This window comes from Leopardus geoffroyi, chromosome B3, assembly GCF_018350155.1.
Source record: "Leopardus geoffroyi isolate Oge1 chromosome B3, O.geoffroyi_Oge1_pat1.0, whole genome shotgun sequence".
Taxonomy (NCBI): domain Eukaryota; kingdom Metazoa; phylum Chordata; class Mammalia; order Carnivora; family Felidae; genus Leopardus; species Leopardus geoffroyi.
Window position 1 is genome coordinate 73,943,304 of NC_059337.1, and position 218,594 is coordinate 74,161,897.

At 46.8% G+C, this 218,594-nt stretch overlaps 11 protein-coding genes, 2 long non-coding RNA genes and 1 other non-coding gene across 33 annotated transcripts; 6 read left to right on the forward strand and 8 right to left on the reverse strand.

Annotated features, from left to right (window-relative positions):
• The first annotated feature begins 14,889 nt into the window (after nt 1–14,889).
• Nucleotides 14,890–52,053, forward strand: RNF212B (ring finger protein 212B). Of its 3 annotated transcripts, none has more exons than XM_045450426.1 (15): nt 14,890–14,925; nt 17,498–17,598; nt 19,365–19,417; nt 19,876–19,950; nt 29,968–30,083; nt 30,715–30,775; nt 31,734–31,762; nt 32,748–32,794; nt 33,018–33,060; nt 33,221–33,281; nt 33,673–33,721; nt 39,214–39,253; nt 39,543–39,643; nt 39,900–39,961; nt 51,598–52,053. In XM_045450426.1, the coding sequence occupies exons 2-15, from the start codon at nt 17,499–17,501 to the stop codon at nt 51,754–51,756; spliced, it is 996 nt and encodes a 331-aa protein (XP_045306382.1). In that variant the 5' UTR covers nt 14,890–14,925; nt 17,498; the 3' UTR covers nt 51,757–52,053. The 3 variants fall into 3 exon arrangements, with proteins under 3 accessions (XP_045306382.1, XP_045306381.1, XP_045306383.1); XM_045450425.1 differs by lacking the exon at nt 14,890–14,925 and adding an exon at nt 15,364–15,462; XM_045450427.1 differs by lacking the exons at nt 14,890–14,925; nt 51,598–52,053 and adding exons at nt 15,367–15,462; nt 41,735–41,844.
• HOMEZ (homeobox and leucine zipper encoding) lies at nt 41,319–55,121 on the reverse strand. 2 transcript variants are annotated; one of them, XM_045450415.1, is made up of 2 exons: nt 55,031–55,121; nt 41,319–45,626 (listed from the first exon to the last, which is right to left on the reverse strand). In XM_045450415.1, exons 1-2 carry the CDS (start codon nt 55,116–55,118, stop codon nt 44,026–44,028), a joined length of 1,689 nt encoding a protein of 562 aa, XP_045306371.1. In that variant the 5' UTR covers nt 55,119–55,121; the 3' UTR covers nt 41,319–44,025. The 2 variants fall into 2 exon arrangements, with proteins under 2 accessions (XP_045306371.1, XP_045306372.1); XM_045450416.1 differs by lacking the exon at nt 55,031–55,121 and adding an exon at nt 51,026–51,232.
• On the reverse strand, nt 52,263–62,654 carry PPP1R3E (protein phosphatase 1 regulatory subunit 3E). The gene is made up of 4 exons (XM_045450431.1): nt 60,678–62,654; nt 59,890–60,430; nt 58,168–58,307; nt 52,263–52,295 (listed from the first exon to the last, which is right to left on the reverse strand). Exons 1-2 carry the CDS (start codon nt 61,092–61,094, stop codon nt 60,008–60,010), a joined length of 840 nt encoding a protein of 279 aa, XP_045306387.1. The 5' UTR covers nt 61,095–62,654; the 3' UTR covers nt 52,263–52,295; nt 58,168–58,307; nt 59,890–60,007.
• A 3,073-nt stretch (nt 62,655–65,727) lies between these two features.
• On the forward strand, nt 65,728–80,813 carry LOC123583401 (bcl-2-like protein 2). Of its 3 annotated transcripts, none has more exons than XM_045450428.1 (7): nt 76,926–77,291; nt 77,649–77,763; nt 78,470–78,537; nt 78,854–78,960; nt 79,427–79,514; nt 79,603–79,754; nt 80,689–80,813. In XM_045450428.1, the coding sequence occupies exons 1-7, from the start codon at nt 76,941–76,943 to the stop codon at nt 80,726–80,728; spliced, it is 921 nt and encodes a 306-aa protein (XP_045306384.1). In that variant the 5' UTR covers nt 76,926–76,940; the 3' UTR covers nt 80,729–80,813. The 3 variants fall into 3 exon arrangements, with proteins under 3 accessions (XP_045306385.1, XP_045306384.1, XP_045306386.1); XM_045450430.1 differs by lacking the exon at nt 76,926–77,291 and adding an exon at nt 77,411–77,503; XM_045450429.1 differs by lacking the exons at nt 76,926–77,291; nt 77,649–77,763; nt 78,470–78,537; ... (2 more) ...; nt 79,603–79,754; nt 80,689–80,813 and adding exons at nt 65,728–65,839; nt 66,137–66,224; nt 66,682–67,121; nt 67,684–71,630.
• Nucleotides 67,103–76,616, reverse strand: LOC123583404. Its single transcript, XR_006704846.1, has 3 exons — nt 76,503–76,616; nt 71,074–71,208; nt 67,103–67,333 (listed from the first exon to the last, which is right to left on the reverse strand). It is a non-coding gene; the product is annotated as an uncharacterized LOC123583404 (long non-coding RNA).
• An 8,376-nt stretch (nt 80,814–89,189) lies between the features above and the next one.
• On the reverse strand, nt 89,190–95,784 carry SLC22A17 (solute carrier family 22 member 17). Of its 4 annotated transcripts, none has more exons than XM_045450412.1 (10): nt 95,256–95,784; nt 94,578–95,084; nt 94,382–94,485; nt 92,090–92,244; nt 91,331–91,496; nt 90,996–91,141; nt 90,728–90,833; nt 90,297–90,568; nt 89,947–90,058; nt 89,190–89,829 (listed from the first exon to the last, which is right to left on the reverse strand). In XM_045450412.1, the coding sequence occupies exons 1-10, from the start codon at nt 95,733–95,735 to the stop codon at nt 89,541–89,543; spliced, it is 2,337 nt and encodes a 778-aa protein (XP_045306368.1). In that variant the 5' UTR covers nt 95,736–95,784; the 3' UTR covers nt 89,190–89,540. The 4 variants fall into 4 exon arrangements, with proteins under 4 accessions (XP_045306368.1, XP_045306367.1, XP_045306370.1 ...); XM_045450411.1 differs by having other exon boundaries at nt 94,578–95,087; nt 95,256–95,776; XM_045450414.1 differs by having other exon boundaries at nt 90,351–90,568; nt 95,256–95,762.
• Nucleotides 95,785–97,131: 1,347 nt separating this feature from the next.
• On the reverse strand, nt 97,132–108,559 carry EFS (embryonal Fyn-associated substrate). Of its 8 annotated transcripts, XM_045450419.1 has the most exons (8): nt 107,120–108,557; nt 102,604–102,882; nt 102,203–102,343; nt 101,378–102,100; nt 100,928–101,017; nt 99,534–99,804; nt 97,643–97,732; nt 97,132–97,332 (listed from the first exon to the last, which is right to left on the reverse strand). In XM_045450419.1, coding segments are annotated over exons 1-8 (1,614 nt in total). In that variant the 5' UTR covers nt 107,138–108,557; the 3' UTR covers nt 97,132–97,330. The 8 variants fall into 8 exon arrangements, with proteins under 8 accessions (XP_045306375.1, XP_045306377.1, XP_045306380.1 ...); XM_045450421.1 differs by lacking the exon at nt 97,643–97,732; XM_045450418.1 differs by lacking the exon at nt 97,132–97,332 and having other exon boundaries at nt 97,387–97,732; nt 107,120–108,558.
• A 1,627-nt stretch (nt 108,560–110,186) lies between these two features.
• On the forward strand, nt 110,187–118,347 carry IL25 (interleukin 25). 2 transcript variants are annotated; one of them, XM_045450434.1, is made up of 4 exons: nt 110,187–110,330; nt 115,104–115,270; nt 115,449–115,693; nt 117,529–118,347. In XM_045450434.1, the coding sequence occupies exons 2-4, from the start codon at nt 115,262–115,264 to the stop codon at nt 117,782–117,784; spliced, it is 510 nt and encodes a 169-aa protein (XP_045306390.1). In that variant the 5' UTR covers nt 110,187–110,330; nt 115,104–115,261; the 3' UTR covers nt 117,785–118,347. The 2 variants fall into 2 exon arrangements, with proteins under 2 accessions (XP_045306390.1, XP_045306389.1); XM_045450433.1 differs by lacking the exon at nt 110,187–110,330 and having other exon boundaries at nt 114,618–115,270.
• Nucleotides 118,348–118,717: 370 nt separating this feature from the next.
• Nucleotides 118,718–123,821, forward strand: CMTM5 (CKLF like MARVEL transmembrane domain containing 5). Of its 3 annotated transcripts, none has more exons than XM_045450436.1 (5): nt 118,718–119,307; nt 120,192–120,344; nt 120,824–120,916; nt 121,114–121,198; nt 123,793–123,821. In XM_045450436.1, the coding sequence occupies exons 1-5, from the start codon at nt 119,182–119,184 to the stop codon at nt 123,804–123,806; spliced, it is 471 nt and encodes a 156-aa protein (XP_045306392.1). In that variant the 5' UTR covers nt 118,718–119,181; the 3' UTR covers nt 123,807–123,821. The 3 variants fall into 3 exon arrangements, with proteins under 3 accessions (XP_045306392.1, XP_045306391.1, XP_045306393.1); XM_045450435.1 differs by lacking the exon at nt 123,793–123,821 and adding an exon at nt 121,299–121,557 and having other exon boundaries at nt 118,722–119,307; XM_045450437.1 differs by lacking the exons at nt 120,824–120,916; nt 123,793–123,821 and adding an exon at nt 121,299–121,557 and having other exon boundaries at nt 118,722–119,307.
• On the reverse strand, nt 123,767–149,874 carry MYH6 (myosin heavy chain 6). Its single transcript, XM_045450438.1, has 37 exons — nt 149,659–149,874; nt 148,089–148,232; nt 147,691–147,847; nt 147,578–147,605; nt 147,186–147,297; nt 146,823–146,915; nt 145,873–145,936; nt 145,552–145,650; nt 144,977–145,080; nt 144,751–144,889; nt 142,718–142,986; nt 142,283–142,453; nt 140,794–141,103; nt 140,053–140,123; nt 139,690–139,777; nt 139,483–139,600; nt 139,214–139,337; nt 138,805–138,941; nt 136,719–136,974; nt 136,340–136,582; nt 136,014–136,190; nt 135,581–135,726; nt 135,246–135,336; nt 132,618–133,007; nt 132,175–132,301; nt 131,958–132,076; nt 131,383–131,579; nt 130,655–130,838; nt 130,309–130,474; nt 130,074–130,198; nt 128,629–128,937; nt 128,122–128,325; nt 126,786–126,911; nt 126,308–126,583; nt 125,046–125,141; nt 124,203–124,337; nt 123,767–123,845 (listed from the first exon to the last, which is right to left on the reverse strand). Exons 1-37 carry the CDS (start codon nt 149,857–149,859, stop codon nt 123,822–123,824), a joined length of 5,820 nt encoding a protein of 1,939 aa, XP_045306394.1. The 5' UTR covers nt 149,860–149,874; the 3' UTR covers nt 123,767–123,821.
• LOC123583411 lies at nt 145,640–155,183 on the forward strand. The gene is made up of 6 exons (XR_006704848.1): nt 145,640–145,678; nt 146,076–146,149; nt 147,275–147,433; nt 147,524–147,639; nt 149,360–149,485; nt 153,089–155,183. It is a non-coding gene; the product is annotated as an uncharacterized LOC123583411 (long non-coding RNA).
• Nucleotides 155,047–177,390, reverse strand: MYH7 (myosin heavy chain 7). The gene is made up of 40 exons (XM_045450432.1): nt 177,310–177,390; nt 175,874–175,927; nt 175,201–175,409; nt 174,764–174,907; nt 174,315–174,471; nt 174,107–174,134; nt 173,397–173,505; nt 173,221–173,313; nt 173,054–173,117; nt 172,631–172,729; nt 172,293–172,396; nt 171,507–171,645; nt 171,286–171,404; nt 171,022–171,171; nt 170,587–170,757; nt 169,695–170,004; nt 169,343–169,410; nt 168,902–168,989; nt 167,880–167,997; nt 167,611–167,734; nt 167,209–167,345; nt 166,712–166,967; nt 165,848–166,090; nt 165,522–165,698; nt 164,587–164,732; nt 163,385–163,475; nt 162,294–162,683; nt 161,953–162,079; nt 161,647–161,765; nt 160,524–160,720; nt 159,759–159,942; nt 159,413–159,578; nt 159,152–159,276; nt 158,248–158,556; nt 157,823–158,026; nt 157,575–157,700; nt 157,097–157,372; nt 156,034–156,129; nt 155,778–155,912; nt 155,047–155,183 (listed from the first exon to the last, which is right to left on the reverse strand). The coding sequence occupies exons 3-40, from the start codon at nt 175,399–175,401 to the stop codon at nt 155,166–155,168; spliced, it is 5,808 nt and encodes a 1,935-aa protein (XP_045306388.1). The 5' UTR covers nt 175,402–175,409; nt 175,874–175,927; nt 177,310–177,390; the 3' UTR covers nt 155,047–155,165.
• Nucleotides 177,391–196,925: 19,535 nt separating this feature from the next.
• Nucleotides 196,926–204,367, forward strand: NGDN (neuroguidin). Of its 2 annotated transcripts, XM_045450439.1 has the most exons (11): nt 196,926–196,987; nt 197,308–197,367; nt 197,962–198,033; nt 201,406–201,543; nt 201,792–201,876; nt 201,975–202,027; nt 202,271–202,391; nt 202,487–202,655; nt 203,380–203,536; nt 203,680–203,737; nt 204,192–204,367. In XM_045450439.1, exons 1-11 carry the CDS (start codon nt 196,967–196,969, stop codon nt 204,209–204,211), a joined length of 954 nt encoding a protein of 317 aa, XP_045306395.1. In that variant the 5' UTR covers nt 196,926–196,966; the 3' UTR covers nt 204,212–204,367. The 2 variants fall into 2 exon arrangements, with proteins under 2 accessions (XP_045306395.1, XP_045306396.1); XM_045450440.1 differs by lacking the exon at nt 197,962–198,033 and having other exon boundaries at nt 196,947–196,987.
• A 2,912-nt stretch (nt 204,368–207,279) lies between these two features.
• LOC123584497 lies at nt 207,280–207,386 on the reverse strand. The gene has a single exon (XR_006705464.1). It is a non-coding gene; the product is annotated as a U6 spliceosomal RNA (small nuclear RNA).
• Between the last annotated feature and the right edge of the window lie 11,208 nt (nt 207,387–218,594).

Here is a 218,594-nt window from a genome sequence, read left to right on the forward strand (position 1 = left end):
AAATATAATCATAATGAAAAATTTGGAGTATTGTGTGAATTACCAAAATGTGACACAGAGACACCAAGTGAACAAATGCTGTTGGAAAAAATGACGCTAGCATTGCCACAAACCTTCAATTTGTAAAAAATGCAGTACCTATGAAGTACAATAAAGCAAAGTGCAATACAACTAGGTATGCCTCTATCTCCATCCATCCATCCATCCATCCATCCATCCATCCATCCATCGTCCCCTACTGGTTCTGTCTCCTTGCAGAACACTCCATAATACAAGGGCCTTAGTTACAGACACTTTAGGTGTTTCTCTTTCCTCCTGAAGTCCATAGCTTTCTGGACTCCCAAGAACCAAGTTACATGGACTCCCCAACAAAGGATCCTTGAGCATTTGAGGAAAGCTCTATCATGAAAGCCACAGACAATAAAAAACATAGATGATGCAAGGAGCAGAAGAAAGCTTCCAAAAAGTTACAATTCATATACTCAAAGAAGGTGCTTAGAGTGAGAATAGAGGACCCAGCTATGAGCCCTAATTTTAGCCCCAACAGGTCATACCAGTCATTGATTTCAAAACCACACTCCTCTAAGCTCCCCCAGACAAAGTTGTTCTTCTCTCTTGTGTTCCCACTTACAGCCATGGCCATAACATCTTGCTATCATAGCATCATGGTTTTAATAATTTAGGCCTAAGACCTTCATCTTTTTCCCTCCCTTTCCCTTCATAGCCCCATATACAATTGGTAACCAAGTCCTCTTGGTTCTGCCTCTGAAAATTGTCTCACAACTGTCTTCTTATTCTATAGCTGCTGCCCTATTCCAGAACTTCTCTTTTTCTAGTCCAGCTGCTATAGGCTACCAACTAATCTCCCTTCCTGTGACCGTCCATCCCTTCATTCTGTCCTTAGAATTACAAAATATGGGATTAATCATGTTTCTCTCCTGCTCAAAGCCTCTGATGGTTCTCTACTGTATAAAGCAGGGGTTCCTACGGCTGGCTAAGTGAGCACCACAATCACTTGAGGAAATATATACTTGGCATAGGGGAAGTGCTCAATAATTTCTCAGGTAGACCTTCTCCTATGGTACCCTCTGGTGGCAACTTCGTGCAATGGCGTATCTTCATTTCACCCACCAAATTCAATTCAATGGATCTAATTCTAATTTAATGGATCTGCTTATTGCTTGAGGGAACCACTAGCTTAGAAAATAAAGTCTAGGGGCACTTGGATGCCTCAGTCGGTTAAGTGTCCGACTTTGGCCCAGATCGTGATCTCGGGGTTCATGGGTTCGAGCCCCACATATGGCTCTGTGCTAACAGCTGGAGCCTAGAGCCTACTTTGGATTCTGTCTCCCTCTCTCTCTGCCCCTTCCCCACTCCCCAAAATAAAAAATAAACATTAAAAAAAAAAAGAAAATATAGTCTAAAGTCTTTAGTGGCTTCAATTCATCTCTCCAGCTTTTCCTCATAACATCTTTGTCTCACCATCCCTCTTTATGTCCCATTTCACTCTTCCCTTCAATCACACTGGACTACCCTGTACTTTCCCATATTGACATCCTTACTGATGCTTTCCCTTTGATTGGAATTACCCCCCTCCTGCTGTGGGATGAAACTTTCACATTGTTTTAGGCTCATTCATATATCTATTCATCTGGAAACCTGTCTGAATTAACCTGACCTCTCCTTTCTCTGTGTTCCCACAGCACTCCATACTTCCTCAAGGAAGCCTTCCTGAATTATATGCTTTCATAGTTCCTGGGGTTTTGTCTTTTATGACTATAGTTAATGTATTTAATGGTTATATATTTATTTGTGAGATTTAAAAAAATACATGTCTTTTTCTCCTATTATACTGTGCCTTGAAAGCAAGAGCATATCTGTTACCATATCCAGTTGGTACATAATATACAAACTCAATTATTTTTTGACTGGGTAAATTAATGTTTTGGAAATGATCAATATTCTGCTTTGTAGTATATATACATTTGGATTCCCTTGTTAGGTCTCAGGCTTTTTAAAGGGACAGATAATATCTCTTATATCTTTGTACCTTCCCCCTATCCCCATGTAGCTTTCTGCTTGGGATACAGTAGGAGCTTAGATACAACTGCCCCACTAGAACTCCAGTGGAATTCAAACTCCATGAGAACCAGGACTTTACCTTTTTTCCTTGCTATATCCCCAGGGGCTAGAATAGTGCTTGCCCTGTAGCATTTGCTCAGGAAATATCTATTGAATGAATAATTCAGTTGCCAGACAGAGCCTTTTCCTGCAAATGGTGGCAACTTTATATAATCACCAATGTTCTCATTTTACCCCTAAATTTCTCTTTTCCCATTGAGTTGTATATCCTGCTTGAGTATGCTAAAGTGAGTCTGGAAGCAAGATAACACCTGATAATTTCTTTTCATATTCTATCATTTATCAAGTATTTAATAAATACCTACTACTTATATTAGATACTGTAGAAGGGCTGGTAATCCCAAAGTGAATATATATATAGTCCCAGTCTGGTTGGAGAGAGAGAGAAGTGAACAATTATAGCACAGTGAGACAAGGGCCATGATAGAGATATGCACAGGATGCTCTGGGAGTTCCACTCTGTGGGCAGGCCAGATTAGGAATCTGGAGAAAGTGATTTTTGAGCTAAGTCTGAAAGGATGAATAAAAGTTAATGAAGAAGATATGCCAAGCAAAGGAAACAGTTTGCACAAACTGTTTGAATTAAATTCAGTGTGACTGAAATGCAGGGTGACCAAACATTGAGGGATGCAAAAAGAAATGTAGATCGTGAAGAGCTTGAGTGCCATGCTCTGTAAATGATCTTGAAAATGTCGGGCAATTTTAAGCAGAAGAGTGATTGGATCTGGCAGCAGCTATAGGATGGAATGGAGTTGGGAAAATCCAGAGGCAGGGAGCAGTTAGGAGGCAATTAATCAAAATAAGGAATAAAGGGAGACTAAAAGAAAGCAAGAGTGATAAAAATGGAAAGATGCTGGATTCAAGATATATTTATAAAATGTATACAAAAGGGGTGCCTGGGTGGCTCAGTTGGTTAAGTGTCTGACTTCAGCTCAGGTGGTGATCTTATGGTTCGTGGGTTCAAGCCCTGCATTGGGCTCTGTGCTGACAGTTAAGAGCCTGGAATCTGCTTAGGGTTCTGTGTCTCCCTCTCTCTCTGCCCCTCCCTAACTCTCTCTCTCTCTCAGAAAATGAATAAACATTAAAAAAAATTTTAAGAATGATATATAAAAAAATGAAATATTAACTAAAAACAAATTGTAGGTATTATGTATAATTTCATATTTTTGTTTAAAGGTATATAACATATATGTGTGGTGTGTGTTGGTATATGTATTGAAAGAAATTCTGGAAGGATTTATATAAAGGTTGTCAAACATGTTTGTCTTTGGGGAATAGGATCAAGGGCAATAGGTTTTCACTTTCCAATTTATAAACTTGTGTTTTAATTTTTTTTAACGGACAACTAATTTTTTTAATGCAACATATGATTCTGAATAGAAAAACAATTTTTCTCTCTTTCTATAAAGGACATTTATGGGACAATTGGTGAAATTTGAGTAAGGTTTCTAGATTAGATAATAGTACCATATCAATGTTAATTTCTTGATTTTGATAATGGTACTGTGTTTATGGAAGATAATGCCCTTGTTTATGGGAAATATACACTGAAGTATTTAGGAGTAATGAGGCATTATGCCTGCAAATTATTCTCAAATGGAACAGAAAAAATTAAAAATAGAGAATAACAAAGCAAATGTGGTCAATGCTAACATTTGGAGAATCAGAACTAAAGTAAACAGAAATTCTATGAACTTTTCCATAAGTCTGAAATTATAAAAAGTTTAAAAAAGGTATAGAATAGGATATAAAGTATGCTACTATTTGTGTGTGTGTGAAAATGGAATATATACATATTTTTGCAAATATAGAAATCATCTGTGAAAAGATACACAAGAACCAACACTATTAATACCTTTGGAAGTCAGAATTTGGTGGCTGGGAACAAGGGGAAAAGGAAGACTAATTTTCATTGTATATCTTCTGATAACTTTTGAATTTTCACTAAGTAAATAATTTGCCTACCAAAAATAAACATAATTTACAGTAATAAAACATTTTGTAAAATGAAGAACTTCAAACATACTCAAAAGCAGAAAGAAGAGTACAGTGAACTCCCATATCCCAGGATCATTACCCATATTCTACAATTACCAAGATTTTGCCAATTGCTTTATCCATACTTTCCTCCTTTATTTCTTTTGTTCTCCTTTGCTGAAATATTTTAAAGAAAATTCCAGATATCATTCCATCCCTACATATATTATGAAGCAAATCTTAAAAATATGGAAATTTTCTTATATAACCACAAGTCATTATCATACCTAAAAAATTAACAATAATTCTTCAGTATCAACTAACACCAGTCCATAATCAAACTTCAAGTATCAAAAAAGGCCCACATACTATATATAAACACTGCACTCTAGCTGGTAAATTTATTTCTCAAGGTTCTCACTGTCAGAAAAGAAAGAAGGGAAGAAAGTAAGCAAGAAGGGAAGAAAGTAAGCCTAGAATGAATTGTGGTAATGGATTAGAATTGGAGACATCAGTATGAACTTGTATTTAACTTCATATACATAGATTAAAAGACAGAAACAGGAGCACCTGGGTGGCTCAGTCCGTTGAGCCTCTGACTTCTGCTCGCATCATGATCTTGAGTTAGAGCCCCGCATAGGGCTTGCTGCTATCAGCGCAGAGCTTGCTTCAGATCTATCCCCCTCTCTTTTTGCCCCTCCCCCCGACTCACGCGCTCTCTCTCTCTCTCTCTCAAAAATGAAAAAAAAGACAGAAACAATGAAAGAAATGTGTGTATACATCAATTAGTATACATACATATATTACCTAGGCCTGTCCACTGAGAGGGCCTAGAAGCACTGGCATTCCTACAGGAATGGTCACACCTTGTGCTCAGATTTTGGTTTCAAAATGCCATTCTCCAATAAAAGAAACCAAGGATCCCTGGAGAAATGTCTGATTTTAAAGATTTTTTAAAAATTTATGTTTATTTTTGAGAGAGAGAGTGAGTGGGAGAGGGGCAGAGAGAAAGTGAGAGAAAGAGAATCCCAAGCAAGCTCCACACTGCCAGCGTAGAACCCAACACGGGGCTCAAACCCACAAACCATAAGAGCATGACCTGAGCAGAGATCAAGAATTGGAGGCTTAACCAGCTGAGCCACCCAGGCACCCCAGAAATGTCTGATTTTAGAGCTGGTACAAGGAAAATACAAAAGTCTGGAGCATCTTTTGATACCAGAAAGGAAAGGAGTTTCAGAGGATTGAAGGAATCAACCTGAAAGAGCTCCCCAATATCCAAATGGAATAATTTGAACAATAAATAGTGTAGTATTTGCTATAATCCAAAAAGTGTAAAATAAACATAGATATGTCTATATTAATATTAATAAATGACTGAAAACATAACTGAATGGTGGAGGAGAAATACATTTTCTTTATAGAAGAATTCCAAACAATGTATGTAGATATTCTTCATTACAGGAGGTGGTGCTTAACCATGTTTCCCCGACTTTATGGAATATAGAAAGGGGATAATATTTGAACTTTGAAGGCAGAAGTCTGGTAAACACTACCTTAACTAAGTCAACAAGATTAACATCACCAGTTTGTTGTGGATATCGTTAACTTCCTGATGTGATGAGAAGAGCACTGCATCTATGTGGTATTCTTTTTAAAGTTGTGTCATCACAGCATTGTGCAACAATTACCTCTAGTTCCAAATTTTTTTACCATCTCAAACAAACTCTACTCATTAAACAGTAACTCCCCATTCTCTCCTCCCGCTCCATGTCAACCTCTAATCTACTTTCTGTATAAATTTGACTATTCTAGATATGTGATATAAGTGAAATCATACAATATTTGTCCTTTTATGTCTGGCTTATTTCACTTAGCATGTTCCCAAGTTTCCTTCATGTTGTGGCATGTATCAGAACTTCATTCCTTTTTATGGCTGAATAATATTCCATTGTATGGATATAGCACATTGTTTATCCATTCATCTGTTGATGGACACTCGTGTTGTTTCCACCTTTTGGCTATTGTGAATAATGCTGCATTAATACTGTGAACATTGATGTACAAGTATCTGGTTGAGTCCCTGTTTTCAATACTTTGGGGCATATACCTAGGAGTGGAATTGTTGCATCATATGGTAGGGTACCTATACGTTTAATTTTTTGAGAAACCACCAGACTGTTTTCCAGCAAAGGCATCTTGTACGTTCTCACCAATAACATACTGGGGTTTTGATTTCTCCATATCCTCCCCAACACTGTTTTCCTCTTGAAAAAAAAAATAGTCATCCTAATAGAAGTGAAATGGTATCTGATTGTGGTTTTGATTTTCATTTCCCTAATGAGTAATGATATTGAGCATCTTTTTATGTGTTTATTGGCTGTCTGTATCTCTCCTTTTAGAAATGTCTATTCAAATCATTTGCTCTGTTTTTAACAGAGTTGCCTTTTTGTTGTTGAGTTGTAGAAGTTCTTTATACATTCTGGATATTAAACCTTTATCGATTATATGATTTTCAAATATTTTCTCTCATTCTGTGGATTGCCTTTTTGCTCTCTTGGTAGTGTTCTTTGATACACAAAAGTTTAAATTTTTTTAAATCTTTTTTTAATGTTTACTTATTATTGAGAGACAGAGAGAAACAGGGCATGAACGGGGGAGGGTCAGAGAGAGAGGGAGACACAGAATCTGAAGCAGGCTCCAGGCTCCAAGCTGTCAGCACAGAGCCCCATGCGGGGCTCAAAACGCGAGCCATGAGATCATGACTGGAACTGAAGTCAGACCATTTAACTGACTGAGTCACCCAGGCACCCCCAAAAGTTTTCAATTTTAATTTTTCAATTTAAGTTTTTAATTTTTAATTTTAATAGAGTCTCACTTATCCATTTCTTCTTTTGTTGCTTGTGCTTTTGTTGTATTTAGAAACCATCGCCAAATCCAAGGCCATGAAGATTTGCCCTTATGTTTACATGTTTGTTCGATTTTTAGTTAATTTTTGTATATATCATAAGGTAAGGGTCCAACTTTATTCTTTTTAAAATATTTTTTTAATGTTTATTTTTGAGAGAGAGAGAGACAGTGTGAGTTGGGGAGGGGCAGAAAGAGAGGGAAACACAGAATCAGAAGCAGGCTCCAGGCTCTGAGCTGTCAGCACAGAGCCTGATGTGGGACTTGAACTCACAAACTACGAGATCATGACCTAAGCTGAAGTTGGACACTTAACCAAATAAGCCACCCAGGCATCCCATAAGTATTTTATTCCTTTTGATTCTATCATAAATGGAATTGTTTTCTATGGACAGCTAATTTTTTCAAGTTTATTTTCATTTATTTTAATAGAGATGTAGAGAGCAACTGGGGGAGGGGCAGAGAGAGGGAGACAGAATACCAAGCAGACTCTGCACTGTCAGCACAGAGCCTGATGCAGGGCTTGAACTCACTAACCATGAGATCATGACCTGCACCGAAATCAAGAGTCAAATGCTTAACTGACTGAGCTACCCAGGTGCCCCTAGGCAACTAATTTTTTTGACAATTTTGTTGAGGAAAGATAATCCTTTCTTTTCTTTTCTTTTCTTTTTTTTTTTTGAAAACATAATCTTTTCAACAAATGGTGCTGGAACAATTGGATGTCTATATGCAGAAAACAAAACCAAAACAACACACTCATGCACATGAAAGAATTTTAATCCATAGCTCATACCATATAGAAAAATCAACTCGAGGGGTGCCTGGGTGGTTCAGTAGGTTGAGCATATGATTTTGGCCCAGGTCATGATCTCATGGTTCTTGGTTTCAAGCCTCATGTGGGGCTTTGCGCTGATAGTGCGGAGCATGCTTAGGATTTTCTGTCTCTGTCTCTGTCTCTGCCCCTCCCCTGCTCGCTTGCTCTCTCTCAAAAATAAATAAACATTAAAAAAATTAACTTGAAGTGAATCATCTTCCTGATTACAAATTCAAAAGTATGTAGTCCAGATTTCTAGAGTTTCTAGAAGAAAACATGGGAAAATCTTTGTGAGCTTGGGTAAGGCAAAGATATCTTAGATATGACACCAAAAAGTGTTCCATAAAAGAACAAATTGATAAGTTGGACTTTATCAAAAGTAAAACCTTCTGCTCTTCAAAAACCACTATTGTGAGACTGAAAACACAAGTCACAAACTGGGCATATATTTGATAAAAGAGTTTCTTCTGAATATATGAAGAATTCTCAAAACCAGTAATAAGAAAATAAACAACCCAATTAAAAATGGGCAAAAGAATCAGACACTTCACCAAAAATATATACATAGATGGCCAATAAGCACATGAAAAGATGTTCCTCATCATTAGTCATGAAGAAAACACAAATTAAATCACAATAAGGACCTATTACATACCGACTAGAATCTTTAAAATTAAAAAGACTAGGGGCTTGAGTATCTGACTTTCAATTTCGATTTCAATTTCGGCTCAGGTCATTATTCCAGGGTCATGGGATCAACCCTCATACTGGACTCTGTGCTGAGCACGGAGCCTGCTTGGGATTCTCTCCCCACCCTTCCTCCTCTGCTTCTTTCCTCCATGCTCTCTCTTGTTCTCTCTCTTAAAAAGAAAGAAAGAAAGAAAGAAAGAAAGAAAGAAAGAAAGAAAGAAAGAAAGAAAGAAAGAAAGAAAGAAAAGACTGAACATATTAAGCACTGGCAATAACGTGGAGAACTTGAAACTCTCATACATTGCTGGTGGGAATGTAAAACAGTACATCCTCTGTGGATAAGTCTGACAGTTTCTTCAAAAATTAAACATATACTTACCACACCTACTATATGATCTAGCCATTCAGCTTCTAGCTAATTACCCAAGAGAAAAAGAGCATAGATCCAAAGATTTGTGCATGAACATTTATAGCAGCTTTATTTGCTATAATAGCTCTCAACTGGAAACAACTCAAATGTTCATCAACAGATGAATGGATAAACAAATTGGTATATACATACTGCTCTATATAAAATGAAACGTGAAATGAAGTAAAGTGAAATACTAGTCAGCAACAAAAATAAAAGAACTATCAATACATGCAGCAACATGGATGGGTTTCAAAATAGGTAAGCTGAATGTAAGAAACCAGACCAAAAAAGAGTACATACGATTCTATGTAGATAAAACTCTAGACAATGAAAACTGATTTGTGGTGATAGAAAGTACCCTGGTTACCTGAGGAGTGAAGTGTGGGGAGGGTTCAGAGGAATGGTTTACAAAGGAGCATGGAGCTCCTTTTGGGGATGATGGATATCACTTCATTATCTTTATTGTTGTGATAGTTTCAAGGGTATATATGTGACAAAACTTATCAAACTGTGCGTTTTAAATATAGACAGTTGATTGTATGCCAATTCTATCTCAATAAACTTGTTTAAAAAGTTACCAATCTGATGTACAGTTAAAGTCATTTGTTTCAGTCCCCATATCCCCCCAATTTTTAGGAATTGCTTTTAAATTATATTTTTGAATATGTAAACCAATTATATTTTCAAAGATGAAATCATATAATGAATTAAATTCAGAAATTCTAATCTCAGAAACACTAGAAGATAAAACAAATTACTAAAAAAGGTTACTTAAGAGAAGTAGGGAGGGAACATTATAGAGGTGACGATACGGAATTATTTGTTAACTTAATTTTAATTAAATTCTTTTTGGGGCGCCTGGGTGGCTCAGTCGGTTAAGCAGCCGACTTTGGCTCAGGTCATGATCTCGCGGTCCGTGAGTTCGAGCCCCACGTCGGGCTCTGTGCTGACAGCTCAGAGCCTGGAGCCTGTTTCAATTCTGTGTCTCCCTCTCTCTGACCCTCCCCCATTCATGCTCTGCCTCTCTCTGTCTCAAAAATAAATAAACGTTAAAAAAAATTTTTTTTTAAATAAATTCTTTTTTAACTTTTTAATTTTTTTAAACATTCTTTTTGAAGTTTATTTATGTTGAGGTGGGGGAGGGGCAGAGGGAGAGAGAAAGAATCCCAAACAGGGTCCATGCTGCTAATACAGAGCCCAATGAGGGGTTCAAACCCATGAACCGTGAGATCATGACATGAGCTGAAATCAGGAGTCAGACACTTAACCAACTGAGACACCCAGGGGCTCCTGAGCAATAGCTACTTAATATCACCTTTAATTAGAATTTAATGAGAATTCAGGGTGCCAAATTCTGCCTGGGATTCTATCTCTCCCTCTCTCTGCCTCTCCCTTGTTCTTTCTCTCTCAAAATAAATAAATAAATTTTAACAAAAAATACCTTTGCTCAAATTTCTATTAAGTCATTGGCTTTCTTTTTAAAAAAGATCTTTGTATATTAAAGCTATTAGTCCTTTGTGAGTTAAGTAGAAGATATTATTTCCCAATTTGTCACTCAGTTTTTGACTTTATGGTGAGTTTGGCCATGCAAATGCAAAAGCTCTTCTTTTAGTCAGAATTATCATTCTTTTCTATTATTGTTTCTAGATTTTTGAATTTTTAAAAAATGTTTATTTATTTTTGAGAAACAGAGAGAGACAGAGTGTGAGCGGGAGAGAGGCAGAGAGAGGGAGACACAGAATTCGAAGCAGATTCCAGGCTCTGTGCTGACAGCCCAACACAGGGCTCAAACTCACAAACTATGAGATCATGACCTGAGCCAAAGTCAGATGCTTAACCGACTGAGCCACCCAGGTGCCCTGTTTCTAGATTTTTGAATCATAGGAAGGTTTACCCACTTCATGGTTATAAGTTTTCATCTGATGTCCTCTTCTTGTACTTGTACATTTCATTTCTATATTTAGATTTCTGAGCCATTTGATACTTAGTCTGATTAATGATGTAAAATAGAGACCTAATTTTATTTTTTTCCAAATGGCTATCCAGTTGTCCCAATTCTATTTATTAAAAAACTCAACTCCCCTCCCAATTGAATTCCCCACATTTAGCATACCTTTTCCAAAGGTACATGGTTCTATTTCTGGACTTTCTAGTCTACTGAATTGGTCTGGATGTTCATCCATGCACCAATATCACACTTTTTAAATTATAATGCCTTAATAATACATTTTAATATTGGATGCAGCTAGCTATCCACCACACAGGACACTGAAAATTTTCAGGGTTTTCCTGAATATTCTTGTTTGTTTTAGTCATTTTTTTTTTATGTGAACTTTATGATCAATTTGTTTAATTCCAGAAAACAGCCTGCTGGTGTTCGTTACTGTGATCATGTTACATTTATAAATTAACTTAGAAAGAACTGACATCATTAGGATGTTGACTCTTCCAATCTAAAAACAAGACTTACTTGGGGCGCCTGGGTGACTCAGTCAGTTGGGCGTCTGATTTTGGCTGGATTGGTGGGTTCGGGCCCCGCGTCGGGCTCTGTGCTGACAAGCTCAGAGCCTGGAGCCTGCTTCGGATTCTGTGACTCTCTCTGTGTCCCTCCTCTGCTTGGGGCTCTCTGTCTCTCTCTCAAAATAAATAAATAATAATTAAAAATAAAGAAATAAAAATAAAAAATAAAAACAAGACTTACTTTTCCATTTATGTTTTTTGTCTCTTTCAGTAATGTTTTAAAGTTTTCTTCATATACATTTGCATATTTCTGTTGAGTTATTGCCTAACCATTTTACCTGCTTTGCTGCAGGTAAAGACTCTATTTTAAATAGAGTCTTCTTTCCTATTATGTCTTCTGATTATTATTTGAATATGGAAAGGTTACTGTATTTCTTTTTATTAATTTTATAACGTTATTCTTTACTAAATTTTCTTTTTATTTACATTTTCCTATTGATTCTTTTCGATCTTTCAGATATACATCATATAATCAGCTAAAAAGATATTTTTATCTTATCTTAAGTGACAGTGGCATTCTTGTCTTATTCCTAACTAGCAAGAAAGAATGTCTTAAGTGTTTCCTCATTTCAAAACATGCTAGCTTTTGTGCACATGTGCATATACACACACACACACACACTTTCTAATCATGTAAGGAAATATCCACTGGTTTCTACTTCAATGAGATTTTAAATCAGAAATGGATGTGAATTATAACAAATGCTTTACTGGCAACTGTGGAGATCATCATGGTATTTCTTCTTAGAAATATCACTATAATAAATAACATTAATGGATTTTGTAATTTTGAACCATCATTTCATTCCTGTAATGAACATCACTTGGTTGTAATGTATACTTTTTACAATGTGTTGTTGGATTCTATTTGCTAATATCTAATTTAAATTGTGGGGTGCCCAGCTCTTGATTTCGGCTCCAGTCAGATCTCATTGTTCATGGGATCGAGTTCAGCATTGAACCCCATGTCGAGCTCCATGCTGACAGCATGGAGCCCGATTGGGATTCTCTCTCCCCCTCTCTTTCTGCCCCTTCCCCACTGGTACATGTGCACTCTCTCTTCCTCTCTCTCTCTCAAAATAAGTAAACTTAAAAAGAATATTTTTTCATCAATAGTCTCAAGTGAGACTGTTCTGTTGTTTTATTCATGTATACAATCTTTATCATTTTTTGCTATCAATCTTAATTTAAGTTTGTTTCATAAAAATTTTTAAAAGTCTCCTTTTTCTATGATCCAGAATATTTAAGTAGAATTAAGACGATATTTAGAAAAAACATTTATGTGATGGTTTGAGTTGTGAGCTGAACTAACTTATTTTATGGAACATCATTTTTACTTGAAAGAACAACTAACAAACTATGGTTATTCCAACTTGGGTATTTGGTAGAAATTTTCTCAAAAATAAACCAAATGAACTTCTCACTTCAAGGAAAACAGTGACAGTATTTGTTGACAATAATAAAATTCAAGCTTTCAGACAAATACTAGAATTTTGGAAAACTTGTATCTGCAACTGTAAGCCTGAGAGCATCCCAGTATTCAAAGACTTTTCTGACGAAATAAGTAGTGATATATTACAAAGTGATTTTGGGGGCACTTGGGTGGCTCAGTCGGGTAAGCTTTTGACTTCGGCTTAGGTCATGATCTCATGGTTCTTGGGTTTGAGCCCCACGTCGAGCTCTGTGCTGACAGCTCAGAGCCAGGAGTCTGCTTCAGACTCTGTGTCTCCCTTGCTCTCTCTGCTCCTCCCCCACTCATGTTCTGTCTCTCTCAAAAAAATGAATAAACGCTAAAAAAATTTAAGTTATTTTTAAGTATTATATAATAAAATGTGTCAATATTGTATGTCAATCTGCATAACTCAGTGAACCAGTATTTTCCAAATGACCAGTTTGGTCCAAATGTAGGATGTTACATGTTCATCGCATGGTGTCAGACCCCACATTGCAACTAGCTTTTAACAAGCTCCCACTTCTTGCATTTTGGTGGAATAGGAAAGAAAAATATTCACAATTATCTGAATAGGCTATTAAAATGGTACTGCCTTTTCCAACTACATATTTGGGTGAGTTTCAGATCTTCTTCACACACTTCAACCAAAACAGCATATACTGCAACAGCGTGAATGTAGAAGCTAAGTTCTTGTGCCAATTCTGCTTTGTGTAAATTCAGATAGTAAGAGATTATAAAACTAAAACACCACCAATCTTCTCACTAAATTGTTTTTATTTTGGAAGATATATCAATTTTTCATAATTTATATTAATATTTAATTGACTTATTGTTTTCAAATGAACTAATAAATAAATATTTTTTAAATTTCTTGGTTTTAAATGCTAATACTGTAAATATTGATAGATACAATCCACATAAATAAAAGTTTTTTGGCAAGAGGGCCTTCAATATTTTTTTTAATGTTTATTTTTGAAAGAGAGGGAGAGAGCGTGTGAGCAGCAGAGGGGCAGAGAGAGGGGAACAGAGGATCTGAAGCAGGCTCTGTGCCGACAGCAGACAACCCGATGGGGGGTTCGAACTCATGAATCATAACATCATGACCTGAGCCCAAGCTGGACGCTTAACCGACTGAGCCACCCAGGCATTCCAATAATTTTCAAAATGTAAAGGAGTTCTGAGGCCAAAAAGTTTGAGAACCACTAGTGGATTCCTCAGGAAAAGCTCACATTCATTTTTTGTCAGCAGCCTTTATACCTGAACACAACGTAAGGAGAAAAATGTAAGGAGAAAGTTCTTGGGTCATATTTTCTTTTTGAAAATCTTGAAAATGCTATTTCACTGTTTGTAGCATAAAATGCTACTGTAGAGAAGTCTGATGACAGTCTATTTTTCTTTCCCTTATAAGTGACTTGTACTTTTTTGTCTGGATGTTCAAAGGGGTTTTTCCTTACTTTTAAGACCAATCGTTTTATTAGAAAATGTTTTGGTTTTGACTGTTCTGGGTCAGTTTTCTCCTATACACAGTATGTATGTAGAATTAAGTCTTATTTTATTTCAGGAAAACTTGTTCCAAGTTTTGTTTTAAACATTTGTTCTGATACGTTGCTCTCTGGTTTTCTTTGGGGGAATAAATGTACGTGAGTTTGTGTGTAAAATCTCTTTTGCTTGTTTTCTATATCCATCACTTTCCCTTAAAACCTTGTATTTTTTAAAAGAAAAACTATTCTCCTTTCAGCCCTTACTTGTGCTTTTTTCCTTTTTTTATTTCAGAAAAAAAGTTATAATTTTTTTTCCTGATATGTTAGTTCTTATTTAAAAATGTTTTTAATGTTTATTTTTCAGAGAGAGAAAGAGAGAGGCAGAGTGTGACTGGGAGTGGGTCAGAAAGAAGAGGGAGACACAGAATCTGAAGCAGGTTCCAGGCTCCGAGCTGTCAGCACAGAGCACTGCGCGGGGCTCGAACTCATGAACCATAGCCAACCCGAGTGAGCCGCCCAGGCGCCCATTGTTAGTTCTTATTTAATGTCTGTTCTCTATCCATATCACTTTGTCACTTTTCTATTTCGGATTTATACTATTCTTTCTAACACCCATTATTTTCTTTCATTAAAAAATACTGGTTGAAGCTTTCATCTGCTTTGTGACCAAATTTTTTCTAGTGTGTTATTATCTATAGGAACATTATTAAGTTTATTCTTACCCCGTTTCCACAGTAACCTGAATGGGATTAGGCCATATTCTTCTTGTTCCCATTCTCAAACGAAGAAAAATTTCCTCGGCTGCTAAGAAGAGGCAAGCGCTCTTGCCTCTTGCCGGCTACCAAGAGCCCAACTTTTGCGCCCAGTACGCAGTCGGGACCTCTGCCCACGCCTCGCGCCCGCACCAGGCCACGCCCACTCACTTAGCACACCGCCCGGGGCCTCGCCCAGGGCTCTCTCACGCTGCCGCGGGCCACGCCCAGCCTCTTGCCTCTCTCAGGTGCCAGGCTTGCTCTGTATTTTCCCGCCCTTTCCAGCTCTTCGTGAGGAGAACTGGATGATTTAGGTGAGATACCAGGGCTTATAAAATCATGGCGGCCAAGCGGGTAGGGAATGTAGTTAGAAGAGAACTACTGGTCTTGAGACTGCTAAATCCCCCTACCCCCTTGAAAACCGGCAAGCGTTGTCCTCACAAACGCTTAACTGCCCTTCTTATAAGGGCCAACCTACTTGATTAACATTGTTGTTGCTGCCCTTGTACAAAGCCGGATATATATAGTGGGGCCTTTTCAGCAATACTTCAGACTCCCCTCCTGATAGAAGTTAGTGTATTGTGAGCAATAAATGGAAACCTAAAGTGCATGGCTCTGTATAATGCCCTTGCACTGAACCGATTATTCAGCAAGATTTTATCGTGAATTTTGTTAAAAATGTTAAAGGGTGGTGCAAACGAGCCATCATTCTTGTAGCAAACCTTTCCATAAACTACTTAAAAACTTTTTTAAAGGGGCGCCTGGGTGGCGCAGTCGGTTAAGCGTCCGACTTCAGCCAGGTCACGATCTCGCGGTCCGTGAGTTCGAGCCCCGAGTCAGGCTCTGGGCTGATGGCTCGGAGCCTGGAGCCTGTTTCCGATTCTGTGTCTCCCTCTCTCTCTGCCCCTCCCCCGTTCATGCTCTGTCTCTCTGTCCCAAAAATAAATAAACGTTGAAAAAAAAAAAAAGTGTCATACACAAGAAAAAAGTATATTAAAAAAAAACAACAAACTTTTTTAAAGAAAATACTTAGGTGGGGAAAAAAAGTTACTTTCTGTTTTATTTTCCTAATGTAATTTTAAAGGAAATCAAACTAATGTTATATTCTTAAATAACATATTCTTGGAATTAAACATGTGAATTCATTATACGTATGAACTAATTGCAGCTCAGTGTGTATCAGCTCAATTATGTATTTTTAATATGTCAATTTCTTCATTTAAAATCTTACAAAGTCACATTAATGTAATTATGTATTTCACCAATTATATGGAATTAGTATTGGCAGAAAATATACGATGTATGGGTACCATATCTAACACCAAGGTGTACTTGATGTGGTAGCAAGAACTTGACACAGGGAGTAAGAAGACTCAGGTTCTAATCCTTGAGTTGACATTAACTAAAGATGGAACTTTGGACAAGTCATTAAATTTCAGTGAACATCAGGTATATCTTTTGAAAAATTATGGTATTGGATAAAATGTGAAATGATTTTTGAAGTCCCTCCCAGATCTATGATTCTGAGTGTCTGTAGAGTAGAAGGGAAAGTGTATAAGCTGAGACAACATTATCATTCACAAACCATGTTTCCCTTACATAAAATATGTCCCAAGTGGCTCATATGAGATCTTCTATTATTTGGTCCAGTACTTCCTCCTTGTTCCATCTTATTGTGTCACAGGGAATTATTAGGAAAGAAATATTTCTTTTTTTTTTTTAATTTATTTTGAGAGAGAGAGAGAGAGAGAGAGAGAGAGAGAGAGAGAGAGTACAAGCAGGGGGTGGGGAGGCAGAAAGAGATAGAATCCCAGGCAGGTTCCTCACCATCAGCACAGAGCCTGATGTGGGGCTGAAACTCACAAACTGTAAGATCATGACCTTAGCCAAGATCAAGAGTCGGATGCTTAACTGACTGTGCCACAAGAGGTGCCCTGACAGACCGTTCTTTTTTTTTTTTTTTAAGATTTTTTTTCTGATTACAAAGTGGTACATGAATTAATCTAGGAAATTTGGGGGGGAAAAGTGTAAAGGCGACACACACACAAATACCCATGATATCAACATTCAAAAAAAAAAAAATCTCATTGTCCCATTACTTTTCTAAATATATATGTATATACTTTTTCTAAATATATATATTTTTTCTTTTTTAAAACTGTATAGCAGAGTTTGTAGTCTGCTTTTTTCACTTCAGTGATATATGTACTTCCTTACAACCAACAGGAATAGTGCCTACATCTCCAAAAGATAACAGAAGCTAAGCAAACATTGTTACATAGATTTTGGAACAGCTATAATTATATAATGCTCCAGGTTATTTTTAATCTTTCTGTTTATCTGTTCCAGAATGGATTGGTTTCACTGTAACTGGTGTTTTCGAAAAGATGGAGACAATTTCTTTGTCACCAGCTGTGGCCATATTTTTTGTAAAAAGTGTGTGACTCTGGGTGAGTGACTTAACTGTTTTCAAATTCAGGCAAAAAATATTTTTCACCTAGTAATAATTATTAGCCATTTCTCTTTGTGACTTGGGATAAAAATCACATGTTGGGCCAAAGGTTGTATAGATACAGTAGGAAACTCTTGATTATGGAAATTTTAGGCACCCATTGATAAAGAATGATTTAGCAAATGGAATATCTATTACTTGAACACCAAAAGGTACTTGCCAGTGTTTTGACAAGTGGCAGGGAAAGCCAAGGTTATCAGACTAATTAGAGAAAAGAGAAAAAAAAAAATAACAGTAATGAATAGGAATTGGGGAAAGTTTGGTTGATAACAAGAGTAATTCTAATGGGAAATGGTCTAGCCTGTGAAATCAATTTGATTAGAAATGATGATGATGATGAAGATGATAATAGTGGTGATAGTGATACATTTGCAGTTTAAAAAATATTTTCCACATGTACAAATTTTATATATCCTTACCACAATTCCAAGAGGTAATTATTATTAGTAGACCCATTTTACAAATAAGGAACTGGTTCAGATAGGATAAGTGATTTGACCAAGTTCCTGCAGTGATTAAGTCTAGAAATTAGACCTGAATTTGAGGGTTTTTTTTTTTTTTAATGCCAAAATGCTTGATTAGGGAAGATTTCATAGAAGAGCTGTTGCTTCAGTAGAGTTTTGAATAATAAACTGGAGTTGCCAAGTAGATAAAGCAGGGAAGATCATTTTAGTTTAAGAGAACATCGTGTGTAAGGGCATACATACCACACTATAAAACCATACTGCAGGGGATTGGTAGAGCATAGAGAATAAAGAAAGAAGTGGTTAAGAGATGAGGCTGGAGAGGTAGGCAATGGCCAGGTGATGGGAGGGTATTATATACAAAACTGAAGAGCTTGAACTTTATCCTGCAGGTGATGGAGAGCTGGGGAAATTTCTTTGTTTCGTGTTTTTCTTAAACAGAAGAATGATTCCTACTTGCTAGCTCACTCTGGCAATAATATGGAGGGAAGGCTGGGAAAAACCTTTAGTCCTCAAGGAAAGAAGAGTGAGGTTACTAGCCTCTGAAGATGTTTTTCTCTTGTTGGATCTCATGACCCTTTTAAGTTATCTGCTAATGTAACAAAACCATTTTATGGTAACAGCAGCTCACCTTGAAGAGGTTTGTCTCGGTAAAGCATATGCCATGTGACATTTTCTCTTGACATGGCATTTATCTTAACAATAACCAACACCACTAAAATTTCAACTTAAAGATTAAGAATTTTAATTTTTATTCTTTCAGATTCGATTAATTAGAGAATGAGAGCAGGAGAGCTTCAGAGCAAGTTCCAAGCAAATTAGCAAAGTGAGAATAGGGCAGGAATAATTCGGTTTCTTATAGTATCTACAGTGTGCCCACTGTCAGGTAGGTGGGGGGAAAAAGAGCAACTTACACCCGAAACCATTAGTACTCTTGTGTTCTTCCTAGTACTACTTGCTGGGGGGTTAGAACTGCCCTTCATCTGCAGAAGAAAATTGGGAATGTATAAAGAGGAAATGGGTAGAGGTACAGTGTGAAAGCCTTATTTGTCAAAAACATACAAGTTTGCAAATATTGATTTTGAGAACAGAGCTCAAGGTGTCCTTTTGTAGCACAAAGATACTCTAAGTTTAGTAAGAGCCTGTTTCTTGCTAGCCTACTTGGCTATTACCATGTATTTTAGGAAGAACATACCTCTTGACCGTAAAAACTGAACATTTTTTTCCCTTCCCCCCTTAGAAAAATGTGCTGTTTGTGGAACTGCCTGCAAGCATCTGGCTCTTTCTGATAATGTAAGTTTTTCTTCTCCAACCACAAACCATTTTATCCCATTCTTGGCCTATAGGAAGTATACAAAGAGTACAGTTGATGAGTGACTAAGCACTGAAATTTTTAAGAAAGAAAGAAAGAAAGAAAGAAAGAAAGAAAGAAAGAAAGAAAGAAAGAAAGAAAGAAAGAAAAAATAGAAAAGAAAAGAAAAGAAAAACTTGCAGATAGCAATTGTTACATATTTTTTAAAAAGGGCAAACAACAAGAATTGTTTGTGGCTGTTGCTATCGAAGCACGAGGTAAGGAGGATTAAAACATATAGTCTACATCTCCTAGGGCAGTGGTGAGCATCCTCATATTTAGGATAGTGAAATAATAACTCGTGCTTTAGGAAGTCGTGGTACATCCTTTGCCATATTTGCTGGTATTTTATTTCATTCTGTTGTGGATATGTTCAATATTTGTCTTACTGTCTTTATAGCTGAAACCTCAGGAGAAGATATACTTCAAAAGCCCTGTGGAGACAGCTTTGCAGTATTTTAGTCACATCTCCCAGGTATGAGAAACAAAAGTGAAGAAAACCAGATTCTCCAGGCAAATTCTTTTTTCTCTTTTTTTTTTTTTTTTAACGTTTATTCATTTTTGACAGACACAGAGGGACAGAGTGCAAACAGGGGTGGGGCAGAGAGAGAGGGAGACACAGTATCCAAAGCAGGCTCCCGGTTCTGAGCTCTCAGCACAGAGCCCAGTGCAGGGCTCGAACTCATGAGAGCATCTCTCGAACTGTGAGAGCATCATCTGAGCCGTAGTCAGATGCTTAACCAACTGAACTACCCAGGCGCCCCCCACTCTCCAGTTCTCCACTGAGATTATTTCATAGCCTAATGGGATTTCTATCTTGGCATATTTCTTGAGATTTTATCACTGTTTTTCTTCTCCACTGTGAGTGTATTCCTTTCCTAAACATAAACATGATCCTTTGTCATATTCTGGCTGAAGATAGTGGATTTAATTTTTCTTTGCTGTCTCAGCACTCAATCCTAACCCTGGTAATAGAAGAAGGGGAATTAGGCTTTCACTACATTCTGCTTTTAGCTGCTTGGGTGAGCCATCATATTTGAGATACTATTTAACATTATGGGGAGATAAAATCTAGCTGAGACTCAGGGAGAAATGAAAACAAGGTCACATGAACCAGAGAAGGAGCAGACCTTTGGTTAATAACTAAACCCAGGATTAGTTAATGATCAGTAGAGAAATTATATGTAGGCTAAATTCTAACCTGCCTAATCAAGGGACCAATTACACATGGTCAAAAAATCAAGATAAAATAAATGGAAAGGGTGAGTTAATCATCACTTTAGTGAAGGGACAGTTTGGTAAAGTCAGCAATGTCTGAAAATGTGTTTTCCTGTCTGTGAAGTTGAACAACTGATCCAAGTAATATCTAGATTGTTTCATTCAGGCCTCTGCTCAAATTTTTCTTCCTCAGTCAGACTTTTACTGACTCTCATATCTCAAATGGTAGCCCCAGCACTGTCTACTTCTTACCCTGCTTTATTTTTCATCGTAGCTCTTATCTCTAACATTATATATTTGTTTAATGTCTGAATCCTGCACTGAAATGTAGGGCCCATAAATTCAGATATTTGGTAGGTTTTTTTATTGTTATATAACCAGCTCTTTGGATAAATTTTAGTATGTAGTGGACACTCAAAAAATTATTATATGAATGAATGGCACGTTGATCTAAATATCCACTTGTGTTTTAATCATCCCAGATCTCTCGAGTGACCTGCCAAGGGCTTTTTTCTGCTGTCCTACTCCACGACCAATAGTTAATCACACTGCCCTAGCCTGTGAGCTTTCTTCTAATCCTAGGTCATAGACTACACCCTTATCCATAACTAGCCAGCTTTCAAATGCATACCACTAATTGTTCCTTCTTTGGTAAAGCCTTCCCTGATTCCTGTAGGCAAATTTTTGCGCAGATTTTTGTAATCCTATCCCACCTGCTCTTAACTCTGTGAAAGTGTTTTATTTGTTCTTTGTTTCTCTCACTAAACCAAAACCTTTGAAAGACAGGTATCAGCTTCGTATTGCCTAAAGGCTAATGAGGTACCTGGTACAAATTAAGTAAATAAGAAATGTTTGTTAAATGAATGAATGCACCTTGGGGTGCGTCCGACTTCGGCTCAGGTCATGATCTTGTGGTCTGTGAGTTTGAGCCCCGCGTTGGGCTCTGGGCTGACAGTTCAGAGCCTGGAGATTCTGTGCTACGGATTCTGTGTCTCCCTCTCTCTCTGCCCCTCCCCCGCTCATGCTCTGTCTCTCTCTCTCTCTTTCTGTCAAAAATAAATAAACATTAAAAAATAAAAATAAATGAATGAATGCACCTTAAGGCTGGGGGGGGCAGTTGGGGGGAATGATTCAAGTCAAGGTCAGAGAAAGAGGCTTGAACATATAGGAACTTGTAGGTCATGGTAAGGGTTTTAAGCACAGAAATGGTGTTATCTGATATAAATTTTATTTTATTTTCATTTATTTTTATTTTATTTTATTTTTAAATAGATATTTATTTTTGAGAGAGAGGGGGGAAGAAAGAGAGGGAGACACAGAATCCAAAGCAGGCTCCAGGCTTTAAGCTGTCAGCACAGAGCCTGACGTGGGGCTTGAACTCATGAACCTGTGAGATCATGACCTGAGCTGAAGTCAGACACTTAATTGACTGAGCCACCCAGGCGCCCCATCTGATATGTAATTTTAAAAGAGAATCTGGCTGCTGAGTGGAGAATGGATCATAGAGAAGTTAAGAGTAGAAGCAAAGAGACTACTTAAGAGGCTATAGGAGAAATCTAAGCAAGACTTCTTGAGCTAAAATGGTAGCAGTAGAAATGGAGAAGGGTAGTCAAATCTGAGATATTTTCTAGGAAGAACCGTTGTTGATTGGATGTGGAAGATGAGAAAAAGAGAGGAATCAAAGAAGATGTCTGGGTTTTTGTCTTGAACAGCTGAGTGGGATGATTGTACTCTTTACCAAGGCTGAGAAGATCATTTGAGGGAAAATACCATTTTGGATATTAGGTTATAGATGCTTGTTAGAACTCCTGTAGGATAAATCACAAAGGCAGATAAATTTATCATTCTGAAGCTCAGGACATAGGTCAAGGATAGAGATATAAGTATGGAGCTCATTAGGATAGAGATAGTTTTTAAAGCCTTGGGACTTGATGAGATCGCCCAGAGAAGGATCCCCTTCAAAATCTAGTGATTAGGTGGAGTTAACAAAGAGAAGCAATGAATGAGTGAAAGCAAGGAGAGTGTGATATCACAGGAAACTAAGAAAGGGAAATGTTCCAAAAAGAAAGAAATAATCAGTGTCCCCCCCCCCCCCGCCCGCCCCGCTTCAGACATATATCCATTTGCTGCCTTGATATCTTCACTAATCTTCCATATATCCCAAACTGAACTCAGTATTCTTAACACCCTCCACCCTGCTCACCCTCCAATACACACAGGAAAATAGGCTACTTACTCTTCCTGTTTCTATAAGGGTAAATGATAACCATTATCCATATAACAATCAAACCAAAAATCTAGGAGTCACTCTTGATTCCTTTTTCTCTTTGCATATCCAATCCATTATTAAATCATGTCAGTTCTGTCTCTCTAAAATACTTGAATACTCTCTATCTCCAGCCTTCTAGTTTAATCTATCATTGTTTTTTTCCTAAATTACTATAGTAGCTTCCTAACTGTTCTTGTGACGTCCAGTCCCTCCTTTTCCTATCAATTCTCCATATTGAGGCCAAGAAACCATTCAAAATATAGGTATGATTAGTTCATTTCCCTATTTAAAACTATTCAATACAACCATTGCTTTGAGAATAAAGTCCAATGTTCAACATGGTCCATAGGGCCAGGTCTGCTTTGGTCCCTGCTTATCCCTTTAGTCTCACCTCTTTTCCTCTCCCCCTAACCCACTATATACAGACATATTGAATCTATTTTAACTGTTTATATAAATATTTTCTCTCTTGTTTCTGGACCTTTGTACATGCTGTTTCATCTGTCTAGAACATTATATCCTCAAACATATATAGGGATAAGTACACACAGTACCTACAATATAATACCATATTGCCATATCGTATTATAATTTTTTGTTTGCTCATGTTGTCCTATGAGGATAGGGGCAGTATTAATCTTATTCATCTTCTATATAACTTCCTAACATAGTACCAGGAACACAGTAGGATTCAGTAAGTATTTTTTGAAAGAATCAATAGAATAATCTTTCCTATTGAGGTTTTCCTTTAATATAGTATATGAAGTATGGTAAAGGGGTAATACTGGGAAAACTATTGAAGTAGAAATATTGAGACCAAATCTGCCTGCTAGCTTGCAACCATTTCTTTGAAACATTCATATTCCTTCACATATAATGTGAAATAATAATACTCATCTTAGTTCTTATAAAGATCAAGTGAAATAATGTTATGAAAATATTCTTAAAGTTGTAAAGTACTGTATTAGTTTAAAGAATAACGTGGAGGGGCACCTGGGTGGCCCAGTTGGTTAAGCATCCAACTCTTGATTTCAGCTCAGGTCATGATCTCATGGTTCATGGGTTCAAACCCCACATTGGGCTCTGCACTGACAATGTGGAGCCTCCTTGGGATTCTCTCTCTCTCTCTCTCTCTCTCTCTCTCTCTCTCTCTCTCTCTCTGTTCCTCTCCTACTTGTGCTCTCTCTCTCTCAAAATAAATAAATAAACTTAAAAAATTAAAACAGAATAATGTGGAGAACTCATAGTAGATTATGGAAGGTCACAAACCTGCAGGAAAATAATTAAAGATCATATAAGTAAAAAGAAGTTTGGATTTTTAAATTATTTTCAAAGTATAAAATACATGTCTACTTTTTAAATACCAACTTTATAGACATGTACCTTATGTACCAAATTTGCCCCTTTGAAGTTTTCATTTTAGTGTTTTTAGTATATTCACATAATTATGCAATCACTACTACCTAATTTTAGAGTATTTTTATTACTCCTAGAAGAAACCCTATATCTATTAGCAGGCACTTCCCAAATCCTCTCCACCCTCCCCAGCCCTAGGCAATCACTAATTTACTTTCTATCCCTATAGGTTTGCCTATTCTGGACATTTCATAAATATGGAATTAATGTGTGATCTGTTGTGACTGACTTCCTTCACTAAATATGATGTTTCTAGGATCATCCACGTTGTAACATGTATTAAGACTTCAGTAGCACTTCACTCTTTTTATAACCAAATAATATTCCATTATATAAACGGGTATATGTTTCATGTATCCATTCATCAGTTGAGAGATATTTGGGTTGTTTCTACTTTTTGGCTATTATGAGTAATTCTGCTATTAACATTTGTGTGTAAGTTTCTGTGGGGGCATATATTTTCATTTCTCTTGGATGTATATGTAGAAGTTGAATTACTGAGTCAAATGGTAACTATGTTTAACTTTTCGAGGAAATGTCAGACTGTTTTCTCCAGTACTGACACTATTTTACATTCTAATCTGCAGTGTTTGAGGGTTTTGATTTCTCCATATCTTCACTAACTCTTATAAACTCTTAACTGTCTTTGATTATAACTATCCTAGTGGAGTGAAGTAGCATCTCATTGTGGTTTTGATTTGGGATTCCTCTCTTGACAAATGATGTTGAGCATCTTTTCCTGTGCTCACTGGCCATTTGTATATCTTCTTTAAAGTTCTGTTCAGAGGCACCTGGGTGGCTTAGTTGGGTAAGCATCCAACTTCAGCTCAGGTCATGATCTTGCGGTTCATGGATTCGAGCCCCGCATCAGGTACTATGCTGACAGCTCAGAGCCTGGAGCCTGGTTCAGATTCTTTGTCTCCCTCTCCCTCTGCCCCTCCCCAGCTTGTGCTCTGTCGCTTTCTCTCTCTCAAAAATAAATAAACGTTAAAAAAAATTTTAAATAATAATTCCTTAATCTTATCCAATTCTGCAGCTGTTATAATTATTTTAAAACTTTGTTTGAATTGGGTTTCTATAAGGTCTATATAGTTCAGTTGGTTGTTAATGTCTCAAGTTTCTATTCAACTATAAGTTTCCTTTCATTTCTTTTTTTATTAGTACTGAAGAAAATGTTCTTTTGTCTTATAGAGTTTTCTCCAGTGTGGATTTTGTTCATTGTATCCCCATGGAATCATTTAATAATGCTTGTTTGTGCTCTGTATTTCCTTAATCAGAATCATTTGATTGGGGGTGAGTGGGAGGCAAGACTACTTTACAGCAGTGTTGTGTTCCACCAAGAGGTACATAAGGGTCTTCTGTCTCTTGTTTTATGTGATGGTAGCCAATGATGAACTTTACATTGATCCATTAAGTAATTAGGAGTTGCAAAATGCTGGGGTCTCTGGATGGCTCCGTCAGTTGGGTGTCCGACTTTGGCTCAGGTCAAGATCTTGCGGTCTATGAGTTCGAGCCCTGCATTGGGCTCTGTGCTGAGAGGGATCAGGGCCTGAACCCTGCTTTGGATTCTGTGTCCCTCTCTCTCTCTGTACTCTCCTGCTCCCACTCTGTCTCTCTGTCTTTCTCTCTCAAAAATAAATAAACATTGAAAAAAAAAATTTTTTTAAGGAACTGCAAAATGCTAATATTTAATTCTGTCATTTCTATCTCATTTTTTTTTAGGTGGAATATGTCTATAAAAAGAAACTTCCTTTTCTCAACAGTATGATTACGTTGAGATATAATTTAAAATACTAAGACTTTTAGGGGAACCTGGGTGGCTCAGTTGGTTAAGCATCTGACTTTGGCTCAGGTCATGATCTCGCAATTCCTGGGTTCGAGCCCCTCATCAAGCTGTCTGCTGTCAGGACAGAGCCATTTTGGATCTCTTTCACCTTCTCTTTCTGCCCCTCCTCCACTCATTTTCTCTCTCTCTCTCTTTCTTTCTCTCAAAATAAATAAACTTAAAAAACTTACTAAGACCTTTAGATACAATGGAATGAGGGAGTCGGTTTCATAAAAGATAGATAAGACAAACCAATAGGTTATGAGAGTCAAAGGTAGATAATGAGTTTACCAATACCTTTGAAGTAAATTTCTAAAACTTAGCAACATCTTTACAAATATTCAAAACATTAAAATTGTGTGGGAATATAAATCTTCAACTAAAAACTCTGACATTTAAAAATAAGACTTAGGAAATCAATTCTTAGTACAAAAAAGTTGGTCAAGCTAATATTCATTTCCACGGTGTATATCAATTTTTATAAACAAACAAATATCTTTTTTTAAAAATCATTAGGCAGCAAAATGCATACCCCACATTGGACCAAAATATCTTGTGTCCTATCATAATAAACTACTGAGCTTCCCCTTTCCTTCCATTGTGATTCCTCTTCCGGTATCTTTTAGTGGTTTCTCCCTTGCTTTCTCCAGGCCCTTGTCATTAACTGGACCTATTTCAGAACTGAAGTTTTAGAATACTGTCTTCAGCAAATGAAGTAAAAATTGTGTTCCATGTTACCAATTCTAAAAAGAGTGAGAATCCAGAGCCTGAAGACCAGGATACCCTTACCTGGTCCTAGTATGGAGACACAGGAAAGGAATCTGGGTCTAGAAATAGGTAGTTTCATACATTGTTCCAATAAAATAAACAGTTTTTAATACTTGGCATCATCTAGACAGCATTTATGTTATCAACAGAACTACTTTTATTACTATCTGCTCTATGTTATATTAACGAAATAATCCCAATTTAGAAAAGAAGTCACCAAAATTTGTCCTTCTTCAGGAAAAAAAAGAAGCGAAGCTCTTTTTTTTAATGAGGCTGAAGAATTTGAATGAGACAGAATAATGAGTTTGCTAATGATCAAGATTTCTTAAATACTGAAATTCATTCCTGAATTAGGTTTTAGAGTCTATTTTGATGGATGTATTCGAAATAGGCTAAACATTTGTATTCTAACATCAGGCAAAAGCGTGTGTTCCTCTCCTATAACACTTCTTGCTAGTTGTTGGTTTCTGGATTTGTCTTTCCTCTTCTTGAAATGGCCAAATCTAGGATTTGGGTTTGAGTTTTTGGGTAAGTAGTCCTGCTCAGGCCTAGGCAAAAGGCCCTTCAGTAGTCTATTCTAGACTCCTGGAGTTGCAGAGGGGGATCTATTTCCTGTGCACAGAGTGGGGGAGGTGGGCAAGTCTGGGAAGGCAAAAGAAGTTCTCAGTCAAAAGAAAAAACAGAGAAGCTTGGGTAGGTCAGTCGATTGAGCATTCAACTCTTGATTTCGGTTCAGGTCATGATCCCAAGGGTTATGGGGTATAAGGCTCACTTCACTGAGTATGGAGCCTGCTTAGGATTCTCTCTCTCTCCCTCTCTCTGCCTCTCTCCCCTGCTCATGTGTGTGCATGGTCTCTTTCTCTCTCTCTCTCTCAAAAAAAATTTTTTTAAATAAATAAATAAAAGAAAAAACAGACCAAAGTTCTTTTAGCTCAGAAAAAAACATGTGGTGGTGGAGTTGGAAGTGTGGGGGAAATTTGGAAATTAGACAAATTTGCTATTGATTTGAATTAAAATAAAAATTAAGGTTGGATAAATTCTTCCTCCTGAAGAATCTAGAAAGACAAGGCAGTAACATGTACTCATGGGTGATTATTAGGAGGGGAGTAGTTTAAATCAGTTTATTTAGATGGGAAAGGGAGGAACTTAAAAGGGGAATTCTTTTTCTCTTAAGTTTTATTTCCTTTTAAACAGCCATCTGTCATGTGTTCTATCTAGTTCGAGAGGAGATTGCCAATTGCTCCCTATCTTTTTCTTATCCTTTTTGAGGACTTAGCTCAGTAAGTTAAAATTATTAACTTTTTATGAGACAAATGGGACCTTTGATGATCTCTAGGGGAAGAATAACTGGTCTAGGGCAGGATTTGGGTTTTCTTGGCCCAAGGTTGATCCTAACTTAATTTCACTGCAAACTAATCCCAAGAATGGATTAAGATGTTTGGGATACTGTCTCTCGGCTAAACATTACACTTATCTTAACATCTATTGCTCCCCAACCCCTCGCCACTTTAGGTTACTCCTGGGATTCTGAGCGCCTTTTCCTACATCTGCACTGCTCAAATTTTAAAAAGTTAACATGTTTTATTTTCGTGAAAACAACCACTTAAAAAAAAAACAACTAAAGAAGACTATAATGAAATCTTACCTAACTAGAATTAGTTCAGTTTGGATGTGAGTAGAAAGGAAAGAGGGTAGAAGCTATATAAACTTTTTTTTAAGTTTATTTATTTATTTATTTTGTGGGAGAGAATGAGCACAAGCAGAGGAGGAACAGAGAGAGAGGGAGAGGGAGAGAATCCTAAGCAGGCTCTGCACTGTCAGCACAGAGCCCAGTTCGAGGTTCAAACTCCAGAACCGTGAGATCATGACCTGAGCCAAAATCAAGAGTCGGATGCCCAACTGACTGAGTCACCCAGGCACCCCTATAAACTTTTAAGTTCAATTCTGTAGTAGGGTGGTAAAAGCAACTCACAAATTAGATGAAAACAAAAAGTTTATGCCAAAAATACCAAGATTTAGGGAAGGACCTTAGAGAAAAGGTTTATAGTCTGAATAGGGAGGAAGCAGATGAGACATAAACACTGCTGTGTGTTCAGAAGTAGAGCCTGACAAAGCTAAAACACTTTCTAAATATTAACTTTTGCTCTGAGTCAGTGATCCTCTGATAGGCACATCAGTATATCAAATGGTAAAGCAAAACAAAAGATAAAATCATTTGCCCATGCCCAGAAATAAAATTCAGGAATAGATAATCTCCTCCTGTGCTTCTTTGCCCTTTACTGTAGCAGCATAAACAGGCCGCAAGTGCCCCTGTGGGTGTCTCAGGGAAAGTAAATTGGTTACCAGTGCTCTGTAATAGCTAGGAATGTGGAAGCTGAGGCCAAACTAATAGTAGACAAGTTAGATCAGAACCAACTCTAAGCCTGAAAAAGTTTTTTGAGTATCACTCTTCTTGTGCAAGATGAAAGATTATATTTTTAAAGGGCCATTCTACCATGCCAGAATATTCTCATAAAGATTTTAAGAAGTGGGGCACCTGGGTGGCTCAGTCAGTTTAGCGTCCAACTTGGCTCAGGTCGTGATCTCATGGTTCTTGGGTTCCAGCGTGCATCAGGCTCTATGCTGACAGTTCAGAGCCAGGAGCCTGCTTCAGATTCTGTCTCTCTCTCTCTCTCCCTATCTCTCTCCCTCCCTCTCTCTCTCTCTCTCTGTCTCTTTCTCTGCCCCTCCCCCACTCATGCTCTGTCTCTCTCAAAAATAAATAAACACTAAAAAAAATTTTTTTTAAAGATATTAAGAAGCCATTTTCCTGGAAATGAGAAGCTTTGGCTTTCCCTAGTGCCAAATCGTCTACTTTGGGAGAGACATGAATTAGGCCAGATGCTCCAGAAGAAAATGCTCATTAAAGGATGAATTGGTAGATTTCTCTTTGTTGCCAGAAGTAAGGGGAAAGGAGTTATGGGGGTGTGTGTCAAAGACCTGTTTTTCCCTAGTAGGTGTGGAGTTTCCAGAAGAAACAAACAGATCTCCTCATCGCCTTTTATAAGCATAGAATTACAAAGTTAGAAGCAGCCATGCAGGAGGCACAGCAGACGGTGACCAGCCAGGAAAAGTAAGTGACAAATCAAATCACCAGAGAGCATTTTTTCTTTTAGAGAAGCTGTAGCCCTTATTTCCTTATGGTTGCAAAGCCTCGAAATTGCTCTACGTGTGTTTGTGTTTGTCTTGGGTAAATCAGGTACCAAATTTTTCGTCCCCTCAATCTCCATTTTGTTTTTCTCTTTCTTCCCTCAAGGGGCCCTGCTCACCTTATAGTTTTCCTCTTGTACTTCCTTGTCAAAAATTGCTTCTTTGGGGAGATGAGGCATAGCTTTTCAATATAAAGACAAGAGACAACATTTCAGATGTTACCTCCAGGAGGGCATATTTGGAAATCTTAAGCTAAAAGATGGAATCCTTGATGGAAGTTTTCAGACAGCAGCAGGCCAGGGGTATGTGTGGAAGGGAAATGGAACTGTGTGTAAACTCCTCTGAAATCATACCAAGTGACTGCTTATTTTGTCCACCTGATTCTTCTAGCCGTCAAACTCAGCTCCTATCTCCTGAATCCCTAGATCTCTGATAGAAATACCTTGTACAGTGGCAGGCATCTCTCTGTATTAACTAGATATTAACAATAAAAATCAGGGGTTTTTTTTATCCCATTGACCTGCTGGAGATGATTATTTCCATCTTTTGCCTAGAGAGCTGTCAGTCTTAAAGAAGGAGAATGGAGAACTGAAGAAATTTCTTGCCATCCTGAAGGTGAATGAAACAGATTTTCCTTACTATTATTTTCTCTCCTACTTTTCCCGTATATCCAATTGACGTGTAGAATAGTGTTTCCTAATCTTTTTCACATCCTGGCATAAATAACTGATAATATTTGTACAAGAACACTCTGGTAAATGGTCGAGGCCCCAGAACACCTTGGACTGAAAGGATCAACATGTAACACTGGTAACCCATTCTCGAACATCAGTGAGTCAGGACATACCATTTGGGAAACTCTCTTATAGAAGAGACACCTATTATAACTTAAAATTTCTCTTTAAGAATCCCAAGGCACCTTGGGGCGCCTGGGTGGCTTGGTCGGTTAAGCGTCCGACTTCGGCTCAGGTCATGATCTCACTGTCCGTGAGTTCGAGCCCCGCGTCAGGCTCTGTGCTGACAGCTCAGAGCCTGGAGCCTGTTTCAGATTCTCTGTCTCCCTCTCTCTCTGCTCCTCCCCGTTCATGCTCTGTCTCCCTCTGTCTCAAAAATAAATAAACGTTAAAAAAAAAAAAATTAAAAAAAAAAAAAAAGAATCCCAAGACACCTCAGGACCTTTTCTCTTCCTCCAATCCACCTCTATTTCCTAGACGTTTCTTTCTTCCTAAGAATGTTCTTTGTATTTATATAATTTTCCTATTGATCCTACTCCTGAAACTATTCTAGCACATTTATCCTGCCATTTTCCCTTCCCTCCCCCATAGACTCTCCATATTTTCCCAGGTAAATCAGTCTTCAGGATTCCCAATGTGTTTTTATGAAGAGTAACTAAATGTTTATCCTGCCAAAGCTAATAATTTCCTAGGGAAGCATTGCTGCTGTTTTTTCTCCTGCTGGTAATCTTAGCAACAACAGCTAGAGGACATTGCAGCTTAGTTATCTAGCAAGTAACATTCATTCGTTAGGACCTTTGAGCTGCAGCTTCCTTCACTCCCATTTTTTTCACTTACAGGAATCTCCAAATTGGTACCAAGGAAGCAGGTCAGTTTTATCAGGTCCCATACTAGCCCTGTTTGAAAATTGCTGTTCTTTCTTAACTCTAGGCTGCAACACACCTGTGTGGGCTGTAAGGTGGAGGAAATGGTTGACGAAGTTGTCTTTCACTTCTCCAGTTACTCACAGAAAAGTGCTCAAGTAAAGTCTTGAATGTAATGTTCACTCTTATGAAATCCTACTCATCCTTCAAAATTCAACTCATATGTCACTTCCTGTGTCAAGACTTCACTAGGCAGAGTTCAATATTTTATTAATCATTTATTCAATAAATATTAACTGCCTATTGTTTATCAGGTGCCATATTAGGTGCTGTGTGTACATCACCAGTTAGTCTCATTGGTAATGTCCGTACCCTACCAACTATTAAATGATTTTTTTTTAATCTCAGCCCTGTTTTGGTGTGTTAGGAGACATGGTTCCTGCACCCACAGAAGTGACAGTCTAGTGTTCTTTCATGCTTCTGTACTTCTGATACACCAATTATAATACTTAAACATTGCTTTTATTTATCTTTTTATCTCTCCAACCTCTCAAATATAGGAACCTATTCTAGTTACATTTGTAATCTCAGGATCTAGGATGTATAAGCACTAAATAAATGCTTGTTGAAGAGATGGATGAGGGGATGGAAGGAGTGAGGGAATGATGGATTTATGCATGGATGAACAGGTGGATAGATACATGTAAAACTGAGAGTACTTTGTAGGCCTTGAGGGAAAGAAGAAAGGAGAACTTCAAAATTTCTCCTATTACAGGCAGTAGAGAAGGTTTCACTTAGGAAATTAGAGAGCCAAGGAGTCTCATATGGAAACTTTGCCTCCATATTTTGCGGTGATACCTGTAATACATGATAGTAAGCAATTTGTGTGCTCAGAGAGTAAGCTGTTACTTCTATAAACAATGATCTGATTGATCCTCTTAGGGGGTACTTAACTTCTGCTGCTGCTTTTTTTTTTTTTTTTCCTTTCAGGTCAGCCACACCTCGACCAGTAGGCATTACTTCTCCATCACAGTCAGGTAGTGAACATTTTTTGCCCAAATACCTGTGTGAGGTGAATAAATATCCTTTTCCCATATGGAAGATAGTTCCCTCTCAGAGACTGTAATATGATTTTTCTAATCTTGTATATGGTATGAAAAGATCATATAACCAGATACCCACTTGTGACAGATTGGGTAGGCAAGGCAGCGGGCACACCATTGATGGCTACTTTTCATACTTCACTTTATTCTCTTTCAGTTACTCCACGACCCAGTTCTCAGCACAGCAGCCAAGTGGTCAGGTGAGTAGACAGCCTACACAGCCATATTAAAACTGTTGGCAAGAGTTGGAATATGAAATAAATACCTAGATATGGCAGAGATAGGGACTAAAGAGACTTTAGGTCTATGTAGAGTTTAACACCAGGTTTGTTTGTTTTCTTTCTGTCTCACCTTATACAGTCGGTCCTCCTCGGTGGAGTCTGTCCCTTACAGAATGTCTGGATTTACTAGCTTGGGACAAGTAAGTGATACTTTACTTTCTCTTCCCAGAATGAGATTTCTAATGCTAAATGAAATCAAAGATTTCTGGCAAAAATATTAACCTTATATTGGTTTTGGTATAAATTATCTGATGCCATGCCTGACTTTCTTTCCTTTTGGCGATGCAGCCCTGATGTTAGAAGCTAACACAGAGAATAAGTGGGGTGAAAGTAGTGGAAATGTTTAAAGACTGAGTTAATAGTAATAGTTCATTTTGGAAGTAATAAAGTGTGGATCCTCCTTGGACTACCATGCCCATTCTGGGAGAATAATATATGCTTCAATGTGCAGATATAGAGAAATAGCAAAGAATATGGAAGCCAGAGAATGAGGATGTATTTATTAATTGATGTTTATTGTTTGTCCATCAGGGAGTCAGAGGCCTACAAGGAAAAAGTACTCCCAGAGACTCATATATTGGTGAGAGGGGGGCTGGGAAAGGATCAGAAACCAACATATATTCAGTACAGATACCAGAAGATTTCTGGTTTACTCTGCATGTATAATGCCATTATGCATTTTCTGTGCATAATATAAGGCAATTAATTTTTTTCCAGACACTGACTGATTCCAGGTATCCAGACATATATTACTGATTTTCAAAGAATGATATTTCTGTTCTCAAACTGATAAGGAGAAACTTTTTTTGAGCAATGGAAAGTCATTGAAAGCCTCTGGTCAAGAGATAGGGGAGATAGTCTCTGGTCAAGAGACACCCAGGTGTCTCAGTCAGTTAAGGTCACAATCTCACAGCTTTGTGCTGACAGCTCAGAGCCTGCTCAGGATTCTCTCTCTTCCTCTCTCTCTGTGCCTCCCCTGCTTGTGATCTGTCTCTCTCTCTCAAAATAAGTAAATAAAGAGAGAGATGGGATAACTCGAGTAAAATAGATTTGGATTTTTAAAATTGCCACAAGATGGCAGTAGAAGTTAGGTCTAAAAGATGCCCATTGTGTTAGCCTGAAGGGGAATCCAGCTTCTTCACTATGTATTAAAAATTCCAGTGAAGGATACCCACTTAATTTCTTGTCTCTTTCCTCTTAGAACTATTATTGTTATTACTATTTTCAAGGGCATTATCCAGTCCATAGAGAATACTTATCAGAGAGGATTTCCCTTTCTTTCACAAGAGGCAGGGGTGAAATTTGCACATTTCTTTCTGTATAATCATTTTTGAAAATCACCAAATAGTTTCCCTCCAGTTCTTTCATATTCACCCTTTAAAAAATGTAGAAGTCCTAGAAAATTTATTTCTGTCAGGTTAGTAGTAATATTTTCTATTTTGTTCCTGATTTTAGTTATTTGAAGCTACTCTTTTCTTGTAGAAAAAAGTTGGCTGAAGACTAGCCAATCTAGTTGAACATTTCAAAGAACCTACTTTTGGTTTTGTTGATTTTCTCTGTTTTTCTATTCTCTATTTCATTTATTTCTGCTCTAAGCTTTATATCTTTCCTTCTGCTTATTTTGAGTTTAGTTCTTTTTTTAGTTTCGTAAGATAAGAGGTTGGATTATTGATTTGAGATGTGCTTTTTAAATGTAGACATTTTTAGTTATAAATTTCACACTAAGCACTGCTTTCATTGCATCCTAAAAGGCTTAGTATTTTCTGGTTTTGTTTTCACTCATCTCAAAGTATTTTCTAGTTTCTTTTGTGATTTTTTTTCTTTGAACCATTGTTTTTTTTGGCAGTGTGTTGTTTAATGTTAACATATTTTGAATTTCACAAATTTCCTCCTGTTACTGATTTTTAGTTTCATTTCATTGTGGTTGGACGAAATACTTTGTATGATTTAAAATATATGGCCTAACAGATGGTTTATCTTGGGGAATGTTCCATGTACACTTTAGAAGAATGTGTATTCTGCTGTTATTGGGTGGAGTGTTTGTTCTAAAGAAGTCTTTAGATTTAGTTGGTATATAACGTTGTTCAAATCTTCTATTCCATTGCTGATCTTCTGTCTAGTTGTTCTATTCATTATTGAAAGTGGAATATTGAAGATTCCAATAGTTTCTCTCCAGTTCTCTTCAATTCTGTCAGTTTTTGCTTCTTGTATTTTAGAACTCTGTTGTTAGATGAATATATGTTTATAAGTGTTGTATCTTCTTGATGGGCTGACCCTTTTACCATTTGACCTTTGTCTCAAAGTGCATTTGTCTGATATAAGTCACTCTGCCCTCTTTTGTTTACAGTTTGCATGGAATTTTTTTCCATATTTTTACTTTCAACCTACATGTGTCTTTGAATTTAAGATGAGTGTTGTATAGATAGTGTATAGTTGGATCTTTTTTGTTCGTCATTCTGCTCCATTTCATTGTGCTGTTATCATAAATTACATCTGTATAAGTTGTATACTCATCAACACAAAGTTACAGTTTTATACAATTGTCTTTATAATCATATAGGAGAGGGGAACCTGGGTGGCTTAGTCGGTTGAGTCCGACTTCAGCTCAGGTCGTGATCTCACGGTTTTGTGAGTTTGAGCCCCTCATTGGGTTCTCTGCTGTCAGCCCAGAGCCCACTTCAGATCTTCTGTCCCCCTCTCTCTCTGCCCCTCCCCTGCTCATGCGCTCTCTCTCTCTCTCTCTCTCTCTCTCAAAAATGAATACATATTTAAAAAATCAGATAGGAGAAAAAAGTTACAAACAAAAATACACATATACTTTTGTATTTACCAATGTAATTGCCTTTGCCAGTGCTCTTTATTATTTCTTCATGAAGATCTGAGTTACTGTCCAGTGTCCTTTCAGGTAAGCCTGAAGGACTCCCTTTAGTGTTTCTTGTAAGGCAAATTTGACAGTGATGAATTCTCTCAGTTTTTGTTCACCTGGGAACGCTCTAATTTCTCCATCTTTGATGTTTATTTATTTTTGAGACAGAGAGTGTGAGTGCAAGGGGGATGGGGTGGGTGGGAAGAGGATCCAAAGCAGGCTCTGTGGTGACAGCAGAAAGCCCCATGTGGGGCTCAAACTCACAAACTGTGAGATCATGACCTGAGCTGAAGTTGGACACTCAACTGACTGAGCCACTCAGGCACCCCTTTCTCCATCTTTGAAGAATAGTTTTGCTGGATTTAAAATTTTTGGTTGACAGTCTTTCTTTTAGTATTCTGAATATGTTATCTGCCAGTGTTCTTGCCTCCCTGGTTTCTGAGGAGAAATCAATGCTAATTTTATTGAGAATCCCTTGCATGTTATAAGTGACCTCTTTCAAGTTTCTTTTTTTTTTTTTTTGGTCTTTGGCTTTCAGTAGTTTATGATATGTCTAGGTGTGGATCTCTTTAACTGGAGTTAGTTGAGTTTCTTGGATGTGTAGATCAATTTTTTTTTCATCTAATTTGGGAAGTTATCAGCCATTATTTCTTCAAATATTCTTTCTGTCCTGTTCCTCTTTTCTTCTTCTAGAACTCCCATTATGCGTATGTTGATATACTTGATGGTATTTCACCAAAGTCTCTGAGGCTGTCTGTTCATTTTTCTTTATTATTTTTTCTTCTCTTCCTCACATTATATAACCGCAATTGGCTTCAAATTTGCGGATTTTTTTTCTTTTGTCCATTTGTATGTACTGATGGGCCCCTCCAGTGAAATTTTCATTTTAGTTATTATACTTTCAATTCCAGAATTTATATTTGGTTCTTTTAAATATATTTTGTCTTTGGGGGTGCCTGGGTGGCTTGGTCGGTTGAGCGTCCGACTTCAGCTCAGGTCATGATCTCACGGTCCGTGAGTTCGAGCGTCGGGCTCTGTGCTGACAGCTCAGAGCCTGGAGCCTGTTTCGGATTCTGTGTCTCCCTCTCTCTCTGCCCCTCCCCTGTTCATGCTCTGTCTCTCTCTGTCTCAAAAATAAATAAACGTTAAAAAAAATTTAAATATATTTTGTCTTTATTAGTATTCTCTATTTGTTGAGACACCATTCTCATACTTTAGTGCTTTAGACATGGTTTCCTAAGATATTTGAACATATTTAAAATACCAGATTTAAATGTTTGTCTAAAAAAAGTCTAGTCTGGGCTTAGTCCAATGTCTGGGCTTCCTCAAGGACAGTTTCTATTGATTGCTTTATTTCTTTATATGGGTCATACTTTCCTATTTGTTTGCATACCTCATAATTTTCTGTTGGAAACTGGACATTTAAAATAATGTAACAGGGCAACTATAGGAATCAGATTATTCCTCCTCCCCAGGGTTTTTTGATGTTGCTGTTTATAGTTAGTTAGTGACTCTTTAAAACTAAGTCTGTAAAATTGGGGCGCCTGGGTGGCACAGTCGGTTAAGCGTCCGGCTTCAGCCAGGTCACGATCTCGTGGTCCGTGAGTTCGAGCCCCGCGTCAGGCTCTGGGCTGATGGCTCAGAGCCTGGAGCCTGTTTCCGATTCTGTGTCTCCCTCTCTCTCTGCCCCTCCCCCGTTCATGCTCTGTCTCTCTCTGTCCCAAAAATAAATAAACGTTGAAAAAAAAAAAAAAAAAACTAAGTCTGTAAAATCTGTATTGTCAGGGCACCTGGCTGGCTCAGTCAGGTAAGCATCTGACTCTTGATTTCGGCTTGGATCATGATCTAATGGTTTGTGAGTTTGAGTACCACATTGGGCTCTGCACTGATGTTGCAGAGCCTACTTGGAATTCTCTCTCCCTCTCTCTGCCCCTCCCCTGCTCGTGCTCTGTCTCTCAAAATAAATAAATCAATTAAAAAAAAAATCTGTATTGTCATGGAATGCCACCAAAGTCTCTATTCATTTAGCTTAGTGGTAAGCTAATGATTGGACAGAGATTTCCCTTAAACACCTGGAACCAGTTAAGTCTCTCAGTCTTTGCTGAAGGGTTGTGTGTGTGTGTGTGTGTGTGTGTGTGTGTTGGGGTTCACTTTCAGCATTTAGCCAGACAATTGAGAACTGTGCCTTAGCTTTCATCCTGCTTATATGACCTCAAGGTAAGAGATTAAGGCCTTTTCAGGTCTCTTCTGAGCATGCACATAGTCCTGCACATGCATATGGTCTAGATCCCAAAAACGTGTCGTTTTCAGAGTTCTTACCAACTCATTCCCCATCTCTTCCATCTATGCTTTTTGGTTAGCCTATTGTTTGCCCCAATTAATATTCACATCCTCAGGCAACCTAAAGAAGTGCTTTTAATTGTTTACAACAAACACTCCTGGGGAAAAGGCTTTTCACACATGGTAAACTCTAAGCTCTAAGTCATGATGAGTTTGTGCTACAAGTCAAGTCACATAAAGGCAGTCTTGCAAGTAGAGTCTTCCGGCAAACCACTGGACAGGTCAAGTGATTATTCTCTGGGAATGAGACTGTAAGAGTCCCAACCCCATTCCATCCCCACAGTGACTGCCAGAATGTTGGTTTTCAAGGCAACCATGGAGCTGGAGGAGAAATGGGAATGGGGCAAGTTAAAATGCCAGAAAATTCACTCTTCTTAGCTTCATTTGGCTATTTTTTCTGGAATAAACATTCCCCAGACTGTTGCAAGGCTTTTGTTAATTTCTGGAGTTCTGAAAAAATTGGTTCTGACAATTTTTGCTAGTTTTCTCTTTCCTCTTATGGAGAGAATTTTTGGAGGTCCTTATGCCACCGTTTTTGCTGTCACTCCCAACCAATTTAATGACCCTTTGTCTTTAGCCATTCTTCCTAGTAATCCCCATCTTAGAGGGGAAACCAAGACACAGATACATTAGAACACATCAAGGCAGTACTGGGTCCTGGCCCACAAATCCATGAGAGGGAGGAAAGCAACTTTCACTGCTAGGTGATTTGTGAGTTTTTTTTTTACTTGTTGTTAGTCCCTAAGCCTAACATATACACTAAAAATCTTTGGTCCCCAATTTCTTTCCCTGGCCCCAAGTATACCTGAATAAATCTCTTTTCCAGCTCATGGGTTATCTCACAGGCTGACTTTTATGTTTTCCAGAAACCCCTTCACCAGCTTCCACTCACAGCCTATCTTATAGGTAAGTAGCACTGTGCTTCCTTTCACTTGGGATCTGTTCACACTGACACTCTGCTAGCAGCCCTGGGGTTACTTCTACTAGCCTATACCCCTGACATTTATAAATCTACCTTGTAAACAAGAGAGCATTGAATAGTACTGTGTCTAATATACATCAGAATTATTTTATTTTTAGTTGCAAGCAGGGGATTTATTTCCTGTCTTGTCTAAATATATAGGCTGTCCCTTTAAATACGCTTTTTACCTTTACCTTCGTTTTCTTTGCTGATGCTTTTATTTCCCCTCCTTAGGCCTTCACCTGCCTCTTCTGGACAGGGGATTTTTTCTTTCAGACCATCCCTAAATGGTGGGGATTCAGGCCACACAAGAGCCCTTACCCCCAGTAATTCAGGTATGTTAAATGTCATTCCCAAAGGAATGGAACTTCAATCATTGACATGTATACTAAAATGAGGATTTCCAAGGTGAAAGAAGTTAGGAAAAGAATGACTTTATAGCATGCCTCTTAAATTGCTTAGCTAAGTCTTTTTCCCTTCTGAGTGGTGTTCTACAGATTAAGACCTACCTATTTACCCTGACCCATAAGTAACATTGCCAAAGAACTGCCCAAGGAAGTTATGTTTCACCATTCCAATTCTGTCCTTCAGGTCAGAGGGAAAGCAGAACCCCACTAGAGAGTCTTCCTGGTTTCCAGCTACCAGTCCAGCAGGTGAGCCCTGGCTAGTCTAACTTGCCTGTGTATGAAAAACTTACATGGTTGGGCCTGTGCACAACATACCCTTTTGGTCTCCTCTTAAGGTGGTAAAATGTAACCAGTGGAGAATGATACGGGTTTCAAGTGTGGTAACCAAATGTTCACAATTTTCCAGAATGGTTTCAATTTCAAAGATTCTTTCCTACTATCAGATTAGCTTCCTGGTTTGAGGTTTAAAAATTAGGTCACACGGTAGTGAATGCCTTTAAACTGAGAGGTCTGGGCCAGTGTGAACTAAGCGCGTAGACACAACTGACATTCCCAGAAGCGCCACAAAAAAGTATTTCAATGGAATGTATCTTTTGGATAGAGGTACTACTTGAACTAGGAAAAATCACATGTACTTCTCTAGAGATGGTTAGAATAAGGCTTTATAAATTTATGGGACTATGATATGTCAGCAACAAGAGGAAGAAGGCATGGGAATAAGGAGAGAGGTTTGTAAGGAGCTCTACATGCCAAGTCCAGTCTTGCCTTTTAAGTTAACTTTTATGGCCCAGGTTTTGAGGATATTTAGGCTCTTTTCCATGCCAAGCTCCTGGTGAGCCCAAGGACATACTAAGGTGGGTAAATATTTTGCTCTCATATTCCAAATGCCCTTTATTTTCATTGGCAAGGAATTAGGGTCTAAGCCGCAAGAGGCAACACTGGGGAAATAACATCCCTGAGATCCTTACAAATGGAGGGATTAACCTACAGATGAAAAAAGACTTAAGGGACATATAAACCATCTGCAAACATATGGCCCCTATTGGAGCCTGATTAAAACTGTATCACACACACACACACACACACACACACACACACACACACAAACATACATTTATGAGAAAGTTGAAAACTGAATACCTGTTGGACATTTGATATTGTTTTCTTTTTTTTAATGTTTTTTATTTTTTGAGAGAGAAAGAGCGCACACGTGTGCAGTAAGGGAGGGGCAGAGAGATGGGGACAGAGCATCTGAAGCAGGCTCTGAGCTGACAGCAGGGGCTTGATCTAACTCACAAACCGTGAGATCTTTACCTGAAGTCAGACGCTTAACTGAGTCACACAGGCACCCCAATATTAAGGAATTCTTGGTTTTTGTGTGTGGGCATACTACTATTGTGGTTGTTTTTAAAAATAGTCTATCTTTTGGAGATACATACTAAAATATTTAGAAATAGGAAGTTAAGGGATTGTCTGGGTTTTGCTTTAGTATATAATCTAGTGGACATGGGGCAGAGAGTAGAAATGAAAAAAATTGGCCATGAGCTATTTGTTGAAGTTGGGTGATGGATACTCATCAGTCCATTATACTACTTTACTTTTGTATTTTTTGAAAATTTCAGTCAGATTAAAAAAAAAAAAAAAAAAAAAAAAAAAAAAGCTATTGAAGTTAAGTGCCACCTCCCCAGGGCATAAGAATCCTGCCTCCCTGGTAAGCACATTTCAGCATAGTAGTCATAGGTTCCAGGTCTTCCAAAGTAGTTCTTTAAATACTCCGCCTTATTATCACCATAAGCCACTCAGATGTTGTAGAGTTTCATAATTAGCAACAAAGGCTTTGTCACAGATGTATCAAATCTTAGTACAAATCTTGGAACAGTTATCATGCAATGGAGAAAACTATGGGGAAGCACAGTGGTGGTTTGCTGTCTTAATAAACTTCATAAAGTGGTTTAAGAGGGCCTTATTTGCCCTTTTTGTTATAAATGCCCATATCTGCCTTCCTGTCCTCTGCTGCAGACTCTGTACGAACAGAGACAGATGGGATTAGCCAGGGCAAGAGAAGCATGGACTACTTCCAGATAGATCGTCTTCAAGGTCCAATCCATATATATTGCTTAAGGAAGGCATATAGCATCCAATACTCATTAAGTGTGATGGTTTTGGAAAATGTTTCTCTGGTTTCTTTCCACATTTCACCGTGTACCCTTATCTGCTTTGTTCTTTACCATATACACCCTATATTACCTCCTAGGAAAACGATCAGCATTATATAAGGCTAGTTCTTCAGGAAGATGTTTGGATCTCTCCCACACTCATATGTAGCTCTCTCATTTCCTACAACTTAAAACAAATATTGTAAAAAAATTCTTGGCTCACTGGAGGTGCGAAATCATACACTTGTTAAGTATGTTTTATTTCTAGATTTCATTTTTTAAGCTTTGGATGTATTCACCTATTGCCAAAGCTAATAAACAACTCTGTTCCTTGTCTTAATTTATTATACTACTTCTGTTTGCCTATTGTTTCCTCTATGCCTAGTTAACTATGTTGATTTTCCTTTCTGTCTGGTAACAGCTGGAGACCCAGACTTTCAGCTTATTAAGGTACACAGATAAAATAAAGATGTCCTTTTATTGTTATTGCAGCTCTATTGGTATTATATTACAAGCTCTAGAATGGTGGAATGGGCAAAGACCACCACCAGTGAGATGGAACATGTATTCTTCTTTGGGTATTAAAGAGTAGAAATGAGGAATTAAATGGGTTGGCCAGTGGCAGGCAGGCCATAAGCAAAAATTTTGAAAAAAAAAATAAAGATAGCAAACATCTGCCAGAAATAAATGGAGTCCTGGGAATGACCATGAGGCTGAACTAGCATTCCCTACCCTTTCTGGAACTCTTGAGTTTATTTTTAAAGGTATTTCTAGACATCTTTACTGGGAAGAGCCTGTCCTATAGCAGTATAGGAAACAAATCTTCCCAGTGATAAGATACTGATGTATTGCCTTTTAAAGTTTTATTCTTTTAACCTACCTCAATATATCCTGATTCTTAAAAAAAAAAAAAAAAAAAAAAAGTATACTAAGTCAGAATGTTAATAGATTTGGCTCCATTAATTTCTAAACCATAGAAGTGGCAAAGTGGAGGAGAAACAATTTTATTTTTGGCCTTTTATTATTCTAGCAATTTGGGGCTTCCACTCTTATTTCTAGATGGTTAACCCATTGATATCTTTATATCTGACTCCAACTGATGAAAACCATTCTAAAACATCAATAATCAATTCAGTTAAGACCAGGGTCCCTCTGTCCCCAAGACAGATCCTATAAAGAGGGGAAAAAGTCTCTATTATAGACACACATTGAGCCAACACCAAAAAGATGAAAAATTAGTCTTTGTCAAGCTAGGCAGGAGGAAGTTTCAGATTTGTAAAACCAAACCTGCAACCTACCTGCACCCACCTTCTGAACAGTAGAAATCATCCCTCTCCTCTATCCCTCTGTAACCTAATTCTACTTTTTAAAAGGACATTTCCCCCCAGTTACCACATCCAATAAATATCCAGTCTAAATTATTCTCCACCCAATTATTAAACTTTTTCACAAGCTCCATGGGGAAGATTTACCCTGAGACAAATAGCGAACAGAATGAGGGATTTTGGAGAAAGATTAAAAAGTACAAGGCAAAATGGTCCCAGTATCAGAAGTGAAAACATTCTGCTACCTGTGCAACTCAGTAATGAAGCAGGGAAAACCCAGCGTCAAGTTGGTGTGCATGAAGTAAATACCTGTAGTGAGACTGGGACACACTAAGACTCTCAGCTGTATTATGCACGGACTCGTGCTCAGAGAAGAAAGGGGTGTGAGGCAGCCTTATATTCCAGGGAAAATGGTGAGACTGGGGGATGCACTAGAATCATCAATTGAATCAAAATTCTTTACTCCTCCTTTCCAGTACTAAAGACGTGGGGCCAATGTCTGGCCTCTCCTTAGTACAATAAGGGGAAAGAACGGACATGAAGAGAGCAAGAACTGTTTCCCAGCCCATGGTTTGGACCAGATCCTTAGCGCTCTCTTCACCGAGACTAAAGGCCTGATTTCTGCCCAACCAATCCCCACCTCTCTTTGGGTCCTATGGTCATCCTCCCTGGTCCACCCTCACTACATCCCCCATCCCCCAACCTCAAGAACACAAAGCTTTTTAGTTCTTTGCCACAAGGTAATTAAAAAAATGTGGTTTCTTTGTTTAAACAGTTACTAAGTTGGTTCATCTTTTAGTAACAGACCTCCCCTCCCCTCCCCCACCCCTCAGTCTTGTATGATCACATCATCATCCTCGTCATCATCTTCCTCCTCCTCCTCCTCCTCTTCATCCTCATCATCTTCTGGCAGTTCCTCCTCCTCCTCCTCCTCTTCTTCATCTAGACAAACCACCACCTCAGCTGGCTCAGGTAAACGAGAGTCAAACCAATCCAGTACCTGCTGGGTGCTAAGCCTTGATGCCTGACTCAGTTGAGGGATATCACTTTCCCGAAGCTGTTGGTGGGCTGCCCAGTACCTCTCCAAGGGTCGTATATCCGGTGGGGGTGGGGGGTTTGGCAAAGGTGGTGTCTCAGCCCATTCATTCAAGGAGCGGGTTGAAGGTGGGGGTGTGGGAATTGCTGGGTCCTGGAAACTAGGGGCACCAGGTACTGCGTTGTCCCGAAACCATTTTAGTTGCCCATGCTTCAAAGCATAGCGTGTGTCACCAAACCACTGAATAATCTCAGGCCGAGGTAAGCCAGTGATCTGTTCTAATTTATGGTAATCCTCACGCCGTGCCCATTGGCACTGTAAAAAGAAAGATTTGAGGATAGCCAGCTGCTCTTTGGTTTTGCGCTTGGTCTTTCGCTGGCGTTGCATATCTGGGGAAAGGTACTCTGCAGGGCCAACCCTACCTGGTACTGAGTTATGTCTTAGCCCCTGGGGCCAGGCTGGCTCCAGATGTGGGGGCAGTGCCTGTTCATTGGGTGACAGTGGCTGTGAGATACAGCCCAATGACTGGAGGGGTTTAGAGGTGACAGTAGCTCCATTAGCCAGTACCTGGAAAGTGGAAGAGGTAGAAGAAGAAGAAGGAGTCATAATAGATGCTGACTCCTGCTTACAACTACTGGCAAGTAATGAGATTGGTGGGGGCTTATCCCGAGCACGTGGCTGGTGGACAGCTGTGGAGTGGTTCCAGGAAGCAGAACCTAGGCCATGTGACTGATTGGGACCCTTGCCTGCCTGCTCCTTAGAGAGGCCACTGCTTTGAAGATCCTGCCAAAAATCTGATTGGTGGGAGAATGTCCCACTGCCAGGTGCCATCAGGGGTTCCTTTGCTTTCTGGTGACTCAGCAGCTCTGAGGACTCCTCAGGCTCTACCTTCAATCCTTTCATCTGGGTAGGCTCGCTAAGAGTCAAGGGCACTATTCCAAGACCCATTTGTTCTGGAGGTGGCACTGGAGAAGGAGGCACCTCCTCAGGGGGCCGCCCTGCATGATGAGTAAAAGAGAGAAGGGATTTGAAATGGAGCTGGTCCCGATGGTAGACCACTCGGGCTCGAGTCTCTTCTATTTCTTCAGATGACCAACTAATGCCACAGCGGAGGCGCTGGGCCATGAACCAAGTCTTGACTTTTTCCATCTGCAGCCCATAGCGTAAGCAGAGAAGAGCAATGTCTGCTAGACTGGGATAGGGAAAGTAGCTGAAGGTTTGTAGCAAGTGTTCATTGCCATCCAGCTCACTGGTCTGGGCTGCCTGGGTCCACACAAGCTGTAGCTCCTCGGAGATTGGAGGGAGGCAGATGAGCCCCGCGGGGGAGCTATTAAGACTGCTGGCCTCTTTATTAGGAGGCATGGTGCTTTCTGACTTGTGCCCTTCAGAGATAGCTGTAATAAGAAGAGAAACAGCTCAATCACTGGGGCTCCTCTTTCAGCCCATTGCTCATTTTCTGCCAAACAAAATGTTGGACTCCAATACAATCAACTGTCTATTGTGTACTGTTTTGGATTGCTTTTAAAGTGCTTTAAAAAAATTTCTCATTTAATTTTCATAACCTTAGGAGCCTGTTATAATTCCTATCATATGTATGGAAAAAAACGAAGTCCATAGAAGTTCATTACCCCAAGTCACATGACTAGTGAAATCTGTCTTTAGAGGTTAAGGAGGAACACACATCCTTATATTGCCTTTATTTTTCTGATGCAAACTCACTTCACCCTCTAAGATCATGGAACAGGAGTCACAAAATGGAAACTCAACCACAAAAACATGAAGTGCAGTAATCTCAGAACTGATGCGAATGCTTTAGCTCCTGACAATTTATGATTACCTCTAGAATGTGGAGACAGATGGGGAATCCAAGAGAGGAATTTCTAGAAGGCAGGACAGATAGTACTGTCCTTCTGCCTAGCCCCCACCCCCATTCCTTTTCTCTTCTTGGTGGTGAAGTCCTGCAGGCAGAGGAATGATAGTACCTTCAAGCCCTAAACCCAAATCTGCTAAGCTTTATTTTCTCTCTGTAGGATAATTGATAGGGTATCTGGGATAAATGGGGTTACTCCCCCTGGGTCTTTGGGGGTAGAGAGAGGGAACTGTTTCCACCTCCAAGTCCTCCACGGAACAAAGGTTAGCCCCTCCCCCCCAGCCTTTGTCTCTTCAACAGCTCAGTGTCTCTCAGGGGGAATTGGGAAGAGCTCCTTCAGACTGTAACAGCTCCTCCACACAGGGCAGAGGGCCTGCAGCTCTTATCTCTGCAGCCCAGCTTTCTTCCCAGGGCCAGGTAGGCAGATTCATTAGGAATTGCAGCCAGGTCCTGCAAGCTCCCCAGCAGCACCACTGCTCCCAGGTCTGTGGGTATGGGGGCTGCAGGGAGAGGCCCTGACTCTGGCCTTCCTGAAACACCTGCTTGGGTTATTTCCCAGAAAGTTCTGTTGACCAAATTTTAACTCAGCTCCCTGTCTGGGCATTAGAAATAGAAACTCTTTAACACATCTGTTACCCTTTCCACTTAGAGGAATCCCACCCGAGTTTATAAATATTTACCTCTGATATGTTAAGGATGGGACAGGATTCCTATGTATATGCTACATGATGAACTGAGAAGAATCTCAAGCCCAGGAAGTTACAGTGCAGTGTGGTATCAAAGGATTTTATATGACGATTAGAAAAATTTGGTAGCATTTTGATGTGTCACCATTTCCTTTTAAAAAGCAGATCTGGGGCGCCTGGGTGGCGCAGTCGGTTAAGCGTCCGACTTCAGCCAGGTCACGATCTCGCGGTCCGTGAGTTCGAGCCCCGCGTCAGGCTCTGGGCTGATGGCTCAGAACCTGGAGCCTGTTTCCGATTCTGTGTCTCCCTCTCTCTCTGCCCCTCCCCCGTTCATGCTCTGTCTCTCTCTGTCCCAAAAATAAATAAACGTTGAAAAAAAAAAAATTTAAAAAAATAAATAAATAAATAAAAAGCAGATCTAATGAACCGAAGGCCATGCAGATCCTAAAGGCTATACAGCTTGAAGAGAACGTTAAGAGGGTAAACAGAGACAGCATAGCAGAGTGGATAGAAATATGATCCTTGAGTAAAGCCAACCTGCAGTTTGAATCCCAGTTCCGCCACTTACCAGCTATGTGATTTTGGACAAGTTGCTAAATGAGCTTTAGTTTCTTCATGTGTAAAAAATGCATACAGTGCCAAGTGTATGTAAAGTTATATATTTTTACCAAGCACCTACTATGCACTAGGTGTCCTGCGTAGGCAAGGCCTAAAGCAGCTGTTGGGGTGGAGGCCTAGGGTGAGGCAGTTTTGAGATTAATTGCAGCTCCACCACTTCCCAGAATGCTGCTGTCCTTGGACAAATTATTTAACTTCATTAAGCCTCAGTTTCCCATCAGAAAAAAAGGAGGTCAGAACAGCACCTTCCTTGCAAGTTTATGACTAAATTAAAAAAACGCAGTTGACATGATGCCTAGAACAAAGTAAAGGCTCAACAAATAGCTTTCCTCCTGACTTCAGCCTCACAGGGTGATTCTGATATATGGTAATGCTCCTTTTCTAGACACAAGGAGGGAAATGCAGCCAAGGCTGAATTCTTTAAAATCCTTGTTTTCTATCTGTTTTTGCAGGGTCCTAATTCTAATGAGCAGTGGAAGAAACTAGGGTATATATGATTTTATGCTTTCCATATTTTGGGAGTTGGATAGAATTCCCGAATGGATTTTGTTGTTTAAAAAAAAAAAAAAGGATGAAAACAACAGCTTTAGGAGAATTGAATCCGTAATTTGGATATAAATCCTTTTTGATTTCCAGATGAATTGCCAATTTAGTAGTAGCTCTGCCTTCACCCTGTAGGTTCATCCCAGACATAGCTACGTGGCCTATGAACAAATGCTTGCACAGCTAGGTGCTAAACTACCATTTAGACATTGTGGCCCACCAGGAACACCACCAATTTTAAGCTGGACAATACTTAATGACTGCAACACTTGACATCTACTAACCTTATTTGTGTCTTGTTTTTTAAGGACACAATAACATTTTAGATATGAGAAAAATGTAGCGTAAGGAAGAAAGCAGTCCAGTGTAAGGATGAAGACTGCCAGACAGGAAATAAGGCAGGCACAGCTATAAGCCTTACAAGGAAGCATTTTGCTTTCATTCATGTGGGTTGCTATCCTCCAGATTCTCATGACATCAGTTTGATGTTTCAATATAACATGTAGTAATACAAATACCATATTTGGTGTACTATATACATCTAGTTTTCCAATTACACAAAACACAAATTGTGGAAGACTTCCTGATATAGATTGGTGGCTTAAATTAAGGCACAGCTGTATAGCTACCTGGTGCCTCCCTGGAAGAATCTGCTTTGGCATAGGAAGAAGCTACAATCAGAGAGTGGCTCATGAGAGGTATTAACAAAGAGGGTAGGCCCCACAGTAATCAAAACCACCATGAAGGCACTATGGGGTCTTGTGTTCTTGTGCCTCCATTTGGAGAGGTTAGAAAAAGAAGGGAAATCAAAACTGGAGAAAAAAGGACTCCTGTGGGCAGAGATGGTAGTAATGGTGGGATTATCAATTCTGAATAATTACTAAATTTGATCCTTACTGAATATGTTGGATTTGCCCTATTGCTACTTTAAGTAGCTAATAAAAAATATAATCAGAAAAACATAGAGGATACACCCCTCTTTCCCTTTGGGCTTTCCATGCCCGTGGACAGATGGCAGAAAAGAATGGACTGCCTTAAACTTCATGTAGGGTCCATACAATCCTAGGAAAAAGGTGTTCACAACTTTAGGCTTGATTTTATTAGGCTTATGGTTAAAGCAGGAGACAGTTCAAATGAGAGACTAGATATGATCCTGCGTAAATTCCCTAAATCTTTATTCACAGAACTGCAGTGCTGCCTGAAATGTGTTTTGGTGATAGTTTTAAGGGCCTTAAAGAATTTTTAGTGGTATTCAACTTACATGTTTCTCAACTTTTTGGGTCATGGACTTCTTTGGAAATCAGATAAAGGTATGGACCCTCAGAAAGTTATGACTACCCACCCCCCCCAATAAACATCCAAACATATATATATAATCTCAGAGGGCTCACTGCCCAGAAGCCCAGGTTACGAACCTCTGCCTTATGTCCTCCCAACTGAATAAAAAGGCAGCGATGGTAATTGCTTAAAGAGTAACATACATCTTGATGTGAATGAATGGAAAGAGTGGATGGAAAGACTCGACAGAATTTAAATAGGTCTAGAAGGGACTGGGTATTGGTGATACTAGTTGGAGATAGTGGAAGGGAGGGGTGTTCAGCTGGGCCAGGAGCCTGGCTTAACTGACCCACTGGATTATATGACCAATACCCACAGTGTGCTACATCCTAGAGCCTGGTAGGCTACTCTCTAGTGTGCCAAAATCATCTGCTTCTTTCAGCTGCCCTGTGTGCTTGGGCCAAGTTGTATATGATTCCAAACCTGTTTATGCCTGTTTGTATTTTTTATTTATATAATAACATAATTAAATATCACATAAACCTACGAAAAACTAGTGCATTAAAAATTGTTTCTACGAAAACAAAGTCAAATGCTTTGGAAAGACATAATACAACGAGTGTACAATTGTTGAGTTGGGAATAGTAGGCAACTGTAAAAGATTGGAGGGGCAGGGGACTTAAAAATCTCAAAAGTATTCTACATTCAGATTGCTTCAAAAGTGTTTAAATTCTCACTCCATTTTAAATAAACCAAACCTGGAAATCATAGATGATGAGAGGCAGTGGCACATTAGAATTACCTGGGAAATTTAAACCAGGGAACCTTCCTCCTCATTCTGACTTAATTAGTCTGGACTGGGGCTCAGGCATCAGTACTTTTAAAAGTTCTCAGGGTGCAGCCAGATTTGAGATTTGCTTGTGTAGTTTATACCAGAAAGGCAGTTGGGAACTCCAGTCAGCAGACTTATAAAGAAAACGCCTGGATATTACCCCAAAAGATTGGTGAAATGAATATACTTTTAATGACAATGCTTAAGAGATGTATGCATCATTTAAAAAATTCCCAAGTTTAACTGGCTTTTTTTTTTTTTTCAAATCATTGCCATCTACCTGTCCTAATCATATAATATAAAAGGGCTTCAAATGTATGGTGAGAAGGAGGTTTGTATGTAAAAGATCTCCTGATCTGGGCCCACATTACCAAACAGGTCTCAGCTTGAGTCTTCTTTCAGTTTAGAAGTCTCATATTAGGACGCAAAACCAGGAACCTCTGAGGATTTGGGTTCTTTTTCCTGGTTTGTTTTCTGAGTATGGCTGGGTAGGGGGGTCAGGGGCAGTTTCTCCCAAACCTTTCATTCCCAAAGGCCACTGCTCCCCAGAAGTAAGGCCAGATTTCTGTGCGTGTGCTGAGGTCGCCAGGAGGTAGTCGTGGGGGGAGGTGGAGGCCTGGGAAGGAAACGTTTCTCCTATCCTCCATTTCGCAGGCAGTCTACAAGGCTCCAAACTGGGTCAGAGAACAAAAAGTTGCTGCACTTGGGGCGATGAGCCCCAGGGAGCAGGCGAATCTCAATCCTCCCCTCGCCGAGACCGTCCCAATCCAGCCTTCCCCTCCTCCCTACACACCCACTCACCCTCCCCCAGTTACAACAGGGAACCGAAAAGTCCAGAGGAGAAAGAGAGAACCAGGCGACTTCGAGCCTAGAATCCTCCTCCCCCCAGCGCGGGGATGGGGCTCCGGAGGTCGGAGATCGTACAGGGGCTAGGAGGGGAAGTCGAAGGGGCTGGGGATCACTCACCGCGGTCCGGCCCGGGCGGCGGCTCCCAGCCTCGCACCATGGGCCGGGGGGAAAGGGGGAGAAAGGGCAGGGGGCCTCCGGGGTGGGAGTGGGGTTCCCGCCCGGTGCGGCCTGCTCCAAGCCCACCCGCGCGGAGGGCCGGGACCGGGACTGCCCCCCCTGTCCCCGAGAGCGCGCCCGTCTAAGCCCAACCCTGCTCGAGCGAGTTGGGGGCGGGGCGGATGGGTGGGGGGTGCTCCAGGGGCGGTGCCAAGGTGGCCCGAGTCCGGATTGGTAGACGCAGGCAGGCGGACACTGGCGGAACGCACTGGGCCGACCATTGGCTGCGTGAGTCTCGGCTGAAGTCGGCTATTGGCTGCGTCGGCTTCAGCCGGGGTGGCTATTGGCTGCGTGGGGCAGGGAAGATGTCCCCCGGGGCCAGGGTGCTGTGAATGGTACCTCCCCCCGCCTTCGACCTTTCCGCGCCGGACCTTCGGAGCCCTGCTAGCCCTGGTCGTCCCGAAATTCCCCTGGGAATTCACAGCAGTTTGTTGAATTGCCTTACAATTATTCCCTATTTGTTCCTCCTGAAGGAAGACTTTTTTCAGCACCCCCTTGTCAGACTTACGCACGAGCTGAGCCGCGCCCGCCCAGCCGAGGGCCCAACCGCCGTCAGCAGCGTCGTTGTAAATGTAGCGCCTAGAGCAACCGGGAACTTGTTCTACAGATGGATCAAATGTCTTGCCACCTGAAAGACGAGGATCCTAGCTGTCCGGCGCCTTCGGAACACTGCACAGGTGTTCCCAAAGACGAAGTGTCAGAAGGGGGCACTTGTTTGGGACCTACCAGATCCCCAGGTCCCCTTTCTGTCCCAGTGAAGAGGACCTGGAACTCCACCTCATATCTGGGGACCTTGGTTTTCTCTTGTCTAGAAAGGGATGGCAATGAAATGGACTTTTCACCAAAGTGGTAGTCCACACACCGAAGTTCTGGGCCAAAAGTTTGTATATTTAGGATTCTCCGTCTTCGACTAAAACTTGGGAATGGTACTTTCTGAAGTGATTCTTTTGTTCTCAAGATGGTCTTTGAAACTGTCTTCTTGCCTATTTAGGTCACTTAATAGCTTATATAGCCACAGTAATTTATAAAAAAAAAATTCAGACTTTGACCTGTATTCCGCAGATAGACCTCACCCCTCTCTATATACTCCCCCAAAACACCACTACTCATTATTACTCCAATTTAAGGTCTAGAGCTCTTTCAAGGTTGTCGGACATCAGAAATTTATTTCCTAGAAAAGAAAGAAAGAAAGAAAGAAAGAAAGAAAGAAAGAAAGAAAGAAAGAAAGAATTTATTTCCTCTTCAGCATTGAGCCCTATTTTATGTTACTATCCCTGTATTTACCCCTGCCTGCCCCCAGCCCCATTACATTTAATAAAACTAAACTTCTAAGAGCCAGCCCTACATCCTTCAAACTGGTATCCGGCAAAAATATCATAGGAGTAAAAAAAGCAAAGATATATATACTCAGCTTTAGAGTTAGAAACTTCTGATCCCTCAGGGTTTAAGCCAGGGCTGGTGGTATATACAAAGTTTGTCCTAAATCATGACTACTACAATGCCCCAATGGTTTGTAAGTGATGAAAGGAAAAGTGAAACATTGTAGGCAGCAGTAGCCCTCAGTTTTCAGTGGAGAGGTTGTTCTTTCATAATCTAAAAAAATAACAAGACTGGGTTGTCTGGTTGACATGCTTATCTGGTTGGAAAGTCAGGCAGGCAATGTCTGTGGGAACATAGTGCCAGTCCCTAGAGGATTCAGTTAGGCATTCTGGGCATCACTGATCATGGGCTTGGAAATATGAAAGGTGGGCAAAAGTGCCACCTTTCAATTCTCAGAAACACGCTCCTAAGACAGAAGTAGGGAGCAGAATTGAAGACAGGTTTAGGAGAAGGAAAATCCAAGGACAGAAGAAACTCTTCTGCCCTAGTTTTGGAGTACAGGCTGAAGCCTCCCTCTTTGATGTGGATTTCACCCTAAAGCTTTAGAAGATGGAGTGTCCTGTGGTGGGGATTGGAAGAGAGGAAGAGATCCAGGCTGACAATATTAGAGAAAGGAAGGCCTCACCTTTAGCAAGACACTAACCCTCCCAGCTCTTCCTGGGACTAGTGCAGAAGAGTGGGGACTCATGTTATCCTCAATGTAGAGATGTTAATCCCCCATCTTTGGTGAAAATTCTGTTTCTGTTTGCATGGTTCAGATACTAGCAGGACTGACAAGAGACACATTTACCCTATAGGTAAAGAAACTGAACTTTTAGGACCATCCCTTGCACAGACCTCTTCTAAAGCACTGGAGGTGCACTAGAGCCCCAGCAATGTGATAATGTGGTCATGGCTTTTTGTAAAATATTTTGAAAAAAATATTTAAACTGCAATTGGTTAAGATTGAGGTCCATTTTCTTTCTGACTTCCCCTCCATTACACTTCTTCTTTTGTCAGGTGGCAGTGGAAATGCCATGGATATTTGGGGATTGGCTAGGGAAGTTAATTTGAGGATACATTTAGTTTGGGGTTAGTAGTTTATTAGTAAGTAGTTTAATATTAAGCATAGTGTTATAGGCTGAATGGTGTTGTTCCCCCCCCATTCATATAGTAAAGTCCTAATTCCTAGTACTTTAGAATGTAAGTGTATTTGGAAATAAGGTCTATAAAGAGGTAATTAAGTTAAAATGAAGTCTTCAGGGTGAGTCCTAACCCAATATGACTGGTGTCTTTACAATAGGAAATTTGGACACAGACATGAACATAGGAAAGACCATGAGAAGCTAGGGAGAAGATGTCTGTCTATAAGCCAAGGAGGGGAACCTCAGAATCAAGTCAACTCTGCCAATGCCTTGATCTCAGACTTCTATCCTTTACACTGTAGGAGAATTTCTGTTGTTTAAGCTACCCAGTCTGTTGTATTTTGTATGGCAACTCCAGCAGACTAATACATATAACTTCTAGGTATAATCCTAATGTCAACAATTCAGAGTATATGGCATTAATCATTACAAATTTGAAGTGCTCTGAAATTTTACACCACAAATATCAAAGAAATTTGAGTGTTTTCTTCAAGTTTGACAAAAATCCTAAAAATTATGACATTACCACTTATAAAGTGCGAAGGTGAACATTTTCTAAATCACTAAGAATTTTTAAAAAGTGATCATGTAGAAGACTGAATTACCTTTCTATACTCCTTATAGAAAACATTATATATATAAGCATCATATGAAAAAATATTAAAGAGCATGCAGCCAAAAACAAAATTGTAAAAAAATATGTTAAGTAGACACTTAAAAAATTGTGTTATTTTTCTTGATTTTATGTTATATTTGTCAGCTCTTTAAAAATCATAATTTAGGGGCACCTGGGTGGCTCAGTCGGTTAAGCGTCCGACTTCAGCTCAGGTCATGATCTCACAGTTTGTGAGTCTGAGCCCTGCGTCAGGCTCTGGAGCCTGCTTCAGATTCCTTGTCTCCCTTTCTCTCTGCCCCTCCCCTGCTCACACTCTGTCTCTCTCTCTCTCTCTCTCTCTCAAAAAATAAACAGTAAACAAATAAAAAATAAAATAAAAATTATAATTTATATTTTCTCATTCTAAAGCACTTTCATTGTTGGGCCTAATGCATTTATTTTTCTTTGCAAAAGGCTCTGAAAGTTGTATGTTTCAAGCACCCAAAAACTTCGATCTACCTCTGGGACTACCCAAATGGATATGGTGAGTTTCTGCCTCATTTAGGGGAACCATCCTCCACTGTTCTGTGCCTTGTCTCCTGAGAAATACAAAAGCTGAGTGCTAACCAATCAGAACTTCAAGTCTTGAGGAACTGGGATATCAAAAGCTGCAGTGAAGGAGTCTGTGAAAGGATTTCAGAAAGACCTACCACTAAACTAAGATGTGAGATGTCTGGAAAGACATTAGGGCCACAGAGGGACCTTAGGCAATAAGCCGGAGAAAACTCCTGCAACACCCCCACTTACCTCTCCTTGGGTGTCTGCTCCTCATGCTGACTCTACCCTTTAGCCTATCTGGTTTCACAATATAAGTATGGGTGCTCTGCAGTGACATCACAACTTGGCCATTATGATGTAATGCAGAGGCCTCTGATTCTTCTCAGGCTAGGGCTTCCCTATTAGAAATGTCGTCTCGTTACTTTGTGGGTAATTGAATTTTCTCATCGTTCAGGTGATAGAAATCAATTTTATGTTAGAACTTAATTTTTTCAAGGATACCTCACTTTAATCTATTGTTGCATTCTGGATTAGACAGAGGTCCTTGCTTTCCCTCTCCATCATATTTCTCATCTTTTGCCTTAGGGTTGCCCTTGATAGAGAAAAGGGCTTTCCTCTTCCCTCCAGTGCTTAAGGAGAAATGTAACTTAGATTGCCTCCTTAAGGAAGAATAGCCACCCCACCCCACCCAAGGGGAAACATAGGGCTTCTACCCAAGCAGTACCCTTTAACTGCACCAGGAATTGGCACTGGGTGCCAGGGAACTAAAGCTGGACCCTCATAACTTTCCCACCACTACCCAAAATGGTGGCAGGATTATACCGGGGTGTCTTATCCCAGGGCTGTCCAACTCCTCCATATCTTCTGCCCATCCAACTTTTGCATAGCCATAGGACACCAGCAAGTAGAGAAATGAGATGACCAAGAAATGGGGGTTGGGAGAGAGGAATCTTGCCTCTGGGTTTCTTGCCACCCTCCACCCCAAACAAACAATTTCTCAATATTATATGATATACTTTCATATTTTGACTTTATTTCACATATGAGGTCTTTTATCCAGAAGGAAGGGTAGTTGCATGTGGAAGCTGAAGTGAGGCACAGAACTAGTGGGTTTGGGGCCCAGTGAACATGGCTACACTGTGAACGGTATGAGGATGCTCTGGGAGGGCCTGATGAGAACAGTGGTTTGGGGGAATTCACAAAGCAAACTTTAATTTCCTCTCCAGGTTAGTCAATGGGTGGTTTATACCATGTTTTTAGCAACTTCACTGTTCCTCAGCAATATCACCCAAAGAAGTGCCAAGGCTGGGAAAACAAAGAAAACTACAAGTGCCTTTTGTTTCTTTTCATGCCTGGATGGGGAAGGGAATGGAAACTAGCAGGAGAAAATGAAACATTTCTGATATTATCCCTTGCCATGAAAAATCGCAGATCTGACTATGTAGAGGCCTGTTTTATAGCCCAGGAATGGCATGTGTGCAGAAGGGTTGAGGGTAAGACCCATCTTGAGCTGCACTAACAAATTCTCTGACCCTGCTGAAGTCACTTCTCATCTCTGGACCTGTGTCCTCATCTGTAGTGGAGCATGGACCCAGTAATCTCTAAAGACAAGTTTTTCCTGGTCTCTGATTCTATGACCTTTGGATTGCAAGGATCCAGAGAAGCTCCAGAGAAACACAGGTGTTAGAAGCAGGAAAATGTGGGAGTTAGATTGGAGAGTTCAGAAATTATGGCTTATTGTGACAATAAATGATGCGCTACATTCATGAAGAGAAACAAAAGAACAAGGAAGGCTATCAGACAGCTAAGTGTAGGAAGATATCTAAGATCTGGATAGGAGAAACAGGCAAAGTGGTCCAGCTGTGTTGCTTCAAGGACCCAAGCCCCTGACCAGCGTAATGTTTTTTCTTATATAACACTTCCTCATCTATGGCTGACACGTTATACACCAAATTGCTCCTGTTCATATAGTCATCAGCCTTTAGGGGAAAGTCCCTATCCCAATGCCTAACACATACCTTCCTAAAGATTCCACCAAACTCCCTAGTGTTTCCCATATCAGATTAGACTGTCAGTTTACTCCCAGGCCCTGGGGCAGCTCTATATGGGAAAACTAGAAGATTCATGTGTTGGCTCCATAAAGCTGAGAATGGGGGGTGGGTGAGCCATGGTACTTCTTACTGAGAAAGCTCAGGGAAAAATGGATTATTCTTCATTCCATCTCCAACCAGTTTACATTTATCTACTCAGTAATACCAGGGCTTGCAGAGAAGGTCCAAGCACAGACCATTCAGCAATTGTCCTAGTCAGGGATACTTTCTAGTGGAAACTTTAGGGATTGGTCAGTTCAAAACTATTCGGGGAGTGGAAAGGGGCATGAGACACCAACACGTGTAGAGAGTTGGTTAGGGCCAGGAGAGAATCCCAATATGGAAAAGCTGGAGTTCAGGTGGGCTCCCAAGTTCTCTAGCAGGCAGGCAGGATGGTCCCTTGCCGATTCTGCAGAGCTGGGACACTGGTACAGGAGACAGCAGCAAGCTCCTGGATGGAACTTGGGACCCCTCAGTGCTTTGCCTTCTCTATGCCAGTTCAGGAGACTGGGAGGATAGGAAGGCAGAGCAGTTAGAAACTGTGGTCTTTTCCTAATAAGAGACTATATATGGCAAAGTTGTCAGTTTTGTTTTTAAAGGAAGAACTATAATCAAATGGTTATGCACAGAACCTCTGGAGATATCTTGAGTTCACAATCCCAGCTATGCCATTTACTAGCTATGTGATCTTGAACAAATTACTGAGCTTTTGTGAGCTGTTTCCTAAGCTCTAAAATAGGGATATTACTCAACTGATAGGGTTGTTTTGAAGGTTGTATTGCATGCAAGACACCAGATTTTAGCAGATAAGTAAATATGAGCTATTATGATTGTTAATACAACATAATAATAACGCATACACATTAGGCAAGAGATTATTATACACTGAGCCTCAACCCAGTCTCCCTCTCCATCAACCTCCCTTGGGCTCTTCATTGATGACTAAAAAGCGCATTGCTTTGTGGCTTCTAGCAGTTTCTTTCTTCACTCTGCTGGTACTTTGACCTGAAGGTGTTCCACAAGATGCATGAAATTCTTTGTTTTCTTCATTAGATAAGGATGATGTTTAAGCCAGCATTTCTTTGAGAAGTGACTTGGAGTTCCTCTCTTTCGGCCATCTTCCTTCAAAGGACTAAGGCTTTGGACAGGAGGGGCAGGTAACTAGCCCCCATACTGTGTTCTAAATGCATGTATGGGCTTTTGTGCATGCACTCTCTTAGTAATAAGGAGGAGGGGGATTCAGAAATTTTTGAGAAATTAGTTAACAGATAGAAAAGGGTGCAGGGAGCTGGTTACCTGGGAGCAGTTGTTCATGTGCATCACGAACTGCATCTTTTCCCTCTTCTCCTTTCTAGAAGACTGTCAAGAAGGAGCCTGAGGGAGGAAGGTGGATCAACCATGGTCTTGGAGAAAAGGAAGTGGGTTCTCCACCCCTTCTGGAGGGAGAAGGAACAGCAGAGATCAACAAGAATGAAGAGGGAGACAAATGGAAAAGAGAAAACAAAGGTAAATACCCTATATGCTAAAAGAGTGAAAGTGATGAGAGAAACAAACAAACAAAAAGGCAAAGAGCTTAGGAATAGGGTAACAGGAAAGGAAAAACTACCAGTAGAGGTTAACCAGGAGGGGAGACCTAAGGCATGACTGTGAATGGGTAGAAGAGTCCTGCTTTCCCATTTTACTTGCTCAGGGTATAGAACACACTGCCATCTTCTGGTGCCACTTAATTATTCAGTAGCTTTGTTTTTTTATTTGAAATGTTCTCCATTTCTTATATCTATAATTCTTTATCCTCAAGAGAGCCTCAACATTGTTTCCTTTCATCTCTGGGGCTCCCAAACATCATTTTCCCCAACAGAGATGCACCTACTCAAAGCTGTCTCAGAGCACCTAGACTGGGAGTCTGTAGGGGCAAGAGCAAAAGGCAAGGGGCAGAGGATGAGCTGCAGTTTGAAAAAGGTGTTGGAATACCATAAGGCTGCAAGCTGGTTATGGGATGCTTATTGGCCTCTGGAGTATCTGTGTCAAAAACTGGAGGACCCATCCTTGGCCTCAATCCAATGCTGGGATGCTTTGTGTTCTGACCTGTGGTACTCCAACTGTAGGTTGGAGAATGTGGCTTCTCATCCACACTCTGCCACTCAGTAGATCATAAAATGTCAGAGCAAGAATCGGCTGTATGAGACCACTTAATCAAAATCTAATTTCCCAAGTTGGAGACTGGGGCCCAGAGAGGTGAAGTAACATTGCCCAAAGTAATACAGCTAGTCAGTGACTCTTTCCTTCTGAGGCAGAATTAGAGTGATTCTTGTGACTCACTGTTCCTTGACAAATGCATTCCATAAAGTGCTTAGGGGCCATTAAAAGGCACCCCAGAAAGGTAAGGCTGGCATTTTTCTGGAAGCCCCTGAGTGTACCAACTCCTCAGGCACGGCATTATTTGGCTACAAGGACAGGCCTGGAGTTGGTTTTGCCTTCATTTTAATCCCCAGGACTGCCTGGGGGCGGCGGGGGTCTGCCACCACTCCCCAGCCAGTCAGGGAAGGAAGAAGCCTGGGATCTTCGGGAATAACAGGGGACTTATCCTGGGACTTAAGCAAGGCAATTATGGCTGAGTTAAAGCTTAGGATGGGCAGGGCTAGGGACCTGAGGTGGCAAAGGCGGGTAAGAGAGGGAATGAGCTGGCACTCCAAATGACTTCAGTAGGGTGGGCTCATATTTCAAACATAATACCTCCTCAATCCCAAAGAGATAACCTTAACCTTCAACTTCCTAGGCCTGACGAACCCACTTACTTTCTCCCAGCGCCAGCTCACGGAATAGGACATCATCATCAACCCCCATCTTGGCTTTTTTTTTCCCTAATCCCCCCAGAGCCTTTTCTGGTTTTCTTTCCTATATGCGTTGGGTTACTAACACTCACATCCAACTAATGTTTTCCACCACCTCCCGACCTTCCTCGATTCCGCCCACTCCCACACCCCTTTGAATTCTCCCGTCCTCCTCGCCCTCCCCCACTTGACTCTCTTGGACAGCTCCCAGCCAATTTCGGTTTCTTTCGTTCTTCCCAGCCAAATCTTCGGGCTCCCCCGGCCCCTGGGTGCCTTTGCTTTTTGCGCCGTCGGCCGCAGGAGTCTCAGATAAAGTGGATCCAGCCCTGGGGCTCCGGGGCTCCGCCACTCCCGGGGTGCTCGGGCCCCCGTAGAGCATAGTCACGGCCGCCGTTGTTGTCCCAGAACTCGTGGCCGGTCACGCGGTAGCGCAAGGCGAAAAGCAGGGCGCCCCCAATGGGTGGCGCCGGAAGGCGGAAGGCGAAGCGATCCGCGCGCGGCGGGGGCGGGGCCGGACCGGCGTAGGAGGCGGGGGCCTCGCGTTGGCTCCGCCAGCCGTCGGCGCTCCAGCGCACACTCACGCGCTTCTCGTAGGCAAGGTCCAGCACACGCGCGCTCCCGGCCACGCCCAGCGGGCCCGCCTCGGCGCGTTCCAGGCAGATGCGCTGCGCCTGCAAGCGGGCGGCGAAGCCGGGCTCGCTGGCCGGCTCTAGGGCGGCGCGCGCCTCCTGAGGGGGTGGGGAGGAGAGGAGAGACAGGGGGCGGGGTCAGGGTGAGGCACTGGACCAATCCGAAGCGGACCCCGGCGTCCAGCAGTCGGAGTGGAGCCCAGCTGGGAGAGTGGCACCAAAAGGGATGAGCGAGAACAAGCCTAGGGTTAGGGATGGAGATGGGTGTTCCTTGATAAATCGGCCGCCTGCTGCGGCCGGGTAGGGGAGGTGCCGGGGAAGGGGCGTGCCGATGCCGCCCGCCTACCTGGAGGCCGCGGGCGCGAGGCTGGCACGGCGCGAAGTGGCGGAGGGCGTCTCTCTGCAGCTGAACTTGCACGTGGCGGGGCACCCGGGGCAACTCTCCGGGGCGGAAGCGGCGCACCGCGGCCAGCTCCAGCCCAAGCGCGTCGGCGAAACGCACTCTCTTGCGGGTGTCGGGGCTGCGGCTGCGAGGCACCCGAACTCCGCCGCCTCCGGCTGGCGCAGAGAGGGCCCGGCGACCCCGACTCGGAGCGTGAGCTCGGGACCGGGCCCCGAGGCGCGTCCCGCCCTCGCCTGGCTCCACCTCCGGCTCCTCCTCGAGGCTGGGCCGCTGGCTGCGGTAGTAGGCACGCTCCGTCAGCGCGGCTATGAAGCTCAGGTTGCGCGGGATGTCGGTGCGGGGGGGCCGCTCTCGAGACATGGCACCCCTCGCCCTGGCGGAGCCCGCCCGCAGCGCCGCGGCGCTGCCCTGCCTTCTCTCGCCCGACCGCCCGGCGTCCTCGCTGGAGCTGCCCCTCGCGGTTGCGTACTCTCCTTGCTGTCACCTCCAGGATCCCCCACCTCCTGTAGCTCTGCCTCCCTTCCGTGACTACCTTTCCTCCCGCTCTGGCCGTCAGCTCCCAGGGTTTTAGACCATCATCTCTTGCCTCCTGCGAACTGTCTGCTCTGAGCGTGCGCTCAGCGGCGCTCACCCTCTGGTCCCGCGGCCCTCTCGGTCCCGGCCCCCGCCCACAGTCCTCTGACAGGTGGCTCCCCATCTGTCTTCGCTGCTTTACCAGGGGGCGGGGATCTACCCTTTCGGTCCTGAGTGAGACCACTCAGGTTTTTTGTTTTTAAACGGCCTCAACCTCTCCGGCACAGGAAGAGTTAATGCTGGGAGACCAGAGTAACCTTTCCTTTTCTTGCAGAGGATGGTTCAAAATACCCAGTGTGTGACTTTCTCTTCAGGGCTCACCGTTTTCTTTTCTAAATCCTAGGCTCCAGGTTTGGGAGCGAGGGTGACAGTGGGTGCACAGAAGGGAGGGTCATGAAAACTAGGTAGTATCTCAAATAGTAGCTGAGATGTGACCCTCAAAAGGGTGGGGTGGTCAATTGGAAAAGAGTTCTGAACTGAGTTGTGGGAAACGCTCTGGTCTCACCTCTGATGATATTTTGCTGTGTGACCTTGAGCAAGGCATAACTTCTCTGGACCTCAGTTTTCTCATCTGTGAAAAAGTAGATTAGAGTTCTGATCTCTAACCCCACTGCAAGGCCTTTGAGGGCAGAGGGTGTGTCTGATTCCTGGTCAGTTACAGCACATACTAGGCTCTCAAAATATTGAATGAATGGACACACAACTCTTTTGGAGCTACAACTGTGGGGTTCTAGTTCCAGTGGGAGCTTCCAACAGGGGCACAGAGCTGGCTTTTTTTCTCCTTCATTTTGTTCTACATTAGTGAAAAAAGATGTGAAGTATCTTGTATAGTTTTTTTTTCCCCTAAATTCCCTGATTTTTTTGGGGGGGGTTTATTTAGTTATTTTGAGAGAGAGAGAGTGCAAGCAGGGGAGGGGCAGAGAGAAAATCCCAAATATTCATCGAATCCCCTAAATTCCCTACTGATTTTGTATAACACTTAGAATGTACTAGGTACAGTTTTAAGAGTTTTACAAATATTAACCCATATAAACAGCCATCAAAATAGCAGGGAGTATTATTATGCCTACTTGACAGATGAGAAAATTGAGGGAGAGAGGAGATAGGACTCTTGTCCTGGGTCATGTACATAATAATTGAGGAGCTGGGATTAGAACATCAGCAGTCCAGCTCTAGAGCCCACTCTCGTACCCACTTGGTTCTATAAGATTAAAACATTTAGTAGTAGTAGTTAACATCTTCAGAGTATTGTAATGAGGAATCTTAGAGTAGAAATGGAATTTCTTTTTTTTTTTAATGTTTACTTATTTTTGAGAGAGAGAGACATCAAGTGGGGAAGGGCAGAGAGAGAGAGAGAGAGAGAGAGAGAGACAGTATCTGAAGCAGGCTCCAGAAACCTTGAGATCCTGACCTGAGCCAAAGCCGGATGCTTAACTGAGTGAGCCACCCAGGTGCCCTAGAAATGGAATTTCTAAATTTAAAGCAGCAGGATAGTTTAACTGTAAAATCCCAAGTGACTGAGTTGGAAATAAACAGTGAGACACATACTATCTTATACAATTCATTCCTGTTTGCATTTTAATTCCACTATTAACCTTAGCAAAGCCAGGAGGGCTATTGAATTTTATTTTCCTATTTTATACATATATATATATACATATATACACACACATATATATATATATACATATATACACACACATACATATGTATATATGCACACACATATATATGTATATGTATATATATGTGTATATATACATATATATGTATACACTTTTCCTATTTTAGACATTATACTAATTTGTGTTAGTCAATCATTTTAATTATATTTTATTTTTTTATTTTTTATTTGTTTAAATAGAGATCTAGAGAGCAAATGGGGGAGAGGCAGAGGGAGAGGGAGACAGAATACCAAGCAGGCTCTGCTGCTGTGAGCGCAGAGCCTGATGTGGGCTCAAACTCATGAGATCATGACCTGAACCAAAATCCAGAGTTGACCACTTAACTAACTGAGCCACCTATACTCCCCTACAGTCAAGCATTTTGTAAAACTTTCTTCCACATAACTATGTAAGGAGCAATAAATTAAATTAAATGTTGTAAAATAAAAACTGTCTTCCTTGCTCTTGTAAAATGTATCATTGAAGGAATAGATAAGGTTCAAAGTGGGCCTATATGGCCTGAGGTTTTCTATTAAAACACTTTTGCTTTGTCTATAGTTTGAATTGCCATTCCCTGGCTACATAATATTGGTCTGGGAAGATTCTTGAGATACACAGCTTTGGACCAGGTATAATTTGTGTTGGTCCAGCTGCTATGTTCTGGCTGCTCAGACTGACACTGAACCTCTATTCCAAATTAATCTTTGTTTCTTTCTTTTTTCTTGTTTTCCTCTTTACAGTTCAGTCTTTGTTTCTTAAATAGCCACTATGGTTATCTTCAAGCATCAGTGTTGGCCTACTCAATAACTGGCCAGAGGCATTGAATGATTTGTTCAATAAACATTTACTGAGGGCTTATTAGGCCAGAAGGACATAAAAGTGAATAAAATTCTGTTCCTGCTCTCACAGAGCTTATAAATAAATGGGCAGGCATATAGAAATATATTTGGATCCTGAGACTTAAAAATGTTTTTATTTCAAGTAAGTGTCTTAGAAGAAATTAGTATTGCACAGGAAGGACGGGACTAGGTTATTCTCTAAAGAAGAAGGCAGACTTGCTGGTGGCAGCTGGAATGATCAGCCTAAGAGCAAAGAAGAAATGAGGATGGTTGAAAGGATACAGTCATAAAGGTGTGGAATCTGCTGTACATTCAGAATGGAAGGGATAACTGAGTTTAGACTTGTAAATGGTGTTAAAACAACATTGATTACCTGAAGCAGAAGAGATGACGTTATAGCAATATAGGTAAGGTTAAGACAAAATTGAAAGTGAGACAAAAATTGAGGGGCACCTAGGTGGCTCAATTGATTAAGTGTCTGACTTCAGCTCAGGTCATAATCTCGTGGTTTGTGGGTTCGAGCCTTGTGTCCAACTCTATGCTGACAGCTGGATCCTGGAGCCTGCTTGGGATTCCGTGTTTCCCTTTGTTTCTGCCCCTCTCCTGCTCGTGCTCTCTCTCTCTCTCTCTCTCTCACACACACACACACACAAATAAATAAACATTAAAGTCAGACAAAATTGAGTACAATTTCTAAGTATATGGCTTTGGGTAAATTAACCTCTCCAAGCCTCACTTTCTTCACCCACAGAATGGGGATAAAACAGCATAGGGATTGGCGTGAGGATAAAATATCATGCACAAAAAGAAAGCACCTAATTAGCTATTAGCTATTAGCTATATTAGCACCTAATAAGTCCTCAAAATGTATTAGTTGTTACGATCATTGTTACAGATATGACCTTTCTTCTCCAGTGACTGTAGGGGCAGGTAGGAATATCAAGACTTGAACTGGAGGTAGAAGCAAAGGGAACCAGCAGGAAAGGAGAACTGGGTTGCCTCTTTCTAGCCTCTGGCTAGAGATCCCTCTAAATGGAGCCTAAGGAAATGCCAGCTGCAAGAGCCAGCGGGGCCCAGGGGCCCAGTCAGAATGCTCAAGGGCCCTCCTGAGGATCACCTGTGGTCAGACTGCTTCATATCCTGTGAACTGTTTTGTATAAATATATTGCCATGTATAAATAATAGGTCTATCTATTTATCTATCTATCTGAAAGGGTAAACAGCAACCTTGACATTGGTAACCTCCAGGAAGGAAGGTGGATTTGTGCAAAGGGTAGAAGGAGGGAGATTGAGGACTCGTATTTTTTTCCCCTTATACCTTTATATTGTTTGAACTTGTCATAATGAGAATAAGTTCACGTGTTGAGTAAAGAGAAGTAAAAAGAAAACCAATCTGATTACAAAAAAAAAAAGAAAAGAAAAAAGGTGAAGAAAAGTTACCTGCAGAAACTACTTGCGATCCAAGTCTTGATGCCTGGTTAAAGCCCCAGCCTCTGAAGCGACTACTGGGTTAAAGTTCCTGGAGAAAAGAGGAAGTGAAATGTCCGGTGTCTATGTCATGTCTGCCAGTACCACAGGGCGAGGCACCTGGCAGGCAGCTCCCACTGGAATGAACTGCTCCTCTAATTCAGGCATCCACTCTAAGGCTGGAAAAATTCAACAAGTGCGTGGAACATCAGAGACCTTCTGGAAATGCTGAATTTGCTCCGAGGTTTCCTGAGGCCTAGCCGGCTTCTCTGGGCAGTCTTCAGGCTCAGGAGCCCAACCTGGCCCTCTGTCTCCTCTCCACCCTGCTCCTCTTGGCCTCCAGCAGCCCTCTCTCTTCCGGAGTTGTGGCCTTCCCAAGCTTGCTTCCCAGCTCCGCCCCTCTCTCTGGACGCATCTCTGGGCCCCATCATCACCCGGCGCCGGGCCCTCCCTCCCACCCCCCCTTTCTCCTCCCTCCTTCCTTCCCTCCCTTCCTCCGTCTCTCCCTCCCTCCCAGCTCCTGCACCAGGAAACGGCCCGGATCCTGGCAGCGGCCTGACCCGTGAGATCCCTAACCTGGCAGGCAGGAGGGGTTGGAGACTTGCTGAGGGTGGGGGTAAAGGAGGAGCTGGGCTGTTGGACTGCACTGGGGGGAGCCGGGAGTAGATACGGTGTCGGCAGGAAGCCCTTGGCTCTGGGTTTCCTGGGAGGACAGTCATTAAACATGGATTCGGCCACACAGCTGGTAGAACGTTGGGGGCAGGGGCCGGTCCCGGGAGCTGCACCCCCAGTCTTCTCTGTCCAGACTGTGATCCATGGCCTTCCCCGCCTAGCTCTGCTCTCCCCCTCCCCTTCCCAGGGCTCCACGCTGGCCAGGAGGATGAAAGGCCCCAGCTGGGGGCTCCTTGCCACCAGCGCTGGGTCCTAAAAGCTGCCATCCAGGCTGGGTGAGTGTCCCCTTCCTTCTCTGTCCCTGGCAGCCCTTTGCTTCTCCCACCTTTTCCTTCAGCTCCTGTCTCCTCCCCCATCTTGTGCCTCTGCCAGCATCTTCACATCTTCCCTCTGGGGAGGTACTAAGACCCTAAGCTAAAATGGTGTGTATTGCGGAAAGGGGGTTTGTAGGGGGGTTATAGAGTTGGTGTTTTTTTATTATGGAAAGAATCTAAAGTATTTTAAAAATAAAATTTACTTGTTTTACATTTAATTGAACACATTACAAATTAATGGTCAGCCCCTCATGCTCTGGCCTCTCACCTTGACTTAATTCCCACATTCTTGCCCCTCCCTGCTCAGTGGTCTCTGAGCATTTCCTCCCACCTCTCACTGGGTTGGCCAAGCCTGAAGTGCCCCTTCTGGCTCTCTGACCATATATTCATGCCAGTCTTTCATCCTTGACTCTTACAGCTGCCCGGATGGCGACCCCAGCCTCAGCCCCAGACACACGGGCTCTAGTGGCAGACTTTGTAGGCTATAAGCTGAGGCAGAAGGGTTATGTTTGTGGAGCAGGCCCTGGGGAGGGCCCAGCAGCTGACCCACTGCACCAAGCCATGCGTGCAGCTGGAGATGAGTTTGAGACCCGCTTCCGGCGCACCTTCTCTGATTTGGCAGCCCAGTTGCATGTGACCCCTGGGTCAGCCCAGCAACGCTTCACCCAGGTCTCTGATGAACTCTTCCAAGGGGGCCCCAACTGGGGCCGCCTTGTGGCCTTCTTTGTCTTTGGAGCTGCACTGTGTGCTGAGAGTGTCAACAAGGAGATGGAGCCACTTGTGGGACAAGTGCAAGAGTGGATGGTGGCCTACCTGGAGACACGGCTGGCCGACTGGATTCACAGCAGTGGGGGCTGGGTAAGAAGCTTCTCAATTGCTGCTCTGCACACCCTTCTGCAAAGATGGTCTCCAGAGGGAAGACAGGGGTTCTGGCTGGAGGCTGGGGTCTGAGTCTCCCTATTTGGGTGGAATCAGATGCTCTCACCATGGGTGTCACGCACTCCAGGGCTGCCATGCAGTCATCACTGGATGGGCTCATGGTCCAAAGCAGAGGACAGAATACACAGTGCCTGCAGGGAAATGGCATCCAGCCATCAGAAGCTTTTTACACCAGAGTATGTGGCATGGGAGGGGGGGTGTCAGGGGGTCAGGAAAGCCTTGGCAAAGGATGCCAGTTCCGAGCAAAATGTTTGGCCAGGGAAAGGCTGGGATTCACTTGAGGCAGAAAGGGCAAATGAGCCAGGCGCTCATGGGGGATGATCGGGGCTTGCAGCCAGTAGAGCTTTGGCTGGAGAGGAGCTGGGTATGGGGTAGTGCTTGTAGTGGATGGAACTGGAACTCTTCCTCTCCTCTTTCCTCCACTCTTTCCTCTCCTGATATCCCTTTCTCCTTTCTCTCCTACTTCCCTTCTCTCCCACAGGCGGAGTTCACAGCTCTATACGGGGACGGGGCCCTGGAGGAGGCGCGGCGTCTGCGGGAGGGGAACTGGGCCTCAGTGAGGACAGTGCTGACAGGGGCCGTGGCACTGGGGGCCCTGGTAACTGTAGGGGCCTTTTTTGCTAGCAAGTGAGAAAGTCCAGGGCCAGGTGGGGCTAAGTGTAGTTGGGGGACAAGAGAGCAGGAACAGAACAAGAGAAATGCCCTTGGAAGAAGTGAGTGAATGGATGGGCATGGAATGGGGATGGGAAGGGGCAGGGTACTGTGGGAAGGAGCTGTGTGTGCCAGGCAGGCAGTCGGAAGGATGAGCTGGAGACATTAGGGGATGTGTTTGGAAAGCGAGCAGGCCAGGAGATGGAGGCATTCCAGGGTTGGGAGGAGGTGGGAGAGATCATGCCTATAGGTATAGGCACACAAAACTATAACTAGAGCTTACTTTGTAGCCCTAAAGAAGGAGGATTTGCATAAGGGGTTGTGTCTCCATTGGATGAGTGAAATTTGGGGAAAAACACCGAAGGCACATCCCTTTGGAATGGAAGCTTGGAGTTCTCAGGTGATAGGGAGAGGTGGCTGTGATGTTGGGCTGCTTGGACATGTGTATGCATGTGCACGCGTGCTTGTGTGCATGCTAGGCTGCTTGTCTAACATGGTGGCGGCCGTATTCACAGAGAAAACATTCCCTGTTGAAGTGGCAAGAACAAGGGGCAGCTCTCTGCCCCTCCTCCCAACTCCCTCCTCCCCCTCTCCTTGTCCTGATGCCTCAAGGCTATGGGAAAAACACTGTATCCAGAAGAGGGCTTTGGGCACTTTTCCACAGAAAGTCATTTGCAGGGCTTTGGAGATAAGTTCTGTAGCTGGCCCTGTTGCTTCACCGTCCCTATTCCTTGTGCATCATGCACTTGCTGCTGCCTCCTGGGCTCTGACAGAAAACAGGGCCGTGGAGCCTGCAGTGGGGGTGGGTGGGGAGCTGGACCTACCTGCCGCCCTCCTCTCCCACTGGGGCACACTGGTGCCTAAAGTGTTCCCTGTCTCTGGGACTTTCTGTACCCAAACTCAACTCTAAATTGGGACTCTAATTTTCCTTGTGAGTGTGTGGAGGTAAATGCTGATCTAGAGTACAGTCTGGGTCTTGCACTGTGTCTCAGTGAGACTGTTGATGCCTTGAGAGGAACATTCCAGCTCTGAACCCCATAGGTGTGAGGGTGACCTATACTCCGTGACTGGCCTATTCCGTGTAGTGGGCTTTGGTGCTGCTTTATCAAGGGCCAGATATATGGGTTCTAGAGTACCTACCATGACCTAGAAGCATTTATATTTTCTTTGAAGCCACGCTGTTTGCATGGGTGTTACTTGTCTGTACCTCTGAGTCTGAGGACGTTAACTTTAGAGCTCACAGTCCTCTAGAACAGATTCCACTTATAGCTTTTTCTTTTGAGAAAGAAATGATTTCACTCCAGATGCATGCCCTGAGCCAGACCTCACTGCTGCACTTCCCAAGGTGCTAAAATTGCTGCTCTCCAATGCTGACTTCAGACACAGTGCTCTAGAACCCTGCCCTTGATCCTGAGCACTGATCAGCTTAGCTAGACCATGGTTGACTCTTCTTGGGATTTTCATTTGGTCCCAAAATGTGGCAACATAGTTGTACTCACAAGAATGTGGGACCAAAATTGGCCTCAGGTGTTTAGCCCAGACTTTTGCTTTTGAGAGAGGGCTGCACTTTTTAATGGTATTTATAGGGGAGGTGGAAGACTGCATGTGCCACTTGGTCCATCGTGAGTATGCTGATACCAGAAACTCAGAGCTGGTCTGTGGCAGGCAGTTGGGGTGGGGTGGGGGGTCTCTGACTTGCTCAGGACAAACTAGACCAGTGGTTTTCAGGCTGCTTGGCGGAGCCCTGAGGTTTCCTAGGGGTTGCCTCAGGAGGCCTTGGGGAGGTGAAGGGAGGGGGTGCTGAGCAGGCTGGGCTACTTGTCCTTAAACAGAATAGCTCCCCTTGTAGCTGTCTTACATATCGGGGTTCAGGGTAAGATTTTATTTGCATTAAGGGGTTTGCTGCTGAAAAAAAAAAGTTGGAAAACCACTGACTAGACCATCAGCTCCAAATTGGAGCCTGTGCTCCCCCAGGTTTGGGGCAGACTCCACCCTCCCGTCTACCACAAGACCACCTATCCCTGTTAACTCTCCTGGGGACCTTTAGCAAACAGGAGCAGCAGGGACCGTGGTCAGGTAACTGAAATGCCCTGCTCTGAGGCCTTCACACCTTGGTAGAAGGAGAAGTTGTTTTCTGAAAGGGTAAAGGGCTTGGATTCCCAGAAGCATAGCTTGAATGGGACCGTAGTGGGCAGTTTTGATCTGTCCTGTCCTTGAGGGGCAATGGAAACCCCAGAGACTCTTCTGTCAGGGAAAACTAGAGACTCTTCTAGAGCCATATAGTTCCTTGGGATTAGCTCTTGGCCAGGAAGGCTGAGTATGGCTCCCAATTTTTAAATCTATTTCATTTTTTAAAAAATAAGGGAAATAAATCTAATTGCCATTTTTCAGAGATTAAATAGGTAGAGAGGGTGTTTCTTGCTCTCCAGAGCCCAAAGGGACATATAGGGATTTTGCTTAGGCCAAGGAAGGAGCAGAAGTAGGGCAACTAGGTCCTGCGATTATTAATCCTACTCCCCACTTATTCTAGGGTATATACTATTTTACTTTTTTAAATCATAAAATGGCAAGAGAACAGATTTGGTTAGTTTAGAAGAAAAGAAAAAGCTCTATAAATATAAATATATATTCCTGTATTTTTATTTAATAATTTATAAATATCAAGTTCATTTGACTTTTATTTTTGTGTAATATGTAATGGTCGTATTAAAAAAAAATAAAGCCCAGAAGTTTAATGAGAAGGACTGAGCAGGGTTTGTGACTTCTACACTCTATAGCCTGGTGTCAGGACATTTCTTGATCTAATCATCTCTTCGTGACCTTGTTAATGGCAAGAATTAGAGTAACAAGGACTTGGGAATGTGTTGAGACCATAAAGAAAAGAAAATCAGAGTTGTTCCCCATCTCCTAACCCCTGCCAAATGCCCAAAGCCAAGAGCTCCATCTATGTCAACCCAAATCTTTTTTTAATTTTATTTATTTAAAAACAGGTTTTTTTAAGTTTATTTTTTTTTTTTTTTGCGAGAGAAAGACAGAGTGCTAGTGGGGGAGGAGCAGAGAGAGGAAAAGAGAGAGAGACACAGAATCTGAAGCAGGCTCCAAGTTCTAACTGACTGAGCCACCCAGGTGCCCCTATGCCAACCCAAATCTTAAGAGGGTGTGTATATACAGTACTTTGGGATGGCTATAAACCAGAAACAAACCAAAACAAGGAACTTACCCCAAACCTTTGTGTGATGGTGACCAAGTCCTCACTTGTGGTTCGGCCTCTAATGACAATGAGCATTTCTCCCCAGTACTCACTTCACTTCTGATATTCATTAACATAACATTTCATGTTATGAAGTGATAAATGCTATAAAGAAAAATAATTCATTAGCATGGAATTAGGAAAGTGTAACTGTAAATTTCAATGTTAAATAGAATAGTCAGGGAAAACCCTCATTTCTAAGGTGACTTTTGAGGAAAGTCATGAAAAATGAAATTGGAAAAATATTTTTATTGATACGGAAAGATGTTTCTATCTTGGTAAAAAAGAAAATAGAAAACAATATATACAGTATGATCCCATTTTGCTAAAATAAATATGTAAATATGTGTGTGTGTACATGCCTCTGTATGTATTTATGTACTGAAAATTTCAGGAAGGATATATGCCAAAATATCATTTAGTGATTATCTGTGGGTGTTGGATTTTACTGGTGTTTTATTTTGTTCTTTTTACTGTCAGTATTTTCTGATTTTTTTTTATAAAGAACACATATTTCTGGTACAGCATATTAAAATAAGTTTAAGTTTTTAAAAAGTTAACGAAGCAGAACAGAAAATAAGCAGCCCAAAGGAGGTTCTTTCTCATTTAAGTGCACACCTCACTTCCCTGCAAGGACAGACCTAAGGAATTAAGGTAGGCGAGGCTACACTTTGCATTAGAAAATAATTGAGAGTTGGCTCCACGATAGAGGTAAGTATATGATCAAGGTTTCAAGGTTCTGTATCAGCACTGTCCAACAGAAATATAACGCAAGCCATATATGTAGTTTTGCATTTTCTAGTAGTCTCATTAAAACAAAAAGGAACAGGGGCGCCTGGGTGGCTCAAGTCAGTTGAGCGGCTAACTTCGGCTCAGGTCACGATCTCGCGGTCCGTAAGTTTGAGCCCCGCGTCGGGCTCTGTGCTGACAGCTCAGAGCCTGGAGCCTGTTTCGGATTCTGTGTCTCCCTCTCTCTGACCCTCCCCCGTTCATGCTCTGTCTCTCCCTGTCTCAAAAATAAATAAACGTTAAAAAAAATTAAAACAAAACAAAAAAAAACAAACAAAAAGGAACAGTTATAAAACTAATTTTCACAATGTTTTACTTAGCCCAGTGTAAAAATTATTATAGTTTCAACCTATAATTAATATTAAGTAATTATTAATTTATTTTACACTCTTTTGTTCATACAGAGTCTTGCAATTCCGTGTATATTTGATACTTTCAGTACATCTCCAGTCAGGCTACTCATGTTCCAAGTGCTCAAACCATTTGTGACTAATAGGTACCATATTAAATAACATAGTTCTAGGTTATAGAGAATTATTGCAGCATGCAAAAAAAGCAAGAGTTAAAAGCAGGAATGAAACTACCAAAAAGCCAAGTATTTATGTTGTTTAGTGAGAAAACTTTTCCCTTTTGTACAGAACTGGAGTTGCCCTCATCCCCTTTTAGTGATTTAATTCTTTTTTTTTTTTTTTAAGTTTATTTGAGAGAGAGAGAGAGAGAGAGAGAAAGAGAACGCACACATAGTGCATGGGAGGGGCAGAGAGAGACGGAGAGAGAGAATCCTAAGCAGGCTCCGCACTGTCACCATGGTGCCCGATGCGGGTTTTACACTCACAAACCATGAGATCCTCTGACCTGAGCTGAAAACAAGAGACAGACACTTAACTGACTGAGCTACCCAGGCACCCCTAATTCTCCTTTTTTTCCACTATCCATTCACTTCTATTAGCACATTTTTCCTTCTTCTGGCACACAGCATCAATGAGTTTCCATTTTCCCAAAATTCCATGGCCCTCTATTGAGAGGTTACTAATGAAGGAAAATTATACTCATAATGGGTAGATTTCACATCATTGCGTAATAATTTTTCACAAATTCATTCTTAGAAACTTATCTCTTTGATGTTCTCTATGCATCAACAACAGGTAAGATATTAAAATTATTACAGAAGATCATTAATTCAGTTACCATTTATTGAATAGAGTGATGGACAATGAGAATACAAATATAATTACGATGATGTCCCTGCCTTTTACAGTTTACAGTCTAATAGGGAAGTATCTTACTTTACAAGTCACCATTCAAATATCTTTTTAAATGTGTTTGTAAAAGTAATCATGCTTATTAATTTGGGAGTTGGAAGGTTTTTTAATTTTAAACAAAAATAATATATGATATTGTGGAAAAAAATCATAGAACATAGAAAATTATGAGTCAGTTATAATCCTACTACTCAGAAATTACTACTATTAATATTTTGGCGTATTTCTTTCCCATCTTCTGTCCATGCTTATATTTTATGATCATACTGTATATACAATTTTCTATACTACAATTCTGCTTACCATTATATTGCAGTTTTTCCTTGTTACTAAAAATGTTTTGAAGGCATAATGACCATATAAAATTACATCTATGTGTACATAATAATTTTCCTGAGTATGTCACTTGGACATTCAAGTTGCTTACATTTTTTTCACTCTGATGAATGTCTTTATTCTCAAATGTTTATCCAGTTTTTAGATTATTTCTTTAGAGCAGATCATAAGAAATACAATTACTGGTTTAAGAATCTCAACATTTTGAAAGCTTTTAGTACATATTACCAAAGGAAACATCGAACTGATTCTTGCTCCCTTTTTTCCCCTGAAGTCCAAGTTATTTATTTTTTCAGTCCAAATTATTTTTTTATTTTAATTTTCTTAAATGTTTATTTATTTTTGAGAGAGAGAGAGAGAGAGAGAGAGAGAGAGAGAGAATATGAGTGGGGAGAGGCAGAGAGAATGAGAGACACAGAATCCAAAGCAGGGTCCAGGCTCTGAACTGACAGCACAGAGCCCAACACGGGGCTCAAACTCACAAACTGCAAGATAATGACCTGAGCCGAAGTTGGAAGCTTAACGGACTGAGCCACCCAGGTGCCCCAGTCCAAATTATTTTTTAAAAAAATAAGACATCATAATGATACTTTAATCATACTTTATATACAATTTTATATTTACTTCTTTGGCCTAACATAATTACTTTTCCATGTTATTACACACTATGTGTAAACCTTTTAATAGGTGCATCATAATCTTTGGATATAATAACAACTTGCCTAAACATTTGTCTATTGTGGGAATTTAGTCTTTTTCCGAATTTCAACATCATACATAATGTAATTTTTGTGTATTAAAGCAGACCTTGTAATAATTTTGATCTAAGTTTCGAAAGTTGGCTCTGAATCCCCCGCTCATTTTTTTCTTTTTTTAAAAAACTAAAAAAAATTTTTTTTTACATTTATTTATTTTTGAGAAACAGTGAGACAAAGCGTGAGCGGGGGAGGGGCAGAGAGAGGAGACACAGAATTTGAAGCAGGCTCCAGGCCCTGAGCAAGCGGTCAGCACAGAGCCTCATGTGGAGCTTGAACCCACAAACTGTGAGATCATGACCTGAGCAGAAGTCGGACGCTCAACCGACTGGGCCACTCAGGCACCTCCAAAATTTTTTAAAATGTTTATTTATTTTTTGAGAGAGAGAGAAAGAGAGAGAGATAAGAAGGGGAAGGGCAGAGAGAGGGAGACACAGAATCTGAAGTAGGCTCCAGGCTCTGAGCTATCAGCACAGAGCCTGACACAGGGCTCTAACTCCTGAATGGGGAGGTCATGACCTGAGCTGGTCAGATGTCCCACCACTTTTTACCACCTATTCACTGCTAATTAGTTCCATGACTTGGGTGTTACTTCACTCTTTCTTCATCCCTAAAACAAGTTATAGTTTTGGAAATATTTGCTTCATAGAGTTGTTGTTAAGGATTCAATGAGATATAATAAGGAATCTAGGATTGTACCTATTACAAAATCAAGTGCTCAAAAAATTAGGATTTGAAGCATTATTTAAAAAATCACATTTCCCTTGATTTGCCTGATTAGCTTAAATCAGGCACCAATAAAACATCAACATCTTGATTAGGTTAAGATTAGTAGAAAAACTTTTTCTTCCAGCGACTTCACAATCTTTTAGGGTTTGTCTTCGGTGCTCACGTTAGTTCTCCCAGACCACTGGAGCTGCGATGGCTGCTGAAGTAATTTTCAGTGAAATTTTAAGAACTATGACTCTGCTCAGAATTCCCCTGTTCCTGAGGTAAGGATTTTTGAGAAGTGAGGGTGAGGGGAAGAATGGGGTATATTGAAAAGCTTTTGACTTTTTGGTTTGCTAACAGAGATCTCCTCTTGTCCAAATCCCTGCCCCAGCCATACACATCCTATTGGGGTTGTCTGATTTAACTAATTTGAATGGCCTCATTTGAATCTGGCTGTCAAACCGTAGCTTGGTCTGGCCACAAATAACCCTTTTGCAAACTTAACACCGTCATTCCTTACTTTTTAAAAAATGCATAGTAACACTGCTACAATAGGGCAACCCTGCTTTCCAGGACTAGGTCTCATTGGTTATCTCAGAGTACAAACGTGTGCTGGGAGCCTGCGAGGAGGAATTCCTCTGCGGACTGAAGGAGGGTTTGGGGGCTGGGAAAGCGTTGAAAAATGAGGGTGGCACCCAGATCCCCAATAAATGCAAACATTTATTGCACATCTATTAGGTACAAAGCATACTGCCCCACAGTGGGGTTGCAAATATAAGTAGGATCCAGCCACTCATTCCCAAACTCACAATGCAGGACAAAATGAGCGCACAGTGGGAGTAGGCCTGCTTGTCATGGGAAAGGAGAGGGTAGTGAAAGGTTCTTCAGTAGAGGTGATGCTGGGGCTTGCAGTGTACATGGGTACACTGCGTGTAGAGGTACAGACCTGTGTGCAGGTACACCCCCCTGGAACGAGAAGGGTGGAAATAACATTTGCGAAGTAGGCTGGTCCTGAGATCTCTTAAGGCCACGGTAAAGTTTTATTTTTACCGGGCCAGCAAAAGGGAGCCGGCTCTAAGTAGCGGCGAGGCTTGGAAAGATGACACTGGAAGCTGAGAGACCTATTAGGGAGCTGTAGCAAACAGTCCAAGAAAAAGGCTAAAACTGGGGCATGAACAGGGGTTTGCCTGTGCAAGGAAGACAGATCAGACAGGGCTAGTAGCTCTGGAGTGAGGATTCCTCCCAGCTTTTTGGTTTGGGAGAACTGGTTGGTGGATGTTGGTACCAATAACCTGGATGGGAAAAGTAAGCTTACTGGAGAGCGCCATTCAGAACCTCCATTTCCAGCAATATCCCATCTACTGATTCTTTCCTGGTCAGCAAACCAGATTCCAGAAACCGCCTCAATGTTTCCGGCCTCTGCCTTCCAACAGCTCTCCAGTTGGCAACCAGTAGTGTCAAAATGGCGGCCTCCCTAAGGACTAGTCATGTGACCTCGGGTTTCCCTTGATGGAAGCCTGGCCGTCCGTTGCGGGGCAAGGTTCACCTGTCACGAAACGGGTGTTAGCCCTTCAAATCCCGCGAGCCAATCGGCATCTGAGACGGCCGGTGCGGCCAGGCGATCGGAAGACTGGTTCTTTCCCCTCACCCAGCCAGCAGCCAATCCCCGAACGTCATATACTTCGCGGATCCGCCTGGAGGCGGGGCGGGAAGCAGGAATGTCGTCACAGCTCTGGCGGTATTGTTACCTAAGGACTTGAGAGGAGGTGGGACATATGTTGATTGACAGACCAATTCCCCTACCGGGATTTGAGAATTTGGTGCAATATCCCGCCTTAAGGGTGGGATCTTATTTGATTGTCAAGTAATATTCCCCAATGGAGTCCTAGCTGGTGGTGACGGGCAGGCCGCTAGACTAATGAATCCTCGGCGTGCCCGGCGCAGTTCTCCAATCGCCGGGCGGCGGGCCCCAGTCTGAGCGGCGATGGCGGCGGCGGCGGCGGCGGCAGCAGCAGCGGGGGCTGCGGGCGGTCGGGGCTCCGGGCCGGGGCGGCGGCGCCATCTTGTGCCCGGGGCCGGTGGGGAGGCCGGGGAGGGGGCCCCGGGGGGCGCAGGGGACTACGGGAACGGCCTGGAGTCTGAGGAACTGGAGCCTGAGGAGCTGCTGCTGGAGCCCGAGCCGGAGCCCGAGCCCGAAGAGGAGCCGCCCCGGCCCCGCGCCCCCCCGGGAGCTCCGGGCCCTGGGCCTGGCTCGGGAGCCCCCGGCAGCCAGGAGGAGGAGGAGGAGCCGGGACTGGTCGAGGGTGACCCGGGGGACGGCGCCATTGAGGACCCGGTGAGGGAAGGAGGGCGAACGAGCAGGGCCGTCCGTGTCACGGGAGGCCCAGAGCTCGGGCGAGCGGGAGGCAGGCGGGAGGCAGGCGGGGGGTGGGGGTGGGCGGGGAATAACGTGGCTGGGGCAGGGCCGGGGACGGATCCTCGACCGCCAGAAGGGGCCTAGCCGGGTTGATTCGGGCGTTATGGGTGCTTAGTGTTGTTTTAGAGAAGGTACCTTGCTTTTCTTTTCATCGTGACCCGCGTGTGGGGCGAGGGAAATGGCCGAGCATGAGGCCGCGCTCGGACGGAGAGCTGGGCGCAGCCCTTGCGTTGGTTCCTGTTAAGCTCTTCTCCATACCCTCTCCACTCATTGTAGGAGCTGGAAGCGATCAAAGCTCGAGTCAGGGAGATGGAGGAAGAAGCCGAGAAGCTAAAGGAGCTACAGAACGAGGTAGAGAAACAGATGAATATGAGTCCACCTCCAGGCAATGGTGAGTAACTGGCGGTTGCACGCGGATCCCTGTCCTCGGAAGGGTTATGCGAACGCGGGTTGTATGGGATTAGATGCTCGGGACTTTGAGGCTGCTTGTCTGAGCAATTACTGGGCAGGTGCTGTGGTCATTGTCCATTGTGTGTTCCTCTGACCTTAGTGAGGCAAAAACCTGTTTTGATGATGGTAATCTTGTGCCTTTCTTTGTCCTTTTTACATGTGTGTTGCTCTTTGTTCTTTATTCTACCTCTACTCTTTGTGGAGGTTTCCAATTGGCATTTGACCTTCAAGGCTCATGGTTCTTCTTTTAGTTTGAGACCTTTTAAGAGTCCTAAGAAATTGCTCCACTACAGGGGGCTTTCCCTTTAATACAGAAATGTTGAGTTTGGGTTCCCTTGATTTTGTTCACTTTTCAAATTATTTCACTCAAAGTTATTCAATAAACAGGGACTTGGTTTGGGGGAAGGAGGGAATTCCTGTACTGTTCTCTCTGGTTTTTAGGACTGTGTTAATCTGTTGCTGATTTGTCAAATGTTCACTGAGTACCTATTGTGTGTTAGATGGTATTCTTGATAATGGGTACAGCAGGGAACAGAGCAGACCTAAATCTTTGCCTTCACTGTAGCACTGGTGGTGGGAGGGGTACACTTATTGGTCAAATAGAAAACTAGCTTTGTTTTCCCCTCCGATTTCTTTTTTCTTCAAAGCTGGCCCAGTGATCATGTCCATTGAAGAGAAGATGGAGGCTGATGCCCGTTCCATTTATGTTGGCAATGTATGTATTAGGGCCCTGATTGGTGTTGGGGGAAGCTCTTGTTTTGGGAGTTGCTTAGTAGGAGTATTGAAAGGAACATCTCAAGGATAGGTGGTGGATTTGGGGAATATTGGGAGAGTTTGGAGGAGGTAAAAGGTACTGGTGATCAGCAGAGGCTTTAGGATTGGGAAGAGAAAAGGATTAGTTTCTTAAAGAATCAGATTTGATGTGCCTTGGTGTATATGGTGGCCCAGCCCAGAGGCTCGGCAGAGATACCTGTTGAGATGGGAGCTTGTTTGCCCAATACGTGTGAAACATAACCCCTTTATCCCCACAGGTGGACTATGGTGCAACAGCAGAAGAGCTGGAAGCACACTTTCATGGCTGTGGTTCAGTCAACCGTGTTACCATACTTTGTGACAAATTTAGTGGCCATCCTAAAGGGTAAGTAGGGAAGTAAGTTGAGGTCATTTTAATCACATTTTAAAAGTAGACAAAATGTTTTATATTGAACAGTAAGTTAACTTGCTGTTAAAGTAAGTGGTGTTCATCTTACGAGGAATTAATGTTGATATATATCAGGGGTTGCACGTAAATGCTTTCAGAGGCCTTTAGATAAAGATGAAGGTTAGTGTGGGTGTATTCATGAGCTAGAAGAGAGAGGGACAGCTTCTGCTTAGCCCTAACTGGTTCTGCTATATGGAAATCCAGGCCCTGTGGATACTGTTTTATAATTTTCCAAGAGTAGCTAGAAATTTGGATTGAAATCTTGCATTTAAGAATTTTTTGAAAAGTAATAAGAAAATGTGGATGTGTTATTACTTGAGTAAAGCATGCCTAAAAATTGGATTTGACACGTAAGCTGCTTTTTTAAACTTCAGATAGATAAAATGACTATTATTCTTTTCAGGTTTGCATATATAGAGTTCTCAGACAAAGAGTCAGTGAGGACTTCCTTGGCCTTAGATGAGTCCCTATTTAGAGGAAGACAAATCAAGGTAAGCCCCATGCCCATTGCTGTTCTGGTTCTGTGTAAACTCTCCAGGCTTATTCTGAGGCTTTTTGTTGTACATCCGTCACTGTCAGGTGATCCCAAAACGAACCAACAGACCAGGCATCAGCACAACAGACCGGGGTTTCCCACGAGCCCGATACCGTGCCCGGACCACCAACTACAACAGTTCCCGCTCTCGATTCTACAGTGGTTTTAACAGCAGGCCCCGGGGTCGCGTCTACAGGTCAGGATAGATGGGCTGCTCCTCTCCCCCCGCCTCCCATGAGCCCTGTATGTTTCCTTCTCTCCTGATCTGAGGAATCTCCCTCACTTACCCTCCCCTTGGTCTCCAGGGACTTGGTCTCCTGCCTGTGCAGGGTGAGGAAGGTAGTTGCAGGCCAGGAGGCCAGTCTCATCATCGTTTTCTGGAGCAAGAGTTGGTGATAAGGGCTGGATCTCTCCACTTTGTTCTGAGAGATGGTTCTTCCCCCAGCCTTTTTTCCCTTGAGAGTTGGTGGCAGTGAAGGTGTTTACAAAACAGGCCAGGAAGAACGGCCTCAGAGTAGTGAAGGCACTGCTTGGACATTTGCTACTTTTCCCAGAGTTAAGGAGGAGTTGAAGATTGAACCTCCCTTGGAAGAATACCAGAGGCTAGTTGATCCTTTTCAACAGCCATGTGGGAGGATAATGAGATACTTACTCTTTAACTGAGCCAGTGTTTTACAAGGTTAACTTTTTCTCTGGGCCTAGTGTGATGCCCATGTTGTTGCTTTATTATCATCTCTCTGCCTTTAAATAGACAGGATAAGCATATAGACCTTGGTTTTTCATAAGATTTACTTATCTACTCCCAGGAATTAGGGAGGATCTGATGGTGAAGGCCTGGGGTTTAGAGCTGTGGAGAACTGACTGAAAAGTGGATAAACAATAAGTCCGTTTTCTTGCCCCTATTATCTCAGATATGCTTTTTTGCCAATGGCAAGGTGTTCTGTTAAATTGTCCCCTCCCATTTGCCAGGTGTGTCACTATTTCTGGGATAATGGGGTCAGTTTTAGGATACTTGGAAACTTCTTTCCCCCCATTCCCTGCACTATAACTGGGGCAAGGGCCCATGGGGAGGGGCTTGTGCTGACTCTTAAGTGATTATGTTAACACCTAACTCTCCTTCTTTCTTCCAGGGGCCGGGCTAGAGCGACATCATGGTATTCCCCTTACTAAAAAAAGTGTGTATTAGGAGGAGAGAGAGGAAAAAAAGAGGAAAGAAGGAAAAAAAAAAAAGAATTAAAAAAAAAAAAAAGAAAAACAGAAGATGACCTTGATGGAAAAAAAAATATTTTTTAAAAAAAAGATATACTGTGGAAAGGGGGGAGAATCCCATAACTAACTGCTGAGGAGGGACCTGCTTTGGGGAGTAGGGGAAGGCCCAGGGAGTGGGGCAGGGGGCTGCTCATTCACTCTGGGGATTCGCCATGGACACGTCTCAACTGCGCAAGCTGCTCCCCTTGTTTCCCTGTCCCACTTCACCACCTTGGGGGCTGCTCAAGGGTAGGTGGGCATGGGTGGTAGGAGGGGTTTTTTTACCCAGGGCTCTGGAAGGACACCAAACTGTTCTGCTTGTTACCTTCCCTCCATCTTCTCCCTAACTTTCACAGTCCCCTCCTGCCTGCTCCTGTCCTGCCAGGTCTACCACCCATCCCACCCCTCTTTTCCGGCTCCCTGCCCCTCCAGATTGCCTGGTGATCTATTTTGTTTCCTTTTGTGTTTCTTTTTCTGTTTTGAGTGTCTTTCTTTGCAGGTTTCTGTAGCCGGAAGATCTTCGTTCCGCTCCCAGCGGCTCCAGTGTAAATTCCCCTACCCCTTGGGGAAATGCACTACCTTGTTTTGGGGGGTTTTGGGGCGTTTTTTTGTTTTTCAGTTTTTTGTTTTGTTTTGTTTTCCTTTGCCTTTTTTTCCCTTTTATTTGGAGGGAATGGGAGGAAGTGGGAACAGGGAGGTGGGAGGTGGATTTTCTTTATTTTTTTAGCTCATTTCCAGGGGGTGGGAGTTTTTTTTTTAATATGTGTCATGAATAAAGTTGTTTTTGAAAATAAAAATTGTTTGGCCTTTTGGGTGTAAGGGTTATTTATATATTTTCCTATTTTCTCTTAGATCCCAGATGGCTGTTAATTCTCCTTTGTGGAAGTGCTGGTGTTGTGGAGGGGAAGTTCTCATTTACGAATTAAGGAGTAGGAGTTAAAATTACAACTAACAGGAACATTGTGTATTTAGTTGAGGATGATGAGTTTTCTGGGTAGCATGTAGCCCTGATTGGCATTTGAGGTAAATCAAATGAGCCTGGGAATGTAAAAGAATGGCCAGAAGAGAGTAATCTGATAGCACTTCAGTGTGTACTCCTGAGTAAATTTAACATGCAAATGAATTATCCACACCAGCAGCACTAGATTCTTAGGGGTATCTGGGTAGCTTTTCTTGTCTTTACCCCAAAGTCAGCTCAAAAAATGAGGGAAAAAGTAGTTAACTAACAAAGACCATGGCAATATCTTTTCTAGCCATGCAGTGACCACTTACTCTGTTCAGCTAACTCATTTTGAATCATTCCATTAATTAGGACTTAACTAACTGGCTTTTACTGATTTAATATCCTTAAGTTTAGTAGTTGGTCACATTAACACCAAATTTCTCTATTTTGTATTATGTCAAATCGGTATGCAGATTCCTTGGGTACTACTACATTGTGTTCCTGCCCCTCCGCCCCTGCTCAAGTCTTCTCCATTACTTACAGGATTTCTAAATTTAAACCTTTATATATTCTGTTGCACCATTAACCTCTGTTCCCAGAATATTTTGTGATTGCCTCTGACCTAGGTATTCTCTTCAGTAATCTTAGGTTAAAGAAATGAGTGTCCTATATATCTCTGAAGCCTTAACCCACTTCTCCAATGGCTTTGTATTCTGAATTCTCAGGTCAGTATTGACCACTTAAGTATTTGCTCATTTATTGTACTGTTCCTGTTGTGTCATTTGTTAAGCATTCTGCAGCGGGGGGGATATCTGTGTGTTCTAACAACATTCAGCTAGAATAGTGTGGAGATTGCTGCAGAGGCTGATTAGTAGGAGTCTGGTAGCGATGGTTTCAATATTAACTTTGCTAGAATGTGAGAGGTCTGAAGTAGCTTGATGATGTTAATGTTGGGAAGGTCTCTATCCACCAGGGGGCGTTAAGTGGCTATCTGCAAAACCCCTTCCAAATTGCTGGATCTTGGACAGGCGATTGTCATTTTTTTGACCCTTCTTTGTTTTTAATTTTATATGTCCAGTCAGTTCTCCATATCCTGCCCATTCTTTCCATGCTATTTTAATTGCTTGAGCAACTCCCCATCTTAAAGTGGGTTCCTGGTAGATGTCTGACTCCACAAACTTAATGTTGCCAGAAACGCCCCTGTTCTACCACCAGTAATTGTAAACGCAGATGTGGAATGAAGTCCTTTCCCAATTTAATTCTGATTAGATTTCCCTGTCACATCTTGTTCTACATGTGATGATGCCCTGTGCATTGCAGTTAATTTTACTATATTTCATTTATTGCTCATGCTGTGCCCATTCCATCTGCTCTTTCAGAATCGTAATGTATAAAGCCAGGCACTACAGCCAGAAACCTTTCTTCATTCCCTAGTCATTATGAATCACTCCTGCACTCAGGGCAAATTGCTTCTATCTCTGTTTAGTACTTCATAGCTTTATAATTAAAACAATTACATCCCTGTTTCCCCACTAGACTGCAAGCTCCTTGAGGGTATGGATTGTGCATTTGTATAACAGGTGCTCAGAAGGTGTTAATTCACCTTGGGGGTTCCCTTTATCCTGGACCTGCTAGTTCTTACCCTCACAAGCATCAGATTTCTTTCCTTACTTGGTCTTTTCATTTTTCCTGCATCATCCTCAGTGATTTTAGAGGAAGTAGCATGAAAGGAAAGTTGCTTTCCTTGGGAAAGATCGCTTGTTTTTTGGTCAGTCACTCCTGATGAGCTCCCTCTTATCTGAGGGATTGGAATGAACCTAGTCTCACATGGATCTTGTGGGAGGGAAGTGTCTAAGACATTTGGGGGAGCCTATCTCTAAGATTTCTCTGGAGTGAGAGTCTGAGTCAGGTCTTTGCAATGACAGCCCAGAGCTCTTTCAGACGGGATTTGCCCAACCTGACATCAGCAATAAAAGTGGTTGCTGTTTTTTTCTGATAACAGCCTTCCTTTTATGTATGGTTGAAATGAGTGGCCTTTCTTAAATCAAGACCTGATTTTAGAACATCTTTCAATTCTGCTAATCTCAAATGCCTTTTTCCCTTTCTTTATGCTTGTAGTAATCATTGATTCAACAAACATTTACTGAGTACCCAGCAAGTGCTGTTCTAGGTGCTAGCATTTGTTAAAGAGAAATCATTTAGTAAGAGAACTTTAATTTTATTCGCTGTAGAAAAGTGTCAGTTTGCCATACCTCTGGCTTATCCCACTGAAAAGCTATATGGGTTTTGTTGTTAGATATATAATTCACATACCATAAAGAATTACCTTTTAAGTGTACGATTCAATGGTATTTAGTGCAACATATATTAACCATCATCACTACCTAATTTTATTAACTCTATTTTCATAACCCCCCAAAGAACCCTATACCCATTAGCAAGCCCCCCTAATTTTCCCTCCCTCTAGCCCCTAGCAACTATTAATTTCTGTCTCTATGACTTTACCTGTTCTGGATATTTCATATAAATAGAATCATACAATATGTGGCATTTTGTGTCTGGCTTCCTTCACTTAGCATAGTGTTTTCAAGATTCATGTTGTAGCGTGTATCAGCACTTCATTCCTTTTCATAGCTGAATAATAATTCCTTCTATGGATTGACCACATTTTGACTATCCATGAGTTGATGGACATTTGCATTATTTCCTTTTTTTTTTCTTTTTTTTACTATTAGGAACAGTGCTGCTACAAGCTACATGTTTTTTTGTGAGCATACATTTTCGTTTCTCTTAAATACATACCTAGGAGTGGAGTTGCTAGATCCTAAAGTAACTATGTTTAACCTTTTGAGGAACTACAGGGCTGTTTTCAAAAGCAGCTGCATCATTTTACATTTCTGCCAGCAGTGTATGAGGGTCAGTTTCTCCAGATCCTCACCTAACTTGTTACTGTCCATCTTTTTTTATTATAGCCATCTTAGTGGGTATGAAGTGGTATCTCATGTTTTTTATTTGCATTTCTCTAATGACTAATGATGTTGAGCATCTTTTCATGTGCTTCCTGGCCATTTGTATATCTTCTTTAAAGAAAAATGCTCAAATTATTTGCCCACTTTTTAATTGGCTTGTCTGTCTTTTTATTATGAATTGTAAGAGTTCTTTATATATTCTGAGTATTAGACCTTTGTCATATATTTGATTTGCAAATATTTTCTCCCATTTTGTTGGGTGTTTTTTGTTTTTTGTTTTTTGTTTTTTCCACTCGATAGTATCCTTTGAAACAGAAAGGTCCTGGAGATTTATGCCTGTGTTTTCTCCTAAGAGTTTTATAGTTTAACTCTTACATTTAGGTCTTTGATCCATTTTAAATGAACTTTTGTGTATGGTGTGAGGGAGGGGCCACTTCATTCTTCTGCATGCAGATAATGCATTTGTCTCAGCACCATTTGTTTAAAAAGCTACTCTTTCCCCCATTGAATGGTGTTGGTAACCTTGTTGAAAATGAATTAACCAAGAATGTGCAGGCTTGTTTCTAGAGTCTGAAATCTATTCCATTGATCTATATGGATGTCCTATGCCATTACTACACTGTGTTCATTACTGTACCTTTGTAATAAGTTCTGAAAGTGGGAAGTATGAGACCTCCAATTTTGTTCTTTTTCAAGATTGTTTAGCTACTCTGGGTCTTTTACATTTCATATGAATTTCAGAATCAGCCTGTCAGTTCCTGCAAAAAAGAAAGCCAGAATGTTCATAGGGATTACATTGAATCTGTAGAACAATTTGGGGAGGATTGCCATTGTAACAATACTAAGTCTTCCAAACTATGAACACAGTATGTCTATTTATTTAAGTCTTTGATTTCTTTTAACAAAGTTTTGTAGTTTCCAGTGTATAAGTCTTAGACTTCTTTTATTACATTTATTCTTAAGTATTGTTTTTTGCTATATTAAATGGAACTTTCTGCATTTTGCTTTCAGAATGTTCATTGCTATTGTATAGAAATACAATTGATTTTGTACATTGATCTTGTACAAGTTTAAGTTTAGTAGCCTTACTGAACTTGTTTGTTTAGTTCTAACAGGTGTGTTTGTGTATTCCTTAGGATTTTCTATATACAAGATCATGTCATCTGCAAATATAGAGTTTTACATTGTCCTTTACATTCCAGATGTCTTGTTTTTCATTTTCTTGCCTCATTTCCCTAGCCAGAACCTCCAGTACAATGTTGAATAGAAGTGGTGAGAGCAGACATCCTTGTCTTGCTCCTGATCTTCGGGAAAAGCTTTCAGTCAGTCATGATAAATAAGGTGTTAGCTGTGGGTTTTTCATAGATTACCTTTATATCATGGATGTTTAAACACTTGATGTTCTCCACACCATCCATGTTCTGTCATACCTCTGGACTTGGCACTGTTTCAGTCCAAATATCCAAGAAGCTTTCCTTGACTGTCTCCAAAAGAGCAGATCCTTCATCCTCAGAGCCAATGAAGCACTATCACATCTCCACATTTTCAATGTAGGATTGTAATGATTTGTCTCACAGTCTTCAGAGCCCTTGCAGGGAAGGACCATGCTCCCTCCCCCAGAGCTGAGGTAGCACCAGACTGGGTAATCAGCAAAAAATGGTTATGTGGTGGCCAGGCTAGGTTGACCGAATGAGAGGAATGAGAGTGACCTTCATGTCACTTAATGTAACTTAAGCTTAGAAATGTACCCTGTATATACTTTTAATTTTCCTCTGAATAACCCATTATGGCTCGTAGTTGTGAATCCAACGAAAACATTTCTACAGTGTTTCATGTTCGTGAAAGTAGTCACTTCCTTATTTTCCTAAAAATGATCTCCAAGTTCCTGGGTTGTCTTCTAAACTGATTACAGGAGAATTAATATTTTTGTGGTGTTTAGAAATATTTTCTATCTGGTGTACAGGAAGAAGATTGCAGGCTCTCAGTTCTCAAAATCTGGCTACTCTACTTAAGAGTCACATAACCTTGAATAAGTTACCTTTTCAAACCTCAGTCTCCCCATTTGTAAAACCCTAAGCCATGAGAACTGTTTCTCATGGGGTTATTGATCAGGCAGGGTCCAGTGAGATTATGTGGTTGGAGAATTTTAGAGCAAGATGCCGGTTGTGTTAGTTATACATGCTGACCCTTTTCACCTAGATTATGAATTTCTTAGGGGTGAAGGACTATGTTTTCCCCTGTGCTTCACTGATACTTCTTGAATACTTTCATTTTCGTTGTCTCTACCTTTTTTGGTTGAAGTCAGAGAATCTGGTTCTCTTTCAACTACCCTCCTACAGGAGCTGCTCTAACTTCCTGAGTGTTTTTTACTTTTTTTTTCCCTGCCCTTCTTCCAGCAGTGTACAAAGACTGGATTTGCTGGAATGCCCCGTTGATACCATTCCTCACAATATGTACTGGACGATGTCATTAGTGTACGAATAACTCCTTGTACTTCCAAAAAGTACAGAACTTTCTTACCTACCGTCAGGTTGGTTTTCACCGAATCGCTGGAGGCAGTAGTATGATCTCTCATTTATCATTGGGGCTACCCAGAACTAAAAAGTGAACATTGGAATCAGTTACATTGTTCACAGACATTGTTCTACAGAATGTGGGGTACACAGTACATAACTGTGAAGGAACTAGTGGAGTTGAAAGAGCAGCCAGAAGGCCGGGTTTTGAGTCCTGGCTCTGCCATCTAATGGCAGATCCTTCCATTTCTCTCATTTCCATGTCCTCAGTAGTTAAATAGGATAAAAATAACAAAACCAATTTCAGAGGGCTGTGAAGATTAAATGAGAAGGGTTCTTATGAGTTCTCCAGTAATGCAATTAGTATGGAGACCCCAGCAGCATGGCTTAGTTCACAGAGCTTTGGGCCTTAGATTTGGATTGCTAGAGAGGAAGGAGATAGGACCCTGGGTGCTGCAGGAATCTGTGGAGAACGGGTCTCCCTTCTCTGGAAGAGACTGGCCTCAACACTTCAGTTTCCCCAAGAATCTTTTCCAGGACTGCCTCACCCATTTCCTACCTCCGGGCCTTTGCTGTCCCTATATCCTTTGGGTCAAAAGCACTGTACTTTTCTCCTAAGCCTTTGCGTGAGGGTTTCCTGACTCTGAGTGAAGTCTCACCTGCTTCAGGATGCAGCTGTTTAGTGCCCCAAACCACTGGTTTCTCTCCTCATTACTATTCCTAGTATTAGATGGATCTTAAGGTCCCTGAAGGATGGCCTATACCCTAAACATCCAGGATGGTAACTGGTTCGTAAGTTGGGCACAGGAAACATTTGCTGAAAGAATGAACTAACAATAACTTTTTCAATGTCTATCATGTGTCAGGCTTTTGTGTTTTTAAATTGAGAAAGACAGAGTTCTTGCCCTCAAGGAGCTTACCATCTAGTGGTAAATCAGTTTAAGAGACATGTATAAATACATTATCTTGTTTAATCTCACAGTAACCCTTGAAGGAAGCTGGACGTTAAGAGATTTGCCCAAAGTGGTCAAGCCAGGCCAGGGCTAGTCTGAGAGGCAGGTCCTGGCACTGATGTGGAAGACCTAGTCACCTACTGCCAACTCCTGGGGTGCCTTGAGACTCCTCGCTTCCAAGGGTAATGCCTAAAGATTGGAAGGGGTTAGAAAGGTGGCCATAGTGTGCATCAGTGAAGAGCTCCAGCTCCAGGATCTAATTATGTCCCAGCTCTGTCACTCATTAGCTTTGTAACCTTGAGCAGGTTACTGAGTCTCTCTGAGCATCAGTTTTCTTATCTATAAAAGAAGAAGAATACTATAGTGGGCATCCATTGTTTTTACCTGCACAACATCCTGTCCTACTTCTGCTAACAACACACAGTTGCTGCCTTCTGTCTCCCCAGTTGTCAGTAATATGGATGGGGGTGCAGCCATGTTAACTCAAGTTAGCCAGTCATTTGCTCTCTGGAAATGACTCTTAAGTGGAATGACCCAAAGATGGAACCCCAGTGGAGGTCATTCATCCAGATGAAGTCATACTTCCCAGACTAGGGAGCCTGTCTGGTTCCTGACCTTTCATGACTAGTTCCGCCTCTTCTGTGAGCTCCCTACTACAACCTGCCCCACCAAATCCCTCTAATAAATTCCCATTTTCGTTTAAGTTTATTATGGTCAGTTTTCATTGCTTGCAACAACAACAAAAACTTTTAATTGACCCAACACCTACCTTGCAGTGTTGGAAGGGACTAAATGATTAAGTGAAGTTTGTAAAGTGCCTAGCCCAGTCTTTAGCTGCATAGCAAGCCATCAGTAAAGGGTGGTGGCTGTCTGTAAAGTAACATGGGGTGGGGGGAGGGGGGAAGGCCCAGGGGAAGGGGGAAGGGAGATTGTTGCTGATTTTGGTTCCACTAAGAGAAACCTTCCCCGAAGAGACAGTACAACAGAAGGGAGGGAAGTCCAGGCTATGATATGCTCATTTATTCAAAATGTCTTTATTGAAACAGAATGATAGAGCAAGGAAGAACGAGGTCTGGGAGGATGTCTTTGGGCACAGGATGGAGCCCAGACCTAGTGGTTACACTGTGGAGCTCGCTCCCTGTCCCCTGACTCTTGCCAAGGAAGTGAACACAAAGCAGCAGGGAGGAGATGGGGGTAGGGACAGCCCTCTGAGCTCTCCTCGATGGCTGGCATGAGGTGCCTCTGAGCCTTCTGGACAGCCCTGCCTTGCTCACTCAGTCCTCCCAATCGGTTCGCCAGGGCCTTATACCACCTTTCCGTACAAGCCAGCCTCCTGCCAGGGTGCTCAGAGGCCACTCAGAGGGCAGGGTTGGGGGTGGCAAGCAGTGGGACATGGTCACAGCGGTTAGGGGGTGGCTGCCGCAGCAGGGAAGGCCGGCGGCACAGCTCCCCATCCCGCAGCACTTCGGGCAGGAGTTTGCGCTTGGTCTCCGGCAGAAGCATGATGCTGAGGATGCACAGGAGGGCACAGGCCGCCAGCACCACATGCTGCAGGAAGGCTCCGTGGCCCATGTGGAGGCGCTGGGCTGGGCCACTCAGCCCTCCAAGAGCTCCCAGTGCCATGATCAGGCCCAGGCCTCGGCCCCTGGGAGAGATGGAGGAGGCACTCAGCCTCTAACCATGGGCCTCACCCCAACCCTTCTCCCGCACTTTCCCCTCCCTCCCTCAGGCCCTTCCTCAGCCCCAGCAACACTGCGCTCACCGGACAGTGGTAGGGATGACTTCAGCAGCGAGGAGGGTGCTGAGGATGCCAGCAGCTTGGGAGGAGAAGAGGCCAAGGACAGAGAAAGTGGTGATGGCAGCCTCATTCAGATCTGGAGGGCCAAGAGGGAGGATGTGAATGGAAGTGAGGAGATCACGCGTGGCCTAGTCCCTGGCTTCATCCCCTTGGTTCTCTGATCCCATGGCTCTAGCCAGGTGGGCTCTCTGGGCATCCACTAATCGACTAGGGAGAACAGACAGGGTTGTGTGGTCTGGTGGGGAGGATTGTGGAAGATCTGGGCAGGGTCTGGTCTGGACTTGGGAGTTAGTGGCTGAGCCTGCCTGAGGCACCTCTGCTGGGGTTCCTTTGCTCAGCCCACACTGTGGGGAAGGGAAGATGCTCACAATCCCACAGGCCCAGCAGGACCAGGGACGCAATGCCAGTGAGGGTCATTGAGAGTAGCAGGATGCCCCGGCGGCCAAATCGGTCCACGGTAACCCCCAGGAAGACGCAAGCCAGGGCTGCTGTGCCACTGGCCAGCAGAGAGCACAGGTAGAAGTCGGATGGGCTCCCTCCTCCTCCCACAGGCTGGTAACAGTGGCGAATGGCATGGGCAATAAAGCTGTGAGAAGGGGGACAAAGCAAACAGCGGTGTCTGAATCCCCATCCACAGCCTTCCACCACCCTGGCTGCCCTTGGCAGGGGTCCTCAGGCCTTCCCCACCCAGCCAGCCCCCATTCCAGCTACTGGCCTGGCCCTTGGCTCAGACACCCAGGCTCACTTGGTGAAGCCCAGGATAAGCAGATTTTTCCAGATGTTGCGGTAGTTGAGGAGGGAGGCGAAGGAAAAGGAGGATGTTGCAGGGAGAGGGCAGGTGTTCTCCAGGTCTTTGGGAAAGAGAGAGGAGCTGTCTGTTAAAAGAAACAGCTGAACCCAGGGTCCTCCACATGGGTGGTGGGGACCCTGAGAGGTGGCACAGCTGTAACCATGGAGAGGGCACTGTCATGTGTACATGTGAAGCATCACCTATAGGGACCCCTGTCTCTTACCCTGCAGGGCCTCCTGGGCCTCCTCTCCCAGCATCTGCCCATGGGGCCGGTTCCGCTCAGCCAGGATCCTCAGCACGGATTGCGCCTCCTCAATCTGTCGCTTCACTATTAGCCACCTCGCAGACTCCAGAAACAAACCAGGCCAGCTAGGGGTGGGGGTGGGGGTGCACTCTGAGGTCTCCTGATCCAGGGGTGGGAAACTCCCACCTCTGAAGGGCTAGGGCTGGGGCAGGCCTGAACAAAGGGCAGTGGAGAAGAGGAAAGGTCTCCAGGCTAGAGCCAGGCTGGAGATAGAGGTGGAAATGGCCAGACAACAGGTGGAGGATGATACTAACCCATAAAACAGGAAGAGGATGCAGGGAGCGGTGATCATTCGCTGAAGAAATCGCCAGTCCTTAGAGACAAGGGCCAGGCCCAGGAACAGGAAGTGCCCCCCCACCCCCACCAACTCCCCTGCCAGGGCCACCCGAAGCCTCTGGGTTGGGTCGCACAGTTCCAGGCCTAGAGATAGAGCAGGGACAGGGAGGAGACGCCAGGGAGGAAGGAGGCATGGGAGAGAGGAGAAGAAAGGGAGGGAGGACAGAGAGCAAAGTCAGACCCAGAGTGGAGGCTGTAGTCATCACCTCCCACAGACTAACCTCTGAGTGGTAAAGAGTGGAGAGACTGTTCAGTCCTCTCTCCTCTCCTCAAACTTGGGAGGGCTCAAGGGTCAGAGTCCCTGGTGGGTTCAGCATTCCCAGTTTACAGGGCCTTTCACATCAGGCCTCTTATTTGACCTTCATATCAACTCTTGTTCAAGGACATACAGCTAGTCAGGATTTCATTTTTAAATAAAGCTCCATTCCCTGACAGCAGTAAGTCAAGGGCAAGGAAGGCCTTAAAGATTGGAGGGCTGGTGGGGAGGGGTGTGGAGAAAAGCAAAGTCCCTGGATCCTTCAAAGGCTGGGGCAGAAAGGCAGCTGAGATCCTGGACAGCTGAAATTGGGGACTGAAAAGGGACTGAGGGGATCCTAGGGGGCAGTGGGAACAGCCTGGGAATGCAGACAGGCAGGCATGAGCCCCAAGGGAAGGACATCTGGGAAGTTGCCACTCACGCATTAGGTAGACACCAAGGTCAACTCCGGCAAGCAGAAAGCCCAGGAGGAATCGGAGGGCCATGACACCTGTGGAGGAGCCTGCGGCAGCCCCTCCCACTCCGCAGGGGCCCACCAACCCCAAGGTCAGCAGCACAATCCCTCGACGGCCAAATCTGGAAAGTGGGGAGGGCCTCTGGTCACCCAGACTCCCTGGGAGATGAGTTGCTGGGTGGAGCCCAGCTGCCCCCTTCAAACTTGGAGGTATGAGGACTGGGGTAAAAAGTTGGACTGAGGCTAGAGAAGATGGGAAGGGAAGGGGACCATGGATAAGTGATGTCTGGCCACTGGCCACTGGGATGTAGTCATGGTTCTGCAGGGGTGGGACCATGGACTCTTGTGGATGGGGCTATTGGTCAGAGATGAGAGCATGGAAGCAAGACCAACCATTAGAGGGGACAGGATATTGTTTAGGGGACTTATAACCATTGATTTCTGGGGATAGATTGGTTAGTGGGGATAGAGCTTGTCTTGCTCATACTGGTCAGCTCAGTGGGGATAAAGCTTGTGCTCATACTTGTCAGAGGAGATGAAGTCACTGATATACGGGGTTGGGACTATAGATCTCTGAAGGTGGGGCCATTGGCTACTTATGCATGGGGATAGTATTAGTGAAATGTAGCTATTGATCTTAGGGGACTGATTGATTTGGGGGGATATGGCCATTGTTCTATGGGCTGTTTCATGGGTCAATTAACCCATAATGATGGTCAGTGGGGATAGGGTCCTTTGCCAGAAGATCCAGTGATCCATGGGAATGGAACTATTTATTCATACATGGGGTAAAAGTATTGATCATGGGGATGATCATTAACCTTTGAAGATTGGACAAATGATCTTTGGGGATGGGGTGGGAACATTAGTCCTTGGGTGGATGGGGCTATTGGTCAGTGGGGATGAACCTATGGGGATATGAATTCATGGGGATAATCCGTAAGCAGGGGGGGTCACAGACCAGAGAAGCTGAGACTATTGGTCAGTGGTGATGGTCACTGAGTATGAGTCAGTGGAGGACAGGACTACTGATCCTTGACAGGCTGGGCTATTGATCTTTGGGGATAAGACCACTGATCTATGGGGATGAAGATAGGGGTCACTGATCATTGGGAAGGGGGACTGATCTCTGAGAGTGAAACTACTGACCCACACAATGGGGCCATTTTTCCATGGGGGTGAGCTTATTGGTTAATGAGGCTAAGGATACCGAATTTAGGAGACTGGATTATTGGAATTTGGGGATGAGGGTATTATTCCATAGGAATGATGCTATTGGTCTATGGGAATGAGGCCACTGATGCATGAGAATGGGCTGTTGACCTGTGGGTACGTGACTATTAGGCAGTGAGGATAGGTATTGATTTTAGGGATTATTGACTGTTGGGTTGTCTTTGATCCGTGGAAGTTCAGCTATTAACCCATTTGGATGGGACTGTATATGGGTGGAGATGAGTCTAATAATCTATGAGGATGATCAGTGGAGATGCAATACTTGGTCAGTGGTGATGGTGTCAAGAATTAGAGGAATTGGGAGTTTTGATCCCTGGGAAAAGCTATTGGTTGGTGGGGATAGGCTGTTGACTTTTGAGATAAGGCCATTGATTCATGCAAATTGGGCTTTTGATCTGAGAGGATCTAAGAGCACTGAAGACACATGAGGATGGGACTATTAATCTCTGGGGGAGGGGGTGCTATTGTGGTCATTGATCTATGGGGTTTGGACAACTGACCCATAAGGGTGGAGTCATTTGTTTGTAGAATTGAACTATACAGGTCAGTGGGATTGTGGCTGTTGATATTTAGGAATTAATGTAATGATCTATAGGAATAAGGCCCTCGAGATGGAATCCATCATGTGGACGGGGCTATTAGTGGGGATGGGTCTGTGAAGATGGAGAGGGAGGTGGTTAGTGATGACAGGCACAATAGAGGAGGAGCTAGGACTTTTGATCTGTGGAGATAGTTTTTGATCAGTGGGGATGGGGCTATTGTCTTTGGAGATTAGCCACTGATCCAAGGATATGGGGATGGGGAATATGTGGTAGTGTCCCCTTGTGCAGAAGAGGTATGGAAGGAGTATTTCTTGATGGGGAGTGAAGTTGAGACAGGGATGGGCTGCATATCATTGAACAGAAGTCCAGAAGACTGTAGAGTCCAGCGGATCCTCTTCGACCTCTCGGAAAGGCCACTTGCCTGGGCTAGCCACCCTAGCACCCCCCCCCTCTCTACTTGCCCCATCCCCACGGCAGCCCTCACCTGTCCGCCGGGTAGCCCAGGAACAGGTAGCCAGAGGCAAAGCCCAAGATGAAGAGGATCTGCTCCAGGATCACCTGCCAGCCCAGGTCACACACTAGATCCCACTGGGGATGTGAGAGGGATACAGGGGGCTTGAGGCCCTTTGCTCCTCGCTCTCGGCCCGCCCCCAGACCCGCGGCCCAGCAGGCTGCCTCACCTGGCCAATGGCGTTGGTGGTGAGCACCGGCAGACCGTTATAGTCCCAGTCCTTGAGACAATGGTTGAAGTCCGGCGGGGCAAAGCCGCTGCACGAGGGGTCCGTACTGGTGGCGACGCGGCTGGCGGCGCTGGCTGCTAGGGCCGCGCTGGCGACGCTGACGCCGCTGGCGTTGGGGGGCTGCTCCCAGCCGGAGGCGTTGGGGGCGAAGCCTCCGTAGTGGCAGTGCAGTGGGGGCGCCAGAGTGAAGATGGGGTCCGAGGCCATGCCCAGCGCCACGAAGAGCACGGGCAGGCAGCAGAGGCCGAGCTGCAGCTGCTGGCCGCCGCCCAGCGCCCCCACCTGGGCGAGCAGCGCTTCAAAGCTGAGGGGGCCGGGGGGCACGGCCAGCGACAGGCTGCTGCCCATTCCGTCGCCGCCCGCGTCGCCCTCCCCCTCCCGCTCCCTTTCGCGCTCCCGCTCACCCTGCAGCTGCTCCGTGGGCACCGCATCTCCGAGGGTCCCGACCTGCTGGGGGGTGGGGGGGAGAAGGGTGAAGCGGAGAAAGCCGCAGAGCAAGGGAGGAGAGCCGGCGCGAGGAAGGCGGTCAGGGGCGGGGAGTGCGCGGGAGGAAAATGCCAGGCTTTCGGCGCGGGTGCGGGGGGATGATGGCGTAGCCCCGGGGGCGCGGGCACTTACTCCGTTGGGGTTGGGAGTGATCTCTACAGTGCTGTCGATTTTGCTGCCGCCCCCGCCATTGGGCTCGGGGGTCCCGGTGGCCACCCGGGGAGCCAGCTTGCCGACCGCGGAGGCCCTGTCGGCCCGCACCAAAAGGATGCGCTGTCCTTTGGCCCAGTGGGGGCACCGATGCCCGGATAGAGGCTGGAGAGACCCCGCTCTGCAGCTCTGCAGCCGCGGGCGCCTCCTTCGTCTCTGCGATCTCTGCGCTGCTTTCCCCTCCCCTTCCTCCAGACTCTCCTCCCCTTCCCACGTCAGCAGAACCTTCGGTCCAGACTCTTCGTCAGAGAGAGGAAGGGGGGCCAGGGCCCAGGGGCTCTGTCTCCGTTCTCTGGGTCTGCGGGCCATTGCGGTAAAAGGAAAGAAAGCTGAAAGATAGTAGCTAGTCCAGGCAGTTGCCAGAGATACCTCATTTGCTTCCAATTCTTCCTCCTCATTCATTCATCCAACCATCCATCCATCTTTCCATGCATCCACTCATTCATCAGTAAAATTTATTAAGCATCTATTATGTGCCTGGCCTTGTGCTAGGCTTTGGGAGATAACAGGATGGACAAGACCCACCTTGGAGTAGCTTACTGGGGAGACAGCCATTTATACTGGCGACTACAGTACAGGGGATGAACATGGAGGGCTGGGCTGGGCTCTGTACTCAGCCCTGGCTGCAGTCCTCTACAAGACCACATCTCTGGGTTTCAGCACCCCCACCCTGGCGGAGTGTTCCTCATCCTCAGCATCATTTGGCACTGTTGACCACCCCTTCCTCTAAACACTTTCTTTTTTGGCTGCTAAGTCTCACACTCTCCTGGTTTTCTTTCTCTTGCTCCTTTTTTCTCCATGGCAGGCTCCTCCCCCACCTCTTCACCATCATTCAGTGTCTTCGAACCTGAGGCTTGGTCCTGGGCCCTCCTCTCATTTCATTGTTCTTTCCACCTTGGGATCTCACCCATGCTCACAGCCTCGGCCTCATTCACCCCCAATGTAAACAATACAAACCTAATCCCCGGATTTACACCTCTAGCTCACACCTCTCTTCTGAGCCCCAGACCTATGTAGCCACCTCTTATTCATCTTCTTAACCTTGGGTGACTCACAAGGACCTCAAACTCAATACATCCAAGACCAAACTCACGCTCTTCCCCTGTAACGTCTTCTAGTGCTTCTTTGCCTTGTGAATGGTACCCTCACCATTCAACTGTGACCATATGTTCAAGGTGACAGCCCTTACAAGGACTCCTCCTTACCCCCATATCAAATCATTTACAAAACCCTGTCCATTTTCCTTCCTGCATAGTTCTCAGATACTCTGCTTTTCTACCATTAGTCAAGCTACCTGTTGCACAGACTACTTGGGCCTCCTAACTGGTGTTCTGCATCCACTGTTTCTGCCCCATTCCCTTATCTGTATTTATAGTGCAGATGGAGTGTTTGTTTTTTTTCATAATGCAGATCTGCTCATGTCCCTTTCCTGCTTAACAGCCTTCAGTGGCTTCTCCTCACCAACAAGGTATAAATAAATACTAATGTTCCAGGAGCCTCATACATGCTCCTGCAGACCTGGTCCCATGCTCCCTGGTGCTCCACCTCGCTTCTTTCCCCAAACTGCACTCATCACACTGGACTTCTTTCAGTTTTTTTTCAATGTCACAGGGCCCTTGGACAAGTTAATCTTTATGGCTTGAAGGCTTGTCCTCTCCTAGTCAGTTCTCCTCATCCTTCAGCATATTTGCACATTTGTCTCAGAGAAGCCTTCCTTAACCCCTAGAATTACTACTCAAAAGTGTGACTTACAGACTAGAGCTCCAGGAGCTTGTCAGAAATGCAGAATCCAAGCCTTTGAATCATAATCTCCATTTTAACCAGATTCCCATGAATAGGTACATTCAAGTTAGAGGTACATTTCTCTAAGAGATTTGATACCTAACAGGTACTTGATTCTTCATCTAAGGTAAGGGCTATAGAGGAGTGTCTTGTTAGTCTCAGCCAGGAAATCCATTGCTTCTTCTCTCCACTGGACCGCACTTCCAATTTGCCTCCTCTGTTCAGAAAATTTCCAGATATGAGAAGCCTTCCAATACATTAAGCAGCTTCCCACTGCTCCCCTCTGCCCCCACCCCCCCAGCTCATTTCAGTATCTCTTTAGGATTTACTTTAGTGCTGTCACAGTCAGCATTCCTTGGGGATTCATTTGCCTGTGTCCTTATGTCTGCCCTGGAATTATAATCCCTTAACTTTATGTGGCTCTGGGCCCTTCACATGTATTATCTTGTATGGCCTCTCAACAACCCCATGAGACCATTATGATCATCCTCATATTAAAGATAAGCTCAGAACTCAGAGGGACTCACAGGATTTACCCACAGACACATGGGTACATGGCAGATCTGGGACTTGCACTGAAACCTCTGACTTGATTTCCAGGTTGATCTCTTTACATTCTTCCTGGGAGATGGAGGACAGCCCTGTTATAAGTCTTCAATACATAGTGTGCATTTTGGTGACCCCAGAATCTGGAAGTGAGTTTTCTTTAAGGGTGATATGAGAAAGAAGGAACCCAAAATGGAGAAGGCAAATGCATAGAGGGTGCCAAGAGACCTGAACTGTGACTGAAGCTTGGGGTGCCTCTAATCCAGTCACTGTGCTAAAATGTCATTTGGGAAAAAGCACAAATGAAGCAATGGATCTGTGGCTTGGATTTCTTCCCTGTGGTAAATGGCTGGAGCGATCCCCCATCTAAGCCATGGCTCATCAATTTCACCAAAGCATGAGGACTATGGACTAATTGCATTCACCTGCCCCTCGGCTCCTCTAAAAGAAGGTGTGTCTAGAAAGGCAGTGAGCAGGAGGACTGGGAAGGAAGGTTTAAGGGGCCAGACCTTCTTGGGTTAATCTAAGGCGGAGGGTGCCCAGGCCAGCCAGCAGCACTTTCCAGTTGGCCAGTGCTGTCCTGTGGTGCCAAGCTGAGAACAGGCCTTCACTGGGATGATGTCTTCAGCATGGCACCTTTCAAGGCTCTTGTGAGGCCAACCTCTCCACAAGTGCAACTGTCTAATGACATCATATGATAATGAAGTCTTGGTGGAAAAGTCCCCATCACTAACAGTGTCTGCCTTCTGGGAATACTAGTTCTCAGACTCTTCTCAGTTCTCTCATCCCTGGGGCCTCAGCTCAGCTATTACTCTCAATCATCCCATCTAAAGTCTCCTTCAACAGCCTCTCCTTCATCCAGTTAGTCCCTCACATCACCCTGTTCATTTCCATTACCAGCAACTGTCAAATCTGTGGCAGGTATTCTTTTTTATTTACTTATTTTAACTGACTCAGTTATATCCATCCCACCCCCACAATGTACCTTCAGAACTGTGCTTGGCACATCATGGGAGGTGAAACCCACCAAATGAATCGTTTTTGGGAAAAAACAGCAAAATCTCCCCCCCAAACCTAAAGACATCCTGCCCACAGTGTGTATTCCATAGGTTTGGCCTAGGGGTGCCAGGCCTGGCCCCTCCCCCAGGTGCCCAAGAAGCAGAGTCAGAGAACCAGACAGCAGGGCTTATTGAGGCCCAGTTCTGTCCTGCCTGCTGTGGGGAGGAGCCCTTAGGCCTCTCCCAGACCTCCACATTCTGGGTGGTCAAAATCATGCCGTCACTTTCAGCTAACAGTAAGGTGCTGATGTCCTAGAGCCAAGAACCAGGACAAAAAAAGGGATCTGGATGGCTCCAGGTTTCAGCCACCCGATTCTCTGGGGGGCCAAGCTTTCAGAGGTGGGTGGCAGTGCAGTGACCAAGAACTTCCACCCCAGGCTGAGGGAAAGAGTCCAGTTCCTCCCTGCCCCAAGGGGCCTGGCACCTGCCCCTGACAAAGCAGGGAATAATATTAAATATAAATAATTTATACAAAATGGCTCGTACAAAAAGCTGTGGGGGGAGGGGGGAGGGACATCTCTGTGAGAGGCTGAGATGACTGGAAGGGGAGAGATGTCCCCACCTCTCCTGGTCCCTAAAAACAGAGCCCTCCTGCCACCCAAGGCCCAAAAGGGGGCTCTGGCAGGCAGGAGAGGGACAGAGCAGGATCCTCAGGGGGCCAGGCTGGAGAGCAGAGTGGTGAACTGCAGGGCCTGCCCTGCCAGCTCTGCCACACGCTGTGTCATCTCTTGGGCCGCAAGGCGGGACGGGTAGCCCAGGGCGGCCCCCTTGACAGCAAGCACAGTGGCTCGCAATGCCTGGCCCAGCGCTGTACCTGCAGCCCCGACCTGTGCTCGCAGAGGGGCGGAGGCTGCCAGCCGGCCCAGGGTGTCCCCAACAAACACCAGGCGGTGAGCGGCCACCACCACCCGCTTGCCATGGGGCACGAAGAGGGGTGGGGGCTGGTTGGCCTGGGTGCTGGACATCAGGGCCGCCACGGCTGCCTGCAGTGCTGAGTAGTGGCTCTGGCACTGCCCGGCGTAGAAATGCAAGAGCTGTAGATCTCCGGTGGGCAGATCCAGCGGCTCCCCTGCAGACAGGGCCTCCTGAGGGCAAGAGGAGTGGTTGGCGGGATGCTCTCAGTAGTGCCACTTTTGCAATCGTTTCCTCCCTCCTTCCCTCCCTCTGTTCCTCATTCTATCCTTTCTACCTGAGCTCTTCCCTCTGCTCATCAGAAAATTTAAATTCTCACAGCCAGTGGCAGGAAAGTGCCCAGAGGTGATGTCAGATAAATCTAGATTCAAACTGAACTTGTTTCCTTATAATCTAAAATGGAGAATCTGTCCAGGATCAACCTAATGTAAACCACATGTGTAATTAAAATTTTTCTAGTAGCCATGTTAAGAAAAAGAAACAAACTGGAATGTTTTAACTCCAGATATAAAAATTGTAATTTCAACCTATAATCAACATATAAATTACTTAGATTTCTTCTCATACTAAGCCTGCAAAACCTGGTGTGCGTTTTATACTTACAGCACTTTTTGATTCAGACTAGCCACATTTCAAGAGCCTAAGAGCCGCACATGACTAGTGGCTACCATACTGGATAGTGCAGTTCTACTATCTGCCTCCCAAGGCTGTGGTGCAGTTAATGATGCAGCATATAGAAAGGGCTTAGAACAGAACACTGTACATTGTGAGCACCATATGAGTACTAACTATGGCTGTGATTAGTGTTGACACATGCGATGTGCTTATTAGCACAGGGTCCGTACTTGGTAAATACCCGATAAACAGTAGCTACTATGCTCAGGACCGGTCCACACAGTTGAGGAGGCCACCTCACTTTTCTGAGGCCCAGAGAGATTATCTGGTGACTTCAGGGCCCCTGGCTGCTTACTGGTGGAGCCGGGATTAGAAGCCAGGTCTCTTAGGAACCCAGGAATTCACAGTTGGAAGGAGCCTCAGAAGTTACCTGGCCTAGCTCTGACCCACATCCCAGAACTCTCTCTGCTTCCCTGGCTGCTCGGTTTTCTGATTCCTCTCCAACACATTCTTTCCCCTCTTTCTGAATTCCTAATACTCTTTTTCAGGTCCCAGCTCCTTCATGCTGACGCCTCTGTACTCCAGCTCTGGCTCACCGAGTTCTTACCCCCATCCTAATATCTCTCCCTTGATGGTTCCTCTTCCTGGTCCCCCTTCTCTAGCACTGACCCACAGGGTTACCTGCTGCTCCGGTGGCCCCCTCTCCAGCAGTTCAGGATCCCCTGGGAAGGCTTTATCCAGGGGCCTAGATCCCTGAGCTTTATCCATGCCCTGCAGGAGGGATCAGGGTCTCAGTGCAGTGGTGGGGGAGCAGGGAAGGTGGCCTCCCCGTGTTCCTGCCCCTTCCCCCTCCGCCTTCCTTCCTGAGGTTTCTTCTGCCATCAGAGATTCCAGTCCCTTGACTCCAGGCCTGGGAGAAGCCCTGGTGGCAGGTCAGATGACTTGGGGACCCTAGGCTGGGTTTAGAAGGAATGTGGCACCAGTACAAGTGGTGGGACCAAGTACTGGCAACCCAGGCCATAAGGTGCAGGGCCAGTGAAGGGAGGGTCCCTCTGGGTCCCAGACCTTCTCACTCCTCCCCTTGGCTCTCTTGGGGGCATTTCCGGTGGGGGTGTTGGGAGGTGAGCTCACCTTCAGGTGGACATAGTCATATTCCTCGGCCATCGGGATGCCCTCATACTCATTGTGGTGTCCTGCTGGATCATCCTCTACCTCCCCACCTTCTGGATCCCCCTCAACCTTGGGGCCCCCGTAGCCAGGCAGGCGAGGTGGGGGTGGGGGCAGAGGCCGGTCCTGGATGCTGCCCTTTCGGCCTGGAGCAGGAGAGGGAGCTGGGGAAGGGTTGGGGGCCTCAGGAACAGGCAGGGCAGGCAGAGGGCGGCGGGACAGGCTCTCAGCTGAGGGCAAACGGGGCCTGTGTGGGAGTGGGGGGCTTCTGGCCAGAAGCAGGGCCAAGGTGTCCAGGTCATTGGAGGCAGAGGCTCCTGGGCGCTCTGGAGAAGGGGGTGCCTCCGGCCCGAGCAGGGGCACATCGTAGATGCCCTCATCAGTGCCTCCACCTTCCCCATCTGCTAGCAGTTCCTCTGGTGCTTCATACAGATTGAGCAGGGCTGATGCCCGTTTCAGGTTGGAGGGGGCAGCGTAGAGGGGAGGCTCTGGTTCCCGGCCTCCCTCCCACTCCAGATCTGGCTCCAGTTCTGACGGTGGCTTTGGGGCCAAAGGCACATCATAGGGAGCTTCATCCTCTTCAGGAGCCTGTGAGGCAACCCAGGCTACAGGGCGGGTAAAGGAGGCAGGGGAGTCGTAGGGGCCACTGGAGGGAACTCGGAGGGCAGTGGGGGGCACATCATAGACCTGCAGAGGGAGCAGAGCCACCAGTTACCCTCAGCCTCAGCAGTGGACCCCACTGAGAGCCCTCTGTTCCCTGACCAACATACACAGACCTCTGGTCCTCACCTCCAAGGCATCTCCAGGGGCAGCTGATTGGGTCCCACTCCCTCTGGGGACCTTGTAGATGGGATCAGGGGAGGGCGGGCAGGGTCCAGGTGAAGGTTCTAAGGTAGGACAGGGCCGAGCTGGGGGTGGCACCACATATACCTGAGGGATCAAGACAGATGCGTGGGTCGGGACCAGGAAGAAGATAATGTATGCCTTACAGGAGCTTAGATCCCTTCCAGCCCCCACCCCGTACCAATGGGGAAACAGAGCCGAGGAAGGGTTGGCAGGCAGGTTTCACATAGTACAGGATCAGTGAAGAGCTGCGGTCTCAGGGATTGCCCTGCCCCACCTCGCCACAGGCACCAGTGAAGGGGAACTAGGCTCTTCTGGTTTGGGGATGGGAGGGCTCTAGCTCTCACCTCCTGGTCCTCATTGCTGTGCTCTGGGGCTGGATGTGGTGAGCCATGCTGGGCTGGGAGCACCTGGGTGAGGCTGGGCTGGGGTGCTGGGCCAGCAGGAAGGAGCTTCACTCTGTTGGCGGGCACAATGCCCTGCTGGCCATGCAGGGAACAGAGGCACCAGCCGTCCAGCCCACCAGCGCCCTCCCTCTGCAGTACCCGTAGAACATCCCCTCGGCGGAAGGACAGCTCCTGGGGGGACTCAGCGGTGTTGTCGTAGAGTGCCCGAGCCAACTGGGCCTGGTGGGTGAGGTGGGAATGGGGAGATGGGTCTCACACATATATATCAGGTCATGACATTCCTTGCTCAAACATTATGGAGCTCCCCATTTCCCACAAGCTAAAAATGTGACCTCCTGACTCCGCTCTTCCTGACTGGTCCTGCCTGGTCTCCAGCTGCATCCCCTGCCTTCCTCCTCTTCCTTTCTATTCCTTGAACTAAAGAAATTCTCACCTCAGGGCCTTTGCACTTGTGGTTTCCTTGACCCAGAATGCTCTTGCCCTGACTCGTCATCTGACTGGCCCTTTTTTTATCCTTAAGTTCTCCTTAAGTGTCTCCTTCTCGAAGAGGTCTTTTCTTCACTCTTCTCCCCACCCCATTCTGTGTCATCTCCACTATTGTTCCCTTCATAATACTTTACACTATTTGCCTATTTAATTTCTTATCTATTTATTCCCCTGCCCTATAAGCTCTGGGGAGCAGGGACTGATGTATTCCTAGCCCCTGCAATAGGGCTCCACCTGGAATCAGTGCTCAGTGAACATATATTGAATGAATTTCCTCCAAAGCTTTGTGTACATGAGAAAGCCCTGCTAACGTCTCCCATAGAATCTTCTTCACCCTTCCTGTTTCCCAGTCAGCATCCCCCACAAGCAGAAGGTTAGATTAAGTGGCAGCAGACACCCATCAATCTGAGGGAGACTGGGAAAAATGCAACCCAGACAGTGCCTAGGCATAAAAAGGAAGAAAACAGAAACTGAAGCAATGCTTTTGTTCTCAGTCTGAGCAAATAAGGTTCTATCAGAGGAAGTTGAGGTTACCATGGAGAGGAGAAAAGTGTATACACTCCAGTGTGTGTGTGTGTGTGTGTGTGTGTGTGTGTGTGTGTGTGTGTCGCGGGACTGGCAGACCAACCAAGAGCAAGCATTTACCATCCTGTTTCCAGTCCTGTCTGGTCGGGACATCTAAGTTTTTTTCCTCCAAGAGTCATATGCTAAGGTGGTAAGTCACAGATATTAAGTGCAAATTATGTATCCAGACACTGTGCAAGTCATTACACTAATCATCTCATCTCATTTAATCCTTAAAACAACCTTATGAGTGGGGCGCCTGGGTGGCTCAGTCGGTCAAGCATCCAACTCTTAATTTTGGCTCAGGTCAAGATCTCATGGCTCAGGAGATGGAGCCCTGCATCGGGCTCTATGCTAACAATGTGGAGCCTGCTTGGGATTCTTTCTCCCTCTCTCTCTGCTCCTCCCCCACTCTCTTGCTCTCTGAAAATAAATAAATAAACTTTAAAACAACAACAACAAAAACAGGCTTATGGTGCTCCTGGGTGGCTCAGTCAGTTAAGCGGCTGGCTTTGGCTTAGGTCATAATCTCATGGTTTGTGAGCTCGAGCCCTGCATCAGGCTGTCAGCTCAGAGCCAGGAGCCTGCTTTGGATTGTGTATCTCCCTCTCTCTCTGTCCCTCTCACTCTCTCAAAAATAAAAATAAACATTAAAAAAAATTAAAAGACAAATAAAAAATTTTAAAAAACAAGCTTATGAGGAAGGAGCCTTCATTATCCCCATTTGGAAAGGAGACTGGGACAGAGAGAGTAGGACTTTGCCTACAACACATGAACCCCAGGCTGTTTGACTCCAGAGTCCACGTTCTCAATCACCCCCTATTACCTCTCCACAATCACAAACGTAAGGTTCTACTTTTCTTCTTCATATGTTAGTAACTTAACCTCTTGGTTAAGTAGAGTCCATGACTCAAACATGACTCAAATACATTATGAAATCTTCACTATTCCCAATTTCCCTTTGGTAGCCACTCCTCACAGGGCTCTGGTTCCATGTTGTTCTTTGGTAGAATCAAGCTTACACCACTCACAATATCAAAATATATTCTGGTTTGGTTATGTTTGCTAAATGACTGCGCCTGTTGGCAGGATCCCAGGCAGTGGTGGTGGAGAGCAGATAGTTAGTAGTTAGACATAACTACCTAATAGGTAATTCATGTGGGCTAATTCAGTAAAACATCTCAAGCTAAAGATCTCTGGCAGACTGCATTTGGCCACCCTGGAGAAGGAGGCCCTGCTCAACCAGCATGAGTGCATGTTCCTCTTGACTGACATTTCCCTTGGGTGGAGAGGTTGTCCAGCCGTTCATGGCTTGGTGATTTTAACAACAAACTGACTTTTTTCCTCTTGCCTCATTCCAAACTCCTCAAACTATTTTCTGATTATATTTTGGCTTCTAAATGATATTGTTTGGGGCGCCTGGGTGGCTCAGTCAGTTAAGCATCCGACTTAACTCAGGTCATGGTCTCGCAGTTCGTGGGTTCAAGCCCTGTGTCGGGCTCTCTGCCATCAGCGCAGAGCCTGCTTCAGATCCTGTGTCCCCCTCTTTCTGCCCTTTCCTGGCTTGTGTGCACATCTGCTCTCTCAAAAATAAATAAACTTAAAAAAAAAAAAAAAAAGATATTGTCCCACAGAAAGAAAACATGTCAACCAGATGACACAAACTCCTGGTTAGGTCCACACTTTTCTTTCTAAGTGTAAATTAGAAATTAGTACTTTGGATTAGACAGTGGGTTAAAAGCACAGCTCTGAAGCAGACAGACTTGCGTTTAAGTCCTGGCCCTATCCTTTTCTAGCTGGGTGACTCTGGGTAGGTTGTTTAACTTTCCCAAGCTTCAGTTTCCTCCTTTGTGCAATTTCATATCCATATCCAAATATCCATTTTCAGGGGCACACAGGTGGCTCAGTTGGTTAAGCATCTGACTCTTGATTTCTGCTCAGGTCATGATCTCACGACTCATGGGATGGAACTCTGAGTTGGGCTCTGCACTGACAGCATGGAGACTGCTTGGGATTCTTTCTCTCTCTCTATCTCTCTTTGTCTCTCTGCCCCTCCCCTGTTCACATGTGTGTGTGCTTTCTCTCTCTCAAAATAAATAAACTAGGGCCAGTAAATGCTCGATAGATATTAACTGTTATTAGGATCCTGTGAGTTTGATTAGTACAGATGCCACCTCCCACCTCTAGGTAAAAAGAAAAATCTACCTCCTGGGACCACAAAGCTGAAGAGCTGACCAGCTTCTGTGCCAGCATCTTTATGTCAGAATACCCCCATCATTTTCAGGCTCTGAGCTAATCTTACCATCACACAGATTGAGGAGCTAAAAGGAGTTTGGTCTGAGAGTGATAATCGAACTCCTTGAGGGGTATGAGAGAATGTCAGGAGCCATGCTTCCAGCCTCATAAATCTCCTTCTCAGAGCACCCATTCAGAGGGGGCCAGAAGGCACACAGCAGACTAGCTTTCCCTGGGAAATCACAGCGTCTAGGGAACGGTGGAAAGGGGACAGAGTTGTTTGAAATCAGACTATAAGGTACACTGGACAGAAAGCAGAGGTGGGGCTGTGGAGAGCTCCTCTTTGTGCTCAGGTCTGAATTCCACCCAAAGGGGCCAGACCTCTGGGCCTTACAATTTCGGGAACCCAGGCCAGAGTTGCTGATAGACTGACTGATGATGGGTGTGGCCACCTCTGCTCTACCCCCTCCTCAGGGGCCCAGCTGACTTGTGAGGGAGTGGCTGCCTTAACTGGGGATGGGGGGGTGGGGTGGGCGGGTAGAGTGGCAGTGGGCCACACACTCTCTAGGAGGCCTCCTCCCACTGTCCCATCATGCCAGCTGTCTCCTCCCTTTGTCCCCAGTCCCCGGAAAGTGGCCAGAAGCTGGCTGACATCACCTCTCCTCCTCCCTCTATTTTTGCTGTCTCCCTAACAGATCTCCTTCTTTGGCTCAATTTCCCCCCTTTCCTCCATTCTTCCTCTAGAGAAGGGCCTCTTTGGCCTCTCCTACTTTCCTAGAGCCACCTCCATTCAGCCCCCTCCCAACCTTTTACTTGCCTCCCAATCACAAGCCCCTGCGACCACCGGTGGCCATCTGTTCCCGCCCATAAAACAGCAAGCTAGACTTGCCCCCTCCCCTCCATCCAGAGGCAGCCACCAGAAAGAAAAGAGGAGAATGAGGAGGAGGGGAGATGGGGGAACCTAGACCCAGGAGGAGCTGGGGATGAGGAGTGAGAGGGAGAAAGGGAAACAAAAGTGGGTTGGGGGGGGGGGGGGGCGGGAGACACAGCCTCCCGGAGGAGAAAGGGCCCAGGGAGAGAGACAAAGAGAAAGCAGAAATAAAAGTGACATGAGTGCAGGGCAGACCGTGGAGGCCAATAGCCCGCATCCTCCTTTCCCTGGTGGACTCACCGACGTGGCTATGGCCATGGCCTTGGCCTCCTGTGTGGCCTTCTCCAGGCCAGGCTCGGTTTCGCTGAGTTCAGCAGCGGCCGACCCGCACCATGGAGGCGGCCCCCGGCTGCGGCGCCTGAGTCGTGGCCTCGGCGGAGGTTGGAGGAGGAGAAAGAAAGCCCACAAAATTCCCCAAATGGGAGGCAGCTTGGCCGGGCAGGAGGAGGAGCGGGGCGGGCCGGGGCGTCGCTGCGGGACCTCATCCAAGGGCGCGCGCTCCGTGCTGTCCCGGGGGCCACGGGGTTGGCCAGGCCCCCGTAGCTGCCTGCCCTAGGCCGCGGAGGGACCCCGGGTCTGCATGGCCCGAAAGCTCCCACCCAGAGCTGGGGCAGGCGAGGAGGCGGGAGCTGGGGCCGCGCTCGACGACTCGCCAGGCCGCTCAGGACGGCCCCGAGGGCTGGGAGAAGCCGCAGAAGCGGTTGGGCTGGACGAGCGAGTTCAGAGGCCAACCCTCCCCACCCGGGGGCCGCGGCGGAGAGCGGTGCTCCCAGGGCTGTGGTCGGGGCGGCCCGGGGCCCTGCGGCGGCCCGGCTGCGAGGGGGTGGGGCGAGCGAGCGCTGAGACGTTCGCCCCTCTTCAAACTCGCCCAAGTTGGCGAAAGAAGGCCAGGCTGGCGCCGAAGGCCTCCGAGAGCGTGGCCGTTGGGCTGCGTTGCCCGAGCGGTTGCGTTCGGCCCAGACACTCGCACCCCCCGCGGCGAGGCGGCTTCACACTCACGCACACTCTCCCTCAGGACGCCAGGGGCTGGGGGGGCGCCGCGACGGAACCTTGCTCCCCGCACGCGGGCTCGGCCCGAAGGGGCGGGACGGCCTTCCTCGCGCCGTCTCGGGGCCCACCCGCGCGCCGCCACACCTCAGCCCGCTCACGCGCACCCCCGGCAGGGCCCCTCGGCGCGCCGCGGAGCTCTGGGCAGCTCCCAGGTGTCTCTGGGGACGGAGAGGAAAGCCACAAAGCAAAGGAAGCAGCAAAGAGAAGGCGAAGGAGGAGCAGGGGCCAGGGTCCTGTGGACTCGCCTGGAGTGGGTAGGGGGAACACTGAAGGGGCTGCGAAGGCTCCGGGGGGTCGCGCGTGGCCTTCGGGCTCAGCCCCCACGCGCGGTTCCCCTTCCCTCCCCTTCCCGGGCTCCTGGCTCCCTCTCAGGGCAGTTTCTTCCTCCTCCCCTCGGGCCCTCTCAGCTCCGGCGCGGGACTCAGTCCTGGGGATTAAAAGAAAGGAGGGAGGGGAAAAGGGAGGGGAAGGGAAGGGGCGGAGGAGAAAGGAGGACGATCCCTCCAAAGGCGGGTGTTGAGTTTCAGCTCGGGACCCTCGGGCCAAACTGCACGCCCCCTCCCGGGCCCTGTACGCGGCGCCTCTTCCTCTCTCCGTCGCGGAGGACCTCCCGGTAGTGTGGTCTGCTTTCTCCCGGGAGCTTCCCTCACCCCGCCACGCCCCCGCTGTGCCCGGCCAGCCCCGCGCCGCTGTCTGCCTCCCTTTCGTGAGCCCCACATCTGTCTTTCCCTTGGGAGGGAGCGCGCTCCTTCTCCTTTCTGGGGTCCTCAGCGGAGCGTCTCTTCTCTCTTGGCGTTACCACCGCAGGGGTGGCAGGGGTGACCGGCCGTTCTTGCGGGGGACAAGGACGGGGAGCTGCGGCTGGACATGGATTCTGGCCCTGGCGAGAGAACATGAGCCTGGTCCCAGAGCTGCAGGCTGGCGGGTTGTGCCGCTCTTACACTTCTCTGCCAGTCTGGGCCTGTCCACCGCCCTCACTCTGGCTCACTCTGCTACCACGCGGAGCAGGAGTGCGGACTGCGGGCACAAAAGGGCAGACCTCTTTTAGAGGAGCTGGGATCAGCTGCAAGAACAGGGTTCTTGGGTTCCCACACCTCTCCTGACCTATTACTACTCCTTAGTGTGTGCTGTTCCCTCCAGCTACCCCTACCTCCTGCTTCTTCCTATTGAGACACACCTCAAGGCCTCTTAGGCTGGAAGGGAGCCTTCCTTCTTCCATTTTTGAGATTCCTAGTATTTAAAAAAATTAGATGCTAAACAGGATTAAAAAGCTGTAGTAGATTTTCAGTGTTTACATTTAACAAATTAACACTTCAAATACATAAAGCAGACAATGACTCTAGGTATAACTTCATTTGTAGATAACATCAGAAGTCTAATTTAAGGCCCTTTGTGAACCTGAGGCTCCCTCCTTCTCTCTTCACATTCCACAGGCCCACACATCCAGACATTTCCTAGGAGGGGAGGGGGATACCTGGCCTGGCTCCCCCTCCCTGTCACCTGGGCATCTGTGAGGAGCCCTGTGGGACCTATGGGGTGGGTTAGGAAGAGATTCTGTTCTGGTCTTGGCTCAGAGTTGGGTGGAGACCTATGGGTGGGCCTGGGAACTCCCAACAGACTTAGATGCCCTTAGGGCAGTAGAGGAACTTATAAATTTCCAGATGCCTCTGAAGGGAGAGCTCCCCATCCCAGCTCCAGCCCCATCCAATCTCTTCCAGACCCCAGCCCTGGGGGTCCTGGATGCCTGGAACACAGACATTCAGCTGCTGGGGAGTGACTTGGTATGCTCTGCCCAGAGGACTGTCAAGGCAAATGGGGGCCCAAGATGGAAGTGGGCAGAAAATCCAATTCCCAAAGATGAATGCTCAGACAGGCACAAGGAGGAATAGATGGAGGTCAGAAGACTAGGCAGAAGAGAATTGCTAGGACCAGGCAGAATGGTTTGGGAGGCGGGCATTGGGTCTTACTGCCTGTAGTTCAGTGCCTGGGAAAATAAATGTAGATGAGGGGGAGCAGAGTACAAACCTGCAGGAAAATAAGAATATGCTTCTGGAGTGCTCCGGCATGGAATGTAGCTTGTGAGACTCAAGAATGAATCCTGTTTTATTAGCTATGTGATTTTGGCCAAGTTATATAACATCTCTGAGTCTCAGGTCCTCATCTGTAACAGTGTCTTTGGTGAAGAGCAAATATATGTAAAATGACTGGGGCAAAGATCTCCCTCCATGAATTTTCTTCATCTTGCTGCCCCCCCACCCCCCACTTTACTTTCATGAAAATTGGAAGTGTTTCTTTGTTGAGGCCAGGAAGAGCCTTTCCCTGTCCTTATCTCATCTTTGCCTTCTCCTTTGCAGAGGTTTAAGGCGATTCTACCTTCTTCAGGGAGAGCTCTGGGCTCCAGGTAAGGTTGGAGAAAACCCAGGCTGGCAGTTAGACCCTGGTTGGGCAACGGCCTCAGGCCGCTGGGCCCTCAGCTTCAGGGCTTACCCTGGTCATATTCAAGGGGCAGAAAGGAAGGAACCCATTCATCTGGCTTTCTGGGCCCCAGCTTCTCTCCCCTTCCCAGCAGGGCCAACTGCTAGTCTCTTCCATCCCACACCATAACTTTCTTGACCTGTTTTTACTCCTCTTGCTGCTCAAAACTCAGGCGCTCAAGAATTCTTCCAGTTCTCCTCTCTTTGGACCCCACAGCACCCAGATTGCCTGGATTCTACTCCTGGTTTCAACACTAGTTAGTGACCTTGGCATGGAGCCAAGGCTCTTGGAGCCTCTGGTTCCCTGTCTATAAAGTGGGGATAATAGTGGAACCAATAGCATCAGGCTTGTTGTGAGGTTAAGAAATTCCTAAAAAAAGGGCACCTGGACGGCTCAGTTTGTTAAGCATCCAACTCTTGATTTCAGCTCAGGTCATGATCTCAGAGTTCATGGGGTCCAGCCCCACATCGGGCTCTGTGTTGGCAGCATGGAGTCTACTTGGCATTCTCTGTCTCCCTCCCCCCCTCTCTCTGCCTCTTTCTCCTTCTCAAAAATAAAAATAAATAAACATTAAAAAAAATAAAAGATTCCTGAGAACACTACCTGGCCCATGTTGTGTAAATGTTGGGTAAAAGCAACTATTATTATTGTTATTTGATGGCAGCCCTATGGGGGCAGCAGAAGGTCAAGGAAACCGTGCGTGCCCTTGAGAAACTTACCTCACATAGATCATACTCGAATCCAGTCAGTACCTTCCCCCTTACCTTGGAATAAAGTCCCAATGCTCTACCACAACCTGGAAGACCTTGTGTGATCTGGCCCCTGCCTACCTCTTTACCTTATCTCATCCCACCCTCCCCCTTATCCTTCGTTTTCTATCCACACTGTCCTTTCTGTTTCTCAAATATGCCAAGATCTTTCCCACCTCTAGGACTCTGCATGTCCTGCTGCCTCTGCCTAGACCACTCTTCCCCCACATGCTTTCCATCATCATGTCAAATTCTGCATTCTCAGAATGGCTTTCCCTGGCTTTTGAAGTTAAAGCAGCCCCCTTCTTCCATTCCCCTCAGCCCTCTAGCTCATAACACTGTTTCATTTTCTTCGTAGCACTAATTATCCGAAATTATCTTGTTTCCTTGTTTATCATCCGTCTCCTCCTAAAACGTAAGTTTCGTGAGGCAGAGAACTTATCTGGCTTGTCCTCCTCTGCATTCCTGTTAGCATTTAGAATAGCGGCTGGCATATAGTAGGTGCTCAATAAATAGCTAGTGAGTGGATGAATGAACAGGGCAGCCACGACTGTAGAACAAATCTGAGTAAGCCCAGAGCCCTCCATGGGCAGGCACCAGTGCTGGGCTGGGGGAGGGACTTGCTGGGTCCAGCTCACCCTGATTCTCCACGTGTCGCCCAGGCCAGACGAGGTTCTCTTTGAAGGCAGGCTCCTAAGCCTAAACATTTTTGTACCTAAAGGGATAGTATAAATAGGTAGCAACCAGTACCATTATCACTTACTAATCAGGACACGGGAGCAGTATTCTGGAGACCCCCATCTGGGCCAGGCATTCAGTTGCTGGATCACAGGCAGGTTGTGATATAGAATGCACCCCCACCCCTGGGCTGAGGACAGCATGCATTTACCGGCAGGGGCAGAAGCATTTCAGCATTTTAACGACCAATGCCCCTACCTCACATCAGATGTGAGCAGATGAGCCTCAGCAGACTCTGCTGAGTCCTGTGGTTTCAGCATTATCTCAGGAGCTGGGGTCCAGAGCAGCTGAGCTGGTTGGCGCTTTTGTGTTCAACCAGGTTACCCCCTCAAAAACAAAAAACAAAAACCCTTCTACAAATGAGCAGAATGATCCAGAGAGGGCCTAAAATCAAGATATGACCAGAGGCAGTGTCAGGACTTCAAGGCAGCAGGTGAGGACTGGGATGTCTTTTTGCGAAAGGGCAGGACAGTCCCATTCTAGCTTTCTGAAAGCCCCCAGAGCTTTTCTTGGCCAAAGGTGGGGATATGTTCCATTACATCTCCCCTGCCCTTTCCTTCTGGGTGCTGATCCCTCTTCCCAGGGACTCAGCCAACCCCTCCTGGCTGCCAGTTGGGCCCAGGCAGGTGAGGACAGGTGTGCGGTGAACTTTCCTTTGTTTCCGCCTCCAGCATTCTTCCCATTGCCACCCCTTTCTCCCCACACCCCCAAGGATTCCCTGGAAGCTGAAGTGACTCAGGGATTCCAAAACTAGTTACCCCAGGAGGAAAACCCTCTGGAAAATGTTTCTCATGGCAGGGGATCACCCTAAGGAGTCTCACAGAGCTGCTACTGAGATAAGGGCAGAGGCTGAGCAAACCGGAGGGGTGGGGTGTGTGTGACTCAGAGCACAGGTTCTCAGGTCAGAACCGATCATCATAGTGGGGGAAAGGCCAACCTGAGGGGCGACTGTGTGCTTGGAGGGGGCCCCCTCTGCCTTTTAGGGGTTTCCTCAGAGGACATCCTGGTACAGAGGTAGGGGAACACCCCAAAGGCTTCTCCTGAAGGGCATTGGGGGTCTTTTGCAGCATCAATAAGTGAAACAAGTAGCTGGGATCACTTCCAGCTCTTTCGAGCACCCCTTCCTGGACAGGGCCAAGATGGGAAGATCTGGGCCAATGTCAGGTCTGTGGCTGTGATTGGTTTGGGGGACACCCAGAGGAATCCAGCTCTCATGGGAGGGTAGTGCACCCTCAGAGCCTTTTCTGGGGTTGGGGGTTTCTCAGGAACACCAAAAGCCACCCTGGTGGCCATGTGCCAGACCAAATTCTGAGGAATAAGGAGCTAGAGCAGTGGATCCCAGCCAGCAGGGCTGAGTGCCTGAGTGGGCAGGAACATCCCTTGGCCTCTGGCAGGTTCAAGTGAGACCTGTCCTGGCCCAAGCCTGGGTAAGTAGGAAAGCACATACTGCTGCGGGGGCTTCTCATCCATTTGCAGCTTACTGGGTGTCAGCACAGTGTGTCAACTCCATGCCAGGAGATTAGGTTTGGAGTTGCTCAGGGCTGGAGTGGAAAGCCAGCTCTGCCGCTCCCTAACTGTGCAAGCTTAGGTAGATTACTAAATTTCTTTGAGTCTTAGCTTTCTCATCTGTAATATGGGGAATATAGTTTCCACCTCATGGTCTTATTGTAAGGATAAAATGAGCTGGTGCATGTACAAAGCTTGGCACCATCCTGGCACGTGACACACAGGAGCTGAGGCCAGTGGCATGCAGAAATGAGAGGGCGTCAGGGAGCATAGTGCAGACAGTGGGTCAATGGGAGTGGGGTGATGTGTTCCCGGCCTCAGTGCTTTTCCTAAGAGCTCCTGCTCTCCCAGCCACCACCTATTTCCCCTAAGTCCCCACCTCATCCCTAATTCCAGGCTTCCCCCAAACCACCAGAACAGCTTCTCCCAATTTTCCAGACTGTCCCGTGTCCTCATCACTCCTCTGCTTTGGGGCTGCTCTGCCCTACATTTGAAGGATTCCTCCTCATTCTGCAGTTTAAGTTCTTCCTGGTTCCCTTTGTTTATTTTCTGAGTCCCTGGTTACTAGAGGAGTATTTTCTAAGGGAAAGTACATGCAAATCAGAAAACATCATTCTAGAGACCATGTCTGTGTATGAGTGTGTTGGGGTTGGGGGGGTTGTGGGTGTGGGGGATGAGGGGGGTCGATGGGCAAGGATGGAGGGAAAAGACCTGGAGGGAAGTAGGTGGCCTGCTCTCAATGCAGTGTATCCCAGGAGGGGTGACCTCTGGCTGACCCATGTCTTTGTGATCAGGTCTAGTTAAAGCATTTCTGAGCACACATGCTCCCCCAGTGGCCCAGGGAGCTGGGGGTGGGCTGAGGCTGGGTGGGCTTGCCCCATTGCCTGAGAGGGGCAGCTAACCTTGCTATGGCCTTTGTCCCCAATGCCCTGTGAGTGGGGGTAGGGGCAGATCTGTTCTGGAGGTGGGACCTCATGTTGGGTCTTAGTGAGGCTGTTAATTACCGAGGCCTTTCTCTTCCTGGCCTCACCTTCTCATTTATTCAATGGAAGCAACCACCTACATCTTCTTCCATCAGACCCTGAGCATCCAGTCAACAAACTGATGGGGTCAGGGTATTCCTGGCAGTCCTGTGGGGTTAGACCTGTATCCCTGGCCCAGAGGAGTTCAGGGAAGGGTGGGATGGGGGGGTGGGCAGCTACTGGAGAGGGCGAGGGGAAGTTAGGGAGTGGGTAATGGACAACAAGGAAGAAATCTTAGATGATGAGGGTCCTAGAAGTTGGGGTCATTGAAGGTGAGGAAGGTCATTGAAGGTCAGAGAACAGAAGGGTTGAGGGTCAACAGAGAGAGAGGGAAAGGTTCACTGAAGTGAGTGATCAGGAGGCTGTCTGAGAAGAAAGGGAATGGTGAAGACAAGGCCCTGGGTGGGAGCATGGAAATGAGGCTTCCTGAAGACAAACCAGATGATGTTCCCTAATTTGGAGTACCAAGCCAGCCAGGGAAATTCCCATAATGCCAGTTCTCAATGCCCCGAATAGCAGAATACCATTAGTTTGACCCCATGCCAGGAAAGGTGCAAAGAACAAAGTGTCCCAAATAGGCTATCAAGGTGTGATGTGAATTATAACTTCCATGCAGATGGCATTTGAGCAGCTTTTGAAAACACTTTCAGGGTTTTTTGATTTTGTTTTGTTTTTTAATGTCAGGTCACTCCCTCCAAAAGGTTGTGGAAATAAATTTGAATAAACAAAACAGGTTTGCTGAAAATAAAACCAGGACGCCCAAGCTGCTCCAGTCAGCCTGCTTCCACAGGGCCCCACCTGTCAGCCAGTGCAGAACCTTGGCTGAGCGAGCAGCATCCATCATGAACCAGGTGAGTGCAAGGGGGCCTGGCAGGTGCTGAGATGTTGCAGTGGGCGGAGAGAGGCCAGGCTCTGGGTTTGGGGCTGGGGATCAGGTGGAGCTGGAAACCAGGATCTCAACTGGGAACAGCTGGGGAAGGAGTACCCAGATTAGTTGAGAGCAGATCTCTTACTGGCCTTTTCCTATAGGTGATCGTGTTCTTGGTAATGGCCATGGGAACCCACACCCTCAGTATTCGGATCAAGAAGGACTGCATCCACTGGTCCAGCTGCTGCCCCAGCAAAGGGCAGAACCCCTCTCATGAATGGCTGACGCAGAACACTGTGCTCATGACCCCGCCAGAGAGCGCTAGCCTCATCCACTCCCTAGAATCCTGCAGGGCCAGTGAAGATGGACCCCTCAACAGCAGGTCTATCTCCCCCTGGAGATATGAGTGAGTCTGCAGCCCCCTCCCAAATTCTTGCATGTGTTCCTGTCAGAGTATATGCGAGGGTCTGGGGAGTTCCACACAATTCCAGCCTGCCTGCCCCTTTTTATCTGAGACTCCATAAAGATTTGAGTGTTTCACAAGGCCTAGTCTGGGTAGCTCTGACTCTTATTGGGTGATAGCCAATTACCCAAGATTTCAAAGCTCAGCTTTTTCTTTTCTTTTTTCTTTTCTTTTCTTTTCTTTTCTTGATTTTCTTTTCTTTTCTTTTCGAGAGCGCACACATAAGGGAGAGGAGCAGAGGGAGAGACAGAGACAGAGAGAGCGAGAGGGAAAGAGTCTTAAGCAGCCTCCATACTGAGTGCAGAGCCCTACTCAGGACTTGATCCCACAACCCTGGGATCATGACCTGAGCCGGAATCAAAAGCCAGATGTGCAACTGCCTGAGCTACTCAGTCAGTTGAACCTTTGATTATGGGCAGTCTTACTCTTTCATTCGGTGTGCTACACATATATTAAAATTTTCTATTTGTGCCACGATGTAAAAAAATATTAGGAAGCACTGAAATCAGGACAACAAAACAATATATTAAAAATTAGGGCTTAAGGGATCTCTATCCTGTGTCTTCTTGGGGTGTCTGTGTTCCCATTCCCCATAAATGTAACTCTGGGATGGGTGGACAAGTTCAGGGGGAAGGGAGAAGGTCAGCTTTGATTGAGACCAGATCCAGGGAGGAGACTGCAGGTCACCATGCTTTGAAGTGGTCTTGGAAGTCTGGCTGGGTCCTGGGCTAAATCCAAAAGAGGTGGGAGCCCCTTTGGGGAGGCTGGGTGCCCGATGGCTGACTTGGCTGGGGTCCAGACCCCTTGTTTGGAGGCCATGACCCCCTGAAGACTACGTGGCTGATCTTCCCCAAAGTGTTCTTTGCGATACTTGTTCCACATTAATCAGAAATTAATGATGACAGTTAAGTGTGGGAAAAGCTGCTTGAGCCCTCACCCCTCAGAGATTCATAATGTGCTCAGAGTGTTAAAGGTTGCAAGAAGTCTGTGGAAAAGAAGACATAAATTCAGTATTTCCCAAACTCATTTGGCCACAGGCCTCTTTTCTTGCAGGGTAGTTATGAGGGAACCTACTCTGGGAAATGCTGTGCCAGCTGAGCCCCAGCTCGGGAGGGCTTGTCTGTAGGAGAATGGCCTTACAACCGAGCGACTGTTTCCTGCTAGCCTTTGGGAGTCTCAGACCTTTGGAGCATCTACTTTTCAGGTCTTGTTTTGGCCACAGAATCCTTTCAGAATGAGTAAATAAGTGTTACCATGCACACTTATGTATGTTTATAATATATGCATGAAAAGTGTGTGGAAGGATGTGCAGAAAATAGTTGACAGTGGCTCCCTCTGGGGAGTGGGACTGGTAGGGAGACAGTGAACTTTACAGTTTTTTTAATACTTGGACGTAAGAGCAGTTTTTACTTTATAAAAGAACGCTGAAAGTGTAATGACAATTACAAAAAGAAACCTCATGCCTGAGCCCAGCATGACTATCAGATGGAAGCAGAGCCTGTTTGGTGGAGGCTGCTAGCCTTCCCCTGCCTCTGCAAGGGCTCCCAGGCCTGGAAAACCACTCTTCTTTCCCCGATCCTCACTTACAGGAGGTGAAACAAATCCCAGAGAGGAGGGGGTGACTTGCTTAAAGTCACTCAGCAAGTGGGTGCAAGAGCTGAGACAAACAGCCAGGCCTGCCTCACTACATTTCCATGTTGGGCCCTCCCTGCTTCCGGCCCATCCCCTGTCTGCCCAGCCAGTCTCCCTCCAGAGTCTGATGAGTGCCACCCCCACAGGTTGGACAGGGACTTGAACCGGCTCCCTCAGGACCTGTACCACGCCCGTTGCCTGTGTCCACACTGTGTCAGCCTACAGACTGGCTCCCACATGGACCCCCTGGGCAACTCGGAGTTGCTCTACCACAACCAGACTGTCTTCTACCGGCGGCCATGCCCTGGGGAGCAGGGTACCCATGACGGCTACTGCTTGGAACAAAGGCTCTACCGCGTCTCCTTGGCTTGTGTGTGTGTGCGGCCCCGAGTGATGGCCTAGTCATGTGCCCATAGCTGGTTCCCGGGTGGAACACTGGAACTGGGTGCATGACCACCTGCCATGGTGAGCCAGGAACCCGAATGCTCAACCCTTACAAAACACTACAGGAGCAGCAGGATTGTGGGACAGGGTGGAGGACTTTGGGGGGATCCGCACGTTTCACCATTTGGAGTGGATGGGAAATGCAGGGTGAAGCGATGGAGCTGTTTATGCCCGCTAAAAGAGAGCATCCTGCATTTCCTCTTGGGAAAGGTCATAAAGGCCCTCCTCGTTTCTGGAGGCCGCCACCCCCATCTCTTCCTTTTCTCCCATCCCCAGCTGCCCTGGCACAGCACAAGCACTTTCTTGCTACTTTCCTTGTTGTCAGTGGAGAGGCCCTCATTTCATTTGTTCGTTCATCTGTCCATCCATGCCTCCATGCCTCCATGCATCCATCCATCCATCCAACACTCAGTGAGCATCTCCTTTGCACATACCTTGGTTCAGTTACTAGGCTCTGAGGAAGAGGCTGCTATTGAGCGTGGAGACATTTATCCAAATAAATAATCTGTATTTAAAACGGCCTAAATTGTCTTGGCGTTCCTGGTGCCTGAACACCAAGCTCCCCAGCCTGGTTCCTTCTCTTCCCCACCTTCAGCCCTTACCTACTACCCTGTTCTTCTGCCTTCCAGAGTTTCTGCTGTGGCCTCCCATCCCTCCCCTTCTCTGGCTCCCTGGCCTACCCATGAACACTGGGGTGGGGGTCAGGCTGCCCTCCTGGCATGCTGGAAAGACAGAGGCCCATTGAGGCACTGCAGCAGGCACACAGCGCCCCCTTGTCCCCCCAACAATCTGCCTTTGTCCTCAGTCTTGGCTGCTACAGCCTGGTCCTGGGGGGTGCTGCCTGGGCCGGGCTCCAGCTCCCACCATCCCTAAAAGGAAAAGGGAGAAAGGACAGCCAGGAAGAGAGGAGTTAGGGGAGGGGGATGCAAACTTCTTCAGGCCCGGGTCCTTGGGGGGCTCCTAGTCTAGCCCATTTCTCGGCTCACCACCTGGCTCCTCCCGGTTTCTTTGTGGACCTCCTCCTTTCCCCCCCCTCCTCCCTCTCCGCTTCTCTGGGCGGGGTTGGTCTCCAGTAAGGGGAGGGCTGACCGCTCCTCCCTGCCCCGCCCACCCCTCCCCATGTGCTTCCTGGGGGGCTGTTGCAGGCCCCAGCAGGGGCACTCTGGGCAGCTGGGAGAAGACCCATCTGGGCAAGCCTCCCTGCGGCCCCACAGCCAGCCTGCCTACTTCTCTTTCAGGTTTCTCCAAGTGCCTCCCTGCTCCTGTTTGCTTCCCCATCTCTCCAGGTTTCCGTCTTCCCAGTTCTCTTCCCGGGCTGGTGGCAGTGGGGGCTGTGCCTGGTGGGCCCCACAGAGATGCTCAGTGCTCGGGATCGCCGGGACCGGCCCCCCGAAGAGGGGGCAGCTGCAGTGCTCCAGGGCTTCGCCGTGGATAAGACCTTCCTCTCCTCCCTCAAAGGCATCTTGCTGGAAACTGAGCTGGTAACAGCCACCTCCCCAACCTGGCACCTCTATCTCTCCCAGTGTTATCCCACTCCTCCCTCTCCCCATCCCAGGGCCCCCACTGGGCTCACTCCTCAGCCGCCTCCTTTCCCAGGCTTTCTGGACACCCCTGCTCTCCCCAGCTGCCCTGCCCTCACCTCCTACCCTGCCTTCTTGCTGCCTCTCCATCTGAAGGCAGTTACAGCAGGTTTAGGTGCAGCAGGAAGAACTGAAGTTAGACCCGACATAAAAGGGCAGACTTCCTGCAGTCCCACTGTATCTGTTGTCTGCTCCCCATGAACATCTATTCTCAGGAAAGGATCTTCCCTTGTCACTTAGCAAGACCTTAGTGTAAACTTAAGTCCATTGCATATATGTCATCCTACATTGCCAGAGCCCAGGGACCCTTAAAGTCCATCTGCCTTCTAAACCTTGTCTCTGGGTGTAGAACCAAAGACCTTGTTTTGGTCCTTGTTTAGAGGAGTTTCTGATATCTGGGAGTGGGGAAAGTATTATGGCATAGGGGGTCCCTCTGGGGGTGCAGGGCTGCTGTGGGCATGACTCCAGAGGCTGGAGTTCACCCTGTACTCTGTGCTTCAGCAGGACACCTCTTTTGTGGTTTCCATAGAATGGTGCTCCCTGGGGCAGTGCAGCTGGGCCACACTGCCTGGGTTGCTGGGATCCAGGGCAGGGGGAAGTGGGAAGCTGGAGACTTCCCTCAATGGGCAAGCACCCTGGAGTATGGCTCCCGGTACCAGAGATGGGGAGGCCTCCAAGGATGGGTGGTGGGGGCTAGCCTGGGGGAGTTCCTCAGGAGGGGAAGGCAAAAATCTGGCCATGCCTGTGTCCCTTTCCTGGCAAGCTTCACATATTTGGTCCCACAGGCCCTGACCTTCATCATCTTCATCTGCTTCACGGCCTCCATCTCCGCCTACATGGCTGCAGCACTACTCGAGTTCTTCATCACGCTCGCTTTCCTCTTCCTCTACGCCACCCAGTACTATCAGCGCTTCGATCGGCTGAACTGGCCCTGTCTGGTGAGGGACACTGCCTCCCCTACCACATTCTGGTCCCTTTCTTCTCTGAATCCTAAGTTTTCCTTTTCCCTCCCAGCCTCTCTCCTTTTCCTGGGTCAGTAAGGGGCCCAGCCCTGACCCTGATTTCACTGTTGTCACTGACAACAAGGATGCAGATCACTTAGAGTTGCTCTTCCACTCACCAAAGGTCCAGGTCCAGGTCCAGCCCTGCCCTGGCCCTCCTGGCTGGCATGCCCCAGCCCTGTGCCACCCAGGGCCTGGCTTCTCGTCCTGGTCTCTTTGCATTCACCTGTATCCCTTCCCTGGTTAGCAGTGGGGTCTCTGTCTTTCTCTCAAGTGCTTTATATTGTGTCCAGGGGTATCTCCATGCAGGGATTCATAGTGTCTGAGGGTCAAGCTGCTGACCAGCCTGGAAAACCTCAGGGTGATGTTCCCTTGCCCTCTGACTTCCCTTTGACCCTGCACCCCCGACCCCCCAGGACTTCCTCCGCTGTGTCAGTGCCATCATCATCTTCCTGGTGGTCTCCTTTGCGGCTGTGACCTCCCGGGATGGAGCTGCCATTGCTGCTTTTGTGAGTCCAGCCCCACAGAGATCCCCAGGCCCTAAGGACCTCTGGCTGGTGTTTGCACACTCTCTGTGCCTCCCCACAAGCCCAAGCCAGTGCCCAGGCCTCTGGCTCACACCTTGCCCCATACCACCCATCTCCTTCTGCCTAATAGATGGTGGCCAATGGCCTTTATTGTGCCATCCCTGATTCCACTCCCACAGGTTTTTGGCATCATCCTGGTTTCCGTCTTTGCCTATGATGCCTTCAAGATCTACCGGACTGAGATGGCACCCAGGACCACCCAGGGTGAGTGTCCGTGCTCTGGGGAGAGAAGATGCCCCCTCTACCCTTTGCTCCAGCTACCCCATCCTGATATGCCCTTCCCTGCCTGCCTCCATATTCACAGATGACCAGCAGTGACCCTGAGCTACCTGGCTCCCAGGCCCAGCCAGACAAAGGCAACAGTGCACATTTCCTTTGTTTCACTAGCCCACAGCCTACTACCTCCCAGCCAGGCCTACAGAGATGGATTCTGGCCTGAGAAGTCACCAGATACTTGTCTGTGGGGCTCAGTGCTCTGATGAAGCTCCAACAGGAAGGAGGTGTTTTGGGGAGGGAGGGCAGGAGGAAGCTGGTCATTCCCAAATTAAAAGATTCAAATCCTACTGGTGAGTCTTTTTCTTCCCCAGAAATCAGGCAGATTAGGAAAGCCAGGGAGTATTCATAGAAATGCTGCCTGGAGTGGGTCATGGTCCCTCTTCTGCAACCAGGTCTGAGCAGTGAGGAAGGGCAGCTGCACTGAAGGTGCTGAAAACTTCCTTCAACACAAAACTTCCTCTCCACATTCTCTGTGTGCCAGGCCTTTGCGGAGTGCCTGGTGGCTGGGTTCCCAGATTCCTGTGTCTGAGAAGGCACAAGCCTTCCCCATGTAAGTGCCCACCTGCCATACCTGCACACCCAGGTTCGTCGGTGGGTGTGGGACCAGGTGCTTGCCTGGGGTGTGTGTAGAGCTCCCCCTTGTGGTGTGGGGAGGACTTGGCCCACAGGCCACAGGAGCGAGGTCAGCCTGCGGCACCAGATGAGGACAGAACTTCCCAAAATGCTGGCTCTGGAAGAGCCCTTAGACATCAGCTGGTCCGATGACTTCATTTCACAAAAGAGAAAACAAGCCTAGTCACAGGGAGCGACCTCTTTACTTGTGACAGAGCTGGGACTAGAACCCAGCTTGCCTAATACCTATCTGTACGGGTGATCTGGATACTGTACTAAACTCCTATAGCTCAGGAAAAAAATGGCCCAGCCTCATCTCCAGCTCCCTCCACCAGTGGGTCCAGTCTTCCAGCTTACCAGCACCTCATCAAATATTTCCTGAGCATCTCCTGTATGCAGGCCCTGTGCCGGGCCCCAGGGATTCAGGAGTGACAGGTGGGCCTGTCCTTGAGCTCTCACAGACTGGGAAGGAGACAGGCTAGTCATGACTGCCCACATAAATGCTGTGGGAGAGTTTGGCTAAGGGGGTTTGGAGAACAGGCACTGCCACAGCCCAGGAATCAGCCCTGCCTGGCCCATGATAGTCCAGCACAGCTGGGATGTCCCTGCATAGCCCTATAGAGCCCACATGACCTAGCTCAGTGGCTTGCTCTACCTCTAACGCTGGTTTGCTCCCACCCTGAAATAACTTCCTTTTCTCTGGGGTGCTCCTTCCAGATGCAGCCCCCAACCCCAACCCCTGCCTGAACCTTGGAACTCTGGAAGAGCTGCTCTGCTCCCTTTGGTGATAATCATGGGTCTCTCTTGGTCTGACTGCTCCGATTTTCCTGTCCTCATGTCCTCCCTGGCTTCTCACCAGTACTGGCAGCCTCTCCAGAGCTAGAACCAGTCAGATTTTGTATTTTTCTGGTTTCTCCACATTCTCAGGGCTCCATGCACAGTCCATTCTCCACTCTTGGGGGAGTTGGGATCAAGGCTTCAGAGGAGGCATAGGAGGGGCTTAGCCAGGTCAGTTCAGGAGATGGGGCGCCAAGCGAAGGGATGAGAAGATGGTCAGGAGAACCTGAGCCCATAAAGCCCAGCAGGGGGCAGGCATTTGCTTGGAGCAGAATGGGAGAGGGGCCAGCCCTGTCTGTCCCCTGGGCAGTTGTATGACCTGGGCCAGACTGTCCCTGGTGGGAGCTCGGAGAGAGTGGGAGTGTTATCTATGGTGCGCACCTGCACATACACCTGTGCTCATCTGTGCCCGTTTGGAAAGCCAACCTAAAATGAGCAATGCCCAGCTTTGGTCCACAGTGCCTGTTGATTCAGAGTCAGCGGCAGCTGGCTCCAGTGTCTCGGGAGAACCTCATGATGAGGGGCTGACCATAGAGGCTGAGGTCGGACCTGGGCCACAGCTGGCTATGCCTGAGGATGACAGGGAGGGGGGGGGCACCCTGTGGGTTACTCATAAGGGGCCTGTGTCAACCCTTTTATGAACTTCCATCCCCAGCGAGCCCTGAGCCTCTCTAGTGTCAGTGGGAAATTCATTTAGGAGGGAATGGGTATCTCAGGACACCTGTAACCCCTGCAGCCTCAGAGCTGGGGTAGGTGGAGGGTAGCTTCAGCTTTGACACTAAAATTCTTTCTCCCAGCACATAGAATTAGCTCACCCCTCCGGTGCCTTTGTTTTCTCTCCTGACATTTCTCCCTCTCCTCCCTTGTATGGTTGACTGAGCAGAACTGGGACTCAGGGAGGACACCTCACTTCTCTGGGCCTTGGCTTCCTCCTCTGTAGCTGTGGAATGCTTTGGTTCCCACAGCTCTGACACAGGGACAGGGACTCCCTCTTCTCAGGAGCTTTAAGAGCTCCAGGCTGGCGGTGGAAAGGACAGGGAGCAGGCAGAGTCTGGCACTCATCTTTATTACAGGTTGGCAAGAATGAAGTTCCAAGGCAGTGTCACTCCTCATCATGCAGTTTTTGCTGAGAAAGGAATAAAAGGTGTGAGGGGGCAGCTGGCAAGAGGGAGGAAGGGTGTGGGGAAGAATCTCCAGGGCTTTTAGGGGCCTAAAGGGGATGCCTTTAGGGGGAGAGGTTCTGGCCTCAGGGATCTTGGTTCTCATTTGCGGGTCTTTGTAGTTTAGGGGTGGAACTGGGCTTTCTTCAGAGGTGCCAGTCTGTACGGGCCACTCTGAGTAGGAAGGGGATTCTCAGGCATGGGAGCTGTGGGACCCCCAGGTCTGTCACACTATACAGTAAGGAGTGCCCACTCTGAGGGGCACTGATATTGGCGGGTGTGTTGACATGGGGTGACTAGTGGGGCCCAGAGGAGGGACCCACCTTGGCGCCGATGTCGCGGCTCTTGGCCCGCAGCTTGTTGACCTGGGACTCGGCGATGTCCGCCCGCTCCTCTGCCTCATCCAGCTCGTGCTGCACCTTGCGGAACTTGGACAGGTTGGTATTGGCCTGCTCCTCCTGCAGGGGTGGGGGTTAGGGCGGGGGAGGATGAAGTGAGAGGCAGCGGGGGTTGGAAATACTGAGCATCCCAATCTGAGGGACTCCCTGTCCCCGAGCTAGCGGCTTGGTGTTCTCACCCCCAACTATGTTCCCCTACCAGCTTTGCCAAGGATATCCTGCTCCTGGCTTGGCATCCTCCTCAACTTGCCCAGAATTCAGAATCCTTCATGGCCACCCACTGCCCAAGACGCATTAGATACTGTCTAGTCTGGTTTCTTTCAGAACCCAGCCTCACTGCACCTGCTCAACCAGAACTCTGATAAATGCTCCCAACTGCAGGGTTCCTGCACACATGTGAGCATTAACACCTTATTTGCACACTTTGCTGCCCACCCGGAGTCCTCCCCACTGCTCTATGGTCAGGTCCTTCTCTGGGCCCAATTCCATAGCCACCTTCCAGCCTTCAGCACTGTCTGGCCCCCTGGCCTGCTTAGCAGTGGCACTGCTTTCTCTTGGGCCTACTGGTGTATGGATTATAAGCAGTTTGTAGGCAGGTCCTGGGTCTATTTGACCCAAAAGCATTGCTTTTGTTTGCTCAGGGTGCCTGACATAGCTCTGAGCACCCAGAGCACGTGGAACGTCCAGTCCCCATGCTGAGGCGGACACCTGTCAATTCTCACACATGAGAGGTATGTTGACAGAGAATGGAGAAAACCATGAACTCACTGCCTCCTCTGCCTGGCGCTTGTAGGCCTTGACCTTCAGTTGCAGCTTGTCAACCAGGTCCTGCAGCCGCAGCAGGTTCTTCTTGTCCTCCTCCGTCTGGGGGTGGATGGATGGGAGAAGCCAATTGAGAGGAGGAGCAAGTAGAATCATTGTTCCCTCCCTCAATACATCACTTTCCTCCCTAGGCCTTAGTTGCCTCTCCCTCCCATGGGCCAGGTCAATGAGGGGGTGGGGGATTCTACCTCTGTTGCTACTTATAGGTCAAAGGACCACAGCAAGGTCCTCAGTCCAGATCTAAAAGGCAAAGAGGGCTGTAGCGCTGAAGTTGGACGTGGGGGAAGGGGCCCAGAACCAAACAGAATTCTTTCATCTGATAACATGGAGACATCGGGGCTGTGTCAGTTCCAACCTGGAGCACTGTAGATGCTCCTGGCCAGTGGTTTTAGAGTGAGCTGAGAGGACTAATGAGGAACCCCGAACAAAGGGTATTATCATAGTCCAGACCATTCTGACCTATCATATATATATATTGTACTGGGTCAGATTTGGGCACTGTACAGGATCACTGTCACCTGATCATTCCTATCTCCACATCATTGCATGTGCTAGGATACCACTTGCCCTTAGGATTGCAGTACATCTGCAGTTCTATAGCTGTGTCTCCTTCTTGTGCCTCTCATATCCAACTGTCAAATGAATCAATACCCCCTTTCTCTGTCCTTCCTTCCCAGGCACACTGTGAAAACAACAGGTCAAAGGCAAAAGCTCTGAGCTATGCAGATGCAGGTCTTAGAACATTTTGGGATCTTCTTTATCTAAGGCCTTCTATCTGTTGTTCCAGAAACTCCTTGGAAGATCTGAGTCTTTTCCCATCTCTGACTTTTATCCCTAAAGTGCTACACTATGTCCTCCCCTTTCAGGCCAGTAGAAGCGTTCCTTGGACTGTGCTAAAGCCTTAATGGTAGCACTTTAGGTTATTAAAAAAAAAATCCTGAGGAAATTGCTGGTTAAAAGATTTTCAGGAAGTAGAGGTAGGTTCTGCGTTCACTAGGAAAAATCATGGACTCAAGACAAATTGACTCCAGGGAATGTGAAAGAAAATTAATCTAAAGATAGCTTCTCAAGACATGGGTTCCAGGGGGGTCGGGTGGCATTCCTGGAAAGGGCATGTGAGTAGGGCCTGTGTGGGTTGGGAGGTGGGACTAGAGAAGCACTTTCACATTCGCTCTCAACTGCCCCTAGAGCAGCCCCCACGCCCGCACCTGGTAGGTCAGCTCCTTGATGCGGCGCTCACTCTTCCTCATGCCCTTGACCGACTCCGCGTTGCGCTTCTGCTCGGCCTCCAGCTCATTCTCCAGCTCCCGCACCCGGGCCTCCAGCTTCTGCAGCTGCTTCTTGCCACCCTTGAGGGCGATCTGCTCGGCCTCATCCAGCCTGTGCTGCAGGTCCTTGATGGTCTGCTCCATGTTCTTCTTCATGCGCTCCAGGTGGGCGCTGGTGTCCTGCTCCTTCTTCAGCTCCTCTGCCATCATGGCAGCCTGGGGACGGGAGACACGTGTAAAAGAACAGAGGCCCGGGGCCTCTTGTGCTTGAGGATCACCTTTTTCCCATCGTGGCGTTTGTTTCCCGAGGCCCTCAGACTCACGCAGCTACAGAGTCAACTTGCCACGGCACAGTGGCCTGGCCTGGACCCAGGGCCCCATGTCTTTAGCGGGGGCAGGAAGGGGAGCAGTCACTCACATCCGTGATGGCCTTCTTGGCCTTCTCCTCGGCGTTCCTGCACTCCTGCACGGCCTCCTCCACTTCAGTATGAAGCTGGGACAGGTCTGACTCCATCTTTTTCTTTTGGTTGATGAGGCTGGTGTTCTAGATACACGTAGAGAAAACTATCAAGTAGATACTTTGTTATTTGATTCTACACCTGTATCCACAGAAAATTAAAACCAGTCATTTTTTTTTAAAGTCTTGTTTTTATTTATTCCTTGTATCCTTTGTTATTGTGTATTCCATGTTTTGTATCAGCTTTCCCTTTTCTTATGAAAACGGATATGTTCTTGAGGTTTACCTAAAATTACTCAGCTCTGAAAAACAAAAAAAAAAACAAAAAAAAAAACAACAAAAAAAAAGTTGAAAAAAAAAAAAATTAAAGGGGCGCCTGGGTGGCGCAGTCTGTTAAGCGTCCAACTTCAGCCAGGTCACGATCTCGCGGTCCGTGAGTTCGAGCCCCACGTCGGGCTCTGGGCTGATGGCTCAGAGCCTGGAGCCTGTTTCCGATTCTGTGTCTCCCTCTCTCTCTGCCCCTCCCCCGTTCATGCTGTGTCTCTCTCTGTCCCCCCCCCAAAAAAAAAAAAAAGTTGAAAAGAATAAAATTACTCAGCTCTGAAGAAAGACTTCAAGCAGCGAAACGTCTGCAATTCTTCTCCCGACATCTTTCGTAATGTGTCTATTCAGGAGCATGAAAATATTGCAGGGAAAATGGGAACAACTTTTTACCAGGACAATATCCTGGAAATGATTACAGTTGCAGAAAGAATATAGTAGAGTAATGAAGAGGGGGTGGAGTCAGTGGATGATATAATTCCCACACATACTAGATTACAGCAAAAAGGCCCACAGGACCCTGCAGTAAGATGGACACGAAAACTCATTGCAGAGAAGAGCTGACGTCACTGTGTATGGGACTGCAGAAAAATGGTGTTCCGTTGAGAATTTGGCTTACAAGTAGATGCACTTGTACTTCGTTAAATGCCCCACATCTCCCTCTACAGAGCAATCTGGGGGCTGTCCTCCAGATCAGGGATGCCAGATGACAGCACGCATTTCACCACTCCCAGATTTGTGACTTTGGTGGATCTTGCCAACCAATCACGACCCCATTAGCTTTTAAGTGTAGGCCCTCTTCTCAAGGTAGTGATTCCAACAGCCATGACTGACAGATGAGAGATGGCCCAACAGATGAAGCAATTTGCCATTCTGGTTGGACATACTCACTCAGAGCATCTGGTTCAGAAGCTTCTGTGGTGTCCTGGCCTCTGCCACTCAGCAGGTTTGTCCACACGGCCCCTGACCTCCTCACCTGGGAGTGCAGCAGCTGCACCCGCTCGCTGGTCTCGATCAGCTCCTGCTCTGCCAGCTTCCGAGACCGCTCCGTCTGCTCCACCACGGCCCGCAGCTCCTCCAGCTCAGCCTGCAGCAGGTTGTTACGCCGCTCCACGATGGCGATGTTCTCCTTCAGGTCGTCGTTGGCACGGACTGCATCGTCCAGCTGGATCTGGGTGTCCTGCAGGGGAAAGCATGTGAGAGACATGCACCCATCCCATCAAGGCTTCCTATTTGGGGTCTGACACACCCTATGCCATGTTCAAACCCTCAGTCCAGTAGAGGGCAAGGGGCACATCCCCTCATCTATTCTCTAGGCCTGGAAGCTGGACTGGTCCAGGACATGCTTAGGATCTGGTCACTTTTCTTTCCTCAAGCCTCCAAGTCCGGGAGGTCGGTGGCTCCCACTTTCTCATTTGTGTCAGCCCAGGGCCCTCATCATACCTGTGGGCAGCTCCCTTCTGAGCATCCCAACCTCTTTTACCTTCAGATGGGCCTGGGCAATCTTCAGGTGCTTCTGGGCCTCTGAGGCTGTCCTGTTGGCCTGGCTCAGCTGGATCTCCATCTCATTGAGGTCGCCCTCCATCTTCTTCTTCACCCGCAGGGCCTCGTTGCGGCTGCGTGTCTCTGCATCCAGGGAGGTCTGCAGCGAGTCCACCACCCGCAGGTGGTTGCGCTTGGCCTGCTCCATCTCCTCGTCCTTCTCTGCCAGCTTCCGCTCGATCTCTGCCTTGATCTGGTTGAACTCCAGCTGGGCCCGGAGGATCTTGCCCTCCTCATGCTCCAGGGAGGCCTGGGAGAGGGTGGGGAGAGAGGGTCCAAGGCAGACAGTCAGGGCACAGGGCAAGGTGGGGAGGGAGGCCAAAAGTATGCAGGTTATCAGCCAGGACTACGGCCTCTGGAGAGGAAGGCCTGGGGAAAGATGCAGGAGGTGAGACCTGCATCCCAGACCACCAGGGTGGCCTGGCAGAGGAAGTGCAGGATGCTCTGGGTTTCCTCTGTCAAGGAAAGGGTTTGAACCTCACAATTGCCAAAACACTCTAGTACCAACACTGCGTAATCCTGACCCTCTAAACATCATAGAAAAGTGGGAGATTTTTCAGGGCGCCTGGGTGGCTCAGTCGGTTAAGTGTCCGACTTCAGCTCAGGTCATGATCTCACGGTTTGTGGGTTCAAGCCCCGGGTCAGGCTCTGTGCTGACAGCTCAGAGCCTGGAGCCTGCTTCTGATTCTGTCTCTCTCTGTCTGTCTCTCTGCCCCTCCCTTGCTCACGCTCTGTCTCTCTCTGTCTCTCAAAAATAAATAAATGTAAAAAGAAAAGTGGGAGATTTTTATGGCCATATATTGCAAACTTTATCTTTGTTTCCTGGGTCACTTACCCTTTAGTGAAAAATGTTAGAAGCCCCCTAACTCAGGACTTTCCCTAGGTTCTTAAAAATGAACAGTAATAATAGCAAATATATATTAAGTGCTTAAATTTGTTACCTCATTTAATCTTAGTAATAACGCATAAAATCTTATTAGGTATGTACAATTAATTTCATTAGAGATAAGTAAAAGAAGGTACAGAGAGGTTAAGAAACTGGCCCAATGACACAGTGGAGGTTCTGAAGCCAAATTTCACATTCAGATCTGTTTGACTCTGAAGCCCACTTAATGTCTGAGGGGTTATTATGATAACCACTTTATAAACATGATAGGAAACATAACCTTATGACTTATAATGAGACTGGGATGATTTTCTGGGTGCAGACCTTGGCTTTGGAGGTAGTCATGGGTACCAGATAGTAAGTAGACTAAAAAAGGAGCTAATAAATTTTGTCTTGGGGTCAGCGCCACCCCCAGGTGAAGGAGAGTGGGGAGTCAGAAACAAGACAGGGTAGGTAGGAGAGGGTATGAGGTAGGGGTGTGGGCAGAGACAGCCTCTCACTTCTGCCTCCTCCAGGGCCGACTGCAGCTCCAACTTCTCCACTTCTAGCTGCTTGCGGACCTTCTCCAGCTCATGTGCATTCTTCCCTCCTTCTCCCAGCTGCTCAGTCAGGTCAGAGATCTCCTCTGGGGGTCAGAGGGCCAGAAAGCCCAAAGCCTGAGTTTTCCTTGCCCAGTGTGGCCTTCCCCATCCCCCCCTCCCCCGCCCCTCCCTGGTCTCTCAGGCCTCAGCGCACCCTGAAGGTTTTTGTTCTCCCGCTTGAAGGTCTCCAGGTGCTCCAGGGACTCCTCGTAGGCATTCTTGAGCTTGAAGAGCTCTGTGCTGAGGGAGCGCGCCTCCTTCTGCGAGGACTCCAGCTCTGACTGCGACTCCTCATACTTCTGCTTCCACTCGGCCAGGATCTGCGGGGACCAGGCTCACTGCGTGGCCCCCAGCCCTGCCCCAGCCCCGCTCCAGGGCCTGCCCAGGTCCCTGGGCTGGGCTCAGCCTCCTCCCCTGCCCTCAAGGAGGAGGTCCCAGTCTTCATGGTGACGTTGGCCTCCCTGCTCCGCCCCTGGCTGCAGCCCCCAGCTCGGGCCCACCTTGTCAAAATTCCTCTGCTTCTTGTCCAGGGCTGCGGCGGCTGCATTGGAGCGCTCCACATCCACCATCAGGTCCTCGATCTCATTCTGCAGCCGGTGCTTGGTCTTCTCCAGGGATGAGCACTTGGCGTTGACGGCCTCCACGGCCTCCTCTGCGTCCTGCAGCCGCTGGGCCAGCTTCTTCCTGCCCGGGGCAGTTAGTGCGTGTGTGTGTGTGTGTGTGTGTGTGTGTGTGTGTGTGTGTGATTCTACCTGGGAACAGTGGGACCTTGGAACCACCTCCTCCCCAGACCAGGGTGACCCAATCCTCCTCCCCACAATACCTTGGGACCCTGAACAGCCCTTCAGGCCCTGCGTCCCTAGCCTCGAGCAACCTAAGCCTGCGAGTGCCTAGGACAGAATGTCTTCCCTACATGCAGTGACCTCTGGGTGAAAACCCCCACCCCTCCCCATACCAGGCTGATCGATGGAAGCTCCTCTGACCAACAAGCTTTTTGCTCGTCTTATACGTGAGCATCAGGTATAACCCGAGCCAAAAGCTCATGCGTCACAGGAAGTGAGTCAGGGCCAGCCAGGTTCACTCAGAACACAAGATCCAGGCTCCCTTTCAATCATCTCTGTTAGCCCCCATGCTTCTTCCACCCTCCTCGGATCTCCTTCCCATGCCCACTCCTCCTGTCTTGCTTCTTCCTCTCTTAGAATTGGGTGGGGGACTGCCCCGAACTCACTTGGCCTCTTCGAGCTCTTCAGTCCTCTGGATGGCATCTGTCTCGTACTTGGTCCTCCACTGGGCCACCTCTGAGTTGGCCTTGGACAGGACACGCTGCAACTCAGCCTTGGCCTCTGTCTCCTCCTCGTACTGCTCCCGCAGCAGGTCACAGTCATGTCGGGCTGACTGCAGTGCATGGGCCAGGGCGTTCTTTGCCTGGGGAGGGGTGGGCACTGACATACAGGCTCATTTCCGAGGAAGGGAGGAGGGAATGCCCCACCACCATCATTCTCTAGATCCTTTTCATATCCATGGACTTCAAACAAGCCCAGCCTCAATTAGAGTGAGGGCTGGTGTGGAATCTCAGCATCTTGGAGTAGCCTCCCAGTTTGCCCACCCCACCCCCTTACAAATAAGGAAAGAGGCATTCGATGATGTTGAGGTGTGGCTTAGCTGGAGTGTAGAGGAAGCTAGATTGGGGCTCTTTCCACCACAGAGGATTCTCTCCAGTCTCTAGGCCCCTATTCCTGGTCTTGATGTTAATTGTCCAGCACTGCCATCAAGCCTGTCCCACTGTCCCTAGCTGCACCTCACCTTGCCCTCCTCCTCCAGCTGCCTCTTGAGGTCCTCCAGCTGCTGGGTGTAGGAGAGCTTGCCTCGGGTCAGCTGGGAGATCAGTGCCTCCTTCTCATCCAGCTGCCGAGACAGCTCCCCTGGAGGTGGGAACAAGAGGGAGGAATTTGTAGGCTACGGAAGGGGGCAACTGGTACCTGACCCTCAGGAAGGCGCAGGGCTGGTGAGGGGCACCCACCGTTTTCAGTCTGCAGCTTAGCTCGCTGGGTGGTGAGGTCATTGAGGGAGCGTTGGGTCTCTTCCAGCTTTGCACGGTACTCATTGGCCTGGTCCTCCAGTGTCCGGGACACCTTCTCCAGGTTTGCCTTCAGGCAGTAAGGGACAACTTGTCATGGAAAGGGACTGGGTGGACCAGAGAAAGGATGGGAAGGCCAAGGTGGGGAGAGCACAGGGAGCAGGGGGGTGAAAAAGAGAGGTGCTGACAGGAACAGTTTGAAAGGGGTACATGAGCTAAAGGAGAGATGGTGAAGAGCTGTGGGCAGAGGGAGGGAGGGTGAGGGAGAGAGCAAGACAGAGACCAAGAGGTGATGAAGGGGTGACGATGAAAAGACAGGGCAGAGACAGTGGAAGGAAGGCCACCGAGACAGAGAAGGGGGCAAGAAGGGTGAGAGGGCAGCCCACCTTGGCCTTGATGATCTGCTCCATGTTGGAGGTGACATCATCCAGCTCCAGCTTGAACTCGCTCTTCTCCTTCTCCAGCTTCTGCTTCACACGCTGCAGGTTGTCGATCTGCTCGCCCAGCTCGGCCACGCTGTCAGCGTGCTTCTTGCGCAGGGCCGCCGCCGTGGCCTCGTGCTGCAGCGTGGCCTCCTCCAGGTCCCGCCTCATCTTCTGGAACTCAGCCTCGCGCTTCTTGTTCATCTCGATCTGCACAGACGTGGCCCCGCCAGCCTCTTCCAGCCGCTCGCTGATCTCCTCCAGCTCCCGGGACAGGTCTGAGCGCAGCTTCTCCACCTTGGCCCTGGCGGTGCGCTCGGCCTCCAGCTCCTCCTCCAGCTCCTCGATGCGAGCCTGGGCCGGGACACAGAAAGCTCAGACCCACCGCCTGCAGACCCCACCCCAGGGCTCCAGAACACGCAGGTCTCTCCAGAGCAATGGTTCTCAACTAGGGAAAGTTTTGTGCCATGGGAGATAGTTGGCAATGTGTGTAGACATTTTTGCTTGTCATGACTTGCCATCTAGTGGGTAGAGGCCAGGGGTGCTGCTAGACATTCTGTGATGCACAGACCATCAATATCAATTTGGTTGAAGCTGAATCCTCAAAGCACTTCCTAGAGACATTTAGACTCAGTCTGAGAATCTGCAGCCCCGAATCCAGAGAATCTGTGTTCAGATGGGGATTCGGAGCTCCTGTGAGATCCTGAATCTCAAAGATTCCACAGATTCACTAGACTCTGCTCTGCTAAACATAAGGCAGGAAAGCTGGTGCTTGTATCTTACAGTTGCAATAATATGCCTGAAAACAATCAAAATGTTTATAATCCGGGCTCCTGGGTGGCTCAGTCAGTTGAGCGTCTGACCTCAGCTCAGGTCATGATCTCACGGTTCGTGAGTTAAAGCCCCACATTGGACTCTGCGCTGACAGCTCTGGAGCCTGGAGCCTGCTTCCGATTCTGTGTTTCCCTCTCTCTCTGCCTTTCTCCCACTTATGCTCTCTCTCTCTCTCTTTTTCTCTCTCTCTCAAAAATAAACATTAAAAAAAAATTTTTTTTAATGCTTATAATCTTCCAGGTTCACCACGAAGTCCAGTCAACCATACTCCTCACTCTCCAGGGCTTGCCTTATTTATGTCTAGGGTGGGTTCCTTCCAGGCCAGGTGAGTGCTAGAAAGTTGGCCTTTTCATCATCATGCCCCTACCTCATTTTTCTGGCCTTTTCCTTGGCCTTGACTAAATTGGGAGTATGTCCCATCTTTCATTTTGATCTGTTCCCTGACCAACCAGGAGCAAAAAGGAGTATCAATCAGTGGAATCCCTGAATCTGTGGTTGAGGACAGTGTTAATGGAATGTGTGTGGGTGGGCCCTGGGAGCAGGAGAGAGAGGGCCACCATGCCTCTGCTCTCAAGATGAGGAAGGTAGGACTATGTGCAAGAGCTTGGGCAGGAAGAAGGAGGGTCTCAGCCTACGGCCAAGACCTGGTGAGGATAATAGCATTGTTGTTCTGGGTCTAAGGGCCAAAGAGTTTGCCTAGACCCAAATAGAAGAACCTGGAGAATGTCCTAATATTCTGGCTATAACTGAGAGGGGCACCCAAGAAAATGGAAGGGTAAATTATCACTGAAGGCAGGCTAGACCCTGAGAAGCTCCCCAAATGAGTGGAATTGTGTTCATGTATCACTTGTAGCCTGGACCATGGGCCCCGAATGCTGAGGAGAGATCAATGCTCTCCAATAGCCATAGTGTGACCAGAAAATCAGAGGATAAGGCCTTGCCTGTAATAGTTGAGTACCTGCTGTCTTTGTGGGCACTATGTCCAGACCTGGCCATGCAGCTTCTGTAGCTATAAAATGGGATCTCAGTACCTGTCTGCCTTGCTTCCAGGGCTCTTCTGACAAACACAGGACTAAAAGCACATTAAAATTCAGGGTACACTAAAAGTAAGGGTGGCTATGGCTGTTAATTTAATCTCCTCCTGAAGAGGGATGAGAAGGCCATGGAGAAAATAAAAGAACACCTTCTAGCTAGTGGCAGGCTGACTGCTAGCTGTCTACGTGGTTTTATAAACATTATCTCCTCTGGCCTTCTGTAAGGCAGGTGCTATTATCTCATTTCACAGGTGAGAAGAGAATCTGAGACTCAGCAAGGGGAAGTGAATTGCTCAGGGTTGTAGGAGTTGACTGAATACCATAGGGTCAGTACCTGGGAAGAGTATGATCAGAGCACTCCATAGGAAGGTGCTCCATGAAGGCCCTCCTCACCTCCATGTAGAGGGAAAAAGTACCAGAAGAAGAGCAAGAGGAGACTTGAACCCTGTCATTTGTGCTGGAGGAAAAAAACCCATGAGACAGGGCACAGCTCATCAAGAGAGCCCTTTTAGTAGGCTTGTTTGCCTCCCAAAATAGCCCTGCTGAAATAAGACTCATTGCTCTAATGGGGGAAGGCTGGTGTCCCCAAGCGCCAAGTCAGGGGGCATGGTGTCTCCAAGGCCGCCTGGAGTTGTAGATGCTGTCTGGAACCCTACAGAGCTCTTGCAGCCTCAGCTGCCTCACCACTGAGCTCCCCATTTGGCTGCACCAGGAAGAACTTCACCTGGTTTTCCTTCAGTTTCTTCTGCAGCTGAAGGGCCAGTGCCTGCTCATCCTCAATCTTACTGTTCTGCTGATTAATGTCAAACTCCTTCCTGGAGGAGAAGGGAGGGGTGACAGGTGGTCTTCCGTCCTCTGTGCCCATTCTCTTCTCTTGCCTGGCATGCTAGGACAAGTCCCCTCCCCACTGGTGCAGAGGGTGAATGAGGGAGGGCTGTTTGACTTCCTCATTCACACTGTGCCCGGGACAGTCATGGCCAGTGGAGTTGTGGCATCCTGTGCTCTAACCCTCAGGCCAGACATTTCCATTTGCCCCTCTGGGACACCCCAGGCCCCTACTTCTTGAGTTTTTCTTCAAGCTGCTGCTTGTCATTCTCCAGGTCCATGATGCTTTCCTGGGTCAGCTTCAGGTCACCCTCCAGCTTCCGCTTTGCTCGCTCCAGGTCCATACGAACCTTCTTCTCCTGCTCCAGGGATCCCTCCAGCTGGTGGAGAGAAGAAAATAAACAAGGTATAGAAAACATGAGATCCATGGTACATGCTCTTCTGCTCTCTTCTAAAGTCAAAGTCCAGCGGGATTGGAGGTCAAACTAGCAGAGAAATCCCTGCAAGCACAAAAAATTCTGAGTCCTAGTCTAGTGAGGAATTGCAGAGGGCAAAGAGGCTTCAGAGGTCATAGAGGTTAGCTCTAAGTACCAGGAACTCCTTGGCCATTGATGTTGCCTGCAAAATCCTGACCTGAGAGAGACAGAGCATGGCTCTTACTACTCACATCATCCACCTGCTGCTCCAGTTTGACCTTAGACTTAGTCAGTGTGTTGGCCTTGTCCTCCTCAGCCTGAAGGTCATCTAGGGCTTGCTGGTGGGCCTCCTGCAGAGCCTTCTTTTCCTTGGTCAGCTTGGCGATGATTTCATCTAGTCCAGCCATCTCCTCTGTCAGGTTCTTCACCTGCCGACCAAGAACCCCATCCCATTCAGGGTCAGAGGTCACCAGCCTGGAGATGTCTATGGGGATGTCCAATGCCAAGGACCAGGACCACCTTGTGGTTTGGGAATCCTGAGGAGACCTGGGCTGGAGCCAGAAGGAGCTGCCCTCACCTTGTTCTCTGTTGCATGCTTCTCCTTCTCCACCTTGGCCAGTGTCAGCTCCAGGTCATCAATGTCCTTCTTGAGCTCAGAGCACTCATCTTCCAGCTTGCGCTTCTTGGCAGTGAGCTCTGCATTCATCTCCTCCTCGTCCTCCAGCCTCTCTGTCATCTCCTTCACCTTGGCCTCCAGCTGGATCTTGTTCTTGATCAGCTGGTCACAGCGCTCCTCTGCATCATTGAGGTTATCTTGTTCCTGGGAGATGAGGAAGGAGAGCAGAACTGGTGATTAAAGATAGAAGAGACACAGGACCTTAGTCCCTGGGGATGAGATGGGCTATAATCCAGGGGAGTAAAGGGGGAGGCATGAAGAGATAATTGCGTGGCTTTACCGCCTGCACTTGGAGCTGGAGGTCATTCTTCTCCTGCAGCAGGGACACCATCTTCTCCTCTAGCTCCTTGCGGCGAGCCTCTGACTTCTCCAGCGCCTCTTTGATGCGCCCAAACTCCTCCTTCATGGTGGCCATCTCCTTCTCTGTCTCTGCGCTCTTCAGCAGTGGCTTGATCTTGAAGTAGAGCTTCATCCAGGGCCAGTTCTTGACCCCCATGAAGGCCCGAATGTTCCACTGGATTACCAATAGGGCATCCCTGGGAAGGAAACATGGAGGTAGGAAAGAGCATTCAGAAAGAGCACTTCCCAAACATGGGACCGACTGCAGTTGGCTCCCAGCCCATCTAAGCAAGTTCGCAGGCACCAGAGGGCTGGAGCCCTGTCTTGCGCCTTGATATACACCCCCACTCCAACATTACCTCACTGATCATGGAGCTACTCAATAAATATTTATTAATTGAACAATTCAACCAGAGGACAGTTTATATCTTCCCTGCTGGGGCACTAGTAGTAATGAAAGCTACGCCACTCAGAATGTCTACTAAGTTCAGTGTTTTTAATCCCATAAGAACTGCAAATATGTTAAAACTTGTATTTCACAGGTAAGAATATCTATAGCATATATGTAAATTATGAAGCATGAAATAAAATCACGAACCATGAACCTATCAACTGTTCAAACAACAACTAGAGCCATTATCAGTGTTGATTCAACCTGTGTGCTTCTCTCCATCCTCTTTCCTGGTCCCCCCACCAGAAGTAGCCACTATCCTGAATCTTGTGTTTTTTATTTCCTTACTTTCTCAAAACATACTTTAACTCAATGCGTATGTGTCTTTAAACAATATGTCACTGTTTTTTGTTATCTCTGAGTTTTATAAAAATTGCATTACACTGTATGTATCCTTCTGTGACTTGCTTTTGTTCACTCAACAGTATGCTTTTGAGGCTCATACACATTGTACCATGTAGTTGTAAGTCCCTCCTTTCATTGCTTTATAATATTCCACTGAACAACTATTCTACTATTTACCCATTCTCCCGGGGATGAAAATTGGAGTTGTTTCCAAATCTTTGCTGCTCGTCAATGATGCTATATTCTTTTTTTTGTCTCATGTTGTACATGTGCAGGAGTTTCTGTGGGAATGCACTTAGAAGTGGAATTGGAAGGTATGCAATAGTCCATCTTTTTTTTCTTTTTAAGTGATGCTATGCCCAACACAGCACTCAAACTCACAACCCCGAGATCAAGAGCCGCATGCTCTACCAACTGAGCCAGCCATGTGTCCCTACAATTGTCCATCTTTATATTTGTTTATTTTAATATTTTTAAACGTTTATTTATTTATTTTGAGAGAGACAGAGAGAGTGTGAGCAGGGGGTGGGGGAGAAGGGCAGAGAGAGAGGGAGAATCCCAGGCAGACTCTGCGTGGTCAGCGCAGAGCATGACGTGGGGCTTGAACCCATGAAACTGAGATCATAACCTGAGCTGAAACCAACAGGCAGACACTTAACCAACTGAGCCACCCAGGTGCCCCACAATAGTCCATCTTTTTTTTTTTTTTAACATTTATTTATTTTTGAGACAGAGAGAGACAGAGCATGAACAGGGGAGGGTCAGAGAGAGGGAGACACAGAATCTGAAGTAGGCTCCAGGCTCTGAGCTGTCAGCACAGAGCCCGACGTGGGGCTCGAACTCACGGACAGCGAGATCATGACCTGAGCCGAAGTCAGCCACTTAACCGACTGAGCCACCCAGGCGCCCCATACAATAGTCCATCTTTAAGAGATAATACATTGTTTTTTCAGGGAGGTTGCACTAATTTACAGACTTCTTGATTTTTGTCAATCTAGTGTTTTTAAATGGTATCTCATTGAAGCTTAATTTGCATTTGCTTATGAAGAATTTTCTTTTTTTCTTTTTCAAAGAATTCAAAATGAGACCCAGAGTGGTAAAGTCACTTGCTCAAGCCAGCTAGTGAATGGTGAAGCCAGAATTTGAACTCAAGTCATTGACCCACACCAGTTAGCACTGCTTGTTTGCCTCTTATATCTCTGGGAGAGCATTTCCCTTTCCTTCACCTCACCTGCGTTCCACGATCTTCTTGAACTCAATGCGCATGAGCTGGCCCCGGGCTTGTGCTTGGATACGGGTGATGATGCGGCTCAGCCTCTCATCCCGCATCTCCTCCAGCAGACCCAGCAGACCCGCCTTGAAGAACACCTGTGGGCAAGAGAGCCACAGCCTTAGAGAAGGGTAGCTAGGGTGGAGGAAGTGGGTGGGAGGTGCTGACTGAGCTCCTAGGGGATCCATCACCCATATATCCTAGACCTCAGAGTGAAATATGAAAAAGAAGACAGAAAGGAAGCCTGGGTTCCAGCCCTTGGGTTGATTCAGGAAGCCAAGATTCAGAGGCCTGCCTTCTAAACTCCTAGCTACTCTGCTTAACATGGCTGGGCGTCCTGCAACTCCACGCTGTGGGGCTTTAGACCCACCTTGGTGTGGCCGAACTTGTACTGGTTGTGGTCAATGTCCAGGGAACCCAGCAGCTTCTCTGCCCCTTTCCTGCTGTCAATGAATTGGCCCTCAGGGATGGCCGTTGGGTTCAGGATGCGATACCTGGAGAGGGAGGTGCCCCAAGTCACCCACGTTCTGTGCTGACCTGCTCTGCCCACAGCATTCAGGGCCACCTGTGGACTCCCCTCCCCACCAGGTCTTCCCAGTTGCCCCCTGTTTCCTCAGCTCCAGGGCACCCTGTATCCACCTCTGCCGGAAATCTCCATAGAGGATGCGGTTGGGGAAGCCCTTCCTGCAGATGCGGATGCCCTCCAGTACACCGTTACAGCGCAGCTGGTGCATGACCAGGGGGTTGTCCATCACCCCTGCAGCAGGAAAAGAGGAGAAAGGGTCAACCTCAAGGCAAGTGGATGCCAAGTACCCTCTCTAGATTAGACCCTTACACATCACTCACCCGGAGCCTTCCTTTCATTGGGGATGATGCAGCGCACAAAGTGAGGGTGGGTGGTCCTCAGGTTGGTCATAAGCTTATTCAGATTCTCCTGGGGGTGGATGAGAGTGGGGACTCAGAAGCCACAAGAACCCCATCTTTTTGGTCCCTGAGCCCCTGACAGCCTGTCTCCAGAACTCTCCAAGGGACGAGAGTTGACATATAATTTATGATGTGAATTCAGGCTTGTGTACAACTCCCATGCCCAAAATGACCACATAACTCTAACTTCTTTCATTCCCAAACTCAGAGTATCAGGTTAGGGTGACAGCCAAAGGGCTGGGCCTGCCCACCATGGGCCTCTTGGCATCTCTGTGTCCTTCTTACCCGGTGGAGGGCTGACACTGTCTGAAAGGATGAGCCTTTTTTCTTCCCTCCTTTGCCTTTACTGCTGTCCCCTAATAACAAGAAAAGAGATGAGAAGCCAGAGCCTGAAAGTGGAGGAACCCTTTGGCAGGGGCAGGGTTCTGCCCCTCACTAGCCATGTGACTTCACAAAGTGATTTTCCATGTCTTAGGTTTTCCAGGAGGAGAATGGTAACTGCCTCTAAAAGATGTGATGAAGATTAGATAAATTTGCTTGCTACATGGTATATGCTGAAATAATACCAGTGCTTTTCTCCCACCTTCTAACTCCGCCCTTCATGCTTACATCTTTCCATGGTCTACCTTCCTTCTCATAGTTCATCCTCCTCATTCCAATCCACACCCTCTCTTTTTCTTCTCTGAATGGGACACTCACTTGTTCTACCAGATGTTCAGTGATCCTCCTACAGGCATGACTATGCTGGGCCTGGTGCAGTGATGCATGACACCCTCACTGACCTCCAGTTGTTCACAGTCTTGAGGAGACACACGACATGTACACCAATATCCATAGCACAAAGTGGAAAATGGCACTTTCAGAGATCAGGTACAGATGGATGCCTGTGGTATCTCCTGACCCCCATCCTGTGACTGGAAAGCAGGCTCCCTTCTGCCTCTATGGTCACATGGTTTGAAGCAGTGAGACCCTGGCCCCTCACAACTTAAGAATTGCTCTGGCCCAATACAGGGGCTGCCCTCTTACCAACATCAGCAGAAGCATATGAGGAGAAGAGTGTGGCCATGAGCTTGAGGGAGGACTTCTGGTACAAGCCCACCACTGTCTCATTGAGTGGGTCTTTGTTCTTCTCCAGCCAGCCCAGGATGTTGTAGTCCACGGTGCCAGCATAGTGGATCAGGGAGAAGTGAGCTTCCTGCTTCCCCTTGACATTGCGTGGCTTCTGGAAATTGTTGGACTTGCCCAGGTGGTTGTCATACAGCTTGGCCTTGAAGGTCATGTCAGTGGCCTTGGGGAACATGCACTCCTCCTCCAGGATAGACATGATGCCCATGGGCTGAGAGCAAGGGGAGGAAGCAGAGAGAGCATAATTGCATGCACTCCCAGGATTCCAGAGTCCCACACCCTACCAGAGGAAAGACTACAGCCCAGTATAGCGGGCAGGCTACAGAAACTCTGTGCTAGCACCTTCTGTCACAGTATAGGAACCTAATATTCTTGGAATCAACCTAAATCCAATTCTATTGTGGCCTACATAACCTCTTTTTGCCCCAGTGGACCTAACAAAGAGCCCTGTGCTCCCAATTGTCCTGCAAGGTCCCAAGGCCTTGCAGCAAGTCCCTTCTTCTTGTAAGACTCCTTGCCCCAGGGCAAGGAGTATGTATGTGTCAGAGGTGCCAGACTAAGGGACAGACCAGAACCCTGTCTATATGATGGGTAACAGTTCTTCAACGGATTGTTAGAGGGATCCAGGTTCTGTACAACAACCTGCTCTTCAGAAAGGATGGTAATTCTTGACTTTTCTTGGGGCAGGAATTGTAATGAGAATTTGATTAAACTAAAGATGTCTCCCTGGAAAAAGGCATGTTCATTCTCTCTCTCTCTCTCTCTCTCTCTCTCTCTTTCTCTTTCCCATATAATTTCAGGCAATTCTGAGGCTTCTGGAAGAGCAGCACCCTGGATAACCACCCAAAGCTTCTGGTAAGCTTGCATTTTCTGAAAGGCAATGGCTGGCTGGGTGAGGGTAGTTATTCCAAGCTCTGGTCTGTATCAACAAAGTGCAAAGGCACACTGAGAACAAGCCAGCACTGGGAGCCTCACACCTCACATCCTTGTCTCTTCTGAGTCTATAGACAAGAGGGGCTGAAACAGGCTTATTCTCTGCTATCAGGAAGAGGAGGGAAAACCAAATGTCTCCAGTTTCAGCCTAGGATCTTTCCATGAATGATGCTTCTCATGGAAGTCAGAGGGACCAAGAGTCCTCTCCTCACTAAATCTCCTTCTTAGGACTCTGGGAGGTGACCACCGCGCAGGACAAGTTCTTAGGTCCTGGGGAGAGAAGAAAAGGGCTCATCCTCTGTATGCTCATGACTTTACAGTGGGTAGAAGCTGGGTCTGAGAGAGGCTTGGGATTCTGGGGACTCCAGTATCCTGGTTATAGAAGGGGCAGTACTGCCACTCTGTCTGGGATGACAGGGGAAGGTGACACACACAGGTGGCAAGATGGAGGCAGCACCTTCTCGATGAGGTCGATGCAGGCTTGCAGGTCCATGCCAAAGTCGATGAACTCCCACTCGATGCCTTCCTTCTTGTACTCCTCCTGCTCCAGCACGAACATGTGGTGGTTGAAGAACTGCTGCAGCTTCTCGTTGGTGAAGTTGATGCACAGCTGCTCAAAGCTGTTGAACTGCGGGGGGCAGGGGTGGAGCGGGTCAGGCAGGCAGGGGTCTGAGAGGACAGTGGGGTCAGCCCAGGCATGTGCCCCAGCCCAGTTAGGAGTGTGGCCGGACCCCTCCTCTGTCAGGCCAGGGAGAGGGAGCCCCCACTGGAAGACAGGATGATGTGTTTATCACCGCTGAGCCCCACCGCCTTTCCCACTCCTGGCCATGATGGTCACAGATGCGAATGAGTGAGTTACTGTTCCCCCCACACCCAGGCTCCCCCAACTCACATCGAAGATCTCGAAGCCGGCGATGTCCAGGACCCCTATGAAGTATTGGCGTGGCTGCTTGGTCTCCAGGGTGGCATTGATCCGTGTCACCATCCAGTTGAACATCTTCTCGTACACTGCCTTGGCCAGCGCCCCAATGGAATAGTACACCTGCTGGACGCTCTGCCCCTTGGTGACGTACTCATTGCCCACTTTCACCCGAGGGTGGCACAGCCCCTTGAGCAGGTCAGCTGAGTTCAGCCCCATGAGGTAGGCAGACTTGTCGGCATCTGGTGGGGAAGGAAATAACTAAGCAAGCACTTTCCACAGACCTCCTTTGCCTGCTCCAGAGCTTTTCTGAAGCATTGAGTCTGACCCCTGTCACTAAAGAATTGCAAATCCAGGCCTGGAAGGGCACAAGTCTTGCCAGGGGCACCCAGCCCAGGCCTCTCCATCTGTCCAGAACTTCCCACCACCCAGCAATTCCTCTTGCCTCTGTCTTTGCAACTACTGGGCGTCCCTGGGCAAGGCCCTTCACCAGCACAGCTGTGAGCTCATCCTTGCCCTCACTGTCCCTTCATGTCTCCAGGGCAGACACTGTGGTTGACAGAAGAGACATGTGCTGCTCCCTGCCTCCTTTCTTCCATCCCAGGATCTGGCCCAGGATTGGGCCCATTCTACTCTTAATCCATGTGGGGTTTTTCGGGTTTGTTTTTGTTTTTGTTTTGTTTTGTTTTTAATATGTATGTATGTATGTATGTATGTATGTATGTATGTATGTATGTATTTTTGAGAGGGGGTGTGAGTGAGCGATAGGCAGAGAGAGAGGGAGAGAGAGAGAATCCTGAGAGGGGCAGAGAGAGGGGAGGGAGGAGAGAGAGAATCCCACGAAGGCTCTGCACTGTCAGCATGGAACATGAAGTACCTTGAGCTGGAGCTCACCCCATGCAAGACTCAAACTCACAAACCGTGAGATCATGATCTGAGCCAAAGTCAGATGCCTAATCAACTGAGCCACCCAGGTGCCCCAATCCATGTGTTGACCAACTTGACAAGCTGGGAAATCAAGGTTTCTAACAACGTGTTACATCCCCCCCCCCCCAACATACAATCTCTGTTTAGAGGAAATTTATTTGATTTAATTTCAAGAATTTTATGGTAGCTTGTAACATGCTGTCATGAAACCCAGGCTTGGCATTTTGATATGGATAGACACAGATAAGTGGTCCTTGAAGATAGGCTAAGAGGAACGTTCTTAGGCATTTGTCTAGCCCTATACACCTCATATCTCCTTCTCCATGAAATGTTACCATAGTCCCGGAGTGAGCTAGGAGGGACTGTTGTTCCATTTCACTAAGGAGGAAACTGAGGTCCAGTGAAATGTGTGACATGTCGATGTCAAGCTGTATTTTGACCCCTGGCCTTTGCCTCCCAAACAGGACATGGCACAGAGTCCGAACAGGGCTCACCCAAGGATTGGGGACCCTTTGCATACATACCGCATTAGTGATCAGGATGCACAGAGTTCAGAGTCTGCTTTCCTGAGCTTGGGTGAGTCTTCAGCCCAGGAGGAAGCATCCCCAACTCATAGTTGGGATTGAAGAGTTGGCAAGATTGTGGGGGACCTCCCTGTCTGCCCACCTCCCCCATGTCCCCGCCCCTCCCTGGCTCTCACCCCATCCATCTACCCTACAAGCCTCAGGTCCCTAGGGAGCAGGCCTGTCTGGGGAGAGTGGGTGGCCTCTGGCTAGGCTCTAACAAGGAGAAAGCCTGTTGGTAGGGGTGGATGGGGTGAGGGTGAGGGCAGAGCCTCCTTCTGGGAAAAGGTGCTGCCCTCTAACCATGTACTTCTCATACTTCTGGTTTCCTTTAACTTTCTCTATTTTATGGTCCTAATAGTCTTAATAAATTAGGTTGTCAGCTCTTGAAGAATTTTTGAAAGATACCACTTTTGGATGCAGCTTGGGAGACCCTGCTCCCAGTGGACTATCTCCTCATGACAAGTGAATGCCCAGCACCTCAGGCCTTTACAGCACCTGCCTTCCCTGCCCTACCTTCAGTGCCATCTGGCTCGGCCTGCTCCTCCCGCTGCTTCTGCTTGAACTTCATGTTGCCGTAGTGCATGATGGCACCTGTAAGCTTGTAGGCGCCGGCTTTCTCCTCAGGAGTGAAGCCCAACACATCAAAGGCACTCTGGGAAAGAGCAAGAGAGGCAAAGAGGGTGGTTGGATTGGGTGGTACAGGAGCCCTCAGGAGCTTTCACGCTGCCTCCTTACTCACATCCGTGGCCACGAGCTCCTCGGAGTCATCGATGGAGGCCACGGACACCTCTCCCTGAGACACGAAGGCGTAGTCGTAGGGGTTGTTGGTGACCAGCAGCATATCTGTCCAGGCAAGGAGCAGGGCAGGGGACAAGGGGACAGAAGAGGATAGAGACAGACAGAGAGGGTTTGGGAGAGGGACACCGTGGGGGTGGGGCAGGGATGATAGAGGAGAGGACCGGGAGCAGGGAGAGAGGAGGAGAGTCAGCAAGGACCATGCAGAGAATCAAAAAGACATGAAAAGTTAGACAGGAGACCCAGGGAGGGAGGACAGTGGGAGAATGATACCTGGGAGTAGGGCAGGCACAAAGAGGAGAAGGAAGAAACCGACCAGGAGGAGAGGAAGAAACATGACAAAGAAAAAGTAGGAAAGGAAGCAAGAGGAGACTCAGGCAGGTCTGAGATGGGGGAGGAAGAGAAAGCCACTGAGCAGACCAAAGGAGGAGGGAGGTGAGCAGGAGCAAGTGAGGAGAAGGAGGGTACCTGCCCTGTAGGGGAGGGCAGTGTGGGCATTGAGGCATCAGGTGGGCTCACCCAGCAACTCTGGCTTCTTGTTGGACAGGATCTGGTAGAAGATGTGGTAGTTTCTCTCAGCCTTCAGCTGGAAGATCACCCGAGACTTCTCCAGGAGATCTGAAGTGCGGAGACGGGGGGAAGGCAGGTAAGAACAGAAAGAGTCAATCCAACAAAATGATGGAGATTAGGGAAGAAAGGCTCTTATAACAAAATGGAGAAAGCAGGGGAAGAGGCAAGGAGATGCAGAGGGAATGTTAAGATAGGGTCGCCCAGCTAGCTGGGAAAGAAGGCAGAGATAGAGGACACAGAGAGGTGGGCAGGGCTCCCTGTCATACTCACAGGTCTCTATGTCTGCAGAAGCCAACTTTCCAGTGGCTCCAAAGTGGATCCTGATGAATTTCCCCTGGGGGCGGATGGGACAAACAGTGAGGGAACTGACCAGAAGGGACAGAATGGAGATCTTGGACCTCAACACAACCCAAAAAGCCCTGAATAGTTCTGGAAATGTTAATGACTTATTTGGTGTCCCAATTTACTATCAGGAAAACAGAGAAAAGGATGCCTATTCCCCTATTACCAAATATCTCTGAGCAGAAACAACAACATGGGAATGAAGGTAAATATTACTACCTTTGTTTCTTTTTTTAAAAATATTTATTTTTGAGGGAGATGGGGGAGGGGCAAAAGAGGGGGAACAGAAGATCCCAAGTGGGCTCTGTGCTCACAGCAGAGAGCCCAATGTGGGGCTCAAACTCATGAACCTTGAGATCATGATCTGAGCCAAAGTCGTACACTCAACTGACTGAGCCACCCAGGTGCCCCACTACCTCTGTTTAGAGGTAGGGAGTTTAGATAAGGAGCTGGGACTTAAGCATGGAGACTTTCTGGGTAGGTGGAAAACTCAGAAATCAGCTCCAGCACCTATGCTCTCTTCCCCCTTCCCATGTGGAAAAGCTTTGTAAACAGTCATTAGGAAAATCTAGAATGTGACAAAAATCAGCTCCATTACTTGGCTATGAAACAGCCATGGTGACTCTGGGTCTCTTTTCTTGAGTTCTCAGAGCTCAGGGAGGCAGACTGAGTGGGGAGGGTTTGGGATGTGTGTGTGTGTGTGTGTGTGTACATGCACACACACACACACACACACACACACACACACACACACTTGCTGGTAACCAAAAGCCAAACACAGGATGATCAATTGGGTATAGTGACTGTTAGGAAAACAGTGCCCCCCTTTTCTTGTCAAGGCCAGATGAGGCCAGTTGGCAGTCATCAAGGGCACTCACGAATCGGGAGGAGTTGTCATTCCGAACCGTCTTGGCATTGCCAAAGGCCTCCAGGGCGGGGTTGGCCTGGATGATCTGGTCTTCCAGGGTGCCCTGCAAAAGCAGCAAAACCTCGAGGGTTTATCTTCTGTCCACCTCCAGCAGTGGAGAGGGCAGGAGGCTGCTCTGGTCCCGGGAAATGGAGGTGGGCCTGTGCCTCCAAAGGGCCATATTTGGACGTCAGAGTGTGTGTCTCCTGCCAGGAAGGTCTTGAGCATTGGGCTTAGTGGTGCTGTCCCCACTGTTCCCCAGGGCAAGGCTGGGGGTCCCCTGGGTCAGCCTGCCCACAGGCCTCCTCTGCTGAGCCTGTGGCCCACTCCATACCTTGTTGGCATTGGCATTGTCCTTCTTGCCACGGTCACCTATGGCCGCAATGCTGGCAAAGTACTGGATGACACGTTTTGTGTTCACAGTCTTCCCTGCACCGGATTCTCCACTGGAGGCAACAGGGACCCATCAGAACCCAAGATCCCCTCTGTGCTCCATTCAGAGTTCAGCACTGCACCCTCCTCCCTCAGAATCCCGGCCATCTAACCTCCTCCACTGGGGTCTTGCAGAGTTTGCATATCATTGTAGGTCACTCCGGCACCCCTCTGAAAACCCAGCTCCCCACACTCCTGACAGTCACAGCCTTGAAACTTTCCTCCCCTCTGTACCCCCAGGAATCAGCCTGGATCCTCCCCAAGTCCCTGTGTGGGTAGATGGCATTTGCTCACGTGATGAGGATGGACTGGTTCTCCCTATCTGGAAGAGGAAAGAAGAGAGGCAACAGAGTCAGGTCCATGGGGTACAGGGCTGAGGGGGCACAGGTCAGGGCTGCTAGACTCACCTGTCAGCATGTACTGGTAGGCATTGTCAGAGATGGAGAAGATGTGGGGTGGTGCCTCACTCCTCTTCTTGCCCCGGTAGGCAGCCACCACCTCCGCATTGTACACAGGCAGCCACTTGTAGGGATTGACGGTGACACAGAAGAGGCCAGAGTAGGTCTGGAGTAGGAGAGAGGGCAGACATGAGGGGCTAAAGTGGTAAGCCTGGGGCAGATGGTGACAGGCAGGGGAGTCTCTTGCTTATCCCAGCTGGCTCCTCTCTTCCTGCAGCTACCAGGGGTAGGAAGGGGGCAAAGGGGAGCTGGGCCCCATGGGCGAGTTCTGACCCCTATCCTTGAGAGAGTTGCCCTGGCCTCCTTTGGCCTCTATCCAAGGCTGGCATCCTGTCATGTATACTCACGTAGATCATCCAGGCTGCATAGCGCTCCTTGAGATTGAAGAGCACAGCGGGCTCGTGCAGGAAGGTCAGCATGGCCATGTCCTCGATCTTGTCAAACTTGGGTGGGTTCTGCTGCAACACCTGGTCCTCCTTCACGGTCACCGTCTGGGGAAGGTGCATGGACAGGGATGACCACACTCCTACCAGAACCCTTGCTATTGTGTACTCGCCAGCCTCACCCACTTACCTCCTCCCAGGACACGGGCCACAACCTGGCCTCGATCTCCCAGCTCTTCTCTGACCAGTGCCCACAGCTCCCCCACAACTTTTTCCCCACATAAATTACTGCTCACTCTCCCTCCCATCCTAGGTACTGTCCTAGAGTCCCTGTGTCTTGCCAGGACCCCAGAGCTTGTGCCCTTGAGCAGCACTTTTCCATCCCTGCTTCAACCGTCTAGGGGCAAACTTGGCGGGGCTGGCAGCTCTCCTGTCTGTGCACACACCTTACCTGACTCCTGGGGGCAGTGCTTGAGGGTGTCATTGCTCAGGGTCAACCTTGCCCTGCTGGAAAACATCTCACCCACCTTTCCTACACCTCCCTGCTCTGCATTGGTCACTATCAGTGTGGTTTGATTGGCACCAGTTTGCATGCCCTAATGTCATTAGATCCCACAGGTAGGCATTCTAGCATTGTTTTCTTTCTTTCTTTCTTTTTTTTTTTTTACAGTGGAGGAAGCTGTGAATAGAATAATTAAATGGTTTACTGGCAGGGTGGATAGCCAGTGGCAAGGCTGGGATCAGAGTCAAAGCTCCCAGCAGGCTGTGGGCTGTCATAGCACACCTTGTTGGGACACAACATTCAGTCACCATGTCTCAAGGCAAATGGTTCTGAGCTGCTGCTAGTGACCAGTGGCGATTCTCATGGCTGGCCTGAGGAAGCAGGGACTGTGGACATCTGAGTGCTAGTCCCCAGCTCTGGGACTGAGCGTTCAGCTCAAGAGTTCCTGCTTTTTTGATGAACCACGGGAATCTACTCCCAAAACCAAGAGCACACCGTACACACTGTATGTTAGCCAATTTGACAATAAATTATATTGATCTATCAATAAACATTAAAAAAAAAGAGTTCCCACTTTTTGTGTTCCTCTGGGCCTAAGACTTTGCTCTTGGTTTGGGTGAGGTTGTGGTTTGGGGGAGTTGGTCCATGGAGGAAACTGAGGCACAGAGGGGAGGGATACACATTCAAGAGTGAGCTTTACTTGATGCTGTGTCTGTGTCTTCTTTATCTACAGGACCCCTCTGAGGCCAAAACCAGTGGAGGTCCCCCCATCCCCGCCCCAGCATCCTCTCTGGCAAAGGATGTGCATCCCTGGGATGGTGCCCTGTTACATACATCTGCTCAGGTCCATCTGAGAAAGGTCAGAGTTCTCACTCAAATGTTGGGCTCCTCGGGGGGGGGGGGCGTGTCCTACACCCTTGCTGGCTTTGGGTCTCCTACAGAGCCCCTCAGCTCCCATTGCAAGTGGCCCCACTCTTTATACACCCCCCACCAAACCTTCTCTCCCTTTCCCTGGTGCTCTGCCCCACACACCTTGCCATTTTCTGTCTCAGCAGTGACCTTGCCCCCTTCCCGGGACAGGATCTTGGCCTTCACAAACTCCTCCTTGTCGTCGGGCACAAAGCACTCAGTACGGATATCGAAGGGCCGGGTCTGGGCCTCCAGACGCTCCTTCTCCGATTTGCGGAGGTACTGGGCTGCTGCCCCAAAATCAGCCATCTGGGCATCAGTCATTTTGGCGCTCCTTTGTGCCTGAGACCAGAAGACCCAAGCCTCAGTGAGTGGCACTGCCCTCCACACCCTCACTCCCTGCCACACTTCCTTATCACCTGGGTCCTATTGCTCTCCCCCACCGCTGAGAAGATCCTCGCCTGGGTCCCTTGCCCTGTGACATGATGCTGGAGGAGAATCTCTAAGGAGTTTGCTAAGGGGAGGTGCTGAGCTGCTTGGAGAAAGGACGGGGGCCCTGGTCCAGCAACCTGGCTCCCAAGAGATAATTGGGAGGCTCTCACCTAGTTATCTCTTCACAGAGAATCCTGAAGACTCTGAACCATGTGTGGAGCCACAGAGGCACAGCCAGGCAGAGGGAAGACCAGACAAAGAGAGTGAAAAATAATGGAGGCACGTCAACAGGAGGAAGTGAGCCAGGAGGCTCGATCCAAAGAGCCAAAGAGCAGGACAGACAGAAGTGGGGAGTTAGGGAGATAGAAGAGGCAGCTAGAAGAGGCAGCGAGGCAGGAAAGAAAGGACACAGTGTTAGTGAAAGGGCCAGGGGTGGAGGATGAATCAGACTTGGAAACAAAGAGAGATAAGGAGATGAGAACACACAGACAGGAAGAAAAGACAAAGGGGACAGACAAAGAAGGACCATAGTGACAAGTATTGACAAAGAGGAAGGACAAAATAAAAGCCATCCAAGGAGAGATCAGGATGAAGACAGAGCATGGAGAATATGGAAAGTAGATAACAGAAGCAGGGAAAGAAATGCAGGTCAGAGGGGAAAAGAGGTTTTGGGCTTTTCCCTTGGAACCTCCCCTCAGTCCGTGGGAACTCCCAGGGGTTGGAGTGAGGCAGTTCTAGCAGAACCCTTGGGCCTCTGACCAACCTGCACCCCATTTCCTGAGGAGGCAGAGTCCCTCAAGGGGGGGGGAGCTCTGAGGGTTGACCACGAAGGCCCCCAAAGAGCCTCTTACCTGGTTCAGAGGAGTAGGTCTGTCTGTCCTCGGGAGCCATCTCCTTTATATCCCGCTGCCCCCACCCCTTGCCTAAATTTGGAGTCCTTCCGGAGGGACCCTCCCTCCCACCTCTCTCGCCTTCCAGCTCCTCCTCTCTTGATCCCTTGGCTCTGGAGGTGACAGGAGGACAGCAGGGCCTCTAGATTTGCCCATGAAAGGTCTGTCGCCCTAGCCCCTCTGGCTCCAGGGCCTTTTTTTAGTCCTTGGGCACATTCCTTCCCTCCAAAGAACTGATGGGCAGATAGCAGGAAGACAGGACTTTCTCACACAACCGCTCCTGCCCGCCAGGCCCTTACCTTGGTTATTTTTAACCTGAAGAGTGAGTTGAGCACACTGGGCAAGAGTCACCTTCTCCTGCAGGCCAGATGCTTGTCCCCTGCCCCCCAGACATGGGCTCCCCTCCCTTCTACCCATTTCCACCTTGGCCTGTCCTCACACAGCCCCGGGCTAGGAGCATCTCCCCACCCTCTCTGACCTACAGTCCCACAGTGCCAGGGGCTGGGAGCTGGAGCCATGATGCCCAAGAAAAGGAATCTGCTGCCCAGCTCCACGACTCAGTTTCCTTTTATCAGGAAACAAACGTCTGTGTTGCTCTTTCTCTGCAAAATGCAGTACCTGGTTTCCTTCTGTTCCTCAAGTCTCCAGGCAGGTGTCCTCCTGGAGACTTGAGGCTGTACTGCTTTGGGGACACATCTGAAGCTGCCCAGCCCCTCCCCTGATGCTTCTGATATGGTGGCCACCAGCTATCCTCTCAAAGAAGAAGGAATTTTCCCACGCCACCATAGCAGATTTGCACTCAGATCTACAGTCCAGTACCCTCACACATTCACTTGACCACCACACACCCATGTGCATTCTTAGCCACACACATGCAGATTTTTCACATTTTACATGCTTATGATCGCAGATTTTCCTACTTGCTGTTGTGCACACCAACACACACATTTGCACACCCACATTCACACGCAGAAGTTTTACCCTCCACTGCCACCCTCTGGTCCTGGTGTGGGGCAGGGAGGGGGTGGGGAGAGACAGGAGGCATTAATCCCAGCGCCTGAGGGAGGAGGGGTGGGGGTGGGGGGCTGCTCCCTTCCGCCTTTCTGGGCTGCCAGAGGGTGCAGGTGCTGCTGAGGCTGGCTGGGGCGCCTGGCAGGCCCAGGGATTTACACCAGCTGGGCCCCAGGCTCTACATTCCAGGGGGTGGGGGTGGCGGTGGTGGGGGGCCGGGGGGGGGGGCTCTGTAGTCTGTCCTCCTCTCCCCAGGGAGAATTCTGGTGTACCCTCCCAACTGTCCTGGGGCTCATACTCACAATGCCCTTCTTTGTGGGCATCCCAAATCCCAGGCCCTCAAGGGCCCCCACCCTGTCCTCCAGTGATGCCCCCTCTCAGAGGCAGTAGGTGTCAGGTCTTCAGCAGGCCGTGCCTGTTATGATTAAGTGGACATTGTGTTCAGGAAACAAAGCCAGACTCCCCTGCTCTGGCTTTCCCCCACACCCTCACACGCAGGAACACTCTCCCAGCTCCCCCCCCCACCCCCCATCCACTGTCACCTCTCAATATAGCTCTAGAGTGTGGAGGTGGGTAGGACAGACAAGGGTCAGTTTCTCCGGGTAGGAGAGGTGTCCATTGAATATTTGGTTTCTCCTGCGAGATCCACAACTCCCTAGGACCCTCCACTGCCCCCATTATTAGACTCAGGGATACACACCCATCTCCATAGGACTTATACCCTATACCTAGTGTCCTTGGGAGTGACCTAAGTCAACTCCACATCCACATCTCCTGCAGGTACATACACCAAAATGTTACCCCCAAGGGACGCAGGCCACCTGTTCCCAGCTCTAGGTCACTTGAGGCCCCAGTGTGCAAGCTAGGGGGTTACCCCAATGCGTCACTGCCTGGTTCCCACTGCCCTGGGGATGTGATAAGGGACTAAGAACACCAGGTCAGGCTGGGTCAGGTCTAGCTGATAAAGACTAGGCTTTGTCCTCAGGGAACCCTGTGTCCTGAGCAGGCCAGACTCAGTAGAGGTGATGGGTGAAGGGTAGGCTGACAGTGCCCACTGTCTCCAATGGAAGGAGGAAGAGGGAAGAGGTTAAGTTGATTCCAGGGCTCTGCCCCCCTGTCTGGTCCATTTGCCCTCCTCTTCCTTCCTGATAGGTCCCCACCTAGCCCCAGGCTCTCACATCCATCCCTGTGCTCCATCCTCCCTCATCTGCCTCCTACAGAGCTCTTCATTGTGCTGGAAGTCCTGGAGCACAAGGGCATGCGATGGAGGCTCCTGCCACAGGTGAGGGACACCGGGTCACCTCCCTGTGCCTGGCTCCTTGGATCTCCGTCTGTCTCTGTCTGACCTCCCTTTCCCTCTGCCTGGTTCCCTGTCTCAAAGTTGGACCTGGCCTCCGATTCTCCCTGGCGCCAGGTTTCTGCCCAACTTGGAGTCTGCCAGGCCTGCATTTCCAAGAGTCTCTGCTTTCTCTCAGCTCGACCTCCGCTCACCCTCTGCCTGTCTCTTCTCTGCTTCCACGTCTCACTCCGAGGTCTTTGTCCACCCCTCTCTAATGTCACTATTCCTGGCCTTGCTGATTTACCTCACATCTGAAGGTGACCCGGATTTCTTCCCTTGCTCAGTGTCACCTCCCTCAGCTCTTGCAGCATCTGTCTTCAAGGCCCACCCTGCCCTTCTGCTCTCCCACCCATCAGCCCCCTCCTCCTCTCTCTCCTCCTACTGCCGGCTGCCAGGCTCTGCTGCTGTCCGCCATGTGGTCTCCACTGTGTCTCTAGCCTCTCTTCTCTGCTCTGGGAGCTTATGTCCTCAGGGTGTCCCTGCATCTCCCTTTTCTCTACCAATCTCCTCATTGTTCCCAGGTGGTCCTAGGGCAGGTGAGTGGAGGGGGCCTCAAGGAGAAGGGTGGGAACCCATGAAGGCCTCCTCACTACTTGTATTTTTTCTTTGTTGGTTCCCCTAGTCCCCTGCCCCCTCGATTTCTTGAGTCTCCCCACTCTCTCTGATGTCTGTCACCCTCCTCAGTTCTTTCCTTTTTCCTTCCCTATCCCCTTTCTCCCTGCTTCCCTGTCCTCCTATTCTCTGATTCTTCCTGGGGTAGGCCTTCTTTCTGGCTGCTCAGAGTAGGGGTGACCAGGAGCCTGGCTGGGATGGCTGTGTGGTAAGGTGCAGGAGATTCAGTCCAGGGCTAGCCAGGCCTTCTGGGGTTCCCAGTGGGTGGCCGACTGCCCCATTCCTTGCAAGATGCTGTGACCCATAGGCCCAGGCCTTCTCTAAGTAGCCCAGGTGTGGCAGTGACTCCAGGGGGCCAGGCTTGTTTAGTTGGGGAGAGGCTTGCTCCTTTCTCCACTCCCGAGCCCTCTGGCTGCCCACCCTCCCCTCCCCAGAGTCCTGCTCACTTGGGACTCTCCTCTCCACAGTCCCTTATCTGTCTGCCTCCCCTCCATATGGCTGGCCATAAATGGGCCAAAGATCCTCCATCTTCCAGCAAGCAAGGTGAAGAGGATCTTGGGAAAGGAAGATACAGCAAGAAGAAGTGAAGGAGAAGAAAGAAGTGCTGTGGAGAGAGGGGGATAGGAGGAAGATAAGAGGAGGAGAGGAGGGTGGGCCCAGGGTACAGTTCTGACTGTGATGAGGAAGGCGCCCTGGCCTTAGGTTGCTTAGAGACAGAGGTGGCTGCATCTGTAAGGATGATGGGCTACAGCCATGAGTCCGTGTGCCCTCTCAGAGACCTGCTGTAGGCTGGGACTTAGAAGTCACTACCCCACACATCAGAGGGTACCCCTACACACTAAACCTCCTCCTGGAGGCTCAGGCCTGGTGCTGTTAGGGGTGGTGGGGGGTAGTGTCAATCAGCTGGGATATAAGTCCATAGCTGATGGGCTCTGCCTGCTCTAGGCAAGACTTAAAGGTTTTCCTAAATTTCCCTTAACCCTGATGGTCTCTGGGCCAGGGAGAGGACTGGGAGGAGAGGTGTCACCTGCTGAGAAGGAGGTGAAGGGGAGCGTCTGGGTCAGTCCTGCACCAAGGATGCTCAGAGACTCACAGTTTTCCAGGAAGGCCTCCTTGGGCTGTGTATAAAGCCGCCCCTCCTCTCCTGGATTCCCACCCCCCATCCCCCTGACCCCGTTCATGTCCCCATGGCTGGCAGGCTTTGAAGAAGAGTCTGAAGGCAAGATATTGGCTTCAAAGAAAATAGCTTTACTCTGCTTCATCCAAAGGGGCTGCTATATAGACTCTGGAACTGGGGGCTTCGTCAGCACCCTCGGGACTGGGCAGATCAAGAAGACGTGGCAAAGCTATTCCTCATTCAAGCCCTTGTGAAAGGAAACAAAGTCCAAATTAGCTTTGGGGAGGTGGGGATTGGGCAGGGATGGGCACAGAAAACAAAGGGGAGACGGGGCACCTGATGGGGTGGAGGACTGCTGTGGGCCTGAGGGAGGCCCCCATGTGAGGGATGTGTCCTAAGGGCTGGTGTGGAGGAGCGAGGGCTGGAGGGCAGTGCTCTGAGAGGCCAGAGGGAATAAGCCTGGGCAAGGACAAAAGGGTCCTCTGGGATGTCCATTTTAGGACTGAGTTACAAGGCTGTAGGCCTAAACTAGGTGGAAAACAAGAGGAGGCCAGCAGTTGAATTGAGACATAGACACAGTGGGTATATACAAATTGGCACCTACTAGGGTTGCTGACCACCTTAGGGCTGGGATTCACAAAATCATTGAAAGCTGGAGTTGGAAGAATCTTAGAAATCACAGAGGATGGCATTACCTCACCCTCTGTGGCTTCATGGTTCAGTTGTGGGGAATGAATGAAAAGGAAGCATCCCTGATGTGAGGGGGCTCTGTCTGGGGGACACTGATGTTGGCAGGTGTGCTGACATGCAGTGACTAGTGGGACCCAGAGGAGGGACCCACCTTGGTGCCGATGTCGCGGCTCTTGGCCCGCAGCTTGTTGACCTGGGACTCGGCGATGTCCGCCCGCTCCTCTGCCTCATCCAGCTCGTGCTGCACCTTGCGGAACTTGGACAGGTTGGTGTTGGCCTGTTCCTCCTGCAGGGGCGTTTGAAGGGGGAGGATGAGGTGAGGGGAGGCCAGAGATTCTTTCAGCCTCCCAGCCTGGAGGACTGGCTCAGCAATGTTCCTCCCTCAGGCCCCTAGCAGAGCTACTCACCGCCTCCTCGGCCTGGCGCTTGTAGGCCTTGACCTTCAGCTGCAACTTGTCCACCAGGTCCTGTAGCCTCAGGAGGTTCTTCCTGTCCTCCTCCGTCTGGGGGTCGGGGGGGGGGGGGGGGGGGGGAGGCAGGGTTAGGAGTGAGGAGGGCACACTCATTGGAGGCAGCGCACCCCTCCCCCGCCGTGGTCGTTACCCTGAATGTAACATCCTCACCCGATTCTACGTTCTAATCCCCACCAAACACTTGCACCTTCCTTATAATTTTTATGGTAAAAAATTATTTAATTTAATAATTAAATTTAAAAAGTAACTAATAAAATTAAAATATTAAATAATTAAATTAAATTAATTAAATTATTTTTAAAATATTTTTTTTACCAAAAAAATTATAATTTTTTAATGGTTTGTGCCAGGAGAGAGTCTAGGGAGCTGCTGGGACTCCTGAAATTGTGCACAAGCTCATGTGTGTGCACTGTTCTGAGGAGCAGGCCCTTAGGGGTCCTGGGGCCCCGTGGAGAAAAACTCTCCTGCCTAGAACCCAGCATGACGTGTGTATAGAGAGACGGTAACTTTTTGGATTAGAGCAAAAACAAAATCTAATTAGGAGTCTGATTCTAGAAAACATAATGGAAAGGTAAAGTCTATATCTCTATAGGTAAACAAAAAATTCTGAGGTTTGTGGAATGACTTTGGTGTATTTTTTGTGTATTTTGGTGGTCATGGCACCCAACCAGAATTTGGCAACATATTTGCTTTCTGGTAATCTGCATTGGGTGAGCTCTGTCTGGAGCTCTCAGTGTTGTCCCCAGGGGACAGGTGGAGGGTGAAGGTTGGAGGTAGAACTCCTAGGCCAGGGGGCTCAGAGGCTGAACTCTAGCCAGGGGACAGTTCGGATAGAAGACAGCTAGGCAGGATGGAAATGGGGCAGCCAGGGGCGGCATTCCCACTCCTTGTCCTGGAGGAGGCTACGAGAGAGCACTTCATCCCTCGTGGTGGTGTCTCCCTGGCTTCAGGTCACGGTGCAGAGGGTCCAGCTGCAGAGCAGCCCCCACGCCCGCACCTGGTAGGTCAGCTCCTTGATGCGGCGCTCACTCTTCCTCATGCCCTTGACCGACTCCGCGTTGCGCTTCTGCTCGGCCTCCAGCTCATTCTCCAGCTCCCGCACCCGGGCCTCCAGCTTCTGCAGCTGCTTCTTGCCACCCTTGAGGGCGATCTGCTCGGCCTCATCCAGCCTGTGCTGCAGGTCCTTGATGGTCTGCTCCATGTTCTTCTTCATGCGCTCCAGGTGGGCGCTGGTGTCCTGCTCCTTCTTCAGCTCCTCTGCCATCATGGCAGCCTGGGGACGGGAGACACGTGTAAAAGAACAGAGGCCCGGGGCCTCTTGTGCTTGAGGATCACCTTTTTCCCATCGTGGCGTTTGTTTCCCGAGGCCCTCAGACTCACGCAGCTACAGAGTCAACTTGCCACGGCACAGTGGCCTGGCCTGGACCCAGGGCCCCGTGTCTTTAGCGGGGGCAGGAAGGGGAGCAGTCACTCACATCCGTGATGGCCTTCTTGGCCTTCTCCTCGGCGTTCCTGCACTCCTGCACGGCCTCCTCCACTTCAGTCTGAAGCTGGGACAGGTCTGCATCCATCTTCTTCTTCTGGTTGATGAGGCTGGTGTTCTGAGGACCAAGGTGGGCAGAGCATGAAAAGTACTGAGCATTCATGGGTGGCTTCCAAACCTCACGTGCTGAGTCCGGCCAGCCCGTGCTTCCCTCCAGGAATGCCCAGGGGAGTTGCTCACCTGGGAGTGCAGCAGCTGCACCCGCTCGCTGGTCTCGATCAGCTCCTGCTCCGCCAGCTTCCGAGACCGCTCCGTCTGCTCCACCACGGCCCGCAGCTCCTCCAGCTCAGCCTGCAGCAGGTTGTTACGCCGCTCCACGATGGCGATGTTCTCCTTCAGGTCGTCGTTGGCACGGACCGCGTCGTCCAGCTGGATCTGGGTGTCCTGCAGATCAGGAGGGTGGGCATGAGAGAGCGGCTGGCCTCTGGGCCCATCGGAAGGCTGTTACACTAGGATGGATGCCGGTGCAGAGCCCAATGTGGTGGGTCAGGAGGGCCTGTGAGATATCTCTGCAGTGGCCAGGGGACATCACCACCAACTTGGCCACATGGATGCCAGTCTGTCTCTGAGTAAGGTGACTTCCTGCGTCAGGAGTCTCCATGTACCTTCAGCAAGCTCTGGAGACCCTTGACTTGCTTCTGGGCCTCAGCGGCCATGCGATTGGCATGGCTCAGCTGGATCTCCATCTCATTGAGGTCGCCCTCCATCTTCTTCTTCACCCTCAGGGCCTCGTTGCGGCTGCGTGTCTCTGCATCCAGGGAGGTCTGCAGCGAGTCCACCACCCGCAGGTGGTTGCGCTTGGCCTGCTCCATCTCCTCGTCCTTCTCTGCCAGCTTCCGCTCGATCTCTGCCTTGATCTGGTTGAACTCCAGCTGGGCCCGGAGGATCTTGCCCTCCTCATGCTCCAGGGAGGCCTGGGAGAGGGTGGGGAGAGAGGGTCCAAGGCAGACAGTCAGGGCACAGGGCCATAGGCAGGGGTCTGTCCATGAATCATCACAAAGTGAGTTCAAGAGTGGTATTAAGTGGTTAAGTCAAAGAAGCAGAAGGAGGGAGAAGAAAAGCGAATTTAAAAGAAAAAAAAAACAGGACTAAGAGAAGGTGATTCAGACCCTCACTGAGGAGAGCGAGCTGTGAAGACAAAGAGGAAAATGAAAGGAAAGGTGTTGCCAAGGAAACCGACGGCAATCAGGCTCAGAATGTAAAAAAATGCTGAAGTGGAAGGCAGAGGCGGAAAGAAGAGGGGAGTGGAAATGGGAAATCTTGTCTAAGATGTAATGGGTAAAATGTTTGTGTGAAGGAACAGAGTGACCTGTCCATTCACTCATTCATTCATTCATTCATTCATTCCACAATGTTTGTTGAGTGGCTGTTATGTACCAGGCACTGTTCTAGGCTCTAAGGATGGAACAGTGAACAAAACAGACAACAGGGAGATGAGAACAGTGACCACAGCCTAGGGCTCGGCTCCCCCCCGCCCCCAACCCCGTGCCACCTGGCACACACACACACCTCAGCCTCTTCCAGTGCTGACTGCAGCTCTAGCTTCTCAGCTTCCAGCTGCTTGCGGACTTTCTCCAGCTCATGGATGGTTTTTCCACTGGAACCCAGCTGCTCAGTGAGGTCAGAGATCTCCTCTGTGGAAAGAACGGGGCCACTCAACTGGGGGTTGCTGTGGTCCAAAATGTGGAGCACACATCTTGGAGCCCCTGGGTGGCACCACATGTGGACACTACCCCCCGCCCCTCCGTGGTCTCTCAGGCCCTAGCGCACCCTGAAGGTTCTTGTTCTCCCGCTTGAAGGTCTCCAGGTGCTCCAGGGACTCCTCGTAGGCATTCTTGAGCTTGAAGAGCTCTGTGCTGAGGGAGCGCGCCTCCTTCTGCGAGGACTCCAGCTCTGACTGCGACTCCTCATACTTCTGCTTCCACTCGGCCAGGATCTGCGGGGACCAGGCTCACTGCGTGGCCCCCAGCCCCGCCCCAGCCCCGCTCCAGGGCCTGCCCAGGTCCCTGGGCTGGGCTCAGCCTCCTCCCCTGCTCTCAAGGAGGAGGTCCCAGTCTTCATGGTGACGTTGGCCTCCCTGCTCCGCCCCTGGCTGCAGCCCCCAGCTCGGGCCCACCTTGTCAAAATTCCTCTGCTTCTTGTCCAGGGCTGCGGCGGCTGCATTGGAGCGCTCCACATCCACCATCAGGTCCTCGATCTCATTCTGCAGCCGGTGCTTGGTCTTCTCCAGGGATGAGCACTTGGCATTGACGGCCTCCACGGCCTCCTCTGCGTCCTGCAGCCGCTGGGCCAGCTTCTTCCTGCCCGGGGCAGTGGGGGTGTGGCAGATGGGAGAGGGTGGGGAAGATGGAGGGTATAGATTTGGACAAGGGGAAACAACGTGAGTGTTCTAGAAAACAATCCTTGAAAATTCAGAAGCATTGTTGGAAAAGCTGAGGACAGGCCCCAGGAGGCTGAGAGGCGGGCAGGCAGAGGGTCTTGGTGGCAGGTTGTGAAGACCCACAGAACCCAAGAGGGCCTTCTAGGTGGTCTCCCCTGACCCTGGGCCAGCCTCTATGCTGCAGACATGGAGGACGCATGGGCTACTACAACACCCCCCACCCCTGTATCCCCCATCCCACCACAGCACCCTGCCCCAGGTGGGAGCACTCTGCCCTCAGACAAACCTTTTGTTCGTCTTATATTCGGATGAGAAACATAACGCGAGCAAAAAGCTTCCCTGAGAGGAGAAAGAAGTGGGGGGCCCCCAGACAGAGTTCTCCTGTGTTGTCAAAACCTGGCCAAACGTCTATCCCAAGGTGCAGAATCTTCCCAGGTCTGGGCAGGGTTGTGTCCTGCCTGCAGAGGGGCCTCAGTGAGAGGCAGGCCACCCGGGACTCACTTGGCTTCTTCAAGCTCCTCTGTCCTCTGGATGGCATCTGTCTCATACTTGGTCCTCCACTGGGCCACCTCCGAGTTGGCCTTGGACAGGACGCGCTGCAACTCAGCCTTGGCCTCCGTCTCCTCCTCGTACTGCTCCCGCAGCAGGTCACAGTCATGTCGGGCTGACTGCAGTGCGTGGGCCAGGGCGTTCTTCGCCTGGGGAGGGGTGGGCACCGGAAGGTGGGCTCAGCTTTCTCCAAAGTACAACCCCAGACAGCGCCCACATGCTCACCCTAGTTTCTCCATCCTCCCCGGGACCTCACCTATTTCTAAATCCCCCATGGGCCCGGAAAAGTCTACTGAGGACTAATAACAAAGCGTGTCCATATAGTATTGTACAGTTCACACAATGTGTCATGCCCACCACTCCTTGCTCTTCACTGCAGCAGGCATTATTGACCTCGTCCTCATTTACGGGGGCTCAAAGAGGTTAGGTGGTTCCCCCAAGATTACCAAGCTCTAAGGGACAGGTCACGATGGAAGCCCTGGCCTTTTTAAAAAAGTCATATTTTCCCCCACCCCTTTTCTTTAAATTTTTAAAAAATGTTTATTTTTGAGAGAGAGAGACAGAGCTGGAGAGGGGCAGAGAGAGGGAGACACAGAATCTGAAGTAGGTTCTAGGCTCTGAGCTGTCAGCACAGAGACTGACATGGGGCTCAAACCCACAAACCACAAGGTTGTGACCTGAGCTGAAGTCAGGCACTTAACCAACTGAGCCACCCAGGTGCCCCTAGTTTCTTTCTCTAGTTTTCAGATTGCCCTCCTAATCCCAAGACCTATTTGTACTGTTCCTTCATCCCATACTTGTGCCCAGCCAAGACAATCATTCCTCCCTAGTTTATTTCCTCTTCTCTGCCTCACTTTCCCCAACCCAGGCATTCTTATCCCATGCCCCTCTTCCTCCAGAGATGGCAACAGAAAGGCAGAGGGCCTCAGCCTGGGCAATAGATTTAGGAAGCATGTGGTAGGCTCTGGGCTATTATTCCTTTTGGAAAATGGGAGAACAGTGAAAAACAGCAAGCCTCATTCTTGGGACCTGCTTGCTCCCTGCCTGGACCTAGTGGCCTGCATCTCGGCCTCACCTTAACTTCCTCCTCCAGCTGCCTCTTGAGGTCCTCCAGCTGCTGGGTGTAGGTGAGCTTGCCTCGGGTCAGCTGGGAGATCAGTGCCTCCTTCTCATCCAGCTGCCGAGACAGCTCACCTGGAGAAGAACCCAGGCACACTCAACTCCGGAAGGTCAGTCACCTCTCTCCCCAACCCTTCCCTTAACTGTTAGGCCCCACTCTTTGGAGGTGTGTGTGTGTGTGTGTGTGTGTGTGTGTACACGTATGTGAGTGTCTCCCTAAGGCTGGGTGGCTTAGAAATGGGGGAGGTGGTGGGGGACTTACCATTCTCAGTCTGTAGCTTGGCCCGCTGGCTGGTGAGGTCGTTGACAGAACGCTGGGTCTCCTCGGCCTTGCTTCGGTGCTCATTCATCTGGTCTTCCAGGGTCCGGCACATCTTCTCCAGGTTAGCCTGAGGGAGGAAGGGGAGTGGATACGGTGGATGAAGGGTTGTAAGGGGTGCATGTACAGAAGTGAAGAGGAGAGGCATGGTAGGGAGAGGATGGGAGAACAGGGTAGAAGAAGAGAGGTGGGAAACTGGACCATCAGAGAAGAGAGGAGACATGCACAGAAAGTGAAGGTGGGTGGAGGGAATTGGGTGCAAGGAGGGTGAGCAGGTAGCCCACCTTGGCCTTGATGATCTGCTCCATGTTGGAGGTGACATCATCCAGCTCCAGCTTGAACTCACTCTTCTCCTTCTCCAGCTTCTGCTTCACACGCTGCAGGTTGTCGATCTGCTCGCCCAGCTCGGCCACGCTGTCAGCGTGCTTCTTGCGCAGGGCCGCCGCCGTGGCCTCGTGCTGCAGCGTGGCCTCCTCCAGGTCCCGCCTCATCTTCTGGAACTCGGCCTCGCGCTTCTTGTTCATCTCGATCTGCACAGACGTGGCCCCGCCAGCCTCTTCCAGCCGCTCGCTGATCTCCTCCAGCTCCCGGGACAGGTCTGAGCGCAGCTTCTCCACCTTGGCCCTGGCGGTGCGCTCGGCCTCCAGCTCCTCCTCCAGCTCCTCGATGCGAGCCTGGGCCGGGACACAGAAAGCTCAGACCCACCGCCTGCAGACCCCACCCCAGGGCTCCAGAACATTCCTGGCCTGTCTGGAATAGCAAGTCAGTTCAGTTTTATCAGCAGAGAGGTGGAAATAAAAGATTTAAGGAAGATGTTTTGGCTGCTGAGCTAGCCCTCCTTCAGTCCCGAACATTATACATTGTCTGTTGGAAGGACAGGGGGTTGAAGCTCACACTTTAAGAGGGACAAAGAGACTTATGTTCTAGGGATATTTTAAGCAGTTTAGGAGCAAAACTATCAAAAGTTTAGAATGAGAGAGCCATGTTTATCTAAAGACCTAACATGGTGTCTTCTCTAGGGTAAGAATAGAAGTCAAAGATTGTCAGGGCTAAAGGGACTTAAAAGCCATTGGTAACAGGGGAGACACAGAGACTCAGAGATCTGGAGTGGGCTCCCTGCGGTCACCAGCTAAGCCAGAGTTGAGACAGGAAGCCAGGATTTCTGCCTCCTACACCTGTGACCTTTTCAAGGTCTCTTCCTATGTCATCCCAGCCCCTCCAAGGGGTGCTTCATGGATGTGCTGGGGTAGCTCAGCATCTCCCCTCATGGACACATAGCAAGTGCCTGTAATGCTGGGGAGGACATCCTGGAGGAGGGGGTCGAGGAGGCTGACAGCCAGCCCAGGGATTCCAGCCTAGGCATCCCACACCTCACCTGAAGCTCTTTGAGCTTCTTCTGCAACTGGCTGCCGAGGGCCTGCTCATCCTCAATCCTGGCATTGAGGGCATTCAGTTCAAAGTCCTTCCTGTAGAGAAGCGGGGAGGGTAAGGTGAGGAAGGTTGGTTGGGCACCTGGAGGGCCCACCAGTGGTTGGAAATGGTAATACAAAAAATGAAGAGCAGGATTTCACTAGAAAAATAGCGTCTGGGGCTGATGTAGAGTCCTTGAAAATGTAACACATGCTGAAGGGCTGAAGTCCAACAAGAAATGTAATTGGCAGAGCACCGCAGGTGGAGTGACAAGACCTGGGCTCTGTGGGACTTCCTCTCTGTGGTTCTGTAGAATGAGGCATTGGATGAGATGGTTTCAAAGGCCCCTTTTTGCTCTGATGGCCTTTAATTCTGTTACTGTTACTTTAGACCCTTTGGTTAACCTTTCTGAACCTTCATTTCTGCTTTGGTAAAGTGGGCCTCAAAATACCATTCTTAGAAGGTGGTTTGAGGGTCCATGGGATGATATAGTCATTAGTTCATTCAACAAATGCTGCATCTGGAGAAGTGTAAAGATTCCTGAACAGAAGCAAGCCCAATGAGGATATAATCATGATAACTCTCAGAGCCTTTCGAAATCCTGACCCTAAAGCACCATAAGATCCTTGATTGTCCAAATACATCCTGCAGGTTCAGTTTCCCAAGTGTGGAAAGTGGATCTATACATTTTGGTAGAATTTGCAATAAGGATTGGATCCACAAGTTCATAGGACCCTGCACTGCTCAAGTGTGGCAGCTGACCCGTTTCTCTGTGGTCCTCCAAGTTCTCTGTGAAGGACCTGAAAAGCCTTTCCTGAGAGGATTTTGTGTGGAACCTTCCTCAGTGTTAAGCAACTGGTCTCCAAAGAGACTTGTGTGAAAAAGGAGGTGAGCTGTTATTTTCCATCTCTTCACTCCCCAACAGGAAGAAAAGGTTTGAGGGATCCAAGTTCAAGTTTTTGCCAGGGAGGACTGCGGGGCCTGGCTACACGTGTCTGGGGGAGGAAGGCCCTCTTCCTGGAGGCCTCTGCCCACAGTTTTGTAGCCACTGATGGAGGCTGCGTGGGGTTCTGAGGGTGGGTGTCTTGGGGCAGCATGTACTGTCATGGGCAGAACAGTCCGCTGAGCTGAGGGGGAGGAAGGGCACCAGGGAGGGGAGCACGCTACTTTTTCAGCCGCTCGTCCAGCTGCTGCTTGTCGTTCTCCAGGTCCATGATGCTCTCCTGGGTCAGCTTCAGGTCGCCCTCCAGCTTCCGCTTTGCTCGCTCCAGGTCCATGCGCACCTTCTTCTCCTGCTCCAGGGACCCCTCCAGCTGGTGGAGAGAAAGACCAGTGTGCCCCGTAAGACCAATCGTCCTGATTTGGTGATTTGGAAGCTCAGTCACTCCAGGGTTAGGGAATCCTAAGAAATGTCCAGGACTCAGAAAAGCTTCCCCAGAGTGGGCGAGAGGACTGGGAGAGTGCCTGGTATAGAGGGATGCTCAGTAACCATTTGATAAATGATTTAATGAATGGCTGTGTGCTGAAACCCCAAAGCTGCCTTCATTCATTCAGCATCCCGTGAGCTTCTGCAGACCTGTGCTAGGCACTTTAGACACAACCCTGAATAAATCCAAGTTCTACCTAAAGGCAGCTTTTGGTCTTAGGGCTGAGACAGATACTTCAGTAATGATAACATGGGGTGATAAGTGATCCCATGGACATATGCACAGAGAACTATCTGCAAAACAATGATCACTGAGGACCAGATCCTGCCTAAAATATCAGAGGTCCAAAGATCCTCCTTGAGGAGTCTCACAAAATTCCCAAAGAAATGTATCATGTTTTTATGTGATATCTCTCTAATCCTATGGTTGAAGGTAGAGATATAAAGGCTTGACCCTAAATCGAGAAAAGGAAGCCCATCTCTACTGTTGATCATATCAGTAGGATGAAATGGATAACTCATAATTGATCACCCTTCCCCTTTGCTATACCCCAGCTCCCTTTTAGAAAGTTATCAGGGGAGGGAATATTCTACAATCCCATCCTTCTAAACATACACACACAAATACACATGGACATGGACATGGTATATCTATGCCCTGTGACAATCTACTTACATCGTCCACCTGCTGCTCCAGCTTGACTTTGGCCTTGGTCAGGGTGTTGACCTTGTCCTCCTCGGCCTGAAGGTCATCTAGGGCTTGCTGGTGGGCCTCCTGCAGAGCCTTCTTTTCCTTGGTCAGCTTGGCGATGATCTCATCTAGCCCAGCCATTTCCTCTGTCAGGTTCTTCACCTGCCGACCAAGAACCCCATCCCCTTTAGGGTCATAGGTCACCAGCCTGGAGATGTCTATGGGGATGTCCAATGCCAAGGACCAGGACCACCTTGTGGTTTGGGAATCTTGAGGAGACCTGGGCTGGAGCCAGAAGAAGCTGCCCTCACCTTGTTCTCTGTTGCATGCTTCTCCTTCTCCACCTTGGCCAGTGTCAGCTCCAGGTCATCAATGTCCCTTTTGAGCTCAGAGCACTCATCTTCCAGCTTGCGCTTCTTGGCAGTGAGCTCTGCATTCATCTCCTCCTCATCCTCCAGCCTCTCTGTCATCTCCTTCACCTTGGCCTCCAGCTGGATCTTGTTCTTGATCAGCTGGTCACAGCGTTCCTCTGCATCAGCCAGGTTGTCTTGTTCCTGAGGACAAGGCACAGAGGGGAGGCTGATCAGTGGGTGGGGTGGCTGCCCTAACAGATGCAGGGAGGGAGAGGCTCAGCCTTCACTGTAGGAGGGGAGCTCCAGGATATCCCAGCTGAGAGAAACCTCAGAAGAATGAGGAAGGGAAGAATTTCAGGACAATATGATGGGAACATTGGGGGATGGAAGCAGAGAGGGAGGGAATCAGAAGTCTCTTTAGTTGGCCTTCTTCCTCTGGTCTACTCCACTGAAGGGAAGACACTACATTTGCTGATGCCAGCACTTCACATATTTACAACCTAGTGAGATGGGCAGCTTTATCTCCCGTCCAGAGATGAGGTCATTGAGACACAAAGATAACATGTGGTTTGCTCAGGGTCAAAAAATTATTAAGCTGTGGATCCAGGCTGAATCCAGGTGGAAAGTCTGTTTTTAAAAGGTAGTTCTTTTCCCCTTCCCATTCATTCTCTGGAGGGACCTCCTTGGAGGTGTTTGAAGTATTGACCCTAGAATCCTGTGCCTATGAGAGGAGAAGGTGAGCCCCAGGCGGGGAAGTACAGGGTGTGTGGAAGATGTTGGCTGAGCAGGGCAGGCAAGCTAGCAAAGGCCCAGGAGCCTCACCGCCTGCACTTGGAGCTGGAGGTCATTCTTCTCCTGCAGCAGGGACACCATCTTCTCCTCCAGTTCCTTGCGGCGAGCCTCTGACTTCTCCAGCGCCTCTTTGATGCGCGCAAACTCCTCCTTCATGGTGGCCATCTCCTTCTCTGTCTCTGCGCTCTTCAGCAGCGGCTTGATCTTGAAGTAGAGCTTCATCCAGGGCCAGTTCTTGACCCCCATGAAGGCCCGAATGTTCCACTGGATTATCAGCAGGGAGTCTCTGCAGGGGCCCAGCAAGGGGTGGTGAGAGAGTCCCCTCTCTCCTTCCTGTCCTAAGGCCCTGACTCCTAAGTAATGGCCCTTCCTTCCTCTATGCCGCTCTGGTCGTGAAGCCCACCCTGGGTCTGTAGGAGCCCCTCCTGATGGTCTGCTTGCTTGAAATTTCAGTGAGCTTTCTCCTGACACTGCCCCTGAACCAGCCTGGCCTTAGATGGTCAGGAGCCTCCTTCTGAAGCTCTCACCTGCGTTCCAGCAGCTTCTTGTACTCCATTCTGGAGAGCACACCCCGGGACTGGGCCTGGATGCGAGTGATGATGCGGCTCAGCCTCTCGTCACGCATCTCCTCCAGCAGCCCCAGTAGCCCAGCCTTGAAGAACACCTGTGGGCGAGGGGTGGGTGGGCCAAGAGGGGAAAGAAGAGAGGGTTCTTTTAAGGAGGGTGACACCCTAGGAAAGAACTGGAGGGAAGAGGTCAATGGCAGCTAGAGCTGGGATGGGGGTGGTGCTGGAGGGTTCACAGGGAAGGAAGCATGCCGTTCAGAGATGGTCCTAAGATGATTGGTCAAAGGGAAGGAGGTACGAGGTGAGAAGCCAAAGGACGAGAGAAGTCTTTCTGTAACCAGCTTGTCTCCTCCTTTCCCTTACCTTGGTATGGCCGAACTTGTACTGATTGTGGTCAATGTCTAGGGAGCCCAGCAGCTTCTCTGCCCCTTTCCTGCTGTCAATGAATTGGCCCTCGGGGATGGCCGCTGGATTCAGGATGCGATACCTGGAGAGGGAGGTGCCCAGAGTCACCCACGTTCTGTGCTGACCTGCTCTGCCCACAGTATTCAGGGCCACCTGTGGACTCCCCTCCCCACCAGGTCTGCCCAGGCTCCCCCTGTTTCCTGAGCTCCGGGAGACCCTGTACCCACCTCTGCCTGAAGTCCCCGTAGAGGATGCGGTTGGGGAAGCCCTTCCTACAGATGCGAATGCCCTCCAGCACACCATTACAGCGCAGCTGGTGCATGACCAGGGGGTTGTCTATCACTCCTGCAGCAGGAGATGGGGGGAGGAAGGTGTAGGGAGAGTACTGGACCAAGCCAAAAGTTCTGGGCTCTGATCCTCGCTCTATCACTCACTAGTCCGTAACCTTAGCAAGTCATTTAATAATGGAAAGTGGTCCTTTTTTTTTTTTTTCATTTTGTTCGTAGCTATACTCTTTTTTTTTATTAACAAAATTTTTTTTAATGTTTTGTTTATTTTTGAGAGAGAGAGAGAAAGACAGAGTGTAAGCAGGAGAGGGGCAGAGAGAGAGGGAGACACAGAATCTGAAGCAGGCTCCAGGCTCTGAGCTGTCAGCACAGAGCCTGATGTGGGGCTCCAACTCACAGACCACAAGATCATGACCTGAGCCGAAGTCAGATGCTTAGCCAACTGCTTAACCAGGTGCCCCTTCCTAGCTATACTCTTAAGAGTAACCAAAAGACTTTCACATTCTGTATTTTATATTGTGTTTATTATCATAGGTGGTAGCCAGGGCAAATATATCCCATTTTCTAGAGAAGAAATTAATCCCAGAGGAGTTAAGCCCAGAGAGTTTAAGGGACTTCACCAAGGTCACTAAGCTGACCAGAGCAGAGTTAGCCAAGCCTTGAATCCAGGCCCCTGAGACTCCAACTCCTAATCAGTCAAAAAAGGGTAAGCAATCTCTAAATGTCTCACTGGGGGGCTGCATGACATGAGGCGATGCCCATTTAAGTGCATGACATGGCCCCTGAATCACACTGCAAATGCAAGGAAATGGGGGTGGGTGGGAGTAGTCTACTATCTCATAGGGGATGGGAAGAGAGTGTCATTTGGAAACCACCATTGTGGGGGATTAGGAGATGGCTTAGGAGGCCCTGTCCCCGGGGCCTAGGGCATGTGGCCAGCAGTGGCAAGTTCTGGGGCTCACCTGGAGACTTTGTCTCATTGGGAATGATGCAACGCACGAAGTGGGGATGTGTAGAGCGCAAGTTGGTCATCAACTTGTTCAGATTTTCCTGTGGCCCAAAGTGCAGGAGGGAAAAGTAATGCAAGTGAAGGAGAGGGATGTAGGGAAGGGAGAGGAGAGGAGGGAAGGGAAAGAAAGACGGAGAGAATGAAGAAATGTTGGGGAGGACATGGAGGAGGGGACAGCCCGAGACCAGAGGGAAAGGGAGATATTGAGATGGGAGAAGAGGAGAGGAGAGGGCAGCCCACAAAGGGGGAGAGAATGGAGAGAAAGAAAGACAAAGAAGGAAAGGGTCACAAGGGAAGGAGGAGACAGGGGAGTCAGGGATGGAAAGGCAGGAAGGAGCAGGGCTGGTGGGTGCTGGGGAGCCTAGCTGGGTGGGGGCTGGGCTCACAGACTCACCCTGTGCAGAGCTGACACAGTCTGAAAAGATGAGCCTTTCTTGGCTTTGCCTTTGCCTTTTTCAACAGCTGTGGAAGGAGAGTCAAGGAAAGGGGCCTGAGTGGGCATGTGGGAGGCCAGAGTTGGGGGGTGGACAATCACAGGCTCTCTTTATGTCTTTGCAGGCATTTGGCCACGAGGTGAGGGTCTTCACTATGGGGGCCTCTGCCTCTCCACCCCCATTCTATCTCACTGATCCTGTACCCCTTGGGGGCAAACCTGACACAAAAGTGGTGGAATGTGCAATGAACCTGTCTCAGAACCAGGTCAGAAACGCTGCTTTGTAGTCCCCAGAGTCCCAGTCTCTACTTACGTGCATCAGCGCCCGCATAGTTGGCAAACAGGTTACTGAGCAACTTGAGGGAAGACTTCTGGTACAAGGCCACCACCGTCTCGTTGAGTGGGTCTTTGTTCTTCTGCAGCCAGCCCAGGATGTTGTAGTCCACAGTGCCGGCGTAATGGATCAGGGAGAAGTGGGCTTCCGGCTTCCCCTTAATGTTGCGTGGCTTCTGGAAGTTGTTGGACTTGCCCAGGTGGTTGTCATACAGCTTGGCCTTGAAGGTCATATCAGTGGCCTTGGGGAACATGCATTCCTCCTCCAGGATGGACATGATGCCCATGGGCTGAGGGTCGAGGGGAAAACATCGTTGAGCATGCTTCATGCAGATGCAGATGGATCCTGCTCTAAGGTCAATATTTGTTTATGGCGATGCCTCTTTTGGGTGTTAAGGTATCAGGTTCAGCTTTCAGTACAGTCATTTACAAACGTGCACCTGTTCAAGCTTTCCCAAGGTGGAAGACTTTGTGTGATTTCAGAGGGACTTTTGTGAAAGTCTGGGAATGTGGATACTCTAGGTGCTTTACACACCACTGCATTGCCCAGATCCCTAAAATGTTGGGATTGAAAACAGATACATTGTTTTTCCCTGCCCCCTGCTCAAACCAGGTTAAACCAGGGCTTTTAAACATACTGATATAAGAGGCTTTCCTGGAGCTGCCTGTCCTCCCTGTGTCCATTCTCAAGCCCCTGGGACCTCGGCTCTCCTGTGCCATCCTGTCCTGGGTGGTCAGGACAACACAGGACTCTGGAAACTAGGGCTTGGGATCGAGATCATGTTCCCCAGCAGAGAGAGGGCCTGCCATTTTGTCTGGGGCATTCATGTAGGGCGTGAGTGGGTAGTTTAGGCAGCAGGTGGAGGCAGCACCTTCTCGATGAGGTCGATGCAGGCTTGCAGGTCCATGCCAAAGTCGATGAACTCCCACTCGATGCCTTCCTTCTTGTACTCCTCCTGCTCCAGCACGAACATGTGGTGGTTGAAGAACTGCTGCAGCTTCTCGTTGGTGAAGTTGATGCACAGCTGCTCAAAGCTGTTGAACTGCGGGGGGCAGGGGTGGAGCGGGTCAGGCAGGCAGGGGTCTGAGAGGACAGTGGGGTCAGCCCAGGCCTGTGCCCCAGCCCAGTTAGGAGTGTGGCCGGACCCCTCCTCTGTCAGGCCAGGGAAAGGGAGCCCCCACTGGAAGACAGGATGATGTGTTTATCACCGCTGAGCCCCACCGCCTTTCCCACTCCTGGCCATGATGGTCACAGGTGCGAATGAGTGAGTTACTGTTCCCCCCACACTCAGGCTCCCCCAACTCACATCGAAGATCTCGAAGCCGGCAATGTCCAGGACCCCTATGAAGTATTGGCGTGGCTGCTTGGTCTCCAGGGTGGCATTGATCCGTGTCACCATCCAGTTGAACATCTTCTCGTACACTGCCTTGGCCAGTGCCCCGGTGGCATATGCCACCTGGAAGGTAAGGGAGAGACCCAGATGAGCAGAGTTAGTGGGGACAGTGAATTCCAAAGCCCCCCAGTGCAGCATGCAAGCACCCTCCCCATTTATCTCCTAAAGATGACCCACCTGCTGGACATTCTGCCCCTTGGTGACATATTCATTGCCCACTTTCACTCGAGGGTGGCACAGCCCCTTGAGCAAGTCAGCTGAGTTGAGCCCCATGAGGTAGGCTGATTTGTCAGCCTCTGAAAGGAGAGGGCAGGCAGCCAAGTTGGTAAAGGGTTGACTCCTCTACAGATGTGGCCCTCAGTGACTCCACAGCTGCCCTCCAGCATCCAGACTCCTACCTTCAGTGCCGTCTGGCTCAGCCTGCTCCTCTCGCTGCTTCTGTTTGAACTTCATGTTTCCAAAGTGCATGATGGCACCTGTCAGCTTGTACATGGAGTTCTTCTCCTCTGAAGTGAAGCCCAGCACATCAAAGGCATTCTGTAGGCAAATCCCATATTGGTGGACCCCGGAATAGGAAGTATGGTACGTAAATGAGATCCCGCTTCAGTTGGAGACAGAACTTCTTTCCTGAATCCTTGTGGCTTCTGATACTCCCATACCCGGTAGGAAACTCCAACACCAAGATGGGCAGTACGAGAGCAAGATGGTGTGCATACTGCCCCAGATCTGGCATCTGTGGTCACAACTGTCCTCTGGAGCTGCTTTGTTTACCCACTCATGATTTCTACTTTTGTCCTTCATCTGGGCCCTATACTTGCTTCCCTGCTGGAACCATTTATACCTATCTCTGGTCTTCACCTAACAGCCTGCCCCATACCCATGGTGACTGCATGACCTACCCCTCTTCCCTGGGTGATGCCTTGCTTCTTGTCTTGTCTGCTTCTCTGTCTCATGGTGTTCAGCCCTTTTTTGCTTGAACATCAAATACTGGCTACCACTGTCTCATCACACCTATTTCCCAACACATAGTGGTCATAATGCTTGTTCTGCCCCACGGGGAGGGCCATACCACTTTGAATAAGAGATAGACAGTGTCTCAGCTCTCCTACTGAGCCATTGAACTGGCCTCATTTACCCCTCACTGCCTGTCCCCTCACCTCTCAACCAGGTTCTCACACACTTACATCAGTGGCCATGAGCTCTTCAGCGTCATCAATGGAGGCCACCGTGGTCTCTCCTTGGGAGATGAATGCATAATCGTAGGGGTTGTTGGTGATCAGCAGCATGTCTGGGAAGAAAAGATGTGGTTAGGATGAGGCACAACCCCCTGGCTCTCGCTGGGGCTGCCTACCACAGCACAGGACTCGCAGGAAAGCACATGACAAGGCTTAATGTGGTCCCACATCCCACAGAACTGAATCCAGCAGTGCCATAAACCCAGGGCATGCTAGCAAGCAGCCTCAAGCAGAGGGGACCAGGTTGCCATGGAGATAGTTGGTCTCCGTTGGTAGCTCTGACTCACCCAGCAGCTCGGGCTTTTTGTTAGACAGGATTTGGTAGAAAATGTGATAGTCTCTCTCCGCTTTCAACTGGAAAATAACTCTGGATTTTTCCAGAAGGTCTGTGAACAGTAATGGGAGAAAAAAGAGAAATGTTGGGATTTAGGTGCAAGGAAATAGAGGGGAATGAATGATAAGCATAGCAAGCAAAAGACAGAGGGAAAGGGAGAGACAAAGAGAGAGGTTCCCATACAGACATGCAGAGACAGAGGTGGAGAAAGACCAGAGGGAGTCTCAGAGAGAGACAAATATATAGACCTAGAAACACAAAAGAGACAGAGACAGAAAGGCAGACAGACAGAGAGAGGAGAGAGACAGGTTGGGATCATGATGACTTAGAATGAGGGTGAGCTCAAGCTGAGTCCTAGCAGATTCATGGCACTCACAGGTCTCTATGTCTGCAGACGCCAACTTTCCGGTCGCCCCAAAATGGATTCGAATGAATTTCCCCTAGAGAGATGGAGGAGAGTGGTGATGAGTGGAGGCCAGGCTCATGTTTGACACCATCCCTTCACCAGCCCAAGTCCCAAACCCAAGGTCAGGGACCACTCACAAAGCGGGAGGAGTTGTCATTCCGGACTGTCTTGGCATTGCCAAAGGCCTCCAGGGCAGGATTGGCCTGGATGATCTGGTCCTCCAGAGTGCCCTGCAGAGGTCAGGAAGGATGGCTGGTGAGAGGTCTCCCCTTCCCTTTTTGCAGTGCAGGCCCGTGGAGGACAACAGGCCTACCTTCCCTGGGGTCTGCTCCTTCTTGCTGCGATCCCCAATGGCGGCAATAACAGCAAAGTACTGGATGACCCTCTTGGTGTTGACAGTCTTTCCTGCCCCAGATTCCCCACTGTCGGGAGAGGCAGGGGCTCATTAGGCAATGAACAGATACCGCTTGAGACAAACAGGCCTCAAGTCAGGAGAGAATGTCTAGTCCTACTCGACAGTGGGAGCCCTGAAGCAGGAGCTTCCGGGTAACGTGCATCCCAAGCACACAGCTGTACTCCGACACGCATGGTGTCAGGGAGAGCACCAGGAAGGATGACAGGAAAATGCCGGGTTTGCTGGTCTTAGATAGGCAAGGTCAACATGAGGCAATGGGCCTGGGCCACTTTGGAAAAGAATGGGGGGGCGGTGGGCGTGGCAGAATGGGGAAAGATGAAAGAAAGTGTGGAGGGGAAGAAGATACAGTGACGCTGGGCTTATGGATAAGAGAGCCATGAGTTGGAGGAGAGAGAGTGAAGGGAAGGAGAGAGGAAAACTGCCACAGGAGTGGGAAGCAGAAAGGAAGCAGGGGAGCAAAGGCAAAGGTAAAAGTCACTGGAGAAAGAAGAGCTGGCATGAAGGTAGAGGGAAAAGAGAATGGCAGGTCCTTGATGGGATCTGGGGTCCCTGATGGGGGCTGGGGTCAGGGAGGTTCTGGAAGGGACCAGGGTAGGAGGTACACTCACGTGATCAGGATGGACTGGTTTTCTCTGTCTGTTGGAAGAAAGTGGGGAGGAAAAATCAGGAGCCACACAAGATGCTTTTGCCTGGCATCCACCCACCCTACCACCCCACCTCCCTGCCTCTCTCCAGGCATCTCCCAGTGGCCCAAACCAATAGGCCCATTCCCTCCCATGGGGTTCCCCATAAAACCCTCCAGTCAAGGCCTGTCACCTGTCAGCATGTACTGATAGGCGTTGTCAGAGATGGAGAAGATGTGGGGCGGCGCCTCGCTCCTCTTCTTGCCCCGGTAGGCAGCCACCACCTCTGCATTGTATACCGGCAGCCACTTGTAGGGATTGACGGTGACACAGAAGAGGCCCGAGTAGGTCTAGAGTAGAAAAGGAGGGTTGAGTTTTTGGTGATGAAGAGGGGAGGATGGCAGATTTCAGAGTTAGAGAACCATTCCAGGAGGGGAAGAGGAGAAAGGAAAATCTATGAAAGCACTAAATCTGAGTAATCCCAGCCTGGGGGGGTATTAGAACTGAACCAGGGAGGCAGGGGCCCAGATAGAGTGCTGTAATGGTTGCACACAAAGAACAGAAACCTGGGGTTCCAGGAGGCAGGACTGTGCAGACCAGGAAGCTACTAGATTCAGAGGATGTCCTGGAGGGCGCACTCACGTAGATCATCCAAGAGGCATAGCGCTCCTTGAGGTTGTAGAGCACGGCAGGTTCGTGCAGGAAGGTCAGCATGGCCATGTCCTCGATCTTGTCAAACTTGGGTGGGTTCTGCTGCATCACCTGGTCCTCCTTCACGGTCACTGTCTGCAACAGTCCACATGCAGGCCGTACGGTCAGCCCTCCCTCCTCCCAGAAAGGAGTCAGGTGAGTTCTAGGACAGTGGTGTTCAAGAGAGAAGCACCGGTGATCATAGAGAAGACAGACGGGATGTTGGGAAGGAGAAGGGCTATTTGGCAGGTGTGGATCCCTGCCCAGAGGAAGGGGAAATCGGACTGTCCTCAGGTCTGCATGGGGTGGGTCCTGGTGGCAACCCTCTCTGTGTACCCCAGCTATGGGAGGAGTCCAGGAGGGCCACTCATACCAGCCCTGCTGCCCACCTTGCCATGCTCAGTCTCAGCAGTGACTTTGCCACCCTCTCGAGACACAATTTTGGCCTTGACGAACTCCTCTTTGTCATCAGGCACGAAGACATCCTTCTTGAGGTCAAAAGGTCGGGTCTGGGCTTCCAGCCGCTCCTTCTCTGACTTTCGCAGGAAGGGGGCGGCGGCCCCAAAGGCGGCCATCTCCGCATCCACCATGGCTGTGCCTGCAGTGGGTGGGAGCTGGAGAAGATGCTGGCTGCCCTCCTGTCCGCCCACCCTCCACTCCCTTCCCTGGGTTATCTGTTTCAGTGGGAGCCCCAGAGCCTAGCACCATACTCATGAGTCAGGGGGTCATTGTGAGTCCCTGGTTCCCTGAGCTTATCCCTCAACCACGTAATAGCCTAGCAAACCTGTCAGGCAGAAAGGGAGGCTAACTTTTGTTCAGCTTGGGGCTCTCCTAGAGGAGGGAGGAGCGTTCTGGGCTTCTCATGGGAGCAGAAAGTTAACTCCATCCATCTCTTATCCTTGTCCCTCCTTGGCACCTCCTCTCTAGTCACAGGCAAGGAGCTCTTGGTTACCAAGACATACTCCCCAAGGCAAGGCAGAAACAGAGTCCCATGCCTGGCTTTGGGGCTGTCATGGCCAATCTTCCCAGATTCCCCCACACTCCATCTTCCGCCTTCCTTACCTTGGTTTCTCGAATGTGTGTACTAGATGAAAGGGGCTCAAGCCTGCAGGGGACCTGGAAAGAGGGAAGGCTGTGTCAGGGCCATCTCCCTGCTGCTCTCTGGCTCTGCCCCTCAGCACCTGCCCCTCCCCTAGGTCTGAAAACATGTGGGGAGTGGTGGCCAGCTTCTCTGGTCCTGTCCTCTGTCTGGCTTTCCAAACACTGTTGCCCTTTCTCCTGGGCAATAGTTCTGACAGTTTCCTGATGTCCATTCATCCTCCTCCCACCTGGAGATGGTCTTTCCCTTGCCTATACTCATCTAGTGAAACTTGTCTTCTTTGAGCCACCTGAGAAACAACTAATGCTCGCATCTGTTCAGTCCTTTACAGTCTACAAAGCATTTTTATGCGCACTCTCTTACTCAGTCTTCACCCTGTTCTACAGATGAAGAAAGCAAGGTTAAGGGGCTTTCTTGTCAAAGAACACACAACTATTTAGTGGTGGAGCCAGGCCTTTAGCCCCATGTCTCATGACTAAATCTAGTTCTCTTCCATTCTGTTCCCATTTGATTGTCAGTCTTGGTAGACCCTCTCAGAGAGGAGACCCTTGTGGGCATCCTCTCATAGGCACACCCATCACACAGCCAAATGCTCTCCATATGTCCTCTGATGAACACATATGCCCGCTGCTCACACACATGCCTCATACAGACATGCTTCCTTCCTCTACCTCGGCACACACTTCCCTCCCACTGTGCCATCATGCCTGGGCAACAGACACACATGTTAAGTATGTGTCCAGTATAAATAAGCCCATATCACTGTACATTCTCAAGTATACAAACACTTGGGTCAGGCACACCACACGCCTGTGAGCTCCTTTTGCAGGGTGTACACATGCTGTAGCAGTCTTGACTTCTGAATGTGCACACAAGCACCTCCATGTGCATGGATATAGGTAGTCACTCATTACGGACCCCATAGAACTAGCTTTGAAGCATATGTACTTCTTCAGTAATTCTTCTCTGCCATCCTCTTCTCCCTCCCCTCAAATGGACCAGCTATCCTCAGGCGTGATCATAAACATGTCTCCCACTTGACATTTTTGTATCTTAATTAGGCAGTAAGGTACATACCCTCCCTCACCATGCATTGAGACTGCATGCTTGTACACAAAACACGCACGCACGCACACACACACACGCGCGCACACCTCTAATGCATAATGCATTCTGGTCCCATATGTTCAGATATAGACATCCACACACACTCCCAACACATGAGCCCTCCCACTCCCAGGGCACCTACACTCATGTTTAGACCTGCACATGTGTGCTCAATGATCAGACCTGTACTCTGCATGAAGCCCTGCATGCAGCTTGCTGTTCCTAGAGGAGCCCCTTCCTGAAACTGGGGCCCCCTTATCCCAGAGGAAGGCCTCCTGCTTGGCGCTCCTACCTGAGAGCAGCAAGGAAAGACAGAGCACAGGGGAGAGCCGTGGAGCTTGACCTGGTCAGGGGCTGTATATATCAGGCAGCAGGCACCCCCACCCCCACCTGCACCCAGTCCCTAGCCGGATTTAGAAAGGGCTGTTGTCACTAGAAGCATTTCCCCCAGGCTCCCCCCCTTTCCCCAAAGTGCTCTCCCCACCCCCACCCCCCCAGCTAGGAAACAATTGGAAGTGGTCGTCATTGTTATGGCATGGAGTGTACAGGGTCTGAGTTCCAGGGGGCGGGGATGGCTCAAAGTGCAGCCAAAATATCTCCCAGGCCAGGCTTCACATTCCATAGCTGGCAGGAGAGGGGACTGGTCAGACCACCATGACCTCAGGCAGGCAGGGCCCTGGCCCTCCCCCAGGGCTCTCCTGGCCTCTGACACTGCTGCCCCTCCTGCTCTACCTCCTCCGCTGGCCCAGCCCCACTTGCATAGTGTCCTCTTTGCTTCCAGGCCTGGGTCCTGCCTCCAACAGTGAGACCGGAGGGGGCCGAGTGTCAATAGCAGAGGGGTATGGCAGAGTTGGGGGCATGGCCCCTGGGAGGGGGCTAGACTGGGGCAGCTGGCAGAAGGTTTCCAAGCCAAGTGGAATGACCAGGGAGCTTAGAGATGGGGACGCTGGGTTGGGCACTGATTTCCCTGGACCAGCCAGGCAATGTGTTGAGGTCACTGAACCTCAGAGCCAAGCAGGCCATTCGTTAGTCCTTCATTTTATGGAGACGGGAAGTGCCTTCTTTAAGGTCATGCAGCTAGTCGGGGCAGTAAGACTCAAGGGGGTGGAGGGAGCTGAGCAGATGGGGGATGGAGGCCAGCCCATGGAGGGAGGGCTAGAAGTCCAACCAGGCAAGGACCCACTGTGCTCAGAGGGCAGACCTGGCTGCTGCCTGATGGTCCTCCTGAAGCCCCCCTGCCTGACTCATTTTCCTAGCTCAGCCTTCAGCTGAACGCTCTAGCCCAGAGTCAGACACTCTTGGTGCCAGAGATAATACAGCTTCTCTCAGCTAGGAGACCCCTGACCAAGACAGCTGCTGTGTGGCCCACCTATCCTCTTGTGTTCTGTGGAGTGATCTATCTCCAGAGCCGGTGAGACTGGTGTTCTGGCAAGTGGGGCAGAAGGACAGGAAAAATGTCCCCCTTTTCCTGCAGGCCTCAGAAGCAGCCACAAAGTAGGTGAGGAAAGAGGACTGGAGCTCAGCCCATGAGCACAGAACGTAGTTAATGCCACCCTCTTCTAGCCACCGCGTGTGCAAGCTTCACTGGCTCCGTGTCCAGGCAACCACTGTGTGGTTTGCTTTGAAATGCACCCCCCCCCCCTTTCCCAAGCACAGCTCTTCAGCGCATGCGGATTAATCTATCTGATTAGCTGTCAGCCTGGGAGCAGAGCAGCAGGCCTGGGGGATGGCGGGGGGAGTGGGGGAGCGCAGTGCAGAACAGGTACATTTTGAAGGTGGAGTAGGCACAGCAGGGAAGGGCAAACCCAGGTGGGGGCCCCCGTGGGGGCTGCTTGGTAACCAAGGCACAGTCTGTGGGCATTGAACAGCCGTGGGGTGGGGGAGGGTGCGGGCAAGGGGAGGTACATCACGAAAGCAGCAGGGACTGCGGCGATACCGTGCAGCTGCGCAGTGCCGAAGTCCACAGCTGCTGCGGCGGCGGCCCACGCGGGCTCTGCTGCGAACAGACCTGGAGGAACAAACTCTGTGGGTCTGGACCAGGCCCTCCCAGGTGCCGAGGAATTAGGCCCGCTGCTAGAGACCTCAGGGTTTGGTGACAAAGGGCAAGATCTCTTTTTATCCTCCCCTTCCAGCTTCCCAAGTTCAAAGCTGCAGATGCAGGCAACCGAGCACACATGCAGGCAACTGAGATGCCCAAAGGATGGCGAGCCATTTCAAAGTCGGTGTCTTCACTGTGGGCCAACCGTCTTGGCTGTGGAGTTGGGAAACCTTTTCTACGTATAGCAAATTAAACTTTGTTTCCCCCTTTGGGCCTTGGGAGGGCACTGACCTACTGGTGTTACAGCATTACTGTGTTCGAGCACTCCATTGCAGACTGGAACTTCTCTCTCTGCTGCTAGGCAGAGGCTCTGCCTCATGTCCCCACAATCGGGAGACAGATTGGAGGGTCTGATGTCTTTAAAGACCCCCCCACTCACTCCCCAGCCCTCCAGCACCTGCCCTTGGCTCTATTATGATTCTCTGCCTTCCACTAGCTACTGTCTGAAGACTGAGCAGCAGCTTTGCTAATTCCTTCACTCAGCAAGTATTTACTGAGCGCCTAATGTGGCATTGTTCTCATCAATAAGGATCTAAGGGGTGACCAAAACAAAGACCCTTCCTCTTTGCAGCTCTATTCAACTGTTTGTAGAAGTGGAATCTGGGCCTCAGCTCCTAGCCAGCGCCTTTGCTCACATGCACATTCCTGGTGGGGAGAGTGAGGGGCCGGGGCCCCACCATGTGGGGGTGGGTGGGGAGAGTTCAGAGTGTACTACAGAGTGAGAGCAGACAAGACAAAGGCAAGCAGAGCAAAATGCTATAAATAAAGAGGGGCTGGAGGGAGGGCGGCTTCACCAAGGTAGACCAAATAAGGCCTGGAGAGAAAGGAAGGTGATCTGTCTCCCCTCCCCTGCCCTGCCCTCCCCTCCCCGGCATGGTGCCTGCTTTGTCTGAGCTCTGTCACCACCCTGATCAAGTGTCAGGCCCAAACAGGGGCCATTTGCTGTGACATGCCAGCAGGAGTTCAGAGGAAAAGTTGCTAAAATTACTCCAGGAATGGGGAAGGAGGGGGTGCACTAGGGCAGGTTAGAGTGGACCTCAGTATGGAAAGAGGGAAATTAGAAAGGAGGCCCCAACCCCAAAGATGGGAGCAGAGGGGGATAGGAAGAGGCAGGGGGCTTGGCCCAGGGAGAGGAATGAGGCACCAGTTGTTTGAGTGCCTGGGAGAAGGGACCCACCCCAGAGTGGGGCCAAGTGCTCCTATCTGCCCACCCCTAGAATCTCTGACCTTGGGGGCCCCCTACCCTGGCTCCACCAGAGCCTGGAATTAGGGCCTGAGCTTTGTGCCTGTCTCAGGTTTCCCTTTACAAACAGCTGTTCCTTCTTGTCATTCTTTTGTCTTCTTGCTAGCTCCAAAATCTTTTGTACCCCTCTGCACCCTGCCCCCACTCTCTACTCGAGAGTCTCCACTTTCTGATAGACAGTGGACAACTGGAAAGAGAAGTGGGGAGAAGGCAGTGACTGGGTCTGGCCCTATTTAGTTTGGGGTACTTGAGAAGGTGGGTCTTGCCTTCAGAGAGTGTTTGTAGCCTCACCAAAAGGGAGGCTTTGTGGGGCATGGCCAGTTTAGATGCAAGGCTGGAGGCCTCAGAGGGCATGCAAGGAGCAGCCTGGTGACCTTTGGGGTCAGTCACAAAGATCCACTTTGAAACCCAATGGAAAAGTTGGAAAATGGAAAATGGAAAAGTGCCATTTTCCAGCTGTGTGTTCAATGTCAGTCACAGAACCTCTCTGAGTCAGTTTTATCATCTGTAACATGGGAAATGTGACCATCCCTTCCAGGAATATTAAATTCTAATATAGAGTTTGCATAGGTAAAGGGCCCAGCATAGCCCAGATACATAGTAGACCCTCGTGAAGTGGCAGTTTTTACTGTTAGGAACATAGACCTGGCTGCCAGGTGGTAGGGCTGGTTACCTTGCCATAGGTTCTTTGCCCCACATCTCTCTTAGCCCCACTAAGTCAATTTGGTGTGAGGGATGGTCCAGGCCAGGGTGGATCAAAGATCCAGCAATCCTGTGGTCTCTTCTACCCAAATCATAGCTGCCACACCATGATCAGGGAATATTGTGACCAGGAGGCCCAAGTGTTCAAGCTGTCCTAGGCTCAGTCTAGGCCTATAGTCCAGCCTTGGGGCCAGGAGAGGCAGCAGTGCCTGACTGCTGTTCATGGACTTGCCCTCATGGCAGGCCAACATGCTGAACTGAGGCCCACCAGGAGTCACCCATCTAAGTGGTGGTATTGACCAGGGACACTTGATGGGAACAGAGGCCCCCCCAGGTGGAGGCTGCTTGGCCATTCCAGACAACTGTCATCTAGATTGTTCTGTGTGCACCCTGGCTGAGGATCTTAGAGATCCCACTACCTGGTGGAGCTGGGCTGGCTCTAGGATCTGGGAACTGGGTTGTGGAAAGGAGGCAGATTAAACTGAGGCCCTCAGAGATGGGGCTGACCTGGGTTCCTTCAGCAATCCCAATCACCCCTTAGCTAGAGCCAGACTTAGGATATAGAGGGGCTAGAAACTCATGGAAAGCGAATGGCCAAGGTATTGTGATGTGAAATAATTAGGCAAACCAAGAAACAGCATCCCGGAGTTGCCTGCTGGACAGACACTTTGGTGTCTAGACCTGGAGCCCTACACTGGTCTCTTTATGTTGGGCCCCAGCTGGGGACCCAGCACAGGCCCCTGCTCCACCCAAGGACCTGTGCTCTGGTCACAGTTATCCTGTAGCTTCCAGGCCTGAATCAGCCCAAGATACGGACACACCATGCAATTTACTAGGAGCAGATGGTAATTGCTCAGAGAGAAGCCAACAGGCTGAGTAATTAGCTGCCCCCCTTCCCAAGGGGAGAAGGGGTTCTCTACTTCATTCTCTCTGTCAGAGGCCCTACTTCCCTAAGCAGGCCTCCCTGGGCCCATCATCTATCTTTCCACCTCTACCCACCACTGTACATGCAGATGAGTGCACACAAACACACATGCCTGGACACATACACACACACATATGTGTGTACGTATATCTACGCACACACCTATGACAGGGTCTGAACTACTTTCTACAGCCAGTCTGAAGACAAAGCACTGGTATTTGTGAAATTGCCAGGAGTGCCTCCCTCCCAGCTTTCAGCCTATTTCATCCTTCCTTCCCTCCAGCTGGGTCCCAGTCAGTCATTTCATCAGATGCCTTGCTGACTCTGCTGAATACCCAGCTTTGTGGGGACTACAGAAGGATACATGGCCTCTGACTCACAGGTATTCCCATCGGCTCAGGAAGCCACAGGTAACATACCAGAAACCAAGGGAGAATGGTTCAGGGCTACACAGTGTGGCCCGGATCCAGAACAACCCAAGGGCAGAGAAGCTCTTGATCAGTGAGGGTTGAAACTGTCAAAGATTTCTAGGTGGTGGCCTGAAACTGGGGCTTGAAGGAAGGGTAGGGCTTTGAGAAGCATTGGGAGTGGGGATGTGGTATAGGTGGTGGTGAGAATCACAGCATGACAGAAAGCATGGCAGACAAATGGCATGGTGAAGTCATGAAGACTCAGAGAACATATGCCTTGTTGGACTATGGGGAAGGGGTCTTGAGATTCGGGGGGGGGGCACACTGTACAAGAGGGGAAATGGCTGTTTGTGGAATGCCAACCTGTGCCAGGCACAATGCACTGTGTTTTATATGTATTACACTTGCCTGCCAATTAAATTGAATTTTATGGTTGGGCAACAAGGTTCAGAGAGGCCAAGATGTTTGCTGAAGGTTAAGGCCACGATGTCTGCTGAAGGTCAACAGTAAGTATGGCACTGGGATTCAAACCCAGGTCTCTCTTGCTCTGAGGTTCTTTCTACTGACACTGCCATGTTTCCCAAACCAGCAAAATGGACAATATCCTGAAGGCAATGAAAAATAATTAAAGCCCTGAACCAGGGGCAGTCACTGTGACATCATGACAGCAGAATTAGAGGAACTGAGCAGGATATTATTGGGTGCTTTAAGGGAGAAGAGGCTGAAGGCAGGGAGACCCAGAGTAGGACAGAGTAACAGTCAAGGCTGGGAGGAAGGCAGGGCCAGAAGACATGAAGAGGAAGGGGCAAGGCTGGAAAGGGTTTCTAAGGAAGAAATAAAATGCCTTGCTGGGAGACTGGACACAGGAAACAAGGAAGGAAGACTCATGACTGCACAATGTTGGCAAGGATGGGAGTGGCAGCAATGGGGATGAGCTCTTCAGCAGATGGGAGAAAGGACAAAAATGTTTGGTGTGGGGGCGTAAGAGGTGACCATGGGGCAGCTGTTGGAGGACAGAGGACGTTTTGCATCCTTGTAGGAAGTTGAAATGATGGGATGGGCTGACAGGGCTGGTGCCTGAGATCCACTGCCTCAGGGGGCCCAGGGAAGAAGCCATGAGGTTGCAGGCAAGAGGGAAAGCCCCAGGAAATACTCGCAGTGCAAATATGGGAGAAGGAAGAGAAGCTCATAGAGAAGGGAGAAGGTGACCCAAGGAGAGCCAAGGAGCACAGAAAAAAAGAGAAGTTTCCTAGAAGCCAGAAGATGTGTTTCAAGAGGAGCAGGTGGCCACAGTGTCAGATGCCAAAGAAAGACTGAGTGACAGGGAGACAGAGGAGGAACTTGGGTGACTTTGGAGCAAGGACCTTAAGTAGAGTCACAGGGCAGAGCAAGCTGCAGAGAAGTATCAGGAAAAAGATGAGTGGCCAGGCTGTAAAGGCAGTGGGTGGCCACCGTGTATTTGAGGAGCTTGGCAGTGAAGTAAAAGAGATTAGACAGCAACCAGAAGGGAAGAGAGTCAAGTAACATGGTTTGCTGTGTTTTTAAGATCGGGCAATCCCAAACTCATGAAGAGGGGGTAATAAGAGATGCCCTTATTTTGTCTCCCATTCCCTTTTGCATTTTCTGGTTCTGTTTTCCTATTCCTGCCTCTGTCTCTCTGGAAGACTGAGCAGTGGTTTGGGAATATCTGGAGAGTTGGGGTGCCTCCTGCCATAAGCAAAAGGCTCAGCCAGTTCCCCCGCATCTCCAGATGTGCTTGTAGGGAGCTCAGAGCAGAGCCTGGGGCAGCCACGCCATCATCCTCTGGCCCTCACCAACTTGCCCGAGAAAGTTCTTGGGTCTTGGCCTCCAGTGTTCCAGGGTATGAGGACAAAGTAGGGCTGGAGGGCAGTGAGTAACCCTTGAGAGTGTTCTGGAAACACAAGTGGCACCTGTGAATTGGATTCTTCTGCTTGCTAATGCCTCCGAATTTTTATTTTACCTGAAAAGATGATGTTGCTGCTTTGACCATGCAGGTGCCTCTATGTACCCCAGCCCCACAAACTGGCCAGGGGATAGCTGCTGGTGTCTTGGAGCGCAGCTCTTGCTGGGGTTCCAAGAGAATGCAAGGTGGAAGGCTGACCTCCTGTGCAGCATTCCTGCCCCTGAGTGTGTGAGCAGGGGTTTAATTCCAGTCCTTTGCTGCACATGCCTCAAAGTCCATACAGCTATTAGAAACTGATTAAGAGAGGCACCTCAGTCAGTTAGGCATCTGACTTCAGCTCAGGTCATGATCTCACAGTTCGTGGGTTTGAGCCCTATGTTGGGCTCTGAGCAGAGCCTGCTTCGGATTCTCTATCTCCCTCTTTCTCTGCTCCTCCCCGACTTGCACTCTTTCTCACAAAAATAAATAAACATTTAAAAAATATTTTTTTTTTTAAAAAAAAGAAAGAAACTGATTAAGAACACAAAGAGATACACACTTTTCGCCTTCCAGCCCTGAGGGCAGGTGGTAAGGACCTCCCTGGGTCTGATTTGGAACGGAGGAGGAGCCCAGAGAGCTGGCTGCTGTTTTCTCCCAAGGGAGCTTTTCAGGGGCAGCAGGCAACCTGACTGCCAGATCACCTCTGGACCAGAGACGAGACTAAAGACTGAGAGCTGGTCAGGCTTCTCGACCCTGAAGGGACCAAATCTGGGGGCTTAGCTTCCCCACCTGCAGCAAGGAAGGAAGGACCTTTATCAAAGGGCTTTGGATTTACTAAATCAAAACAGCCTGAACCATTCTGAGCAAGAAGAGGGGGAGGAAGCAAGATGGTGAAGTAGTTGGTTTGTTTGGAGTGGGGAAGAGCCAGTGAAGGGTCCTTTGGGAGCTGGAGAGAGAGGGGCGGGCCAGGAGGTGCAGTGGAGGAGTAGGGGGTGGGGCCGGCAGATGGGAGGGTCAGCTGTGGAGTGAATAGGCCAAGAATGCAGAAAGAGTGGCAGAGAGAGTGGGAGAGCAGTGTGGCTGTGTGTCTGTGTGTTGTGGGGGGAGATGACCTTGCCCCAAGGGCAGAGTCTCATGGCTCTGAGAAGCCAGGGCAGGGGGCACAGGCTCCAGCCTGGCTTCCCCGTGCCTGGGCCCCCTGTCTCTGAGATTACAGCTTGGCTACCAAGAGCAGTTCCATGGGGGTGGTGTGAAACAAAGCAAAAGGCCTTTTTGTGGTACTGGGTTCCTAAAAATAGCTGTGGCTGGCCTCAAGGAGGTGTCTCCTGTGGCCTGCATGTCCCAGGTCTTGTTCTCAGAGGTGTCCCAATGCCTGGTGTCTGGTGAGGAATGGAGGCTATCAGTCTACTTCAATCTCTGTTACCTATACTTGTCCAGCTCAGCTTTGAGGGAGGGCAGAGCAAGGGGACAGGGGCAGGAGAGGGAGAAACTGGCTCAAATGTGTTGGGAAAGGGGAGACAAAGGCCACCAGCTTGGAAAGCAAGTCTGGTGCCTGAAGCTGAAGACAGTGGGGAACCTGGGAGGAAGAGAGGGGGTGCGGCGGTGGGGGCCAAGAGGGAGACAGAAGTGGGCAGGAAGGCTATGTAGGAAGGACTTTGTGGGAAGCAGTGGAAGGAAGCAGATCAAGGCAGAGAAGTCAGGAAAATCAGTGCAGGAGACAGAAAAGGGGTGAGGAATGAGGACGGGCTGGAGAGGCCCTGGGGCTGGGCAGACAGGGTAGGGAGAGATCGGTTGGGGGTTAACAGAGAAGAGCAGATGGAAAGAGGGGAGAAAGAAGTGGTGAAAGGCGGTGAGCACTCCTTCAGAGACACAGGGCAGAGGAGGGGGTGGTGCCGCTCTTGGAAGAGCTTGGAAAAAGGCTCTCAAAGGCCATTCCTGTGAGATAACAATGCAGTTCAAATCCCTCCCTAATCTCCCCTCCTATTATTAGCCCTGTGTCCTCTCAAAGAAGAGGCCACAGGTCCCTGGGCTCTGTCCTTTCCCCCATGCCCTTGGCTAGAATTAGACAGCCGTGCCTGCATGATCATCTGCTAACCGTGGTCCCTCTGGCTTCTGGCAGTGTCACTGGAGAAGAGCATGGAGAGGTGGTGGGAAGGGGACAGCAAGGTCACTGCATACTCTTTGTGAACCAGGCAGCACCTAGACACTGAAAGGGGTCAAGAGACAGGTCAGAGGCCTCCTTGTCCTCAAAGAATTTTCAGATCGATGAACACATGGCCAACATGATCACAGGTCCAGAGTGACAACAGTTGACAAATGCAAAATAACTGAAAAATTGAGGACATAACTACAGGAATGAAGGAGTGCCATCATTGAGGGCAGAGCAGCAGGGCAAAGGGCAATTAAGGGAGGCTTCCGTGGAAGGTAAGCTCAAGATGGATCCTGAACAAAGAGTTGTGTCTTAAGCAACCACATCCACAGCCACTGGCCCACGCTGTGGGCATTCTGGAGGAAAAAGGGAGACAAGGGCTTCTAGGTTTACCTTTCTGGCCCAACCTTTAGGGAACCAGGTATCACAGCTTAAGCAAGGAGTAGTGGCCTCCTGGGGTTTTTAAGCAGACTGGTATGTGTTGCTATTTATTCCAACCTGTTGTTTCTTTCTTGCTCTGTATGTTCTTCTTATGTTTTCCCCTTCTCCCACCTCTTTACCTCTAGTCTCCCTAAATGTAGTTCATTGTTTCAATATTTATTTTTATTTACTTATTGTATTCATTTATTTTAATTTTTTATTTTAATTTTTATTTATCTATATTTATGTATTTACTTACTCCTTCTTACTTATTTTTAAAGGCCTTATTTTTTAAAGTAATTTCTACACCCATTGTAGAAATGTAGGCTCCAACCTACAACCCCAAGATCAAGAGTTGCATACTCTACCCTACCAACTGAATAAGCCAGGCGCCCCTCATTTTGATATTTTAAATGACCAAAAGTTATTATGTATATTTTTATCTTGAGCTCTTTCAACTCTGACAAATTGAAATCAAATAAATACATGATGAATAATGTACCAAAGAAGGTGGACAGCTGCTGTTCTCTGTTCCTATGAGGGCTCCAATTGCTCCTGGAGGATGAGGGACATAGATGAGATTCCCTGGATCTTATTCAGGGAGAGGGTGGAGGGAGCTCCTCTTCCTTCCTTCTCTCTCTCTTTCTTTCTTTCTTTCTTTCTTTCTTTCTTTCTTTCTTTCTTTCTTTCTCTCTTTCTCTGTCTCTCCTTCTTCGTATTTTTGCCTTTCTGTATTTTCTTCTCTCTTCCAAATTTCTGTCTCCTTCTTTCCTCCATCCTTTCCCCTTCTTCCTTCTCTCCTTCGTCCCCAGTTGCAAAAGTAATGCTCATGACTTTGAACATTCAAACAATGAATCTTTTATAACACAAAAGAAGTGAAGCCCCTTCCACTATTCATGGTCCCATTCCACAAAGATAACCATGGTTAGTAGAGGGTATCCATTCAGACCCTTTTGTGTATATGTATAAAATATACATTGAGATTTTTTTTTTAAACTGGGACACTTAAATTTAAATGTTGGTAGTTTTTGGAGGCTTATCAAGCCATGAATGATTCTAGGGGGTCTCTCTTCAAGTAACTTGCATTTGAATGATTAACAGAGTCTCCAGGGGCTAACCGATAATCAGCTCTCAAAAATGAACCAAAATGAAATTTAAAATAACTCAAGGAAAAGAATGAAATATGCCTTTTGTAGCAATATGTATGGAACTGGAGAGTGTTATGCCTAATGAAATAAGTCATACAGAGAAAGACAGATACCGTATGTTTTCACTCTTATGTGGATCCTGAGAAACTTAACAGAAGACCATGGGGGAGGGGAAGGAAAAAAAAAGTTAGAGAGGGAGGGAACCAAACCATAAGAGGCTCTTAAAAACTGAGGATAAACTGAGGGAAAGTGGGTGATGGGCATTGAGGAGGGCACCTGTTGGGATGAGCACTGGGTGTTGTATGGAAACCAATTTGACAATAAATTTCATAATTAATTAATTAATTAATTAATAACTCAAGGAGGCCAAAAAAAGGATATCTAAGAGGAGAGGGGACTGGCTGGCTCAGTTGGTGGAGCATGTGACTCTTGATCTCGGGGTTGTAAGTTTGAGCCCCATGTTGGGTGTAGAGATTACTTAAAAATAAAATGTTTTTAAGAAAGTATATCTAAGAGGATGCTGACAGTGTCTTTCTGCCTTGGCTCTTCTTTGCCCCTTGGACATCATCCTCTTGGGAGAAGGGGTCACTTGGACAGAGAGACCCTGCTTGTGGGCAGAAGTGACAGTAAGCACATGGTGGGTTCTCAGGTCATGGGAAATTATCCTAGTATAGCAGAGGCTATAATATCTGTATCTGCATAAAAGACTTTTTCCACAACACTGATATTGACATGATAGTGTCTGAGCATTTCTTTAGCAAAGCCAAATGTCCTTGGCTGAAATGTCTCATTTTTCATGCTCAAAAATTTATCTGGTCATTTTTTTCTGTTTGGGGCTTTGTAACTAATCCTTTAGGTCACATTTGTACCTGTCCTTTGTTGTGGAAGTTCTGAAGTGGCCTTTAGCCAAAAGTCAATCAAAAGTTCTGTCCAAGATCCTGATATAGCTGATGACTCTGATGCAGCTCTTGAGCTGACAGCTGGTGCAGCGTGGATGGCTGCTTTCTTGACACAAAAGCATAAGCCCAGAGGCATCTAAAATACTCCACTCTCTATTCTCACCCTTCTGTGTGCTGCTCCCATGAGTCCCCCATGCTCCACTGCAGACCCCAAACTGAGTCAATACTAGTGTCTCTGTTTTCTGCCACTTCCCAAACACCCACCCTATGCCCTGGCCAATCAAAGGGAGCAAGTCAGGATGGAAAAAAAAGGAAAGAAAAAGCAAAGGCAGTTATTATGGGTCCTGACAGAACAAGGTCAATAAGATAAGGGCCTGAAACATGGAACCATCCTGTCATACAAACAGGGAGTGTGCACATGGAGGACTGTGGTGGGAGGAAGGCTTGGAATCAAGAGAATGGAAGGTGAGCAAGGAGAGTGCAGGGAATGGATTCTATAGCTCCCAAGGATATGGGTGAGCCCTAGGAAGGCCTAGCCTCTCCGGGGAGTGCCAAGGATCCTGGGGAGCAAGGTATGAAGGATAGCCTGGCTCCCAACCCTCTGTCCATTTTCTCCTCTGCTATGCCTTGTTGCACGTGCAGGGGCAGTCCTATCCCTGATTAGGTCCCATGCAAGAGGGATAGAACGAGCTCTGGCCTAACTTGGAGTCTCAGCATCCAGTTATCCTTGCCCCCATGCAATAGTTCCAGAAACTTAGCTTCTGTCTTGTTCCTAAGACTTGGGCCCCACCCTGTGCCCCAGTGTGGTAACTGACCCTGGTCATGTTACCTCTGTCAGAAGCCCTGTTTTGATAACTCTTTTAGTTTTTCTGGCTCCCATCTACTCAGAGATTAGATGTTTCCCTCAAGCCCCAGACTGGAAGCTGCTGGCCCTGTCTCCTGATAATAAGAGGAGATAACACATCTTAATATCTAAGAGCATAGGTTTTGTAGTCAAATAGACCCGTGTTCAAAAACTCTGGCTCTGCTAAGGACCAGCTGCGTGACTTGGGTGATTTACTTCACCTCTCTGAGAAAAAAAGTATCATTCAAAGTCTTGTGACTCAGTGTCACCCATGGACTGATGCATTTGTATCCATGGGAGGTTGTTGGAACTGCAGAATCTCAGGCCCCAACCTAGGCCTATTGAAACATAATCTGCATTTTAACAAGACCCTCTCAGGTGATTTAATGCACATAAAAGTTTGACAAGAACTATTCTCAAGAGCACAGGCTTTGGAACCAGGAAGATTTGGCTTTGAACTCCAGCATTAAACCTCAGCTTTATCTGTAAAATGTGGATGGTAGGGGTGCCTGGGTGGCTCAGTTGGTTGTGCATCCCACTCTTGATTTTGGCTCAGGTCATGATCTCCCAGTTTGTGAGGTTGAGCCCTGCGTTGGCCTCTGTGCTAACAGCAGAGAGTTGGCTTGGGATTCTCTCACTCCCTCTCTCTCTCTGTTCCTCCCCCTGCTCACTCGTGCATTCTCTTTCTGTCTTAAACAAATAAACAAATATTTTTAAAACTTATCTCTCTCGGGCGCCTGGGTGGCGCAGTCGGTTAAGCGTCCGACTTCAGCCAGGTCACAATCTCGCGGTCCGTGAGTTCGAGCCCCGCGTCAGGCTCTGGGCTGATGGCTCGGAGCCTGGAGCCTGTTTCCGATTCTGTGTCTCCCTCTCTCTCTGCCCCTCCCCCGTTCATGCTCTGTCTCTCTCTGTCCCAAAAATAAATAAACGTTGAAAAAAAAAATTAAAAAAAGAAAAAACTTATCTCTCTCTCCCTCTGCCCCTCTCTCCCACTCATGCTCTCTCTAAAATAAATAAATAAATAAATAAATAAATAAATAAATAAATAAATAAATGAAATTATTTACAAAATGTGTATGGTAATATCTAGCCCATTTGCTTGGCTTAAGGATTATGTATATGGTGTTATTTTAAAAAATTGGTTACAGGGGCGCCTGGGTGGCGCAGTCGGTTAAGCGTCCGACTTCAGCCAGGTCACGATCTCGCGGTCCGTGAGTTCGAGCCCCGCGTCGGGCTCTGGGCTGATGGCTCAGAGCCTGGAGCCTGTTTCCGATTCTGTGTCTCCCTCTCTCTCTGCCCCTCCCCCGTTCATGCTCTGTCTCTCTCTGTCCCAAAAATAAATAAACGTTGAAAAAAAAAATTTTTTTTAATTGGTTACAGCCACTATGGAAAATAGTATGGAGGTTCCTCAAAAAGTTAAAAATAGAACTATCACGGGGCGCCTGGGTGGCGCAGTCGGTTAAGCGTCCGACTTCAGCCAGGTCACGATCTCGCGGTCCGTGAGTTCGAGCCCCGCGTCAGGCTCTGGGCTGATGGCTCAGAGCCTGGAGCCTATTTCTGATTCTGTGTCTCCCTCTCTCTCTGCCCCTCCCCCGTTCATGCTCTGTCTCTCTCTGTCCCAAAAATAAATAAACGTTGAAAAAAAAAAATTAAAAAAAAAAAAAATAGAACTATCACATGACCCAGTGTTCCCACTTTTGAGTATATATCGAAAGGGAATGAAATCACCATCTCAAAGAGATATCTGCACCCCCATGCTCATTGTAGCATTATTTATGATAGTCAATCCATGTTAAAAACCTAAGTGTCAGTCAAAGGATGAATGGATAAAGAAAATCTAAAAAAAAAAAAAAAGAAGAAGAAAAGAAAAAAGAAAATCTGATTCCACACACAAGGAATATTACTCAGTCTTTAAAAAGAAGGAAACCTTGTTATTGTGATGACATGGATGAAACTGGAGGACATTGTGATAAGTGCAATAAGTCACAAAAAGACAAATACTATATGATTTCACTTGTGTGTGGAAAATAAAAGGCCAAACTCTGAGAAACAGGGAGTAGAATGGTGGGTACCAACAGCTAGAGGGTAGGGGAAATGTTCAGAGGACAAAATTCCAGGTATGAAAGATGAATGGGTTCTGTTGATCTGATGTACATCAGAGTGTCTATAGTTAACCATACTGTATTGTGTACTGGAAATTCGCTAAGAGTAGATCTTAATTGTTCTCATCACTAGACCCACCCCCCCCCCAAAAAAAAAGAAAGAAAAAGGAAAAAAAAAGGTAACTATACGAGGTAATAGATTGGTTAATTAGCTTGATTGTGGTAATCATTTCACAATGTAATCATGTATTTACACATCACATAGTACATCTTAAATATATATGATTTTTATTTGTCAACTATACCAGAAGAAAGCTAGGGGAAAAAAAAAGAAGTTACAAGCATAGCTCCCAACAAACAGTGAGTGCTCAGTGAGTGGTATCTATTGTTACCACTAGCCTGCTAGGCTTTCCAAACCTGTCCTAGTGCCGTCTTGTTAGAACATCTTCCTGACTCTGACTGTTTAATGGACTAATTCCTTTTATAAGCTTCCAGGCTGGTCTGGACTTCCTTCCAGCATCTGCAATGACAACGTTCTCCAGAACTTGCCCCATCTCAGTGGGCCCCATCTAGTAATTCTCAGCTCCTTGCAGTCTACCTGTTCAGCTAGGCCCCTTTTCATACCTGGATAATTGCAACAGCACCTAGACTAGTCTTCCAGCTGCTCATTTCACCAAATGACTGGCAGACTCAATTTTCTAAAGTATCACTTCTTACATATCTTACATATCTGTCATGAATAGAAGCCTCCAGGGCCTGTGTTGTATCTGAGACAAAGCCTAGGCCCCCCTGGCTGGCATTTAAATTGGCCACAGCTTATACCATCTTATCCTTTCACAGCCTCCCACCTCCAGGTCTGACTGGCCTACCAATACTCCCCCACCCCAGGCTGGGCTTTCCCACCTTCCTGACTTGATTGGGACTCTCCCTGTCTTCCCCTAGCTAAATATGGCCGTTGAGGACTTGGAATGTATTAAGAGCCACTGAGAAACTGAACTTTAATTTAATTAAAATTTAAAACTAAACTAGAGCAATTGATTTTCAACAAAAATCCCAAAGCAATTGGGTGAAAATGTCTTTTCAACAAGTGATGCTGAATATCCACATGCAAAAAGATAAATGTAGAACCTTACCTCACACCATACACAAAAATAATATAAAATGGGCCATACACCTAATTTTAAGATCCAAAGCTATAAAACTTTTAGAATAAAACATAGGGAAAGTCTTTGGTTAGACACAAATTCTTACATATGATACTAAAAGCTCAATCCATAAAAGAAAATATTGATAAATTATACTTCATAAAAATTAAAAACTTTTATACCTAAAAGATACTATTAAGAAAATTAAAATTAAAGTTTAAGCCTCAGACTTGGAGAAAATATTTGGAAGTCATATTTCTGATAAAGGACTTCTGCTAAGAATATACAGAGAACCTTTACAACTCAAGAAGACAGTTGAGTTTTAAAATGGTCAAAATATTGCAGCACCTTGGTGGCTCAGTTGGTTGAGCATCTGACTTTTTTTTAATGTTTATTTTTGAGAGGCAAGAACGTGAGTAGGGAAGGGGCAGAGAGAGGGAGACACAGAACCTGAAGCAGGCTCCAGGCTCTGAGCTGTCAGCACAGAGCCCGACATGGGGCTTGAACTCATGAGCTGTGAGATCATGACCTGAGCTTGAAGTTAGATGCTCAACTGCCTGAGCCACCCAGGCTCCCCAGCATCTGATTCTCAATTTCCACTCAGGTCTATGATCTCACACTCAAAAACTCAGAATCATTATGCTTAGTGAAAATAGACAGATGAAAAAGACTACATACTATATGATTCCATTTACGTGAAATGTATAGTAAAGGAATACCTATAAAGACAGAAAGTAGTGATTGCCTAAGGCTAGATAGAAATGAGAATGATGATAAACTGCAAATGGGCATGAGGGATGGTGGTAATGTTCTAAATTGTTTTCTGGTGATGGTTGTATAACTGTAAATTTTCTTTAAAAATTATTGAATTATACATTTAAAACAGATGAATTTTATGGTATATGAATTATACCTCAATAAAACTCTTTTTTAAAAAACTAAGTCAGTGTAGATAACTTTTCTGTAAAATACAACTTTATTCTTTTTTTTAATTAGTTTATTTTGAGGGGGGGGCAGAGAGAGAGGGAGAGAGAGAGTCCTAAGCAGGTCCCAAGCCCAGCACAAGCCTAAAGTGGGGCTGAATATCACAACCATGAGATCATGATCTGACTCGAAATCAAGAGTCAGACACGTAACCGACTGAGCCACCCAGATGCCCCTAGCTTTATTTTTTTTTCATTGTTTTTATTGAAATTCCAGTTAGTTAACCTACAATGTAATATTAGTTTCAGGTGTACAATACAGTGATTCAGCACTTCCATAAAACACCTGGTGCTCATCACAAGAAGTTCACTCCTTAATCCCCATCACCTATTTAATCCATCGCCCACCCACTTCCCCCATGCTAACAGTCAGCTTGTTCTCTATAGTTAAGAGTCTATTACTTGGTTTGCCTCTCTCTTTTTCCCTTTTCATTGTTTCTGTTACTTCTTAAATTCTACGTATGAGTGAAATCGTATGGTATTGTCTTTCTCTGACTGACTTATTTTGTTTAGAATAATACTTTTTAGATCCATCCACGTCCTTGTAAATGGAAAGATTTCATTCTTTTTTATGGCTGAGTAATATTCCAGTGTGTGTGTGTACCACATATACACATATGTATGTATGCCACATCTTCTTTATCCACTCATCAGTTGATGGACACTTGGGCTATTTCCATAATTTGGAACTAATCTTTAGGGCACCTGGGTGGCTTAGTCAGTTGAGCATCTCACTCTTGATTTCGGCTCAGGTCAAGATCTCACTGTGCGATCAAGCGCCATGTTGGGCTCCGTGCTGACAGTAGGGAGCTTGCTTGGGATTCTCTCTTTCCCTCTATCTGCCCCTTCCCCATTTGCATTCTCTCTCTCTCTCTCTTAAAATAAATAAATAAACTTAAAAAAATTAAAAAAGAAAACGCTGAGCAGGATGGATACCAAAAAAACAAAAACCTAAAACCAAAAAAACCCCATACATAGGCATACCATGTTGAAACTGCAAAAGCCAAAGACAGAAAAATCCTGAAAGAAATCAGAGAGAAAAAAAAAAAAAATCTTATATCTAGAGGAATGGACAGGAAGTACAGTACATGCAAATGTTATTAATGACTAACAGTTTATGGAATTGTTGGAATAGAAAACAGTAAATTTAATGATCTTGTGTTCTCTGCCAATACTTGTTGGTTGAGTCCTGGAAGAGTTTTACAAAGACTTAGTGTACTGTTAACTCCAAGATTTTCTTGTAATGAAAAGAATGATTAGTAAGTATTTAATAATCAAAACCAAAACAAAGTAGTGTAATTTGTTCTTTGCTGACATCATAATGCATGGGAACAGATTAATTTCAAGTCCCAAGGAAAAGAAAAGCTTACTTGTAACCTAACAAGACAAGTACGAGAATTTATGTTGAGATGGAAAATTTTCATAATACAGATCCTGACAAACGGTACAAAAATTATTGGTTAGGGGAGCCTGGGTGGCTCAGTCAGTTAAGCCACCAACTTCATTGCTTGTCAGGATCTCACAAGTTCCAGACCCACTTGAGGCTCTGGGCTGACAGCTCAGAGCTTGGAGCCTGCTTCGGATTCTGTGTCTCCCTCTCTCTCTCTCTCTCTGCCCTTCCCCACTTGTGCTCTGTCTCTCTCTCTCTCAAAAATAAATAAACATTAAAAACTTTTTTTTTTTTTTAAATTATTGGTTAATTGAATGAATAGGCTGTCAAGGCACCCTGAGCTTCCATGGTGGGCCTGAAGCAGCAAAACAATGTTAAGAGATATGGTGATTGGATACAACCCCTACCTATTCTTCCTGGGTCCAACAAAAGATTTAGAAACTAGGATTTTCCCACCCTGGGTGCAGAGATACAGGGGTTATTCCTTCCTTAGTTCCAGAAGACAGTTCCAAGTCAGGAGATCAGATTTCTAGTCCTAGGTCAGCTTGGACAAATTCAAGATCATTATTAACCTTTTGCAGTGCTTATTTCTTAAGGCAGGTGATGGAATCAAGTAATATCCACCCAAATTACTTTATCAGCTTGTGAGAAGCAGGAGTTGACATATTTTAAAGTATTGAGAAAAGATGAGGCAGGGCATAATGAAATACGGGGTGGTTTGGGCCAAATTCGGCTGCGAAATTGTGTGACAGGGGGCAAGTCACATAAATCTCAACTGGCTTCCTCATGTGTAAAACGTGCTCCCTTTTAAGTCCCCAAATAGATAGGGATGAGGAGCGTTGGGGCTGCATCTGGGGAGGGGGGGTTCTTTCCGCAGTGTCCCCAGTAAACACGATGAGGGACATGAGCGCCAAGTGTCGGTGTGTCCGTTTCTAAACCCTGGCTCTGGGCTTCTCTGGCTCAACTGTCTTATTTACAGATGAAAAAAATGTCAGAGACCGAGTGACTTCTCCAGGGTCACACAAGAGTGTATCACAAAGTCTATGCAAGGGCCTTGAAGCCGGTGGGGAACCTCGCGCGGTCCGCGTTGGAACAGCAGACAGCTTTGGCGGATCCGCAACACTGCCGTCTCAGAGCAAAGCCAAGGACTGCCACCTAGCGGTAGATTGTGGCCACGCAAGGGCAGCGTAGTGAAAAAGACTGGGTACTGCGGCATCCGGGGAGCCAATACGCTATCAGTTTGCTCAGCAAACTCCTTTTTTCCATAGGGTCTTTCTAACTGTCGATCAATCGCTTGCCCCGTTTTTATTGGTTTCGCTTCCATCATTCTCCTCAATATACTAATCACGCGCCCCTTTCCACGAGTAATTTTACGTCATTGGATCTCCCCCTAAGTCTGACGAATTTAGTCAGTTCTTCCATTCTATTGGCTGGGCGTGGCTTCTCCTCCCCACATCCTGTTCGGGGCGGAAGTGAGAGGCCCTTATTTCTATTGGCTTAGATTTGCAAGCGGGAGTTGTCTATCAAGTCTATCAGATAAGGTTGGCTCTCCAAAAGTACCGCCCCGGAACAGGCGGGGTTTGTGAAGATGGCGGCGCCTGGGAACTTTGTGAGTTTGCTTCGTTGTGTAGGCATTTCCTTACTTCAGCGGCTCTGGGCAAATTGGCGCGAGGGAAAGGAGGTGACGAAAGTAGCTTCAGAGAAGCAACTTTCCTGATACAGCAGGATAAAAGCAGCAGTAGGGTGGGGGTGCTGAAGTTACCGCTTCTCCTAGAAACCTGGAGGGCTGGCCGACTGTGAAACGAGTCTGCGGAAAGTCGGGAATGTGGGGTGTCTGAAGGAGAAGAGGGTTTTCCTCCCCATACGTCCAGTCTTCTAATAATCCTGAGGAAATAAGTGCTTTTCTTTAATTCTCTCTCCCTCTCATAGGCGGTGCTGGAGTCAGACCTGCAAAGTGCCGTGACACTTTTGAAAAACCTTCAGGATCAGGTGAGTCATGTCACCCCCTTGGGGATGGGTCACTGACGGATTGGCTTTCGTTTTGTGTGCTTCACCTCCAAACTTTGGTCGTTTGAGGGACATATATTTGAATGATACCAAATTCTTTAAGAGCCAAGTGACTTAATGAAAAAACCTTTTCGGGCTAGAATTCAAAGTAATTTATTTCTGCATCTAAAGCAATACAGAAAACTCCAAAAAGAAGTTATCTGAATGTATTTCCTTTATTCTCATAGTTAAAGAAACCAATGCTGGGAAAGGTGATAGGATTTGCCCTTTGGGTAGCCAGCTGTATTGGTTGATTCAGCCAGTACAGATAAGGTACAGTCTCCCCACATCACCACTGACCCAGTTCCCATCCCCTCTCCATGGTTTGATAAGATGATTTCTTTAGCTTTAAGAAGTGGAAATTTTTTTGTACTTTATGAAAAAGTATCAGAAACCATCTTTCCTATACTGTCTAAGAAGAAAGGTAGTAACAATATTTTAGGCTTTGTTTCAGGTGATTTGTTTAGTTTTTGCCCTTCCATGCTCAGAGATGACTAGGTGTATTCTTGTCAGCGGTTTTATTTGGACTAATTTCAGGTGATGGCTGTAACTGCACAAGTACAAGCTCTGACAAAAAAAGTTCAAGCTAGAGCCTATCCTACAGAGAAGGTAAGACGTATTTGAAGAGTCAGCATTCCCTGACTTCTTCTCAACAGCTGTTTCATCATAAATTTATTGTGTTGTGTTGGAACTTCAAAGATGAATAAGATCCAGTTTCTGTGCTGAAGTCTAGGAGAGGAGACAGATCAAAACAATAGGTATAAGCAACAGCAGAATTGCTGATGAGTCATAATGAGTACTGTGCAAGCCCAGGAGAGAGATTAAATAATTGCCCCAGGAACAGAGGAAGTCAGGGAAGGCTTCTCACAGGTGGTAACAGGATTGTGCGGAATAAATAGGAATCCAGGGAACAGAAAGAAATAGCATGTACAAAGGGACAGAGTCCTGAAAGCATGGCAATATACCGGGAAAGGAGGTCATTTAGTGTGGTTGGATGTACAGTGTGGGGGTGGAAGGTGGGGAGTAGGAAGTAAGACTAGGAAAGTAGTCACTCTGTGAAGAGCCTTGTAGGCCAACTGAGGAGTTACTATTGTATTTCATCCAATCTAATGCTGTTAATTTGGGACCTGCCACTTATTTTGTATACAAAAAAAAATTCGGCCTGTTAACATATGACATAACATTAAGGTACCATTGATTAAAAGATACAACCTGACTTTAGAGATGTGAAAATATGAAAACGATATGCATGTTAAAATTGAAATACGGTGGTTTTTAATTTAAGGTCTTGTAGAACCTTCTTAGGGATCATTGAATATGGAACAGTATAGAAGGAGGGCTTTGGATCCTTCTTGAAGGATCCTTGAAGTGGAAAACTCTTGTTTTATATGTGGAGTTTTTGTTCTAAGATATTACTTAATATATTCCATAGGTCAACAAAAGTATGAAAATCATTGTGGTAACTTAATAAGAGTCACTGAAAGATTTTTAAATATGGGATTTACAGAAGATTTATGCTTTAGAAAGATAGCTAATAGAATTTTTTTTTTTTAATGATTTTATTTTGGGAGGCACCTGGCTGGCTCCATTGGTAGAGTATGTGACTCATGATCTTAGGGTCATGAGTTCAAGCCTCACGATGGGTGTGGAGCCTACTTAAAAAAAAAAAAAAAAAAAAAAAAAAAAAGATTTTATTTTTTAAGTAATCTCTACACCCAGTGTGGGGCTCAAACTTCCAACCTAGGGATCAAGAGTAACGTGCTTCACTGACTGAGCCAGCCACGCGCCCCTAGAGCTAATAGAGTTTCTAATACGTTCTCTTTGCCTTTTCTGTCTCATTATTCAGTTTTGTTCTTACCTATTTTTATCTTTGTGTTTTCTTCTTTTTGATTTTTTTCTCATATGCTTATAACTCTATTTGAACTTGACAGAGTCCAAGCTAGTCAGGAAGAACCTACTTCTCAAATTCTTAGCTGGTTCTGGGCTGCCAGCATATATATTAGATCACTATATATTTGTTTATTCATTGAACAGAATTTAGTAACTTATCTTTCAGGACCGAAAATTACTAAGTGCTTTACAGACTATAGAGTTCTTTCATATTATCTTTTTTAAGCTCGTAATTACTCTTCGGGGCAGAAAGGAAATACTGTATATGCTATAGATGAGGAGACTGGGGTCATGAGATTGAGTTACCCATTATTTGACTACCAAATGCCTAATTCAGAGGTTAAACTCAGTTTGTCTTTAAATTCTTTGCGCCTCCACCTGTTACCACACTAGTGCTGATCTCCAGCAGCTTCCCATGTTTGTTTAAAAATACCCAGGGTTTGGTGTTGGAGTCAGACTGAGTTTGAATCCCATACTCCTCTAATACATGTGTAATTTTAGGCAGAGTATTTAACCTGTCTGAAATAAAATAGGTCTTCCAAGAGCTGTTGACTTTTTCAGTTTCATTTTAAGTAGTCACAAAGACTTTTTTTTTAATGTTTACTTATTTTTGAAAGAGAGAGAGAGAGAGCACAAGCAGGGAGGGGCAGAGAGTAAGGGAGACACAGAATCTGAAGCAGGCTGCAGGCTCCAGATATCAGCACAGAGCCCAACGTGGGGCTCAAACCCACAAACCATGAGATCATGACCTGAGTTGAAGTTGGATGCTTTACCAACTGAGCCACCCAGGCACCCCAACTTCTTTAACAACTGTAACTTAAGTGCCCTCCTGTGTTACTCATGATATTTGCTTGATTATCTGACTGTAAATGTAATGTGATTTTAATTTTAGAAAGTTTGGAAGATGCATAGAAGCATAAAGAAGAAAATTTAAAACCAATATAATCACCATCCTGAGATAACCACTGGGGTATATTTTTGGGAAATTTATTTTATTGTAAAAGTAATGTATGCCTGATGAAAAATACTTTCACAATACAAATGCTCCATTTCTTCCTTTTCCTCATCTTGATCCCCATGGAGAGCAGTTGTTACTAGTGTGTTATCTTCCAGAGATTTTTGTCTGTGTGTAAAATGTGTGCGTCAGGGGCACCTGAGTGTCTCAGTCAGTTAAGCGTCTGACTTCAGCTCAGGTCACGATCTCATGGTTTGTGAGTTCCAGCCCTGCGTCTGATTCTGTGCTGACAGCTCAGAGCCTGGAGCCTGCTTCGGATTCGGTGTCTCCCTCTCTGTTCCTCCCCTGCTCGCACTCTCTCTTTCAAAAATAAATAAAGATTAAAAAAAAATTGAAATAGGCTGATGGGGGGTGGGAGGGAGAGGAGGGTGGGTGATGGGTATTGAGGAGGGCACCTTTTGGGATGAGCACTGGGTGTTGTATGGAAACCAATTTGACAATAAATTTCATAAATAAATAAATAGAAAGAGACCCCTTAAAAAAATAAAATAAATAAAAATAAAAAAAATTGAAATAAAATGTGTGCATCATACTCTCCCTGCCTTAACTGAAACCATATTGTAGTGTAGAAAGTGCTGACATGGAATTAAGTCCATGTCAGTATGTATAGATCATTGTTTTTAACTGTATCACATAATTGTATGGGGATAAAAACCAATAATTGTTTTGATTAAAGATTGAACATCATATGGTGACAAAATTTGTCAAAATTTGGAAGGGCCTTAAAGGTAGAAGCCAAGGATACTGTTTTCCACACAGACTCCACAATAAAGAATTGCCCATTCCCATATGTCAATGGCCCTGAGATTGAGAAAGCCTACCATAGTAGTTTTGGGGACATTTTATTGATTTTTGTGCTCTTACTGTCTTGCAGTAATTCTCAGAGCTTTGCTTCTCTCATAATTTTCTTAGTGGCCATTTTAGGTACAGTCACGTCCTTGAGACTACTCCAGATACCTTGTATAAACTGATGAGGGGAAAATTGAACTTGGAAAAAATTACCCTGTTTACTCTAGGCTTTCCTCCTGTTTCTTTGGCTAAAACTGAATTGGCATCTCTTACTCTTTTGTTCTCAGGGTCTCAGCCTCTTGGAAGTGAAGGACCAGCTACTGCTCATGTACCTTATGGATTTAACCCATCTCATCCTGGACAAAGCCTCAGGAGGGTCTCTTCAGGGACATGCTGCAGTTCTGAGACTGGTAGAGATCCGCACGGTATGAAGCATTTCGCATCTTAGCGTTCTGGATTTCCACAGTCTGAACCCTAGGACTGTCACACAATAGCTCTCATTTAAGTGGGTGTTCTCATGATTAAGTGAGGAAACCAAATGAAAAAAGTCTTTTTTTTCTTCACTTGCTCTACTTTGTTTATATTTTAGATGCTTTATCTGGTAAGTTAATGTAGAGGCTTTGACATGTTTAATTTGGGGAAGGGAACGTAACCCTATTTAACCATATTATAGGTTTTGGAAAAGCTTCGTCCCTTGGACCAAAAACTGAAGTATCAGATTGACAAGCTAGTCAAGACTGCAGTGACAGGCAGCCTCAGTAAGTGGCAGAAGCTGTAAGATTATGTGGGGACTATCATAAATTTCCAAATCTTGTAAAATCCCTTGTTTGTGCCCTCCTTCCCCCCCCCCCCCCAGGTGAGAATGACCCTCTCCGTTTTAAGCCTCATCCCAGCAATATGATGAGCAAGGTAAGGGATTGCATTCACCTGATTTTCCTGAGGGCTCAAAGCCTGAATGAGCTTCATGGTGATCCTGGATCTCCTGGGATTCTCTTATTACTGTTGACTCCTGTCTTGTGCCTTAGAATGTAGAGTATGAGATTTTCCTTTCTCCCCTTTGTTTATATTCCCAACTCCCCAGGGTACTCTAGCTTTGGTTTTACTTAGTGTCTAACACTTGCTGAGTTTATGGATTTTGCGTTCCTTTTGTAGTTGAGCTCTGAGGATGAGGAGGAAGATGAAGCAGAAGGCCAGTCTGAAGCTTCAGGAAAGAAATCTGTAAAAGGAACAGTTAAGAAATACGTTCCACCACGCTTGGTTCCAGTACATTATGGTATGAACTGTGTCTACTGCCTCCTCAGCATAAATTGTGTCTCTTTTATCTTTTTCTCTGTTCTGGGATAACCCTCGCTGATTTTTATCATATAGATGAAACAGAAGCTGAGAGGGAAAAGAAACGCCTAGAACGGGCCAGAAAACGGGCATTGAGCAGCTCTGTCATTCGTGAACTTAAGGAGCAGTACTCAGATGCTCCAGAGGAAATCCGTGATGCTCGGCATCCTCATGTCACCCGCCAGAGTCAGGAGGATCAACACAGGTCTGAATCCTTGCAATTGGAAATTGTTTTCTACCCCATGGAGACCTGTCCTTACGCTTTGGATGGATATGATTAAGTCTGGTACCAAGAGAATTCACATTATAGAGAAAGTAGAGTGGAAAATGGGCTGATAGTTTCTAAGAATTAGGGTTGGTAAGTACAGAATAGGAGCTTGGGAAAAAATATCTTCCCAAGTGTTTAGGCTGAGCAGATGCTATACGAAGAGGAATATGTGCAGTTCTACCTAGTGGGACTTTAAAAAATCCGTATTTCACTGTCACAACTCTCACTTCTGTGCAGAAGCAAATAAAGTCAAGTTTTTATAGTGGCATCAAGAATGCTAGACAGGTTCAGGAAAGAAAAGCAGGAAAGTGACTATAACATGAATACAGACTCATCAACTTTGCCTGGGCGGCAGTCTCCACCGTTGATAGATTTGAGTGAAGGGGCTCATGTAGGAATTCTGTTCCTGAAGGTGAAAGTTTTTTGGTAGAATAGTATAAATATTCTTATGGATGGGCTATGAGTTCATCTCTAGGGAGGAGGGAATTTCTAGCATAAAGAACATTTCATTGAGGAAGCTCAATATGTGCATTGATTGTTCTTAAATATTATTATTGACTTGCTGTGAAATTTCTTGAGAACTATTTGAAGGGGTGAAGATTTTTAGCTGCAGCTTTCTGTGTGTAGATTGAACATGTTGTAAACTGTGTTTCTGTGGCAGGATTAACTATGAGGAGAGCATGATGGTGCGTTTAAGTGTCAGTAAGCGCGAGAAAGGACGACGAAAACGAGCAAGTGTCATGAATTCACAACTTCATTCCCTCACACACTTTAGTGACATCAGTGCTTTGACAGGAGGAACACCTCATCTTGATGAGGTAAGGCTGCGATACCGTGGTGGGAAAGCAGCCTCCTTGATTTCAGCCAGGTGCACGTGGGGCTCATTACCATGAGGAACACGGAAAGGGGTGCTGACACCTGGAAGCACCTGCCATTCCTTCACTTTTCCATCTGTCTCCAGGACCAGAATCCTATTAAGAAGCATAAGAAGACACCTAAGAAAAGTCGAAAGAAAAAAGGTCAGTGAATGGCTAGGACTTGGATGGTTAAGTGTAGAGTAGGGAGTACGAATTGGGATGTCAGCTGTCTGGATTTGCCATCTTAGGTCTCAGACCAACCCCTGTAGTTACCTCTTCCAGACTGAGCATTGATTTTTTAGAAGTGGGCTTTCTCTTTTTTGCCAAGCTGAAAATCAGCATCATTCACAAAAAAAAAGATTTCTGGGTTCTGTTTCTAAGGTCCCACAGTTGGTGTGCAGGCTTCCTTAAGTAGGACTATGAAAATGTCACTTGAAGGAACTGTTTTCCAAGTTTAGTTTCATTCCTACTTCTAGTCCTTTGTCCTGGGAGGATGTACAGAGTACTGTCTAGGGGACCCAACCTTCTTGAGCCCTTTTCTCTAGGTTTCTTTTTTTCTGTCCCCTCAGCTTTTCCAACTGTCCTTTGCCTTATTCTTGGTTTCCCTTCCTTTCAGGTTTTCGAAGGCGGCGGTGATGATGGGTGTACATATTTGTATATCTGTTGTTATCCAGGGATACTTCTAATTTCACTGTATGTAGGTTTTGTTTTATTTTTCCTTGAAATTCACTAATTGTTTGCTCTGGATATGTGGAAAGATCTTTATGAATAAAATTGATTTTACTTACGAAATGAATCTGCTTTTGCATATGTATTGTATGACTGGAATCACTGGGTGTGGGGTTTTTCTGGTGAGATGGTAATAAAAGGATAAAGGGGAAGATGAAATTTTGCAGGGGGAGTGAGAGAAGGTTGGCTTTATAGTTTGTTTTGATAGTTTACTTTTCTCAGAAGCTATAAATTGGTTCCTTAGCAAAAAATATTGAGAGATTAGAGTAGTGTAATCAACTCTTCTGGCCCACGTGGCCATAAGTTCGTGTATGATTTGTTGTAATAGAGTGCAAGTCATCTTAAGATATGTGGGTTTTGTTAATGTAACTTGCTGGCCACCAGATGGGGTCAGTGATTCAGGAAACCTTTGGTTCATGACTAGCAAAAGCTGTATTGTAGAACCTTTTCTCATTGTTAAGTTACTCATATCTCCACTTCTGAATGTTTCTCTTTTCTTCCTAAAATAAAATAAACATAGGGCTGATCTTTGGTCAGTTATAGGGAGAGAGTTTATCCAGAGAGAACAGCAGAGTGAATGAGCAGACTAGAGTATGAAGAATCAGTATAGTCTTGTGTTTTGCAGCCTCTTTGACCTTCCTTTAACTAAGGTCTTAGTTCACCAGTCAGTTAAAGGCCAGTCCTTTTATAAATGCTTGCAAAGGAGTGCCAAAAAAATAGGCAGATTGAAAATTCCTAGCTTGGGGCGCCTGGGTGGCGCAGTCGGTTAAGCGTCCGACTTCAGCCAGGTCACGATCTCGCGGTCCGGGAGTTCGAGCCCCGCGTCAGGCTCTGGGCTGATGGCTCAGAGCCTGGAGCCTGTTTCCGATTCTGTGTCTCCCTCTCTCTCTGCCCCTCCCCCGTTCATGCTCTGTCTCTCTCTGTCCCAAAAATAAAGAAACGTTGAAAAAAAAAATTAAAAAAAAAAAAGAAAATTCCTAGCTTGAAGATCAAAAGAATGAAAATGTCACCAAAATATCTGCCCAAGTCAAGAGACTGGTAGGAGTTACATATCTGAGATCTTGTATTCTGTCCAGAGAACGACCTCTGTTGGTGGGAGAGCCTTTAGGCTTGGATAATACAGAAGGTGAAAAGGGGAACCGGAAAGGACAGAAGTTGAAGAATCTGTTGAATAAATTTACTACAGTTTTTTTAAGTGCTTAGGATTTCATGAAGACCTAATTTTGTGTCTGTATTCCTGGGCAGTGTCATGGAGAGAAGTAGAATTGGGTTATTGCATCACTAAATCCTTGGTTCTGAGTCCTGTGAATTTGGACTTATACTAGTCTGCCTGATCAGGGCAGGGTGTGTTTTTAGTTGGCTGTAGCCTGATAGAAAGTAGGAGTCAACCTAGTATTGTCTCCTGTTAACTTGAGCAGATCACTTAACATTCCTGGCCTTTGATTTTCCTTAGCTGAAAAATGAAGGTGTTAGACTGAATCTCTGAGATTTCTTCCAGAATGGGCTTATTTCTAGGGCCTTGAACTTTTAGTCCGTTGTAGTCTGAGTGAGCCTGACCTGCCTAGGGCCCTAATACTTCTGTTTCTTCAAGTGAATCTAAACAAAGAGCCACGGAACAGGTTTAGAGATTCTTTTCCCTTTCTGGCTGAACTAAGTGGACAGGAGGTTCAGTTCAAAAATACTTAGTTGGGACCACCTCATTTGCTTCTTAGGACTGACTATTGCATTGGCTTCTCATTTATTAAGATTTTTGGGTTACAGGAACTGCCAAGGAAAAGGAAGTGGTGGTGGTTTTTTTCTCCTAAGATCTTACTTTGTGTTACATACTGAGCTAAGAGCTTTATACATAATCCTTACAAATTATAGATCATCTCTATTTTACCAGTAAGGAAACTGAGACACTTAGGCAGTCTGCCCAAGGTTACATTGCTAATAAATGAAGAGAACCAGTACTTGAAGAACACAATTGTGTGGAGGCCCTCAAGTATCCTGGGGTTCATGAAAGTCTTCAGGTTGTTTGTTTTTCCTTTTTAAAAATACTGGTAGGTAGGTTATAGAGTTTAGCTCCCTTTTCCCTACTGCCCCACTCCTGTTCAAAGTCTTGTCTTCAAAGAAACCACAAGTTCCAGATACTGTTCTGCCCTCTTGGTGTTATACCAGTGAGTTGAACAAACAAAAACCTGTACTTTGTGGATCTTCTATTAATTCAATCCAGTCTTTATTCCCAGGATATCTTGTTATCCCTGGTTTCTAGATGATAGGCACTATTTGAAAAAGGTTTTCAACAAAATGTTGAATAATTTCTGAGAATATCTGCCCCAGAGTCATCAAATACTGTTTAGAGTATGCTGCTGGCAAAGTTTTATTTGGATTCTCAAAATGGGAAACAGGCATAAGTGAAGTTACTTTAGTTAAAGTGAGGATGAAGAAGCCTAGAACTCTATGTTCTCATAGCCTGCTTTTCCCAAGATTTCTGAATAGCTGCAAGCAACCTTTAAAACTCCATAGAATGGGGTACCTGGGTGAGTTAGTCATTAATCATCTGACACTTAGTGAGTTTGAGTCCCACTTTGGGTGTGGTCAAGCCCCACTTCAGAAAAGCTTGTGCCCTGCTTTGGATGAGCACGAGTCCTGCTTCCGGTGGACATGAGCCCCGCTTCTCTCTCTCTTTATCTCTCTCTCTCTGCCCCTCGCTCACTTGTGCCCTCTCTCTCAAAAAAAAAACAAAAAAAAACAAAAAACAGAAAACACATAGGATATAGTTTGATAACCACTGTTAACAGTAGTAGGGCAAGGGAACGAAGCATTCAAATCTCAGGGTTTCTTTTTTTTTTTTTTTTAATATATGAAATTTATTGTCAAATTGGTTTCCATACAACACCCAGTGCTCATCCAAAAGGTGCCCTCCTCAATACCCATCACCCACCCTCCCCTCCCTCCCACCCCCCATCAACCCTCAGTTTGTTCTCAGTTTCAAAAATATGGAACGCTTCACGAATTTGCGTGTCATCCTTGCGCAGGGGCCATGCTAATCTTCTCTGTATTGTTCCAATTTTAGTATATGTGCTGCCGAAGCGAGCACTCAGGGTTTCTTTATGGCTGATGTTTGCTTCTCTTGTATCCTGTATTCCTGCTCAGAGATTCACTCCTCTGATTGTTGAGACCATATGAATGTCCGATTTCGTCAATGCACTGCTAACAACAGATAATTTCCAGTGTTCACTAAGTGATGTCTGTCACTAGTTCACATGAGCATCTTGTGATAGTAAAGAAAGTCTTGGCCTTGTTCTAGTCAAATAATTTAGTGTCTCTGCCTTAGTTTTTTCATCTGAGGAGGGGGGAAGAGGGTTTGACCAAGACCTGTTTTTCCTTATTAGCTTTGTTTTGTTATGATTTTATGAAGAATTGAGGAGATGTCTGTCAGGAGTTCACAGCAGTCTTCATGGATGTATTTTTTTCATTAGAAAAAGATTTTTTGGTTATAAGGAAGGGATGACCTGATTGTGTTCATTTTCAGTACCATGGAGAGTTCAAGCTTTCCTGTCTCATTCCTTTCCTTGGGTTGGCGTAAGGTACATAGCTAAACCAATCCATAGAGCTGCATGGTATAGATCTGCCACTTTGCAGAGCCCAGTTTATCTATCCAGTCTCCAGTTCTGATTGGTAGCAGATTGAGTGAGAGTCAACAACAGTCCTGAGTATCCCCATCCTCCCTAGGAGCTATTAGATGTGTAAAGCTCAGATCCTTGTTTAGACTTATCCAAACATGGAGGCATGTGAGTGAACTCCTGCCTTCTGCTTTGTTGGTAACATCATTCATATTGTGATGCGCGAGATTTTTAACAGCGCTTGAGAAGAACTCGGTCCCCTATTCTTTGCTTACAGACCCTTGAGGAGACTTAAACTTGCTGTTTCATTTCTTGGCCTCAGCTTCTCTTTCTGCCTCTGCATGGAGAAAGGCATCATTGCTCTGGCTCTCTGCCCAGTCTCGCTTTTGTATTTCTTTGATCTCATTGTTGAGAGGGTCTCAGAGAAGCCCTAAGAGTCGTGCCTTCGCATGTTTAAGCTATTGATGCTCTTGAAATAACAGAGCGTCGCTGTGTAAGAAGTATATTAAAGGTCTGTCCTGAACAAATTTGGGTCAATAGGTGGCAGTAGTCACCTAGTCCCGAGGCCCTGACACCCCCCTGAACACAAGCACATTTGATGGCCATTATATTTAAGGTTGTGAGAAAGGAGGTCACATTGAAATAAAAATGGGGGGAAACAGCCCTTTTTGGTGGGATCCAGGGAATGCTGAAATGTACTGGATTAGTTCTGTGGGGGTGTTGTACGGGGGAGATTGCCGTCAGCTTGAAGGGCCCTGGTAGGAAAGCAGGGCCTCAGGATTGGGGGAGGACTCCGTGGGTACTAAGGTTTCTGAGAGCTGGAGAAAGACCGTGTTAAATGAGGACCAGTGCTGAAAAGAGAGTCTAGGGTTGGTGGTGGGGGGGGGTGGCTAGGAGAGACAGAGAGAGTGGTGGAGGAGGGAGGAGCAGAGCTGTGTGAAGGGACCAGGGAAAGGGTGGGCTGTGATGGGGAGGACTGCGGTTAGAGGGGGAGGGGGAGGCTGCTGCAATACTGAGCCTATCTAATGGGGGAGGGGAGAAGAGGGGAGGGGGATATTGGTCTGTGCTGCAGCTGCATTGGCTCCCCTCCCCCACACTTCCCAAGGAGCTGGAGCAGTGCTGGCAAATCTGTCTTCATGTATTTATTATTATTAAAAATGTGATGGATCCTTCCTCCCTGGAAGTACAACAAATACCACTGATCACATTTCTCTCTCTCCTCCCTCTGAAGAGCTTTTGCATTCTCCCTTTCATTCTTTCCACCCTGTCCCCCTCCCGGGTCTGTTTGACTGGTGGGGGTGGACCCTTCCTTTTCCTTTTCTGAGCTTGGTGGCTCCCTGGGGGTTTCTAATGATGGTTGGGAGTTTCAAGGCAATGCTGGGAGGAAGCAGCTGAGCGAGGGGCATCCATGGCCCCAGGGAGGGAGCTGTACTCCAACATCCAGTGGGGAAAGGAAATCACTTGGAAATAGAGATAAAATCCTTTCTCCAGCTAATGAAAGAAGCAGGCACACTTGTCCTTTACAGTACCCGGCATTCCTTCCTTATCATAGCCTTTTCTCCTGCCTGAATTCTGAGGGGAAAACCCCCTTGGAATGGAAAAAGCCAGGAGTTACTTGGCCTCCCTCCCTTTCCTTGTTAAGTCCTTCTTTTCCCAGGAGAGCCATATAGAATTTATTCTTCTAGCCTGCGTGTTGGTTACTGAGAGGTTTGAAGGGCAGAAGCCATGGCTTTCTCCCTTCCCATCCGCACCCCAGACTTCCATGCCCAGGTGGGGGCCTCTTTTGTTGCTGTCTGTAACCCTTCGTCATGCCCATAGGTGGTGCTGCTGTTGCTCTGCATGCTAAGCCCTCCTCCCCAACACCATTCCTCCCACCCCCTGGCGCCCTCCCTCTTTCCCCAGCCCTCTACTGCCTGATTGTTATTCCACTGACGTCTCCTCTACTGTTCCCTTCCTCAAATTAATTTTGTGGCGCTCTTTTTTCCGCAGTGCCATCTTCCCCTCCCCCCCCCCCCCCCCCCCGCTCCAGCTCTCTTGCATTCTCTATTTCTCTCTCTCTCTCCTCTCTGTCTGAAGGGTTTCTGTCTCCTACCCCTATATAAAATCTGCACTCTTCCTTACTCCCTTTCTTTTTCTTTATCTCTTCTACTGTTGGCATCTTACAGATGAGTCTCCTAATGAAAAGGGGCTGTGAATGAGTGGGTGAGAAGAGAGCAGGGGATCTAAGGGGTCAGTGTCGAGGTCTAGGTCAGGAGAATGACAAGTTCTGTGAGGGAAGTGAATGCAGGTGCGAAGTAAAGGTATCCTTTGCTGTCCAAATCTATTCAGTTCCTGGATTTGGATAATTAGAACTCAGCTGGCAAGGGAATACTGTGCTATCTGAATTCACAGAATTTGATTCCATGTGCTGGGAAAATGCGAGATAGGGGGGTCACAAGAATTCAGATAATAAGGGCTTCATCCAAAAACTTCTGGCTTCGATTGCTAAGGATAGCTGTGGTTTTGTTACCCTGTTTTTGAAGACTCTGGAAGAAAACCATGCTCTAAAACCTGTTCTCTGGTCCCTCAGGAGATGCCCTGTTACTGACCTTTTGAGTCCTGAGAAGGTCCTTTCCAGGACAGCTGTGATGCCTACTTGAGGGGCATCCTGGCTGTAGGACCTCAGTGTGCTCCTGTAGCCTGCTTCCTCCTTCTGTCATTCCATGTCTCCTTTATCTCAGCCAAGTTGATATGGTCGCCTTACTCATCCATAGCTGCCTTTATTGTTTATTGTTTCCAGAATATAGCCCAAATTGATCAGACTACTATCCCAGCTCTTGCCCCACCTTGCTTCTTAACTTTGTCTGGAGACTGCTCATTGTGTGACCAATACAGTCCCTCAGCTAACTCAGCAGTGTTGTTGATTGTAAGGTTATCCAATTTCTAGGATGGCTAACTTCCCTCTTATTGAATTATTTTTATGGATTACTAGCATCCTAGCAACTCTCTGGACAATAGTGCTGAGTCTTTGCCTTGTGTGTGCCCTAGGAATTATGGATGGACATGTGGCCTCGTTCCTTCATTTCCTGGTGGCAGGAGATCTTCCTTAGCATAAGTGGCAGCCCCAGAGTCACTAGCTCCCACTTCCCTAGCATGTGTGGGTCAAGGCTGCCTCCTAGACTATGGAGAGAGGCAGAGTTGCCCGCCCAGCAGAGTGCAGGAAAGATTCTCTGTGAAAATGGGAGCTAGAACACCACACCCTTCACTTTATTATCTGAGCCTTGCAGGTAGGTGCCTGTGAAAACCTCTCTTTTGCCTGCCTCCTGCCTTCCTAAGGTGTGTGTATTGACACAGGTGGATAGGCCAGTGGACTTTTTGTTTCCACAGTTGTGTTTTCTACTGCCCTTTTTCAGAATTCTAGTTAGAGTCATGGACTCATGTTAATATAGCAGTGATCCCTCTCTTGAAAGCACAAGGCTCAATATTTGTTGTACCGAATGGTAGGAACTTTTCAGCTTTAGTACCCTGCTAAAAGAGTTATAAATTAAGTTTTAACTATTTCTGGGGCCCCTGAGTGGCTCAGTTGGTTAATTGTCCAACTGCGGCTCAGGTCATGATCTTACAGTTTGTGAGTTCGATCCCCGCATCTGGCGCTGTGCTGACAACTCAGAGCCTGGATCCTGCTTCAGATTCTGTGCCTCCCTTTCTCACTGCCCCTCCCCTCCTCACACTCTGTGCCTCTTTCAAAAAGAGATAAAAACATTACACAAAAAAAATTTTAACTATTTCTTCCCCTGGTGCTATAGCTAAAATTGGTCGATTTTTGTTTTCTTTCACTCAGGCCTTATAGAGGGAAGTGATTTGTCCAAAGCTGTATAAATAAATCATTGACAGAGCTGGCATTAGAGCCTATATCTTCTCCAACAGCTAGGTCTGACTTTGTTGACTACCTCTTGGAAACCAGTGTTCCAATATCATCCCCAGAGTCACAGACAGCCTTGAAGCCAGCAGCCCGGTCAGATTTTATGTCTAGGTTAAGCCAGCCTTGGTTGCCCTGCTGAGGGAGAACATCAGCAGTGGGAGAGCTGGGGTATGTGGGCTGGATGAGGGAGCTGGCCAGCACTCTCCTTGTGCATTTCATAGCCCAGCCTAGCGGAGGGGCCTCAACAGTGCCAAGGTAGGGGATTTCCAAAGCCCTGGCTTCTATTTGCCTTTCCAGATTTAATTTGACCTTAATGCTAACTAATATGCCCCATTCCCCTAAGATTTCTCCCTCTCAAAAATATCTTGGAGCTAGATAGCTCCAGCTCTTGCTGGTGGATGCTGGAAACTCTGATCTCTGCTCTTTCCTTGCTGCTCGTTTGCAACTAACTCTTCAGTTCCAGGACCACTACAATTACAAAAAGCTCTGTGGACCACCTGCTTCCTCATACTAGTGCCTGTGATCCTAAATCTAGTGTAAAACCGTCATTGTGGCTATATTAATAAATGTCCTTATAATTTTTGTTGTTAATTAAAACCTAGACTAGAAAGTAGGCTCAGAAAGCATTCATGTGTTTCCATTCTGACTCAGCCTGTAGCAACTTACTCTGAGAACTGCTTTGTCTCATCTGCCAGCTTTGGGTTTAGCCCCACGGGTGAACTCTGAAGAATAAAGAGCCCCTGAGTTTCTACTTCCTCTCTCCCAATTGTGATTCACTCACTGCTAGCTGTTGCAGGAAGCCCTAGGTGGTAAAGAGATCAAATCAGAATTCCTAGCCAGGAAAACCCTGTCTCTTAGCTACAATGACCCCTGTCTGCCATTGCATTCAGCTCTATGGCAGTTAACACCAGAAAAGCTTCATCTGGCTTCACACCCTCCTTCTGTTTCTTTCAGTCAAGCCTTATGTAATCTATCACTGATGGCAGACTTCCTTCTTGCCCTCCTTTATTCCCTCCAAGGCTTTAAGCTCCAAAGCTTCCTAGATGCCTCCCACCAACGGGGTGCTTTCTGAAGCCCAGCCTTTTCTGTCTTTATCATCCCTCAAATCCTCAGATCAACCCCCTAATGGATGTATTTCCCTCCGTATCAGATGACACCCTTAGAGAGCCAGCTGGGTGGTGCTAAAAATCCCATTCCTCACCCATCTCCCCGCTGGAGCTCCTGGAATCGGGTTCTGCAGCCTCCTGTCATCCTAGCCTCCTTTTCTGTTCATTTGGAAGCTTTTCTCCATTGCTTTTGATAAATTCCTGGTTTGGCAGCAATATCCAGTATTTAGGAAGGTCCTGCAGGATGAGTTCCCTGTCTCCGGCATCTTAGTTGATCCTCAGAAGGATCTGCTCCTGCCCCTCCCTGCCTTGATGCCATTCCCTGTCTGCCTGGCCTAGGCTGGATGGAATCAGTATGTGGAAGTCCTCTGCTCAGATACTCCATCCCTGTTTATCCATCGTGACAAACAAAGCATGGCTGTGCCCCTCACTTCCTCCTCCAATATTTATTTCTTCTCCTTTACCTTCTCCCACTTCTCCCTTCCCTCCTCATGTACATTCTTCATTCCTCTTCCTTTAAATCTCCTTCTTGTTCACTTACTCCCCGTCATCCATCTGTGCCTACTACCTCCACCCTTCCCCCTCCCCCTCGCCACCATCTTTCATTTTCATCTATCTTCCTCATTGCCTGTACATGCTGAGGAAACAGCCTGGTATGGGAAGAAGGGCTGCAGAATGGGTCCCTGGTTGTCAGAGTAAGCTGTCCCTTGTTCTCCAGAGAATTAGTGGCTATCTTTTCCCATCTTGTCCTCAGTGGTCCTTAGGGGCCAGGGAACCCCAAGATGCTGGCTCTGAACAATCTCTCCTCTTTGCTTCATCCTTTGTTGAAGAGGAGAGGAGTCATTGGATCCGATGCCCTCTTCTTTTGCTCTTCTCGAGTACGGGTCTGACCGTGTTTCTCCCCTCTTTTCTTGTTTTCTCCCTCTTTCTGTCTCTCCCCATCACAAAGCAGCGGCAGGACTGAATGAGTCTGTCTAGAGGCTCTGCCAGTCTGTGCCCCTCACTCTTGCCCCTCCCCCATCTCTGTGCGTGCTAAGGGGGGGGAGGGGGGCTGGAGGGCGGTGGCATGGTGCCAGCCAACCCAGAACCATCTCCGGTGCCTTCTGCACTGAGGCGGGCTCTGTCTCTCCCGCCCTCCTCCTCTCCCACTCTTCCTCTCCCATTTTTAATTAGCTACTGAATTAATTAAATCCCACATGCTAATTAACATTCCTACAGGGAAGAATGCCAGGTCAGAAAAGCAGGGGGTGGTAAAGCAAGACTTGTACCCATCTAGGATAAGAGATTTGTGGGTGGGAGGTAGGGGGAAAGGGGATAAAGGGTAGATGAGGAAAGAATCTATGAGTGCAAAGAAACCCGAGAGAGAGAGGAAGAGACAGAGAAAGGAAATCATGGAGAGTGGAACCTATTAAAAAGGAAAATAATTAGAATAATTAACATGGGGGAAATGAAAGTGTCTTGAAGTCTCTGAAGGTTAGAAGGTAGAACTGAGGGTCTCAAACATTAGCGTGCATAAATAACCTGAGAAATAATGATACAAAGGATGCTGATTTGCTGCCTTGAATGTCTTCCAGAGAAATAAATCTCAATTTTAATAGGAATATTTTAGATTACAAACGAAGGAGAACTTCCAGGGGCACCTGGGTGGCTCAGTCAGTTAAGTGTCCGACGTCAGCTCAGGTCATGATCTCACAGTTTGTGAGTTCGAGCCCCACGTCAGGCTCTGTGCTGACAGCTCAGAGCCTGGAGCCTGCTTCAGATTCTGTGTCTCCCTCTCTCTCTGACCCTCCCCCACTCACACTCTGTCTCTGTCTCTCAAGAATAAATAAACATTAAAAAAAAATTTTTTTTTAAAGAAACAAAAGAGAACTTCCTCCTTGCAACGCAGTGGCATACTCTGCAGAAGAAACTCTTTGGGAGATAAATGATCTGTCTAGAATGGTTAAAGTTTGCCCAAAACCAGAGGAGATGATGAACTTCGAAGGTTTTTTCTAGATACATAGATGTTAATCCCTAAGTGTGTATCTGTTCTGGAGAAACAAGAAAATCCAGGATGGGAAAATTCGGGATTCATTCTCAGTTCCCTTTCCTTATTGCATTCCAGGTGAACTTTGAGTTTGCTCTCTGTGGTCTGGTTAGCTTTTTAGGGGTGAGCCTTCTCTTCAAATCAGAAATTGCTTCGCTGGGAGGCTTAGAGCAGTAATTCTTAGCGAGTACTTCAGAAAGATGAGTGCCTTATGGCTAGCATGGCTTCTGTCCTTGACCAAGGGGTAGAGAGGAGAATGGCTAGAGTTACATAGAGGGCAGAAAAGGAAGGTTGGTGTGCATTGACAAGGGTGTGTCTGGCACCAGGGATTTCATTAAGGTCACTACTGTGGCCCAACCTGAAAAAAAAGAGGGACAGCTTGCTTGTCATTGCTTTTGTCCTCTCAAGAGTAAAGAAAACTATATTCAGTACAGATCTAAACTCACCCCCTGTTTAGCCCCCTACCAAGAACTGAAGTCTGGGAGGAGTCCAGCCGGTTAGAAGAATATTTCCCAACCATTTTGAGTCTGAAATATGTCAGGAGCAAGTGCTGTGTTGTCTACACCCCTAACCGTGGTTCAGTTAGATGGCGTTCCTCACCAGTATACTGCAGTAATTGATTCATTCAAAAATATTTGCATACGAGCTGTGCAGGGCATAGAGTATCATTAATTTAAAAGACATTTATTAAGCACCTACTGTCTGCCAGACACACTAGGCATTAGGTTTAGATAAAACTATTACATCTAAGGAATTTATATTTTGGTTCAGGGAAAAAAGATGTATTACAGTAAAGTGCAGTAACTCACTCTGTGTATATGTGTAAATATGTGTGTGCTCCTATAGCACCTGGTACCTGTGCTGCTTTTGTGTCCTCTTATGTGGTTACTTATTCCTTCTTATATCTGTGTCTTATCTGTCCACAGAGATGATAGCTCCTTGAGAAACCAGGTCTGTAGGTGGAGTACACGTAGCACTACCCTGAAGCCTTATGTGTTAACATACAGCCATGTATGGAGGTTTAAGAGTTGCTTTAGAGTGTGTGACGTTCCTAACTGTGGCAAATATTTTCCTCTGAAGGGACCTCTTATTTTTTAAAGTTACAAAAATTGTGACGGTAAGATAATTATGTGACAAGTAAGGTAAGTGACTTGACAGGGTAAAAGTGCTTATGCTCCTCGATGGGATTTGAAGCCAGTTCCTAAAGAGGGGCCGGCCTGAGGAGAGGCAGTGGAGTGTGGAGAACAGGGCACAGGCTTGGTTTTTTTGAGGGGGCACAGGGGTGCGGGGGAGGAGGGCAATAGGCTTGTTTTTCTGTGTACTGTGTTTCCTTTTATTTTTTTGTAGACGTCTCCCATCATCTTCCCACTCCCCAAATTATGATTAGGCCATTTGTACACATTTACATCCTATTTTGTCCTCTTAATGTTGTGTCATATTCTCCTACGCTATTAAAAAAACAGGTGAAAATATACTTCACGAACATGTAATATTCTATCATGGATATGCCATAATTTGTAAAACCATTTCTTATTGTTGTACATTTGGGTGTTTCCAGGTTTGTTACTGTTTTTTCCTTCTATGGTGGACATCCACATCTTTATATGTAAATCTTACAACTTTCTGAAGTGGAATTTCTGGGGCAAAGAATAAAGACCTCCATTCTGGTTTGTGGGTTGACTGCATTTGATTCACCTAGGAAAGCTTATTATTATTTAATTTTTAAAAGTGATTTATTTTTGATTAGGTAAAAAATTCAGACCCTACATAAGGGAACATAGTGCAATTTTCTCCCACCTTTCTCCCTCATTTCCCTCCCTAGAGGTATTCTGTGCATGTATATGTATATGTATAGATATGGAAGGTTTGTAAAATATAGAACTCATTCAGTCCCACCTCCCAGAAATTCTAATCTCATCTGAGGAGGAGCCTTGGAATGTGTGTCCTCATTTATTTCCCCTCTCCCGCCCCCTACTCGCTAATAGCTTTCTAGCTAATTCTGCTGTGCAGCCTTATATGGGAACCACCAAGTCAGATGAACTCTTGGGATCCTTTCCAGCTCTAAAATTTAATGACTGAAACTCAGAGAATTAGTAATTTAAAAAATAATAATGATTAATGTTAAGGCTAAATCATAATCAAGTGTCATAAAGATTCTCTTTGAAATGATCTCAGGGATCCAATTTTTGATACTGAATTCATTATTATTAATACAAATAATGGCTACCATTTATGGAGTGCTTGTCTGTGCCAGGCTTTTAGAAAGTACTTTAAACATTCTCACTTAAACCTTATAGCACCCCATGAGCTAGCTATTTCTTAAACTAAGGCTTTGGAAAGATTAAGTAGTGAGCCCATGATCAAGAGACCATTAAGTGGCAGAATGAAGATTTGAACTGAGGCCTTTACCTCTGGTGTTTGTTCACTTCCACCCTACCCCCACCCCGTCATGAGATTATACTCTGCCTGGTATTTGGTAACTTGCTTTTTTCACTAAAACATATCTTGGATATCTTTTGTTTCAAATATAAAAGTGGTATTTGTATTTTGTTTTTAGGTGCTTTTTCTTTTTTTTTCTTTTTTTTTTTTTTTTCATTCACTACACATAAATACATTTCTAAAACAAAAAATTCAGGAAGTACAGATGAGGGAAACTCCCTTGATCCTCACTCTCCCAATTCTTGTAACCTCTGTTGCCAGATTCGTGTGTATCTGGGCCTTTTTCCATGCATTTATGTATGTACAAAAAATGTATGTTGTTTTGAGTTTTGTAGTTATTTTTTCATAAATGGGGGTACACTATACATAGGGTTTTGTAAGGTGCTTTTTTATTCAGTATATCTTGAAAATCTTTCCAGGTCTTTGAACATCTTCCCCACTTTTTTAATTGCTATATAATGTCTATAGTTTATGTAGCCATTTTGCTAATGATGGGAATTATCATAAACACTGCTGTTGTGAAGAATATGAAGTTATTTTTCTCATAGCTGCCTAGAAGTAGAAATGCTGGCCAGAAGTTTTAAATGTTAATGGAGACTGAAGTTGCCCTCCAGAAAGGCTAAACGAGTTTCTGCTTCTACCAGCAGTGTATGAGAGTGGTATTTCCCTTGCCAGTACCGGACACACTGCAGCTCTTCCCCTGAATTTGCTTTATGTTAATTGCTTCTTCTGGATGGTCTCTTGCAGAACAAGCCAAATATTGACAGATCTCTTTTGATTAAACTCTAGGGTAACTTTTCGCCTATTATTTCTGACCTCTGTACTGGGCCTGTTCTCTGAGACACATAGACTTTTTTTTTTTTAAGAATCTAATTGTCTAAATCTGTGTCTCTTCTGGAATGTCCTCATGCCTGTCTGCATCTCCCTTTTGCAGTTGTTAATATGCCTGGAATGGTTTAGGCATAACCCTGCTCACAGCCAGAATGCTTCTTTCAATTACCTATTGGCACAAGAAGAAGCAAGTCAAAGAATTACATAACACTTTGTTTTAACACATTGTTTATGCTCTGTTTTAACACTTTCTTTGTTTTATAGCTATTATTATTCTTCCTGTTGGTAATCTTTTTAGAATGTGTGAGTCCAGGTATCTTGAGTGGAAGCACTAAAGGGTGGGATCATTATCAGTTCATCAGGAGGCCTCTTGATTATA

What these genes read in the sequence shown, in the direction of transcription:
- LOC123583401 (XM_045450428.1), top strand. Translation starts at nt 76,941, where the DNA reads ATGGCGGCGGCGGCGGCGGCGGCAGCAGCAGCGGGGGCTGCGGGCGGT. An exon ending in GAGTCCACCTCCAGGCAATG is followed by an intron (nt 77,764 to 78,469) that starts GTGAGTAACTGG and finishes TTTTCTTCAAAG; the next exon opens with CTGGCCCAGTGATCATGTCC. An exon ending in GTTCCATTTATGTTGGCAAT is followed by an intron (nt 78,538 to 78,853) that starts GTATGTATTAGG and finishes TTATCCCCACAG; the next exon opens with GTGGACTATGGTGCAACAGC.
- PPP1R3E (XM_045450431.1), bottom strand. Translation starts at nt 61,094, where the DNA reads ATGTCTCGAGAGCGGCCCCCCCGCACCGACATCCCGCGCAACCTGAGC. An exon ending in CTCGCGCCCGCGGCCTCCAG is followed by an intron (nt 60,431 to 60,677) that starts GTAGGCGGGCGG and finishes CCACCCCCTCAG; the next exon opens with GAGGCGCGCGCCGCCCTAGA.
- MYH7 (XM_045450432.1), bottom strand. Translation starts at nt 175,401, where the DNA reads ATGGTGGATGCGGAGATGGCCGCCTTTGGGGCCGCCGCCCCCTTCCTG. An exon ending in CCGGCTTCGAGATCTTCGAT is followed by an intron (nt 170,758 to 171,021) that starts GTGAGTTGGGGG and finishes TGCCCCCCGCAG; the next exon opens with TTCAACAGCTTTGAGCAGCT. An exon ending in TGGAGCAGCAGGTGGACGAT is followed by an intron (nt 164,733 to 165,521) that starts GTAAGTAGATTG and finishes TCTCTCCACCAG; the next exon opens with CTGGAGGGGTCCCTGGAGCA.
- MYH6 (XM_045450438.1), bottom strand. Translation starts at nt 149,859, where the DNA reads ATGACTGATGCCCAGATGGCTGATTTTGGGGCAGCAGCCCAGTACCTC. An exon ending in ATATGCTTCTGCTGATGTTG is followed by an intron (nt 140,124 to 140,793) that starts GTAAGAGGGCAG and finishes TCTTGTTATTAG; the next exon opens with GGGACAGCAGTAAAGGCAAA. An exon ending in TCAAGGAGCTGACCTACCAG is followed by an intron (nt 125,142 to 126,307) that starts GTGCGGGCGTGG and finishes ATCCACCCCCAG; the next exon opens with ACGGAGGAGGACAAGAAGAA.
- HOMEZ (XM_045450415.1), bottom strand. Translation starts at nt 55,118, where the DNA reads ATGTCACTGCAGAGCACCCATACTTATATTGTGAAACCAGATAGGCTA. An exon ending in GAGCAGACACCCAAGGAGAG is followed by an intron (nt 45,627 to 55,030) that starts GTAAGTGGGGGT and finishes TTCTTATTACAG; the next exon opens with CTATCTCTGAAGGGCACAAG.
- NGDN (XM_045450439.1), top strand. Translation starts at nt 196,967, where the DNA reads ATGGCGGCGCCTGGGAACTTT. An exon ending in TGGCGGCGCCTGGGAACTTT is followed by an intron (nt 196,988 to 197,307) that starts GTGAGTTTGCTT and finishes TCCCTCTCATAG; the next exon opens with GCGGTGCTGGAGTCAGACCT. An exon ending in GAGCCTATCCTACAGAGAAG is followed by an intron (nt 198,034 to 201,405) that starts GTAAGACGTATT and finishes TTTTGTTCTCAG; the next exon opens with GGTCTCAGCCTCTTGGAAGT.
- EFS (XM_045450417.1), bottom strand. An exon ending in ATGACTATGTCCACCTGAAG is followed by an intron (nt 101,018 to 101,377) that starts GTGAGCTCACCT and finishes TCCCTCCTGCAG; the next exon opens with GGCATGGATAAAGCTCAGGG. An exon ending in GGGGGCCACCGGAGCAGCAG is followed by an intron (nt 99,805 to 100,927) that starts GTAACCCTGTGG and finishes TCTTGCCCTCAG; the next exon opens with GAGGCCCTGTCTGCAGGGGA.
- CMTM5 (XM_045450436.1), top strand. Translation starts at nt 119,182, where the DNA reads ATGCTCAGTGCTCGGGATCGCCGGGACCGGCCCCCCGAAGAGGGGGCA. An exon ending in GGCTGAACTGGCCCTGTCTG is followed by an intron (nt 120,345 to 120,823) that starts GTGAGGGACACT and finishes CCGACCCCCCAG; the next exon opens with GACTTCCTCCGCTGTGTCAG. An exon ending in GAGCTGCCATTGCTGCTTTT is followed by an intron (nt 120,917 to 121,113) that starts GTGAGTCCAGCC and finishes CCACTCCCACAG; the next exon opens with GTTTTTGGCATCATCCTGGT.
- RNF212B (XM_045450426.1), top strand. Translation starts at nt 17,499, where the DNA reads ATGGATTGGTTTCACTGTAACTGGTGTTTTCGAAAAGATGGAGACAAT. An exon ending in AATTGGTACCAAGGAAGCAG is followed by an intron (nt 31,763 to 32,747) that starts GTCAGTTTTATC and finishes TTTTCCTTTCAG; the next exon opens with GTCAGCCACACCTCGACCAG. An exon ending in CCTTACCCCCAGTAATTCAG is followed by an intron (nt 39,644 to 39,899) that starts GTATGTTAAATG and finishes TCTGTCCTTCAG; the next exon opens with GTCAGAGGGAAAGCAGAACC.
- SLC22A17 (XM_045450411.1), bottom strand. Translation starts at nt 95,735, where the DNA reads ATGAATGAGGAGGAAGAATTGGAAGCAAATGAGGTATCTCTGGCAACT. An exon ending in CTGGGCTACCCGGCGGACAG is followed by an intron (nt 92,245 to 94,381) that starts GTGAGGGCTGCC and finishes CCCACTTTCCAG; the next exon opens with ATTTGGCCGTCGAGGGATTG. An exon ending in GGCCCAGGAGGCCCTGCAGG is followed by an intron (nt 90,834 to 90,995) that starts GTAAGAGACAGG and finishes TCTTTCCCAAAG; the next exon opens with ACCTGGAGAACACCTGCCCT.
- IL25 (XM_045450433.1), top strand. Translation starts at nt 115,097, where the DNA reads ATGTCAGGTCACTCCCTCCAAAAGGTTGTGGAAATAAATTTGAATAAA. An exon ending in CAGCATCCATCATGAACCAG is followed by an intron (nt 115,271 to 115,448) that starts GTGAGTGCAAGG and finishes CTTTTCCTATAG; the next exon opens with GTGATCGTGTTCTTGGTAAT. An exon ending in ATCTCCCCCTGGAGATATGA is followed by an intron (nt 115,694 to 117,528) that starts GTGAGTCTGCAG and finishes CCACCCCCACAG; the next exon opens with GTTGGACAGGGACTTGAACC.